The sequence below is a fragment of the Physcomitrium patens genome, chromosome 24, assembly GCF_059467195.1.
Source record: "Physcomitrium patens ecotype Gransden chromosome 24, ASM5946719v1, whole genome shotgun sequence".
Taxonomy (NCBI): Eukaryota; Viridiplantae; Streptophyta; class Bryopsida; order Funariales; family Funariaceae; genus Physcomitrium; species Physcomitrium patens.
The window spans coordinates 4,622,795-4,908,147 of record NC_143433.1 but is presented as its reverse complement, the minus strand read 5'-3'; the positions used below and the strand labels follow the sequence as shown (position 1 = coordinate 4,908,147).

Here is a 285,353-nt window from a genome sequence, read left to right as displayed (position 1 = left end):
AAAAGTGTGTATTCATCACTATTCAAGTTGACTTTTTGAGATACATTATTTCCAATAAAGGCCTTATGATAGATCCAAAGAAGGTCCAAACTATCATAGATTGAAAGATTCCAAAAATAATAAAAAATATGCAATACTTTTTAGACTTTGCTAATTTTTTCTAAATCTTTATCAATTTTTTTTTTCAAGTTGTAGCCCCACTTATACATTTGATTTATAAAGAAAAATTCAAATGGAATAAAGAAGCCAAAGCATCGTTTATTGCTTTGAAGGATGACTTTACTTCTACACCAACTTTGTATTGCATTAACTTTTTTAAAGCATTCTTTATGGAAACAAATGCATCAAACTTTGTTTTGAGTATAGTATTGTTATAAATGGGAACAAATGATAAATTCCATCTATTAGCTTTCTATTTGAAGAAATTTTCAGAAACGAAGATTAACTATGAGATCTATAAAAAAGAAATTTTTGTAATTGTGGATTCATTTCAAGAATGGCGTCATTATTTAGAAGATGCTTCAAGTCCAGTTATAGTATATATAAATTACAAGAATCTTGAGTATTTCATGTCGATACTTGTTTTGAATTGTCACCAAGCCCATTGAAACATGTCATTATTAAGATTTGATTTCAAGATCATATATCAACTTGAAAAATAAGAAGGTTTATGAGATATTCTTTCTACATGCTCTTATCATGCACCAAAAGAACGAGACATATCTTTTGATCAATAAAAAATAATCTTCTTGAAGCTAGAGTATTTTCATCTTCAAGCAATAAAATCAACATTGATTGTTGATTTGACCTTTATTAAACAAATTCAATCAAGTATGTCCTGTAATCCTTTTATTCATGATATCAAGAATCTTTCTTCTAAGTCTCATGTTTTTTCAAAGTTTGAGTTTAAGAAAAATCTTTTTTATTTCAAAGGATGCTTATATATTCCAGAAAGAGAAGCACATTTACGTATTCTTCAAGCACGTCATGACTTTTCAGCAGCAGAATATTTTAGATACAATAAGACTTTAGAGCTTATATCTAGAGATTTTTGGTGGTTACAAATATGAAAGGTGGTAAAAGACTTTATCTAGTCATGTGACATTTGTTCAAGATCAAAAATTCCTCGCCATCAATTGTATGGACTTTTCCAATCATTGCCTATATCTAAATAACTATGGTCTTCTATTTCTATGGATTTTATTATAGATCTTCTAAGTTCAAGTTCATATGATTCTATATTTGTAATTATAGATTGCTTCACCAAAATGACACATTTTATATCATGTATAAAATCTGTTTTAGGTGAAGAAACAATTAAAATTTTCATTGACAATATCTATGGCTATGATGGATTGCCAAAGGATATTATATCGAATAGGAAGACTCAATTTGTATCAAGATTTTGAAGAACCCTATTCAAGATTTTAAAGATGGATATAAAGCTTTCTTCAACTTTTGTCAAGGACATGAACTAAAAGATGATGCATAAATCAATGAAATTTATGTCAAAGAAAGAATAACAAAATAGAAATAAAGAAGTATGTATATTAAAAAGAAACTAGAATGGCTTATTGCCAAAAGACAAAAAAACTTGAGACTCTTGAAATTAGAATAGAAGTAGGAAAGGAGTTGACAAGAGTGAAGAAGGCTTCACTCTTGTCTCTATATATACTATCTAATTAGGAGCTACGTGATGATGTTCTATAAGATGTCCAATATATGTTGACTTTGTAGGATGCATGCCTTGACTTACAAGACAAATTTTTCTACATGTGCACCACATAATTACCTTGGTCTTCAAGCTAAGAACATAAGTTGCATAAGGCTAACTTATTGACTACTTTTTTAATCCAAAAAGTCAATTATAGACACCTATAAATTCAAAGCAGCATCTATAAAGCTTCTAAGAAACTTTTATAGAAGATAATATAGAATTAACTTATTTTTATCTACTTCTACTTATTTCTACTTATTCATATAGATAATTACTAGCTTACATGTGTATGTCCGTGACATTACTCTTTTTTCTAGGGATGAGTTCTACGAGGAGTGGTCATCATATGTTGAAGGAATCTATGATGTGATGAATTTTATTTTCTACATACTCAAATCTTTGTTCTTTTTGAAGATGATTGATAGGGCCTCTCAATTATGAATAGTATCCCATATCAGGACGGGAAGACCGCTCTATTATTTGATTGTTATTGGGGCCTTTATAACTTCCTTCAAATAAAATATTTGAAATATCATCAAGAGTTGTTCCTATCTCTAATAAAATTATCAAACATTGAGAGTCTCTTCTAAGGTCGTGATACCAAACGCATTATATCTCGCCATCTATTCAAGGAAAAATATGTCGTTCTTGAGGATCTTCATCTCGATTGCATTATCTTGAAGGTTGTGACAATTGCAATGTCTCATCTAGCATATCAACAAATAAAGGCTCTTCAATTGAATCCACTAGTTGTTGGTTCTCCATCTTCTTAATATCACAACTACAAAGAAACTACAAATAAAAATTGAAAGTAGAATGTTATCTTACCTAGATCTTATTTCTTTTATAAAGAAGGTTTTTATCTTGATTTTGATGGATGTCATTGATGAAAAGCCTCTACCACCTTTGCTGCACTTGCAAGATTCTTTGATGGCTCCTATGTGCATTTATTAATATCATATCTACCCCAATGGATAAGATATTTCAATTTATTTTGATGTTGCCTTGAATCTAGGATTTCTTCTACTTCAAACTTTTCATTATTGTCTACTTTTATAGGAGGAGGTGGAGCTTGTCTTCTTCTTGATATGTCCACTCTCTTTTATGGTTTAAGAAGAAACATGTGAAATACTAGATGAATTTTCATTGACTCCAATAGATATAAATGATATGCAACTAGATTGATTTGTATAAAAATAGGAAATGATCCAAGCCTATAATAGTTCAACTTGTCACAAGGACAAGTAGTCTTAATATTGTAACAAAGTAATTATACCTTGTCACCTATGTGGATTGGTGGTTGTTCCTTTCGATAGACATCTGCATTGATCTTTTGTTATTCTTTAGCTTCTTTTAACTGTGCCTTCATTGTTGTATGTAGCTTTGACAAATGATTTACCAAATATTTTGTTGTAGGATTATCAACTTTTGAAAAGTCAAAAGTATCAAGTTCTGGATAATAACCATAATTGGCAAAGAAAGGTGTTTGGTTTGTAGAAGAATGTATCATGTTATTATAAGTAAACTCTGCCAATGATAAAAGAATTGTCTAATCATCTTATTGGTAGTTGATGGTATATCTTAAATACTATTCCAAGACTTAATTAATACACTCTGTTTGTCCATCAATTTGACGATGGAATGTCGAAGATAATTTTATATCTACTTTTAAAATCTTAAAAAGAATTTGCCAAAATCTTGATATAAATTGAGCTCTCCTATCAGATATAATGTCCTTGAGTAATCCATGATAGCGATAGATATTGTCAAGAAAGAATTTAGCTATTTTTTTACCTGTGATAGATTTTTTACATAGTACAAAATATGCCATATTAGTAAAATGATCTACTATCACAAATATAGAGTCATAAGAACTTGAGATTGGAAGATCTATGATAAAATCCATAGAAACAGAAGACCATGGTTGTTCTAGAATAGGTAATGGTTGAAGAAGTCCATAAGGTTGATGACAAGGAGTTTTTCATCTTGAACAAATGTCATATGATTGAACAAAGTCTTTCACATCCTTCCACATTTGTGGCCACCAAAAATCTCTGGATATAAGTTCCAAAAACTTGTTATATCCAAAATATCCTACTGCTGGAAAGTTGTGACATGCTTGAAGAACATATAATCGTGCTTCTCTCTTTGGAACATATAATCGACCTTCAAAATAAAGTAGGTTGTTCTTAAATTCAAACTTAGAAGTATCTTGGGACTTAGAAGAAAGATTCTTAATATTGTGAATAAGAGGATCAGAAGACATACTTGATTAGATTTGTTTCACAAGGATCGAATCAACAATCAATGTTGATTTTATTACTTGAAGATGAAAATGCTTTGGCTTCAAGAAAATTGTTCTTTGCTGATGAAAAGATGCATCTCTTTCTTTTGATGTAAGATAATAATGTTTAGAAAGGACATATGATAAACCTTATTATTTTTCAAGTTAATATGTGATCTTGAAATCAAATCTTGATAAAGACATGCTCCAATAGGCTTGGTGACAATTTAAAACACGTGCTAATATAAAGTACTCAAGATTCTTGTGGTCCGTATATATGGTGACTAGATTAGAAGTACATTTTAGATGATGAAACCATTCTTGAAATGAATCTATGATTGCAAGAAGTTCTTTGTCATGGATTTTATAGTTAATCTGGATTTCTAAAAATTTTTTGGAATGAAAAGCTACTAGGTGAAGTTTATCATTTGTTCACATTTGTAATAATATGACAGCTAAAGCAAAGTCCTGATGCATGTGTTTCTATAAAAAATACCTTAAAATAATTAACAGAATACAAGATTGGTGTAGAAATAAAGGTTGACTTCAATGTTTTAAAAGATGCTTCAACTTCTTTGTTCCACTCAATTTTGTCTTTGCAAATTAAATGTGTAAGTGGAGCTACAGCTTAAGAGAAGTCTTTGATGAAGATTCGATAATAGTTGACAAAGTCCAAAAAGCATTAGACATCTCTTACCATTTTTGAAATCTTCTAATTCATAATCATTTGAACTTTTTTAAGATTCATCATAAGTCCATCATTTGAAATGATGTATCCTAAGAAGTTGGCTTGAGTAGTATAGAATATACACTTTTTATTATCTTGGCATAGAGTCTCGCATCTCTTAATTTTTGTAATACTTGATAAACATGAAGTTTATGTTTATTTGTGTTCTTAGAATAGATCAAGATGTTGTCTAGATAATAGACAACAAAATTATATAAAAATTATCAAAAAACATCATTTATTACATATTAAAAAGTTTCCGATGCATTTGTAAGTCCAAAAGGCATGATATTGTATTCAAAATATCCATATCTAGTTCAAAACGTAGTCTTCTATTCTTCTCCTTCTTTAATACATACTACATTGTACGCTCTCCATAGATCTATTTTTGTATAGATTTTAGCTTGATTCAATTGATCAAAAAGTCTAGATATCAAAAGTAGAGGGTACCTATTCTTGATGGTAAACTTATTGAGTTCTTGATAATCAATACACATCCGCAATGATCTATCTTTTTTCTTCACAAATAAGATTGGAGCTATTGCTAGTGATTTGGAATGGTGTATGAAATTCTTGGCCAGATTCTCTTCAATATATTTCTTGAATTTAGCCAATTCATTTTGTGATAAACTATAGATTGGTCCAAATGGCGGTTGTGCTCCTTCTTGAAGGTCAATTGAGCAATCATAGGAATGATGTTTTGGAAGAATATTTATATTTTTATTCTCAAATACATCTTAAAATTCTTAATATTGGTTGGAAATGCCACTTGAAGTCTTTGCATCATTAGAAATAGGTGTGGCGTAAATGACATAAGGTGATCCTTCTTTTGCAGCATGCAAGAAAGCTCTTGCACCTATAAACATAGGTTTAATTGCATTAGACTTATGACTTTCTATTGGATTAATTTCACTCTTAATTATGCTTTTAGAAAAATCAAGGATACGAGAAATCTAATCTATACAAGGATTGTATTTTTCCAACCATGATAAACTTAAAATGATTGGATTACAGGAAGATCTAATTATATTAAAGATTATGCAACTAATATGACCATTTATTGCTACATCTATAAGAAGTGTTTCATAAATAACATGTCTAAAAGATAATGAACGACTATCTATGACTTCTACATGAAAAGATTTGGTTTTTTGTACTAATGATATTTTATGGCTTTTAATAAATTCTATCTCTAAGAAATAAGCTGAGGCTCTTGAATCTATCAAAGTGGAAGCTTTATAATTATTAGGTCTTGAATGCACATCTATTATAAAACAAGAAGAAGATTCTAAGGAGAAGATAGGACCTTCATTAAAAATTGTACAAGATTCTAGTCGCATAGTTTCTATTGTACCTCGATAAATTTATTTTCTGATACATTATCCTCTTTGGCAAATTTTCTCTTCATTTTGTGATTTTGACACTTCTTTGGACAATGTTGAGTAGTGTGTTTAGATTCTCTATAATATAAGTACAATCCTTCTTGATGGCAATGAGTCTTTTCTTGCTCAATAAGAAATTTAAAATATACTACATCAATTTACATATCTTCTACTTTTGAATATATGTGTTGAAGAGATGTTGGTGTTGCCATCAAATTGTAGTAATGTTGAGGCCAATTTGTGTGACTCTCAAATCAAAATTTAAAAAGTCAATTTTTATATTTTACAACAAAGTTAATTACTTCATTCAATGTTTGAGGATCAGGTAAGTTGAGCATTAATTTTTTTACTTCATATTCTAATCTATAGAAAAATTAATTAATAAGTACAACATAATTTCATTTGATATCAGTTGCAAGTTGTCAAAATTATGAAGCATATAACATTATAAATCAATTGCCTTGTTCCAAAATATGGATCTTGTTGATTGTAAGATGAATTGCATCATGTTCTCCATACATGGACCAAAATTTTGCCAAAAATGCCACTAGATTATTTAATATTGGATCTCATCGTTCATGATAAGATGAAAACTATGATAGTATTGAACCTAAAAGAAGTGTACCAATGAATAAAACTTGTGATCATGGAGTTGAATAGCTTTGAGGTTGAAGTTCAATCACAAGTTATACTTGATTGATAAATCCTCAAAATTTCGATCTTATACCATCAAACTTCTCGGACAAAATAATTCTTAGTTCTCTAACACTTATAGGATGTTCCGCCATAGGTAGAGGGACATGATTTGGTGCAGATATTGAAACAGCTTTAATCATCTCTATATCATCACTTTCTGCCATTTTTGTTGATCATTGTGGTGGTAAGCTAAGTTGATGCATCGTAAGCATGAACTTCTTCAATTGTTCTTGCATTTGTGCTATTCTTCATTTCAATAAGCTTTGCCAGAATAACACTAAAAAAAATATATCTAACACTACTCAAGACAAGTAGAAGAAAGGACTTGAGGACAAAGAAAATACTAAGAATAATATCAATTTAGAAGAGGATAATCCATAACTTCTAATATGTTTATGTCTTATCATGAGAAAGGGATAATCCACTCTTAATTAAGACAAAGCTCTGATATTGTAAGTATGCTCTTGTCAATCTGTCAAGGACATGAACTAAAAGATGATGCATAAATCAATGAAATCTATATCAAAGAAAGAATAACAAAATAGAAATAAAGAAGTACGTATTTTAAAAAGAAACTAGAATGGCTTATTGCCAAAAGATAAAAAAACTTGAGACTCTTGAAACTAGAATAGAAGCAAGAAAAAAATTGACAAGAGTGAAGAGGGCTTCACTCTTGTCTCTATATATACTATCTAATTAAGGGCTACATGGCGATGTTCTATAGGACGTCCAATATATGTTGACTTTGTAGGACACATGCCTTGACTTACAAGGCAAATTTTTTTACATATGCACCACATAATTACCTTGGTCTTTAAGCTAACAACATGTGTGGCACATGGCCAACTTATTGACCACTTTTTTAATCCAAAAAGTCAATTATAGATACCTATAAAGTCAAAGCAACATCTATGAAGCTTCTAAGAAGCTATTATAGAAGATATTATAGAATTAACTTACTTTTACCTATTTCTATTTACTTCTACTTATTTATACACATAATTACTAGCTTACATGTATATGTCCGTGACAACTTTTCATCCTCAAAGTAATAAGCAAATAGAACAGATGAATCATGTTCTAGAATAGTATTTGAGGTGCATAATCAACTATCATCAAGCTAATTGGACAACTCTTTTGCCATTGGCGGAGTTTACATATAATAATTTGGTATATTCTTCTAGTCAATAAACATCTTTATTTGCCAATTATGGTTATCATCTACAACTTGATACTTTTGACTTTTCAAATGTTGATAATCTTGTGGCAAAAGATTTAACAAATTGTTTGTCAGAGCTACATGCAACAATGAAGACACAATTAAAAGAAGCTCAAGAATGACAAAAGACTAATGCAGATGCCTATTGCAAGAAGCAACGACAATTAAATATAAGTCATAAGGTATGGTTACTTTATTGCAATATCAAGACTACTTGTCTTTGTAATAAGTTGGATTATCATAGCTTGGGATCTTTTCTTATTTGTGAATAAATCAATCTTATTGCTTATTGATTACATCTACCAAAGTCTATGAAGATCCATTGTGTATTTTACATATCATTTTTTGAGCCATATAAGACAATGAATATCTCAAGAAGAAGACAAATGCCATGTCTTTTTATAGAAGTGGATAATAATCAAGAATTTGAAGTAGAAGAAGTCTTAGATTCAAGGCTGCATGGAAATAAGTTGGAATATCTTGTTCATCAATATGGATATGATATCAGTGAATGCACATGAGAGCCATCAAAGAATCTTGCAAATACAACAAAGAAAGTTGAAGACTTTCTTCAATGACATCCATCAAAACTAAGATGAAGAATAACAAATCTTTGCTAAAAAAGAAACAAGACTAAAAGAAGATAATACTCTATTTTTTTATCCTTTTTTGTAGCTTATGTGTAATTAAAGAGATGGAGAACCAATAATCAAGAGATTCAACTCAAGAGCTTTCATTTGCAGACTTATCAGTTGAGACATTGTAATTGTCACAACCTTTAAGACAACAAAATCGAGATGAAGATCTTCAAGAATGACATGTCCTTCGTTGAATAAATGGCAAGATACAACGTGTTTGGTATGACAACCTTAGAAGAAACTCTCAATGTTTGGTGATTTTATTACAGGTAGGAACAACTCCTAACGGTGTTTCAAATATTTTATTTGAAAGAAGTTACAAATAATAGAGTGGTCTTCTTATCCTAGTATGGAATAATATTAATGGGTGAGAGGGCCTATCAACCATCTTTCAAGAGAACAAAGCTCGAAGTATGTGGCAAATACAATGTGTCGCATCTTGGACTTCTTCAACATATGAAGACCGCTTCTCATAGAACTCGTCTCTAGAAAGGGAGGCAATGTCATGGACATATATAGGTATTCTAGTAAATACCTATATGATTAGATAGGAATAGGTAAAAGTAGATAAAAATAGATTAATCTTATAAGACCTTTTAGAAAAACTTCCTAGAAGCTTCATAGATGCTGCTTGAATTTACATATGTTTGTAGTTGATTGGTAGATTAGAAACTTGGTCAACAAATTAACCATGTGTTGGTAGCTTATGGAACAAGCTAATTATGTAGCATACATATAGAAAACTTGCCTTGCAAGTTAAGATATTTTTCTTGCAAAGTCAACACGTTTTGAAGGTCCTATAAGACATTGCCATATAAGTCCTAATTAAGAGTATATATGGAGGCAAGAGTGAAGCCTTCTTCACTCATGTCAATGCTTGTCTAGTCCATAGTCTTGTTTCAAGACTTTTTAGTCTTCTTGTTTTTGACAATAGCCATTTTAGTTTAATATTACATCAGTTTTTGAATGACTTTGTAGTTCTCTTCAGTGACACAAGAGTGTATTGAAGATTTTCTTTCTTCGAGATTCATGTCCTTGATAATTTTTTTTTATCTTAAAGTTAAATTAAAATAAAATAAAATAATATATAAGGTGTCTAATAATATCTTAGAAATATTAAATAATCTAAATAAATTTACCACACTATGTTCAACATCAAATAAACTTTAAATAATTCTAAAAAAAATCCTAAATAAATTTCAATTAATTCCAAAATAATTACAAATAAGTCTAAAGAAATAAAAAAGAAATTCTAATTAATCACCAAAAATCATACAAAGATATTTAATAAATCTTAAAAAAATAATAAGGATACTAGAAAAATTATCTAAGAAACCTTAATAAATCCTAGTCAAATCCTAAATAATGATTGTAATTGTTTTTAAACCTCAATAAGTTTTAAAATAATTCTTTGTTTTAATTCAAATATCTTTAATATCTCAAATTATTAATAAAAAATAAATATAGATTTAAATATATATATATATATATATATATATATATATAATATACAAATTGAGAGAAATGGCTTAAAATTTGCTCAAATGTTGATTGTTTCCTTCTCCAACCTCAATATAAATCTTCTAGCTTAAAAGTCTCTCTCTTTAATTGCTTGTTATGTGCAATATAATTTAAAGATATTTTAGTCATTTTTTTAATAATAAAAATCAAGTTAGAATTTTAAATAATTGGAAACTTATACCACTAACAAGATTCCACATAATTGAAGGATTGGAATTTAATTTTCAAACTTAAAATATACATAGTGTAAACTTAGATTTTAAAAAATGTTGTATCAAAATTCTTCAAGTTATTTTTTTAGATCTTATTTTTAAATATAGTTATGCATATAATTTATTTATTAATTTATTTAATATAATTTAGTCCTTATAACTTATTTAAATTTCTTTTTTTTATTTAATAATCCTAAAAAACATGTCTTATTTCTTAAAAAAAAAAATATTCATTATATTTTGGTTTAAAATTTCTAATTCTTTGCCTATATTTTTTTTAATATATTTTAATTTTTTTAGCCTTTCCATGCAATAATAAAATAGTATAATATCTTAAATAACAAAAAGGTAGAACTTAGAATATGTTTAGTAGGATAAATATATCCTTATTACTAATGTATTTTATATGTTACTAACATTTTACATTCATCATTTAAACTCAAATCCACATTCACATTATTATAAAATAGTAGAACATATTATTGAATACATACATTTAATACAACTATTAATCTTTTTGACAAAACATCTACAAACCATTACAAAAATTAGAATAGATGATTGTTTTGTAACATAACTAAAGTTGTGCCCAAGATCTACAACAATGGAAACGCATTGTATTACTACAACAAGCTTCAAATCAAGTATTAGTTAACTTTATAGAAACCTTCTTTAATCAAGTTTTTATCAATTTGGATATTTTGAAGTAGAATTTTTTACTTAACTAGATCAAGTTTAAGTAGTACAATCACCAACAAAGAATTTGAGCTTGTATTTGCAATACCAAAGAAAGCATATCAACATGTATTTGGTTAAAAAGCAGCCACATATCATAAAAGAAGTAATAAGAACAATACCAATAAAAATAAACAATTAAACTAAGTAGAATGACTCCTAAAAAAGACTAAAAAAAGACCAAATAAGTCATAATATAGAATAGTAAAGCAAACAAACAAACAAACAAAAACACATAAAATCAATCAGAATGTTCCAAAGCAAACACGAAGGCCAACTAGTTTTTTAAAAAAGAAAAAAGAAAAAAGAAAAAAAGACGAAAAGCATCAAAAGGCGAATGCTGGAAAAGTAAAAGGATACACTAACTCAAACTCCGCGGCAGTGAGTGACCGAGGCCTTCAAAAACACTTAGACATCGTTTGAAGAATTCTGAGCGCCAGTGATTCACGGCATTTGTCGATGATTTGATTCTGTAGCCTCTGTAATAACAATTGCTGGGGATAGGGACAGTGTTAGCAGTGCGCAGGGACCCTTCTCGGTGTTGGGATTCATAGAATTTGGTTCAATTTGTAAAGGATTTCGGTGACAGAGTTGTATTGAAAATGGGGCACTTGTACGCTCTGGACTTTGATGGGGTGCTGTGCGACAGCTGCGGCAAGAGCTCCATCTCTGCGGTTAAGGTTTGAACACTCAAATCCCGGCCTTTTGACACCAATCGCATTGCTAATGTCAATGTTATGGGGTATATCACTGTGGGATGGGTCTTGTAGGCGTGTTGAGCAATGTGTAGAGGCGTTTTGAGAACCTACCTGAAGCTGTATGGATTTTGGATTGTGGGCTTATTAAGAATTTGGACAGAATCGGGAAAGTTCGGGTGGTGGTTTTGGGATGAGTACCTGTAGCAGTGTGCGTAAGTTTCTGTTGCAGTGGTATTGTTAATTCAGATACCGTAGACGAAGCAATAGCCCTGCTATGTTTGTGGATCAAGCAATGCTCATTCAATGTGCTGGTGTTTGTTTTGTATAGTAGCTTCTCAGACCCCTCACCTGGTGGCAATGTCTATCCAATTACAGGTATCTTTCGTTGATGCGAGTGAAACTCGTGCAGTGATTTTGATGCAGAGTACACTCTGATTACGCCACTATGAATCTAAAGTAGACCTTTCCTGTCTACATTGTGTGAAATGTTGGTGCTCCAAAATACCGCTCCATGCATAAAACATTGAATGATCATTTCTGATTATATATGATTCAAACTACCTGCTATTTAGGGCATATCAGTGATTAAATCCTGAATTTTCTGATTTCCACCACCCGAACTGCTCTGTGCAGGCTGCCCAAATTCGGTATCCAGAGCTTTTCGCTGGCATGGATGCAGCTACAGAGACTTGGATCCTCTATACCATGCGCGTTGTAATGACTCACCCTTTGAAATGGACTTGAAATTATCGTGCTTTACAATTTAGTTGCTCTTGCAAAGTACTTATACAACCCCGGTTTTATAATTTTTGGTGATTCCTTCAAGTACATTTTACAAAGACAAGTACTTGACTTATTCATTGCCGTTACTACAACCTTACAGGTTCTGGGTTCTGATTCGACTTGGAGTCCAAATGGTCTTTATTCATGATAGCGTGCTCGTCCTGAGCAGGTGCGGCCTGTTGTGGAGTCTGGATATGAGAATGTTCTACTTGTGCGGCTGCTGTTGGAGATCACAGCTCCTCATCTGCGCAAGACCTTGGTATGCTATATTTAGAGGTCTCATATGCTGGAATTTGGTTGCCTTACTTTACTTCTTTCGTACATGCTTTACATAATGAGTCCTAGCCTGGCCCAAGTTTGGGATATTACATGGACGAGTTGATGAGTTTCAGCAATACTCTAATGTGGTGATCTGAATATACAGGTGGCGGGGAATTGTCTGTCGACGACATTTTAGCAGATTGGGAGCATGGCATCAAGCCAGTGCTGATGAAAGAATGGAGTGAGAACAAAGAGGATCTGGTAGATCTTTTTGGAAAAGTACGTGATGACTGGCTGGAGCACGATCTTCGCGGTTGGATTGGTGCTAATAGGTGTGTATTCATCATCATTTCATACTTAGTGCAGGTATTCCTTGTAGGTTAGTGTTCGAAGTGAGTATTCTCCTCTTAAATTATAAAGAATCAATATCATGTGTTTCATACTTCCACAGTTTTATTGCCGAATGCTTCATAATGGTTATACAGGCAATTGAGAACTTAAAAAATCATGTATGTCTGGGAATCTACATACAGGTTTTACCCGGGGACAGCAGACGCTTTAAAGTTTTCATCCTCTACCTTATTTATTGTGACAACAAAACAAGTAAGTTCTTCTGTCAGTTTGATAAGAATTCAATAAGAGCTAAGAGTTGAACTCTAAATATATCCTTGTTTCAAATAAAAAGGTGTTCATGTTCTCTTCTGCTCGGCTCACAAATTCCTTATTATAATATTATAGGCTCGATTTGCATCAGCACTACTGAGGGAAATAGGTGGTATTGACTTCCCAATGGACCGCATATATGGCCTTGGCAGTGGGTAAGCTTTCCTCCAACGTTCAGGCATCATTATGTTGGTACTCTTCAATCATAATTTACTTCTTGATAAGACAAACCCCACAGGGAAGAGTTTTTACTCTTCATGGTATTTTATTTCTGTGGTTTAGAAGTCTAACATGGACACTACCTATTCAGACCTAAAGTCGAGGTGCTAAAGAAGCTACAAGAGCGACCTGAACATGAAGGCTTGACTCTTCAGTAAGTTCATTCTCATGTTTCCAGCTTTTAATCCATCTCTTTGATGTCACGGTGAGCTTTAACATTTTCAGATCAAGTGTGTTAATGCGTGTATCTACTATGTAAACAGTTTTGTGGAAGCCAGGCTTGCCACGCTCCGCAATGTCATCAAGACCCCAGCTTTTGACAATTGGCATCTGTACCTAGGTACATTTATGACCGTTAGAAACTTTATTGAGCTTTGGTTGTGAGTTCTTGGCTCATGCGTGATTTTCTGTGTTTTTGATAGTGGTCCTTCTACCACGATTCCTATTATCTTACGAGATATGTGACCCAGTTGGAACCATGCTAAATGTAACTTTTCACTGGCATCACGAATTCCTGACTTTCAATGACCTGACCTGCAGGTACCTGGGGTTACAACACTCAAAGTGAAAGAGACTAAGCGGAGAGCATTTCACGTATCCACGTCGTGGATCTCCCCGACTTCTATGCAAAATTGAAGTAGAAGATTCTTACTCCTGGTATCCACTATTCAACTGTTGACACCAGCTTCGTCGATTTCAGGTGCTTTGACCAAATCATTGATTTAGATTTGCCTTCATTTAGATTAAAGTTATCTAGACATTGTACGATGTATATTAGGATATTTTTAGAGAAAATGAACCTGTAGTACTTCCTTCTGCTCCACGTTTCTCCCTTAGTTTGAAGTCTAAGGGCTCAGCCGTTTAAGGCTGTGAATGTCTTTCATGTATCGAAAATTGAAGGAATTGAATGTGCTGCATGTATTCAGCACACGAAAAACCCACTTCTTAGATAGCATCTGGCTGAATGTATACTTCTGCCACGTGTCTTGGATGTGAGGAACAACAAACTCTTTTATGAATGTGTAGTCTTGCCAACTATCCATGAAAACATGATTAGGAGATGCTTTGTTGGAGTTAGACAGAGTCATTAATGAATATTGTTTTCAGAATTATCATCTTGACATATGAAGTGATCTTGGTAAGGGACAGTTTTTCTATTTTATTAGAGGACAACAAAGTAGGGTAATTTGAGGGGATTATAGTAAGCAGAGATCTGAAAAATTGAGAGGTCCCATGGGATTTTTTTGAGCATAGTTTTGATTATGCTTTAGCACCTCAGCTGTAGGTCCTAGAGCAAAATCCAAGGGCTTCTTGATTGATGGGAGTGCTTTTAATCCAATCCATTTGATGGTAGATTTCTCAAAAGATGCATCAGTACACTCTCAAATATTTTGGAAGTTTTAATGGTAAACATTGGCAACAATTTGGCCCTAATTGCACTTGCTATGTCATGTAAACATCATATAATTTAGAATAGTAGTAACATTTGTCATATTTTGGTCAAAAAAATATTTAATAGCTAATCAAATGATGGATCAATTATATGCATAAGATTGATTTATTAGTATAGAATCTAATACAATATTTTTTATGCTATTTATAAATATCTATCTCAAATAGATATAGTCAAATATAGTTGATTCTTTTCTAAAATTCTTCCAAAAAATCAAAATAATAAAATATATTCAACTATACAAAGCAACCAAAATCTACAAGTGCACCAAATATGATTAGCATTGTTTTAGCTTGACATAAAAAAATAAGGTGTTAAAGAAGATTAAGAATGATAATATGATGGTTGATAAGATCTAAGTCTAGTTTTGTACACAACTACCAAATTTTCATATTGATGCTTAACAAGGGCCATCTATTTCTCAATGCTTACTTGCACTTATTTTATTTTTGTTGTTATTTAGTAGCTTTCATATAAAAATCATTCACAAACATCTAACATTACATATATATTTTATTGTATGAATTGATTGGCTATTTAATAGATTTATGATGGATCTTCACTTTTATTGAAAGATTCTTAATAAATACAAATAAGAATCTTAAATTTTTTATTTATTATAAAATATATATATATATATATATATATATATATTATAAAAAGTGATATTATAAAAATTCTTTTTTAGGTCTTTCAATCAAGATTTATAACTAAAAATAACTCTTAAGACTTATTATTTATTTTAACAATAAATTTTAATTCAAAAATTATTTTTTACATTAGAATAGTGTTACATCTTAATTCTATTAGAATATCTAAATCTTATAAGGCAAAATAAGGCAATGAAAATTTTTTGCTACTTCTTGGATATAAGGAATTTTATGAATTTATACCTTGTAAGATAATATATGATTTATATAAATTAATTCCATAATTACTATAATAAGAATAAAAGTACTAGAGCAAGAACTTAAAGATCAATAGAGATTTCTACTTGAGATCTTAAATCTATGGAAAGATATCCGATAGAATAATTAATTTTGTAGTAATATAAATACTAATCTTAGCATATTTTGTACCTAAATAATTAGTATAGCCAAATGTTTGTAGACTCAACATAACAACCAATTTTTCAACACCCCTCTTATTTAATATTCTATTGTTAATCTTGTTACAAAGTTAATGTGATGATTGAAGATGGCAATTTGTAAATTGGATATAACAATAAGAATTTTAGGATAGTTAATCACAAAGTTACACAAGTTTATAATTTTGCCAAAGAAAGTATGCTAATAATATAACAATGGTTTTCAAAACATTATCTAGAAACTTTCTTTGTGAATATATATATATATATATATATATATATATATATCACAATTCAATGATAATATGCTTTAAAGAAACTTTTTCTTCAAGAATCTATTCTTGTACAAAGTAATATTTTGCTATAATGTCCTAAATCCTTGCATAAAATATGAGATTTTGAATAAGACAAATTGAACCTATATTATTATACTTGAAATAAAAATTATGTATTATGGAAATGTGAACTTCAAAAAAATGAGACTAAATCAATTTATTTGATGAATATACTTGTATCTTGGTGTGATCTCTCAATTATACTCTAAAATTTAAATTTTTGTTATTTTTCTATTTTATGATAATTAAACATGTTAGATTAGGATTTATATAAGTAGAATTTAGTTTTATAGAATTTTTAGGATTACAACCCTTGATGGTATAAATTATAGCCTAATTCCTTGAATTAGATTAATCAGGACTAAAGTTATAAGAGTTAGAAAATTAGAATAGCAACTTAGTTAGTTTAATAATTTAGAGGTTTTTAGTCATTACTATAAGGGTTGAATAAAAGCCTATGAGTTCATCTATAATCATTCACATGATTTAGGAGTTGGAATTATAATTCTCTAAAAGATTTAGAGAAGTTAGCAATGATAATTTTGGATTTTCTTCCAAATTCGACAAATTCAAGCGGCATGGTGGTTCTTCTACTTAATGGGAGTCTTTTTAATGCAATGGTGGCACCGGATATACCTTGTGGAGTGAAGAAAACAAGATTAGCAACCTCTCCTTCAAAATACAATAGAAGCAATGAAATTTTCATTTTGAAGAATTTCACAAAAATTACGAAGATCCTTGTAAGTAAAAATTTCCATGAAAATTATAATTGAGCGTGGATTGAGGCATGTGAGTAGTTGATCTTAGCTTAAAAAGGTGTTTTGAACACAATAGTGAAGTTAGATTTACAAAAAAAATGCTTTCTTGACCACTTACAAGAGCCATCAGCCTTGATAACGAGATTGGCTATTGGATGAATGAAGGCCGTAGATCTAGATTAGGGATCTTAAAAATCAAGGGTGGAGATGTAGCCACCCTTCTACGAGCCTCCACTCAATTGTATAAGAGAGGCTTGATTTTCCAAGCCTTCTCTCTCTCCTCTTTTGAGTGAAGGGCGGAGCCATGCCAAAATTTGGCTGAAACCATAATCTTAATTTTATTTAGATTTTAATTCTCATTGTGAACCTTGTGATTGTGTATGTATGGATTTTGTATTGTGAAGGATGGTCATTAAGTTTTAAAATATGTTTCATTGAGATAGATATCTCCTCGGCCTTTCAAATACCCCAAGGATTTCAAGGGCCTCGGATTTTCTTCAATAAATCACTCAATTTCTATTTTTTCAATTTGAGATTCTTAATATTTGTAGATTTTGTTGTTAGATTTTCAACAAGATAAAACTTGCTTGATTCGGAGCAAGAAGGAAGTTTTGGTGAATTTTTGAGTTTGAGGGAGTCGACTGCCTTTGCAGTTTGAATCAATCAAGTTTGGAAAGGCATTTCTCAGTGCGTGGTGGTTGGATTTATTTTAAATTTTGGAAGCATCAAGATTTATAAGCTAAGCTCTAAAAGGCACAAGTTTTGGTGAATTTTAAGACAATCTGAATTTTTAGTGAATTTCTAAGTGAAGAGGGTTGGTCACCGCGGCAGTTTGGATCACTCAACTTCAAAGGAAGAATTCTCACGACTGGATCATTAGATTGCAACGAGGATTGTTGGATCAAAAGCGTCTTCAAGTCAGCCTTGCAACAAGCTAAGAATCATTCAAATTGAAGCTGATTACAAATTTTGGAAAATTTTGGAGTAGAAGAGGGTCGCTGCTTTCAATCCTTATGTGTTGTCAAGGTACCTTCACTTTCACCTCTCTCACTTTATTTTTACTATTGTCTTGACAGTGACTCGTAAGCTCCACATTTCACATTTTGGCTAAAAAATTTTAAGTTTAAGTTTTAACCTTTAATATTCTCACTTTAACTTTTAATTTTAATTTTTAAGTTTAACTTTTAAATTGAACTTTCAATTTTAACTTTTTACTTAACCATTAATCTTAACTTTTAACTTAATTTTTTTACTTAACCTTTTAATTTTAACTTTTAACTTAAATTTTTAATTTTAACTTTTAACTTAATCTTTTAATCTTAATTTTTAACTTTAACTTTTTTTTAACTTAATTTTTAACTTAGCTTTTAATTTAAACTTAAGTTTTTATTCTTATGGTCAATTAATAGTAATAAATAAGTTAATTATTTTTATTATGTTTGCAAAGTAAATTTTATTTAACATGTTAATTTAATGTTGGTAACCATTGCTAGGAAGGCCTAAAACTAATTGAATTTTTAATATGAAGATTTAAATTAGTCTAACAATTACACAATTAGGAGCTCTCTAATTCCACCTCTTGGACTTGTTGTGTGGCATAGGTTTCATCAAGTAGTGAAATTTGGCCTCACACTTAGATGGAAATAAATTATGTAAACTAATAAGAAACCTTTATAGATAAATTGATTCTTTAGTAGCTTCTAAGAGTGCCTCGTATTTTGACTCTATAATATTATAAAAAATAATTGATTGTTGTTTGTTAGACTAAAAAATTAATCTAGAGACAAACTTGAATATATATCTAGTAATAGAGTATTAAATATCAAGGCAATAAAGGTAATATGCATTCATAAATCCTTAAGTACAAGATTTGAAGACTATTTAAAATAAATTCTAAAATCAATTGTCTTCTTTATATATTTTAAATTATTCTTAACAACTTTTAGGTGTTGTTGTAGCTTGGCCCTAAATCTAGTAAAAATTCTTATTGCATATAATAGATTAGGTCTTATATTAGTGAAGAATAAAAATTTACTAATTATTCTACAGTATTGAGTGGTGTCAATTGGTATGGTCCTTAAGTCAGACTAAGTGATGAATTCTTCTAGTAAAAAAGAGTGCTCAAGTAAGAAATTTGCCATATCAAATTATCTAATATTTCTTGAAAGTATGAATATTGATTAAAAAAAAAAAAAAAAAAAAAAAAAAAATCCCATTAGGCACATGTTCAAACTAAACTTTCTAGTATTTTTTGATTTTTTATAGATCTATCTCATACTTATCTTAAAACTATAGTTTCATTTTAGCAATACATTCATTATTATTTCTAATAATAAGAAGATTATTGACATAGAAAAGAAAGTTTTCAATAGAAGCACATTTAATAGAGTAGTAGAAATTAGGATTTGATTTATTATGTATTTAATCAAACCTCCAAAGATATGTATCAATTTCTTAATATCATATGTAAGGTGATTGCTTTAGTCTATAAATAGATCTAATAATTTATACATAATATATTTTAATTATGTTTCTTCAAATTTAATTGGTTGTTATATGTACATTAAATCTTTAAGCATTCCATTAAGGAATATAGTGATTATATCTATATAACTAATGCTCCAATCTTCTAATATAATAAGTGTAAAACTTGTCCTCAATATAAACTACCTTATTATAAGTAAAAATGTATCATTATAATTAATACCTTCATATTATTCAAGTTTCTAGGCTATTAGACAAGCCATTAGTCTATTTTTTGTTGGGCTATCTTTAACCATTATAGATTTGGCCTTAAATATCCATTTTTATGAAATGATACATTTACTTAGTAAAGGCTCAAGGAAGGCTTAAATCTCATCTTTTTATAATAGAATCAAATTCTTCTTACATAGCCATTTTCTATGATGGATCATTAAGTTTTTTTTTAAGCTTTATATCATTAATCATATGATTAAAGATTTCTATAATATATATGTGTGCATTGTCAAAAATGTAGAAATTGTAGTTTTAAAATTAAGTGTAAAGAATATTGGTTGTACTTTGGATAGAATATTGTATTGAATGAACTTTGACTATTCATTAAGTAAGAGAAATGGATACAATAGTAGATGCAATTTTGGCTTGTTTTAGTCTATTATCATTTTTTTTGGTTCAATTAAAGTTGAATTAAACTTTAAATTGATTTATCTTTATAAATATTTGAATTTTTTTTTATTTGATTCTTGTACCTATTCAAATATTTTTGTAAGAGGTAACAAATTATCAAAGAACTTAGTAGAAGATAAAAAGAAAGAAAAATCATCAGAGTGGTCTTTAAAAAAAATCACATTTGAACTAATGAAGATTTTGCATTGGGCTTGATTGTAGTAGCAATATTGTTTGTATCAAAATTCTTAAGATACATGAACATATGCAATACTTCTAAGAAATTATAAATATAAAAGATTACAATGATGTCTACATATCATCTCAAATGATATCTTATTAATGAAAGCGTTGATCACGCATCTATTAAGTATATAAAAGGAAATCTTTCATAGTTTCAATTCAAAGAAATGATGGAACTTTTCTATTAAAGAAGTTTCTAATGATGTTGCTTCTAATTTTTTTTTTTTTTTTTTTTTTTTTTTTTACAATGTTATTTTGGTCTAGAATTTGTAGAGCTATGCATTGATGTCAAATTCTATGCAAAGAACAAAAGTGAAGTAATTCATTTATAAGATATTTTTTTATTTTATTTATACAAAGATATGAGATATCCTACCTAAAATTTTTTTGACAATAAGTTTAAAAGATTTTGAAGTATTGAAATATATTATTCTTTATTTTAAGAAAATAGACTCATATAAATCTAGTTTAGCTAGCTATGAAAATAACAATATATTTATCTTTTATCATAGATTATAAAAGACTACATAGTTCATTATAGAAAAGTTCTAATTTCTGCAAGATAGAAGATTTAGCTCATTTTGGAATTTTTTCTTTATAACTCTTGTGTAGAATGTAAGACACTCAATTTCTCTTAATAAGAGATAGCACACATACTCAAGTAATCATTTCTTGTATAGTCAAATAATATATTGTTTGGTTATTGAGATGATTGAGTCTTCTATATTATAAGTCATGTATATCAATAGAAATATATTAAATTTTATTGATTTTAACAACCTCACTGATAACAAGGTGTATCAATTTGGTATAAGTTGTTACAATAATTATTCTTAAATAATCAAGTATTTACTTTGGAATCCATTAAAGTGTTACAAAAATTATATAAGTTGTGTTAGTCACAAATAGTATAAAAGATAGTACAAGTAGGATTTTTAGTATTATAAATGATGTATAATTATAATATAAAGGTGATAAAGTATCCAAAATTTTCCAATTTTTGTATAGACATGAGATTATTGTACAGACCAAATATATATAAAATATTGGGAGGAGCTTTATTATTAAAAATAGTAATTTTTTTACTAAAGATAAAGAATATATCTTTGTTTGAAGTGGTGACATTTTTATTATAGAAGATACTTGATTTAAAGTTGTTTAGTAAATCTTGTTCTCTTATAACATAACTAAATATAGTAAAATCTATGAACCTACTAAGGACATGAATCAAAAGAAGATACATAAATCTGTAAAATTTGTGTCAAAAGAAAAGTGACAAAATAGAAAATAAAGAAATATATATATATATATATATATATATATATATATATTAAAAAAAAACTAAAATAGCTATTGCCAAAAGAAAAAGAAACTAGAGACTCTTAAATCTAGATTAGAAGCAAGAAAGAAATTGATAAGAGTGAAGAAGACTTCACTCTTATCTTTATATATATTATCTATCTAGGATCTATATGGCGATGTTTTATAGGACTTCGAAAAACATGTTGACTTTGTATGTTATGTATCTTGACTTGCAAGACAAGTTTTTAATATGAGTATCACATAATTAGCTTGTTTTACAAGCTACCATCATATGTGGCATATGATTAGCTTGTTGACCAAGTTTTTAATCTACCAATTAATTACAAACATATATAAAGTCAAAATAAGATCTAAAAAGTTTTTAGAAAACTTTTCTAGAAGGTATTATGAAATTAATCTATTTTTATCTACTTTTATATATTCATATTATTTAGATAAAAATTATAATAGATATATATATATCCATCACATTATCTCTCCTTCTAGAGACGAGTTCTATGAGGAGTAGTGATTATATATTGAAAAAGTCTAAGATACAGCAAATTATATTTGCCACGTACTTTGATCTTTGTTCTTTTTGAAGGTAGTTGATAGGTCCTCTCAAGCATCAATAATATCCTATTTTAGAGAAAAAAGACCACCATGTAATTTGATCATTGTGGAAACCTTTGTAACTTCTTTCAAATAAAATATTTGAAATACCATCAGGAGTCATGCCTACTTCTAATAAAATCATCAAAGATCAAGAGTCTTTTTTCAAGTTGTGATATCAAATGCATTGTATCTTGTCATCTATTCTAGGAAGAATATATCATTCTTCAAGGTCTTTATTCCTACTATATTATCTTCAAGGCTGTAATAATCACAATCTAGTTCAATAAGTCAATAAATGATGGTTCTTGAGTTACATCTACTGACTATTCGTTCTATATCTCTTTAATGCTACAATTATATAGAAACTACAAATAAGGATAGAAGATAGAATGCAATCTTTTTTGAATTATGTTCTTTTTATAGTAAAGATTTATTATCCTTCATCTTCATTTTGATGGATATTGTTGATGAAAAGCTTTGACTTTTTTGGATGTTTTTGTGAGATTTTTTGTTGGCTTTTATGTCTATTTATTAATATCATATTTACACAAATGGATAAGATATTCCAACTTATTTTGGCACTGCCTTTAGTCTAAAACTTTTTCCACTTCAAACTTTAGATTATTGTTTATTTCTAAAGAAGAAGGTCGAACTTGTCTTTTTCTTGGTATATTCATAGTCTTGTATGGTTTAAGAAGAAACATGTAGAATACAAGATAAATCTTCATTGACTTTGGTAGATGTAATTGATAAGAAATTGAATTGATTTATCTACAAATAAGAAAAGGTTCAAGCTTACGGTATCATGTTATAACACGACTATATAGTGAAAGATGATACTATAGATCTTATTATAGAAGAGCCAAGTTAAAAGATAAAATAGAAAAAGATGGATAAAAGATAGCAAGGATAAGATAGCCAAGTTAAAAGATAAAAGATTTCGATTTGTTATGACTTTGTAAGAGCTTTACAAAGTCAAGTTTGTTTTCAAATGACTTGGATTTTGTGAAATAAAATAGAGTTGATATTTCTAGTGATTTCAAGAGTTTTGTAATAGATCTATAGGTAAAATTTTGTAGATTAATATTCACAGTTGTGCTTAATATTTGTTATCAATCTTAGCTCGATCTAACAGTTGAATTGAGGATTATTGAGGTTTAAATGAGTCAAGGTCTCAAAATGTAGAATTTTAGGTCTAGTGAGGATTTTTAAGATTTCTTATAATCTACTAGTTGGATTGGATTGAAATTTATGTGTGAGGATATTAGACTTATTTTTCTATATGTATGAGGATTTTGAAATCAATCAAACGATGAAAAAGAGAGATATTGGCTCTGAGAGATTAGCATCAAGGTTAGAAAAGGAGGCTGGCCAATATCCAAGCATGTTTTTGAGGCTATCATCTATTTGATAATTTTGATCCTTTTCAAAAAAAAATTACTTATTTTCAACTTAATTGTTAAAAAGCGTGCAAATTTTGAGTTAAGATCGACGGTTCATTCAATAGTAAATGAGGTTTAAATTTATTATAGGAATTACTAGGATTTGATTTAGGATTTAGGGTTTGGTTTAGGATTTGGTTAGGATTTGATTTAGGATTAGGGTTTCATTTAGAATTTAGAGTTTGGTTAGGATTTGATTTAGGATTTGATTAGGGTTTGATTTAGGATTAGAATTTGGTTAGGATTTGATTTAGGATTAGGATTTAATTTAGGATTTAGAGTTTGGTTAAGATTTAGTTAAGGATTTAGGATTTGATTTAGGATTTGATTTAGAATTTGGTTAGGATTTGATTTAAGATTAGGATTTTATTTAGGATTTAAGGTTTGTTTAGGATTTGATTTAGAATTAAGATTTGGTTAGGATTTGATTTAAGATTTAGGATTTAGTTAGGATTTGATTTAGGATTAGGTTTGGTTAAGATTTGGTTTAGAGTTTAGGATTTGATTAGGATTTGATTTAGGATTAGGATTTGATTTAGGATTTAGAATTTGGTTAGGATTTGATTTAGGATTAGGATTTGGTTAAGGATTTAGGATTTGGTTTAGGATTTAAGGTTTGGTTAGGATTTGGTCAAGATTTGATTTAGAATTTAGGATTTTATTTGAATTTATTTAGGATTTAAAATTTAGTTAGTTTTTGGCCTAAAATTTGAATAAAGTCCAATAGGATTTTAACTAGGATTAAATTAAGATTGAATTGAGATGTATTTGAAATATATTTGTGATTATTTTAATATTTCTATAAGATTTCTTATTATTTCTTTGTAATTTCTTTGAGGTTTCTTTGAATTTGATTAAAGCTTGCTTAGTATTGTTATGGTCTAATTAGAGTTTAGTTAGTATTCTATTAAAGTTAAGATTTTGTTGTTACAATTTCTATTCTACCTTCCACATCTACATGCTTGGAGCATTTTGAAGCAAGACTTCACATGTTACGATATATTTGGTGAACCCAATGTAAAAAGCTTGAGGTGGAAGGTATTTGATTATCTTTGATTATTTGAATTATAGAAAAAAAAAAAAAAAAAAAAAAAAAAGAAAAAAAAGAAAAAAAGAGGAGAGGTCAAAGAAGAGCTTTGAATGGTGCATGAATTGGAACTTTTGAATTCTTGGAGCTTTTGAATTCTTAGAGCTTTGGAGACTATCTTAAAATACAATGGTAATATTTGGATTATCATAGAATACTATAAGGCTTTATAGATATATTGGAGCATTTTGAAGTATCATAAGGTATTTATTGGAGTATTTCAAGGAACATTTTTGATCATCGTAGAACAAAATAGAAGATGTATCATCAATGTCTTTGGATAGGTCGAATATTTTGGATGAATCAAATAGTAGTGAGTTTTTTAAAGATTTTTGTATATTCATAGAGGAACAATAAAGAATGCAAGTAATTGAAAAAGATATCATAAGTGCATTGCAAGGAATCATCAAAAAATTTGGGAGGTTAGAAGGATGGAACATCACTAAGTTTTTACAAGTTTATACATATGAGATGGAGACGTGCCGAATCCTTGACGCAAAGATAATCTCAAGCTTATATTTGGATATTGAACCTAGATTTCATAAAAAAGTGAAGAGATTTCTTGGAGTGGGTGTAGAAACATGGTCAAAATTTCAAAAACTTTTAAAAGAAGAATTTATTGATAGAGATGATGATATGATTACCAAGCGAAATTTTTTGGATTGAATAGAGTTGTAACCAAGTAAGCATATGGATCTTTATGAATTCTTGGAAGAATTTGATAGGAGATTTTATCAACTCTCATCCTCAAAGAGACGATCATTATATATTTAAAAGGTAGAGCTGTTTTTAAATGGTCTTGATGATGCCTTGAGAGACGAACTTTTCATACTTCTTATAGATGAGTCTATAGAGAGTGATTGTACCAATAATTGGGAGAAGTTGAAAGAAGTAGTGGTTTTTTTAGCAAAGCAACAAGAAACTAAAACTAAAGGAGTTACAATATGGCTTAAAAAATCTTCTACTTTGGCTTCTTTGTCATCTTTATCAATACAAGGGACTAATCTTAAAAAAGAAAAATTGAAGAGAAAGTAGGAGACTTTAATAGAGGAGCCAATTCTTTACAGATGAAAGAAATTGAATCTTATACCAAGGATGGTGAAGGAAAGAACAAAGATTATTTTCAAACTATTACTATGGAAGGCCAAAGTATCCAAAAATTTGAAGGTAATATGAAGATCAAAGATTTGAAAACTAATGAAAATGCGGTTGGAAGCTATGGCTATTTTACATTGAATAAGTTTGTACAAGTTGGTAATGGCAATTTGGATGGAAAATCTCTTAGTGATAAAAAGATATTTTTTACATTTGAAGGAGGTGAAGATATTTTGTCTAATACTTTAGAATATATTGAAGAGTTTAAGGTTGAACCTTCAAAAGAGATGGATTATAGATCTACTCAAAATTATGATCATAGAAGTTATATAAATTTATAATATTATAATGTACAAAGTGGTGGAATTATGCATGGAGATGATGATGAAAGTCAAATTACATACGGCTATGAGACCACATATGGATTGAATAAAAGAAGTTGTGAATTTTTACATAATATTATGAGATTATACAATGCTTTGAAATATAGAGGTATAAAAATGGTGGTACTCTTATAAAATATAGGTGCCTTTGATTTAAGTTTTATTGGATTTTAAAAAAAATAAAAAAATAAAAAAAATAGAGAAGTATCATTGTAAAGTAAGACTATGGAGGTATAAAAAAGAGGTACTCTTACAAAATATAGGTGCTTTTGATTCAAGTTTTATTGGCATTCAAAAAAAAAAAGAAAAAAAAAAAAAAAATTATGTGAGTTAGGAACATTAGAAGATGATGAAAGATTTTTGGTATTTATCAAGAAAATGGATTGAAATATTTTTGAAGAAAATTACATATATTGGATTAAAAGATGATGACAATAGATATAAGTGAAGATATTCAAACAAAAGCAAACATAAATAAATATAAAAGACTTTGTCAAAGACATAAATCTTTTAAGACAACAATATGATTTTGATTTGAATAGCAAAAATGAAGAAGAAGAATTGAATGAAGACATTGAAAATATTGTATGAATCAAACAAAGTTGGATTACTTGATGCATACTGAAGGATGTACAAGTTCAGAGGGGGTGGTTGTCATGTTGTAACATGACTATATGGTATCAAGGACAAGAACATAATAAAGACAAATAAAGAAGTGAGACTTCTTAGAAAGATGAAAAAATAGAAGTAACTTGATATATATATATTAAAAAAAAAATTGGAATGGCTATTGCCAAAAGACAAGAAAACTAGAGACCCTTGAAATTAGATTGGAAGTAAGAAAGGAGTTGACAAGAGTGAAGAAGGCTTCACTCATGTCTCTATATATACTATTTAACTAGGGACTATGTGGCGACATTCTATAGGACCTCCAATATATGTTGACTTTGTAGGACACATGCCTAGACTTACAAAGCAAGTTTTTCTATGTATGGGCCACAGAGTTAGCTTGGTCTTCAAGCTAACAACATGTGTGGCACATGGCCAACTTATTGACCACGTTTCTAATCCAAAAAGTCAATTAAAGATACCTATAAAGTCAAAGCAATGTCTATAAAACTTCTAGGAAGCTTCCCTACCAAATATTATAGAATTAACTTACTTTTATCTACTTTTACTTACTTCTACTTATTTATACATGTAATTATTGGCTTACATGTGTATGTCCATGATATATGGTGAAAGATGATACTATAGATCTTATTATAGAAGAGCCAAGTTAAAAGATAAAATAGAAAAAGATGGATAAAAGATAGGAAGGTGATAAAACTTTTAGTAGTAGTACTGCCTTTTTATAAAAGTGACTTCTATTTACTTTATAGTGCCATAAATAAGGCAAAATAAGATAGATTGGAAAAATAAATGAAATAAGTATCTTTAGGAAGAAGTTAAAAGTAAATTTTAGCAAAAATTATCTAAAAAAATTAGATATTGATATCCAAGGAGGGCCAGTTAGTAACCTAGGTCGAAATCAGACCTTGAGGCACAAAATCGAGCACCTATGGTAACTTGGGGATTTTTTTGCAGATCGAAGAAAAGAATTTGATAGCAAACTAGATAGGATTTCTATGAGCATTGGTTTTGGGCGATTTGGATTTGTTATGACTTTGTAAGAGCTTTACAAAGTCAAGTTTGTTTTCAGATGACTTGGATTTTGTGAAATAAAATAGAGTTGATATTTCTAGTGATTTCAAGAGTTTTGTAATAGATCTATAGGTAAAATTTTGTGGATTAATATTCACAGTTGTGCTTAATATTTGTTATCAATCTTAGCTCGATCTAACAATTGAATTGAGGATTATTGAGGTTTAAATGGATCAAGGTCTCAGAAAGTAGAATTTTAGGTCTAGTGAGGATTTTTAAGATTTCTTGCAATTTACTAGTTGGATTGGAGTGAAATTTATGTGTGAGGATATTAGACTTATTTTCCTATATATATGAGAATTTTGAGATCAATCGAATGGTGAAAAAGAGAGATATTGGCTCTAGGAGATTAGCATCAAGGTCAGAGAAGGAGGCTAGCCAATATCCAAGCACAATTTTGAGGATATTATCTATTTGGTATTTTCGATCTTTTTAAAAAAAAATTGTACTTTTTATCAATTTAATTGTTAAAAAGCAAGAAAATTTTGAGTTAAGATCAACGGTTCATTCATTAGTAAATAAGGTTTAAATTTGTTGTAGGAATTACTAGGAGTTGATTTAAGGTTTAGGGTTTGATTTAGGATTAGGATTTGATTTAGGATTTAGAATTTGATTAGGATTTGATTTAGGATTTAGAGTATGGTTAGGATTTGATTTAGAATTAGGATTTAATTAAGATTTGATTAAAGATTTAGGGTTTGATTTAAGATTTGGTTAGGGTTTGATTTAGGATTAGAGTTTGGTTTAGGATTTAGGATTTGATTAGGATTTGGTTTAAGATTTAGGGTTTAGTTAGGATTTGGTTAGGATTTGATTTAGGATTTAGGATTTGGTTAGGATTTGATTTAGGATTAGGGTTTGATTTAGGATTTAAGATTTGGTTAAGATTTGATTTAGGATTAGGATTTGATTAAGGATTTAGGATTTGGTTTAGAATTTAAGGTTTGGTTAGGATTTGGTCAAGATTTGATTTAAGATTTAGGATTTTATTTGAATTTATTTAGGATTTAAGATTTAGTTAGTTTTTGGCCTAAAATTTGAATAAAGTCCAATAGGATTTTAACTAGGATTAAATTAAGATTGAATTGAGATGTATTTAAAATATATTTGTGATCATTTTAATATTTCTATAAGATTTTTTATTATTTCTTTGTAATTCTTTTGAGGTTTCTTTGAATTTGATTAAAGCTTGCTTAGCATTGTTATGGTCTAATTAGAGTTTAGTTAGTATTCTATTAAAGTTAAGATTTTATTGTTACAATTTCCATTCTACGTTTTATAGCCACGTGCCCGGAGCATTCTCAAGCAAGACTTCATGTATTATGACAACGGTGTCATGTTGTAACACGACTATATGGTGAAAATATAAATGAAAAAGATATTATTAATATTTAGTCATCTTGGATGTTAGAAACAGTGGCCAATTCCAGTGCCAATATTCAGGGTCAGTTAATGTCACCCTATCGACGTCATCAAACCAAGTACCCTCCGTACCAACGAGACAACCAGAATCATTTTCCAACCCTACATGGAACAAGCCTAGTAGGTATATACTGGTAGAGACACCCAATATGCATGATGGAGGTATAGGAAGACCACTTCGTCATTTCTGTTGCAGACAAGTTGGTCATTATGCCAGTGAATGTTTCAATCCCAAAGCTAGTGATGATTATGCATCAGTGTATAGGAATTACAAGCAGTTGGGGCATACTTATCAGTAATATAATGCTCTATCTAATTTTAATAAACAAGATTAGCAGATCGAAAGCAAAGAAAAAATTGAAGAGATAAACCAAGGATCTCAAGATTCTCCGGTAAATGGGTGGAATGTGTCCAAGCCATTTTTACCAAGAGTTAGAAAAAGGAAAAAGGACCAATTCAACAATTTGGTGAGCTTGATGCGAATGGCCAATTTGATCCAATTACGGGACATCCAATCCATGTCCTATTACGAGCCTCTTATCCGGTATGAGACCTGACTCAGTTAGGCAACCCAATGAGGTCCCGATTACAGAGGCTTCAGTTCCATCTCAAGCTGTTCCATTCTCTATGCCGTTCTGGGAGAAACGTCCTTTTCGAGATAAGATCCTTTTAGAGACACGAATTTCGAGGAAGCATCGTCGGCTGTTATAATTTGGAGTCTAGGGCAGAAAAAAATGGGACTATACAGAGTTAAACTGAAGGGAATAAAAGGGAGATTTTTAGGAGGAATTTTGAAGGGAGGGGGGTCAGAGAGCGAGCTTCAAGTTCCTTCAAAAAGGTATAAGACTAGGTTTTCATAGGATTTGGGGAGGACTTTTGCAATCGTTGCTGAAAGTCAGTGTTTGTATTCGTGATTTGGATTTTTTTTTGCAATAAAGTTAAGGCTGATACTCTTGACTGTTTTGTGAAATTGGAGAACTTTTGCGGTTGAAATTTAGAGGTATCTAGAAAATTGAGTATGTTGAATACATACAAAAATTTGTGTTAATTTGATGGAATAGGTAGAAGATATTTGACCATTAGTGTAAAGAGGTATTGGAAGTTAGCAAATTGGGGTTGTTTAGAGTTTCTGTAATATCTGGAGATCTATCGGCTGGAATAAGGTGACTTTTGGCATGGTAAGTCGAGGACTTCTAGGCGGCGATCAAATTATATTAGTATGGATTTGCGGTGTTTTCTTGCAATCTATAAGTTAGATTGGATTGAAACTTCTTGAGCATTTAGAAGGCTTCCAAAGACACTAGTGGTAGAAGTTTACAACAATCAAACAGTCAGATTGAGAATTACAGCTTGCTGAAGCTTGTTGTCTAGGATTAGGGTCTAAAAAAAATAAAAATAAAAATAAAAATAAAAAATAAAATAAAAAATAAAAAATAAAATAAAAAATAAAAAATAAAAAATAAAAAATAAAAATAAAATAAAATAAAATAAAACTAACAAATAATAAAAGTCTTTGTGCTTATAATATCTTGAAGTTATTAAAAATAGTGTTTCTAAGTACTTTGTATTGGAATTAAGCTTTTACATTGAAATCCGAAATAGTTTGTATTTAGATGGTTGAAACCCACTAGCCTTCTTGGATACTTGCAAAACATTGTTTTATCTTCCACAGCCACACGTCCGGTGCATTCTCAAGCAAGATAGCACATAATACGACAGCGGTAGTCTAACATATCATAAGAATAAGTAGTCTTGATATTATGATGAAGTAATCATATCTTGTCACCTACATTCAATTTTAGTTGTTTCTTTCAATAGGCATTTGCATTGATCTTTTATCATTCTTGAGTTTCTTTTAATTATGCCTTTATTTTTGCATGTATCTCTAACAAACAATTTGCCAAATCTTCTGCCATAAGATTATCAACTTTTAAAAAGTCAAAAATATCAAGTCATGGATGATAACCATAATTGACAAAGAAAGGTATTTATAACAAAGAAAAATATATCGTATTATTATATCAAACTCTGCCAATGGCAAGATAGTTCTCCAATTATTTTATTGATAATTGATGGTACATCTTAAATATTACTTCAAAACTTGATTTATGCACTTTATCTGTCCATCAATTTGAAAATGAAAGGTTGAAGAAAGCTTTATGTCTACCTTTAAAATCTAAAAAGAATTTTTCTAAATATTGATACAAAATTAAGTCTTCCTATCTAATATAATATCTTTTAAAAATCTATGATATCAATAGATATTATCAAAGAAAAGCTTAGCAATTTCTTCACTTATGATAGATTTTATGCATAGTATAAAATATACTATTTTGATATAATAATCTTTTATTATAAATATAAAATTATATGAATCTAAGATAAAAAAATCTATAATAAAATTCATAGAAATAAAAGACCATGGTTGTTCTGGAATAGGAAATGGCTAAAGAAGTCCATAAAGTTGATGACAAGGAGTTTTTGATCTTGAACAAATGTCATATGATTGAACAAAGTCTTTTATAGCCTTCTATATTTGTATCCACCAAAAATCTTTAGATATTATCTTTAAAATCTTATTGTATCAAAATATCTTCATGCTAGAAAGTTGTAACATATTTGAAGAATACGTAAATGTGCTTCTCTTTTTGGAGCATATAGATATTTTTTGAAATAAAATAGAATGTTCTTGAACTCAAACTTAAAAGTATCACGAGACTTAGAAGTATTTTTGATATCATGGACAAGAAGATCTAAGGACATACATGATTGAATTTTCTTGAGAAAAGTTGAATCAACAGTTGATGTTGATTTCATTGCTTGAAGATGAAATTATTTTGGCTTCAATAAAATTATCCTTTATTGATAAAAAGCTGCATTACTTTCTTTTGGTGCAAATTAAGAATTTCTAGAAAGGGCATCAAATAAATCTTGTTATTTTCTTGGCCAATAAGTGATATTGAATTCAAATCTTGATAAAAACATGCTCCAACAATCATGGCAATAATTTAAAAAATGAGTTGACATGAAATATTCAAGGTTCTTTTTATCTATATATATGGTGACTAGATTAAAAGTACCTTCTAGATAATGACACTATCCTTGAAAAGAATCTATGATTGCAAGAAGTTCTTTGTTGTGGATCTTATAATTAATCTCAGCTACTGAGAATTTTTTGGAATAGAATGCTACTAAGTAGAGCTTTTTATCTTATCCTATTTGTAATAAAAGATCACTTACAATAAAATTTAATGCATCTATTTCTATAAAAAAATATCTTAAAAAAGTCGACATGATACAAGATTGGTATAGAAATAAATGTCGACTTCAAGGCTTGAAAAGATGTTTCACCTTCTTTGCTCCAATCAAATTTGTCTTTGCATATAAGATGTATAAGAGGAATTACAACTTGAGAAAAATTCTTGATAAAGATCCGATAGTATTTGAAAAAATTCAAAAAGCATTGCACATTTCTTATTATTCTTGAAATCTTTCAATTTATAATAGTTAGAACCTTCTTTGAATCCATCATAAGTCCTTCATTGGAAATGATATATCCTAAGAAGTCAACTTGAGTAGTGTAAAATATATAATTTTTTAATTTGGCGTACATTCTTACATCTCAAAGTTTTTGTAACTTATGACAAATATGAACTTCATGCTCTTTTATATTTTTAGAATAGATCAAAATATTATCTAAGTAATAGATAATAAAATCATCCAAAAAACTCACAAAAAATATCATTCATAAGATGTTGAAAAAGAACTCATATATTTGTGAGTCTAAAAGTCATGACATTATATTCAAAATGCTCATATCTTATTCAAAATGCAGTCTTCTATTCATCTCTTTTTTTAATGTGGACCAAATTGTACGTTCCTCATAGATCTATTTTTGTATAGATCTTAGCTTTATTTAGTTGATCAAGAAGTTCTGATATCAAGAATAAAAGGTATCTATTCTTGATGGTAATCTTGTTGAGTCCTTGATAATCTTCATACATTTATAGTGATCCATCTTTTTTCTTCACAAATAAGATAGGAATTTATGTAGGAGATTTTGAATGGCAAACAAAATTCTTGGCTTAGTTCTCGTCAATGTACTTCTTGAATTCACCAACTCATTTTAAGTTAAATTATAGATTAGATCAAATAGTGGTTGACTTCTTTCTTTAAGATCAATTGAGTAATCACATAGACAATATTCTAACAAAATATTTACATTCTTCTTCTCAAAAATATCTTTAAAATATTAATGTTGACTTGGAATATTACTTGAAGTCTTTTCATCATTAAAAATGGATGTAGTATAAAAAACAAAACGAGGTCTTTCTTTTGCAACATGCAAGAAAGATTTGTACGTACAAGTATGGATTTGGCTATACTAGATTCATGGCTTTTTATAAAAAAATTAATAATTCTTTGAGTAAAATCAAGTTTATGAAAAATCCAATTTATTAGAGAATTATATTTTTTTAGCCATGATAAATATAAAATGACCAAATTACATGAAGACCTAATTATATTAAAAATTACACAACTATTATAACTACTTACAACTACATCTATAAGAAATATTTCATGAATAATATCTCTAAAAGATAACAGATAGTCATCTATGACTTCTATATATACGGTATTGGGGTAGAGCGAATTTGCCTTAAAAAAGTGTTGATCTTTTAGCTGTCATTAAATACTCGACTAAGCCTCTAGATATAAAAAATACCAAGTCTATATATAAAATTATACCTATAAGAGAAATTACATCAATATATAAGCCTTAAGCACCAAAGATCACCAAAAATATAATAAAAATATTATAAAAATATGTATATCCTTAAGATAACTTTTTTTCAAACTTCAATAACTTATATCTCATGATTAGACCATTCAAACAAATCCAAATTTTATATAAAGTACTAATATACTTTTAATAACTACTACAACAAATTTTAACTATAAATTCATTACAAGTCTTGAGATATTGTCAAAATTCTAATAGTAGCTTCAAATCCTTACTTACATAAATCTTTGTATAAATTTCTATATCTCTCACAAATTAAATAGTAAAATACCATAAAATTTTGATATATATCTTTTTAACCTAATAACATACACTTTTAGAAATATTTAGCTAAAAATTCATCCAAAAACTTAAGATATGACCCCAACCATTACTATCAATAAAATGACTCACTTAATACCTTTGAATTATATGTATTGTCTTCAATGCTCTATAACTTCTTTATACAAACTTCAAAGACAAAAATTCTTTTATAAAAGATGTAGATCTTGAAATCATCCTTGCAACTGCTCCTCTTGATTTCCAAAATCTATCATAAAATTCCTCGTATCTTCAAAATAGCCTCAATATATCTTAAAAGATACTTTAATTTCAAAATGCTATAACTTCATCATCCTAACTCCAATTCTTCTAAAATATATGCAAAAATTATAGTTCAAATCCTAAACCTTCTAATCCTTCCTTTTTATTCTCAAATGCCTCTTGTAAAGTTGCCAAAATCCTTATTATGGTTCTAAACAACCTATTGAATGTCCATTAGGCATGGCCTTCGACCAATAGGGATAAAGATCTTTACCTTTTGCCTTCATCTAACCATGCCTTGATTTCATCCTTCTCCATAAGCCTCTTAGTAGTTTAGATTTTTATCCTTAGGCTTCTACCTCTTTTTAAAGCTCCATACTAAACATCTAAATCTTATATAATTTAAATATAATAATAAAAATAAATAAAATTTAAAATAAAGTTTCTTTTATCCATTCTCTTTAAATTAATTTATTAACTATTTTAATATACATCAAGACTTATGAATATAAAATATGTTTTAACTAATTTTTACATACTACAAGCATTTATAGTATGATATCTGCTTCCTCTAAACTTGCACATCCTTTGGCATGTGCCAATCTAACTATGCTTCTCTTCTTCATCATCTCCATCTGTTTGTGTATTGTCTACTTGGTCCAAATTTTATGCTTCAAAATTTGAAAGATTACTTGAAATAAATTTATTGTTTCTTCTTTTGAATGCTTTGATTTGCTTTCTAGCCTTAGGTATCATCAACATTATACCATTTAATTCATAGAGCAAAGAAGTACCATTGTCATGCTTTACTACTATTATATATGGTCTAAATCATCTTCAAACAAACTTTCTAAGAGTGCTATGTTGATGTTCCAAACTATTATCAATTATTAACATCTAATCTCCAACTTCAATTGATTTAGACCTCAAATGATGGATTTTGTTAAACCTCTCTTTGTTACTCAATCTGGCAACCTTTAATTCTTTTAATGCTATCTCTTGATCTTCAAGTAATCTTTTAAGTTGTTGAATCCAGAGCTCCAATAATCTTTCTCTAATGATACCATCTTTTCAATCCAACAATATCCAAGTAGGCACAAAATCTTCCAAAGGCATAATTGATTTTTAGTCCAACATTAATTCAATAGGTGTATAACCAGTAACAGTGCTATGAGTGGTTCTATCTATCCATAAAATAAATGGTAGAAGTTTTGGTTATTGCTTTAGGTTACCTCTATAATTCTTGATAAGAGAATTAATAATGGGAAGATGCCCTCTCTTACTCTTGCGATTAGCTTGAGGATTATAAGCAATTATCAATTTGAACTTCACATCATATCTTTGAAAAAAAATCTTTTGCCTCTATTACATTCAATTCTCTTTAATTAACTCTCATCCTTCCAATGCTACCATATCTACTGAAGATATCTTCCAAGATGAATCTACACACTCCTTGTATGATTTTGGTCCTCAAAGCTCTCCTTTCAACATAGTTTGAGAGCTCTTTTTTTACCAAACCAAGATACTTCATGCTCCATAATCTTAATGGCATAGCCATCATGTCAATCACCTATTGAAAATGCATAGCAAGTAGATAGATAGGATGTAATTCATCTCTAAATCTAACTTTGGATTATAATTGGTATTCATTGCAAGAAGCTATAAATTCTTCCACATCTTTGTAGAGGCCCTTCTACCAATATTGTTCTTTGATCTTATGATAAGTGGTTCAAACTTCTCTATAACCCATCCAAAGTATATCATGAAACTCTTTGAAAACTTGATTCTTGATTTTTGCATCATCTACTATTTTCAATGGTATTCCATCTATCATCTTTGGCCTCTTCCATAAGAAATTATCTCTCAAAATATAATCATAAGATTGTTGTCTCATGTCTTTGAAGGCCTTGTCTCATTAACCTTCTTATTTCTTCATGGTACTCAAATAGATACCAATGTCTCTTAACTTATTTCCATAAAGATCTTCTTTAAAAGCCACATCTTTATCACTTGTCCTTATGCCATTAATAGCTAATACATAGTCATAGTCTTCATCTTCATCATTTTCACCAATCTCTTATGTTTCTATTTGTGATTGTCATTTTATTTATTCTATAATTTCTTTCAGAATAAACCTGTATAGAAAAATTCGAATACAAGGAAAGACTAAGTGCATGAGTTTTGTTGTTAGGATCACACAATTAACCATATTCCGAACCACTAAAACACTAAAAAATACTACAATGCTTTCTCCCAATAATAATAATCTTTCATCAACTGATAACAACAATGTGCAACCCTGCACTCTCAAAAGACCGCTCAAAACACATAATTTCCATCCAACACCAAAAATAACAGACTTCACTCTAACCAATCTGAATTCATAAAATTTTTGTAATCACCAATTTTTTTTGTCCAAAACACACACAGCTCTCAATAAACAACAATCATAATCTTCTAATAACTCCTCATATAATTCAATCACTCAGTACTCTAATTACATAATCAATAAATTATAAATCAATCTCTGATTTATTCTATAGACTCACTTCTCAATATTCAGAAACTATCCATTACTCTTCAATAACAAAAAAAACAAAGAAATAAAGAGGTAGTACCAAACTTACCCCAGTTCATGAACTATCACAGTCTGGCATCCAACAAACTTCTACAACTCCTATATAACTGCTCTTGATTCCCAGATTTTAACCATAATTCTGTAATTAACCACTTTTAATAACTAAATCAATCATCCGTCCTCCTGAACTGATTATTCTATGGACTATTAGTCTATTTTACCAATATCTTATAGAAACGAACGAATATCTATTCTACACTATTTCTTCTTCATAAATATATTTGGCTCTAAATAGCATATTTACCACAAAGTCCTTCTTGCCAAAAATATGTACCAATACAAGATTGAGTGATCCAATGCAGATTATCCACCTTAGCATGGCAATATCAAGAGTAGAATAATTGATAATTATATCCAATAATGATAAGTAATCAATTTTTAGCACCACATTGGTCACAATTTCTATTTGTTTTCATAGCTATAAGTGCTCCCAAAAGCTCCTTCTTCACTTATGGATATGCTCTTTGTTTATTTGTAAGAATTCTTACTTCAAATCTGATAGCAAACCTCTTACTTTCTACATCATCTTGATTAATAGTCCATCCAATGTAATAGAACTTATATCAACAATAACAACAACTAGTCTGCTATAATCATAGTCAACTTGCCTCAAGACTAGTGGCGACTTCAAAATCTCTTTTAGACTATCTATGGAAAGCCTTTATTTTTCTCCCGATCTGAATTTAGTTCTTTTCTTCAAAAGAGTGTATAATGGCTCAGCTATATAAACAAAGTGAGGAACTTAAATCTGATAAAAGACACAAGCTCATAAAAACCTCTTTATTTTAATGATGCTACTACATGCTTTCATCCTAACAATAGCATCTACTTTTTCAAGATTAGATTTTTTGCCATACCTTCTATATAAGTGTCCAACCAATACAATTTTATCAAATCCAAACTTAGACTTATCAATGGATAAGATTAAATCTACTTCTCTAAGCTTCTTCAAAATCTTCTCTACATCTTTAATGTAATCTTTTATAAACCTTTTATATCTATCAATATCCAACATCAAGTCTTCAGCCTCTTCTTTGCAATCTTTGATAGGTATATCATCTACAAAAAGAATAGTCTTCTTAGGCACAAAATCCCTCAAGATTTAGTTCATGGCATTTTGTATATAAGCTATTGAGTTAGTGGTACCTTGAGGCAAGGTACACATTCTCATAAGTCCCAATAGTCTTTATAGTTGTCAAAACTTTACTTTTTGATGTAAGTTGAAACTGATCATAACCAAAATAAAGATCTCTAATAGAATAGATGGCATGTCTTGCAAAAGCTTCAACAACTTCATCCACAATTGGTCTCAATTCTTTATTTCTAATTGTCACCTTTTTGGCTGACTATATGTCTTAAATGAATCTCAAAACTCTAGACTTCTTTAATACTATGAATCAACGATTAGAGTATGGAACCATAGATAGTTCAAGTATTTATATTTTCATCTTTTTCTTCAATAGACTCACTAACTTAGATAGCAAGGCTTTTGAAACAAGAATTAGTTTCAACTTCCAAGGCACAAGTAGAATAGTAAAAATAACCATTGGCATAACAACCTTTGGACTAATATATCCAATCTCATCTGATAAAGAAACAAAAGCCTTATTGTACTTAGAAATCATTTCTCAGAACCTTTTTTTTTCAGATTCTTTCAAGAACTCACTCTTTCCAATATTTAGCTTAGCCAATGTCTCCTCCATGAAATTAAATCCAATCCTTCTTGTCTCTTCTAGTTGAGACTCTTTTTCAGCCTTCTTGATATGATCTTCAGAGTCTAGTGGCAGCTATGTTGCCACTAGCTTCACCTTCTTTACTACAATCTTATACTTGGTATCCACCATTGTCTCAATCTCCAAGCCATAACTCTCAATTAAATTTGTATCCATAACTATCTTCAATATCTCTTCATACAGTCTTCTTCAATAAATCTCCACCATAATATCGATAGATGCAATGTCTTATCTTTACAAAGTTTTTAAAACTTGTAAAATATCATTTAAAAATATTGTTATGGACATACACATATTAATCAATAATTACTTATATAATTTAGATAATAGTAGATAAAAATAGATCAATTCCATAATATCTTCTATAGTAGCTTTCTAGAAGCTTCATAGATGTTGCTTTGACTTTATAGGTGTTTTTAATTAACTTTTTAGATTAGAAATGTAGTCAAAAAATTAGCCATATTCCACACATGTTGATAGCTTGAAGAATAAGCTAACTATATCGTCTACATGTAGAAAACTTGCCTTATAAGCTAAAGCATGTGTCTTGTAAAGTCAACACATATTAAAAGTCCTATAGAACATCTCCACATAGCTCTTAGTTAGATAGTATATATAGAAGCAAGAATAAAGCTCTCTTTACTCTTGTCAACTCTTTACTTGCTTCTACTCTAGTTTCAAGAATCTCAAGTTTTCTTATCTTTTGGAAATAAGCCATTCCAATTTCTTTTTAATATATGTACTTCTTTATTTCTATTTTGTCACTTTTTCTTTGACATGGATTTCATTGGTTTATGCATCATCTTCCAATTCATGTCCTTGACATATCTTTCTTCTTCAATAATTCTAGAAATAGATTTATCACTCAAAATGACATCAATTCTTTTTAATTTTTCTTCTATCTTCTTAATTGATCTTCTATACTTAGAATCAAAATCTTTAACCCTTTGAAAACTGACACATCCATCTTCTTTCAAACTCCAAACCTTACAACTACTTCTTTGTACATTAAGACATGCTATAGTAGATGATTTTTTGGTACCCATGGCTCCCTATGCTTGACATGTGCAATCTAGAAATCCAAAAAATCATCATGCTTATGATCCATGGAAGTTTTTTTAAATTGATTTCTATGCTTCTCATCATCTGGCCTTATTATGAGAAATTAGATTCGCCTCTTGCCATCATGGCTACAAATCCTTTCATAGTATGAGCCATCATCCAACACCTTGGTTTTCATCCTTATTGTAGTGATATATGGCTATTGCAAAATGATTTGATAACTTCTTTGATTTTGTACAAAGAAATTTAGCTTAACTTCTACATCACGAATTTTAATGCCTACTACTAGACATGCCCCATAAAAGCTACTTCTTTCATCATTGACAGCTCTCAACATCCATCTATGGTTGGTGTTAATTGGCTACTTAATTTTCTCATAAATCTTTTTAGATAAGATATTGATCTCAAAGCCATGATCCACCAATGTTAGAATTGGCTCTTTAAGGCCTCTAAACTTTACACGTGTCTCCATAGTAGCTCTTGTCCAAAATGGATGAATAAAATCTATCAAAGCTTAATCATTATTCCTCTGTAGAATGTTAACCTCATACTAAGACACCTTGGCCTCCATGGTGACTCTTTTTTCTTAGTTCTTGTTAGTGTTGACTTCCACTTTTATGTTAGCTATTCCATCACATGAAAAAATTATAGCACTTCATCTTCCATCTCATCATACAAATCTTCTTCAATAATTTCAACTTTTTTTTTCACTATCTTATCATAAATAACTCCATACCTTTTGCTTTGGTCACTACTGCCCATATTATCACATTTCAAGGTAAAAACTTGTCCCATCTCCTCTTCTTTTTTTTTAGTCATCAGAATATCCAATGCTCTTGCCATCACTATTTCAGCTATCATTTGCCTCTTTTTCTTGATAACATCAATGATGATTTCATGAAAATCTTTCTTAGCAATATCAAGAGTTTTTTTCAAGGTAAATTCAATCTTGGCATCCAAAATCCTCTCTTCTGAGATGCCTTTTGTATTAATTAAGGATTCAATATAAGATTAAAATTTATAGGATGGTGTCTTAGCCTTTCTCTTAGTGTTGTCTTCTTTCTCCTTGTCCTTGCTACTACCCATTTTCTCTTTCTACTGTTTTTTTGGAAGTAGAATATTAGCTCCTGGATGTAAAGCAAAAGGCCTTGTTTCTTTCTTCTGCTTTATGTTGCTTACTAATCTTTCTTCTAGAGCAATATTTCTATCACTTAGAATTTTTTTCTTATTGATTGGCTTTGCTATCTCCTCATCTTTACTAGTTCTACCTTTTTTAATCTCCATTGATGCATCATAGAATTCCTTTTCTCTGTACTCACTTACCAAAGAAACCCTGATGGTGGTTGCATCAACTAGATCATCCCATCTAGTTAGTTTTTTAATAACTTGAGCTTGCTTCACCATTACTTCTTTAGATATATGTGTAGAAGTTTTCACCTTGATACATTCAGCGTTAATAGTATAAGTCTTTGCTTCTTTACCAAGTAAAGAATTATTCTTCTCCAATCTATCTTCTATCAATTCTTCATGCCTCTTCTCTCAAACTTAGTCTTTAGAAGCTCATTTTTTGTAGCATCTTTAATTCTAACTTCCTTGAAGGTAATAATACCATTCTTCATGGTATCTGTATATAATCTATAATCACCATTTTTGTGGTTTGGATCATCACACCAAATGTACCTCACTACAAATCCCTTTGATCCTTCAATTGGTCATGAAGTCCTTGACCTTGTCTCATTCTTCAAAATAATCATTTCTATCTTTAATTCTCTCATGTTCCTCATCAATTCATAAAGAATTCCTTCATCTATATTCTTATTCCTCACGAGCTTGATGGAATAGAAGTGGACAAAGTTGTTGTTAGAACTTTCATACCTTTCACTGATATGGCTTTCATCCTTGTCCCAAACCTTCTAAACTTCAATCTACAGCTTGTAAAAATAACTTTGATTTCTTCATCTCTAGAAGGTGCTTCTGAAATAATAAGGGTTGCTCAAATTTCTTTTTAAACTCTCTCAACAATTTATTTGGTCTCATATATTTACCTGGTTGTTGCTCCACGTAATCAAAGAAACTTCTTTTAATTATCCTTTCATTTTCCTCATCAAAGTATTCATCTTTCAATCTCTCTTCAAATCTAGTCCATATATTTACATCAATACTCTTATATAGTTGTTTCACTTTTTCTCTGATCCCTAAGACAACCGCTAAATTAAAGGTCTCAATCATCATATCTTTTGAAATTTAATAGATTTCCATTTCACATGTATAAAAATTCAAAAATTTAATGATATGCTTTCCATAAAATCTCCCTACTTTGCCAATAACATCCCTTAATGCTTTGGTAGCTCCTTGCAAAGTTGTATTAGCAACTTATTAATCCATGAACATTTACATGGCTCTTAAAAATTCATTAGCAAGATTTTGACCACTTCGATTATTTGAGCCTTCTTACTTTGTATTCCCCATCTTGATTTGTTGAGAAATTTAGTGCCTTAAGGCTCTCTCAATAGAAGCACCAATATGTCAGGATAAAGAGAATTTACCTTAAGAAAGCACTGGGCTTTTAGTTATCAATAAATGCTCAATCAACCCTCTAGATATAAAAAATACCAAGTCTATATATAAAATTACACCTATAGGAGAAATTACTTCAATATATAAGCCTTAAGCACCAAAGATCACCAAAAATATAATAAAAATATTATAAAAATATGTATATCCTTAAGATAACTTTTTTTCAAACTTCAATAACTTATATCTCATGATTAGACCATCCAAAAAAATCCAAATTTTATATAAAGTACTAATATACTTTTAATAACTACTACAACAAATTTTAACTATAAATTCATTACAAGTCTTGAGATATTGTCAAAATTCTAATAGTAGCTTCAAATCCTTACTTACATAAATCTTTGTATAAATTTCTATATCTCTCACAAATTAAATAGTAAAATACCATAAAATTTTGATATATATCTTTTTAACCTAATAACATACACTTTTAGAAATATTTAGCTAAAAATTCATCCAAAAACTTAAGATATGACCCCAACCATTACTATCAACAAAATGACTCACTTAATACCTTTGAATTACATGTATTGTCTTCAATGCTCTATAACTTCTTTATACAAACTTCAAAGACAAAAATTCTTTTATAAAAGATGTAGATCTTGAAATCATCCTTGCAACTGCTCCTCTTGATTTTCAAAATCTATTATAAAATTCTTCGTATCTTCAAAATAGCCTCAATATATCTTAAAAGATACTTTAATTTCAAACGGCTATAACTTCATCATCCTAACTCCAATTCTTCTAAAATATATGCAAAAATTATAGTTCAAATCCTAAACCTTCTAATCCTTATTTTTATTCTCAAATGCCTCTTGTAAAGTTGCCAAAATCCTTATTATGGTTCTAAACAACCTACTGAATGTCCATTAGGCAAGGCCTTCAACCAATAGGGATAAAGAACTTTACCTTTTGCCTTCATCTAATCATGCCTTGATTTCATCCTTCTCCATAAGCCTCTTAGTAGTTTAAATTTTCATTCTTAAGCTTCTACCTTCTCTTAAAGCTCTATACTCGAATAAGAAAACTTTAGATTCTCTAACATGAAAAGGATGTTCTACTATAGGAGAAGGGATGTCATTTGATGTAGATGTTGAAGCAGATCCAATCATATTTGTATCTTCACTTCCTACGATTTTTATTTCTTTTAGTGGCAATAAACTAAGTTGATGCATTATAAGTATCAACTTTCTCAATTGCTCTTCCATTTATGCCATTTCACTCTTCATTTCAAGAAGCTTTGCCATCATAACACTTAGAAGAAAAAAAAATATCTAATATTGTTCAACACAAGTAGAAGAGAGGACTTGAGAACAAAAAAAATACTAAAAATATTAGTTTAATAGAAGGTAATCCAAAACTTCTATTATACTTATGTCTTATCAAGAAAAAGAAATAATCTACTCTTAATTAAAAGAAGTCAAAGCTCTAATATTCTAAGTGCATTCTTGTCAAAGTTTCAAGGACATGAACTAAAAGATGTACAAACTTTTGAAATCCATGTCAAAAGAAAAGTAAAAAAATAAAAAATAAAGAAGTATATATATTAAAAGAAAATTAGAATGGCTATTATCAAAAGATAAAGAAATTAGAGACTCTTGAATCTACACTAGAAGTAAGAAATAAATTAACAAGAGTGAAGAAGGCTTCAGTCTTGCTTCTATATATACTATCTACCTAAAATCTATATGACAATGTTTTATAGGACCTCCAAAAATATATTGAATTTGTATGACATGTATCTTGATTTACAAGATAAGTTTTTTATATGAATGCCACTTAATTAGCTTGTTTTATAAGCTATCAACACATGTGGCATGTGATTAGCTTATTGACCAATTTTCTAACCTATCAATCAACTACAAACACATGTAAAGTCAAAAAAAACATTTAAAAAGCTTCTAGGAAGCTTTTCTAAAAGATGTTATGAAATTAATCTACTTCTATCTATTTCTATCTATTCATATTACTTAGATAATAATTACAATAGATATACATCCGTGACATAACCATAGTAGAATGCAATACTTAGTGAAATTAGTTTTAAAATGCTTTGTTAATATACAATAATCTTCTTTGTATTAACTTCTATAGAATTGTGAAAGGTCATATATTTCAATGAAATGTACTCAGACTTGAGAGTGATTTATAAGACAATATGTAATAGTGGTATGAGCTTGGAAGATAATAATTTATTTTTTAAGACATTTCAATTTATACTAAACTTCATAGCATCTAAGCTTGTTGCCACAATAGCATATACTTATTTGACTACAATCATAATCTATGTTACAATAGCTATTATAGCTACTATAAGTTCTTTGCTTAAATCTTCAATGACCATGACATTGATAGCCATATATTTCAGGGTTGTAGAATTTGAATGTGTACATGGCTTTTTTAGTCATTTGACCTTGATGACCATAATCTTGATAGTTTTCATACATCTAATCAATGTGATATATATAGGTAGAGGAATCTTAGATAAACTAGTATTAAATTATTAGATAAAGATTCTCCAATTTTTAAACAATCTCTACAAAATTATATGCATAACTTTCATAGAATTTGTTTTAGCATTAATATAAGTTTAACAATCAAATCATTAATTTTTTTGATGTAGTCATCAATAAAAGTTTTTTAGCCATTCTAATATTTTGGAATTTTCAAAATTATTTGTTAATTTCACTAAGCTTGATGGAATAAGGAATAATATTATGTAAAGAATCTATTTAAAAATCTTATTCATGTGTGATGGAATCTAAGATGAGCTAACTCTTGAAACAACATCAATTGCCTTGGTTGCTATAAAATTAAAAAAAAATAATAATTGAGATTTAATTTAGAAATTTTTATTGTACATTAATCAAGTTTATATTTAATTTTTGACTATATATTTTTAAATAATATCAATGATAACTTTATAAATGTAAAGATAGATATAATAATAAAAATACTAATTTTATAATAATTATATTAGCATATACATCTTTTGTAAATTATATGAAAGTTTAAGTGAGATTTTTATGATTTTATGACTGTAAAGAAGATCCCAAAGATCAATTAAATTGCATGGAAAAATATATATATATATATATATATATATATATCATGATTGTAACTTAACAAATCAAATTAAAAAAGATTGTAGTGGAGTAATAGACATTGGATAAAAGAGGGGAAAGGCAAAAGCAATGCCAATTTAGACCATACAATGGCAAAGAAGAGAAAAGGGTTATAAAAGTAAGCTTGTTTGAGCTATGACAGTAGCTATAGCAAAAGCTTAAAGATTGTTTTGACCAAGTTAATAACAAAAGTTTTACTACTATATTGGAGTACCTAGCAAAGTATAGTAAGTTTATGTGCAAGAAGGGCTACTACTACAAATTCATTGCTTTCAAGGATTTTAAGCAAAAAGATAAGAAATTTGATTATTTGAGTTTAGCATCTTCATCAACAAATGCAAATACCAGTAGAAGCAATTATTCTTATACTAAGAGTGGATTTGCATCTACAAATTGTGTAAGCATAGATAATAGTGGCAACATTGTCTCTGATACTTTTGTTTTATCTTTTAACTCTAACATTAATTGATGAAGAACAATAAATCTTAAATATGATACTGATAATAAATATTAGAAAGAATAATTAAGAAATAAAATTTTATTTATAACTCACTATTGACCAAATGCCACTTTATAATTGTACAATAAAGAAGAATGTTATTACAAAAAAATTTCAAGAACACACATAAGGACATACATAAGTATTTATTAGATAACATAAGTATTGATGAGTCAAAATATCCTTCATTTATTACTCAATCTTTATTTGGTATATGTGTCTAGGGCATTTACTTCTTTATCTATATCATGACAACATAAGAAAAATGATCCTCATACAAGTTTTTTTTATAGTATGACATTCAAGTCCCACTTAGATTGTAGCATATATAAGGAGCTCTTTTTCATACCCTTCACTTACTTCCAAAGACCAACCAATGCATTTGATGATTGGCAACATAATAATGACAACAATGTATTATCACAAAATAAAAGAAGATATAACAAAAGATACTTGTTTGTCAATACAAAAAAAAAAAAAAATTGTTGATTTTGGCTTCAATGTTGGTATTGACAGTAGTTATAAGCTTAATCAACAACAATTAGTTTAGTACTAGAGAATGAACAAAGAATTTTGTGATTTCAGTCTAAGACATGTAGAATTCATCAGATGAAAAATGATAAATAATATAATAAATTTTTGAATCCAATCTCCAGACAATAAACTAAATTTTATTTATAAAGAAATAAGACAAGTAATATACATGGCTTTGCTGCCATGATGATTAATTTAAGTTAGGTCTAGACTAGCTATAATATGAAGAAAAGCACCAAAGCCAAAACTTAAAAGACAGTCGAGATCCTTAGTTGAGATCCTAAATGTATAAAAAGATATCCAATAGATTGACTAATCTTGCAATAATGCTAAGTACTAATCTTAGTATACTCTGTACCTAGATAACTAGCATGGCCAAATATTTGTAGATTGAAAATAACAATTAATTTTCCAACAAAAATATTATAGAATTTTTTATCATACTATAATCATTTGTCAAAGTAAAGAGAGAATTAAGTTTATTCTATAAGACTTGTTTTTGGCAAGCTCTTACTCTTCCCTCTTTATCTCTTATTTTCTCTTTGTCCAAAAATCTTATAACATTATAAATATCCAAGATATTTTAAAAACACTTCTAGGTTTTTTCTTTTAGTGCATATTGTTTTGGAAGTAAAGTTTTTATCAAAAATTGGATTATTTTGGGATTTTTTTTAAATATGTGGATTTATTTAAATATATATGTTTCAAGAGATATTCCAAAGAATTCAAGAAAAATGCTTATGCTATAAGGATTAGAATTTTAGAAATTTATAAATAAATAAATTGATAAATGTTGAACACAAGTAGAAGACTCTCTATTTTTTTATTAACAATCCAAAATATAGATTAAATTTAAATATAAGCATGTGATGTTTTTGTTTACAAAGTTGAGTTAAAACTCTGTTGTAATCTTAAATGTACACAGCTTGTATATAATTAGTGCATTGCATTTTGCAGATAATCCAAGTCAAAACAAAATTTTAAAATCAAAAAATCAAAAATGGTACGAGGCATTAACAAGTACAACAGCTCCTGGTTTGTATTGGCTATCAGAATTCTAATGCACAGCTGGCATTCCTGAAGACAACGGACTGCCTCCATGGGAGCAATTGAAAAGTTCGAGGAATAATCATTTGATCAGCACTAGATCCTCTTGTCCCTGGCTTGAAGGATCTAGTCAGCAAACTAAGGGAAAGTGTTAATGGCCCTGTCACCAGCCCCATTACAACGCTGTAAGCTCAGCAGATACATACCTTTGTTGCCAGCATGCAACAATAATAAGAGGAGTTATGGTCTCTGCCTGCGATGCTCTTCCAGGAAAAGTTTCATATTACTGATCAAACCATCCACCATTGGAAGGGCCATCTAGGTCCACAATGATGGACCTAGTAGATTGGATGGCCTGGCTTATCATGAAATTACAAGATGCATGTTGTAAGATTTTCAAGTTGAGCGAAGACAAATGACCAAGACAAACCCATATTAACTGAGATGTGATAAAAACTCACCAAGAGTGACAGTGATCATCATTTGTGATCCTGGACGGGAATATGCATTCCAGGCTTGAAATCTGGTGGAGATAAGATCTGAAGAGCAGATAGTATGAAATTCATTAGTCCGAGTGTCGCTCAGTAAGAAGACTGCAAAACAATCAAACAACTCTATAATTGTCAGACTTCCTTCACATCAGCGGGATTCACAACCAGGCCTCGTAGCTCTGTTGAGAAACCTACTGCTGTGGAATCATGGTCTGTAAGGAGCCTTTTTCTGTCGCCTCTTCCTGCACGTTTCCAATACGTTCACAACTCTGGAACTAGGCCGCCTGCCAACCAACATAGATCAGGAACCAGTGAATCATTACTACGTTACATGTTGCTAACTTCTAAGTCAGAACGAGAACGAATTGTACGCGACAATACACAATCTATGTTCGTACTGATGTAGGATGAATAAGCTCCGTCAGAAGCTAAGACCTGAAAGGATTGTCCATATGATGCAAAACTTCATCAGGTATCTCTGTAAAACTACGTGCAAACATTGGGCTTCAGAATCTATGCAAGTCGAATTCGGAATGTAGGATTCATTTTGTTCGATTACATTACGTTACAAAGCAAGAAAATTCTCTTCACTAAGCTTGTATAATCTATCCTTCAGATTCTGGAGCACTCTTTTCCCCTTACAGCGCCTATTGAAGACAAAAAGATTTGTCCAGATTACGAGATTGAAATCACACTGGGCAGATTTTAAAATAGTAACAATAGTAAAAGTAAAAAGTCCAACATCTGCTGATTCTCTTTGTACAACAGCTCAATAATTGTAAAATACATTCGTGACTATAAAGCATCGACATCGTCTGCAAAGGGTAACGATTAAATCTAAACGTTCGCCACTACCCTACTTCCTCCAACTGAAGAGCAGCGGATTCTTTCAAAGTACTTTCATCCCCCAACTGAAGCACACTACTTTCCTTCATGCCACCCTTATCCTCCAAATAAAGCTCAGTTGATCCTTTCACCACATCTTCACCCTTCAAGTGAAGCACAGTAGATCCGTTCAACAAATGATCATCAGATATTGTCTTCTCTGGAGTAAGAATTGGTGCGGGTGGCATGGGCGACGTATTCAACCGCGTATCAAGCTCAAGATGGTTAGACGTCGAAATGTTGGTGCTTGCCGCTTCAAGATCGTCTGCCAAACGGAGGGCTTGTCTTTGCAGCAGCAGAACCAAAAACTTCTGAGCAGAGGTGCTTACTCCGGGAAGAAGGTCACGGAAAAATGGGAACCCATCTTGCACAACTTCAAATACGTCTGATCATTCAAACAGAAAATGAATGAAAGTGTGAGAACGTCAATCATCAAGACGACGCTTAAAGAACACCAAAACCTCATGTTCACGTTTCTAGCTTACTCATTAGTTGTTGCATTGCCCCAATCAAGAATAGCCCTCAGATCCATTTTTGACCTCTAACCCCAATCTATCAGCAGATTTCTATGCAATTACCGGGTAGACCTATGTAAATTACCTGATACTGAGTTTTGTTGTTGGAATTGAGGTTCCAATAATGCCCAGATTCTCCTCACTGTCTCCAGAGACTTCACATCTTCCTCTGTAAGTTTTGCAGTGGGGCTTGATCCTAACAACAAGCCCGGAAGCGGAAGTGGCCAAGAACCGGGTGCGAGAAGAGCTGCAGGAAGAGGAAACCGGATGGACATCGCAACAGATCTCCATAACTCTGCTAATGCCTGTCGAGACAAGGCATCCACTGCTCGCACAAGCTGCAAGACAGAAACAAACAATCGTTTCAAAGATATTATATGTGATATGCAGACCCCAAGAACGAAAAACCCAACAAACAATCATAAAAGCATAAAAGAAATTCATACCTCGGTAAGCAGAATATCCTGAACGAAGCTGCCTTCTGGTGAAAACAGCAGTAGCAAGGCATCCTTTGTCGCTGGGTCTATGGGTTCCAATTTTCGAGGACTTTCTCCACCAGAGGTAGGAACCATAAGCTCTCGAAAACTTTGAAAGCCAGAAATTATCTCCTCAACTCTTGTAGCATCAAGTTGTGATTTACCACCGTAGAGGAAGTACTGCAAAGCAGCACGAGTGCGAGGACTGGAAACAAAGCCCAAAAACCTTCATTAACATCGGTAAACTTGATATCCTTTCTCTTCCAGAAAATAGGTAAGAATGGTCTAAGCTGAAGGTAGATGTGATATGATTGGAATTTACCTATCATCGGTAAGCAATCGTTTGGATATGTAAGGGTAGCATTCATCGACAATAGTGTAATCGGGATCAGCATCCAATCCGATTCCTTCGAGTACGGAGAAAGCACGAAGAATAAGCGCGAAGTACGGTGGAATTACAAACACGTAGTCTTTAGACATGTTTGCAAGGTCGTCCGTAATCTAGTCAATACAAAAGTATCAGTTCAAGAGAGCATGTAATAATAAGCAAATCACTGATCCGGTAGCTTCCTGAGAAGGCTAACGAGAAGAAGTTCTTATTATGGAAAATCAGGGATCAAGCTAAAACCTGTTGAATGTTCACTTTCCGAGCTCCCCCTCCTCTAGTGAGTTGTCCCAATACGCGACTGAGTTGAGGCACTACTGCTTTAGTCTTCTCAGGGTCAACAAACTCCGGAGGAACAAAGCCCAGCCTCACCAAATCCTCGGCAACACGGGCATAATCTGAATTCACTATATGAGAAATATACTCAATCAGAGTGTAACGCTGATCTTCTGTCACCTGCTAGTTACCACATATTGAAATCAATGACAAAGCATACGTGGCCAATTGCGGACGAATTTTTTCTACAAAAAACCTATCATAAACCGCGATGGACCAAAGGTACTGCATAACGCTGTAAATATCCTTCGTTATCTACGTACAACCAGAACTGAATTAGAACAAGGAAAAAGTAAGGGAGAGAATGGAGGCACCTCCGTCATAAGTCCAAAATCCAATACACAAAGACGGCCGTCAGGGGTGCGGAGCAAGTTCCCCGGATGAGGATCTGCATGAAGAAAACCAGACTCCAAAAGCTGCATTAAGTAACAGTTTAAAGCTGTGCTGATGAGTGGTAACAAATCTGCTGCTCTTGTTTCGGACAACTTCTCTCCCTCAACCCATACGCTGGTTAGAACCTGTACACAGGCTTCAGATGTCAAGCATAAACAAACTCCACCATCTTACCACGACATACAACGGAACAACTCTATAGTAAACAGAACCAAGCTCAAAGCTATGAACGAGCAGTTACAGAAACTCTTACCTTGCGAGAAGTGTAATCAAGATATACACCTGGTACAGTAACATTCGGTAATAATTTCATGTCTTCAGAGAACCGAATGGCATTTCTGGCCTGCACTCCAAAACTAAAATTGTCATCATCAATTCTATCACCACACAACCTTCAAGCCCTCAGAAGCGTTACAGAATCGAAAGTAGATGATTTAGGTCTTAAATTTCTGTATTATATATGATAATTCACGAAATACTGCTTCTAGTTGACAACCAGACAATCAAGTTAAAATAAAATAAAATTGTTGATATTGATGAGCATTCACTATTAACAGTTGCATCAAGACTTCTAAATGCTTCTCGTGAACGAAAAACATTACTGAAATAAGCTAATAACGAATAGTCAGCACAGTGATGAGCTGTAGAAAATAAATTCTGCTCTACAGCTTTATGACTTGCTGAAGAGAAATTTAAAGTTCTATTAGTAGGGTCATTTCGATAGTATATTCTGCATCTATTGACTGGAAGGTGAACCAAGTTCAGGGAAATCAGTGTTGTGTTACCTCTTGCACATAATCCAGCTCGTCAAAGAAGCGGATAGCCCACGTGTCAATAAGAGCCACCAAATCTGAGTTGACTGAAGGAATAGCTTGAAGCGCTCGTGCTCCTTGTCTCAACAGAAACAAATCTCTTGAGATGCCTTCAAGGACTCCTGGTCTTTGCACCTTAACGGCAACAATGTTTCCCGTTTCTCGAAGCCGTCCCTTGTAGACTTGTCCTAAAGATGCCGCTGCAATAGGCTCCACTGATAGTTCTGAGAAGATGTCCTCCACTGGCTTACCCAAACCTTCTAAAATCAGACGCTTAGCTTCTTCGTTTGAAAACGGTGGGACACGATCTTGAAGCTTTTGTAGTTCTTCTAAGTACACAACTGGTAATATGTCTGGCCTGATACTCAAAGCTTGTCCTATCTGCGCTGCAGGTAACAGTAATTGAATAAAAGATGTATAGACGGCAAGCATGATCCTAGGAAGTTGTGGTGCTACAAACCAATGAGCATAGTTAATAATGCTACCAGTAGTACAATACAATGACATGGCCTAGAGCGATCTCAATTAGATGTAAATTTGGACCTATTTTAGTTATTCAAAGATGGCAGGCCTGTCATCAACAAGGTGCGAAAGATACTGGAAACAAGTACGTGTAATTTCCAGTCGTCTAAATTCCAGATTATGACATCTGCTGCTGTGACTCACATCGTTGTTTTAATTCAAAAATGTGATATCCGGTTGCATCGAAGAGCGAGCCCACAGCAGTAAAAATACGTAAGACTTTATTACGTCAGCCCAGAGTATTTCAGAACGCACCTTGATAGCTGTAGGACCAAGTCTTGCAATGAGCGCAACCATCTGAGTAGCTCTCAGCCGTTCCAGTTCTTGATCCCGTCCGACATACTTATCAAAGAGGATGTTCACAACTAGTGAGGAACAAGAAAATAGGATTCGAACTGACCGCAGAATGATATCTACCGGTCGCTTTTGGAAATAAGCACCAATTTTTTCTGCGTCATATCTCAATGGCAGATCCTGGCCTTCAACAAAGCCTTTCGAACTACTTCTCGTACTGAGCTCTGCCAATTTGAAGGACGACAAAACCGCACCAGATGTGACTAAAGTAGCCAGGAGGGCACTCGTAGCCAGTGAGGATGAATCCATAACCCCGGTTAACAACGATGATGAGCTCGAGTATTCAAGAACAGAATTTCCAAGTTGAGTAAGCACCTGCTCTATAGGAGCGGAGACAGAGGACATATCAAGATGAGTACGATGAGTACCGTCACTCGGTAACTGAGTAATCTTCGTTCCCAACTCGGAAGCCAATATTTTCGCATTGTGTAGCACGTTAACTAATGATGCTTCAACATGCTGAAGACTGGAAATCTTGCCACTGTCATTAGATATCGAAGAGCTTAGCATGGCAGAGTTAAACCCTGAAGAATTTTCTTCGAGAAGAGCAGATAGCGATTGGCTTGCAATATCAACGCTTTCCTGCAAGGATTTTAACCCCGAACTCAAATTCAACGTTCTGGCAATTTCGTTGGTCTGAGCTTGAAAGCTCTTCAAATCGGCTGGAAGAGCGGACAACGCAGCGGTCGACAAGTCTACGGACTTCTGTGCAACCAACGACGCCGATTGACTCACTTTTCCAAAAGCATCCTGTAGCGATTCCAAGTTCTTCAAGTTCGCGGTTGTAGAGGTCTGACTTTGTATATTCGTTATCAATGAGGTGGAAATTTCAGTTGCTTTTCCAACTAATGTGGCTACGGATTGGTTGAGCGATTTTATGTTTTTTAGAATGTCCTCTGGACCGTTGTATGAACCAACATACGTTCCAAGGTCTTTCAGCGACTGGCCCAACTGTTCTGCCGCTTGTGTGGCTGAGTTCGCATCGTTAAGGTTACTTGCAGCAACAGGACTACCTAACTTGGCATTATTACTGACCCCGTAAGGAATACGTGGCAAGTTAATCTTGCCAGATAAGAATCCGCTACTTGATAACTTGATCTTCTTCAGCTTTATCCTTCTCGACGACCTACCCTGCCCCCCAAGTCTTCCTAGAACGTGATGTTCACATCGTACTGCTGAGCCCCTTGCAAGATGCGTACTCATCGCACTCTTATTAAAAGTGAATACGTTCGAATTAAATAACAGTCTTGATATTCGACCCGAGGCAACCGTAGTTGGAGGAGCTGACATTGAAAACCGGAATTGACATCCTAGCGCATTCGACATTGCAGCACATATACTGCTAAGCTTCTGAAACATTGACAGCAAATAATATTGTCAGGAATTGGAAATTGATAATCTTAGTACATGTTGTGTCATGCGTCACCATTCTTAGACTAGAAACCTCAGAATAGAGCTCATGTGTGATGCGACTTAATGGTCAACATACAAGGTACAAAGCTGCTAGTTTAGACATCAGCTTCCAAACTAACGCTCGTTTATAACCGTTAAGCTCGATCATACAAATCTAATCATTTCCTTGTCTCTTTTTGAAATTGAAGCTCTACAATAGTCTTGCAGGTCATATCATTCTGTAATTTAAATTAAAGTAGTAAAAGTAGGACTATGCAAACAAAAAAGATTAAATTCTCAGCAAAAAATGTACTCATATTTTAAAATCTCGTGGTTAGCCTCTTTATCAAGTAAATTACGCCTCATATGGCATCCAACATCCCTCGTACAACGGTACTGCCAACAGAATCCTACAGCAAACCTCATCAACAACACATTACTAACACGAACATCAAAAGCTACCGCATGTGATTATATTCAACAAGTCGGGCGGGGAATCAGATCAACCATAACAATAACAACAACAAAAAAAATAAAAATAAAAATAAAAATCCAAAATCCAGTTCCAAATAACAATTCCCCCGTATCCTCACGAATCAAAATTGTCCGAGCCACTGCAACGCTTTACGCTTCACCATCCGTTCTTCAGGCTCACTCCACGCCGCTATTCACACACAACCTCCAAGCACTCTCCCCACGCCACGCCACGCCACGCCACGCCACCTCTCCCTCCTGATCACCAGTTCCCTACCAAACAATGCCGAGCCTCCTCGCAAGCACAAAACGCTGCTCTAATGACGAATTCAAACGCCGTGGTGGCACGCGCGACTCAACGGGCTTCCAGGCATGAGAAAACTCACACAAGCCGAGGCGAAGCCGGGAGCGCACGATAAAGCGCAAGCGAGCGAGAGACTGAAACAAGCAAGCAAGCAAGCAATTGGAGGCCGGGGAGGCAGCAATGGCGTTGACGTGGCAGAGCAGGAGACAGCGGAGGTGAGTGTGGACACGAGCGGAGCAGAGGGGAGGCGGAAGGCAAAGAGTGGTGGGAGACGAATCGCGACATTGAGATGGAAGGGGCGATGGCAGGGGACGGAGCTGCAACGTTCGGCAAACAAGAGGCCACGGCACTCTCAGGCCAAAGAAAAGCCCAAATCCCTTCCCCTCGAGCACCGCTGTGCCATCATCGCCTCTCCCTCTCTCCCTTTCCCTTCCCCCAGCCAGGCGGGCTCTTTGGTTGGTCCTTTCCTTTCCCTCGCCCGCCCTTCTCCCGGGAACCTCCCGGCCTTACCCATGTGTTTCAAGTTTGTTTGACCACAGCGTCGCTGTCCTCGCCTCGTGCCCGCTTCTCGCGGTTTTGCATGCACCCCCTATAGCTGCCGTTTAGGGCTAGGATTGATGGCATGATTTTAGGTGCCGATGGAAGCTCGGCTCTTGCTCTTTGTGATAGATGTTAATGCAAATTGAACTCTGGTGTTTGGTGTGTGCGAATAGTATCTGGATGTAGAGATATCCAAAGTTGAAACACATTTTCTTTATTCTTCTGTTTGGTATTGTAAAATCTAGATTTTTATTTTGCTGGAAACATTGTTACTGTGTTTACAATGTACATAATTTGAAAAATCACTATAAAAATACATATGAAATAATAATAAAAAAAAAAAAATCTTCTGTGTATTTATGTGTGTATATATATATGTATATATATATACTTATCTTTTATGTATATACTTAAAAAAAGTAAAATAAATAGTGATTAAAAGTATTAGTTTATCTATAATTATTTGAAATATATATATATATATATATATATATATATTAAATATCACAACATAAGACACCTTAACCTCTAAATTAAAACATGATTTTTTATACTATGTAAATGCTACATCAAAATTAATTAATTAAAAAATAAAGAAATGAAATTTAATCTAAGTCATAGTATTTGAAAAACATTGTCTACTATAATTGTATCATTTATGTAAAGTTAATATGGATCTTCATGAAAATAAAAAAAAAATAATTATTACAAAAAGTATACAATAATATATATATATATACATATATTTTTGGATATTACAAATCTCACCACTATTTTTACTATAGTTATTTCAACCTTCCATTCACCACATACCACCCACACCTTTTGTTAATGCTAAATAAAAAAGTATAATTTTTTAAATTATATATTTATATATTTAAATACAATATTTTTTTAAAGAATAAAATTTAATTCTAAATATTTTATTTAATAAATATCATATTTTATTAAAATTTTAATTATTTTAATAAAATAAAAATTATTTTTAACATTATATTGTATGTTAATATAGACATTTAAAATATCAATATGAATTTTTATTAGAATAAAAATAAAATAAAAAATATTAAGTAGGTGGTAAGTCATTGTGTTTTAAAAAGCTTTCTAACACAATATTATTAATTTGATCTACCTTTTTTTACTTCTACATAATTTTATTTATTTCTACTTATTTAAATAAATATAATAATAAATATAGATGTCCTTGATATTATCCTCTTTTTTGTCAAAGATAAAAAGTCAAATAATATAAATAAAGAAACCAATATGTACATAAAAAAGAGATAATAAAAAATAAAAAATAAATATTTATATTTAAAGAAAAACTAGAATAGCTATTGCCAAAGGCAAGAAGACTAAAGACTCTTGAAATTAGATTGAAAGCAAGAAAGATGTTCATAAGAGTGAATGTCTTACTATAGCCTCTATATATATTATCAAAGTAAAGAGCTATATGGCAACTTCTTATATATTGCATATTATATGTCCAACTTGCAAGATATATATCTGCCTTGTAGAATAAGTTTCCAACATGTATGAAATGTGGCTATAATATATATATATATATATATATATATATATATAGAACTCTTAAGTGTCAAGTTTAGAAGCTTACTTCAAGTATAAGATAGTAATGAGGCTTTTCAGCTTGTTTCAATATTGAATACCACTAAGAGACTTTGGATCTAGGAGATAGATATATTTTCTAATATAGAAGACAATCTTCACCATATGGTGAAAGACTTGTTCTCAAAAAGAGTTGATGGTGTTTCTTTATTCAATTGGAAGCTTAGATTTCAAATATGGATGAAAAAAAACATCAAAAGACTCTTATTTTCAATAAGTGATATGGCTTTAATCTATTACCTATTAACGACATGAATCTCAAAGAAAGAAATCCTTAATATACTCTTGTGTCATTTAAAAGAACTAGAAAGTCACTCAAAGATGATATGATATTAAACTAGAATAACTATTGCCAAAGACAAGAAGACTAAAAAGTCATGAAACAAGACTTAAGACTAGAAAGACATTGATAAGAGTGAAGAAGACTTTACTCTTGCCTCTATGTAAACTCTTAATTAGAAACTACATGGTGATGACTTATAAGACCTCTAAAACATATTGACTTTGCAAGACACATATTTTAACTTACTAGACAAGTTTTCTATATGTATGCTACAAAATTAACTTGTTCAGTAAGCTATCAACAAGTGGTTAACTTGTTGACTAAGTTTCTAACCTATCAATCAATTACAAATATATGTAAAGTCAAAGGAGTATCTATGAAGCTTTTAAGAAGCTTTTTTAGAAGATATTATGAAATTAATTTATCTTTATCTATTTTTATCTACTTTTATGTAATTATATAGGTATTTACTAGAATACGTATGCATGTCCATGACATTACCTTCCCTTCTAGGAATGAATTCCACAAGGAGTAGTCATCATGTGTTGATAAAATTTTAAGATGTAGTGAATTATATTTGCTACATACTTTAATCTTTGTTCTTTTTAAAGATAGTTGATAGGTCTTCTTAGCCATTGATAATATTTCATACTAAGGCAAAAAAACCACTTTGTTATTTGATCATTGTTAATGCATTCGTAAGTTCTTTCAAATAAAGTATTTGAAATACCATCAAGAGTTGTTTCTACCTCAAATAAAATCACCAAATATTGAGAGTCTTTTCCAAAGTTGTGATATCAAACACATTGTTGTATTATATGTTGTCTTGTTTGGAAATGCACCAGGCATCTAGCTATGAAAGGTGAGATTATGTTTTATAAGTACCCAAGAATTTTAATATTTTTCACCCTTATAAGAAAAATTCAATTCGAATTTTAATTCAAAAGTACTTAAATCTAATATAAAGTACTCAAAAACACTCTTCTTAATAATCTCAACTATACATAAACTCCAATTATCTTATTACTTTTATAATTAGATAATTTCGAATTTTCTTTGCAAACCTTAACCCTAATCAACAAGTTTTAGCAAGCTATAGCTCCTAATCTAACCATCCACTTAGAGCAAAATTTTCCAAACAAATGCCACTATAAGTCTTCTATGAGCTTAAAAAAATTTATTCTAATCCAACTTAAAGATTAAAGAAAAATACCCAATAACCGCACTACTGTTACTTGGCTGCCAAATTAAAAGTTGATATAGATATTCTATTAGTGATTTCTCCTTCTCCAATTATTAACTTCAACTCAAAATTGGTACTTAGCTTAATCTTTAAGTCTTCTAATACCATGCCAAATTTTACCTTGATCCAACTTATAGATCTTGAGATATCATAGAAATCCTACTCAATCCCAAACTCCCAACTTCAGATACCTTCTTCTACCAAAACCTAGATATCTTTCAATTACACCATTAAATTTTTATAAATTTTCACATACACTAAGCATACCTAATTAATCAAGCATTTCCAAATTTTGAATGATAGATGTGATACTAATTTTACGAACTAATCAAAAGTGCTAACTCAAATTGTATTGTATAAATTCCAAGTTGCCAATACAAACCTTGATTTTGAATAACAATTTCTAGGTCCAAACAAATCCTACAAAAACAAGCCTTAAGTCTTGAAAACAAGCTCTAAGCTAGTTCTTGAATCCTAATCTTCGATCTTCAAATGAAATCCTATTTTTTCCTAGATAGTTGTTTTAATTGCCAAAGGTCTAATTTGGACCCTGTTTCACAAACAGTCGACCCTCAAGTATCAATCTACCCTATTCTAGGAATTTTTCAGCCCAATCCTACCTTCAACTTAATCTTAATATCAATAATACTAATTATTTACTTCTTATAATCTGATTTTATTAATTTATGGTCTTTCTAAGGTAGTAAAAGAGTCTCTACATTCTAGAAGGTAAAATGACTAACCAACTGTCAATCTAATAACTATTAAGACAAGAAAATAAACTAAAAGGCTTTTATAAAAGCTATGTTTAAATAACTTGAATTATTATTGAATCAAGATATTTAAATATTTAATTAAAATTTTAATTTTAATTATATTTTAATATATAGTTGTATTACATGACAACAACGTTGTATCTCGCTATCTATTTTAAAAAAGACATATTATTCTTGACGATCTTCATCTCAATTATGTCATCTTGAAGGTTCTAACAATTGAAATGTCTTATTCAATAAGTTAGCAAGTAAAAGCTCTCGAATTGAATCTATTGATTGTTGGTTCTCCATCTTCTTAGTGTTACAAATACATAAAAGCTACAAACAAGAATAGAAAGTAGAATGATATCTTCTTTGGATCTTATTCCTTTTATAGCAAAGATTTGCTATTCATCATCTTGGTTTTGATAAATGTTATCAATAAAAAGCCTCTATTCTCTTTGATTCACTTGAAAGATTCTCTACTAGCTCCTATGTGTGTTTATTAATATCATATATGTACCAATGAATAAGATATTCCAATCTATTTCAATGCTGTCGTAATACGTGAAGTCTTGCTTGAGAATGCTTTGAGTACTTGGCTATGGAAGGTAGAATAGAAATTGCAACAACAAAATCCTAACTCTAATAGAATACTAACTAAACTCTAATTAAACCATAATAATACTGAACAAGCTTTAATCAAATTCAAAGTAACCTCAAAAAAATTTCAAAGACACAATAAGAAATCTTAAAGAAATATCAGAATGATCACAAATATATCTCAAATACATCTCAATTCATTATTAATTTAATCCTATTTAAAATCCTATTGCACTTCATTGAAACTTTTGGCCAAAACTAATTAAATCCTAAATCCTAAACCAAATCCTAATCAAATCCTAAATCAAATCCTAACCAAATCCTAAACCAAATCCTAAACCCTAAATCAAACCCTAACCAAATCTTAACCCTAAATGAAATCCTAACCAAACTCTAAACCTTAAATCAAACTCTAAATCCTAAATTAAATCCTAACCAAATCCTAAATCAAATCCTAACCAAACTCTAAAACCTAAACCAAATCCTAAGCCCTAAATCAAATCCTAACCAAATCTTAATCCTAAATCAAATCCTAACCAAACTCTAAACCCTAAACCAATGCCTAACCAAACCCTAGTAATTTCTATAATAGATTTAAACCTCAATAACTAATGAATAATCTGTTGATCTTAACTCAAATATTGCACACTTTTTAAAAACTAAGTTAAAAATAAGCACAAAATTTTTTAAAAGGATCGGAATTATCAAATAGACGATAACCTCAAAAGTATGCTCGGATAATAGCCAGCCTCCTTCTCCAATCTTGATGCTAATCTCCGAGAGCCAATATCTCTCCTTTTCATCATTTGATTGATCTCAAAATTCTCATATACATAGAAAAAGAAGTCTAATATCCTCTCACATAAATTTCATTCCAATCCAACAAGTAGATTGCAAGAAATCTTAAAAATCCTTACTAGGCCTAAAATTCTACTTTCTGAGACCTTGACTCATTTAATCCTCAATAATCCTCAATAATCCTCAATTCAACCATTAGATCGAGCTTAAATTCACAATACATATTGAACACAACTATAACCATAAATTCACAAAATTTCATTTATAGATCTATTACAAAACTCTTGAAATCACTCAAAATGTAAACCCTATTTTATTTCACAAAATCCAAGTCATCCAAAACAAACCTTGACTTTGTAAAGTTCTTACAAATTCAATAGAGATCCAAATCATCCAAAACTAATGTTCATAAAAACCTTATTCAATCTTCTATCAAATCCTATACTCTGATCTGCCAAAGAGTCCTGAAGTCATCGTCAAGACTCGATTTTGTGCCTTAGAATCTGATTTCGACCCTGGTTCATAATCGGCCCTTTTCGGGTATCAATATCTAGTTTTTCAAGTAATTTTTATTAGAATTTACTCTTAACTTCCTCCTAAAGATGTCTATATCATTTATTTTTCCAATCTACCTTATTTTATCTTATTTTTGGCCCTACAAAGTAAGTAGAAGCTATTTTTTCTTAAAAAGTAGCATTACTATTAAAAGTTTTATTACCTTCTTATCTTTTATCCATATTTTTCTACTTTTTCTTTTAACTTGGCTCTTCTATAATAAGATCCATATTATCATCTTTCACCATATAGTCATACTATAACATGACAACGCCACCTTGAATCTAAGACTTCTTCCACTTCAAACTCTTGATTATTATCTACTTCTTTAGGAAGAGGTGGCATTTCTCTTTTTTTTTAGATATTCACTATCTTATATGGCTTAAAAAGAGACATGTGAAATAGGAAGTAAATCTTCATAAATTCGAGTAAATATAATTAATAAGCAACATAACTTGTCACAAAAATAAATAGTCTTGATATTGAGATGAAGTAACCATATTTTATTACCTACATTGAATTGTGGTTGTTTCTTGCAATAAGCATCTGTATTAATCTTTTTATCATTCTTAATCTGTCTTTAATTGCACCTTCATTGTTACATGTAGCTCTAACAAATGATTTGCTAAATATTTTGCTATAGGATTATCAACTTTTGAAAAGACAAAAGTATCAAGTCATGGATGATAACCATAATTAGTAAAAAAAGGTGTTTTTTGAATAGAAGAATATATCAAATTATTGTACGCAAACTTTGCTAATAGTAAAAAAATTATCCAATCATCTTGATGATAGTTGATGGTACACCTTAAATACTACTCCAAAACTTAATTCATCCATTCCATTTGTCAATCAATTTAAGGATAAAAAGTCAAAAAAAGTTTTATATCTATTTTTAAAAACTTAAAAAGGATTCTTTAAAATCTTGACATAAATTGAGTCTTTTTATTTGATATAATATCTTTAGGTAATCCATGATAGTAATAGATGTTATTAAGAAAAAATTTAGTCATTTCTTTATTTGTGATAGATTTTATACATGATACAAAATATACCATCTTAGTAGAATAATCCACTACCACAAATATAAAATCATACAAATTTGAGATTGGAAGATTTGTGATAAAATCCATAGAAATAAAAGACTATGATTGTTTTAGAATAGATAATAGCTGAAGAAGTTTATAAGATCAATGGTGTGGAATTTTGAATTTTGAACAAATATCTCATGATTGTACAAAGTCTTTCACTACCTCCCACATTTGAAGCCACCAAAAATCTCTAGATATTAGCTCTAAAGTCTTGTTGTATCCAAAATATCTAGCTATTGAAAAGTCATGACAAATTTGAAGAACATGTAATTAAGTTCCATCTTCTAAAATGTATAATTGTCTTTTGAAATAGAATAAGTTGTTTTTGAACTTGAATTTAGAAGTATCATAATATTTAAAAGAATTGTTCTTCATATCATAGACAAGAAGATTAGATGACATATTTGATTGAATTTGCTTGACAAAGATTGAATCAATGATCAATGTTGATTTTATTGCTCAAAGGTGAAAATACTCTAGTTTCAAGAGAATTGTTCTTTATTGATGAAACGATGCATCTTCTTCTTTTGGCCCAAGATAAAAATGTCCAAAAAGGGCATTCAACAAACCTTGTTATTTTCCATGTTGATAAATAAACTTGAAATCAAATCTTAATAAAAACATGTTCTAACAAGCTTGGCAACAATTTAAAACACATACTGACATGAAGTATTTGATGTTCTTGTGATTTGTATAGATAGTAACTAGACTTGAGGTGCTTTCTAAAAAATGATGCCTTTTTTTAAATGAATCCATAATTAAAAAGAGTTCTTTGTTGTGGATCTCATAATTAATCTCGGCTGTTGAAATGTTTTTGGAATAGAAAGCTACTAGATGGAGTTTTTAATCAATTCTTATTTGTGACAATATTGCACCTAAGATAAAGTCTGATGCATCCATTTCTTTAAAAAATATCTTGAAGAAGTCAACAAAATATAAGATTGGTGCAAAAATAATTTTTTTTTTTAAAACATCAAACAATGCTTTGGCTTCTTTACTCTATTCAAGTTTGTTTTTACAAGTCAAACAAGTAAGTAGAGCTACAACTTGAAAAAAAAATATTGATAAAGTTTTTATAATAAATGGCAAAGTCCAAAAATTATTACATATTTTTAACTATTATTGGAATCTTCAAATTTATGATTGTTTGGACCTTCTTCATATCCATCATTAGTCTTTTTTTGGAAATAAAGTATTATAAAAATTCAACTTAAGTAGTATAGAGTATACACTTTTTTAACTTGGTATATAATCTTGCATCTCTAAATTTTTGTAACACATAATGAACATGAACTTTATGATCTTTTATGTTCTTAGAACAGATTAAAATATTGTCCAAATAACAAATGATAAAATCATCAAAAAAAACTCACAAAAGACATCATTCATTAGATGTCAAAAAGTAGCTTATACATTTGCAAGTCCAAAAAATATGACATTATATTCAAAATGTCCATACTTGGTTTGAAACACATTTTTTATTATTTATCTCTTTCTTTAATGCATACCACATTATATGTTCCTCATAGATCTATTTTTGTATAGATCTTTGCTTGATTGAGTTGATGAAAAAGACTTGAAATCAAAGGTAGAAGTTAATTATTTTTAATGGTGATTTTATTGAGTCCCTGATAGTCTACCCATTTTTGTAGAGATCTGTCTTTTTTCTTCACAAATAAAATAGGAGGCTTAGTTGGAAATTTAGAATGGCATATGAAACTCTTAACTAATTTTTTATTAATATATTCATTAAGTACAGCCAACTTGTTTGGTGATAGGCTATAGATTGGTCGAAATGGTGGTTGGGCTCTTTTGTGAAGATCAATGGAACAATCATACAGATGATGTTTTAAAAGAATATCTATATTTATCTATTTAAAAACATCTTAAAAATCTTGATACTAAATAGGAATATTACTTGATATCTTTTCACCATTAGAATTAGCCATGGCATATAGCAAAAGATGATCCTTCTTTTGTGGCATACATAAAAGCTCTCGTACCTACCAATAAGCGCTTAGATGTATTAAATTTATGTATTTCTACTTGACTAATGGAATTTTGGATTAAACAATTAGAAAAATTAAGGTTACAAAAAATCCAATCTATCTTAAAATTATATTTTTTTTACTAAAATAAACCTAAAATAATTAGATTGGATGAAGATCTTATAACATTAAATATTACTATGCTATTATGATCTTTAATTGCTATATTTAAAAGAATAATTTTACACATAATATCTTCAAAAGATAACAAACAATCATCTATGACTTTTCTATGTATGGATTTAATTTTCTTAATTAAAGATATTTCTTGTTTTTTGATAAAATCTTCATCTATAAATCAGGCTAAGGCTCTTGAATCTAAGAAAGCAAAGACTTTGTAATTTTTTTGTCCTAAATAAACTTCTATTGTAAAACAAGATGAAGAATCTAAAAAAAAAAAAATAAGACCTTGAGTAGGAGTTACATAAGATTCCAACTGCATAGTTCCTATTGTAATTGGAAAAAGTTCTTTTTCAATACATCTTCTTAAGCAACGATGCTTCTCATTTTGTAATTGCATTGTTTCTTTTCATAATATAAAGTAGTGTGTTTAGATTTTCTAAAATATAAGCATAAGCCTTTTAGATATGGTCGAGTTTTTTTCTATTCTATAACAAATTTAAAATGTATCATATCAATTTACATTGGTTCTAGCTTTGATGAATTTTTGTTAAAAATTTGAGAGTTGTCATCATTATTTGACTTATTCTTCTCAAATTAAGTCTTTATTCTTGACATCTTTCAAATAATTGATTGTCATATGTAATGGCTTGAAGAATAAATTATTCAAAGATTTTACCTTTGACATTGTCAATAATAAATCTTTGACATTATCTTTCAATTCATATCAAAATTAATTGATAAGAGCTTTGTGATTCCAATCCACATTGTAAGAAAGGTTTTAGAATTTAATAGCATATATAGTGGCTGGCTATTGTCATATAATAATACTATATGGTAAAAAATAAAAACATGAATGTTATCTTAAAAGAGCCTAGTATAAAGATGTAATAAAAAAACAATGATAAATGGTAAAAATGTAATAAAAGATTTAGTCTTAATGTTGCCTTTTAAAAAAGATGCTTCTATTTGCTTTGTATAGACATAAATACCTCAAATTCAAATAAATGAGGTAATTAATTAATATAAACAAGTTTAAAAGAGAATTATCAATAGGTCCAAATAAAAATTATCCCAAATTTTCCAATATTGATACCTAGAGATGATTGGTTATCAACATGGATCAAAATCAGACCTTGAGAAATAAAACCATGTACCTACAACTTGAGGGTCCTTTGATAGATCAAAGAGTGGAATTTGAAAGTAAACTTGCAAAAAAAAAAAAATTGAGTATTGTTTTTATATCAATCAAGTTAATATTTAGTGATGCTCTCGGTTGGATTATATTTTGAAAAATAAAATTATATTTACAAAAATCCTCAAAATTGAGTTTTGTGGTGTTTGTATAAATAAATTTTGAGAGTGTGTTGGTATTCTACTTGTTAGTGTGTGTGAAAATTTTGAATTCAATCAAATGATTAGATTGAAGAATATAAAGGTTTTTGCAAATTAAGATCTTAAAATTTGGAATTTTAGGGTTAGCAAGTATTTTTAAGATCTTTAGCAATTTTTTGATTGGATTGAAGTGAAATTTCTTTTTATAGAAGTTAGACTTGATTTCCTATAAATTAAGTATATTTTAGAGGAAATTCAAAAATTCAAAAAGGAAATATTGCCACTAGAAGTTCAATATTTAGATTAAAGTAGGAGGTTGGCCAATACTCAAGTAGAATTTAGGTTTGATCTTTTGTTTGGTAAGTTTGATCTTCTTCAAATTTTGTGTATTTCTTGCCAACTTAATTTTTCAAAGGTGTGTAAAATCTTAAGCAAGATCAACTATATAATCAATAAATATTGAGGTTCTAAACTACTCCAAGGTTAAGTTAATTTCATTAGAATTTGATTTAGGATTTAGGAATAGATTAGGATTTAGGATTTATTTAGGATCTACTTAGGATTTGACTTAGGATTTAAGTAAGAACTACTAGAATTTTAACTAAGATTAAATTATGATTTTGTTAAAAAAAAATTTAAGATACATTTTGGATTTTATTTTAATACTTCTTTTGAATTTCTTTAGGATTATTTTATACTTCTTTTATAATTTATTTGAGGTTTTTTTAGATTTGATTAAAGCTTGATTAGCATTTTTAAGGTTTAATTGGAGTTATTTATGATTCTATTAGAATTAAAATCTTATTGTTGCAATACTCTTTCTATTGTCTATAGTAATGTGCTTGATACATTTTCAAGCAAGACTTTACGTAATATGATACCATAATCCTTGTCGTAAAGATAAGAGCTTAGTATTTGCTATTCTTTTTTAATCACTTTCTTCAAATGTGGCCATAAATACTTCTAAAAATAATTACAAATCATAAAGAAGTCACAAACTTTTTTCTATTAAAGGTGAAATCCAAAAAATAATACTTTGTAATAGAAGTACACCTATGAATCCAACTTGAGTAAATCCATTAGAATATTGGAAGGAATGCAATCTTACATAGAAAATAACTTGTTGAAAAAATCCTCAAAATTTTGATCTTGTTCCATTAAAATTTTCAAGCATACTAATCTTTGTCTTTGTCATATTTATAAAAGCAAAACTCTTTAAATTTGGTTGTGAGGTCAATCTACTTGCTTCCTTCAACTGCACAACTTTTTGATACTAACTTTGAACTTCTTCTATAGGTGTAAGAATAGTACCTCCATAATTCACATTAGAAATTTGTGAGATTTCTACTCTTAGAATTTTCACAAGTTCATAAAAATCTGCAATAGTTGTAAATCTATTCTCACTTCTACTGAGAGTAGCATCCATAATTTTTTCTTCTATAGATAATTCAAACAAACTCAAAAAGTTAAATTAGAAGAAGATTATTTGCAACCTCTAATATCAAATGAGATTTTTTATAAAGAGGGATAATTCACTTTTTTTAAAGAAAAAAAGATTTTTGTTTAAAGGTGGATAGTCCACAACCTTCAAAACACAACAATATTAGTAGAGTAATATATTTACTTCTAAAATAAGATAGATATAATAAATTAGTATTCTTGTCAAATTATCAAATACATGAATATTAAGAAAGAAATCTTTAATACACTCTTATATCACTCAAAAGAACTAAAAAGTCACTCAAAGATGATATGATATTAAACTAGAATGGCTATTGCCAAAGTTAAGAAGACTGAAAAATCTTGAAATATGACTTAAGTCTAAAAAGGCATTGATAAGAGTGAAGAAGGCTTCACTCTTGCCTCCATATATACTCTTAACTAAGAACTACATGGTGATATCCTATAAGACCTCCAAAACATGTTGACTTTGAAAGACATATATCTTAACTTGCAAGGCAAGTTTTCTATATGTATGCCACATATTTAGCTTATTTTGTAAGCTATCAATGGGTGGTTAACTTGTTGAACAAGTTTCTAATCTACAAATAAACTACAAATACATGTAAAGTCAAAGCAACATCTATAAAGCTTCTAAGAAGCTACTTTAGAGGATATTATGAAATCAATCTATTTTTATCTACTTTTACTAACTTCTATCTAATCATATAGATATTTATTAGATTATATATATATATATATATATATATATATATATCTGATACATTACCATAATATTTGAAGCATAAGATACTCCAAATCCATGGAAAATAGAATAAAAAATATTCATTTGAATTGTAGAAAGTAGAGAATTATTGAAAGGTACCAATAGAGCTTATTTTAGCTTTCAAGGTAAATGCTATCTCAAATCTAATGCATGTGGTGATAATAACTATGTATATAATGAAAGAGCTACTATCATTTGAGCCTTTCTAAATATTTATTAAAAACTTAGAGCATGAATATAAAGGTTTTAGGCATAATCAAATGTAATTTATTTAAGACTTTCAATATGAAAAAGAAGATACTCCATATACCATATATACTTGTTAAGCTCAATATGCAATAGAATTTAGAGGTGTCTTTGATAAGAGTAAGCTTGTCAAAATCTTTTTATCTAAGATTGACAAGAGACTCTTGGATTTAGCTATATTAAGAATTATTCTCAAATATGACAATAAGATAATATTGGCATAAACATTTACTAAAGTTAAAAAATATAATAAGGAACTTTGTCAGCATGATTTTATTAACATGATAGCTTAAATGATAGATGTGTCTAATCCTAAGAAGATCACAAATGCAACAAGTAGCTTGGTAATAATTCAATCTAAAAAGACTATACATTGTTGAAGATATAATAAATTTACTCACACCAAAAATGATCCCAACTATTCTAAGAAGAAGAAAGCTTTACATATAAAGAAGTCTAAATTAAAAGGAAGAATGGCTAAAGTAGGAGATAAATCTAAAAAAAATTAATTGAAGTGTACTCATTGTGGTAAACTTAACCACAATGAAGATAATTGCTTCACATTATATTTATACAAGCAATCTGCTTCTAATAAGAAAAAAGCTTTAGAAGCTAAAACTATCAAGCTAGAAAAGAGATTCAATACTGTAGCTTCATTAGATCAAATCTATGGATCTCATATAAATTCTAAAAGTCGAACAAGTTTTTCTTCTTTGAAAAATTCAATGTTTAGTGTATGAGGATAAATGGTAGTTGTAGCTATCATATGTGCCCAAATAATAGCTAAAAATATAGCACCTATAACAAATGAAATACCAAAAACTTTGTCTTATCATTCAAGCAATTATGAAAATCCTAATATTCACGTGTGATTTTTTTTATCATTTTGCCTTACATATATTAATTTTGCAGTAAGATCTTCTATTTCAACTTCAACACCAAATGGAAATATTAATCATAAAGACATGGCATATACTTTGGCTTATAAAGTATTTAACATGCCTATATTTTTTAATATTGATTTGTTGGTTTCAAAATTTAAACCAACATGAATCTTTTAACTTGTTGATAAAATATTAAAAGGCAAAGTACCTGTGTCATCTTTATAGGTGACTTAAGTAGTTACAAAGCCTTTAATAGATGAAAATTTGGCTAAGTTGCAAGAAAAGCTCACATGTGAAACTATTATCATATTTGATGAAGGTCACTTGAAGGAAACAAACATAAATCCTTCAAGTGAGATGCCATTGGCTATATAGGTAGCATTTTTATTTGATATTGCAACTAAACCTTTTTTAGAACATCAAAACTTAAACTTAGAAATTATATAGTTAATTAATAATAATAACATGCTTGTTATTAGCCAATTGGTGGCAAAACCACATATGCCATATTTTTACATGTTATAATGGATTTTGGAGCTCAATTAGTTATGATTCATAAGAAATTTGCTTAAAAATTATATTTTATTTCTATAGACTTGAAGCCTTGTTCTTTCACCATTATTACTTCAATAAGAAGCATGGAGCAAGCTATTGATTATATCAAGTAACCATTACAATTAATATTTTGCATTAGATTTGGACCACTTTGTTTATACTTATTTCCAAAGTATGCAATGACTAGTGCCACCAACTATGATATTTTAGTTCATCAATAGGTACTTTATTTATTTGATTTTGGTTTGGACAATTGAACGAAAGAAGCATGGATTAGACTAGAATGGTCTACTAGTGATAGAAAAAAAGTTTTCATTTTAGTTATTTTAGCAATAATCGCTATGATTATGTCAATAAAAACCTTATTAGATTGTAATGCATTGGTATTTGATTTATTTTATAAAATAATTCTATTAAAAAAATATTAGTATTTATGTTTAATTCTATAGAATCAAATAATCTACCAAGTTTGGAAATTCATGCAAGACATTGGAAGAATCTATCTCCTTTATTGAAAATATTGGCAAATTGTTTTTGCCATTATAAAGAGATTGTATCTTCATTGGATATATTGAAGATATTAAACTCTTACTTATTACCTATCTTTATTCAATCTATTCATTGGCATCCACCAAATAAGGATATTATTCTTGTAGAATATTTTGTAAGCATCAATACAAGTTTGGTAATAATATTGGAGGTTGGGCTTATTGTTAGATAGTTCATTGATATAGATATTGGAATTACACCTAATTGAGCAGTCCAACATTATTTTCAAAGGTTGGTGGTTTTTTATTCTATACAATTACAACCTTTTACCATTTTTAGTTATTTTAGCTAATTTCTTTCAGGTATCACTTCTATTAATAATAAAGATTTAAAGAAATTAGGTAATATTGATTTATTGATTGTTGCATGTCCTTCTCAAGGTTATTTATATGCTCAACCTTATCAAGGATTAGATGGTTCTTCATCTAATTTATTTATGGATTTGATGTAGCTTATGATATGCTAGTTTATGCATCAAATTATACTACCTCACTACATTTTTAAAAATGTACCTCCATTAAGTAATACTTACATATAAGTATTGGAGTCTGGTCAATATATTAACCAACTCTTTGGTCTTTCAACCTTTGTGGATGTTGTAGCTTTGAACTCCTATATCTATCAACTTCATTTGATTTGGACCAACCTGACTTTATTTCATGTGCTTACAAAATTACTTTCTAGAGTTAAATGACCTGTTGAATGTCATATTGATGATATCTTGGATGATAACCAAATTTCTTTGGTTATCATTCAGGTTGATGAACCTTCACTTGACTTAGTTAATAAGGTGGGGCACCTCATGGCACATTTCCTACCTTTGTAACATTTACAACATTATTTATATTTTAAGTACGTTATTGTCTGATAATACAATTATATGATAAAAAAAATAAAAATTTGAATAATATTATTGAAGAGCCTAATAAAAAAGATATAATAAAAAAAAATAAGGATAAATAATAGGAAGTTAATAAAAAAATTAGTCTTAATATTGTTTTTTATAAAAGAGACTTCTATTTACTTTGTAGAAAAATAAATACCTTAATTAAAAATAAATGAAATAAGTAAATAATATAAGAATCTTTAAGAAAAAATTAATATTAGGTTTTAGCAAAAATTATCTGAAATTATCAAAAATTGATATCTAAAGAGGATTAGTTGTGAACTTGGATTGAAATCAGACCTCAAGGTACAAAACTACACACCTATGGTGATTCTAAGGCTTTTTTATCAATTAAAGAGTAGAATTTGAAATTAGACTTAAGAAGAGATTTTTTTAATGTCATTTGGATGAATATTGAGGTTTTGAAGGCTTTTCACAGTTAAAGATTTACTTGGTAGATTTAGAATTTGAGAAATAAATAATAAAATAATAAAAAAATAAAAAAAGATCAATATTTTATGACTTTTGTAGCTTATTTATAAATAAAGATTTGTTAATTTTTCATTGAACTTGTCATGAATTTGTGTAAGAAATTTTATATCAATCAAGTAATTAGATTAAAATTTATTAGAGTTTTTGTGGATTATAATCTTTGATAATTGAAATTAAGGATCAATGAGGATTTTTAAAATTTAGGAAAATCTGCTAGTTTGATTGAAACAAAATTTGGTGAAAAAAAATTAAACTTAAATACTTATACACAATCCAATTTTCTTGAGATTATTTAAGATTTTATTAAGATTTGGTTAAGATTTAAGAATTGATTAAGATTGATCTAAGCTTTGATTAAGCTTTATTTAGGATTTTATTGCGATTGACCTAGGATTTAGGATTTCAATACAATTTTATTAAGATTTTAATTAAGATTTAATTAGAATTTGACCTAAAATTTTATTAAGATTAATTAGAATTTTAATTAAGTTTCAATTAAGATTTACTTAGGATTTGATCTAGAAATTTAACTAAATTCTAGGATTAAATTTTAATTTGCTTAGAATTTATTCAGGATTTATTTTTTAAAAACAAATTTCATATTTTTTTAGGATTCTTTATTATTTTTTAAAATTTTTTATTTCTAATATTTCTTTAAAGTTATTATTATTTTTTAAGGTTTTATTTTTATATTTATTTAAGATTTTTTATTAATTTTTTTAAAGATTAATTTATGACTTCTTTGTATTTCTTTTCTAACTTCTTTTAAATTTACTTTGAATTGGTTAAAGTTTGATTAGGATTATTAAGGATTACTTAAAGTTTATTTAAGATTCTATTAGACTTGATAGGATTATTATTGCAATTCTACTTACTTTCCATAGCTAGGTGCTTAGTTCATTCTCAAGTAAGAATACATGTAATACAACAATGCGGACTTAGGATGTTAATTCTCAAACCTATAAAGAATCTAATAGCAATGAAAAGAAGCATGCTATGGACTATTTAACTAGCACCACACTTGTTTATGATATCACTAAAGCACAATGTTATTTTTTTCATAGGCCAAGCTATAAATCTCAAAACTTTAGTATGGATTTTTAGCATATGTCTTGTTGTTCAATAAATCTTTATAACCATTTTAGTACTTTGAGGTTACAAAACAATAGAAAAGGAGTAGTAGATTCTAAACTTACTAAGATTGAAGAAATTGAGCCACTTTTTATTTAAAGAGGCATCCAATTGATGACCTATAAGTTCAATATGTCTTTCTTGCTTTGGCCAAAGACTTAAAAAAAAACAAATGCTCATGAGATTCTTTCATAAGATTTATTTTTAGAAGACATTCTATATTTTGCCAATATTTTTACTTTATACAAATATTGTAGTAATGAATCCCTTCATTTGGCTATAGGTAAGGATGTTGAAAGCATAGAATATATTTTTTTAATAGATTAATAATTAAAGGTTGTAATGACTTACAATGGTGTTCCATTAGTAAGAAAAGAAACCACAAATTTTGATAATTGGCCATTGGAATTAGGACCACATCTTATTAATACCAAAGCATAAAAGATACAAGCTTTTATTTACTTATATTGTAATTGTTTTACATTTAGCCTTCAAGATCTTAAAGATTATAGAAGCAAATATATTCACATTCAATTGGAAGATGATCAACCAATCTTTTGACAACCTTACAAGTTTAGTGCCTTAAAAAAAGCATATATCTAGGTTCATTGTTAAGAATTATAAGCTATATTGATAATGTCATTATTTTTAGTAACAATCTATAAGATCATAAGAGACATTTATAAATAGTATTTCAGTGATTATGGCAATGGAGATTATGCTTGCATCATACAAAGTATAAATTCTTCCATGAATGATTACTATATTTGAATTATTTGATTATTCTATAAGGTCTTAGCATATAATAAGCTAAAATAGATGCCTTGTAAAAAAACTTGGTACCTAGTGATATTTCACAACTTTAGACTTTTTTAGGATTAACAAACTACTACTAAATATTTGCTTAAAATTTTATCTTAATTCCCAAGGCTTTATCTATTCTTACAAGCAAAGATCAGCTATGGACTTGGTGTTGGGAGCAATAACATACATTTGACACATTGAAGCAAAAATTGGATTCAGATTTAGTGCTTTAACATCTAGATGCTATTAGATCTTTTCAATTATACACAAATTGGAGTGTAATAGGACTAGGAGCAATTTTACTATAGAAGTATGATGTAGGATGCGAGTATGTCATTGCATTTGCTTCTAAAAGCAATAACAATGTGGATTCCAATTACTCATCTTTTAAAAAAAAAACTTTTGACAATAGTTTGGATTATTGCTCACTTCCAATCTTATTTGTATGGTAAATAATTTATATTAATAATTAATCATTAAACTTTGAAGTTTTTATAAAATCAAAGAATCTTACTAACAAGCTTTAACAATATGACTTTGAGATTATGTATTAGATAAGTATTACTAATTTGGATGCCAATAAACTTTCTTGTAATGTAAGTCCTTCAAAAGAAGACTTAATTAGACCTTGGTATCATAGAAATTGCAATAGAAAATTAGTCCTTGGATGGCATGCACGCATATACTTGACTTTAATGTCAAATTCTACAACTGTGGTTTTTGATCATAATTCAAATAAAAAATTGGACAAGAATTAAGTAATTAAAAAGATGTGAGAGGATCTTACAATCTTACATAAGCTTCAATAAAGAATATTTCCTTTAGCTATTTATAAAATGAAAAGAGATCACATTAGTCACCAAATAATAAGATTTTATTGGAAAAATATTTTGTTATTTTATATGTGGCTTGATGGAGCTAAGTACATAGTTCTAAGACCAAATCAAAGATCTCTTTGATATAATAAGTACATAAGGAGCTTGGATATTTTGAGATACACATGACACATTCTATGTTGTGCAACCAATATTGGTAGAATTGTATATATCAACAAGTGGCAATATATATTTCTTAATGTCTAATTAGATTAGATCAAGCATTAATACTTTATTACCTCAGTTGAAGCCTTTATCTATCATGGATTTGGATTATTATTGGTTTTTGATTTTGTCAAATTACTTATTGTTACCTCATAGGGAGCTAAATATGTATTAATATATAATCAAGAAAAACCATAGTTGCCAACTATGGTTTTTTTTATCATATATTAGTACATTTTGTAGTACATATTGAAATCTTAATAAATCAAGGAAGATAGTTCCTTAAGGCATTTGAAGCTTTATATACTAAAGCTTTAATAGATTATTGTACCACCTCTAAAAATCATCCTAAGCAGATGGCTTAGCTAAACGAGTTGTTCAAACTATCAAGTGTGATTTATGGAAGTATGGATTACTTCATGGCAACCATCATGATTGGAATTTGATATTACCATAGATTACAAAGGATATTACTTTAGTAGATAAGTATCTTTTGCATCTTATAGTCCTTACTAGTTGTTGTATAAATGGGAGCAAATCCTACCTAACTTAGTATGTGAGAAGTTAGCTCTTAGATTATTCTGATGTTTAGGCTCAATGTCTATACAATCAAGTGAAGTTCTTTAAGAAAGCTATTCCTATGGCTATAGAAAACTTATCTATTGTTTAACATTGCAACACTTTACAATATACTTGTATTTGTAGTAGAATTTATCAATCTCACTTGCAGAGATTTTTTAAGAGAGATTATGTATTTTTACAATATGATGTATCTACAATACTTAATATTAAGATAGGACTCATAATTCTATATATAAAAGATGTATTGCCTAGTAGTATTTTATTATTGGAAGGCAAGGATGGACAAGAGTAGTGGGAGCATTGAAAGAATTATGTTCCTTGTCATCTTTCTATTGATGATTTTGTAAATCTTGAATTCGTAGTTGTATCAATTTGTCTTTCTTATTTTGTATGTCATAAAAAGAAAGGTGCTACTACCATGCTTTTGTGTAATTAATACCAACATTGTTTCCATATGGCATATTTAATACCACCTCTTTCAACTCTCCTTTTAGGAGATTGGATTTATTCTCGTTGTAAGAAATCTTCCAGCCATGCTTCATCTATAGATAAGAATTGAAAATTTCTTCTACTATGTTTGTCTCACACTTTGATAGACTAACTGCTATAATACTAGTTTGAATGAATACAGTTTGGCAACATCATTGTGGCATTCATCTTTAATAATGTGTATTTTGTGGTCCTAGTTAACTAGAGGAGCTCCTAATCAACTAAGAATGGCACTTGAAAGTGTGTTGGTTTTGTATTTGTATTTGGTTTAGATTACATACTTTGTGACTAGTTTGTAGTACTCAATGTGTTGTATATAATGATCTTTGTTTATACAACAAATATTTCAAAATATAAATTTTTGCTCTCAAAATTAGAAACTATTTTTAAAACCACTTTTGAAATTTAATATCTTCAAATTATAAAGCAACTAGGTAATTTTATTTTTCTATGTAAATATACATATATTTTTTGTATTATTTAATAAAATATAAAATTTTAAATTTTACGAAATTGTACCACTCAATTTAATCTTTTTTCTATTCCTTTAATACGTAAATAAGATGCAAAAAGTTGGAACTGGATTCTGAAGTTGTCAAATTTACTGCTATGACTTTGATATATCCCTCACATAAATACATTTTACTCTACTAGTAAAATACGTCCTTTGAGTGTTGAATATTAAACAAACATTGTTTTTTTTTATCATGTTGCTTAATCAAATTATATATCCAGCAATAAAAATCATAACACCTACACACAAAGATGAGGTTTCTCACATTTTTCCTTTTCCTTCAAAGATTTTGAAACACAGAGAAGAATCTTCCTACTCAACTAAAATCCAAGAACAAAAAACCAAAAGATGGCCCAAAAAATATTTCATTATTATAACACTTTATTACACATGAAAGCTTATCCACTAACAGTACCGAAGTATGCAACAAAATAAGCAAGAATGTGATTGGCTTGAAGAAATCAAGCAATAGCAGGATAAGCATTCCGAGCTTCAACATCTGTGGAAGCAGATGAACCCGTCGTTGTTGCAATCCCAGCCATAGTACTTCTCACACAAATTTGCCTTGCAAGGTCAAAAGAATCCTGAAGTAGATGATGATATACTTTCTGTAGCAAGATCCACACACCATCATAGTGAAGGATGTTGTAAGATTCTTCAGCCGGGTTTGCGTGAACCCAGTGCAAAAGGTCCAAAGCATTGAGCAGCTGAGATCTACAGTCTCGATCTGCATCTATACTGGCAATTGGCAACACAATGTTCAAAACATGGCCACTGTATCGGAACAATTTCCACCAGAAACCCAGGTGCTCTCTACTGAGAGAACTCTCTGCAAGTATAGAGGAAATCGGTGCACACGAATCGGTGCAATTGAATTGGAACAAATAAATGGAGGACCGTCTTTAATGCTTGTTGCAGTCTGTGCATCCAAATGCTAATTTACAAAAACTAGATGCGTAGAGATACTAACTAAGAACGGCTACTAAGGGATTACAGGAGGGAGGTTCAGCTAGTTTACAGTCTTGTCGATGAAAGAGCCTGGGGCGTGTCTTCTTCGAAGCACGAAGAGGCTGTCGATCAAAAGCTTGACAGAGGTTGAAACAGGATTTTACTTGTACACTCAATCGTCACGCATGAATTGTAAAATATACTTTCTCGAAGATGTTCACGGCGTGTGTGAGAGGAACTGGGTCGGCGTAACAAGATGGGTGTCATGCATCATTGGAGGTCCTAGGACCTTAGTTTCTCCATGGAATGATCAGAGGATCGAGAATCGTTAAAAGAGAACAGTGTGTAACACCGATTTACCCCTTGGTTCTCATGATCGTGATGGTGCCAGCGCCTTCGGTGTGTATCTTGGTACATGCAACAACAAATTTTCCTGAGAGACCAGCACCTGGTGGAGTACAAGGTCGTCTCTCCTCACTAGGCGAGAGTCGGTCTGTTGATGCTGCTGGGGAGCTCAGCAATATCCTATTGATGTCGTTTAATGTAACGTCCCCGTGAGCAGCAGAGGGTTTCAGCATAGTAAACGGCAACGCCACAGGTTTAGGTGACTTCGTCTTAAATCTGCTAGGGCCTGAACACGACTTCCGACCTGAATCCACAGCAACAAAAAAGACCACTGTCAACACCGATGATGGTCCACATCGAACTGTATGCACTTTGTTGGTCACCCAGATATGTTTGAATTGGAGATGTTCTAGTGAATCGGGAGGTTTACCTGGAGTGGGAGGCTTTGAGAAAGGCGAAAATGTGCATTGCGAAACTACAGCTTCTTGTTTGGGTTGGACGACTTGCTGTAAAGTCTGCTGATAATGCATTTGTGGCTGAGTGTGTTGTTGCGAGAAGTTAGGCTGAGGCGTGGGCGGCAGTGGCCGTTTCCAAGTTTGTGGAGCACAAAGCTCTCCAAGAGGATTTGATATATAAGTGTTCACCGGGAGCGCAGTTGCTTTACTGAAAACCAACAAAGTCATCAGGAGTCAATGTCGCTGATCACTTGGCAAATAACTCACGACGGAGTAACTTAGCATCACACAGTATTGCAAAATAAACCCAAAACTCATCACGAGATATATCAAATGGTAAAAACTTACGTTTGCAATGGAGAGCCGTATGACTGGTTCTTCTCGAACGAATTTAACAAAGACCAATTGTCAAGAGGTTGTTGCGGCTGATTTGGAACCATGCAAGAGCTGATACCGTCTGCATATGCACAGCAAGCTTCCGTAAATACCACTTTTCGATATCTGACTAGCCTGTGGTCAGACAAAACTAGCTACAAAGAAAGATCCGAAGATCAGTTACTCCATATTTGTCTACTCGGTGGAAGCGCAAACAAAAGAAGTTTAGGACTCACCGGATCCAGAAAACCACGACGACGGTGGCAAGCCAGGTGATTCGTAGTGTTGCAGCAAGTAGTCATCGCCACTCTTTACTGAAGAAAGAGGTGAGCTCTGTTGACCAATGCACCAAGATTCTCATGTTAGACTTTTATCTGGTTGCATGGATTATGACCACGAAAAATCTGCGTCAAAGGAGGTGATGTGTAGGGAAAGATTAGCGACTCACCTCGTAGGAGGATGGAGAATATGAGTAAGAGGAGGAGTAGGAAGAGTAGGTAGTTGTGGGCGAGCCGGTGACACTCTCGTAAGGAGGAGGCGAGTCTTGCCCAAAACCACATGTGTTCACCCCGTTGAACTGCAGCATACGCCGTCTCTTGCAGCGATCTCCTTGTTGATCACTATAAGAAGATGACACAGTGCTGTCACTACCTGAAACATCAGCAACGATGAAGAAGCTCGAGTTACCACTTGCAGCTGACCAGTCAAATAGCTTAAGGGAAATGGCATGTATTGACTGAATCAAAGACAATGCCACAATGCATTGGAAGATTAAATGAATTCACTACATACCTTGGCTCATGTCATGAGTGTATAAATTAAACGTAGGAGTCGAAGGCTGAAAGCTTCTGTCCACAGCTGGAGTCGTCATGGTAAATAAGGTATTATAGTCGCCTTTGGCGTGCAACAGCTGATCCCAAAAGGACGTGGAGATGGCTGCAAAACATAATAGCAGGACACTCCATCAGCAAATTCTTTTACGCCATCGGCATTCTCAACTTCCTGTCTAGCATAGAAAGAATAAAAAAAACGCAGAGAAAATGAAGTGTCCTGTACCTAAAGGAGACCCCAACTCACTCAAATAAGAGTGGTCGTCGTAATGGGACCACGGCTCCATCTTGGTCTTCAAAGCCATTGTCTCAGTTCTAGGAGCGAACATCACGGCCACGTCGCTTAACATCTCTGATCTACTGGGCGCTCTCACACTGGTGCTTATTAGAAATTCCGGTCGTGTTAGCATCAGTCTTTGTTGTCGCAGCAATAGGTCCAGTCAATCCGTTTCATTTAAAGAAAGCGGCATTGGCACATGAATTTGATAACGATATCTGCACAAGTATGACGCAAGAAAGAATGTTTAGCAGCTTATTAGAGGAATAGGAGTTATTTCTCGCAAGAAAAACCAGCCAAACCCGTGTGTTCGTTCCTCTTGATCAGGAAGCAACACCTTCACTTTTCAGAACACCACAAAGCCCTTAAACCACTTACAATTTTCAGTCTCTCTCCTCAATCCTTTCCAAAGACAACGGAAACATTTCAGCACTTGCGTCCTGTACCATCTCCGACAAAAAAAAAAAGGGGGGGGGGGGGGTAAAGAAATGTGTAAAGTTGGGAATCAATGCATTGAAGCTCTGCGCGCCTTTCAACGCTGACATCTCCCTTCTCCACTCTATGGGCACATCGTCCCTATGATTGTGACCCCATAATCCCCAATTTATTTAAACACCGCTAACTCTCTTACCAACTCCGCGCCCAGTTTGAGGGGTTAAAACGGAACGAGCCAATGTATCGCAGAGTTTACTGTTTCTCACGAGAAAGATGCATCTAAGAATTGTTTTGCTGGCTGACTATACGAGCAAGTCTTCACTACAAACTGTAAAGAATTGGAGTCGGTAACTATTGAGCAAGTCTTGTTTCTTGAAATACCTACAATGACTGCTGTCAACTCTGGGGATTTAGAGAGTACGCGAAATCTCCCTGACCAAAGGCTGGCCATCCACGAAGCGCAGATTGCAAGCGTCAACTCATAGTTGCTACATTGTCCGACACTGTCTCTGAAGACCGAGAATCACTCACCCCCGCCCTCACAACGTCTCAGGCACCTCCCAGACACCCCACATTGCGCAACGAACGTCGCACCGACAAAGAGACAACCCCCAACCTCTCCGATCCTCCCTAATGCCGCGAACCGCACTCTCACAAGACGAGAATTCCACTCACTTCACTGTACCGCCCCTCCCCCAAAAAAACACCCATACTACCCACATTGCCACACTAGATGTTGAACTCCACCCGGGGAACCGAATTCCGACTCTAATTCATCCCTTACGCGATCACCATCACCAAACCACATTACCGGCAATCTCCCACACGCCCCCACATACACCTCCAGCAACCACGATGCCGCTACCAAAACAGCAAAAAAAACAAAAACATACACATAAACCGCCAATGTACCCCGGATCCTCACCTCAAAAAACTCAAGCGAGCTTCATTGCACGACTACAATCCGGTAAACCGTGCCCAGTGAGCACACACACCGAAACGAGAGGAACCCAGCGGCGGTATCACTTAACGGTCGAATTACGCAAGCGCGTGAGTTTGCGAGCACGTAAGGCACTCGTGCGCCAACGCGCTAAGTGTGTGAACTCACTCACTCACTCTTTCAATCTCTCTCTCATCAACCGATCAGGCATGCCGCTACCTGCTTGAAGCTTGAGGCTTGGGGGCATGGATTGAGCAATTACTGATCGAGTTCCGTTATTTAATGTTCCCCGTGCTGGAGCTATTTGTGGCGCATCGCAGATCCTCCCTCGCTCGCTCTCCCCACTCTCTTTTCTTTCTTTTTTTCCTTAATTTCTTTCCTGTTTTTGAGTCCTGCTCATTTGCAGGGCTTGGCCTTTGACCCTGGAGCTCGCGATGGCACTTGCCAAGTCAACCCCCCACCTCGCCTCGCTTCCCGGCTTCCCGGCTTCCGTCCTTTGCCAACAGTGCCATGAGTTTCACTTCCCCGATTCTACTACTGCCAGATTCTGCTTCTCAATACACAATCTCATCACGACGGCGACGAAGACCCCCCCCCCAGGCGACAACGACGACGGCAAACAGACGACGAAGGGCGTTACTTTTATCTTTCTCTGTTCGCGTTTACTTTTATGGAGTTCCTTTTTTATATACTTTGCCTGACAGGAATGTGGTGTTGGATTGAGGTCATATCATCACTTTGTATGTACGAATATATAAATTCTTTTGATAGGTAGATGGGGAGGGGGGGGGGTGTAAATACTACTGTGTCAAACAAACAAGACTGTAAGTTAAATGGTGCACAGAAGGGAGTGAACTCAATGCAGTGAATGGTTTTTTGACTGTTACTAGAGTGATGAGGGATGAGGTCCCTTTACTGTCATTTATTTCAACCCTATGGGTGGTGGTGGTGGTGGTGGTGGTTTTCATCCATTTTGTGTACTAGTAGACAGTAAAATATGGATTATGTGTTTTTAAAGTGGTTTCAGATACTTGAATGGTAATGAACACCACCATTTATTTTTATTTACTTTACCCTGCCATGCTACCCAGTTACTGTCTTAAGTTTGGCACTGGATTGGCTCCACAAAGCTTTGACTGCATTGATTTTGGGGTTTAGAAGAATGATTTGTTTTTATATTAAACTTTGCAGTGTTTTGGTGGGTTCCCTGCAAACTGCCCAGCCATGTGCTCCTCGCCCATAGAGATATATAACCCCAAATTGTTACCAGACGGGTTTCCAAAACTCAGTGCTTATTGTTGATCATTTTTTGTTTGGTTTGTTATCTTTCTCCTTCTAGGGTTTTGCACAAACAGATGTGGGATGGGCATTGGTTTTTTGTTTGTTTTGCTCTAGCACAATGGTAAGCTCCTGCTATTGTTCCCTGCCCAGTATTCTGCCCATGGTGTTTAGTCACTGCCACCAAAACTTAGAAGCCTAGATGGGGGGGGGGGGCTCTAGCACAAAAACTGTAGGTTAGGTAATCTATTACAACTTCCCCAATATAAAATACAATCATAAAAGTCCAACTGAAGTTGTGGTCATACTTTCAACACCCAGAGTAGACCATGGAAATGCCTCTAGCACACCCCTCAAATTTGGCAACCCCACACACAAAACACACATATGCCAACCATGGTTTCAAATCTTCTCTGCACCATTTTCAATTACCAGAGAGGCAAAATGAGAAATGGGAGTTTAAAATGGACCTGGATACACATGCTTCATTTGTTGGGCAGAGGTGGGAATCTGTGTGGAATTGTCTGCAGACCCCCATGAAAATTGAACAAGTGAATAGAAAAACAAATTTGGAGGTTTCATAATCTGCTTTGTAGGACAAAGAAAGTTATGAACAAGCAACCAGCAGAAAGCAAATTCCAAGTGCTTCCATTGAGGAGTGGCAGGCAAATCGCAGCCGCAATCTCTGTGCCTTCAGACATGAGTTAAATTTGAAGCTCTGTGCTCTAATTCTTAAACCCAGTGGGGCAAAAAAGAAAACAAAACAGATCATGAGATTCATCTGCCAGACTTTTTTTCAAATATGAAAAAACATGCTCTCTTTACTCAGCAATAAACTTTTTAACTTTTGATTTATGACTGTTTTCCCTTGTTTTCCATGTTTTTCCCTTCATCACCCCCCCCCCTATGAATGTGTCATTGCAGAGATTGTTGCTTGATGCCAAACACTCTAGGTTGCATAGAAAGGGTTAATATAAGACTGGGGTGACATAATGGAGCTTGTCATTTGAACTGGGAGTAGGTTGTGAAGAAAATATTAGCTGGGTTCAGTACTTGTGTTGGCAGAGGGGTTCAGAGGTGAGTTAAAATTTAGGCCTCAGACTTTGATATTGCATATGATTATGTTTTGTATACATATATCTATGAATTGTCCTAAAAGAATAAAGGTACAATAGAAAAGGCTGGAACATACAATGATTATATAGGTTACTCTCAAGTTCATATTTAAAGTGTGGGAACACATCACACAATGCTTTATTTAATTTTTGATTTTTGTGGGATTATGTTCTGGGGTGTATGAATGTCCCAGGAGAGATTTTGAAAGAAACAATAATCAGCCATCATTTCTCATAAGGTGAAATTAAAGTAGGGGGTGGGGATGGAGTAAGAAACGTTGGGACCCAATTCACCAGGTGGGAATCATACAGGCATAGTAATTGTAAAAAAATAAAAATAAAAAATAAAAATAAACCAGATCATGTTGGTCCTAAGCGGGGCAAATTGAAGACCTGGTCGTTTCTCAGACTCGGCATTTTGGAAAATTCATGCTCACAATCTCTGTGCATAGGTTGCACCTCTCCTCATTAATCCAGCCCACCCTCTAATTAACCCTTCTTATATTAAGCAAGCTCGCTGTAGAATCCTCTTTGTAAGCGATAATGCTCGCCTCAAGTTTAGGGGGAAAACCCATATTGGCAAAATTTGAAACAAATAAAAAATAAAGCAAAAGGAGAAGGAGCTGCCCGCCTTCCAACCCAGTGGACCGAGTCCTGCCCGGAGAACAGGAACATGCAACCCAACTGTAGTTGACACGTCAGCAAATTAAATATTTTATTTTAAGGATCTCGAGTTCTACCTTTTTTGTGAAATCAAAGTGACGCCAGGTTTCATCCACGATGGATGACATTGTCATATGAGGGAGATGTCATAATTTCATCCATCCACAACCCCACTTGTTGAGCATCATCCTCCTTACTTTGTGACAAAGAGACTTGCCCTAATTTGGTAAAGAACAAAGCAAACTGTGTGGTTTTTAGCTTCTATGGGTTTCAGTCAAAGGGCCTCTTGAGTAGGGTGCCCAAGTATTTTTTTTCCAGTATCTTCCACTGGGTCACTCCACAGATTCTTCTTTCCAATTGCAGCACATACTCTGCATGCACAAAAAGCATCCACGAATTATCCAAGTGCTTTAAAAATAAGCCCCATATGGCCCTTCAGAAAAACCCCAAAAGACCCAATCTCTTGGTAATGATCCCATTCGGCTAAAATAACAATAAGTTCAAACTATATAAAAATAATAAAAAAGTATCAAAATAAAGAAAAACAAAACAAAATTTATATTGTGATGGCATATCTGCAAGATTGTGTTTTGCCTTCTTCTTAACTTTGGCTTTCTAGCTCTTTTGGCTTTGTGTGGTAACGTGGATGAAAAATGCACCTATCAACGGCTCTGTGCGTTGTCAAATCATCCCCCTAGCGATGGTTCCAGTCTGTGGTGAACGCTGCAAAGCCCTATTTACTGTCCAGGACGGTTAACACAAATACCAAACAAAGAACGCAACATAGCGTGAAACGTTTCAGAAGTTCTTAACATTGACTGTGTACGATTTGCTCCTTTGAGTGTTTTTAAGGTTACTAATTTCATTGATATTTTTATAAGATAAATGGGTAGGTTCTAATAGGCAACGACCTGAAAGGAAATTAGCTTCGTAGGTTCAACAAGGACGTCTAAAACTAACGGATTCACACAACAATGTAAGACCCGACAAGACCTAACTCTCAGTATTATAAGAAACATTACGTTAACTGCCAATGATTTGAATCAATTAGTTGCGAAGTGCCAGACAGAGAGCTTTGCTGGGTCGGTGTCGGGCATGTCGTCGATCGAAGAATCCACAAACATCGAATAAGCCTTTGAAGATTTTTTTACTACTAGTGCCTATTACTCCCCACTCTGAAACCTAGTGCGTCGTGAATAGAATATACCCACTTACTTAGGGTGTCAGTTACTCGCTTTGTTTTTTATATTTAATAGAAGGGAAAGCTGGTTATAGTCCCCGTCGAGGGATTTGTGTTGGTTAAATATGGCGTGTTTCCCATTCGGAAGAAGACACACAACCGCTTGTTGCCCCCATGGGATGTGCGCAGATCTCAACGCACCGCCGTGGTGTGCCCAGTTTGGCAAATTCCCCACCAAAGACCCACCCATGCGGCCTCCCACTAATATTCCTCAAACTCCAATTTCGTGGAAGTTTTGAATTAGGCGGTTCAAAGTTTCAAATTTCCGTTGCCTGCTTCGGGGAGGCTTTCCACATTGTTTTGTCCTCGTGGGGGTGGCTGCGCAATAGTGAAAGACGCAGAGAATCAAGAGAAAAATTCTCACCTCCAACCATCTCAAAATTCTTGTGCAGTTACCCCTCACCAACCACCGCCAGCCTGCCACTCCGCCCCCCGTCTCTTCACCGTCAAAGTCACCGAATCTGGGGCAATTAAAAACGACTCGTCTCGCAATCTCGTCACTGCGTCAGTTTCCTCCTCCTGCGCATCGCCTGGAATTGAACGACCATTCGAGAGAGAGACTGTAGCCTTAGCTTCACCTGTGTTGACAATTCACACAATCATTGCACATTCCACAGCCACAGCTCAATGCCTGCAGCCGGCTTTAATATTCCGCCTTCTTCCAGATCGTTTTTAGATACGGAGCCTGAGATGCATAACGTAATGCGAGTGCCGCGTTGAATACCTTCTTCAATGTACCCACAACAACAAAATAAAAAAACACACAAAATTCTAATACAAATAGTCTTATGCTCTACTTCTTCTTCTTCTTCTTCTTCCCGTTATTATCAAACCCTAAAGTTGGGATCCCCCCCCCCATCTGCCCGAAATATACGGTCATGTCCTCGGGCAGCGCACCATGTTTCATATTGTTATTTTGGTTTTTATTTTAATTTTTTTGGGACCTTGGGAATTTCTCGAAGTGCTGTGATGCTTTCCATTGGAAATAGCATGGTCAGAAAATAACATATGCCTCTCTCCTTCATTCCCAATTTTCCAGGTTTGAGCCCCCTTTTTATATACTTCATTGCCAAAGGGATATCCCCTTGGGCAGGAATAACAGAATTTTGTTCTGCCCCCTTTTGGTGCCCTTGCTTACAAAAGCTATAACAGCCCTTCAATCTGTGCTTTACTTGGGTGGGATATGGTCAAATGGGCCCCTTGCCTTTGATACATCCCCAAGGCTTTTTTCTCACTTTGATACGGATTTGTCCGTATAATAAAAGATGGGGTTTACTTTTTCATTCTCGTTTTCTTCTTTGTTTGGTGCATTTGCTCAAGGGATGTTGAATGGGATTGTTGGTTGGTTGTGAAAGCTTGAGTGAGATGACAAAATAAATGTGATAGAGGTTGGAAGAATGTGAAGGAAGTGATGTAGGTTATTTTTATGTGATGTGAGTGTAAAATGGAATGTTTTTGTTTATGTATGTGTATGTAGATGATGGTGATGTGGAGAAGGTGGTGGAACAATGTGTAAAAAATATAAAAAATAATTAGTTTTTAGGAATATATCTTTCTTTTCTATTCTTTTCCTAAATTATTTTTATTTTTATTTTTATTTTTTCATTCAATGAGTCCAAATGAAAAAAAAGAAAATCATTTGATCCCAAAATTTGTTTCCTACTTTATTGTGCATGATTTTTGATGCTCATCACCAATTTTCATGGTGATGTTGAGCTCTTTTTCTTGAATCTTTAGTTTAGAATTCCAATGAATTCATGTAAACACATGAGTCATACATCAACATTGTCTACTAAGAGCCTTTGGAACTATGATAAAAATAATTGAACTCCAATTTGGAGACTCAAATTTTGAAAAGATATGATAAAAAAAATTAAGAAATTTCAATTTTAACTAACTTTGACATTCCTCCTCATGACTTAAATTAGGGCTAAATACAGAAAATATACTCAAACTTGTGGAAGCAAATATTGTTTCTAGGGAAGTGAACATCTTAGTCATCATCCTATTTATTCAAAATACAAAATTGCTATTGTTTGAATTCAAAGGTGGGCACTTCAAAGCATACAAGATAATACAGTATATCCTGAAAGTGTCATGAGAACATATCTAAATTCATCCTAAATATTTTTGAATCTACAACAATTTCAAAACAAATATTAAAATTTTGAATGACATTGGGCACTCAAATAAAAGGAATAATCTTTAAAGGATTATTTCAAATTGTATACAACCACATAAGAAGTGTGTTGAAATTTTAGATTTTTACCACGGTATGCATATGTAGTGGTAAAATTATACTAACATGAGGCAAATAAGTGTATTTCCTTCCTTTGATATTTAATAATAAAATTATGTAGAATTATTACTTTAAACAGATAACTATGGAAAAATATGAGTTAATATTATTTCTGCAGGAACCTGTGTCTAAAGGAAAGAATAGTTTCATAAAGTTAGAAGTGAAATAGAACCACCTAGAAGTATATTTAAAAGTTATTTGTAAAGCCATGTATTGCACATTGAAGTATGTAGAAGCTTTATATGTATATGTATATATATATATATATATATATATAATGATATTGCACTTGTTGTAGTACTTCTCAGAATTATCAACACTTCATTATTATTTTCACAATTGCAGAGTTGATTCTACCTCTGACCATGTAAAGGTTGAAACATTTTGTAGTGTGCAGTAAGTTCTATTTTTCTACCAGACAGTTGTGTCTTTAGAAGAGAAACCTATAAAACAATTGGTGCGATGTTTAACTTCAAGCCAATCACCATAATAGTGAAACCAAAACATTGTCATCTGTATCAAGTTTCAATAATCATGACCCAAATTCAAAGTATGTAATTTAGGATTGAAAGTTGGGAACTATCTATTAAATGGAACTGAACATTAGTAGAGAAGAATGTTGAACCATTTATAAACCGTGAAGAGACAAGTCAAAAACTTTAACCCATGCCAAAATAAAACAATTGAACCAAATTAACCTTGCAAATTAGTCAACCAAGAATATTGCATCCAAGAAATAAACAAATATATATATATATATATATATATATATATATAAAGTGGTTTTTGCATTAGCATGGTATGTTGTTTATAAAATATTCCGCAACATTAATTGTATGGTAATAAAGTAACTCACATTTATCAAATGGTGAATACATGTCATGGTGCCAAAATTTAGAGGGCAATGACCTTTTCAATTCTGTTCACTTTCTGTTGGCATCATAGAGGGAGGAAAGGAAACCAACCTGAGCACTATTTGCACTGATCCTAAATCAAAATAAAATAAAAAAATATAAGTCCCACGACACTATTCAAGCCATTAAGCCCCCATAATCTGAAGCTAATTATACCCTAATTCAGACCAAGTAAACCCAGAGAACAAGGGGGAAGCGGAGGGAGAAGTTTTCCACTTTTGCTTTTTTACTACTTTACGTTTTTGAAAAAGGCAGACGATTCCGGGCACGCTATACATTCCCACCCCGCAGTCCCATGAAGCTTCAGTGAGCCATGCGTTAATTTCCACGTGGCACGAGTTCCAAGAGGTCAAATGTCGGAAACTGTTGAGAAGTTGTGCCACGAAGCCATCACGATCGCCATGTCAGCAACGTGGGCTCCAAGGTTATAGGGGGCAAAGGAAGGGGGGGATGATGGTGATGATGCTCCTCCCCATGCCCGGTTCCGGAGCTTGAATGAGGCCAGTGTGAAGCGGGCCCTATCACGCTCAGCAACCCCGTTACTGGTCCAGGGAATATCTGGCTTGCGTGGCACCGCTCACATGGGTCGGACTCCTGATCGCGTGACGACGTGGCAGGTGACGTGGCGTGCGTCACGGCCCGCGTGGACTTGGCTATGGGAACATTGTTTTGTGCTCTTGTGTGTGGGAGGGGGGGGGGGGTCTTTGCATGTTTGTTGCTATTGTCCCCCCTGCTAATGCCTTCATCCCTTTGCATCATTCCCCCTCTTGGTTTGAACTGAAATTGGCCATGCTTAGTGCACAATTATGAATGTTGTATGGGTGGGAGTCAATTGGTTTATGGAGGTCAGGCTTTGAGATTTTTTATTTTTTATTTTTTATATTCTGCCATAGGGTTTCATTGTGTGTGCATGTGGCTAATTCTGCTTTGTGTGATGCATTTGACTTTGGCTTTTAAAGTGAGAGGTGAATTGGCTTGCATAGTGAGGGTTGCCTTGGGTTTGGCCACAGATCCCTGCACAGTTGGCTATGGTTTTTGCAAGTGCTGCTCTTTTTAGCTATTTGTGTTTATTTATATTTCTTCAGTTATTGTCTTTATTTCTTTAAGTGGGAGAGAGCAAGAGAGAGGGGAGTTGACCTTCTTGCTTCAATAATGGATGGATAAATTTATTGCTTCATACATTCATTCATATATTTGAGTATTTGTCAGCTGAAATGGGATAATATTAACAAGATAGATGAGATCCAGAACCAAAAGGAAAAATGTGATGTGCAGTGTAGGTGTCAACTATGAATTCAATGGATGGAAGGATTTACAAGAGTGTGTATGTGTATATATGGTAACTCCTTGTAAGGCTAATTCCAAGTGCATATAGAGATCAATACAACCCACAAGTTTGTTTGTGGGTTCAATTTACCCAGATATTATCTTAAACTCCTTTGTGGGTGAAAGTGAATCAATTGCCAAGTTTGGCATGGGATGGTGTTACTTTAGCTCTAGCCATGCAAACCATGGTTTATTGGCATGCCATCCAAAACATTTGCAGTTTTAACTTTATGATCAGTGCTAGTGCTGTCTAGAAACAAATAAACAAATAAGGAGGAGCAAAACATGAAATATTAGTATATATTACTACCACCTTAAGGATAAAAAAGAAACTCTCATCATCACTAAGAAATAGTAAAGAAAATGCAGTAGGTGCTTAGGAGCTTATTTTAGATGTTTGGAGAACCACAAATTCGTTGCCTGGAGTATCACGAGTAGACTCCATGGGATGAATATGGGATGAATACCTTGGAACTGGCTGGCTATGGAGTTGTGTACAGAGCAGCCGCTGTGGGAGCTAAGCTTACTAACTGCCTCGTTCTGGTGAGAGGTGGTCCGAAGAGGGAGGGGGGGGGACTTAAACAGATGGGTTCAGGGACTTCTTTTTCCTTTACCTGCCTCTACTCTTCTTATCTCTGCATCGTCCACTCGATGGCTGCTGGCTATGATGTGATGCGGCTCAACGTGCAGTAGTACCCCCTTCAGACTCTTCTTCGTCTTCACCTTTCGTCTTCTTCTTCTTCCTCCCTTTATCACCCATCAAGTGCCGAATCCAGGCCATGGCTGCTGTAGAAATCCCCACTGCCACTGCATTCGAGTGCTGGGGAGGCATTTTTCTTTAATATGTATATGTATATCTATATTGGTGCAGCTCATGGTGTTGATTGGACTCAATCTTCCTGAAAACTGGCAGAATGCAGCCTCCGGTTTCCAGGCGCTTCTCTTCCGAAGGTTGAAAAAAGAACAAAACAAAACAAAACAAACCAAAAAACAAAGAAAATGAAGCACAAGCTCTAGAGGTGGGGCTAGGATGCGCTGTTGTGGGGAAGAAAGAAATAGGGGTGCCTTTAGATTGGTCGGAGCTTGCCTGGTTTCGAAGCTGCAGTGTAATTCGCCTTCGGTGGGATGAGAGCAGAATCTGGCTTGCAAAGCATGTGGTTTGTTGTTAGAATGCGAAGCTAGCAGGGGTGGACTTAAGATTGCGATCCTATGTGCAGCTAGTATTAGTACGCGGGTTGTTCGAAAAGATGCATAATCTAAAATTAAAATAATGGTTATACAGTATTCGGGGACTTGATAAGGCTCATATATATGTAATTAAAATAATGGTTATACAGTATTCGGGGACTTGATAAGGCTCATATATTTGTGACAAACTTCAACAATTACATGGAGGATTAGGCTAATATACTGCAAAGTTCGCGCTGGAAAAAAGACCATACGAAATATTGTTAATGGTAAGAATTGACGTGCCAGAGATATAAAAAATTTGGACCATCTCTCGATTTGTGCGTGTCATCCTTGCGCAGGGGCCATGCTAATCTTCTCTGTATCGTTCCAATTTTATCAGATGTCTCCGAAGAGACGACGTTGGATAGGTTGCAAGGAGTATCTGTACATGATCAAATGAAGGCCAACAAACTGTATGGGTTCCTTTCTCTACAATGTTGGCCTTGATGCGTATCTCGTGCTGTGGCTAGACGGACGCCATTACTGCTGAATGACTCGTGTAACATCTCCTTCCATCACCACCGTTCCTGCCGGTCGCCTAGTAGAACCATAATCTGGAACCGTGTAGGCAGCCAGTGAGGCACTGAAATTTGTTGTGGTCTGATCCACTTAGATGTACAGTGAAAGGACACATGTACCTTCCTTGAAAAGTGCCCAATCTCACAAGTGTATCTAAAAAAATCAGTAATTCATGACTATTAGCCTAAATTTTAGACCCAACATCTGGTCCAGATGAAGGTTTAGTACTAAAGCAGGGAAGATGTGAATTTACAGACAGAACAATGGAGAAACGCTTTCAGATAAACAATTACATACAACAGCGAATTCAATTGTCAAGACACAGCGTAAGTCTGGACAAGCTGATTAGAATTTAGAAATGATCGGTATGAGAGACCAGTTTGTCTAATAGGGTAACAACGGCTGACGCTTCAGTTCCTACTCTTGGATACTGATAATCGAGCATTACATGATAGCAAGACTTCAAGCTAACGAAAACATTAAAAGAGAGACATTTAGAGATTTCAACGGAAATAATGTAGATAAATTGAGGAGAGAAGTGACTGAAGCAGATGTATTGAATGGGGTCCACATGAAGCCTGACATCACATCTACCAATACTTTACATAATCGTCAGGGTGTGACAACCCTTCAAAATCAATCTTTGCCACTCTACCTAAAGGATCCAGCGTAGGCAGCCGAGAGGTGAAATCTACTGTCAGCACTCAAGTGACTTCAGAAGTCGGAATAAAGTAGCAGCTTCTCGTATCTGTGAAAAATTGATGCAAAAAGCCTGGACTTCTATAAACAAGTCTTGCACTGCAATAACCACAATAAAAATTGAGGTCAGTAAGACCGCAATAATAAGCAATCTCAACAACTAGTACCCTCAAATAACATACGAAACAAGCGGCGAAGTCTATGAAATACAAAACTTGATCAATGGCAATGACTTGCTACGATGGTCGGGTGCAATCTCGGCCCTCTCACAGTCACCAGTACGACTTCATAAATTTCAAATAAAATTTTACATGAAAACCTTCATAGATGTCAGCACAATACAGCAACCAGAACAAACATACCGTTAATTATCTTGTTTCGAATCAAGCTTTGCAGGAAGACACAAACCAGTCGGACCAGACGGTTTTGCAAGTACTTGTCCTGAATAACACATTGGTGTTAGGCTGTGCCAAGAACGAAAACACAAACACACACACATATATATACACATAGATAGATAGATAAATAGATAGAGAGAGCGAGAGTGAGAGAGAGAGAGAATTAGACTGTAATGCTACACTTAAAAAACTTGAGTGAGAAAGGACGCACCTTGATATTTTCACAGGATGATATACAATTAGAGATGTACATATGAACGAACTCTGTAGGAAGATCGACAGTTGAAGTGAGGCGGTTCACAACTTCCATGGAATGAAGACTTATATCCATATTTACCAGCATCTTTAAATAACTGCAAGCAACTCACTCCCCTCAGTAAGAAAACAACGGAATGACAAAAAAAAAGATTTTCCATTTCAATCCACGTCACGTTCTGCAGGACAAAAATCACCGGGACATTCAACTTCGTCTTCTTCAAAAATGCAAGAAATTCCAGTAGGTACATGGACACTCCTACCGAGCATTGTATTGTATTCACATCTAGTGAAGAAGGTTCAAGATTTCAAGTATAAAATCACATAATTTACTTACTCTGTGATCTGGTTTGAGTTCATCAGCTTGAGCAAAACTTCAACCGCAATGAATGGACTATTGTTCACAAGTTCCTGCAAAGAACACAACCAACTGTCAAGAAAGGCAAAGCTTGACAACACAAGCTGATTGAACTTCATCATGCAGAAATTAACCACGTCACCAATCAGTGACTAATGTGGCGCACTGTATAATGTTTTCCAGGATCTAGAGAATTTGTAATAAAGACGCAACACAAAGGCATGGTCACTGGTTGTCATGTTTCTGTATTTTGATAGATATCAGGATCTATTGCAAGCTTGAAAACGAGCTTTTTGACGAAGCATTCATTCCTAGGAGAAAGTTAGGGACATACAGGCAACCGTCGTGGAGTCAATCCACAGTGATATACGAGTTTAGGATCAGCTTCCAGCTCCATTACAAATTTCTGTTACAGAAACGGTAACTTCTGTAAGTAATCTCAACTACGTGCCTTCCCCAACTTTTCATTGATGTTCTACTCAGCCAGAACTGGACGCTACAGGAGGAATCAGAAGTAAGAAAAAGACTTCTAAATTGTCGACGTGAAAAGAACATCAACAGTGGATATGGCAATTGGGGTCATAAAACACAAATTCTTAAAAACAGCCTTTCAACAAACCTGCATATAAGTGCCAGGTCAACAGAGAGGCAACTTAGTCCTTTCGATTCACAAAAGTTACACAGAAAAAGATGTGACATAATTGCGAACTACTTACAGGTTTTACAAATAACAAAAACAAAATACGGTCAAGGGAGAAAAGGGACCTTTTGCTGCGCAGCATCTAGCGCGCCTTTCAAAGCACGATTTATCTGCTCTCGGATAGCAGCACCACGGCTGGTGTCCGCACACATCCCATTATCCCAAAAAAGCTCATGTTGAGTGTCTGGAATCAGCCAAACCATCTGCAAGCAAACGTTGTGAACAGGCGATAAGATCGTAAGCATTACGTCTGGCTCAAGATGTTGAAATGTTCCGAACCATGTCCACCCGATGTAGTAAAAGATAATCCGTTGAACCATTTGAACTAAGAAGATTTATGATTTCATTTCAATTAAACGGATCCTTTTCAGAAGACGAACTGTCGATTCAAAATCAGACACGTACTTGACAACGATTTGATCCACTTGGATATGACAACAATCTAATCAACAATACTAGAAGGAACGGTTTATGTAGTAATGTAAGCCTTGTATTCTCTAAAAGATCTGTGAGTAAATGACAGATTCTGCTGTGAGAGTAGCTTGAAGTTTAAGTGCATACCTCTCCTTGCTGAACCGGAAGCCTTGGTGGAGCAGGGCGCACCCACGGAGGCTCCAGTCCGTTCAATGAGGAAGCCTGTATCAGCGCAGCAGCCGCAGCTTCTCTATTCCCGGCCCCAAGCTGTGACAGACCTCCTGGCACACCATGTCTGTAATCAGAGGCACACATGTGCAAGTCAAGCCACTTGTATCCTATGAAGATGCTGGAGAGGAAACCTAAAAGTCAGTCTACAGTAACGTGAAAAATAGGTAACACTTCAAACTTGCAAAATGCTGTCTTGAACGCCAAGCTTGTGCGATCGATATTTTTACAAAATTTCATGAAACACAATAAGGACCATGAAATTTAAACGCCAATAGGACCCACAGATCCAATGAACAAAATCTAAATGAAAAGGTCCTTTATACTAGTTGAAATAACAAACTGTCAGACAAGGTTGAAGATTCACGTTCTTCTTCATATCCTGCGAATTTTGGTTTACTTACTCAGGTGATTTCACATTATAGCCCAGTGGTACATCTGGATCGAGAATTACATTGCTGATGGATGCCTTTGTGAAACAGCTCATCCGGGGCTCAGGTGGAAGCTTATCAGCATATCTTGTTTTCAATGTCTCAGCACTTAGAAGTTTCTGGTGAAAATCCACGACATACAGTTGCAAACTATCATTGCACCGCAAACCATAGACAATCCAATGGAAAAATACAACTGTATGTAGAAATAGGGCTGCTATAGACCACGACAGCTCAAATGCTTTCAGTTTAATCAGTTTAAGCTAAGCACAAACTACTTCAAATGTAAGAAGAAACATAAGACTTCTTAGATAAAATTTTCAGAAGAAGGATCATACATGAACTGCAGGGTCGAAAGTTGAAATAAATTCATTGGCTGATTTCATTGAAAGCTGCAACAGAACCACAATGAAGCCCATAGAATTTGATTATGACTAGACCTACATCAACCTTCACTTAAAATGAATCAAGAAGTGCCCTATCGGCTAAGCACTAATTTCAAAGTAATTATATGAGCATCGAAGCAGAGTGGAAAAATGATACAAAACATAAGAAAAGTAAAACTTATAGCCTGCGTTCACCCTAAGACTGCCAGCAACAAAACTTTATAAAATCATGACCTACACCAAGCTAAGCCAAGTAGGACATGCAGCTTGGCGCACCACGAACTATCAAAATAAGAGACGGCGAAATGCTTCATCCTAAGTTAAGTATCACAACTTCAAAGTTAACCTCGTGCAAATCGACTTGAAGAGGAGAGGAAGTAAGAAGCAACGACAAGAACCTAAAAAATTTCGTTAACAGTTTTGATTCACTTTAACTAATGTCTGAAACAATTCTAGACCTGAAGGAGATCCAAAGCATTGAATTGGACGAGTTCTTACTTCTTTGTTGTTGCTATTGAGGGACTGCAGAAGAATTTGTAAGAATGCACATTCCACTTTATCTGCGGCCTCATTGGAGGCTGCCTGCACCAAGGGTACGAAGCAGTCGTGAAAACAAGATACAATAATTTGAAACTAAACAACCTCTATTGGTTTCTTCCGACTATTTCCGAAAGTATTTGTGGGCTGATAAAGATTGACAATTAGCAAACTGAGGCATGTCGAGCACTTACATCAATAAGGAATGACAAGAAGGGGTTGGTACTTGACTGCTCGCAGCGGTACAACTCAAACAGAATGTAAAAGGCTGCCAGGCGATATGTCTGCTTTAAAAGTCGTCGATCCTGCAAATGAGTTCCAAATCATAGTTACGCTCGTCAGAAAATAACTTTGAAAACATGGGTACATTTTCGATCTTTACATTGTCTACATGTCTTCTTAAACCCTACATCACATCTTTGCCAACTTCAACTTCCAGTACTGGCAGAATCGCGCTAGGATCAGTACACTTAATGTTGTAAAGTCATCGTGTTGATGCTGCATCAATGAATTCAAAGACTATGTCACCGAGATTCCCACCACAGGCGACGTGACATTTTACTGCACTGATTCTTCAGGGTTCATGACTTGAAGGTAACCTTGTATAAGCCAGCATTTCATTTTTTTTATCCAAACATTACAGACCGAAAGAAATAAAATAGTACCGATCGTGATTACCCTCCTAAAAGCACCAGAAGCAAAATTTTAACGCACTAAACCAAGTCACTTAAGGCGTAGAACTAAATGATAGAGTGCAAGCAAGTAACGATTCACATTACAAAAATCAACCTATAAACGAGAAATTCAAGTGAAACAACCCGCAGGGTGTGCATAGAAGGACTCCAACGAACCTCAAGGAGCATAATTAAGCAACAGCACGCCTTGAAGTGCTGATGGCGCTTGAAGGTGATCCTAAACGCCGAGACATGGCTCTCGAGCGATCGCTCGTCCCCTAGAACGGCCAGAAGAGCGGCCGTCTCCCCGGAACTCAGCATCCTTACTTCCCTCAAAACCTCAACCTACCTGCACCGTTTAGGTCACGAAAAATCAAGCTGAAAAAAGAAAAAAACAGAGAGACAAATTTCGAGAAGGACTTCTTCTGACTCTACACTTGCATCTGTAGCTGCATAGCACAGCTCCCTATCGAGAACACTGCCACTCCTCTCACAACCGGACCCACTTCTATTACTTCGCGATACAAAAACTCGCCTCAGCGATGATCGAGAAGCCCTCGAATTGTGCGAGACGACCTCTTTAGGCTAACGACTGATCATCGTCGAGGAACTGAAGATCGTTCAAAATTATTGACGAATTCCCGATATCGTCGACGAGTAGATCTTCTCGTCGAAAAAGGAAGGACAATCGTCGAATATGGAGACTTCTCGGTTATGAACGAAAGAAAACCAGTTGACTAAAGAAACTTCTCGTTTAAGGACGAAGGACGATATTCGTCGTCATCGTCGTCGTCGTCTCTTTTGTGCGACAGGATGCGCATGCTCGGCCGAACGGTGGTTTGTTGTTGAACGGAGGCTGGCGATGGCCGATTCCTTGTGAGGAATCGCGAACTTCTGTACATGAGCGCCTTTTGTGAAGCGAGCGTTTATCTCATCGTTGCGTTGCTCATTTGAGTAGCTTCAGAGGGAAGGCGCCTTGAGGCGGCCATGGCGTCTCCGAGGCTGCGTGCATCATTGTGTCAGTTGTTTGTTGTGGTCGCTTGTCTCTCATCGACTTGCCTCGCTCTTTACGAAGATCAAGTCGGTGTGCGAGACTGGTACGACGTTGTAATGGCTTGTTTGGAATTTTTAATGATTTGGAGAAGATTAATCGTGAGTTTTTTTTTTCCGGTCGAGGAATTTGCAAGGGCTATGATGGATTTTTCATTGGTTTTTTCTTCACCTTCGAGTAAGAGTGCGCGATCGGTTCACGATGTTGATTTTGGAGTGTTCGTGGTGGAATGATCCGTGTCTTTGAGTGGAGCTGAACGTAGTGGTTTCGCTGGGGTTATGAGCGTGGCTTTCGTTCATAACCCCAGCGATTTATATATTAAAATTAGGGTTGCGGCAAATGATTTGAAACTTGGGAATGGAGAGCTCACGGTGATGCTTGTGTGCAGGCACCAGCAGTATATTGGGCGCGTGAAGCATGCGGTGTTCCAGACTCAAGGGACGGGGCGGAAACGCGTGGTGGTGGCAACGGAGCAGAATGCCATAGCGTCCCTCAATCTCCGCACCGGTGACATCTGTACGTTTTATTGTTGCCCTATTCCTTTCCGTGTGCTGCAGATGGTGTTGTATGTGATGAACATTATAGAATAATGAAGAATTCGTGTTTGTGACTCTGCAGATTGGAGGCATGTGCTTGGTGAAACGGACAACATTGATGCACTTGAGATTTCCATGGGAAAATGTAAGCACATGAATTCTCTGAATAGGATATTGTTTTACTATAGTTGTTTGTGGGATGTTCTTTGTGTTACGTTAATTTGCAGTCGTCTTTCCATGAACCCAAATTTATCTAGCAGCAAGGGCTAAAATTGGATCATACATACTGAACACACCTCTTAACGAAATACACATTGTGGTTTAGATAACTCCATACAGCAGATCAAATATTGAAGTTTAGAATCAGGCTTCCGGCTTATGATTCTCAACTGGAAGGGTACTATGGTGTATTCGAAACAGAATTGGGCATGAAAAAGTTGGGTCTCCTGTTGTCCAACATGCTTCTCACTCTTTGCTTAAATCATATTCACCATTGTTTTCTTCTTGGTTAACTTATTGCTTTTCGAATTCTATTGCTATCAGATGTGTTAACATTGTCAAAAGGGAACACTGTGAGAGCCTGGCACTTGCCTGATGGTGCTCTAATTTGGGAAACCAGAATACAAGCCTTTCAAGGATTTAATTTGGGCTTGATTAAGCTCCCGGTATGCACCTTGCAACCCTTCTTGTTCTCTTGCGAGTTCGTCTCATGAGTGCACTTAATCCTAGAAATCTCACCCGGTATGTGTTCTGTCATGCAGTTCTTCCAATTAGGTTTCGTTCACTCTATTTTTAGCAGTCGAGGTTTAGGGTTTAGGATTACGGCTTATAAATAGTTATTTGAATAGCCACAACGAGTAGATCTTGCTCATATTGCGGCATACAACTCCTCATTTTTATTTATTTTGTGCCATCACACAATCGCAGGTTGATATTGATGGTGACAAAGTCAACGACTTATTTGTCTATAGTGGCAGCATTTTAACTGCGATTTCAGGAGCTGATGGCGCCACACTTTGGCGAGTGGATGCTGCTGGCAGGTACAAGTAACCAACAAGTTGTAATTGACCATCCTTCATGGTGTTGATGATCAATTTTTGAAATTAGAAGTTGATCTCTTGAGTTGATTTTGAGTATTGTGTTTTCTTTCTGAACTGTGGAAGGCTTGTCTTTATAGAGGTTTCGAAGCACTTCAGGACTTCTTGCCTTTGTGAAGATGCTTTTTCAAACTAAATATTAAGAATTCACATAATGTTCTTGGCGGTTTTACAAGCCTCATTTGCTTTATTTTGCAGCAAGAACATATTTATTGAAAAAGTGGTTTTAGCACCAGAGGAGGGGAAAGCTTATGGGCTTGGTTTCTTTGGTATTATGGGGGTAGCGCTAGTCGAGATAGACTTAAAGACAGGCGATTTGAGCGATCTTAAGTCAGCTGAACTCTCTTCAATGCTTTCCACTGAGCATCTTCATGTCACCAGCGATTATGCTGTAGCCCTTCAGTCAGATGCCGAGAGTTTGGTTGTTGCACTCATTAATTCCCACAAGGAGTTGATTGTGGTGGAGACTCCAGTGAGCAGCATCCTCACCAACCCTGGTACTAGTTTGAAGCTACTTAGTACAAATTTGGAGGGTGTCATTTCCCTGTCCTCCGACGATCAAACTGTTATCCTCAAGGTGGACCCAACCACTGGAAAACTTTCTCTAGTGGAACGTTTGACAGGTGCTGTCGCTGTAAGTGATAGCTTGAGTGTTTTGGATGACAAATATGCGACTGCCATTGTTGAGTTTTCGGAAGAAGGGAGTGCACAGAATGTGTTTAACCTACGAGTGAAGGGCAATGATTTCTCTGATGAAGTCCAGAAGGAGACAGTTAAATTACCTAGTCACAGGGGTTTCATTCAAAAGGCATTCTTGAATGCGTATGTGCGAACTGATCGTTCACATGGGTTTCGAGCATTGGTTGTTGGAGAAGACGATTCTTTATCTCTTCTTCAACAAGGAGAGGTCGTTTGGACAAGGGAGGATGGTTTGGCGTCTATTGTGGATGCCAGTCCTGCTGAACTTCCACTCGAGAAAGATGGTGTCTCGGTAGCTGAGGTGGAACACGATTTGGCGGAATGGCTAAAGGTAGCTTTCTTGAAAGAATACTGAATGCCTGTTGTTTAAACCTTTTTTTTTTGTCATTGATCACTGTGCTACATGACAGAGTATTTGAGTTCGTTTTGCACACGTTTAAGGTGGGTTTAGTTTCGAGTAAATAATTGGGTGTAGTGTATTCTCCTAATTTTCTTCACAAAGTATTGTGAAAGAATTTTTTGGATCAATTTTTGGATCAATATTGGGATCTCTCCAGCAGCTCTCTCGTTGAGCTTTGTGAATTATGACAAGGTGAATAGTGAAGCATATGAGAACCTGATTTATGGTATTCAATTGTCTGAACCTTCTGATCGAGTTTCATTTGATAATCACATAACGAATGAAAGTTGCTTACATAATGTGGCAGGGTCATATAATGAAGATGAAGGCTACCCTATTTCTTGCAACCCCAGACGAGTTGGCTGCTGTTCAGAGAGCCAGATTAAACCAGGCTGACAAGACCAAGCACACACGGGATCACAACGGCTTCCGTAAGCTTCTTGTGGTTCTTACCAAGGCAGGAAAAATTTCTGCTCTACACACCGGGGATGGTCACGTGGTCTGGTCCCTTTTAGTCCCCTCCCTACGCGCTAGCTATGGCAACCCACGCTTCTCGCCACTCAAAATTTTCCAGTGGCAGGTCCCCCATCAGCATGCTCTGGATGAAAATCCTGTTGTGCTCATTTTAGCTCAAGCAGGTAACTTTGATTCATTCAGATTCTTAGTTATCAGTGCTTCCATTTCTAGCTTCACTTGTATTCTTGTCTTTATTTTTATTTTCATTTTTTCCATAGATGCTTGCTCCCTTGTTATCAGGTTCTTTATTCTAGTAAGCGGTCTTGAGTCTTCGCCGAGTAAGTTTGCATGATTTTACGATTTGTCTGTATCAACGCATATCTGATTTCTTGTACCTACTTACATAGCTTCTTCTGTCGTTCTCCGTGAACTGAAGATTGGTTGCGTTCGTTTTGTAGATCCTGGATATGATGTCAAAGGTGCTCTCTCATGGATAGATGTTCATAAGGGTACGGAATTGCAGTCTGTCAAACTCAGCTACTCTGTCACTCAAGTGGTCACAACACCTGTAACTGATTCCTCAGAACAGAGACTTCACCTTCTGATTGACAACCGAAAAAGGGCACATCTCTTTCCTGCAACAGAGGAAAGCTTAGCATTGTTCTTGAAATATAAGGAAAATGCCTACTTTTATGAGGTAGACAAGGCGGATCAGAAAATGCATGGGTATGGGTTACTTGACTTGGTTGACCCAAGTACTGGAAACATCAAGGAAGGCTACGTTTTTGAGAGCCGGAAACTTTGGTCAATCGTGTTCCCAGCAGAGACTGAATCCATCACTACTGTTGTGACAAGAAAATCGGACGAGGTAAGTATCCAAAAGCTGCTACTGATACTGACTGTCTAGGGTTTAAAGTAGCACGCATTAGCCAATGAATGCAAGCCGTTATGTGGAGCTGGAGGTTGAAGGTAACAAATTTTGTCGTAGTTTTAACAGCCAGCTACAACACAGTGTACCTCTCTTTCTCTCTCTCTCCTCTCTTTCTCTCCTTTGGGCCTGTACTCTCTAGTTCACTGAACTGAATTTCAAGGTGGCTGAAGATTGATGCTGGCATAATCTTTGTCTCCCTGCCGGACAAAGGAGAGCTGCTACTGATACTGATACTGGCTGTCTAACCTTAGTTTGAAACGTATAAAGTTCACTCATCTTCATTTACTGATCCATTGGTATGTGTGAGAAATCGAAGCAACGTTGGCTTTTTTTTCCTTTCTTTTCTTTTCTTTCTTTCTTTCTTTATTTAATTTTCCCTTTTTCAGTGTTTTTGTTACTAATGTTAATATCTTACTATCTAACCATGCAGGTCACTCACACTCAAACTAAGGTTTTGTCGAATCGAGATATATTATTTAAGTATCTCAATAAGAACCTGGTTTTTGTAGCGACTGTTGCTCCAAAAGACAAAAGCCAGGTTGGCGCTGTTAGTCCTGAGGAGAAAACATTGGTTGTGTATCTTGTCGACACTGTTACTGGAAGAATCTTACACCGTGTCTCTCACCCCAATATGCAAGGCCCTGTGCATGCCGTAAGTTACTAATCGCCTTGTTTGTACTTGTTGCTGATAAGGATTATCTCAAAGAACGAGATAGGAAAATATATTTTTGGAAATAATACCCTATGCCTGATGTCGAAATCCAGGTGTTAGAATCTTGTGGAGTCTATTAAATGTTTTAAATCACTGAAAATGCTGTTTTCAGGTTTTGAGTGAGAATTGGGTAGTCTACCACTACTTCAATCTTCGACAACATCGATATGAAATGTCTGTTCTAGAGATTTATGACCAGTCTCGATTGGTATGGATGTCATCCTTAATCCTTTTCTGAATTTACGTTTTAGATAAATGTGATATCTTTCTATTAGATTAGTGAAGAAAGTACGAGTTTATCCAATGTGCTCACCAGGGGATTTGATAATTGTTTGCAATGATAAAATTGGATGACCTCTAAGCAAGTCAAGAACTGAGCAACTTTCTATGCTGGGCGTGCGTGTACAGTCGCTATGTTAGATCTGTAAATGTTACATCGCTATTGATACATATAAACGTCAGCAAATTTTCCAACTCCAACTTGGCTTTGCACATCATGGCTAACTAACATTTACTCCTTTCTAATGTATTGTGCAGCCTGACAAGGGTGTGATTCAGCTGATGCTGGGTCAGCACAATAGCAGTGTTCCCATCTCGTCATACTCACCTGTAAACTTGGAAGTGAAGCAGCAGAGTTACTTTTTCACCTTTACGGTAAAGACCATGACTGTTACATCCACTGCGAAGGGGATCACCGCCAAGCAGCTGTTGCTGGGCACTGTTAACGATCAGGTCTGTGAGGCTTTGATATGTTTTTCTTTGAGTTTTAACTGTGCTGCTTAGTGAAAAGTTTCTTTGGTTTAAATCGCATCGTCACGAATCTCAACTTCTAACCCCGTGGGACATTAATGTGTGATATTTTGTGGTGGTATTTGGATCGTTAATAAACAAAGAAAGCTACTGTTCACTTTCTGTGCCCAGGTACTCGCTCTGGACAAGAGGCTTTTCGATCCTCGGAGGACTCTAACTCCAACACCTGCTGAGCAAGAGGAGGGCATCCTTCCTCTTACTGATTCTATACCCATTTCCCCTCAGGTATATGTGCTTTTACCACTTCATTTGTGAGTATGGAGGAATCACCTCTTGGTTGTTAAGCTTTGTAACGATCAGGTCTGTGACTCAACATAGTAGTGTTGGTATTACACAAATTATTCCATACCTGGCACTAAATGTACATCCATTGAGATTCCGATTTGTAAGGCCAGATTCTCTTTTTCTGGTTGCTAATATCTTCAAATCGTGTTTTCGCAGAGCTATCTGACCCATTCCTATCAAGTGGAAGGTTTGCGGGGTCTGCTAACTATTCCTGCAAGATTGGAATCCACCTCCCTTGTCTTTGCCTACGGCCTCGACTTATTCTACACACACACCGCACCCTCCAAAATCTATGATTCGTTGACAGAAGACTTCAGCTATGCACTACTTCTTGTTACCATTGTTGTGTTATTTTTGTCCATCATAGTAACATATGTGCTATCAGAGCGGAGGGAATTAGCTGAGAAATGGAAGTAAAGCAGCAGCACCGTCAATCCTTAAGATGCTAGATTTGGTCCTATGGATGGTGCGTGAGTTTTAAATTTTCAGATGGTTTTTAGGCTTCAGCACGCTATCGTTAATCGATCCATTTACTTACTCGGATTGTTTGCTTGGAAGCTGAGGTTCGCGGCATGTGACAATATCGAGTGAGGGAGAAGTAGTGGTGCTCGGCACTGATCGGCAGGATTTATCAGCACACCCTGACCAGCCTATGTCAATTCCAATATAGACGCTATCAATACACTCCTCATTTGTTCTTTTGAATTTCACCAAGTTGGGGTCACGTAAATGCATCCAAGCCAATCTGCTATTTCTGCACTTCTTGTCCCAAGCAGCTGATTATTTGTAATTCAATCTTTTTGTGTGCAAAGGCTTTGCGGTTTAAAGTATGTCTCAAGTCTTCATATATGCTTGTGATTTACTTCCAGTAAATCCATGTGATTTACTGATTTTTAACTTCTTTTAGCTTGTGTGTCTCCCAAATAATTTTCAAGTTAAAAATGGAATTGTGGTCTATCCTATGCAAGCATACATTACCCCACTTGTTAGTTTTGATCTGTGACTTTACATAGTAGTGTTGGTATTACACAAATTATTCCATTTCCATTAATAATTGGAATAATAGTGCACAGAATACTGAACGGAGTTGATCTAGCCATAGGGCTCTGAGTAGAGACAGCGGCGCCCTAGAACAATTTGCAATAATAGTTGGATTTGTGGGAGCATTTGAGCAATGCTTTACAAACCTAAAATTAAGAATGGATCAATCTGAAAAATTGGGATAGATTGTAGGAAAGGGATACTTCATTGTTATTAGTATTCAGAAAATAGCGCAAAAGTCTTAACTAATAAAATTTTGCAAAACTTCAGTACGGTTATGAATAATGCACAAAGAATCACAAGATTTTGATCTCTTTGACTCTAGTTATACTGTAAACTCAGCTAAAATCCTCACTTGGATTATCTTAATTAAAAATAATAAATAAATAAACTTCTACATGAATTAAAAGTTAAAAGTTATAGGTTCCTCACTAGCCAAACAACTTAATGTGCTCTTGAAAGAAGATGATTCTAATACACTTAAATATAATTTTAGAAATAACAACATTAAATATTAGTAGCTTTTTTATACAAAATGTAAAACAAAAACCAAAATATTGGTGATCTACAAAACCTAACATGTAAAATTGTGATGGTAAACTATGTCATTTTAACATCAATAGTTTGTTTTATGATGGTTTGGAGTAGAAGCATCAAATATATGTGCAAGATTTAAAAAGTAGCATGTGATTTCTCATAGGAAAATAAAGAAATAAATACCAAATTTTCAATACATTAGAAAATTAATAGTCAATGCATCCAAATTAGTGGATATAGCATCTTCAACTTGGAAACAATACTTAAAGCATTGTCTACCTTGTAGATGTAAAAAGTCATTATTCTCAAAAAAAAATCAATCCTCAACCTCATCTACCATAGATTTTCACTCACACAAATATTGAAAGGAATAAATTAGTAAACATTCTATCTACATTAAATCATCAAGTCTACCTCATTGTATTATACAAATCCCGAGACATAGATGAGATACAAATACAATGCTTCAAATACACTAACAAAGAACTTGAAATATATACCTTTTAATAGCTTCTATTCAATTTTAAAATTTTTTCTTTGGAATGAAGCTCGAGACAACCTCATGGGCACCACCATCTCTAGTGAGGTAATATTCATTTATACAAGGTTGGAATCCATCATTTTAAAGACTTACAAACAAGAAAATCCAAAAATAAATTTGATTAGATTATAGGCTCAACCACATTCAATCATTAAAACACAAATGTCTATAGATAGGAATTTACAATTAATAAAAATAATCCAACAATAGATAGCCTATCTCTAACAAGGTCCAATATATTTTATATATAACAAATAGATTAGCTTCTACCATCTCATCAATCCAAATTAGCAAAATTATTTATTTTAGATTCTAAATAACAAGGTAGGATATAAAGATGGTAAATTATCTTATATTATTGTATTATAATCTAATGCATTCACTTTGCTTGTTAAGCTAATATTTTGAAGGAAGACACATTCTTTAAGTTCCTTGCTGATACAAATTACTTGATTGAAGAAAGTCCAAAAATAATCTTATATAATTCACTCTCAAAAACTTCTTATTAGCAAAAGATTTTTCTCTTTGGAAGTATAATGTGAAAAAATAAATAAATAAATAAATAACATACACACTACATAATAGCATACTTTTAACCTTGATCTAAATAGTTATAGGACGAGATGTCTTAATCCTAATATTTAAAATCAAATAGAGAACATTATATGACAAGACTAGATCTATAAAAAATAAAAATAAAAAATCAATCTATATTTGGCTCATTTGGCACAAAATGATTGCATTGAATACTTAGAGGAAAAAAATAGGAAATAGAATCAATGCCTTATATCTCTCTCGTATTCTAGAAATTAAATTAACAATATTATAAAGATTTTGAGAGTGCAAAGCAACTCAAAAATATAGGCAAGAGGAGCTACAAATATCTATCTTTTACTTAAAGATTGATCAAGCTTAAAACCAAAACTAGTCTTTAACTTATAACAAGTTTTGTTTGCGAAAAGTCACACACAATTTCAAAGTATAAAGATATCATGGGCTATCATCATGAAGACTTGTTATTGAATAATATAGAAATAAAGTTTTAGAAAGATTTTCAAAAAAAAAGAGAATATTGTATCAAAGTAAAAAAATTAATATGGTATAAAATCGTTAATTATAAATGATCAATTTTGATGCCAATCCATTTTATAATTCATATTAGTGTGCAATAATTGCATTTGTTTCTTGATTTTACAATGACAATTCTTTAAGAAAATTAATAATTTGTCACATTGTCATTTATACTCCAATTATCAAGTTTATTAAGTTGTATATGTTTTAATAGCACAAGATACAATTCATGCATATCAATCAAATATTTATATTACTACTCCAAAAACTTGAGATAAGAACAAATGTTTTTTAAAAAATTGGTGTGATAAGGTTGTGTTTTTTATCACTATTAGTCCTCTCAATTAGAATAAATGTGGTAAAGATGCCAATACAATCTATAGGAATTTGAAATAGGAAAGTCTTACAACAATCAATCTACAAAAAAAAAATATTAACTTTTTGATCAAGTAGATTGTCTATAATAGCATTAACACATGCCAAATTTCATGAACAATGATTATTTGGTGCAACTTGTTAGCCAAATGTAATACAAGAATAGTTAATGTTCATATTTCTTTTTTTCTTTTTTTCTTTTCTAATCTAATCTTTTGATAAGTTATTAATGTCCACATAATCATTAAGTCATTAGTAATAAAAAATGTATATATGAATTTTTTTAATCAAGTTGTTATCTTATGCCACATTTGTATCTCTTAATGCTTTGTGCATTCAAAAAAGCAATGGTTCTTAGATATAATTTATGGTGTAAAATATAGAGTCAATCATAATGGAATATTGGAGATACTACTATCAAGATAATATTGATATTGACCTTATCAAACTTATTCTACAAAATTTATTTATCAAATTGTTGGCAACAATAACACATTAACAATGGATATGTGGCACTACCTAAAAGTATTATAACCTTTAAAATATTCTTAAAAACATTACACACGTTTTCAATATTTTTGAATTATATTAATCAAATAAATACACATGCATGGTGTTCGACTATTGCATGCAGTATTGGCCAATAAGCAATATTTGTTTTGTGCATGTAAAATAACAATTGATAAAAACCAACAGTGCTTTTCAAATTAATTACAATTAAATATAGAAATTATTTTAATGCTACGTTGGCATATATGCATCACAGACAATGACTATATTACTTGCCAACGTTATTTAACTAAATTCAAGTAAATGGGAATAAGAAAGAATCATGCTAGGTCAGTGATATCTTCGTCAAGAAACATTAAAATATCTCTTTTAATGACTAATTCGGGACTCTAGCTTATCAATTTGCATTGAATTCAGTACTTGCAAGACGGTTTGTATGATAACAATTGAAGACACGTAGCAAGTTCTCCCAACTACGCATCGTCTACTAAGGGATATTTTGGTGATTCAGATCGGTTCTAGAACACTTGGTGACAAGGTAACCAATTTTGGCTCATAAACTGAACTCGAGCAATTTCCTGATAAAATGATTCATTAGATTAAGATTGGAACTGCACAGACCTGAGTAAAATCTACCAAGATTTGCTATCAAAATGAATGCCACTGGCACACTCAAAGGTCTTCATTAGCTGAGTTTCAGAGATTCAGACCGGTACTACTACTCTGGATTCTCCTTGATAATGCTCCCCATACGCAAAAGATAACCTTAATGATGACACATCAGGCGAAGAGAATTGGGTTGAAGCTACAGTTGTACGGAATCCTCTTACTTGTGGTACAAAAAGACAATCCCAAATACAAAGAAAGCAATCATCTGCACACACCACCAACAAGGGAAGAGATCATAACCCAAATCTTGTGCTAGACTGAACTTCATTCTTAAATCCGTGATGAGATTTCTATCAACCAGGCTTGGTAACGAGGTTAAGTAGCTGAGCTGTTAGATGGATAGTGAAGTTTCAACAGTTGTTCAACATTAACACTTACTACACTTTGATATCGATGATGGCAACTTCTGCAAGTGACATAATTGCAACCAAAGATTCAAACAGCCCTTTACGAGTAAACAAAATCTAAAATGAAATTCTTTAGGCAACATACCGTCGAGAAGGAAGCTCCATAGTAAGGAAAAGCAGCTGGAATGAATCGCTCATACTCATCATGCCGAAACGGTCTTACTGGAATCTGTGAGAAAAAGCAAATGGTCATGAACACCAATTTTGAACCTATGCTCTTCCATTGACTTAAATTTTCCTCTAGATGTCAAAGAATGAGGACTACTACTGTTCAAAGCTATGAACTTAACCACACTCTTAGTTTGTCACTAGACTTAACAAAACACGCCACTTAAACTGGAAACACACTTCTCTATTCTCATAAAATTTGAACATCTGATAATTGTCCGTGGAAAGTAGAAGGGTTTGCGCACCTGTTTTGCCAAGTTGAGGGTTGTGTAACCCAGCCGATTGTACTCAACCTTGAACTGGAAAACGCCATACACGTCTGGAACTTGGAATTCTGTGAAATACAACCCCTGCGGCATTGAATAATTCAAAACGAGCATAAGAGTTGGTTTTAAATTACAACTCCCATCAGTTCCATACAGACGGATACCAATATTAAAGGCAACAGAAAACTCAAAAAAGGAAACGACTGATCCACCGAGTGCTCGATCTTGACACCTAAAATTTTCAAACATGAAGGAAAGAAACTCGCCTAGAAAAGAAATCAGTACCTTGCCGTCGTGAGAAAGAGTTTTTAGAACATATGGACTCATCATGTAAAATTGCAGTTGCACGTCATCAGCTTGATATGGCTGCCAGTCCTTGCCATTCCATTCCTGGATCCCAAGGGAGTACCTCTGCGGTCACGGACAATGGAAAACATGAGGTCGGGCCATAATACATGAAGGTCGAAGGAGAAGGGGACATATAAAACAAAAGACGGAAGTTGAGCCTCTGAAACCAGCTATAAAGCATAAATAAATCATGAACATACAGCATTATCAGCAATCCGATACATAGCAGGCTCATTGGTCTCTCCAATCTTGTGGTGATGCACATTCGAAGTCTGTCCCAAAATCCCAAACCATCACACAAGCTTATCAGCAGTGCTCGTTCAGATAATAATAGTAAATGATCACAAATACAGTCAACTTATCGCTGCTATACGAAAACTGAAAGCCACTGATAGTGTAAATTGTAAGTAGATCAGAAACAGTGACGATCCTTCATCTGCCACCAAAGGCTCAAGATGTAAAGCCAGTCCTTCTTGTGAAGTAAGACTTCTAATGTACATACCTTAAGATGGCCTCTCTCATGTAATGTCCACTTCGTAAGTTCTACTGCAAACTGCTGGTTACCAGACTTCTCAAACCTATTCAATCAAGCATACGTCACATATCATTCAATTTACTAAAAGGATCTATACCCAAAAATTAAAAGACTTAAGATATTTTCCACTTACGACAGATGAGACAGATTATTAGATTGTTTACCGAGTCATACACAACACGCTCACAAACGAAACAGATGTATGACTAACGACTTCAAGATGTCAGAATAAACTTCAGTACCCGGATAAAGATACTAACGAATGAGAATTATTTTGCCACCACGAACTATACAGGAATTGGTTAAGAGTAGTTCAACAATGTAACACACCAGAAGATTCAGAAATAAAATTCGATTATTTAATTAAGTAAATATATTAGATCAACATTGCTTACTTATCGTCGCTTCCGGACTGTTGTACAGAGGATTCAAAAAACCTGCATCAAAACCCAATTTTCAATTACAAACATAATTAAAAACGAAGAAACGTGCCGGATAACCACTGTGAATTAAAGGCAGGAACTAAACCACGTATTGTGATCAAAACTGAATTCTGGGTAGAAGTATGTGACAAGGAATAATGAAACAAGGAGCACAAGACTCACTGATTGCTGAAGAGCTCCAAAGAGCCAGAGATCATAATGCGGGCATTGTTCCTAGCCTGCATATGTGAAGTGGCATGTTATGAAATAAGTACCTATCCTATGGTAAAAAGGATTCAACCTATTTCAACTTATCCTTAACACAGAAGTTCGTCATCATAACCGAACAAGAACCACACACAATAAAAAGATAAACAGAAACAAAACTGTTCACACAACACAGAATTACAAGCATAGGAAGAAAATCAAAAGCACAGTTCAGAGCCTACTGAAAGTTAGCTGAAGTATAAAAGTGGTTCTAATAGATTACACGCAGAAACGATTGGGATCGAAGAAATGACTGTGGCAATAAATTAACAGCTCATATGTTGAGTCTTTACCTGAACTACAGAGACTAGGGCCATAGAAGCGCCACTGACGTTAGGTAAGTCTGTAATCTCAGCACCAACTCTCCCAGAATAAGCAGATGGAGACGCAGAAAGAACTTTTATACCCTGAAAAATTCAGAACTAGACGTTTAAGCGCTATACTGTAGATCGGACATATGCTTGTAACTATTATAAAATAAAATGTATATGACAATTGTGACCACTGAACAATACGGCCGAAATAAACCGTGTCACTTGACATTGTAAGAGGAAATATGAGGTATTTCATCTAGCATTTATTCACCGTATCAGTACTTGACCTGCGCCATAGATGCATTTTTTAAAATTCATTTAAAAACTCCGGAACTTCGAAACTAAACACTACCTCAACAACGTTAACCAGATGGTACTGACCAGTACATCAGTATATGGAATATACCCAATAATCACAACATATCCACACGGAATAGATTCATAAAGTCTCCATTGATTAGAACTACTGTGCTATGTAAAAAAGATTATGAAAAGGCCAGGCTGATCAGAAAAATTGTACATAAGCGGGAAAAGAAATACCAGCTCGCTTGTTGGGTTTACAATGTGTCCAAGACCGCGGTATAAAATGGGTTCCTGAAAAACAAATTTTAATCAGGCATGTGATGACGATGGATGTGCATAGTGAAGCAACTTCTAAGATACATCGATTAAGTAATTTTCATGGGTATAAATCTAGTAAATAGGCCCATCTGGGTAGGTTTGCCTGCAAAATGTGTCCACAAACTTTGATGAAATGAATTTAAAGGATACGTTACTCAAAACTGAAACGTCCTCTATCAGAGTCCGAAATTATAGGTGTAAACTTTAGCACGCACATACACTAAGCCACAGACAAATTCGTGGATGAAAATTAAAATCTACACACATCATATGCTATGATAATGCACCTTGATCCCCTGTGATCCCAGAATCACTGTAGAGTCTATCAGATTGTCAGCTGCAATAAGGGAGTGATCATCCCCAAGCGGGGTGATTGCGTACTTGACATGATCGATCACAACGGCCTTTTCGAACTGCACAATTCAACAAGCGCTTGTTACTCACAAGTCTTGGAAACTACCAATACCAATATTTCTCCACCTTCAAATAAAGTGACGGAATGTACTGTAATACCTCATCAAAATCAACACCACAGTCGGAAGCGATTTCCCTAATCGTATCTGAGGTTGTTTCATCAGCTGCTAGGATTAAGTCGTGACCGGAGTCCACAAAGTCAGAAATTGCGGCGGCGTCGAGATTTCCACCCAAACCTGAACAATAGACGACAAATACAGATTTAATGATGTACACTAAAATTTTATTTTCAAAAGAAAAAAGAAAAAGAAAATTCTATGGTAAAAACATAAAACGTAAAAAATAACAATTCAAAACTACTAGTGTGGATATGTAAAATTGGAACGGTACACTGAGTGATATGATCACTGGAAATAGAGTTAGCAATTGGACTAACTGGAGGCAAGATTCGACACTCTGAAATTGAGGATGACTCTAGACTAAGACGCGATGTCGATAAAAACTATTTTTAAATGCACGTACTTTCGACTTTGGGAGCAAACAAAATGAGAGCATCGTAATGGTACGATCCATATGACTGAAGAGTCAACTTTGGGTCAGTCGCCAACTTGACGTCAAGCTCATAACCTCTGTCTGCACAAGATAACCAAAATTGATTAGCAAAGCATATTTCCTCGTACGAGCAAGCTCACACCGACTATACGCTGCATCGGGCAGTTGCCCCTTGCTACTTGATTCAAAGCTAATGAAATACAATGTACCTTAGGAAAAACATTACCCGCTTGAACATGTCTACGACTATCACAAGATTCGCGCATTGACATGTTTGGATACAAATACTCCGTCACCAGCAAGTATCCATCCACTTCACGCAATGCTTCATCCAACTTAAATATATTTGACTGACACCCAGATTTCATGGGAGCAGCGATGGTAGCCAAAAATCAATTCAGCAAACTTTCCATGTCAACGCTCTTGCTACATTGTAAAATTCATAGGAACTTCCTAGTAATTCCGACTCGAAGGAAATTTGAGAACTGAATTCTACCGACAAATACCATAAACCAATCACCACTGATCACAAACACGGTACAAGTGATGCAACTCGTACCAGAAAAGAAAAGAGAAAAACGAAGCAAAACCAAAAATCTACAAACAAATCTTAAAACCAGACCACTAAACTATTGCAACCCAAAATCAGCAAACACTCAATGACCATTGCCTCGAAACCAGAATGCTATTCGTCACTCACCAAACCCCTGAGCAAGACTACGAATCCAGTAAAAGCATCCTAAAGACAAAATAATCCACCTCAAAACCAGTCAAAACTAGGTTACCAAGTATGCGCATCGACTCGGTGAGCTACACTTCAAAGGAACGAAGATCGAGACAATCGGGGCACGTAAACCGATCGCGATGCGTGAGAAGAGGTGACTTACCAGTGAGCGACTGCAAGTAGGTGGAGTGCGAAGACTTGATCGCAAGGTCGTCGACGAGGACGAGCACGCGACGGTCGGAGGGACTGTCTGGGTTGAAGCTGGTGCAGAGCATCGGCAGCGCGAAGAAGAAGAAAACGAGAAGCGTCTGCGTCCAGCTCGACGACGACGACGCCATTGTTGCTGGCTCAGTACTGCTACTACTGCGGTAATGGCCCCCGAGGTGAAGCCGATGCTGCTGCCTGCCTGCGATCCCCAGAGCCTTGCAACAAAACCCTACCTCTCCTCGTTATCGTGGCTATGGACTGCAAACACTAGGAGAAGGAAGACGACGACGTATCCCATATGTATTTTGTATTCGTGTGTACGAGTCTTCGTATTTAGTGACTTGGTTTTACTAATGTTGTCGATGTTCACCGTCAGAACATAATGGTTTGCGGTGGTATTTGATTGGATGGGGATTTTGTAGCTGTTCCAACGTTGATAGATTCCAGGTCAGTTGTAATTTTTCTGTTGGGTGATTTTATTTTTTGCATTTAGGAAACTGAGGGTGTCTTCCCATTTAATTGGCTTTGAATGTGTTCCAGTTTATGTTTTTTCACATGCTTGTTTCATTGAGTACATTATAAATGATATGTTTGTGAGATTGATATAACAACAATGTGTGGTGTATTTATTGTTATTGTTGTTGTTCATTTTTTGTAAATTAAAATTAACTGAGTTTTCCTGGTCAATACTTATTAAAGGATTTTAAATAAATTTGAAAAAATATATATATATATTGTTGAAATTGTTACATTTTTCACAAAACTTGGGAATATATGATATGTATATATATATATATATATATATATATGTTCACATTAAATAATGTATATATGAGTAAATTGACAAAATATAGAGACAATGAAAAAAAATGATATTTCGAATACACAAATTTGATATTAATATGTTCACCAAACTACTCTAGAACAGCACATTGCTTGGTAACCATCCAGAGAATGACAAAAACACGCAATGCATTACTTACACTGTATTATTACGGATTAAAACAACTTTTTAGTTGTTCCATAAGTTTATCAATAGATTGTTTAATTCCAATTACAGTAATAACAATGATGTATGATGTTTTTAAAAATGTGTCCAAATAAACATAATTTCTGAAAACAGTGTATTATAGGTCAGTTGGTTTGTGGAGTAAAAAACACAGTCTCTGTAAGAGGTGACTTGTAACAAAACACATAATGCTTCATATCTTATTTTATTTTCCATTTTTGAAAGCACTTACCACTTCATGTTTTAAATATTGAGTTTACAATAGAAAAAAATTCATCGGACCAATATAAACACTACCTTGAAAGCCTCGTATACCATCGTTATACAATTTCATATAACTTCACGTGTTTGAAACGTCTATTACCAATTTCAAAAAATATAACTTTTTATAACCCCAACTTGTGACAGTTGTTTAAAACAACACACGTATATAATTTTACTTGTGTTAGAAGTCACCACAACACACACAAACACACACTCACACGCTCAATTATATTTTCTTATTTAAATAGCATTCGTTGCAATAAAAAAATAAAATTATACAAACTTTAAACCAAAGTGATGATCTTACGCAACAATTCAACCAAAAGGCGTTCCGGTGTCCATAATACACCACATTTCAAAACCCATTCACACAGACATTAAATCGAAGGTACGAATGAGGACGAATGAATGAAAGCGATATGGAAATTTCATCCAAGAGGCACTCCCCAAAACCATCCATTGCAACGAAAATTAGGGTTTGCTGCGTCGCCGAGCAATGGCGTCCTCGACTCCGGCGCTGGTTCTTCCTCCGGTCATTCTAGAACCCCCTCCACAGCACCAGTCCTCTGCCTACTTAATCTTCTTCTCGCACGTAAAATTACGAGTCCAGTAGATTTCTCAAGCATTTCTGTCCTCAAGAAACGCAGAGTCCCTGCTTCCTAAGGGCAGTATGTGCCCTTGTAGCGGGAGTTTGTGGACTGAGAAGTGTTAGAGTTAGCCGCATGAGTGAGTTCAGTTGTGGAGTGTCGATGAGATTGACTCTTCGATGAGGTTCTACTCGGGGAATGGGATGCCCTTCCGTGGTGCAGCACTCTAGGAAGGGTAGTTCGTTATCTCTGTTTAGTTGCTCTTGGTTTTCCGTGTCCTAGCCGGTGATGTTTCCGAAACTTATAACCAAAAACTTTGATCCTGATCACTTTGATGACCTATTATTCTCGACTGAGGCTATGTTGGTGCTCTTCGTTGTCGGCTCTCGGATTATGTCGGATAGACCTGAGCGACGGAAAACTGTGCAGGCCTTTTCGTGTGGCTTCACGGTGAATACTAAGTCTTCCGGTTTCTCGTGATCTATTGGTTTTCCTGTGTCTTAGAATGTTTGGAGGTGAGGCCGTCGTCATTCAAGGATAATGTCCACATACTGCCTTTAGGAAGCAGGGATTCTATGTTTCCACCTACTAAAGATGGATAATTGTTTCAAACTTAATCATGACGGGGTTAACATTCTTGGCGGGATGTCAACTTGACAGCAGGGAGCGGCCTCCAGCATCCTTGTGATGCTCTTTTGGTCGTAGAGTCCTTTGTCAACGTCAGAGAATTACACTATGCGTAGCATGGGCTCCTCTACAGGAGCCCTGTTATGTGCATAAAAGGAGGCATATTCCATTGCCCTGACGAGCGGCGTCGTCGCCATTACGTTTTGGGACAGACCATGCCACGTACATGTTACCTTCCGTAAATTAATTTGACAAAACTCTTCCCCTAATCAGTGGTTGTCGACGAAGTGATTACACATACCAATTGTTCTATCTCTGACAATAGTGTGGAGACATCTATGAGGCTGTTTATGATCCTCGACAATTGATTGTATATGAACCCCAGCTGATTTGGAGAGTTTAATTTACAAGCGAATTGAACAATGACCTTTTAACATTTTCAACAACGAAATGCGGAAGCTGTAAACTATCTACTCTAATACCCTTTGTAAACAGTTTGACTAGTCTACCCCTGTCAGTGGTTGTTGAGGAAGTGATTATGCATACCGATTGTTCTATCTCTGACATCAACTTGGAGACACCTATGAGGCTGTTTATGATCCTTGACAACTGACTGGATACGAATCTCAGCTGATGTGAAGTGACAAATTGAACAAGCTAAGTGAACAATAGCTTTGAAATCGTCTGGATGATAATGAAACACGGTAGCTCAACCCTTTATGATAATGAAACACGGAACCATAAATCCATTATGAACAATTTTTTCCGGGAACACCACTTGGACCCGATGACATTTCTTTCCCACTCTTATATAATGAGTCTGACTGTTAACCAATGCTCCGAGTACAATCCAGTCAAAAACTAACATGTCCAACTGGTTTCTCGGTATAGCTTAGGCTAGAGGGATCCCATATGGACCGAGAGCATATGTTCAGTCACCCTTATCGCAAAATCTGTATCATACAGCGTCTGATATGATACAGCGTCTGATATGATACAGATTGAAATCAGAACCTTTGAAGTGGGAAGACCAATTTTTATTTTTTTTATCACTCTTTATTCACACAATATGGTGTTACCCGATCCATTGACAAAGTAGGTGAGTGACAACAGACAACTAAGCCTCTAATTACCTAGAAGGGCAAGATAATTGGAAAGACATCTTAGGTTTTATTGTTTTCAAAGTATGAATTGTAATTGTTTAAATCGCACGTGTCGTTGATACATGTGCGTTTCTAAAAGGAAAGCACGGTGAACTTCGTATACCGAAAAAGAATAAACTTCTGTTCTTGCCTGTATTTGATGCTCTCGCAAAACAACGCACATAGTTTCTAATTCGTTACACTAAAACATGTATCTTTTTTTTTTTTTTTTTTTTTTTTTCAATATATGCCACAATCAGACCGATTTTCAAAATAAAAATTACAGCAGCCACTTGTGTGTGTGTATGTTTGTTTGTTTGTTTTTTTGTTTTTTAATCCTAGATCATTCTTTCCTGTGAGAGATCAACGTGGTTACTAATAATGTTGAAGTTGCGGTGAAAATTTGTCTCTCATTTTAGGAGCATTTCTTTATTTAATTTGGAACTTCGAAACGCAAGTCTCACTCCTCACACTCACACACACACACTTTTAAATTTATTATTCTTAACTTCAAAAGATGTTGGTAAGAAAAGGTCATTTCTAATCCAAGTTGCAGCTGTGTGCGTGTGGATGTGCGTTCACGAACCTGATTTTGCCTGGCAACTCCTAAGTTTCCAGTAGTGTGGACGCAGCCATGGCGTCTGTGGGACTCTCCTGTAGCCGTCTCATCACCGGGCTCAATCTTCCCAAGGCCAGAGAGTCGCAATTATCATCTAACCTTTCATCGCCGGAATTTCCCAGCTTCAAGGCAGTGAAAGAGTTTCGTCCACTGAAGGTGTTGGAGCCGTTTGGGAACAACTTGTTATGTAGGTTAAGAGGGAGTAAAAGGATTGGAACCATCTGTGCTTCTATTCAAGATCATGCCTCTCAATTTGGTATTTCCCTTTCCTTCTCATCTGAACAAGAAGCTATGCTAGTTGCGGATGCAATTCCGTTCGTCGTGTTGTTGGGTTAGGGGGTTGTGTGAGTTACCACAATGTGAAGAGATGTAGGAGATTGTATGGAAAGGTTTGTGGGTTGTTGTGTGGGGATTGACGTCGACTGCAACCCTGCAGCGGAGCAATCGTTTCGTTGGTCAGCCTGCAAGTGCTGCAGTCGACGGAGCTTTGTCACCTCCTCAGCAGGCGCACTTATTGCAACTGCACAGGGTGATAAGTTATTGCAAGCCGCTGAAAGCTCCATCCAGAATGACGATGTATTAGTTTTTTTTTTTTTTTTTTTTTTTTTTTCTATTGCAAAATGTGTTGCTGAGCTTGTAGCAACATCACTCTTTTAACTCCCCTGTTGTGTGAACTCTGTTCTATGATCTTGTATCTTCCAAGTTGTGCTTTAAGGTCCTCATGTTGCACAGGCGATACGGGAAGCAATACATCCTGCTCGGCCAGGATGGTACGAAGAATTTTATGCAACGGTAATGAACACCACCATGCGCGAGTATGAAGCTGAGGTCAGTGTAAAGACTCTCCCAGGCGGAAAACTTCCGAAACAGTATGTGTCATTTTGTTTGATTAATGTGGGAATTGTAATGAACATTTCTTTGCAACCCTCCATCTTCTTCTTTCCTGGAAACAGGCGTCCTTCATAGTCAATTATGTGCCGACTAAGTTGTTCAACATCGCATAAGAATTCAACGTTTGGTTATTTAAATATCAGAATATGCGCAATCTGGTGGAACGAAACTAGCCAGTATATGCAAACGTTTTTCGATAAACTTAAAAAGACTAAACCTGTTTATCTCTTCATTTTCAAGTTAATTTTTCAACATATGTCTGCAGTTGTGTAGCTGAATACAATGAGCCTAATGAGATTCTGGCAGGGGTAAAGGTAGCAGGCTACAAGAGAAAGCTATTCTCTCGTCTCGACGGCAACGTGAAAACAGTACTGGAATTAGGTGTCGGCACTGGGCCGAATTTGGCGTACTATGGTGGGAGAACCTCGATAACTAACGTTATAGGGGTGGATCCGAATGAAAAAATGGCTCGTTATGCCAAAGAAGCCGCGGTTGCAGCCGGCTTTTCACCAGAGCAATTCAAATTCGTGCACGCTGTAACTTTTACCACCTTGAATCTCCATTTAAAATTCAGCATCCTTGCGCAAGGCAGAGATTCTATTATTCAATGCTTTCCTTCCTGTATGAAGCGGTTATTTATTTGTTTAGGTAATTTTTTTGTGTGACGCCTCCTCTGTTCACTTATGGGGTTTAATTTTACACAGGTTGGTGAGGGACTACCTTTACCAAGCGGAAGTGTCGACGCTGTAATTGGTACTCTTGTGTTGTGCTCAGTTTTTGATGTATCCTCAACCCTGAAAGGTGATATGTACTTTCTACCGCCCGAGGAAGTTTTCTCTTGACTTCTCTTGTCGAACTTGTTGTGGAGACGTTCATTGTTGGCTACCTCTGAGGTGAATAAAGTGTTCAGCATTATGTTGTTAGGAAAACTCTTAATTGGGTACACTTCGTGGGTATCAGAAATTGAGTCTAATGCTGAAACCTGTGGAACTGTTGCTGCTCGCACAGAGGTCCAAAGAGTGTTGAGACCAGGAGGCATGTTTTTGTTTGTGGAACATGTTGCTGCGCCTGGTAAGCTTCTGAATACACATGCATAATACATGCAGCTTTGTCCATTCTTTTCATTAATGAATTCCTGCATCTTCCATTCCTGATATTGAAGTTGCACAAGAAAGTGATCGCAATTTTGAAATAGACTGTTTGATAAGGAGAACATCAGTTGGTTGTTAATGAACATCCTTGGAAATCTATGACTGTTTGGTCAAGGAAGCTGTTCTATGTTTCATGAGACTTGCCAAGGTTATCGTTGCACTATTCTGGTACTATTTGTTTCTTTTGGCTTGCTCAACAAGATTAATCGTAGATAAGAACTCCAGAAACTGCTGAAGATGAGATTTTTTGTGATTATAACATAAAAAAAGTCGACAGGATAACTTCTATTCGTATCGTACTTATTCTTTTGTCATCTAAATATGAGCTGGAATACTGGAAATGCAGAAGGTGACAGTCTGAGGTTCTGGCAAAAGCTCCTCGACCCTCTACAGCAGTTGGTGGCGGATGGTTGCCATCTCCAACGCGACACACTCAGTTTAATTGAAGCTGCACAATTTGCTAGCGTAAATGCAGAGAGAGTTAATGTCAATGGAATATCTCTCATTGCACCACATGTAGTAGGTTCTGCTTGCGTTTCATGACAATACTAAAGAATTTTGTGAGGATCATGTGGATTTATAATTGGATAGAATGTCGCTTTATATTTAAATCCATCCATGCCATGCATACTTTGCTGAAAAGAGGTCAAATCCATTTTGAAAGTTCAGACCCTTTTGAGCATGGTGAAGACTGTAATTTGGATAAAAATGTAGAAACTCTTATTTAATCTGGAATACAAAACCATATAAAAGAGTTCACAGCACATGTAAGATAATGCAGATAATATGTATATATTTGTAGCTCTGATAACGGTTCAGCAGAAAGTGACATGATTTATCGTATCTTGTTCCATGTTTGTATTTGGGGAAGTTCTTATTGAATAGAGTATATAAGTGGCACATGTCTAAACAGGTGCCTTATGGAACTACATTTGTTTCATTTACAAATAGCTGGCTTGTGTATCTCCATACACTATGTTTGTTCACCACATAATATGCTGAAAATCAACTTATCATTTGGCTTGGAGATTGTATGACATAGCACGTGTTAAGCATTGGCAAGGATTGGTTAATGTCTGATTGGTCTTCTCAAAAGAATGAATGAGATAATTGTAGAATAAGTAGTTATTTTCAGAATGTAGATACCTAGTTTATAGTATAAACAGGGATAGATAACTGCTGAAAACGTAGTTCAGTAGATAGAATGGATGAATAGTCAAGAAAAGTAGTTATCATCTGTAGTATAAGAGCTGGTATCTTGGAGTAGTATAAGGAGGATGGGAGAGGGGAAGAAAATGCCAGACTGTGAGAGTTGTGAGCTGGGGTAAGCTTGGTGCTACCTCTTTTCTTTTGTTTGTTATTTTCTTTGAATAAGAGGATTGAAAGTTTCTAAATATTGTGAAGTGAATTATGGAATGGAAATGTGATTGGTATTATTTGAGAAGAAGAAAGATTGAATGCTGAAATCTGATTGTAGTTCAGCAGAGAGAATGAGTCTGTGTTTGTGTGAAACATTGTAATGTGAATGGCAGTTCTGTGTAAATAATTCCAGAGATTGGAACGAGGGTAATTGTGTGCTGAAAGCTGTGAAGGCACAGTATTACAATTGGAGATTATGAAGGTGAATATATTGGTGGAAATAGCAGTTATTAGTATGACTGAATAGCTGTAAGGAAGAGACCGACAAAGTGAAGGAGGAGATTATAGTTTCTTTGTGTGTTCAGATATTGGAAATAGAGACGATACATTTAGGAGGTAATTGATTGTGTGACCCTAACGTGAACGCTTAAGCAACTAGTCATTCCCCGTGTTTGAATCCCCTTATACGGGTTTATGCTGGGAGGTTTCTTCCGAAATAAGTAAAACAAGCAATCACAATAATTGATTAATCTTTCATAATAAATGAGTTAACAAATTCATTGTTTATTGATTTAAGTGGTATTCACGATTCTATTATCATCAAAGTCTCTTTGATCAACTTATTTACGAACAAAAATCTATCTTAGAAGTAGTATCACCAAAGTAAGATAAACTTACAAGATTGATTTAGTTTTGTAATTAGTAAATAAAGATCATCAACTTTATTAATTAGACTATTATTATATTTTTAATATGTCATATTATATATTTTAATTTTATTTTTAAAATCACAAATTATTATTATTATTACTTTATCATTGCTTTAATAATTTTAATGCATTAAATATTCAAACATAGTTTATTTACAATATTTTTTAAATAATGACCTTTAATTAGTAAAATAAAATATAGATTTCTCTCTTTTAAGAATAAGCACAATTTTTTTTTGTTTCTTGTCACTCTTTATAAATGATTAGTAATTTATCTATTACTATATATTAAATTTATTAAAAAAATATAATAATATTATTAATTATAATATTATATATTAATCAAAATATAATAATTTATCTATTGATTAATACATTAAGTCAAGCAATTGATTTTGTCGTCGAATGTCTTTAAAATTCAATGGCAACACCATCTTTTTAATTAAATTTTTTAAAAGTAGAAGACATACAAATTAATGAATTACGTTTGAAATCTTTCATTGAATAAGAAAAGACTCAACATCACTAAGAAATATTGTGCTTATTATAGAATAAGTATTTATTTTCAGAATGTAGATATCTAGTGTATAGTGTAAACATGGATAAATAACTGTTGAAAAGGTGGTTCAACAGGTAGAATGGATGAATAGTCAAGAAAAGTAGTTATCATTCATAGTATAGGAGTTGGTATCTCGGGGTAGTACAAGGAGGATGGGAGAGAGGGAGAAAATGCCAGACTGTGATAGTACTGAGTTGGGGATAAGCTTGGTGCTATGTCTTCTTCTTAGTTTTCTTGTTTCTTTTGTATTAGTGTTGATTCTAGTGAAGAGAATCGATTTAATGAATCAATGTTTGATTTACGAAGTTGTTTATGGATCATAGTTTATCAATTGTTGTGAAAGTTTGATGATGTATGGAAGTTTCCAGTCATTGTTTATCGCAAGGTTGTGAGTTCAGTGGACAGGAATTGTAATTGAAGGAATTGTCTCTATAAGATTCTGTGGATTGGAAGTTGTTCATTCCAGGGTTTGGGTTATGCTTGTGTCTTCGTGAATTACACAAGGTATTGAAATTGATGTCGTGGTTGTTATCATATTGATATGAGAGAGTGGACAATAAGAAGAAAAGTTAAGTGTTCTTTGGTATGGTAAGCATTCAACAATAGAGGTTAATTGTGTGATCCTAACAAGTGAAACTCATGTGCTTGGTCTTTTCTTGTGTTCGAATTCTCCTATACGGATTTATTCTGGGAGGTTTCTTCCAGAATAAGTAAAACGACAATCACAATTTGGCGCCGCTGCTGGGGATTGACAACATTATTGAGTGTTAGGAATTAACTGCCGAAGTAGTAAAAGAGATTAGGAAGCAAACTCAGTAGAAATAATGAAAGAGTATGGTTATTTAAAATGAAAATTTAATAGCAAAGAGAATAAAGCAATCAAAGGAAAGAACAGAGAGATTGCAAGTAAGAAATTTGTTGCGTAACAAGCGAGATTGCAAATTGACAAAGTTGGATTAAGCCGTGGTTGCATGCTTGTCGGCATATTTGATCGTACCCAGAGGACAATCGACTTCTAATATTTCAGAAGTACATACCGTTAGAGAAATTGTCAAGAGCATTTGCGGAGAGTGTTGCTAATAGTCCAGCATATCTCTTGAAGTCGTTAACAGAAAGCGAAGAAGGCACAAAAGAATTAGGTACTCCATTGGGTATTTTTCCAATTGGAGATACGTCCGATTCTAACAAGACTGGTTTTGAAGATCAGCATAAATCACTTGCTAATAAAGACCAATTTAGAGTATATCAAAACCCATTGTTTTCACCTCATATTCAACCAGTAAAATTATTTGGAGATAATAATAGTCAATCGGGAAGGCATGGAAGTTTGAAAAAGACTTTTGCGGAAGACAGTTTTTATTTTAATAAGAAATTGAGCGGAACACCGACATTTTTAATGGTGTCCAAAGGACCAGCAGTTCCAATTGCAGTCCAAATGGGTGCGGCGGGAGATCGCATAACTAGCGTGGCTCCATTACCTACTTTTAGAGGTTTACCAAAAGCCGATCCAGATCAACATTTATCACAATTCTTGACTGCATGTGTAGCCAATAATGGTTGAACTGAAGATATTTGGTTAAGATGGCTGCCAATAACATTAAAAGACACAACATTTGAATGGTATAATCGCCAGCTCGTCGATCAATTTCCTAATTGGGAGGCATTAAAAAATACATTTTTAACCCATTTTTGACCAATTGGATTTGAAGAACGACTTAAGGAAAAGATTGATGAATAGCAGAATGGTATCAAGAAAAGCGGTACAATCATATTATGGCCGAGTAGCAGATATTCTTAGTAAATGGCCAAATAACCAAATGCCTGATTCGTTTATTTTGTCCATATTAATTAATGGACTTTATCTAGCAGAATTAAAGTTATTCGTGAAGGAGGCCCAACCGACCATTGTTGCTTCTTCACTAGCATGAGCAAAGGTGTGGGAAGAATGTCACTATGACCAATTCTTAACCATTGGAGCTATAATGATTCCATCTCAAGCAGGTTACCGAATACCAACCTGGAGTGAAACTAGGAGCAGTTACCAAAGAATGCTGGATTATGGTACAAACCTTACTGTTAATCCGCAAGGAGCACTGGATGTTGTTCCATTGCAAAACATACCACCAATAACTACAGTCCCGTATTCCCCATACTTCCCATATCAAAAAGTAGTACCTGTGAAAGAATTATTAAGTGAAATTGGATCAAAAGATCCAAATGAGTCATTGTTGTTAACGTTGACAAAGAAAATGGACGAACTGGCTGTCAACTTAGCAAAAGACAAAGAAAAGAGGCATAAACCAACCAATATGCATCCCAATGTCTGGTGCAGTAATTATAAGAGGCAAGGTCATTTAGTAACAAAATGTCCTTCACCACTCCAAATGACTGTACAATATACCTTTTGCGGAGGCAAGCATATTACCACCAATTATTGGAATTTATGGAAGCAACAACAACTCAATAACCACATAATGACCCAACTAACTTCGTGGGATGTTAATCAAATTTAGACAAGAAATAGGTTTGGTTGGAATAGTAATCGTTCCAATAAGTCGAATTGAAATTTTTCCAAATTTCAAAATTTGGTATACAATTAGGAATACGGAACCAATGCTCAAAGAATGGTACAAAACCAGCAAGGATATTTCCAATATCAACTCTTTCAGCAATCAAATTTGGATTCTGTAATACCAACTGGACAACCGGGAACATTTCTCCATCTGACCTGGAACAGCCTAAGCCGGTTCATCCCAGTAGATACCCCCAATAATCCTGACGGTGTTGAAAGGAGACCACTTGGATGTTATCGTTGTAGACAGATCAGATACTATACTAGTGAATGTCCCAATCCAAGAGCAAGCAATGACTATGCTTCCATGCATGGAAATTGTAAGTAATCAGGACATACTTATCAGCAGTGCAATGTCCTATTTAATTTCAATAATTGAAATTAACAAGTTCAATTGTAGAGTAAATTAGACGAGAATAATCGAGGTCTACAAGATTCATCAGTAAACCGAGTAGAATGTGTGCATATCGTATTTACAAGGGCACAACAAAAAGAAAAAGATCCATTTCCATAATTGGAGGAACCAATTTCTAAGAGACAATTAGACTCTAATCCAATAACTGTACCTGGATTGTCATAAGCATTGGGACCTAAATCGTCAAAACAGCCCAATGATGGTTCTGGCATGAGACTATTCATCCAACATGAACCAATTCTATTACTCTCAAGGGACAAGGAGCGACCTTAATCATTGAAAGACCCTCTCAGGGTGAAACAATACGAAATAGCTTGTTCAGCTATTCCAGTGTGAGACTCTGTGAAGCAAGATAAGCTATTGACAAGGATTAAAGTGAAGCCCATGAAAAAGAAAAGGGCTTTGGGATTCACTACAAATATGGAATCGTATGATATATTGAAGGATTTGGATGAAATCAAACCATCAATCTCAATGAAGCAACTATTAGTGGTTGCTCCAGAATATCGTTCTGCGTTGAATTCTTTGTTAATACGACAAAGAGCTCGGTCTAAGGAAGTACGGGAAGTCAGTTTGAACCTCGATCCATGAGCACCAACTATTGATGTATCTATTGATGGAGTTCTTATTTTTGGAATTCAAGTAGATGGGGGCTCAAGTGTAAATTTAATGACGGTGGAAAGAATGGAAAATCTAAATTTAGCTCAGTTGTTATCCATGTTATTTGTATTAAGAATGGCTGACCACAGTCGAGTCAAGCCTATGGGTATTCTTTGTAGTATTGACACTGCTATAGCAAGGATTGTGTATAAAATTGATTATATCATTTTTAGGTTACAAAGTTCCACATTATCATATCCAATTTTATTGGGATGGCCATGGTTATACCAAAATAAAGCTAAAAATGAGTGGAACCATGGAACGCTAACTATCAAAAAGAGAAGAGAAACGATTGTTTTGCAAATGTACCTAGTCCAATATGATGGAGAATCTCAAATTACAGGCTCGAAAGTGACATTTGATGAGGAGGATCAATCTGAGGATAACCATGATGAAATTACTAATGCAATATAAGTCAACAATGACCCAATTCGCATACATAAGGAAGAAGTATCCTACAAATATCGAGGACTCGAAGAATATTTTGTTCATCTGGAGGATGTAGCAAACTCCGATCATGCTATTGCCAAATCGATGAACAATCTCACAATCAATAGAGTCAACACATTAGAACCAGAATTGGGTAGTTTTCATATGTCAGATAATATAAGATATTTAGATCAGGAGAAAACAATTAAATCAGAGGTTGTAGAAGACCCTGTGTGTCAATCCATTAACCTGGGCACCAACGAAATGCCACAGCTAATTAAAATATATGCCGATATTATAGGTACAAAATTGGATGCTTGAAAACAATTTTTTGTCCTTCACAAATCTACCTTTGCATGGTCGTATGCAGATTTGAAAAGGATTCCAGTCGAGGTGTATGAGCACCAGATCATTTTGGAAGAAGGTGTTATGTCAATTCGTTAAAGACAACACTGGCTTAACCCAAAATATTTCCTTTTAGTGAAAGAGGAATTGGATAAACTTCTCGACATGGATTTTATTTATCATGTTCTGTATAGTGCATGGGTGTTGCCAATTGTGATGGTACCGAAGAAGAATGGAAAAATCAAGATATGTCAGGATTTTTGAAAGTTAAATGCGGCTACTAAGAAGGACTATTTTTTGTTACCGTTTACAGACAGTATTTTGGACGTAGTGGCCAGACATGAATGTTACTCATTTTTGGACGGATTTTTGAGATATAATCAAATTAAAATTGTCGAAGATGACCAGTTGAAGACTACGTTTACCACAGATTGGAGTACATTCACCTATAAAGTAATGCCATTTGGATTATGTAATGCTTAGGCTACTTTTCAACGGGGTAATGAGACAAGCATTTCAAGATTACCTACGTTTATCAATAGAGATATTTCTGGACGATTTTTGCACCTTTAGTACAATGGCTGAACATCTAGCATGCTTGGATAGCTATTTGAATCAATGCGATAAGTATGGGATATCTCTAAATTTGGAGAAAGTGTCAATTTGGCATACCATCGAGGAAGCTATTGGGACACATTGTCTCTATTGAAGGTATCGCTATGGACCCTGATAAAGTTACTCGTATATTAGATTTACCAAAGCCAGATATGGTGTCAAACATGCGCGGTTTCATCGGTCATGATTAAAGAAGCATCTAATTTTAAAAAGTACATCGTATACCATGATTGGAGATGCCTTGTACAAACAAGGGTGGGATAGAATTTTACGCCGTTGCATCTTTCAAAGTGAAGTTCATACAATTTTGGAAGGATGTCATTTGGACAGTTGAGGAGGATATTTTGCGGGTGATAGCACCGCACGTAAGGCTTTAATGGTTGGATATTGGTGGCCAACAATGTTTTCGGATGCACACCAATATGTTCGTCATTGTGATCCTTGCCAACGAATTGATCACCTTACTGGAACTTCTGCAATGCCATTGGTATTAATTTTGGCACAAGCACCATTCGAAAAATGGGATATTGACTTTGTAGGATCTATTGCACCTACCTCTCGAAATGGACATAAACATTATATTCTAATAGCCGTCGATTATGTCACCAAATGGGCGGAAGCAATGGCAACAAAAACTGATAATGCCAATATCGTAGCAACATTTTTATATGAGAACATTATCACTCGTTTTGGTTGTCCAAAAGAATTGATTAGTGATTACGAAATACATTTTATTAATGCAACAATTGAAGCATTAATAGCGAAGTATGACATCAAGCACCACAAAACTACACCTTATCATCCACGACCCAATAGGCAGACAAAAAAGACCAATGGTATCCTATGTAAGATCTTAACAAAGATTATTTTAGGAGCAGGAATCAATTGGGACACTAAATTATTTACAGCTTTAAAGGCGTACTATACTGCAAATAAAGTAACTACCAATTCTACTCCATTTCAATTGGTATACAGTCAGGAGGCAATTCTACCAATTGAATTGGAGGTCCAAAGTTTACGAATTGCGTTGGATGAATGTATGAGAGATAGAGAATTTCTTCAATATAGGTTAGTCTAATTAGAGAAATTGGATGAAGCTAGGGCTACGGCTCTCTTGATCATGGAAGCTACACAACACCACAGAAAGAATTATTACGACAGTAAGTTACGACCAAAATATTTTATGCCCAATGATCTGGTGCTATTTTATGATAGCCGCTTTAACAACTTTCATGGTAAATTTCAAGTACGATGGCATGGGCCATATCGGGTGGTGGAAGGTTTCTTTAATGGTTCTATTCAATTGGAAGATTTTTTGGGAATCCACTTCACAATATGCGTTAATGGGAACCAGTTACGTCTGTATTATACGTAAACCCAGGATGGATTTACTCAATGGAGGGAGGGAGTCTCCGTAATAATGATTACCCGACAGGATTGGAAAGGTTATAATAGTTAGGAAAAAATTGATGGTTAGTCAGAAAATTAGACATTCTTGATTAGACGTGAGATTAAAGTACACTGAATTAGACATTCTTGATTTGGACCCCGAGTAAGCACTTAAGAGCGGGGCACTCATAGAAGGTTTCATTGTTGCAAATTTCAGTCATTGTGCTTTGAACTGTAAGCTTTACAACAGTAATCAATAATAGTGTTAGCGCAAGGAAGTATTGAGAGTTTGATTTTTACAATATTGATGAAAAGAACGAAGAGAGTATCGGAACGATCGAAAAGTTGCCGCAATGTGAGGTCTTAGTGCGATTTGGGATCGCCGTCTCTTGTAGTTATCACCAACATGGAATCGATGAAGTTAGATATCTGTTGGTCATTAAAAAGGCAAAAAAAATTTAGAAATGTAGAGTTATTTATCTTTTTGTGAGGATCGGATAAACTACCACCAATTGATGTAGAACAAGTGGCAGAATATATAAAAAATTATGATCTAGAGGATGATTTGAGTGTGATAAGAAGAGTCCTGATTGGGATAGATGAGAATATCTTACACAAGGTCTTGCATTTACCAACTGGAGAGCTTGAGGTGGGAGAAGACGCATCAAATGACTTCAGGTTAATAAGCTACTTCAAAGGAGGAATGTCGTCTCTCAAGCAAAATCAAAGATGGAAGGTACATGAGGCACTTACGCTTGAACTTATGAAATGGATGTGGTTCGTTCAGAAGCGGTTAGCATTGAATCGGCATACCACCTACATGACGAAGCGATTATTATTTTTCGTGATAGGAACACTGGAAGGCATGGTATTCAATTGGGCAGCTTATGTGGCCACAAAGATACATGCAGAAATGGGAGCTAAGCAGAAGACGGGGAAGTTTTCTTCACTATTATGTTCCAATTATGTAAACTCAGTGATTGAGTATACATTGAAACATGAATCTCTATCAGTAGTTCCAAGTTTATAAACGGGAACAGTTAGTCCAAGAATAATGGTGTATGAAGTAGAAGAATCCAACAGAGCGGTAGAACGGGAAGCAAGGCCAATATCTACATTAGAGCGAGTTCCAATTCGGTCGACAATAGAGATGACAACATCAATACCAGTTCCAAAGAAAAGCAACCAATTAGGATTTCAACGGGGTGTAACGAAAGGGTGGAATCTTAAGGAAGTTATATTGGATCAAATTTTCCAACTGCAACTTACGATGAGTAAGCTCGAAAATGAGGGTAGCTTAAAAAGGTAAGTAGAAGCGAGCAAGAAAATAATATTGGAGCAAAATTACAAAATCAAGGAACAAGAACAAGTCATCAAGGTAGAATCAGAATCTAAGATGCGAGTGAAGCGTGAATTGAATGAGAGAGTGGAAAACTGCTATAAGGAGAAATAGAGGATTCAGCATATCCTGGAAAATCAAAGGTAAGAATTACTACAAACTTACAAATTATATAGATTGGAACAGAAGAAGATGAACGCTCAGTTGAAGATCGAACGAGAGAAGAAGGAGGCATTGGAGCTTGAAAAGAAACAATTGGGTGATCAATATCGAAACAAAACGGATGAACTACAAGCAGAAATTATTATTTTGAAGGAAATAGTAATAAAATTGGAGAGTGATTTGATCAGTATTGGTGAGTCATAGACATCTGCTTCAACGAGAGTAAGAATTGGAAAATTGGAGGAGAAATTATAACAGTAGCAACAACAATTGGAAGCTAAAGATGCCAAAATACTCCAATTGGAAGCTTAGGTTCAAGAATTGAGAGTATATAATGAAGATTTAACAACTCAATTAAGGGCAGAGATTCAGAACGAGTAGGAAGAAGAAGATATAGTGTTGGAACAAGACCAAATGGAGCCAGCGCCAGAAATTGAAGAGATTGAATAATTCAGTTAAAAAAAAAAAAAATGATTGGTTTTTGTTTATCAATACTATGTTTGCGGGGACACTGCACAGTTAGAAGTGGAGTTATGTAGAATAAGTAGTTATTTTTAGAATGTAGATATCTAGTGTATAGTGTAAACATGGATAGATAACTGCTGAAAATGTGGTTCAACAGGTAGAATAGATGAATAGTCAAGAAAAGTAGTTATCATCCATAGTATAGGAATTGGTATCTCGGGGTAGTATAAGGAGGATGGAAGAGAGGAAGAAAATGCCAGAATGTGATAGTACTGAGCTAGGGATAAGCTAAGTACTATCTCTTCTTCTTAGTTTTCTTGTTTCTTTTGTGTTAGTGTTGATTCTAGTGAAGAGAATCGATTTAATGAATCAATGTTTGATTTACAAAGTTGTTTATGGATCATTGTTTATCAATTGTTGTGAAAGATTGATGATGTATGGAAGTTTCCAATCACTGTTTATCGTAAGATTGTGAGTTCAGTGGAGAGGAATTATAATCGAAAGAATTGTCTCGATCAGATTCTGTAGATTGGAAGTTGTTCATTCCAGGGTTTGGGTTATGCTTGTGTATTCGTGAATTATACAAGGTACTGAAATTGATATCGTGGTTGTTATCGTATTGATATGAGAGAGTGGACAGTAAGAGGAAAAGTTAAGTGTTCTTTGGTATGGTAAGCAATTAGCAGTAGCGGTTAATTGTGTGACCCTAACAAGTAAAACTCATGTGCTTGGTCTTTTCCTATATTCGAATTCTTCTATATGGGTTTATTTTGGGAGGTTTCTTTTGGAATAAGTAAAACAACAATCACACTTATATTGTAGAGAACCTAAGCACACTACTCAACATTATCCAAGGAATCAACAGAACTGTAAAATAAAGAATATTATTGTCAAAGAAGACAACGTGTCAAAAAATAAATTTTTCCATCTATAGTAGAGATGGCGTGGTTAAAATCTTGTCCAATATCTACTAAAGGTGCCATTTTCTTTTTAAAAGCATATCTTTATTTTTATAAAAGATATTTGTTTAAGACCTAAAAATCACAAAACTTTTGTCTTATTAGATTCTAGAGTCTCAAATTATTTTTTAGATAAAAACTTTGTTAACAAATATAGAATATTTTTAGTAAAAATAATAAAACTATACTTATACATATAAAAATCATAAATTATTGTCATTTATCTTATATAGATGTTATTTATGAAAGTATTTATGTAGATATAGTAACAAATGGTTATCATTGGTTTATTATATTTAATATTATTAAATTTCCTTTTAATCCAATAATTTTAGATTTATTAAATCTATAAAGTATAATTTTGGATTAGATTGAATGTCTTGTAATCTTGATTTTTTCCACATCATAACTAAGACATTTGTTAAACAACTAAAAAGTCGTAAATCTATTATATGTTAGAAATTGATCTACCTAATAAAATAGAAAAGACACAAATGATGAAGTTGATAAAACAAATCAAAGAAAGAGGCTTGCTTTCTACAAGACTTGGATTTTACACTAAATATCATTATGATAAGAAAAAAATCTGATATATTTAAAATTTGATTTGATTTGATATATATATATATATATATTTTAAAAGGATCTATTTTCAAAAATTCTTGTAAGAAGCATTGTTCCTTGACCACACTTGTTGATTTACTAATATAGTTGCTTTAGTGGGATTTTTCCCTCTTTAATTCTCTTGCTTTTGTTGCAAGTATTAATTAGGCTCCATTCAATAACAATCTCCTATTTTGAGACTAATTTGAAAAATAATAACTCTCTTGTAATTATGTCTATTTCTTATAATAAAAAATAAATGGTCTTAATATTTTGTATTTATTTATAAATAATTATAGAGGCTATTTAAAACTTTGTATAATTTTAATTCCTTGATGGTGGAAACCTAAGTAAACATCTTTGCTGGATTCTTTGATCATGAGATCTTCTTTAAAAATAACATTCTATCATCTATAAGCTCATGTATGAAATGATACTAATGCTTAGACTATGTAGCAGATATAGCACATAGATTTTTTAACTTCATTTTTCTTTGGTGATTGCTCCTTCGTAAGTTTGAAATGATTTCTCAAAAAGAATGCTTTTAGTCTTTGCATCATCAAGATTAAACCTACTCAATACTTTTTCTATGTATCTCTTTTGTAATATGTCTAAAATTTCTTCTATTTTATCATTGGTGATTCTCATTCCAATTATTTGCTTTGAATTTTTCAAATCCTTCATTTCAAATTCCTTTGAAATTATTGCTTCAATTTATTGATCTCATTAATTCTAAAATCAATAACAAGCATGTCATTGATGTATAAAAATAAAATAATATAAGAGTCATTAAAATCTCTAAAAGTAGCAATAATGATTTATATCACATCTTATGAAGCCATCATTACACATGAAGCCATTAAAGCTTTTTTTTGACTTTTTTAGAATTTATTTTAAGCTGTACATATTATTTTTAAATTTTTACATTAATTTTTTTTTATTAAGAACTTAGAAGTCTTTTGGGTGTAATATGTAGATATCTTCATTAATATTATTATGTAAAAAAATAAACTATTGAAAACTTGCATCTATAATAATTAGATATAAAGAAATAATATTCAACACTAAACTTGTTAATTGACAATAGGCAAGAAGATTTTAATATAATCAATTCCACTCTTTTATTGGAATCTTTTATCAATTAATCCTACTTTGTACCTTGAGCTGCCATCACTCATTTCTTTATTTGATATACCCATTTATTTTACAATGCCTTTTTTTTTATCTAATAAGTGAATAAGTACATATGTTTTGTTTTATCTTTGAAAAATTATTACATGTTGCATGGCCAGTTTTTGATAGAATCTTTTATTTTTATTGCTTCAACAAAATATTTTGGTTCATTAGCATCAACGAAGAATAAATAATATAATAAAAGAGAATATTGATTTATACTTTAGGAGTCATTCTCAATTTCTTTACTTCCACCCAAGAAGTAATCAATTTTAATTCTATTCTTTGTTGTATTATTGTATTATCACAATTCTTAAATCCAAATAACCACATCACTTTTTAATATTTTTTTCAATACAAATTTATTTATTTTATTTGATTTCATCATCAAACCTTGCTATAAGTTTGTCCTTATATAATAATTCTATACCAAAAGTTATATCCTATGTCAATTTTTTTTTTTTTTTTGATCATCTTAAAAATAAATTTAAAAATAATCAAAACCACAACTAATAAAATAATATTTTTTAACCTAAATACCAATCTTAGCTTTCTTATGAGTGTCTATTTGTACATATGAAATACAACCAAAAATTCTTAAATAAAGAAGATTTGCTTTCTTTTGTATCTATAATTTTTTTAATATTTAGAAGTCCAATAGAATTAAAGGTCCTTAATTTATGAAGTAAGTTGGTGTATTGATTGCATCAACCACAAAAATATTTTAACAATCTTAAATGAATCCTTATGCTCTCTACGTACTTATTTAAATTTTATTTATTATTTTAGCAATATTATTTTATTTTGAAGTTTTTAATTTTATTTTTATTATTTGAATTTTATTTTTATCACAAAATACCTTTAATTCTACATTATTGTACTCACTTCTATTATCAAATCTCAAGCATTTGTTCTTTAAATTATTTTACTATTTAATTTTAATTTTGAACTACAGCAAGTTTTTATGCATTTCTATACATCAACTTCAAATTTATTTTTTTTATAATTTTTTTTTCCAATTTTTGAAATCTTCATCTTATTTTTGCTCGCCATAGAAAAAATCTTAACCTATATCAACATCAACATTCTTCAAATCAAGTAGTCATCTTTTTGATACTAATAATTTTATTCCTTTCTTATACATGTATTCAAGTCTGTAATATCATAGCTTAAAATCATCTTTATATTTGTCCACTGCTATTATATTCATATATCAATAACAAAAACTAAAATATATATATATATAGATATATATATATAAATAAGTGAAAAATAAATAAAAAAAAAAGATGAAAAATTAAAAATAAAAAAATAAAAAAATCTAATAAGAAATTGGAATGGCTATTGCCAAAGATTAAAAAACTAAAGACTTTTAAAACTAAACTAGAAGCAAGAAATGAATTGACATGAATAAAAAAAGATATCACTATTGCCTCTATATATATTATCTATCTAAGAGCTATATGACAATATTCTATAAAATTTTTGGCACATGTTCAATTTACAAAGCACATGTCTTAACTTACAAAGCAAGTTTTCTATGTGTGCACCATATCTTTATCTTGTACCTCAAAAACTACCAATACATGCAACATGTGACTAACTTATTGGCCAAATTTTTAACCTATTAATTACCTATAAACATGCTTTAAGATAAAATTATATCTATGAAGTTTCAAAAAAGCTTCTTTAAAAGATGTTATAAAATTAATCTATTTTTACTTACTTTTAACTATTCATATAATTTAAATAATTATTATAGTAAATATTTGTATCCATAATACCTTATATCATTATTCTTGATATAAAAGACATGTCTTTATTTTGTAAGCAATCAAACAAGAAAATCTTATTGTAACTTGAAGGTTAAATAAATATAATATTTTAAACATCACATTGCATAAAATACATATGATCATTGATTACAAAAAACCATAAATTAAATAATTGAACATGGATTGGAAATTAAATAGTGATGTATCAAATAAATAAATTAGATGTAGTTAAATGACATGAATTGCTTTTCGATTGAATTGATAATAAATAATAGAAAAAGAATATCTTTGTCAATTATTGATATTGCGTAATGCTTTCAAAAGGTATAAATTGATGAACAACTAAAAATAATTATACACTTGTCAAAGTTTAATATTACAAAGTAGTGAATAAAGAAAATATGATCTAGAACCACAAATACCTTTATAATTAAAAACATAAACATTATAAAAACAATTCCATCAAAATTAGTATAAAATACTTTTTTATATTATTAAATAATTTAAAATTTGGATTAATCTCTACTTGTTCATCTATTAACCTTATAATTATTCTAAATAATTACATAATATTTATACATTTATCTTTTGTTGTTCACATAAGAATCATCCTAAAAAGAAATATGTACTATATACTTAAATTTAGAATAAATTTCGTATATAATTTATTATTAAGTGAAAAATTTTATTTTTAGGTGTCCATGATGAATTCTATCAAAAGAAATGATTAAATACTATTAAATAGTTCTATTCAAATTAAAAGCATATGAAATTTATTGATTGAAGCTTAAATTAGCTATCTTCTACAGATGTTATTCCAAACTTAAGACTATTCTTTAAATAATGATTTGGGATTTTAGAAAAAATAATAAGAAAATTTTAAAAATATAACTATCTTAACTATTGTAACAAATAATATTCTAATAAAATATAATATATAACATAAAATATGAAATCTTAGAAATCTTTGAATTGTGAAGTGCAATTTGTGCTCAAAGCTCACCAAAGGGCACTCATACTTCAATGTCATTATAACACTTATCAATCCTTTCTTGATTGATTTGATTTCAAAAATAGGTTGTGTTAAACTTACCATTTAAATAAAGGTCTCTTATGAATTGGGGCAATTGGGCTGGCTGAAAGAAAATTGAAATATATCCAATTGGCATGGTAACACACTTTGGCATTATGAAATCCACATTTTTAACCTTTCAAATTTTTGGGGTGCATAGTAGTGTCCCATAAGTTGGATTCTTAAGAAAGTCTTTGTCTTTCTCCAAAAATAAAAGAATGAAGAAATGTCTTGTAGCAAATCTTTAACCAAGAAAGTCTGCCTGTCAAATTTCAATGTATTACTAAGCAAAAGAGAAGATAGTAATCAAGATTTTTATTAAGAACGAAGCAATTCAAATAAAACATGATTGTCTCAACTACATTACTTTACTATCTTAGAACAGACAAACCAAGACCTTCAAAGCTTAAGGAAAATCTATTGATACACTTGTTTTAGTATTTATCATTAATTTTATAGACTTGCAATCAACAAATCTAGAAATTTTCAATCAAGCAACCCAACTTAGACTTTAGAAGTATTTACAATTTAAAAAAATATTCATAACTAAAAAAAATTTTATTCAAGATTTTGAAAATATAAATAAGAGATTGTATTTATTATCAAACATATTGAGCATCTCAACTCAAATGGCTTAGGTCTTTGATTTTTCTTGCTTTTTTTTAGATTGAACTAAAAAAAATTTTACAAAATCTAAGCAATTGTTGTTTAATATATAGCAATTACACAAGAATAACAATGTTGGCATTTTGTACTCATTGGTGAGAAGGGAGGAAAAGAGCCATGGATAAACTAATATTTTGCATGTTAAGAATGCCAAGAAAGTTGCATAAGGAGGACAAATCGTACCTCTAAATATGTTTGGAGGGCAAGGGTGCATTAGACATAAGTTTTACATGTGACAGCTGGAAATTCTCAACTCAGTTTGTTTTCTTCATGCGACTCGCCTACAATGAACACCGTCTGTCACGCCAAATATTAGGTGACTTTGGTCTAACAAAATTGTTGAATGCTTCCCCCTCCTCTTGATAGTGAAGACATTGATGTAATTTCAGTCTGAGCTTTAGTCAGATAATGGGAGGAATACAACAGATCAGAATAAAATTTCAGAAGAAGGCGCCATGCCTCCCACATAGCCCCGTCCAATCTGACTACTGGAAATTGAATGCACGCATATCATTTCTTTCGTACCTCGCTTTTAATAGAGTTCTCAGCTCTTCTTTGCATCCTCGACAATTTTTTCACGAAGCTCCATATACCACTTATTGTATTTCTCATAATCTTCCTGTTTTTTCAAAGCCAGAGAATATGCGGTGCTGTGGGATGTCTTTGTCACGACGGATAAACAATGTGCAGAAGGTTGGTCGGATATAATACCGATTATACCAGAGTTGTCAACCTGTATCTTTAAATCAAACCACAAATCAGACAAATATAATTATGTTAGCTTTTCCAATGATTTTCCGCTTCATTGAAGTGCAAAAAAACTATGCAATGTTCAGCAAGGTTCAATGTCTGTTTAGCTACACATAGATCTTATAATAACGTTAAAAAGTAGAAAAAACATGTTTTCCTTCAAAGAAACGGAAGGAAATTAAATTAATTATAATAATTTTTAATTTTTTATAAGAACAAAAAAGAACAAATTGGAAACCTAAAACTTTCAAACCAACCTACAGACAAGCCACCGAACTTCTACCTTAAAAGCAGTGTGCGCCGCAAATCCATATAAACGCGGCTCGTGTACATCTTCTGACGGTGACACTATCCACGGCCTGCAAGAAGCGGAAGAAACATGCTCGTTGGAGATTTAGTCATCCAGGGAACTCACTAGCAAACATTCCGAAACTTGAATTGGATAGGAATCACGCAACTAGATGACTACGATTGATACTGACCTTCCATTCGAAGAGATGACGAATCGGACGCTGTAATCAGTGAGCCACTTCAAGGCCTTCTCGGCGCTACTGTGATCTTGATATAGAATATAACCACTTGTCCACACTCCAAATCTTAATCTAGGCATTATATGTACCGCACATACTCCGGGCGTGTTCTCCTGTAGTAACTGCATTACGTCGTAAGCAGAAACATCTTCTTCCATATTCTCAATAAGAAGCAAGCGAGAAGCATTTATGGCATCTTGTTTGTAAGGCGCAACATCTGCCACGAGTTTCGGAACACTCCTGCTGGTTGCCGCTAACGGAGCAAGTTTGTTCCCGCCGGCAGAGTAGCTATCCACAACAGGGTTCCCATTTGCGCCCTTGACGTTCTGTTCTCTGCAGGATTTTTCAGAGATGTCCTCAGACTTCTCATCATCGGTTATGACTAAAGAACACCTGCGGCGTTTCTTCTTGCTCGCACCAATGTCCTGGGCACTCGTCGTCTCATCTTGACCACCGATCTGTGCACTATTCACTTGTGGAGAGGTAGCCCTATGTTCCTCCACTTGGGTTTGCTTTTGACAAGCAGCTTCTTTCGTAGAGTGTGGCTGGACAGCAGTTGGTGTTGGAGCATTCTTTGAAGTACTATTTCGCATCGTAGCGTGTTTCATGCGAACAGAAAAGACTCTGTCCGCTAAGGTTTGCTTTCCAGTATTCGATGACTTCACTGGGGTTGCATCAGAACTGGTGTTATCAACAGCGTGCATTCTTGTCAATAGTCGCTTCTTGAAAGGAGGAACAAAGTGCTCCTCGTCCACGTTTTCCTCCATTGCATCTTCTACTGAACCGTGTTTATCTACATTACAAACTCCTGCAACTAGCTGCTTCTTTGCCACAGAGCTGCCATTTACAGTTTTGGCGGAGCTGTTTTCTACAGTTTTGGGGGCGCTTTCCTCTACAGTTTTGGCGGAGCTCTTCTCTACAGTTTTGACAGAGCTATTCTCTAAAGTTTTGACAGAACTTCTCTCTGCAGATTTGGCGGAGCTCTTGTCTGCGGTTTGGGGGGAGCCCTTTTCTGCAGTTTTGACAGAGCTATTCTCTATAGTTTTGGGGGAGCTCTTCTCTACAGTTTTGTACGAGCTCTTCTCTGCAGTTTTGTACGAGCTCTTTTCAACAATTTTATCTTCTGGTAAAGGATTCTTCCTTGGCCTACCCCTCTTCCGTTTGGGCTGCTCGACTGGCTCCGGCACTATGTTGCTTCGTTCCGCTGCTGCATCGTCCTTTGAGTTTAAGCGAGAGGGTTGCTCGACAAGTGTCAGCTCGGCTTGTTTAATGAATTTCTCTCCCAGTGTCATCAACTTCTTCTTGTGACTCCCGACAACGGCAACGTCTTTGGGGGTTGCTGACTTCGTTGAGTTGGATTTAACCTGCCCTTTCGAGGATTGTGGTGTCTCCGCTCTTATGGTCTTTCTCACGCCCTTGTCATGATGGATATCTTCTGGGCTTATTACAATTACTCTACGAGACGCTTTCAGCTGCTTTACTTTCTTTCCCACACTTCCACCGGGTAACTTCGGTTCTACAACATCGCCACCATTACCTAACCTGCTTGCTTCATTTTGTTCGTTGTTTTGACCACCTTTTGGGGAACTAGTTTGCCTAATACCAGGATTCAAATCGTTCAATGTATCACTATCACTAGATAGGTCAAGGTTTGTCTGTTCCCCTACCGTTTTCATATTTTCCCTTGTCTCTTCACCAGGCATGGACGCTGTTCTAGACTCTGATTGATGGGGAGAAGTTCGCTTAGAGAGTTTCTTTAAGGGAATCGGCTCCGGACTCGGTAATGAAGTCCTAGGTCGACTTACTGTATGTTTTGTTACCAGTCTCCGCCGCTTTTCTCTATTGCCAGCGAAGTCCTCAATCAAATTTTTTATCATTGGGTCGTCTTCAGGAATTTCTTCTGATAAGAAGCATATCTCAGCACATCCAACACTGGTTCGCTCGTTCTTCTTCGGTCCAGCAAGCCAGAGAACTTCGAATTCGCAACAACACTCTTCACCATCCGCCTTATGGATGTGATCTCGAGGAACAATCTGAAATTATGCATTGGCAACCTTCGTCAAAATAATGCACAAATATTTCTAAGAAGCGGTTAAGAACGGAAAAATCAATCAGCTTTATTTTCTGTTATTTAACCAAACAAGAAACAAAAAAAAATAAACAAAAAAATATATAAATAAATAAAGTGCTGTTCGTGAATTTGATGAATTCTTCATACTTACCGAAACAACCTCGGCATCGTAATATCTGCGGTTTTCGCCATCGTCGAGGCATCCACATATCCTCTGATTTGTACGCACCTTCTTGCATTCAGAATCTTGCAATTGAGTTGACCTCACTCTAACCCGTGACCGTAATTTGGCAGGGTCCGTCAACACTGACATCTCTAAACTTTCCTCATCCTCGTCAAAATCTTTGAAGTGTACAATGATCTGGCCTTTCACTCTAGACAACGTTCCATCGTACCAAGCTTCATCAACAGAACATTTCATCTCCAGATTGCTGTCCATCTCGTCATCCATTATTCTATAAGTAGTCGCTAACCAATTCTAAGGAAAAAAATTGTAGAGCTAGTTTATCGAACCCTAAGGGTCTAACTTTGTGCCTATCGTGCAATAATAATAACCAGCTTTTCTAGCCAATGAGCGATGCAGACATTACTGGCATCTAAAAATTAGGATCATAAAAATAAAAGTAAAAATAAAATAAAATAAAGAGCAAAATCCGACAATCATCATCAAACTCGAAATATCTTGAAAAAATCACTCGGAGCACAGTTATCACCACAGAAACACGTCCATAGCAACAGAGTAGTCGATACACTTAGGTCGACTCTCTTGCTGAAGACAAAGCACCACTTCTGAAATAAATGACTGTGCTGCTCTCATTTCAACAACTATCACCGCTCTCGGTTCACTAGTCTCGGAACCCGGCTCTCGGTCCAACTAGCTAACATATTTCACTCCGTCAATACCAGATCGACAAGCCGTTCAAAAATCCATTCGATCCGCAACCTTCCTAGAAAACGCTTCAAATTCGAAACAAACGCAGAGAAACGAGCTGAACTAACGCAGCCGTGTTTCCTCAAAAACTAAACCCGCAGGACCGTCACCTAAAGCTGTGGCGAAACGAAACAACAGCCGCAAAAGAGACGTGCTGACGATTGTCGGTACAAGCCACAGCTCAAAGAAGAATAAGACTGAGGGACGAAGACGAAGCCTTCGCAACAACAGTGGCCCTGGAAAAGCCCAGGGCTGTTGCGACCGATGAGATCCTATCGGGCAGTTGGACAGGCTCATGGATGAATGATCGGTCTCTTCGATGAACGTTGTAGATGTCATCCTTGAATGCTAATGGTCCGTGTCTGAAAAAATATAGGGATCCTGTTCGGCCATCCAATAACGAACGAAAGTTATGCTTCGTCCGTCCGTTTGAGGACTTCGTCCTATATCGTTGGACAGATTCCTCTCGTTTTCGTCATTCGTTCCACATGCTCCGCTTGGTCTGTTCCTTAGGGACCATTTTGGTAATTAGTGTGTACAGTATGGGGTTAATATTAAGACTTTTTCGTTTACTCTTTTGTTATTAGACTTTTCTATACTTGGCAATTGTGGTGGCGTCATCGTTAACGAATCAACACATTTGTGCTTGTGTGTGTGGAGTTGTTTTACTATAATGAAGTATTGCTATTAAAGACATTATGCTTACACTATGTTTCTATTCTTTTGCTCTTTTTTACTTTTTTTGTGAAGATTCAAGATTTTTAAATTTTTTGTTCATGCGTGAAATATCCAAGGTTTTCCTCCAGATGGGTTTCACGACAATTGATGTTTATCTGGGTTGTTATTATTGTGTTTTTTAGATGTGTGCTATATTTTGTATTTTGAATATTATATGAGTGAATGGTTTTTTGGAACTTGATTGAATGGTTCTTTGTGATTTTGTCCAATGACCATAATCATTTGCTAATATACATCTTGGACCATTTGATCATTATCCAAACATCTGAAAAATGATGCTGGAACATGTCTTTTGTACTTCTGTTGATTACAAATTTGCAAGTAACTTCATTGAAAGTTGCTTTCTCTCTTCTTGGATTCGGGACCTCATTGTAGTGTTCACTATGTTCGCGTTTATTAATTAGGCCACAGTGTAACTTAACGAGTTATTCCAATTATTACATTATTGCACGTTGTTATTTAAAATTTTGAGATAAATTTCTCAAACACATTACAAAGAGCTGACCTTCAAATTTATTCACATCGAATTAAGCTAATAACATTTCGAGTAAAAAATGAAAACTTCAATTTTATTTTATTTTATTTGGGTATAATAAAATTCATTTAAAACTCGAAGTAACACGACGAAAGATAATATTACTGTATTTTCAGTTGAAAAATATTAAAAATTGAACCATTTATTTGATATAAATAATAAAATAACAAAGGGAACACGTTCCCCACGAGTATTAGGCCAACGTGCCCGAACCTGCGGGTTCTCGGAAACAGACAGAGCGAGAGAGAGAGGGCTAAAGAGAGAAAACTCGTTGGCTCGATTCTTCGAAACCGCCATAGCCAGGAAACATTGCAAGCAACGGAGCTTTGAAGGATGAGAAAACTCAACTCCAGAGGAAGAAGAGGATGAAAACCAAGCAGAAGAAGCAGAGGACGACGGCGACATGGCCGAGTTGCGGAGGAGCTGTGGTTGCAGCAGGTCGGCGGCCTTGTCGTTGTTGTGAAGTTTTTTTTGTTCTGTAGAGGTGGTGCTGGCGATGTTGGAGGCTGCAAATTCCAGGCTTTGAAAGAGCGGGATTGTGGTGAATGTCCAGTCGCAACGCTACGAGCGCGGTTTTTGTGAAGCGGATGCTTGGAATACGGGCGAAGAGCTGGTGCGTGAGGTGTTTTGTCGCTGCTTGAGCTCAGTTTGGAGCAGATCCGGGGATCGTTCGCACTGCCTAGGATTTGATATCATGTCTGCCATCCGTGGTCGGGGTCTCCCTACCGTCGAGGAGCACGAGGAGGAGATTGAGTATGGCTATATTCGTTAGGTAGCCTCGTCCTGATCCATGGATTGCCTTGTTTCGAATGCGGATTGTGTGAGGAGGGCGTTGCGTGAGTGTAGAACATGGTTGCATGCCGCCTGGTTTAGAGTTTAAGGTGCGCTGAGTTTGATCGACGGAGGCTTTTGTTTATTTTCTTTCTCGGTTGCAATGGCGGAGTGGAAGGAGGTTTTGGAGCTAGTGCGAGGCGTTAGAGCAGTGACTTTTTCTGTCTGCTGTGGTGTGATTAACATTTTTCGATGAAGAATCTTAGTGTACGGTAGTAGAGCGTAGTGAGGAGGATTATGGTGGTCCAGAGAAGCACGTCAATGCGAGGCAGCTGGGAGCTTTTCAACGGTGTGATTCACTTCGATCGATTGTTCGTTATTCTTCTAATTTGAACTACTTGTCTACGTTGTGTCATGGGTGCGATAGTTTTAGTATGAGTGTTTCTTGGTGATAATCCTGCTGATCAACTGCTGAGGTCATAAAAAACGAACGTCAAGTGCAAAAAATCTGGAATGATATTGTTTTTAATCTCCTCGTGAAGTAGGCATATGATGTTCGAGTTGACGTGAATAGTGATTGAGTTATATACTGTGCACCTTGTCTTTGGAAAGAGCTGAGATCATTTCCTCATGCCAGTTTGCACGCAATGCAAATCAGATGCTTTCTCATTTACGACTTAAAAATCAGCTCTGTTTCGCCTTGTACTGTAGATGATCAATTGCAAGGATGTTCGCGTACACAGGTACATCCTTGTGAGTTGGATCCAAATTAGCTGGATGCTTGTGTATATACAGAGATCTTTTTTGTTAGGATATCTGTTTGCTATTTCAAAATCCTCAAGGTCGTCCACCTTTTGCTTCTTCCTGCGTCGTCTGAGTCTCGTAAACTGAGAACTGAGAAGAGTAGGCGCATCTTGGTCAAGCTATATACTGTAGTCTTGTTATTTCGTTTACATACGTTCTAATTTTAACGGGTGGACTTCACACGATTTGTATTTCTGTTCCAGTGTCTATGTGAATCTCGTTTGGGCTATCCTGGGATGAGTTTTTATAAGCTGGACACATAGCTTTGGTTTGGATTTCTTTCATTCAGAGACAAGTTTTCCATTCCATTGCAAGTCAGTTAATAACTAGCAATCTCTACAATAGAATTGTTAGATGTTCTTCGGGGTATCTTGGGTATGGGCCAACGCACACCTTGAATTCGTGTTCAGGTGTTCGGGCAGTGGTGGTCGTTGATGGATTGGGAGGAGCTGCCATGTACGAGTTGGTTCGTGTCGGACACAAAAAGTTGGAGAAAGCATTTGTCTGAAGAGTGGCTCGGCTTCCATTCAAAGTGTAGAGTTTTGTGATCAAAATTGATACAGTTCATGAGATGAGATTTTTGGAATTAGTGTCCTCTCAAGTTATCAGGCTTTGTTGGCTTATACTTTGTTGCTGTGGTTTTCATGCTCACTAAGTCATGTTTGGGAGGACTGACGAATACTGTGCAGTTTACGATAAGACAGTAGGATTGATGTTTGGTGATCCGGTTACTAGATACAAGGTATTTGGTCAAGGTTTCTTTTTTTCTTTTTCTTTTTTTGTTGAATAATTTTTAGAATGTTTAGAAATGTATTTAATTTGGAATTCTTGCATGCAACTAACTAAATCCAAGCACAACACAATGATTGAAGAATTGAAATAGAATTAAAAAATAAATAAGATGCATTCAAATAATTTTGGTAAAGAATAAATTAAGATAAAAAAATATGGTGTATAGATGTATTTTGTTTAAATAGTTATACATTATGTAGATAGTATATTAATAGTATCATGAATATAAATTAGAATTAGAAAAACCTTAAAATATTTTTGCATAATTCAAAGAAAATAAATATTTATTTCAAAAATAATAAAGTATTAAAATTAGAATAATTATTTATAAAAGCAAAAAGAGTATAAATTTTTGAAATTGGATAAAAAACAAAAAAATGTTGACAAGAATGAAGAAAGTTTCACTTTTATTTTCATATATATTATTTAATTAAAAGTTGTGTTGTGATGTTCTATTAAATTTTTTTTATGTGTCTTAATGACAAGATATATTTTTCTATTTACAAGATAAGTTTTTTACATGTGTGTCATTTAGTTAGTTTGTTCCACAAATTATCAACATGTATAATACATGATTAGTTTATTGACCAAGTTTTTAACCTATAAACATGTTTATAATCAAAATCTTGTTTACAATTTTTTTTTAAAGTTATTTTAAAAGATATTATGAAATTTATTTTATTTTATTTTATTTTATTTTATCATATAAATAATTATCAAAATAAATATGTATGTTTACATCAAATACTTACATTTGATTAAATATTGAAATATTCAACTATTCTATAAAAATAATAAAAAATCATGAAAATAAGTATATGTATTATTAGTATGATTTATTTTACAAGATATTATATGTCAATTTAATAATTTTTAAAATATTTTTTTATGATATTTTATTTTTTGAAAAATATTATGTGTAAGAATATAATGTTTAAATTTTTTATGTCATTACACACGTTATTTGTATTTTAGTATTATTTTTGTAAGTCTAAATATAAGAAGTAGATTCAATTTTAGTTAATTGCTTATATGATGGTTAAAATAATTTTTTTATCAATCAGTTTGGTTCTATAATTATATTATTTTAGAATCATATGATAGTTGGAGTTTATTTATTTTATTATTATTATTTATAAATCTAATTATTTGATATGTTCTTTAATATAAAAATTCTAATGTAATTAAATATCTTTGACAAGAAATTAAGAAAATATCAAATTAATTTACTTTTGTTGATTGTAAGAAATACAAATATATGTGGAATTATATTCCACTTTATAATAAATTCAGAATTACTTTATAACTAAATCAATTTGACATAATTATAAATATAAGTATCTTAGGATTTTTAACTTATGAATATACTATCTTTTATTATTGTTATATTTATCTTAATGAATGTTGGTATTAATAGATGTTTGTAAAGAAATATAGATCTAGTTACACGAATGATTGTAGATATCAATTAAATAATGTATCTTCTTTTATTGAAGTAGATTATGATATTTTAAAATAATAGTATTAATAGTTGATACATGTATGTATATTTATACAAAAATATTATATATATAAATATTTATATATAAATATAAAAATATATATAATATAATTATAGAAAAATTTTATGCTTAAATAATATAGATCAAACTTTGATATGTACCTCTTTTAAATACAAAGTATTAGCTTAATTTATTAAACATATCAATGATTCTTAAAAATTGTAATTTATCTCTTATTTTAAAGTTTTGTATAGTGGATGTAAAATTTATTAATTAATATGTTTTAAAAAACGTTTCTATAGAAATCTAACAAATAAAATAATCAATAGAAGTGAAAACATAATTATAATTTTATTTGTTTACATCCTTTGTTTATTATTATATTATATATCCTCCATATGCAAGCTAAGTTTTTTTTATTTTATTTAATAGTTTGATGTAATAAACAATTATATATATATATATATATATATGTAGAGGAATGTTAAAATGACACAGGTTTTAATAAATCGATCCATAGCCAAGACCATCGTTACACCCTTGCCTCCATCCCCGTTCCTAGTCCCTAGTCCCTCGGCCCCAGCGCCCGTCTCCCGATTCTACAAGTTACAGTATGAGAAATCAAATCTGTATCCATGCTGTAGCTTGTGCACAAGCATGCCGATCTGCAAGTCCACAAAGGTGGCGGCGTTGTGAGTGGGGTCGCTCTCTCTCGAACTCCTTGTAATCTGCAAATTTTTCTTTACCCTCGTTTCTTGATTACATCACTTGGTGTCTTGCTAGCATTAGTTTTGATAACAATCAAAAATTTTGGGTCCTGGTAAATTGTGGGAGCACTAACAGTTGTGTCTATGGTGTTGTTGATGGCGTGCCGGCTGTTCGTGTGTTAGATTTCCTCTTAGATATGCAGTTTTGGTTGTTTGGCTTGACTGAGAGGGATATGCGATGGAGCGCACCGGCAAAGTGTATTTAAGAACGTGACATTCTTTCCCATAGCTACCATCTGCTTTTGGTGGAAGTTAGTTGTACCATCCCCACTTCTTTGCACATGACCTCTGTCACTGTAAAAAATCAGGCGCTCGTCAACAGGTAAGAGAACTCGCGGTGCTCTTGAACATTCTTAGGGATGTTTAGCGACTCCTCTTTGGAGACAAGGTGGAGCGAGGCCCCTATTCCTTCTGCAGCCACCCTGCAGCTTATCTCAAGGCGATGACCTCAGATGGTCTAACCTATCCCTTGCTTTGTAGAGCCATTTTGGTTGCATCCGGTTTTGCGTCTATATTCTACTTTCTCAAGTCCCCATAGTACAAAAACAACCTATTATTGATCGTGCGAGATCTCAAACATTCCGAGGAGGCCATATAATTTCGTCATGTGAGAAGATTTTAAACATCAAAGACCAACGTATTCTTACCAACTTTTACCTCTGAATCGTACATCTCCCTTGGCAGATTCGGTTTCCATTTCTTCGCTGTGAGAAAAATGTCCATGCAAGGAGATCAGAACCTACTCAGCCTAGCGGCTGCTTCAGCGCTACCCTGAGTTATTGTATGTCTTAAAAATACATCATTTTCAAAACGAGGGCAGGAACAATTTACCATGTTGAAGGCCTGGTCTTCTTTTCTCACTGAGATGTTCGATTTCATAATTTGGAACAGCTAGAGCTTCCAGTGCTATGAAACTGCCTATGGTTATTAGTTTAGCAAATTTTTGCAAAGTGTGCGGTGAGAGCAATATTGTGGCTATTAAATAAATCGTGCTTGAAATACCGCAGGCCATATTTTGTTCGAGCTAGTGTTTCTTGGGAGTGAACTTCCCCGCTGGACCATGAAAATTGAAGCTTAGCAGAACCTTTCTCATCTTGTACGCAAATGACGGATTTGTGTATCACCCATTCAAGCTTTCCAATTGCGTGCTATATGTTCACAAGAATCACGGTGGTTCCTGATGGCCACGACCCCCTGTGCATTGTTTTTTTGATTTGATAATTACGTTCGCAAAAGTGACATGGCTTCGACGTCAAGTAGAGTATCGAAGTCACTCTAGTACGTATCTCATGAAAGTCACTGACAAGGCGTGATCTGCTATACCGTTGTCTAACTCTTATTTTTTGGATTTCTTGTGTGAGCATTCTCTGTGCTGCCAAAGCGATACATCGCTGCTTGCCTGCCGTTCAGAAATTTTGTCTGTTTCAGCGTGTGGTTTTTATGAAAACTACCACCGCTTGTATCTCCACATGCTGCAAACTCACTTATTGGTTATAATCACATCAGCATTACTTCAATCCTCGTGCGCTGTTACTAGTGCTGTGTAAGAATCAGAGAAGTTATTAACCACGTCACAAAAGAATTTCATTGCTGCCATCGAAGACACGATAAAATTAGTGAATTTAGCAACACTTCCGCAAAGTCACCATCTGCTTCCGCCACTCCCGAACTGGAACTACAGGGATCACACACACTTCAAATACTTCATATATTCTTGCCTAACTAGCACACTTTTTAGCATAAGATATTGTAGGGCTCAAATTAATGGATGGAGGACAGGGGGGGTGTAATGAATTATTCTGACATTATTCTACTTTAGATTTATACAAATTTTTATTTTTTAATAATATATAAATATTGATATATTTTTTTATTGAAATGTTTTTTTTTATAAACTAATCATGCAAATGGATTTTTGGATATATTAAGAAAAATAACATAAAAAATTTAGACTTGATTTTAGCTTGTGTTACAAGTATAAAAAATTGTGAAATTCACATCATCTTCATAAATCCTATAAGACAAACATTAGTTAATAAAAATTTCTTAATAAACAGGTTGACTATCAAATTTTAGATAATTAGTTTTAAAAAATATTGCAATATGTTGTAACTTCAGTTTTTATATGATTTTTTTTATTCAAACTAATGTAATATCAAACAATTAAGCACAATAAAAGATTTACAATTTTTAACTTATATTTTTTTCTTATTACTATTTTTAAAAAACCACTACATAAAAATTCTAAAATAATGTAAGGCTTGTAAAAATTTGAGTTATTGTTCATTAAGTTGAGTGATTATGTTAACCAATAAAAATAAATAAATCAGGTAGAGTGTTAATAATTAGTACAATGCAATCATATAGACAGGATTATTTAATGCTCTCTAAGGAGCCGTTTAATACACATCTCTTTCAAAAGCATTGTTGTCTAAACTACTTTAGTTTAAATATTTGGCTTTCTAATTAAATATAAAACTTTTTTATTAAAATTTAATAATAAGTTATTTAAAATTCATCTCATTGTTATAATATTCATGCAACATATATATATATATATATATATATATATTTAATTTTCTTTATATATTTTGTCTAATTTTTATAATAATTTTTTAAAATTATAATTTATATATATATATAATTAATTATAATAAATAGATTACAAAGATTCTTGTTATATGTTTTGTATTGTGACCATCAATTTAATTTATACTATTAAATGTTAACAACTTTCTTTAATATATATGATGTGCAAAATAAATAGCATCTACTTACATGTTATATACCTCTCATTATTATAACTTGTTACTTTGAAAAATAATATATTATAGTTAAATATCAAATTATAATATAATTTGAATGGATGTTTAGATGCTTAGGTTCATAAATAAATATATACATACATATATATATATATATATATATATATATATATGCCCACAAAATTACCTCTTTATCAAATTCTTCAAATGAAAACCCCTAATTCAAATTTATTTTGCTTATAAAACTTAGTTGTTATAGCAAAGAATAGACAAAGGATGATAATAATTAAGATATTGGTTTGAAAAATTGTAAAACAAATAAATAACTTAATAATTGCATGAAAATATGTGTAGACTTTTAGATAAATAAAAAACACATTAATACTTCCAACATATAAGATATGCTTATTAATTATATTTTTTTTATAATTTATAAATTTATAATAAAATAATATCTTTATATTATAGTATTATTTAAATAAATCAAATCACTTATGCAACATATAAAAAATATATATCTATACTAACTTTTATATAATCTACATTTAATAAATAATATTTGATTAATTTTATTTCAAAACTTTAATTTTTATTTTTATTAATTATATTTTTAAAAAATATATTTTCATACTACAAGCCCATCAATTATCAATAAATTACATCATTTTTCTCTCTCTTTTTATTTTTTAAATATATATATTTTAAATAATATGTTATTATATATATATATATATATATATTAAACTTATAATAGCAAGTCCTTCTAATATAGGATATTGGGAATTTGTCTTAAATTATGTAATATGAAATATAATTTATTTTACTTATCCTGTATTAGACTTAACATATGTTACAAATGAATATGAATATAAATAGAGCTACACAAGAGGAGCAAGCTTTCATTCAAAATTCAATAACGAATTTTTGCCATCTTAAAATTGATATCTTATGTCTATGAGTCTAAAAAATGTATTCTTATTTTATTTTTTTAAATATAAAACATAATTTTTAATGGTTTCATAACAAATATTTTATATTAAATTTTTTTGTTCTTTATCAGAAGGGCCTCTACATGGATTGCAAAGTTATGTCTTGTATAGTCATTTAAAATTACTTGATATATATATATATATATATATTCTTCTTCTCCTCTTTATTACAATAGCTCAATATTACATTTATTGTGATATTTTAAAGGTGTAATAGTACACTGCTGGAAGATCTCTAGAATAGTGATATTACTCTTGGTTCTAATTTAATAGATTATATTTTTAACTCACAATGTGATAACTTTTATAACTATCTTAATTAAGTGACAACATTTCTATGCATTTGATCTCCAAAATTAAAGAATTTTAAACACTTCTAATACTTTGTTTTTTTGTGATAAGATGTAAGTGAATTGAATCTTGTATTTGTTTTCTTTGCTACTTTTACTTCAAGGATTTATCAACATAAAATAAAATAAAATAAAATAAACCTTGTTCAATGAACTTAATACCATTCTTGAGTTGTTGCATGGTTCTATAAAAACATTTCAATTAGTGATAAAATGAACAATTTTTTTTTTTTGAATCTCAATAGAAGATTCATAAATGTAACTATTTTGCATCTAAACATCTATATCTTTTGATATATATATATATATATATATATATATAGAGAGAGAGAGAGAGAGAGAGAGAGAGAGAGAGATTATATTATAGGAAAATGTTAAATAGACCCAATTTTTTACTAAATTTATCCACCCATCCAAACCATCTTAAACAAAAATCAAATGACATTTCTACTATTGGATTTGCAACCAATAAATTCATCATGGTTTATCGAGGGTGAGTCTGTTTATTAAAAGCATGGATCTATTTCATATTTTCCATATTATAATTATAATATGTATATATGTATATATATATATATATATATAAATGTACATATATAGTTACACAATGGAATGAAGAAATTATAGAAACTTGGTTGTCAGGTGTGCTTGTGAGAGGGAAATACTTCTTCGAAGTCCTCGATGGCTGTGTGACGGGACTCGGGTTTAGGGCCAACCGGAAAGAACGAAAGCAACTCATTGGGCAATTCAATTGCACGACCACCACCGGACCCAACCAGTCACCCCGCAAGTCGATATAACGACGAGTAGGGGGGTGACCGGATGGTCCCGGTGGGTATCTCCCTCTTGCGTCGCTTCCAGATGAGAGCTTATTATTCCGAACGCGCTTTGTTTTTTTTTTTTATTCCTCATTATTAATTTTGTTGTTGTTTTAATTTAGCTTTTTAATTGTTTGTTGATGTTTTTTTCCCCTTCCTCGTCTGTCTGGTGGATTATTGCGAGAACTCTGTCGAACCCGATGCCGTGTCGTGTCGAATTTTCGTAGCGGATTTTGTTGCGGAATTGCGTTAACGGGAGGATAGTTTGGCTGAATCGGGGGTTTTGTGATTGAGCGCGAGGTTGATGAGATTTTCGAGAAGGTCTTAAGCAATTTTTATCGGTGGTAGAGGTTCCGTTGATTCTTTTGGAACTGAAGAAGGTTTTCATTCTCTATGTTTTTTGTTTGGGAAGCGAAGGGAGTTGCTGCGTGAAATCGTCGAGGATCCCGTCCCTGAGAAAGTTAAGGGTTCATTCGTGTAAAGAAAATTTAGTCATCGTTTGTAATTGTGGTCAAGGACGGCGAAGACTCTCCTTCAATTTGTTACAATAGCTGGGCCCAGTGGATTGTCGACGTGCTTCGTGTTTCCATCGAGGTTGTCGCATATGGAGAGCTGTTGAAGACTGAAGCAGTGGAGACAAATAATTTCAAGCTGATTGTCTGGATGCATCTCTGATGTCTTCTTTATCCATAAGGTCTTGATCAGACGTGTTTCGGTATCAAAATCGAAGTTATCAGTTGAAGAGGTGATAGGATATGGCTGGAGCTGCTTGTTGATGACGCTTTATCGTGTTCGAAGAGGATCTTCGTAGTTAATTTTGGTTTTGAGTTGAAATCCCAAGGCCAGGATTCAGATCGGTATTTCTGTTGAGCATTGATACAAGGATTGAACTACGGGCAATGCGGGAAAGAAGCTCTGAAGATAAGGCAAGAGAGGAAATTTGAGGATATTTTAAGTCCTGTCTCATTCTCAATCTACTTGCATCATAGGTGGAGGTTCAGGAGGTGTAGGTTGTTTGTTCATCTTACGAATCTTTCTACGGGATGCGTTGGATTTGTCTTGAACAGCAATTTCTGACTTAGAGTATCAATTTGGTTGCAAAGTGTAGAACCATTTTCAGAAGGTCCGAGAAAGCTGTAGAATTAGAATTAGGGTTAATATCACGCAGTGTACTGTATGGTCCGATGATGTCTACGGGAACTGGTAGCAGCATGAACCCGAAGCCAGTCCCGGCATGGCTCAATAGTGCATCCTGGTCATCGAGTACCAGACCGACTATGAAGCCTTCGTATTCCTTTGGGGAAACATCAGGCTCTGGTACTCTGCTGGAGCCAATTGGCAAGCCCGCAGGTCATTATGACGATCCATTAAGCAGTATAACTACGACGCAGAAAGAGGCTGCCGCTCCACAAGTTGAGAATGATGCTTCTGGTCCGGCTACGCAGCCCACACAGGTGCAGATATTTGCTTGTGTCTGATGATATCAAGTTTTCCTTCGATATCTCGGTTGAGCGTGTTTGACGCGAGTTCTCTTTTGTTAACTAGCTCTGAAATGGCTAGATTTTCAAAGCTTTTGCTGAGAAATGGGGTGTACTATTGTTCAAATGTTGGTGGCTTATCATAAGGGAGCCTTAGTTGAGTTCGTTTCTTGCTTCCTCTGCCTGATCGCAGACCATCAATACGATGCAGAATGCTGACTACTCGGAGCAGTCTTCAGACGCAGACGAAAACAAAGTGATAAAAAGCCCTTCGTCGTTTGACTACCGGGTAACTCTTTTCAATACTGAGGTATGTCCTGATATGTCAATCACAAACGTATTTTGGTTGATGAATTACTGCACCTCTCTTGATGCTGTTTATGATGTGTAATATTCCTTCTTGGTTAATGAGTTCATCAACATTAAGATTGACATCTTACTGCTTAAGCTGCTGCTTTGTGTAACGCTTTCAGTTATCACGGAGAAGAATACACCTAGCAGAATTGCAACGTTTATCATCCCAAGGAATACCCGATACAGGAGGCATTCGAGCAACTACTTGGAAGGTACATATTGCGTCCTTGATTGCTTCCTTGCAATCAGACCTTAAGTTTCCATGTGAGGAATCCTTTTACTAAACTGCAATTTCGATGTCATGTTGTGAATATTGTGGGCATAGGTTTTACTTGGTTTTCTGCCAAGAAATAGAGATGATTGGGCTACGGAACTGGAGAAGAAGCGGGCTACATATGCTGTTTTTCGGGAGGAGATGATAATCAATCCTGTAAGCTTCCTCTTTTGTAATTACCTATCGCAGGGTTAGAAATTGGAGTTTCTATCTGTACATATTACATTTGTTAGAAGTTGGAGGCCTCTTCAAAGAAGTTTCTTGTCTCAATTTTCTTGAGGTCACAGATAATGAGAACCTCGGGAAATCGGTTCAGTAATCTATATAAGCTGCTGAATTTACTGACGATTTTTTGTTTCTTTACTTTGTGCTGTGCCAAACTGCTGTTATCATAATTCAATGTGACCCTTCGTAAGGGCTTGATGAATTCTGTAGTCAATGGTACATGAAGGAGGCCTAGACGTGAAAGTGCTTGAACTCTGAGGGTTCATGTGCTACTTAGAACCGCTATATAGGTAACGACGGTACATTTGACATTTGTATAATTTTTTCTTCTTATGGTTGCAGTCGGAGGTTACAAGAAGGAAGGAGGAGATGGAAGCCATGAAGGCAGCAGAGCTGGAAGCATTGGAGGGGCCTCTGCAGCGACATGAAATTTCTCATGATGATCACCCTTTGAGTCTCGGCAGCAAGAGTGTCTGGCACCAATTTTTTCAGGTCTTCCCTTTGAGTTCTTTCATTTGATTTTAGCTCGTAGCAACTCTCTTATTCGACTGCTACGATTGGACCGTCTGAATTTCAAAATAACTTGCTTTGATTCTTTTTTGAAATGACTACAGGACACTGAGCTTGCAGAGCAAATTAACCGTGATGTGAAGCGGACGCATCCGGATATGCCATTTTTTTGCGGAGACAATGACTCTGCTCGAGAAAACCAAGTATTCACATTCTACTAAAGCCTTATTGTCATTTTTCTCTACCAGTCTAACTTCGGATGATTTCCCACAGCTGGGATACCTACTCAGAGTGGTTTGTTGCTGATTGCACTGTTAGGCGTCCTCTTATTCTGGGCCGGTAGACATGTTTTGAAATGTTTACAGCCATCTATTTGTTGAGTCACTTATTGTGAGGTGGTGATATTTGCGACGATATTCGATTGTTGCTTTTGCTAGGTTGTGGGCTTGGGGTAGTTGGACAAAGGTGCGAAGTTTATGCAACTTAGGTAACCAAAACTTACTAGTCCGTCTGTTGCTTGCATTTTTCTCATGTGGAACAGGAAGCACTCAAGAGAATCCTATTTATATTTGCTAAATTGAACCCAGGGATCCGCTATGTTCAAGGAATGAACGAAGTCTTAGCTCCGCTCTACTATGTTTTCAAGACTGATATTGATGAGTCCAATGTGGTGAGACAATTATAAATATACGTGTGGAAATGTACTGAAAATGTATTGAATAACGCATTTTTTCAATTCTTGCTCCGCCACCTCAGTGTCATGTGCATGCGATAAATATTGCAGCTTATTGTTGGGTCCTTGTGGCATGCAACTGGTTTGGTCTCTCGTTCGGAGAAAGCCTGAAAGACGCCTAATAGCAACTTGTGTGGTGGTCAGAAACATGCAGAGGAAGATTCCTTTTTCTGCTTTGTGGAGCTGCTGAGTGATTTCCGAGATCACTTCTGTCAGCAACTTGATAATAGTGCTGTGGGGATTCGGTCTACTATATTACAGATGACCCAACTGCTGCGTAAGCATGATGAGGAGTTATGGAGGCACTTGGAGATCACTTCGAAGGTATTCTTATGCAGAATATAATGCAGAATGTAACATGAACGTAGGCATGGACACGGCAGCGTGTAGCAACATGCGCAGCCCCAAGTAGTTGTGATGATCTTTTATGCGTTCTGCTTCTCTGCTATCATAGTTGATCTGATTGGTGTTAATAGTAGCTCCTATCTGATGCCACACTAGTAAGTCCCGAAGTCATGCTGACTTGCTCTTGGGAGTTTTTCCTGCATGTTTGTGTAAAGTATAAGGTTGGAAATTGAATTGCTTGTGTGTATCGACAGGTCAATCCTCAATTTTATGCTTTCAGGTGGATAACTCTATTGCTAACTCAAGAGTTCAACTTCGCTGACTCTATTCGTCTTTGGGATTCTCTTCTTAGCAACCCGGATGGTCCACTGGTATGCTTGCAGACTTCTTGGACTAGAGCTACTGCACTTGTGTTATCTTTATTGCACTAGTAGCTCAGCTGATGTTGTATGATACCGGCTTTACAGCTTTATGGCTTGATGCTGTTGTGTGGCCAAATTTTAAACGGTATTAGAAAATTATGTTCTAACTTATTTGGGCTGTTTCCCACAGGAAATTTTGTTGAGGGTTTGCTGCTCTATGCTTCTATGCTTGAGAAGCCGGCTTTTAGCTGGGGACTTCACAACAAACCTGAAGCTTCTTCAGCATTATCCATCTGTTGATATCAACCGTCTTCTGAAAGTGGCTGATGATCTGAAGGAGTTGAAATAATCTGTATGAGGTGCAATTGGAGATAATGAACTTCAATCGTTGTGCGATGCTTTATTTAAAGCCCCCTTGAGCAATGAAGAGTTAGTTTGGTGGGGCTTCCTTACTGTTCGGGCATTTGTAGATGGTCATGCAGCAGCCTTAAGACAGTTGGATGCGGTGATGGGTCCTGCTGAGACAGGTTGGTTGTTTTTGGTTCCTTTTTCCATCTATCTGCATCAGTGAATTCGACTGGGCATAGAGTTTCCCATGTGGGCCTTCTTCAAAGTGTCAAGATCCGAGACGGACAGTGAGCACACAGCTTGCCCACTTGATCGTTTTACTCATTGATCTGGGGGTGAATTGCTCCCCATTCTCACACAGATGTGTCTGCATAGTGATCCTTGGTACATCTACATGTGGAGGAGGCCCACATTATACATGTACAGTTTTCGGTCGATACTTGCAATCATGTTCCGTTTACTGAGCCCTTCTGTTTCCAGTGTTTATTATTATCGGTTTTCAGTAGCGATTAGTAGGCTTCCGGTCAAATGTATTTCTGTCAAGGTCTCCAAAGTGTTATTTAGTTCACTGCTATTCAATGCTTGTGAAGCTACCTCGCCATCTTGTGAATTCAGAGTTCCCATGTCCCCATCGCGTCTAAGTGCTTTAGAAAACCAAAGTGTTTGAAGCCAATCGGGTCATGTCAGAATTATGAATACTAACAGCTGCTCTGGGTATCAGGCCTTTTCATGCTTGAAGAAGAAAACAGTAGTATCGCAACTTGGTGTGAGATAAACTACGCAGGTCTGGCTTCTCTGATAAGGTCTACAAATGTCTTGGGTGCAGCTTAATTGCGCTCCTGCATCAATTCGCCTCTTCATCTGTTGCCCTCGTAAAGTGTCATTTGATCTATCAACTATTTTACTATTACAAAGATAACTCCTTGTAGCACAACATTGAAATAATCATTGTTATTTATAGTCCTCAATGATGCATAAATTTGAAAAAACATTATTAAAAAAGAAAAAAAGAAAAAAAGAAAAACCCCCCAAGTTCATGTAATATAGTGATGTTTGGTACATGATTCTATAAAGATATGTAAAAGTAAAAACACTCTAGGAGCCAGTTGCAGTAAAACAATACTTTGTTTTGTTTTCTTTTTTTGTTTATTGTTGTAATGTTTACTATTTAGTAAAATTTTTGTTTTATTTTTTGTTGATTTGTTGTTTGTTTTGTTGTTTTATTTTTTTGTATTGTGGCTAAGTGGGTTTATCTAAAAATTCAAGATATTGTAAAATTGCAAATCATTAAAAATGTACTTTCTTTTCTCTTTTTCTTTCTCAAAACCCTTTCGAAGCTGTATGATTTTCATATTTACGTATAATTCTCTATGGGAGTTTAAACAACAGTGACATCTAATATGACACCATAGTCTTATGTGTCACATGTTGACATGGCACTATCCATTGCAAGTTTTTTAACTTATTAAATATTCAATGGAGCTAAATAGGAGCAATTCTTTAATGTATGTATGTATGTATGTGTGTATGTATGTATGTATTTCTGTATTTTTAATTCTACTTCATTTTTATTTTTTTACATTATTAGTAATTAAAATATATAATCCTTCATAAAAAAATTATCTTTAATTTAGAGATTATTGAAGTGTAATTTTTGTGAACTTTCATGGCTTTAGAGATGAAACAACATCTTTTTCAGATGGAAGGTAGAATTTATATCATAATTAAGACTTTATGATTGATCTATTTTTAGAATATAATACAGCAATATTTGACCTCAAAACTTATTCAACATTCAAACACTTTACTAACACAATGCTAAAATAAAAGATATATCAATCCAAACCAACATTTGATAACATATAAATAACATAGAATGACTGAATTGTATACCATATTTATAGTACATATCCACGTATAACCTTTTAATATTTATTTAAAATACATACAATGACTTTTGATTATTTTCCAGAAATGGTTTTACAAAATAATAATCTTTAGACAAAAAAAAATTATTCATTGATACATTTTGATCAAAAAGTCATTTTCTAAGTTATCACACAGAATTGAAGTGAAATTGTTGGCAAAAAAGTATTAAAATTGCACTTACTGCAAGAGTGGTAAAGCTCTTAAAACTCTAGGGTTTTAATACATCTTGCAAATTTTAAACTTGATCTTTACTAGTACTATCACTCATGTAACACAACATTGAAACCAATCTGAAATATATACTTTCATAATATATCTTTACAGAATTTATCATAAGACAAGTTTAGAAAATGGAAGTGTTTCTGTTTTAACTTTTAAAATTACATTTCAAAATTTCGATATGTTAAAATCTGATTGAAAACTAAAAACTTACAAGATGCAAACTAGAACTTCAATTTTTGGAAAAGAAAAGTTCTAAGAGTTGTGATCTTACAAAAAAATTATCTGTATTTGAATTATTTACACATATATAAAATTAGGTTATGTAGAACAGAAATCAATGCATATCATTTTATCATTCAAATGTTTTCTTAAGTACAACAAGTTGTATCTTATATATGTATATATATATATATATATATATATATTTCTGAATCAATAAATTATCTATTTATTTTAATTGATGTAAAAAATCATGATTGTATTTTCAGAATATAAATATCATTCACGTATTCTGAGAATTTATTTGAATTTCTATGAGTTAAATTCATCAAAAAAATTAATTTAACATAAAACATGATATCTATTTTACATAATTAGATTCTTATATGAAATCTATATTTGATGTATGACGTAGGTTTAAATTCAATTTCCAACCATCAAAAGCTTAAAGTGGAAAACATGGTCCATGTTGCACCACCCGGGGGATGGACCCATGACCCAATCCATCCGGATAGATGGGCTGATCAAATGCTCAAGGCATGGAAAGTAAGAATAACACAATTTTTTTTTAAAATCTCAACAATTAATTTTTAGATGCAATTGAACATCTCAAGATTTAAACAATTCAACATCAAATAATTATTATAAAACATGATCTTTGCAATAAATTGTATTGAATTCTAATCAATTCCGACTTGAAACTCACATTTTGATTGAAAACCCAATTAAAATGAACAAATTGATGAAATTTGAATGAAGAGTTTTGAAATGTGCAAATTCATTATGAAAAACTATTTATTTCTATACAAATAGGTGGCTACATATCACAAAGAAGTTGGTGTGGCAAAAAGAGACTTGTCTCTTGTAGAAATCGGTGAGTGTGTAAAATATGGACCTTGTTCATATGGGTGCCTTTAGTTTCGAAGTTTATTGGTGTTAAGTTTGTACTTTCAAAGAAGTCTATTGTGATTTGATTGCACACCATAGTCATAAACAATCTCTTCAATTGATTAAAATTTTGAGGATTAAATAATAATTTATGTGTTGTGCATATTTTATTTTATTTTTATATAGACCAGGCAAAACCAGGTGAATTAGTGAATACTCCTAGATCACTACAGGCATGTATACTCTTGGGAGTTGATCCAAGTGAAATTCAATATCGGTAAAAAAATTTGATTATATTTTCGAAAAATAAAAAGCACAATTAATATTTTCAATGAAATCTTTAGTGTATGAAAATCACCACAGTTTTTTTTATTGAAATTATTTTCATACTTATTTTTGATGTCAATAAATATGCAAATATGTGTATCTATTTGTTTGTATGTATGTATGTATATATATATATATATATATATATAAGAAATAAAGTTTTCATGTTTAATGTGTGCATTTTAAACCTTAGGCCTTTTGAGTACTTTACTGAAAGAGGTTTATCGAGAGAATTTCAAGGAATCAAATACGAGTTCTATGAAAAAGCAAGAAAAGGTGTTAAGCAAATATTTAAGACCTCAAGAACTTTGATTGTTATGCAAGCCTCTATTCATTAAAGAAAAAATTGGCAATAATGCTTCAATCAATGATGTGGATGTTTACTTTTTAAAAAAATAAATAAATTTAAATTTAAACTAACTGGTTTTGAATGAAAGCATACATATAAATATATATATATATAGAATGAGAATTCAGAAATCTAACATAATAGGTATATGCAGAAAAAATATTGCAGCTGTTGAAAGAGAGAGAACGAATTATAAGTGAATGTGATACGGGAAAAATATTTATCAAAGATGGGAAAATTGTGGAAAAGGGCCCCAAAGGAGAATTTCCAAAGCCTAGTGAATCTGCTACAAAGGTTTATTACACATTCATGTATACATATATATATATATATATATACATAAAGTTAGTATCAAGTGTAAAATTATTAAATTTTTCACAATAGAAGAATAAATCCTAGTTTTACAATTAATGATAATACGGAAATTAATGTACACCATGTTAAGAATTGAAAAAAAGCTATTATTGTTAGAAGTATTGATTCACCAATTTTCAATAGATTCATGAAGTTGAAGTAAAGTGTTTTGTTATGATTATTATTATTATTACTTGATATTTTTGTATTTGATTTCATTCATAGGCTTTAAAAGCTGCAGAAGTAGCTCAAAGACGGGTTGAGAAAGAAAGACAAAAGAAGATGGAACTTGATGCTATTGCTAAAGTATGACAAACAAAACCCATATCATCTATTCTTTGATTTAAAACTTATGTATGATAAAAGAAAAAGAATTACAGGACTTGATTTGGCTGAATTTCATATTATGCACACACAATCAAATATAAATATGTAAATATAATTGATACCATAAAATTTCATTGAATGTAGAGATTTTCATGATTCTCAAAATATAAAAAAAAACCCAAAAAATATTTCCAGAGAATGCAAGAAGATGCTGCACGTGTGGCTGCATTATTATCAAAAAAAGAATATGAGCAGGTATTCTTCATTTCAAATTTGGAGATTTATTTCTTTTATTCTCTTATTTTTCCTAATATCGAATTGCATGAAGAAAAAAAATAGTTGTTCATTTCCTTCAATTTAAAAAAGAGAGAGAAAAAAAAAAATATATATATATATATATATATAGACACATGAAATAATTCATGTTTTGTTTGTTTGTTTGGTTGGTTGGTTGTTTTAATAAAACACCATGGCAGAGAGCAGAGAAGAGAAGGAAGGAGAAAGAATTTGCTGCTCAGCAAGCAGCCATTGCAGCTAAAAAGCTCGCTGAAGTGAGTCTTATTTCACTATAATCTCTTTCATATTTTGGCTTACTTCAATAAAAGAAATAATAATAAGAAGAAGAAGAAAGGATAGAAGAAGGTGATTCTTCATTTTTTTTTGTGTAACTTTTGTTATTATGTATATATATATATATATATATTGAGAATGAATGGGTGGTGCAAAACCATGTTTATTTTGTGTATGATGTTATTTAATGTAAACCATGTTTTTGTGTGTGTTTTTTTTAGTAATAAAGGGGGTGAATTATACAACATTGGGTGTTTTGTAGTAGGAGCTTGCAACAGAGAAAGCAGCTATTGCGTTGGCCAAGGAAAATTATGCTCACGAATTGAAGCTTCAGCAAGAAAGAGCCATTGCCGCTGTATGTATATAGATATATATATATATATATATATATATACATGTTTTATAGTTGTATGCGTGTGATATGTATTTTAACCAGTTTTGAAGGCAAAAGAAGTTTAAAATCGTAATCAATATCAATTTTACAATGCATGTTTAGTAAAAATAATCTCAAAAAAAAAAAAAAAAAAGAGTGACTCACCAGATAATACGAAAAAATTGGCCTGTTTGTGTTTAAAGTGCCTTACAAGTTCAAATTTACATGTTATCATATGTAAACATTGACTTCTTTTTCTTTCGTCTTAAAAGTATTGCAAATTTATGTAGGAAAATGCCAGAAAAATGGCTATGGCAGCTGCAAAGGAGAGAGCAGAGAAACAGCTTGCCTTCCAAAAAGAATTGGAGAAAATGCGAGAGAAAATGCTTCAAGTATGTTACAAAACCATCATATATATATATATATATATATATATATATAAGTGTGTATAATTTTTTAAAAGCTAGAAAATAAACTATATAAGACTTTTATATACAAATGGATGAAAAAGATGGGGGTTTCATTTTGTGGTAGAAAAGGATTAAGTAGGATGAATGAATAGTTAAATAATAGGATGAATGAAAATAATTTGGTGGGCATGATGCTTGATGAGACTTGGTTAGGAAGCAATACAAAAACGAAAGAAGTTGGAAGCCAAAGATCGCAAACTACTTCAAATCCGAGCCCTCAAGGAAGAAAAAATCAAGAAGATGAATGCCATTGCTCATGCGGAGGCCAAGAAACGCCAAACGGCAGCATTGCAAGCATATTACAACATGCTTCAAAAGAAGAGAGATGATTTCAATGCCAAAAATGAGGTTCATTGTTTTTTTTATCATGGCATCCACCACTCTTATTGAATAAAAATTTGTGAATCCTAAAAGAATTTCAAAGACTCATTATTGTTACTATTATTTAGTTATTGCAATCAAATAACACTAAAATTGTATCTTATAATACACATAAACAAGTCATTTTTAAAAAATTGATATCAACAATTAAACTAGTATACATGCACACAAAGAGGATATGTGTATGAATATGTATGTGGATATGTAGGAAGAGAGAGATGATGTGTTTTGTTTGTTTGGAAGTATATTTTTTTTGCAGGCAGTAGCTATTCAACAAGCAGAAAAACAAGCAGAGCTTAATAAAATATTGCAAGAAAAGCTCATGATGCAAGAAAAGGCAAATAAAGACCGACAAAGGACAATGGAACTAGCATATGAACAAAGAAAGAAACGAATTGAGGTCTCGCCTTCTTCTTCTATCTTTTTGTGTGCACCCCTTTTTATCCCTCACTTTGCAATCCAAAACCTTCTTTGAATTTCAATAGAGATTGAAATGATGTATGTATATGTGTTTATACTCATTGTTTGTATACATATATGTATGTGTTTTAATATATATATATATATATATATTTCATGAAATAATATTGGTTTTGAATTGTTTTTTGATGTTTAGAAAATTGTTGCAAAGGCAAATCACAAAGCTAAGTTGTTGAGAGAGTTTTTAATGCGCTCACGGCATGATCGTGTAAAGAAGAATGTTGTCAATCATCTTGAATACTCTAAAGCGCAGATTCTAGTCAATCAAACTGCACGAAGACAAGTAATAGTTCTTTTCCATCTCACAATGAACTATCTTGATGTTGTATATTTGTTCAATTTTTTAACTTTTAGATTCATTCTTTTTTCTTGAAAAGGATAAATAAATAAATAAATAGTGTAAGATATGTTGGTTTTGTTTATCAAATATATTGGTTAAAGATTGTGGAATAAATATACTTGTTCAAATAATTATTTTTGATTTGTTAATTTTTTAAAAGAATGCAAGAAGGATTTTTGACATTAAAATGCTTATGAATAAAATTTGTTGATTAGGCTCTACAAAGAAAACACCTATTAACTTATATTGAAGAACAAACTAAGAAAATACAAGATTTAATGGCAACAAGAATGAAAATTCAAAAGCAAAGGCAATTGTCCGAAGCCAAAATGATGTGGGCTCAAGGAAAAGGATGAGTCAAAGGAAAAATATCATTGATTCTTTAATGTCTTATGTATAGTATTCAACAAATGTGTTTCATGTGAATTACCATGTTTATGTTGTATAATATTTATTTTTTATTTTTTATTTTTTTATTTTAAATGAACAAATAAATAAATTCTTATGCTTTCAGGTAGCAATCAAATATTTTAAATGAAAGAATATTGTAGCTTATTTAATGCAAAAACTATCGCATTGAGTTTTTAATAAAACATACTTTGATTATTTGTCTTATGTATCTTACAGTCGTAGATTGTGATTGTATATGTTGATTTCAACATTCATATAATAGATATGTTTTCTTGCATATGTTTTTTTATTCATGCACAATTTTTTCTTAAAAGTTTAACAATTGTGATTTTTTTCTTGTTTTCTTCTCATAAATAGACCAAAGCAATTGATAAAAATATTTTTATTATCATTTTTTCTTGTTAACTTGAAGTAAGATAAACACTGAAAGTAATATCTTAAAAAAACTTGATCAAATTTAAGTTTAGAAAGCACAAATAATATTTGATTTACAAAAAATTATTTTCTCCTTTATAAACAAGAAGCAAGAGCTAAGTTACCAAATGTTTTTAGCATGTTCAAATTAGTGCAAAAAATTTGACTCCACACACACACTTCAAATACTTCATGTATTCTTGCCTAGTCAAAACACTAAATTCAGATATCAGCCTTGCAGCAAAACTCAAACTCAAACTCTGAAAACAAATCTTTCAAAAAAATATTATAACCTTGTGATTGCATGTCACTTTAATGGACTTGCGTACAATATCCCAAATGAAAAAAAATTAAAATTAAAAAGACATCACACTTCACAACAAAAATGAGCACATCCAGCCGAGATAAATGTGTTTACTCTAAAACCTTGCTACCTATACATTAGGCTTTCTTGTATTACGCGCCTCCTAAACCTGGATACGGTCCCAAAAATTTGAACAATTAAACGCATGAAAATAGTAATCGATTCCCTGTTCGAGGTACCCATACCTCACCCAAGCAAATACATTGCGCGCCTCCAAATCAATATTAGATGGTGAAAAAGATGACGAAAATGCTCGGCATTTTGCTTCACTGATGCAGATTCAGGCATAGTGGCAGTAGACATGCCACATTAAGTCTCGCACGTTTAGGATGTCAATGTACATATCAGCTCCTAATAGTAATGGGAGCTCACTCCAACCAATCTGGTGCATGCGTAAGGCAGTTTCAAAGCCTTGAACCAGAGGTACAATACAACCCAAGTGAACACAAAAAAGAAAAAAAAGGGACATCAACAGTTTCCTCCAGCCGGGGCCTTTTTCCAGCTTGAGCTGGGTCACGGCAATTCACTTGGCGCTGCTAATGGAAATGGTTACGAGTAGTGATCTCCACTTACAAGAAAACCAGCATACTCTGCCTCCATGAACCAGGAAAAATCAGAAGTCCCGGATCGAATTTTCAATCAAGGAAGCCAGTCTGCCTGAGCACTGCATTACGCACTCGACTCAAGTCCCTTCCTTTCAGAGTACGCCCAGCACCTTCACACACAGAAAAGGTCGTCATCTGGCTTTGAGCATATTCTCGTTGGATGTGCAAGTGAGGGGGCAGCCTCTCTTCCTGCTCATCCTCCTTGTCACTATCCACATCTTCATCGGCCCACTTGTGCTTTTTCTCAGCTCCCAAAATTTTCGACCAGTCAGGGACATTTACTGGAGCTGACTGATGCATCATTTGCCTTGGACTATCCTCACGGATTTGAGCAATAGCAGGAATCATTCTTAAAGGGGTTGCAATCCCTCTGGCCTCACGGCTGGAGCTTTGACCGGCATAGTTAGCAAAACCTCCAACAAGCTTGTGTGGGGAACGACCGTACGCCCTGCTGCCATGGTCTGCGAAAGCTGCAGACAAACCTGGTTCCTGATCAAGCCCTACCCACCTCATTCCAGTATTCAGGAACCGATAAGTGTCAGAGCTGTCTGGTCTGCTATTACTGGAATTCCCATCCAGCGTAGGATTGTTACTGCGTGATCCATCAGCTCCGAAATCCCAAACGTCTTCTTCATGCAATTCGCTCACATCATCTGGGTCGTGTGTGGAGGTATTATACGCTGACGAGTACCCCAGGAATTTATCCGCTCTACTGACACCACCTCCTCTCTCGAAGCTGGATCTCGACATTACGAGTGCCAAGTAGGGGCCACCTACTTATTCACAAAAGGGTTGCCAGTGAGGAATTTGCGAGTCTGTTTTAAAAACTTCAAAAATATATCATAATCCCAGCCAGAGACCCTTGTCGGTTCTTGTAACCGTATGGGAACTCTCGGAAGTTCCTATGAGCTCAACAACCAAGATTTACTAGCTCAATGGGTGTGACATCATATTTCTGAGACTCAGAACCATAAATTGCTATACAACGAACGAATCTCTCGTATCTACAAACGACATTCTTCTCGTTCAAAAATTTAGATACAAGAACTGTCTTACCGTATAATCCAGGTCAGGGAACTACAAAGCCTAATGAACAAATTAAAGTAGTTTCAAATCAGGATGCTGACGATTTTGCCCAACACTTAGAAGGCAACAAAGAAGTGGTTCACTCGGACACCCACTTGCAGGACAGAAGTCTAATTCACAACCCTAACAAGAACACCAAGGGACGATCACAACTCTCCCTGATATATATTCCACACAAGGATTACCTTTTAAAAGAGACTTCGCGGCACTTCAACCTAGGAAAAATTCGAGCTTCACAGAAAACAGATGGTGACGCACGCGTTGTCTAGTCGACATCTACCATCTCGTACAAATAACGGCAAGACGAGCCCTGATTGAGCATAATAGGTAGCTAACCGCCAAAATAAACCACACGGATAAGCACACAGAAGTCTTACAATTCTGTTCCCGAGAATCTCACGCTCCAAGACGAACGTGCGGGCCAGCAACCTGGAGCGGAAGCAGGAGTCCTGTACGTTGCTACTACTAAACCTCAGAGAACGTAACATGGGTACTACAACAAATGCAAAAAAACACACACACACACACACACGAACACACTCACACCAAAAACCATCACAACCCAAGCTCTAATCCCCACTCTGTTCCACTACACCAAGCCGCCAACAAGCTACACCTCCATCTACGTCACTGACAAAACCTCATAAGACCAACCGACATGTCATGAGCCTCACCTTTGCCAAAGAGCTGCTGCGAAACTATCTTCGCGGCAACGACTAAATTCTCGCACGAAACTTGCTCATCACACAACCACCTAATCTTAAGAAACCAACGAAACTATTGTAAAAAGAAAACCCACTAAAACGAGAGCGTTTCTCCCCCCATACTTCTCGGACGCGACACCCGATCTCACACGCTACACGGTTAGATTGCCGGCAAGTGCAAGCACACACACACACACACCCTCCGTGAGAACAAAGCCCCCCTCCCCCACGAACACACATTCACCACTCTGCAAACCCACTTTCCATTTGTAAAACACTCACTCACTCACACACACACACATTACACCCCACGAGAGACGAAACTGCTTCTCTATGGGCTCTACAAACTCCGCATCATCGTCATCATCATCATTATCAGACCGTTCTACGCCTGAGCTACGACGACGACAACATTCTGAACAGATCCCACTGAGGCTCCACGCCCAAGTAGCGCGATCGTCGGTCGGAGCTCAACACCACAACGCCGCTGCACTCATTCACTCAGTCACTCCCCACCTTTCTGCCGCTACTTGCCATCGCTGCGACCTCTACCGCTACCGCGCGTCTAAACCCAGTCAACATCGCGGCTACTACAGGATACGCGCGTCGGGTCGCGTCTGGTGGCGTCATGCGGCGGGAGATCGAGGCATCTGGTCTTAAGGATGAGGACAAGCCTCGTGACGGGTTACTAACAATAGTAGTCTTTGTTTGATCATAGGGTGCGTACGACTGAGCCGGGAAGCGGCGACCGGAGGCCGTTGCAGGTGGAAACGGACGTACGGCTCAGGTATGGGAATGGGTGGGCCGGGTGGGCCCGCGGCGGCTTAGTTCAAGGCTCCCCGCGATTTTGGTTATGACGCAAGCGAGCGTTAGCGGCGCAATTCTACAGCTCCCCCCCTAGTGTAGGACAATGTGGATTAGATCCCTCTCGCTCTCTCCCCCGCCCTCTTAATTAAGAGAATCTGTGGAAGAGCTACAATTGCGGGCAACATGTGCACCCTAGATTTTTTATTATATCCCTCCATTTCCCCCTTTGTCTTCTTCTTCCTCTAGTTGCCTTCCCCTGTCCTCTATTTCATTCATCCTATGTCTTCACATCCGTCCATATCCATCTTCTCGTCCCCATCGTCGCCGTTGCTCTGCCACCGCTCTGTTGAACGGTCCGATGGGTCGGTACACATCGCCGTGAATTGCCCGAGGGTCTGATACCGTGGTACTTATTACCGTTTTATCCCCATCCTTCCATTAATTAAGTTCAGTCTGTTTTTGCAACTTGCATCTCAACTTCCTTTAATGGAATTTTTTGAATGGAATTCTTTTTGACAAATATGACTTTAAAAAACGGAAGTCAAATGTTGGGTTTCGCAATTTCGCAGAATTTTCTCTCTTTTCAACCAATACTTGTAGATTTCACATTGTGAGTTATTTATTATCATTATTATTATTATTACTGTAGATGGATGTACATAATTGTTTTAGATTTATGTGATTGGTGTAGAATAACTTGCTATGTTCTTAAGTAAATTAAATGGCATTATAAAGACCATATTAATACAGGTTTAAAAAGTAAACCATTAAATAAAAAGTGTGAAGATTGAGTGAGTCTAATAGTATATCATGTATCATGTAATTGTAGGTATAAAAGAAGGAACATGATGGTGATAGTGGTGATAAATATTAATAGTGAGAAAGTAGAATAATTCAGAACATACAAGGAAGATTGAGATTGATATCTTTGAAGAGGTTGATTTTCATTCTGTGTTACATTTCAATTTTAAAACAAAATATTACATGTGTATGTGTGTATATGTATGTGTATATATATATATATATGAGCAATTTTTTTATATTGATATATATTTATATACATATGCAAATATATTTATCAGAGCCTAACTTTTTTTCCATTCTTTAAGAAACTAAGACATTTCATCTATTTTTACAGAGCTCATATATCCAACAAACAAATGACAAATTACTTAATAAAGAAGAGTTGCACCTCTTTTAGAAGAAAAAAATCGTTTAATATCAAAGTAATGATATAAAAAATTAAAAATTAAACAACCACTTAATATTGATAAATAATTTAATATTCAAGGATTACAAAAAAATCAAAGCACAACAGTTTTGGAGCAAAACAATACTGGACTACAAAAAGGTAACTTGTGTACAAGAGAAATCCTCCAATTGCTCAAAAATAAAACAAATATAAACATTTTATCCAAAATAATTGACAATTATTAAACAATTAAAATCTATTGAGATGAGATCCAATAATTTTACTTTGACTAACATATAAAGCATTGTCCTACAATACGCCTTTTACAAGATACAACTTTGTTCAAGCTAATATCATAGACTACCTTCTAAAACAATAAAAGCATTTCTAAATGTCTTGTTATTTCTACAATAATTAAGTGTTGCAAATTTATTTATATATTGTTTTATTTTGATCTTTGAGGCATGATGGAATGGCACCACTAGAATCTTATGAGATATGTTGGAACCTAATTGAACATGAATTTTCTTAAAATGCTACAAAGAAAACATTGAAATTGGCAAATTCTTTAAGAAGAAAGAAGGTCTCAGATGACTCGATCATGTCAGTGTATTTCAAAAGCTGTAATTCACTGCTTTTTAGATTTTATGTCCAGTAATGTTAATAAAATGTTGCTTACAAGATCCAGACAAAAGAAATTTAAATATGGACACAAATCATATTGATGAAATTAATAAGCTTCAATAAATTGGAAGAATTTTCCTCTTACTTTATTCAATAACTATTCTTCTTATCAAATAAATCATTGTAAGGGTTAAAATAACAAACCCATGAGTATGTTGTATGATCTACATTCAAAATTTATAATGTGAAAGATGGGACCCCACTTGCTTATGACCATAGAGAAGTTGAATTTGCTCTTTTGACAATACCCATCTTTAACAAGCAATGAAAAATAACTTATAAATATATATATATATATTTTATTATTATTTTAAACAAAAGTGAAGATATGCAACAAAAATCACCTTGGTTCGAATCTTTTGTTTTATTTTAATTATTGGAGAATTGGTTTATTGAAATATTTATTAATGTTGTAATAAAAGGTCATATTGAGTGCTCAATGATATAAAACAATAATATGCCTCAATGTGTCTCTCAATGTGCAGACAAATTCACACTTTTATTACACAGAGTGCATTCTTCCATGTATCATGCAAATTTAGTGTTACCAAACTTTGGTAATGCTTTTGGATTATAAATTAGTTAACACAGATTGAGTTGTTATCAAGAGGAATCAATAAGGTTAATAAAACCTCCGTAAATTTCCCAACTCCTATAATAGATGGGTAGTAAAATATTGAATTTTTTTGGGTTGATATTTTCAACAATAAAAAATAAAAAGATGTAGATTGGTGTTGTTGAACTAAAATATACTAAATCAAATTATTGGTAAAAAGTTTTAAAAACACATATCTGGAAAAAAGAACCAATGTAATATTATTTTAGTATTGTTTTGATTTTGCATCACTCTGATTTTATTTTATTTTATAAATATAAAGTTATGATTAAGATTATTTTTACTTAACTACTTTTTAAAAATCATTTGAGGATTAAATACAATGCAAGATAATACTTTCGTGCTTTTGCCAACTTAAATAACATCAATGAGTTAAGATTCCAATACCTGGTTGAAACAACATTGGCCTTGGATTCATAAAAATTGTATATATCTGTATATGTATATACTTTATTCTTTTCTAAATGTTTGATTTAGAAACTTCAGTGACACAAAGTACCCACAAGTTAATTGGAGTCATTTTCACCTTACAAAGTGAAAAATTCCAATCTGTAATGTGTGTCATACATTCTCTTTGAACCACATTTTTCATGAAAATGTGGTTCGAGAGATTGGGAAGCTGGCCTTCGAATTGTGATGACATGGGTAGTTTCTTGTCTTTTCTTGTCTTTTTTTTAAGTTCCACACATCTTAGATTCAAAAATTATGTTTTGTGCAAGAAAGTTATCTCTTTCTCTAAAAAACGTCTATGCATAAAATTGAAGCAAAAGTGAATTACTAAAAGCATAAGCTCATCAATTTCTGGAAAAGGCCCGGCAACAGCGTCGTCGTCGACGAAGTCCGTTCAAGGGGGGGTGGGGGACGTGGTTTGTCGAAACTGCACAATGACGGGGTTGCGTTGGAGATGGAGACGGAGTGTGTGACGTGTTGGAGGAAGTGGGGTTCCATGTGGCGCTGTGTAAGTGTTGGTGACACCTCTCTCGTTGGTTGCGATGGAACAACGAGCAAAGACGACGACGACGAAGAAGAAGGAGAAGAAGCAGAAAATGAAGACGAAGAAGATGATGAAGATGGAGTAGCAGCGGTGTTTTTGTGTAGGATTTGAAGGCAGTTTTGCATTAAAACCCAAGTTTCTGTTATTTCTGTTATAGAGCAGGGATTTGTGAGGCTTTGTGGGGTGGGGAGTGAGTGGAGGCGAAGAGCAGGGAGGAGGAATGGCGAAGCGAAGATTTGAACTGGGTTTGTGGGTGGGTTTGATATTGCTGGTGGATTTTGTTTGTGGGACTGTGGCGCTGGCGAAGTTCGATGTGAGGCAACATATCTCCAGTACCACCAGGTGAGGGCGTGAGTAGGTTTCGAATCTTGCTGTGATGGAAGCGATGAGTTGGTGTTGTATGTTTCGTTTCGTTTCCATTGAGTGTCGTCTGAGCATTGATCCGATGAAGCCTGCTTGGATTTGAGTCCTTCTGCTGTGCATTTGTTGGACTTTAGGGCTTGGAAACGAGCTCGTTTCAGCGTGTATTAGCATTGCTTGCTCAGGTGCGTGTGTGTAGCTTAGGTGGTCGGTGGGTTTAAGATGGAGAAGTTTTCTATGTCAGCGACGGATCACTTACAAAAGTCGTGCTAATTGTATTGATTGCGTGCATGCGTTTGCAGTTATGAAGCTGGGAGAAGGATCGAGTATGGGAATGAGATTGTGAGCTCACCGGAGGGTTGTGTCCCCGTTCATATCAATCTCGTGGTTAGTTTTAGATCCCAATCCTAAATGTGTATGGTGAATTTCGTTACCTTACTGTTGTGTTTCTTCTTCAATTGTGGACCTGGGCTCTACGTTCGTTTCGATTCAGCTATAGTTTGATAACAGCTGGTCGTAGACTTATCTGTGCTTGGTTTGGCAAAGATATTATTGCATGAATCAGTGAACTAGAGACTCTATGTTTGCTTAAGAGTTTAAGGTTTTAGCTCCAGTGACTTGTAAATCCTCCCCTGTTTCTGCAATCGTGGAAACCCCTTTCTCAAGTAGGGTTTGAATGGTGATTGTTGTCAGGCAAGACATGGAGTACGCAGACCTACCGAGAAGAGGATCAAGGAGTTGGAAGGTTTTGCAGACAGGCTTCGTGTTTTATCTGCGGAGGCAGCTAAAAATCAAAATGAAACTACGTCCCTACCGCCTGCGTGGATCAAAGAATGGAAGTCCCCATGGTCGGACAAGCAGATTGGAGGGGAATTGTTGCCGAAAGGTGAGGAGGAGCTCTATGACTTGGCGTTGCGTTACAAGTCCAAGTATCCGGAGATATTCTCGGAGCAGTACCACCCCGATGTATATCCAATAATTGCTACTCAGGTAAAACATGAGATCTATATTTTGGGATACCGCGTATTCCCATACCGCTTGATATCTGTCTGGCTGTCACCAAAATCATGAATTGAGGTGAGTTTGATATGTTTGCTTTTCAGGTCGGCAGATCCTCAGCAAGTTCCGTGGCTTTTGGAATGGGAATGTTTGCTGGTCAGGGGACGCTAGGTGCAGGGAAGCAGCGTGCTTTCTCTGTTATTACTGAAAGCAAGGGGCACGACGTTCATCTTCGCTTCCACGACACATGTATGGCTTACAAGGTACATTTCTGTGTATGCTATAATATCCCCACACTGTACTGTCCAATTTGTCGATGTGATGGAATTGGATTATGGAACTGGTTGAGAGAATATCTCTTTACAATGTCCAATGTGGCTGCGACATAGACTTTGTTGAGACGGAGATATATGTAACTCACGTTCTACTTGCTCCAAGAATATGATCAGCTGATTGTATTGTAGAAATAACTAATTTGAGTTCAATAGGTTCCTGACGTGTCGTCCGTGTTTTTTTGCTGCATGTAGGAATCAAAGAAATTGCGGAAGCCCAAAGTAGCTGGTTGGCAAGCGGGAGTATACGATCTTGTTGCTAAATCAGTGCAGGGTCGGTATAGTTTGGCGGTCAACAACAGTGACGTGGCCACTCTTTGGTTATTATGTAAAAATGTATATTCTTGTCACCCCTTTCTTTGGATGTCCTTGTATTAAAGTTTTGAATGGTGGTTTCGTAAGGAATGTTCTGCAAGTCAGTAATCTGTCTCTTTACACGTCTAAATGTTGGAATGATTGGTTTGCTGCTGTTATTTTGTTTTTTAACAGGAAGCTTCTCTTTTGGATATCGTTGATCAGGCTTGTGGAATGTTCACAACTGAAGAGGTATGTTCCACTCGATCACTAAACTGTATTACAGTTAATTACTTCCATCAGTTGTTCAGATCTTTAAAGCCTCAATCGACACTGTTGTATTATCCTTATTGTGCTGATGTGTTTTTATCGTATGTTGTGCTTTTTTGCAGATAGAGTGGCTTGAGTGGGCCGACGACCTAGGGACTCATCACTTGAAAGGTTATGGAGATACGTTGAACTACCGTATGGGCGTTCCTTTGTTAAATGACGTGGTGAAAACAATGGATCGTGTTATAGCAGATGCTCGTAAGTTCCAGAACAAATTCTCTCAAACATTCTTCTGTTGATTGAATCAACTTTTTCACAAGAAAACCTTTAGATCATCTGCTTAGGTTGTTCACGTTTTTAGCATGTTGGCCATTGCTGTGTGCAATGTTGCATGATATTCAGTCTCCATTGCCGCACATTTAGCCTCACAATTTGTTGTAGGAAATTAATACTGATGTCATTTGGTCACATATGCAGAATCCAAGAAGACAACGGAGAAAGCCAGGTTGCGTTTTGCGCATGCAGAGACAGTTATACCGTTTAGTTGTCTTCTTGGCTTGTTTCTAGAAGGCACTGGTAAGTTGCTTTGATTTTCCGCCCACTCTCTAGTCTTTTGTTGTGGTCATTACTTAAATTCGTATTGGTTGTGGTTATCGTCGCTGTTAATATTTCTAAACGTCAAGGTTCAAATAGAACAACCCAACAATAAATCTATCAAGTGTATTGCAGATATAAAGTCGATTCAAAGTGAAGAACCGTTGAAAGCTCCTCCTAGACCTCCACATCAGCGCACATGGCGTGGTGCTCTTGTGACGCCCTTTGCAGCAAACACAGCTTTGGTTCTTCACAAGTGTTCTACGGATAATGGGGCTGGAATGAAATACTTTGTGCAGGCTTTGCATAATGAAAGGCCCGTGATCATGCCTGTAAGTAGTTACTCATTGAGTATCACCTTTTTTGTTAACTGGAAACTATTATGCTTGGAAGTTTTTCTCAACTAGGCATTTCAATGCAAATGCATTGAAAATTAGTAACGATCTGGTTTACTTGAGAAGAATAACATGGTTAAATTACATGGTTGCAGGCATGCAATGGTACACATTTCTGCCCAATTGAAACCTTTAAGGTAATCTTATATCTGTGGCGTTGTAGTTATGATCATTTTTCTAGTCGATTAAAAATCCCTCTTTTGCATATTCATAACAATCGATTTCTCATTTCTGTAAGGTTTGTTGTAGTTAAGATGATTGAATACTCGCAAAAAGCTAGTGACATGATAAGTACACATATTCATCTTCTGATTGCAGTGTAAGCTTTTCGTTCCTACATGTTCAATGTACATCGTCTAGCTCGTGGCACATTGCACTGACCATGGGTTCAAAATTCTTGCTAAAAATCAGGAACATGTGGTTGCGCCACATACGAAGCGGAGCTATGAATCACTGTGCAAGATGGAGGTGGTCCACGAGCCAGTTCATGACACATTTTTGTCGAAGTTCTTCTACATTCCGTCGCACTTGTTTCGGTGGCTTTTCCGTTCAGCTCCTGCTCAAGGGGATTGTCATACAGATCTGTAAGCAGAAATTTTGTCCGAGTTCAGTGCACTTCTACACCAGGACAAACTTTGATTATGGATTAGAATTTGGTAGCAGACACAAGGTTGTATTATCATCGTGGTGACGTAGATATGCATTCTATGATTCTATTGGTACAATGTGTAAATTTTGATCAATCAATTTGCAGTTTGGTATTTGGTGGGGGTGTGGTTGTGCTAGCTGTTGGTGCTAGTTTTCATTGAAAAAATTGCATCTCCTGCAGTACTTGTTTATGAAATCAAACACAGGTCTCTGGGCATGTCCATAAAGAGCAATTCTGTTTTATTCAGTTGGAAATATTTTAAAATCATTATTTGTCCATTATTTTACTAAAACCGTGTTGTTACATACAATTTCTTCAAAGTCAAGGTTATAACACGAAAACCCCTACAATTAGATTGCAAGAAAGGAAGGGGAAGTGGACCATTTCCTGACTGAAATCTGGTTGCGTCTTGTGTTGCTGCCCACTTCAATCTTGTTCCACTATCCATTTTAGATTTGCATCTTTGGATCTATAGAAGTATAGTCAAACTCAACTAGGAAGTGAATGCAAATTTTTGGCTATAATAGTTAGAATTATTTTTTTAATAAATGTTTTTATTTTCTAAATAGAAGACATGTTAAAGACATTATGTTGCATAATATAGTTGGTTATCAATAATTTAAATGTTTTAAAATTGAGCCCTAGTGGCAATGTTGGTCTTAGTTGAATTCACATATTGATTTATCAAACCAAACTATATTGTTTGAAGATATTGCATCTTTTGTGAAGTTATTTTTGTCATCTATAGGCTATTCTATTAACTTTGGGTTGTATATTACTAAATTAAGACATCTTTGAATTATACGTTTGGATGAACATTAATTTCAACTATTTGTGCTTTCTAATAAGAGGTTGGTTTTCATTGTATGTAAAATAGATAATAATTATAATACATCATAAATTTACATGAATAACAAAACCATAATATAAATTAATAAATATATTTAAATGAAATATATATATATATATATATATATATATATATATATATACAATGGATATTATACTTTTATAACAACACATAGGTATAAACATCTAATATATGATTTATTAATATATATAAGAACATTATATATTAAAATTTTAACAAAATTTAGATTCAATATTAAGCACCTAAATTTAATGAAATATAAATCAAAACTAATTAATTTAGAGAATTATTAATGCTACATCTCTAATTGATATCACTACACCCCATGTGATCTCTACACAACTTAAATTGACTAACAAGTGCACTTCTACTTGTAGGGCATATTTGGCAATCTAATATTTAACTCCAATATTTAACAAGTTATTTGTATTTTTGTCAACCAAATAATAATAATAAAAGTCTAATAAAATGATATACATATTTTTGGAAAATATATTTTTAAAAATAGTTTGTAACCTATTTTTTCATAAAATATTTTCTATCTCTCTCAACCACCACCCTTTCCTTAAACAAAGAAAGGGAAAAATACACAAAAGAAAGAGACATATTATTAGCTAGTTGTCTACAAGAAGGTCATGTGAGATGTAGCAATATCAATTGAGAGAGTAGCATTAAAAATTCTCTTAATTTATTATTATATATAGGAATGTATAATTTCAATTTGAATGGAAAAAATTAAAATTCTATATACAAAGTGGCAATAACCTTCAAATATGACTTGTGATTTTAATTTAAAAAAAAAAGTAATGGTTTTAGAAAATATCATTGCTAATACCAATAACAAAAGTTTATCTTCTGACAAGCTTATTAAAACAAATAATGTTAACAGAGTTTTTTTTTTTTTTTTTTTTTTTTTTTTTAATGGTACTCATTCTCTTAAAGAAAAAAACAATGTTTATTCAAGAAAAAAAAAAAAAATCTCAAAAAATTAAGTGTTATCTTCTTCAACAGGAATGCCTTCAAAGCAGTTAAAGTTCATACTTTAAGTTTCTAAAATTTCTCAATAATTAAAATTATATATATATATATATATATATATACACAAACGAACACTTTCAGGTGTATGAAAATTTTAATGATCTCCACAGTGCCAAAAGAAATTGGAACACATTGTGAGCCAAAATGAAGAGCAAAGCCGAGGCAAATATTAATTAAAATATGGTGCCCGTAGGGCAGCGGGCAGCAGTAAAGGTTCGGCCTTCTGCCCGAGCCAATTATGGATGACACTTCATCCATCTAATATCTATCCACAACTATTCATTCATCTAAACGGCAGTTCAGCCGGACTGGACTCGGGGCTACCGACACCGAGAGAGTAGAACTGGCGGGGTGACGAAGCTAGGGTGCCGTGGAGATGCCTTCAACAGTGGACTCCGCCCAAATTGTGTGTCGAATCAACTGCAATCATGAGCTGCATATGAGACCAAACCGAAAGCAGCGGTAAAACTGGTGCGGATTAGCTGAGATCAGTCGAAAACGCTTTGAAATCATCCTCTTTGAAGAGAGTTCGATATTTTGGAGGTGAGGAATGTTGGGTGGGTGGATCAGCACCTTGTTTGCTTGTTGGGTTTATTTTTGTTTGTTGGTTGGTATCTCTTTTGGTTAATTTTTGTCTTGTTGCCGAGGTGGGTTTTTGAACAAGGTGAAGGAGTCGCAGACGGAATGGTATGGCCAATGGGGGCGACAATGCGGCGAAAGGGTGAGAGTTCATGGCCTTCATCTCACAACAGAGCGTTTCATCGTCACCGGCGCCGGTTCGTCTCTTTCCCACTGAGCCCCAATGTCTCTTCGCCCCTCTCTCCCCCTGATCCTCCCTTCGTGCCATGCTTTGACGACTCCAACCCCGTTCTTCATTCGCCTTACCTCCCGATCGGCCGACTTGCTTATGTTCATCTGCTGCGACTTGCTGTAACAGACTTCCGTTGCCGCAGTCAGACGTCGATTTGCTGCTCCTATGCAGTTTTACGAGAGGAGAATAAGTGATCGACTTATCACGAAGGATGTTTGGAAGTTTGTTCAAGCTTTAGCTGATCATTCGTTGTTCGTCTCGAGAGGATGAACAGGAGAGTTGGGTGAAACATGCGAGTTCTAGCGAACTTTGTGTGAGTTTGTGTGCTGGTGCTGCCAGGTTGAGGTGTGAAGGTTCGTAAGCATTGTTAACCTGGGTAGGTTCTGGGGACCCCAAGACTCGTGGTTCTACTTCACTAAACGGCGGAAGCCTGGTTTTTAGAAAAGGGTCAAAACGACGAACCAAAGGCAGCAGGGATGCAGTTGCTGCGGCTCCTTGGGGTCAAGCACAATGGCCGGAAAGGGCGTCTTCAAAGAAATACTTGATGGAGATGTCTTCAAATACTACGTGGATGGGGAGTGGAGAAGATCCTGCTCCGGACAATTCATCAATGTACAAAATCCCTCCACAAGAAAACCAATGTTTAGAGTGCAAGGTATGAATACTTCAATTCGAATGTTCTGCTAATGTCCTCTAGCTCGTGAGCAAAATAGTAGGTTGCCGCGTTTTATTTGATCTTTTAAGAGGTGGAGACCAGCAAATGGTATGAAATCAGGACTCAACATATGTCCATACTCGTTCTAAGATGTAGGAAAGAGCATAATGCGGAGTCAGTAGGATGCAATCCGGACTTCCTCTTCACCATGCACAGCTATTGAACCGTTCTTAAGTAAAACCAAATTGAGTCATGAGGAGAAGTTTTTAACAATTTTTTTTGGAATCATTTGAATTTCTGATAAAGAGGAGTTCAATTGCTGCTCGTACTGAGAGTAGCACTGCCTGTGACCCTCATAACATTCTTGCCACAAGCTGAGTTCCAAAGTCAGTTGACAATAGTGAAGAAAATACATGTCAGTTGCGTTGGTTAATGAAATAAAAACAGAAAAGAAACGAAAAGAAGCGAAAAAATTTAATTGTTCAATGAAGAGTGTGTAATCTAAATCAGGAGATCTACATCTAGTAATATTATAACACTAGCAAGTGCATAACCGGCCATGAGGGTGACTGTCTCTTTAGCTTCTACATTACTGTTACTTGATTGAATAAGCGACATTCCTGTCACAGCCTGCACGCAAGACGAAGTCAACAGATGCATAGATAGTGCTAAGGCTGCACAGAAAATTTGGGCAAGGACACCTCTCTGGAAAAGAGCCGAAGCTCTTCATAGGTGTGCCGCCATCATGAAGGAACAAAAAGCACCAATTGCAGACTGTCTCGTAAAGGAGGTCGCGAAGGCTCTTAAGGACGCTGTTGTGGAGGTAGGAGAAGTTTCCACATCTCACACTGAAACTGCGTTGCGGTTCTGAAGAAAATCTTCTTTTTCAAGATAATTTGTCGTTGAATAGTTGGTGTTCTGGGTGATTTATACATGGGAGATAGTCTTGAACCCTCGGGATTCAAATTCTTAATGGCTTGTGGCTCAATTTTTTCTTCTGAAACTCTTTCGTGGCCCCTTAACGCTAATATTTCACAAGACTGAAGTCGTATGATGTGTTTTTTGTGCATCATGCAGGTTGTCCGATCTGGTGATCTTTTGTCCTACACCGCAGAGGAGGGAATCAGGATTCTCTCTGAGGGAAAATTCTTGGTATCCGATCCGTTTCCAGGAAATGAAAGGAACAAATACTGCCTTTCTTCCAAGGTGATGTAATCTCCATCATATTGTCATTTCATAATCATATGAACTCCGCGTCACCTTTTGGGTATGTTAACCATTTTCTATCCTAGCTTTTAATTGAGGAAGTGACTCTTGCAGCTTCCAAATTTATGGTAGGTTGTAAGAAGACGACAACCACATCCATCCAACCGATTGCAGAACTCGGTTTTCTTTTATCATGTTCTTAGACTGGCATCGTATTAGAACTTCTTTCTTTGTCGTTTGGTGGTCTGTAGTTGAAGAATTACTTCTGCCCTTTCCATGCCCAGATTCCTCTAGGTGTTATCCTCGCAATTCCACCTTTCAATTATCCTGTCAACCTGGCCGTATCGAAAATGGGTCCAGCCCTCATTGCTGGGAATGCAGTTGTCCTGAAACCACCTACTCAGGTAATCTTCACCTACGCATGTCTTAACAGTTTAAACTGAAACACAACGAACACTGCACCGGAATTAGCATCCTCCTACAAGTACGTGTTAAAATTTCCTGCCATCAGAGGAGGATCAAAATTCAACTTTCCTACTCACATTAGTGTGTACACATTGGTGCTCTTGATAAATTATCATAACTGGCAGTTAAGAGCTCGTGAGATTAAGAATAACCATTAGAATTAGCTGAATTTACGTCAAAATTCTTGTGCAGGGAGCTGTGTCATGCTTGCATATGGTACATACCTTCCATTTGGCAGGTTTTCCAAAAGGTTTGATATCTGCGGTGACCGGTAAGGGAGCAGATATTGGGGATTTCCTCACGATGCACCCTGGGATCAATTGTATCAGGCCAGTCTCTAGGCCTCTGTGTGTTCAGAGAATTTTCTCATATTTTGATTTTCGACGCAATATAATGGCCTTCGTAACTAACTCAATTCGGTTGTGACACGGACAGTTTCACAGGAGGTTGCGAGACAGGGATTGCAATTTCAAAGAAAGCCGGTATGATACCACTACAAATGGAGCTGGGAGGTAAAGACTCCTGCATTATTTTAGAAGACGCTGACTTGGAACTGGCAGCTACAAATATCATCAAAGGAGGTTTTTCTTACAGGTTTGTCATTTACGCACTTTCATCGTGATTGTCATGGAGGATTACACGTATTCATTTATGAAGTATTTCCATTTTTGCAGCGTTAGAATGCATTTAAACCAATGTCTTCTTCTGATAGTTCCAATAAATTTAACCAGCCTTCCTTTGGAATTAACTGAAGAAGCACTTATTCTTGGGGTCAGAAAGATCCACTTCGATATCTGATACGCACAATGCGAATTTAGTGCGGTTGTTGCTTGTATGACTGCAGTGGACAGCGGTGCACAGCTGTAAAAGTAGTATTGGCAATGGAATGCATTGCAGATCAGCTTGTCTGCAAGGTCAACGCTAAACTCGCCAAGCTAACAATAGGCATGCCCGAAGACGACTGTGACATTACTCCTGTGATCAGCGAAACGTCGGCCAATTTCATTGAGGGGCTTGTGCATGATGCAAGGCACAAGGGTGCGAGATTGCATCAGGTAAGCTGGATATCCTAATTTTCAATGACGCAATACGAGACTAAAATGAGACTTGTATAACACGGAGGTGCTACAATCAAATTTTTCACAAAATTTGAGGATTTTCAATCGCAAATCTCTGCTGCGTTGTTTGAATATTGAATGCCATTCAGCTTCATCCTTGTACATTTTGGTGCAAGAAAGATCAATCATTACTGTTCGATAGTGTGGTAGAATCGAAACACAATTTATTTGCTGGTGTGTGTACATCATGAGACAATTGTGTATTAGTCTGATTTCATAGTGCTCACTGTCTTCTCAACTTTGGCATGTAGGAATGGAGGAGGGAAGGAAACCTGATTTGGCCTATACTTATTGATCACGTCCGACCTGACATGAGAATAGCTTGGGAGGAGCCCTTTGGGCCGATTCTGCCCGTCATTCGCATCAAAACTGTGGAAGAGGGCATCCATCACTGCAATGCAAACAACTTCGCCCTGCAGGTTAGCATGATTCTGAGAACTCATTTTGCTTTATTTGATAAATAGTTTATTCACATCACGCCTGGGATTGAGCATGATAATTACCTTTTCAAAGCCTGGATTGAGTAATTCTTGTCCATGGTTCTGTTGACAGGGTTGTATTTTCACGAGGAGTTTTGATAAAGCTATCATGATAAGTGATGCTATGGAGTCTGGAACGATCCAAATCAACAGTGCTCCTGGTCGTGGACCCGATCACTTTCCTTTCCAGGTTAAAAATTTTCAGTTTACCATTTTCACTTCTAATAAAGTATCAAAGTCCCTCAGATGAAACTATAGGAACTTCATACGGAGTTGATAAATTTTACATGTTTACAAGTATGCGACTATTGATATGTGCTTGGAAAGATTTACTCACTTCATATGCCACTCACGAATATGCCGTATCTGTGAATAGGGCTTGCGAGATAGCGGTGTTGGCTCTCAGGGCATTACTAACAGCATTAACATGATGTGTAAGATTAAGAGCACAGTTATGAATTTCCCAGCCGCGACTTACACAATGGGTTAGATATTGTGCCCGGCTTGCTGAGAGATGCACACAAGTCACTTCAAAGTAATTGCAGACACAAGAGTGTCTGAATACGTTTTTCTGGTCGTCATGAAGCAGAGAAGTGACGACAGATCGTCGTTGTGGGATGCAAATACAGTTGGTATTGATACTTTGGTGCTCCCCTCACTTTTCCCCCGTGTTATCAGAAACCATATCTCTACAAGAATTTTTCGTGAAGAGATGAAAAATTGTAGGTACACTTGCACTGGGTGGCACAAAGTGCCAGTCTCCCCTCTCCACACACTAGATGCCGACTAAAACATCAAAACACTCAAAAATTTCTCTCACGGTTGGATCTTACCTGTAACCTGCCCACGAGGATCCATTTGAGTTATTCAATATTCTCACTGTTCCTCGTTGGCTGGCAATTATCTCAACACTAACTTCAACAGTTGTGTGAGAATTCGGAAGCATGATATGTAAGTGACAGTGGGTAACGCTCTAACAATGCAGCATCGTAACTATCAGATTTTTCTCAGAAGGAGAACGAGTGATACAGCAGCGTGCTGATCTACGTTCCGCACATGTCGTGCCGTGTTGCGTGATCCGAAAGTTACGAGCGTGCACTGTCGCAGCTATCAACTCCACATCACACGACTCAGGTAGATCATGAGTTTAGCAGCAATTAAGATAATATCTGTTACACCAATTCTTCCGTACAAGGACCAATTACCCTAGAAAAGTTCCTCTCTTCATCTTTTTCAATCCTCCCACCTTTCGATTCTGTTTGTACCCATTTGCTCTATCCCACGATCTCATTTTAGAATGGTAAATTTTCTTCAAGCAACTTCTGAAGTTAAGATGTTTCTTACCTGGTGAAGTCTGGAAGATACTCTGGAAAAGTCTGGGGGTAAAAGTTACACTTGCGACAGAATTTGATTGACACCTGCTGAGCCGAGTGTACTGAGTGTACGTGTGGTTGTTGCAGTACGAAATTTGATACTTGGTTTGTAGGCCCTATTCCACTCGTCACCGTAGAACAGTGTTGATAGCTTAAAGGAGTGATTGTGCACATGAATTGTTCCTTGCCATCGTCTACTGATGTCCAACTGCGTGATCGATTGATTCGGATGCTGCATGAGACTGACACATCTGAATCCACTACGAAATTCTTCTTGAAGGATCAGCTGATTTCAGGACTAAATAGACAAGTCAAAACAGGTTTGTGAGGTATTTCGGATTAAATAATGAAGACAAATTGGAACTCTTTGATACATGTTGGCCCACAGTCTCTACCGCAGAGAAAAATGTCTTCTCTATCCAATCAATAGGAAAGATGAAGGACACGCTCTTCGGGAGGAACTGCTCAATCTACGCTCACCCCAGAAAAGCTACTGATGATAACTTTAACTGCGGCAAGATAAGTAACAGAATTATTATGGATTGTGATCGGCGAGCCTCGAATAATTTTACATTACCGCTGCTAACAGACCAGATGATTCAAGTAAACGAGCAGGTATTCAGCTCTCTTTACAGGGTCACTGAACATTGCACACATTACGGCGCAGTTTTTTACAAACCCACGACCTTCTCTGCCAATCCGGTGAGCCTTGCCCACTTGTCCAACGCCTCTGCTGAGGCGATGAAGGCAGTTCGTGACGAGCTCGAATCGCCCGACTCCACTGATGTGCAGAACAACGTAGTTGAGGGTTAATCGTGGTCACATGTAGAAGTGGAAAAAATCCCCGTATCACACGATACGTCACAAGAAAAGCCCCTGCCACTTAAAACAAAGCGAAGAGATTCACAGTACACACGACGGTGGAGTTGAATTGATTACCTGCAGCTTGTAGAGAAGTCAGAGAAGAGCGGAAGGTATCGGCCACTGCTACCTCATCCGAACTGGAACTCACCTGCGGAAGGCCAGTAGGCACTCAAGATCCGGGTGATTCCCGCAAGGACAAGTAATAGGAAGAAGGAAAGCTTTGCAACAAAGAGATAGCAGAGAAAACGAAATTACCTTTTTCAAAGCTGCTTGGATATCACGGATCCAATCGCTGTTCTGTTGAGCCAAGACTGCCGTTGCCTTACTGAAATCGCCCCCGTCGATAGCCTGCCCAGCTTCACTCAGCTTGTACACGGCAGTCTGTACAAATCCTGATGGATACGAACCCTTGCAGTTAATGTCTCATTCCCGGAGATTGTCACGATTGATACAATCGATCAATATCAACCACATGATCATCGATTACTTACAAACCTTGATACTAATGGTCTGCTGTTAAACACACTTCAGTGCGACCACAAGGACAATCCATTCGATGTTATTCATTCGTACAGTACAGAAATGAAACTGTCGCTACAAGTGATCCATATGTTAAATCTAGTTTCTCACATTCACCACTGGCAGCACATTTCCAACCCACCCGACGAAATTATACTACTAAGGAGTAAGGGAAGTGATGTGGGCTTGCAGGCAGTCAAGTAAATACCACAGGAAAACCATAAGTGGAAACATGAATTCAAGGACGAGTGTTCCGCTCTGTCGCTACTTACTAGGTGGTTTTCACTGAGGCTAAATGCTACACTACCGCGAGGTAGGACCTTTCAAACACACCGTCGCTTCGCTTCACAGTTATCAGTGAGTAGCTGGGAGTAATGTTCCCGGTTTGGTGCATATCATCTAGTTAACCTACGCTGCTTAGCTTCGGTGAAAACAGCGCATAACAGAGTTCTGATTTCGCCCGCTACAGAATGTTCGGCAAATTATGCCAAATGGGTCCTCTCCTGTGACATGATTCAAACAAGAAGTGGGAGTAAGGGGAAGGTCATTACCGCTCTCCTTGACGAAATCGTTGATCGCAGTCGACCGCTTCTGAATACGCTTCCTCTTATCCTCCTTCACTTTCTCAAGCAGAGAATCGTCATCATCAGCCTCAAGCAATGCACGCGCCATGGGAGCGACGGGCAGCACAAGACCACCCGCAACCAGAGCGAACGCAGCCTGCCTTCGGGACACAACCCCAGCCTTCGCGGCCTCACTGCTCCCCTGCCCGCATCGCGCAACGCCGCTGCGGCGGCGCCCGGAGCCTTCGCAAGCTGACCCGTGCACTCGCAGTGCGTCGCCCTCGAGGAACGTAGAGCAGGACGACGCTAGAGTCGCGACGGTCCTCATGGCAAGCAATCTGTTACGACAGTTTCCGAATCCTGTCGTTCACGGCAGGGTATACGGTGCAAATAGAGAGGGGCTCCAAGTCTAACACATCGACGTAACCGTAAAGCTGGTTTAAGCAATTAGAAAGTGTGTGATGAACCAGCCGCGGCGCTACGAGCTCCAAGGATTGATCGCCACCCATTTGGTTGGGAGCCCCGTGGTAGCATTGTGAGCCATTCGCTCTCGATTCTTATCCATACATGGTCGCTGCTGCTGCTGCTGCTGCAACTTCAGTCTATGAGCTCTGGCAGGACTTCGCCTGTCCGCGAAGGCCCCAACGCTTCCTCGCTGCCGAGCCGCTGGGGCAGCCGCTCCGACGGCACCCTGCGGCAGTTTGGTCGGGAAAAGCACTTTGGAAGCGTTCCTTTTTTTACTTTAAAGTTTGGATATGTATTTCGAGGCTTCCATTCTTTCAACGTACTTCACATGTTTCTTGTGTGCTCTATGTTTCCTGGCACTTCACATGTTTCTTTTGAGCATGATAGATATGGGTTTTTAAATTATTGTAAATAAATGTGAGTTTTTATTTAACCCAGTTGATCCAGAATTGTGAATCGAATTGTTCTTGATTTATTGATTCAATACTAGAATAAAAAAGTTATAAATAAAATGGCTTTTTGTGTGTATTTAAAGTTTAAGTTGAATGTGAATCTAGTTGTGAGTAAATGCATCTAATGCAATCAACCACATCTTTAAGTTGAGTACTCAACTTAGAGTTATGTTAGAATTAATTTAACCTTATATTAATCAAAAATCAACATTTGCATGTTTAATATCTCCACCAACTTGAAGAAAGATACTCTTAATACACAAAAGACCCTCTTTATTGGTCGTCACTGCCCCACAATCTATAGAGATGCTTTAATCAATTATCTACAAGTGAACCAAAATGCTAGAAAACAATGACTTCTTTTGTCATCTAAAATTGGTAAATTCTTGGTTGTCATATTTCATGAAGGATTTGAAGGATGTATATAATGATATGTTTGTTTTCTTCTTTAGTGTTGCTATAAATATTTTTTAATTTTTATTCTATTCATCATGACTTTAATAAATATGCATGGATTGTATTAATTATTGTATGCAATGTAGTAGTATTCTTATGTAGTTATTGTCTTGATAACTTGTAGCAAAGTTGCAATGTCTTAATAGTGAATTTTAATAGAATAATGAATGTATATTCAACCTTCCAAACTTTGCTACACCTCTCAGTTTATATTTTTTTGATGTTTTCAAATATATGTTAGAAGTTGATTTCTAAGCCAAAAATATTATAGAGAATGATGGCTGTAAAAGAGTCCAAATTCAAAAGTCGAAAACTTATGGATATCAAGTCATGTGTGCACAAAATATAGCCTAAGGTTAGCAAAGCATCATAAGAGTTTAATATTATAATTATGAAATAATTATAATCAATTGCATTAGGTTCTTTAGAAATTTTTATTAGTTCCTTTAATAAGGTAGAGTTTATTATTAATAAGGTAGGTGTTATTCTTAGAATCATTATATAATCTATTTGCATACTTTCATTTTGGTCCCTTTGTATTCTTTGTATATTTCTAAAAAAAATACAAATTAGTCTACATGAATTTATATTCATTAAACATGGACTTTTTGACAATAAGTATAATTATTGATTTTTTTATAAAATTAAATGCATATTTTATAATATAACAAGCCTTTATTTTTTTGACCAATGATCTTATAAAAAAAACTTCATTGTTAACAAAATAAAAAATAAAAAATATAATATTAAAAATAAAAGTTAACGTACAATGCAGTGCAGTAATATAATCACAACTCTCTCCAATAATGTACATAATTTTTTGGTGATGCCAATTTTTGCTTGTGTTACAATGTAGATATGAAGTAATCTAGGCTATTATAAGGACTATGTAAGATTGTACTTGCATATTCAAATTATGAATGAAGGAGCTTTTTTAGATATTAAGGTGATTAAAGCATGTCAATTCAATTTTTAATTTCCATTATAAGATGTAAAATTTAGTTGTTGTTATTTTACTTTTTAATTAAAAACTTATTATACCAATGTGATAGAATTGCATATAGAATTTGTGCAAGGATGACAACTTATAGGCATGATTTACTTTTTATTTGGATTGTGCCATCTCATAGAATATAATTGCATTACTCAAATGTTGTACCATTCCTATTATCAAATTGTATACTATAGCAAAAGGTACTAAATTTCATGGTTTTTGTTCTAGACCTCTTCTAAAGGGAAAATTTTGAATTTATAATGTACACATCTTATTTGTGATGACTTTGTGTTAACTATCAAGATGCAAAGGAATATACATTCATTGATGATTTTTGTTGGGCCACAAATTTTTTGTGGTTGTAGATGTGTCAAGCTCTCATGATAGGAGCTTATGATAGAAGCTTTTGCAGCCTAGAGACTTCACATGCAACATATATAAGGCTCAATTCTCACAATTGTGAATGCAACTAGAGTTGACAAATTCAATTAATATTGATTTATGTCATTATTGGATTTCCATTATTTAAGTTTTTTTAATTTATATTTTAAAGTTCATTAAATAAATGATTGAGATTTCCTTATGTATAACAAATTTTTGTTGAGCTTATGAAGTTCTTTGCAATGTTGAATTTATACAATCCAATCTACTTAAATTTTTCTACTTCAATATAAAGTTTTGGTAATTAAAAAACACATTTGAATTTTTACCAATATTCTCGAGCAATAAGCTATTATTATTTAGCATTTTTATTTTACAAGTACTATATAATCTTGAGCAACATGGTATTATTGAAACTATGAAAATATTTTTAATTACAACAACAACTTTTATTAAAAAACCTAATTATAAGAAAATTATTCTAAATTTTCATATTAATTTTTTTATATACAACTTGATATGTATAAATATATATATATATATATATATATATTTATATATAAAGTAATAAATAAATTTTAATAAATAAAATAATAAATATTTATTAATTTATTTATTTAATTTGATTTTCAAAATATAATATTTTAAAAAAATTGAATTTTTTATTATAGCTTTCACAATAATCAAAATTAATTGAAGAGTAATTGATCAAGAATATTATAGAGAATATGAAAAAGTACAAAGAAAATCTAAAATAGTTTTTTAATAAAGCACTTAATAATATTGAAGAAATTGAAAAAAGATTCAAAGAGAGGATAAAAACATGGAAATTAGTGAATCAATGGAGCAACTTTCTTATAAATGTCATAGTAAAAGAAAAAAAAATTAGGAAGTTTTTATAATATTGGAGATATGGATGTTCAATGTTTATATTGTTAGGCATTCTATTTAATAGATGAACAAACCATACCATCAACAAAATTAAATCTAGGATTTGGTAAATATTGTCTTTATAGAAAGATTAAACTTTTGCTTCTTGAAAATCTCCCAATACTAATTAGACAACTACTTGATAAAAAAGATGAATAAAACAAGAAGTTTTAAAATACTATTTAACAATATAATAATGTATATGCATTTATATTTTATGATATAAAAGTTGATAATACTATCTTATAAGGATATGGTTTGTATTGCTTGTACATACTTAAAGACACTTGGCATCAAATAAATACTCTTTTACCAAAACAAGATATAGAAATAAGTTATATAAAACTTTATATTTATGATCTTCATATTGCACATGAAGCAATGATCTTGATATGGCATGTAATGCCAATTTGTCAATTCAAATAATATAAGAGCTTCAAGAATATTTGAAAAAATATCATATTTTTTTCCAATTTATTGATAAGCTCATAAAATATTGTCCAAAGCAAGACAAAGAAGAGAGAGCAAGGATGATATATACGTACATCTTTATTTTAATAAAGATGCCAAAACAAGATGTTATAATCTTTCAACTTCTAATGAGGTTGCAATAGTTATGATAGAAAATAAAACAAAGATAGAAGGAATAAAAAAATATAATTATTCAATGGAGATGATGTACATTACATCAAAAATTCATAAAAGACATCATGTATACTTGCCAATTAATCATGTTATTTTTTTTTCTACGTAGATAACTTAGATGGCATGACAAAACAAGACATAGAGATATGAATGTACCAAGGACATGAACTAAATAAAGATGCATAAACTTGAAAAATCTATGTCAAAAGAAAAGTGAAAAAATAGAAATAAAGTAGTACCTATATTAAATGGAAACTAGAATAGCTATTGCTAAATGACAAGGAAACTAAAGACTCTTAAATCTAGACTAAAAGCAAGAAAGGAGTTGACGAGAGTGAAGATGGCTTCACTCTTGCTTTTATATATACTATCTAACTAGGAGCTACGTAGCAATGTTCTATAGGACCTCTAATATATGTTCACTTTGCAAGACACATGCCTTAACTTATAAGGCAAGTTTTCTATGTGTAGACCACATAATTAGCTTGTTCTTCAAGCTACCAGAATATGTAGTACATGGCCAACTTGTTGACTACATTTTTAATCTAAAAAGTCAATTAAAGACACCTATAAAGTCAAAGCAATATCTATGAAGCTTCTGGAAAGCTTTTGTAGAAGATATTTTGAAATTGATCTACTTTTACCTATTATTATATAAATCATATAAGTAATTATTGATTTATATGAGTATGTCCATGACATTATCCTTTCTTCTAGGGACGAGTTCCACGAAAAGTGGTCTTCATTTATTGAGAAAATACAAGATGTGGCAAATTGTATTTGCTACATACTTCAAACTTTGTTCTCTTCGAAGATAGTTGATAGGCCCTCTCAGCCTTCGATAGTGTCCCATACCTTAGTAGAAAGACCACCGTGTTGTTTGGTCATTGTTGAGGCCTCCGTAACTTCCTTCAAATAAAACATTTGGAATATCCTCAAGAGTTGTTCTCACTTCTAATAAAATCAGCAAACATCAGGAGTCTCTTCCAAGGTTGTGATATCAAACATATTATATCTTGTCGTCTATTTGAAGAAGGACATGTTGTTCTTGAAGAACTTAATTTCAATTTTGTCATCTTGAAGGTAACAACAATCACAATGTCTCATCTGATAAGTCCACAAATGAAAGTTCTTGAGTTGAATCTGCTGGTTGTTGATTCTCCATCTCCTCAACTTCATAAATATATAAAAGCTACAAAAAAAAATAGAAAGTAGAGTGCAATCTTTCTTGGACCTTGTTTCTTTTATAGCAAAGACTTACTATTTTTCATCTTAATTTAGATGGATGTCGTCAATGAAAAGCATCTATTGCCTTTGCCGCATTTACAAGATTCTTTATTGGCTTCCATGTGCATTCACTAATATCATATTCGCCCCAATGGACAAGATATTTTAATTTATTTTGGTGCCGCCTTGAATCTACAACTTCTTCTACTTTAAACTCTTCATAATTATCTACTTCTATAGGAAGAGGTGAAGCTTGTCTTCTTCTTGCTATTTTCATAATCTTATTTGGTTCAAGAAGAGACACATGGAAGATAAGATAGATCTTCATTGCCTCCAATAGATGTAATTAATAAGCAATTGTATTAATTTATCCACAAATAGGAAAAGGTCCAGATTTGTGGTAATCCAACTTATGACAAAGACAAGTAGTCTTGATATTATAATGAAGCAACTATATCTTGTCACCTACATTGAATTATGGTTGTTCTTTCGATAGCCATCTGCATTGATTTTTTGTTGTTCTTGAGCTTCCTTCAACTGCACCTTCATAATTCTATATAGCTTTGACAAATGATTTGCCAAACCTTAATCCACAAGATTACCAACTTTTGAAAGTCAAAAGTATCAAGTCATGGATGGTAACCATAATTAATAAAGAAAGGTATTTGTTGTGTAAAATAATGTATTTTATTGTTATAAGCAAACTTTGCCAATGCCAAGAGGGTTTTTAAATTATCTTGTTGATAATTGATGGTATGTCTTAAGTATTGCTCCAAAACTTGGTTTATGTGCTCTGTTTGTTTATTAGTTTTAGAATGAAAGGCCAAAGAAAGCTTTATGTCAATCTTTAAAATTTTAAAAAGAATTCTCCAAAATCTTGATAGAAATTGAGTCCCCTTATCCAATATAATATCTTTTGGCAATCCATAATATTGATAGATATTGTTAAGAAAAAACTTGGCAGTTTTTTCACTTATGATGGATTTTGTGCATGGTACAAAATGTATCTTTTTGGTAAAACAATCTACTATCACAAATATAGAATCACACAATCCAAAGATTGAAAGATCCGTAATAAAATCTACAGAAATAGAAGACCATGGTTGTTTTAGAATAGGTAATGGTTGAAGAAGTTTATAAGGTTGATGCCAAAGAGTTTTTGACCTTGAACAAATGTCATACAATTGAACAAAGTTTTTTATAGCCTTTCACATTTATCACCATCAAAAATCTCTAGATATTAGCTCCAGAGTCTTGTTGTATCTTAAATGTCCTATTGCTCAAAAGTCGTGATGTGCTTGAAGAACACATAAACGTGCTTCTCCTCTTAGCACATATAGGTATTCTTTGAAATAAAATAGGTTGTTCTTGAACTAAAACTTAGAAGTATCACAAGACTTAGATAAAATATTCTTGATATCATAAAGAAGAGGATCAAAGGACAAACTTGATTGAATTTTTTTGAAAAAGTTGAATCAATAGTCAATGTTGATTTCAATACTTGAAGATGAAATTATTCTAACTTCAATAAAATTATCTTTTGTTGATAAAAAACTATATTTCTTTTTTTAGATATAAGATAAGAATGTCTTGAGAGGACATTGGACAAACCTTGTTGTTTTCTTGACCAATAAGTGATATTAAATTCAAATCTTGACAAAGACATGTTCCAACAAACTTGGCGACAATTCAAAATACAAGTTGATATAAAATACTTGAGGTTCTTGTGATTCATATACTTAATGATTGGACTAGAAGTGCCTTCTAGATAATGATGTCATTCTTAGAAAGAATCTACAATTGCAAGAAGCTCTTTGTTGTAGATCTGATAATTAATGTCGACTGCTAAAAATTTTCTAGAATGAAAAGCTATTGGATGAAGTTTATCATCTATTCTCATTTTTGATAATACGGCATCTAAAGTAAAGTCCAATGCATTTGTTTCCATGAAGAATTCCTTAGAGAAGTCAACGCGATATAAGTTTGGTGTAGAAACAAAGGTTGTCTTTACAAGTTAAACATGTAAGTAGAGTTGCAATTTAAGAAAAGTCTTTGATGAAGATCCGATAGTAATTAAAAAATTCCAAAAAACATTAAACATTTCGGATTGTTTTTGGGATCTTTCAATCCATAATCATTTGAACTTTTTTAGGATCCATCTTAAATCTATTATTTGAAATGATATAACATAAGAAGTCAACTTGAGTAGTATGGAATACACACTTTTTTTATTTTAGCATAGACTCCCAAATCTCTTAATTTTTGTAAGATACAACAAACATGAAGTTCATATTTTTATGTATTCTTAGAATAGATCAAGATGCCATTTAGATAAAAAATAACAAAATTGTCCAAAAACTTTCAAAAAATATCATTTATAAGATGTTTAAAAGCTTTTGGTGCATTTGTAAGTCCAAAAGGCATGACATTATATTCAAATTATTCGTACCTGGTTTGAAATGTAGTATTCCATTCATCTCCTTCTTTGATGCATACCAGATTGTATGCTCCTCGTAGATCTATTTTTGTATAGATCTTAGCTTGATTCAATTAATGAAGAAGTCCTGATATTAAAGGTAGTGGGTATCTATTTTTGATGGTGATCTTGTTGAGTCTTTGATAATCAACACACATCTACAATGATCCATCTTTTTTCTTCACAAATAGAATTGGAGTTCCTGCTAGAGATTTGGAATGGCATATGAAGTTTTTAGTTAGATTCTCTTCAATATACTCCTTGAATTTGGCCAACTCATTTTGTGATAAATTATAGATTGGTCCAAATGGCAGTTATACTTCTTCTTGAAGGTTAATTGAACTGTCATAGGGAGGATATTTTGGAAGAATATCTAAATTCTTTTTCTCAAATACATCTTGAAAATCTTAATATTGGCTTGGAATACTACTTGAAGACTTTGCACCATTAGAAATGGATGTGGCATAAATGACACAAGGTGATCTTTTTTTTGTAGCATACAGGAAAGCTCTTACACCTACAAACATAGGTTTAATTATACTAAACTTTTGATTTTTTACTTGATTAACTATACTCTTAGTTATACTTTTAGAAAAGTCAAGAGTACAAGAAATTCAATCTACTGAAGGATTATATTTTTTTAACTACAATAAACCTAAAATGATTGGATTAGAGAAAGATTTAATGATATTAAATACTACAAAGCTATCATAATCATTATTTATTACTTCTATGGGAAGGATTTTGTGAGTAACATCTCCAAAAGACAACAAGCAACCATCTATGACTTCTAAGTGAATAGGTTTAGTTTTCCTTACTAAAGATATCTTAAGTCTATTAGCTAATTCTTCATCTAAATAACATGTTGAGGCTCTTGAATCTAATAAGGCAAAGGCTATGTAATGTATAAGTTCTAATATAAAATAATATTTAATATAAAACAATGAGATGGTTTTTAGGAGAAAATAGGACATTTATTAGGTATTGTATAAGGTTCTAGCCGCACGGTCCCTATTGTAGCTGAATAAATTCGTTTTTTGATTAATTGTTTTCTTTAAAATTTATATTCCTCATTTTATAATTACATCACTTCTTTGAATAATGTTGAGCAATGTGCTTAGGTTCTCTAAATAAAAGCACAATCCTTCTTAATGGTAACGAGTCTTTTTTGGCTTAATAAGAGATTTGAAACATACTGCATCAATTTGCATATCTTCTACTTTTGAATGTATGTATTGAGGAGGCATTAGTATTGTCATTGAATTATAGTAACTGTGAGGCCTACTTGTTTGATTCTCAGATTGAAATTCAAAAAGTCGATTATCATACTTTACATCAAAGTCAATTGCTTGACTCAATATTTGAAGATCAGATAAATTGAACATCAATTTCTTTACCTCATATTGTAATCCATAGAAAAATTGGCTTATCAATGTAGCATCATCGTACTTGATATCAATTAAAAGTTTTCAAAATTATAAAACATATAATATTATAGATTGATTGCCTTGTTGTAAAATATGGATCTTATTAGTTGCAACACGAGTTGCATTATGTTTTCTATACATGGATCAAAACTCTACTAAAAAGGCCTTCCAATTATTTAATATTGGATCTTGTTATTCAAGAAAAGATGAAAACCATGATAATACTGAACTTCAAGGAAGTGTACTAATAAATCTAACTTGTGATCTTAGAATTAGATAGCTTTGAAATTAAAGTTCAATCACAAGTTACACTTGATTGATAAATCCACAAAACTTGGATCTTCTGCCATCAAACTTTTCAAGCAAGGCAACTCTTGATTCTTTAATATTGGAAAGATGTTCTATCATAAGAGAAGGAACATGATTGGGTGTAGATATTGAAGTAGCTCCAATCATATCTATGTCTTTACTTCTTGCAATTCTTATTGCTCCTTGTAGTAGTAAAGTGTCAAGGACATACACTAGGAAGTTGTAGAAGTCTCTAGAAGGTTCTAGAAAAGCTTTGTAGTTTGTAGAAGCTACTTGAGAAGTTTTCAAGCTCATGGAAGCTGCTTGAGAAGCTTCCTAGCTTGTAGTATATATAGGAGCCGAGATTGAGAGGATCCTCAGTCTCGACAATACACCTCTTCAAGCTCTAGCTCACCTCTCTAGTGTTGTTCTTATATTCATCTGATTAATCTAGTTCTTGTTGATTCTTCTTGAGCTTCTTGTTTGGATTTTCAATCAATATTCTAAATTCGTGATAGTTTGTTGAGACTACATTCATCTTTCATATTAGAGCTAGTTCCTTCTTCTTAAAGTGTAGATTATCTCTCTGCTTGAAGGTGCTGGCATTTTAGAGGTTGCGGATTATCCTCCTCTAAAACTGATATTTCTTCTATAATAATATTGGAATCTTATCTTTCTTAGAGAGAGTGGATTACCCCTCTTCTTAAAGGTTTTAAGGCATTTCAGAGGTTACAGAGTACCCTCCTCTAAACCAATACTGCCTTCTTGTAAAGTCATTTCTTTCCTTCTCTTAGGATGGTTGGAGGTCATGATATTAATATGACTGAAAGTTTGGAGTCCAAGTTGGATGCCATTATGAATGTTTTTGCTATGTTATCACAAAGAACTATAGAGATTGAAGGAATTATTGCAAGACTTTATAATGATAGAACATCCAAGATGGTATAATCGAGGATTCACCAACCTCAAGCTTCAACACCAAGAGAAGCAGTTTTGCCTCTAGATCAACAAGGACTGTTGATCTTACTACGAAAGGAGCCTTGAATTAGGTTACAACAAAGATCTGGTCGCTACGACAAGAGGTACGCTCTACATCAGTCTACGCATCTGATTTCAGGCAATTAGCATGCGACATCAACTGGGACGAGGAAGCATTGATGAGTCAATTTTATTGGAGCTTAAGAGACGACGTGAAGGATTTGTTATTACCTCTTCTCGATCCACGAATGCTCAATGAAGCCATTAGCCAAGTTGTGAAGTGCGATAATCGCCTGTTCCAACGTCGCTAAGATCAATGCTCAAGATAACATATAGCTCGCCATGCTCCAATTATGTCAGCAAGCATCCTGAATTCACATTCAGAGGTGGAGGACATATAAATTGACGTGATATGTGTCAAATCCCTAACTCTAGAAGAAAAAAAGTGGCATATGGAGGAAGAACTATCCTTATATTACGATGAAGAAGGCCACAAAGCTAGAAACTGCCCCAAGAAGTAAAATGGACACATTGTCAAGACTTGAGGCGAATTTGTTCATAAAAATGAAGATGCCTAGCTATAATAGGGACCGTGCAATTGGACAATTTAATACCACAACAACAATCAAGTTCTTCTCTTTCCACTCAACCTACCCATTGCTTTATCATTCCTCTATCTTTTGGCCTTCAGAAACTAAAAACCTTAGTGTTATTAGATTCAAAAGTATTTGCTTATTTTTTAGACGAAGAATTTACTAAACATCACGAGATTCTTCTTGAACAAAAACCTAAACCCATTCATGTAGAAGTAATAGATAGACGACCTTTATTGTCTAGTAGTGTCACTCATGAATTAGAACTTATAGAGGTGACGTTTAAAGACCATAGTAGTTATATTATTTTCAATATTATTAAAACTCCATCAAACCTTATTATTCTTGGTCTTTCTTGGTTAGAAATGCATAATCCATCCATAGATTAGACGTTACGAAGGATGATATTTCCTATAGAATATTCTGAAAGTAAGCCTGTTAAAAGATCTCGAATCAAAAAACCCTTATTTATTACAGCAAGAGCGTTTGTAATATTGTCCAAGGAAGGCACAATATTTGTCATTTATGTGACTCCAACTAGCGGAGAGAAGATTTTGATAGTAAATATATCAAAGCAATATAAAGATTTTGAAGACGTATTTCAAAAGAAAAATGTCGATATGCTACCGGAGCATCGACCATATGATTGTGCCATGGACTTGTAAGAAGGAGCACAACCACCTTTTGGCCTAATCTATAATTTATTGCAGACGGAGTTTGCGGAAGTACATTGATAAGAATCTAGCCAAGAACTTCATTTTTCATTCGAAGTTGCCAGTTGGGACACCAATCTTATTTGTGAAGAAGAAAAATGGCTCACTATAGATGTGCATGGATTATCGAGGTCTCAAGAAGGTGACAAAGAAGAATTGTTATCCATTACCCTTAATATCAGGTCTTCTATAGCAACTTGGGTATGCAAAGATCTTTACAAAGATTGATCTAAGGAGAGCTTATAATCTCGTGCGAATCAAGGAAGGAGACGATTGGAAGACAACTTTCAGTATAAGATATGGCCATTTTGAATAGAATGTTATGCCTCTCGGTCTTACCAATGCTCCGGCAGTCTTTCAACACATGATGAATGACATCTTTCGAGAGCACCTTGATAATTTTGTTGTCATCTATCTAGATGATATTTTGATATTTTCCAAGAATGTAGAAAAGCATGAGAAATACGTTCGTGTAGTCCTTGAAAACTCCACAAGTGAGGACTTTATGTTTAATTGGAGAAGTGCTTGTTTAACCAAACTGAGATGGAATTTTTGGGATTCATTGCAAGTATGGAAGGCTTGAAGATGGATCCTAAGAAGATGGAAGCAATCGTATCATGGGAAGTTCTAAAGACAATTAGAGATGTACAATGCTTTCTTGGCTTTGTTAACTTCTATTGGATCTTCATCAAGAATTATTCTCAAGTTGCTGCTCCGCTTACTCTATTGACATGTAAAGACAAGCTCGAATAGAGACCTTTAGTGGAAAAATTATTTCAAGATCTTAAGATGACATTTACTAAGGCTCTAATCTTAATACATCCAGACTTTATAAAGGCCAACTATTTGGAGACTGATGCTTCAGATTTTCCAATGGAAGTTGTACTTTCGTAGATAGGTGTAAACGAGAAGCTTCATCCGATTGCGTTCTATTCTCAGAAGTTTTTTACTCCCAAGATCAACTATGAGATTTTATAGCCCTCGATATCACACAATGTATCAATAATGATAAGTTGAAGGTGGAAGGAGATCTTTTATACTTTGACGAGCAGTTGTATATTCCATAGGGACCAGCATGACTCCAAGTTCTCCAATCATGACATGGCTTTCCAACTGCATGACATTTTGGATTCAATAAGACCTTGGAACTTATTTCTTAAGATTTCTAATGGCCCCAAATGTGGAAGGATGTTAAGGATTTCGTCCTCTCTTCTGACATTTGTTCAAGATCCAAGAACCCTCGCCATCATCTTTATGGTCTTCCTCAGCCATTGCCTATTCCACATCGGCCATGGTCTTCAGTTTCTATGGACTTTATTATGAACTTGTCGCCATCAAATTCATTTGACAATATCTTTGTTGTGGTAGATCGACTTACAAAGATGGCACATTTTGTCCCTTGAAAGAAAACATCGTCAAGTAAAGACATAGCAAGGCTCTTCTTTGATAATGTATATCAGTATCATAGTTTACCAAATGATATCATGTCGGATCGAGGAATCCAATTCGTATCAAAGTTCTGGAGATCTCTCTTTGAGATATTGAAGGTAGATATCAAGCTTTCTACGACTTTTCATCCTCAAACTGATGACCAAACAGAACGAGTGAATCAAATTTTGGAGTAATATTTATGATGTAGCATCAACTATCAGTAAGATGATTGGATTGTATATCTATCATTAGCTAAGTTTGCATATAACAACACCCTACATACATCAACTCAACAAACACCATTCTTTTTCAACTATGGGTATCATCCAAAGCTTGATTTGTTGAGTCCGTCAATGAATAACAACCCGACAGCTGAAGGATTTATGAAACAACTATCGCAGCTTCTAACTACGTTGAAGCTTTAATTGTAAACCGCCCAAGAAGCTTACAAGGTGTCCGCAAATAAATTTCGAAATCAGATACCTACTTTCAAAATTGGAGATAAAGTATGGCTTCTTCGACGGAATATCAAAACCAAGCATCCTTGTGACAAGTTGGACTACTGGAGATTGGAACCATTTGTTATCTAAAAGTAAATCAATCCAGTGGCATACTATCTAGGATTATTGGCTGCTATGATGGTACACCTAGTCTTTCATGTTTCTTTGTTGGAGCCTTATCGAGGGTCATCTTTTCTTGAAAGAGTGTAATGTCTGCCATGTAGTATTGAAATTGAGAACCATGAGGAATAACAAGTAGAAAAGATACTAGATTTGCGATGTAAGTGGGAGAAATTGGAGTACCTATTGCATTAGAGCAGCTATGATATCAATGAGCCCACATAGGAACCAACAGAAAAACTTATCAATGCGTTGCAAAAGGTACAAGAGTTTCATTGATGCTATCCTCAGAAACCTAAGTCCTTTCGATGAAAGTTTTTTAGTGAAGTCCCATCTCCTTGAATCCTCTTAATCCTCGGCCTTACAAAGAAGGGGAAGAAGGAACTTCTAAAAGACATAGTTAGAGACTATACATCTGTAACCTAAGCCCATTCTTCCATGTTTAGTGCTTGTTTTTTTGGTGTGATATGGATAGTCAAGAGATAGATATCATACCAGTCATATCCTCTCTACCGAGTATCTTACAAAGACAATTCTGCGATGAAGAACCGCATGTACCACAAAGACGATGGAGGATACCTAGTAACAAGTCGCTAGTAATTGTGTTTGAGGTAGAAACTGCCTATGATAATCTTCCCAAAGGAATGTTTGCAAGGCATTTTCAGAATGAAGACACAGAAGTTCATGCCTGGTCGAAAATCGAAGGCGTAAGACACTATCGTTGATTACAAGGACCAATGAACTACTTGTCGTATGAACAATAATTAGATCGTATTGCAAATACTATGCCACAAATTTTCAACTTCTTACATTGGTATTGACTTACAATAGGAGTGCTTCTCGGAGACCTTGAAGCTTAAGGGGGGGTGGGAGAGGTGATGTCAAGAACATACATTAAGAAGTTGTAGAAGTTTCTAGAAGGTTCTAGAGAAGCTTTGTAGTTTATAGAAGCTACTTGAGAAGTTTTCAAGCTCGTGGAAGCTGCTTGAGAAGCTTCTTGATTTGTAGTATATATATGAGCCAAGACTGAGAGGATCTTCAGTCTCGACAACACACCTCTTGGAGCTCTAGCTCACCTCTCTAGTGTTATTCTTGTATTCATCTGATTAATCTAGTTCTTGTCGATTCTTCTTGAGCTTCTTATTTAGATTTCTAGTCAGTATTCTAAATTCGTGACATAAAGTGAGTTGATTCATTGTAAGCATTAACTCCCTCAATTATTCTTGCATTTGTACCATTGCATGTTTCATTTCAAGAAGCTCTGCCATGATAATACTTGAAAAATAAATGCCTATTATTACTCAAGATAAGTAGAAGAGGAGACTTGAGGACAAAGATGATATTAAGAACAATATTAGTTTAGAAGAGGGTAATCCAAAACTTCTAATATGCTTATGTCTTATCAAAAAAAATAGATAATCCACTTTTATTCAAGAGAAGATAAATCTCTAATATTATAAGAATACCCTTGTCAATTTATCAAGGACATGAACTAAAAGAAGATACATAAACTTGAAAAATCTATGTCAAAAGAAAAGTAAAAAAATAGAAATAAAGTAGTATGTATATTAAATGGAAACTAGAATAGCTATTGCTAAATGATAAGGAAACTAAAGACTCTTAAATCTAGACTAGAAGCAAGAAAGGAGTTGAGAAGAATGAAGATGGCTTCATTCTTGTTTTTATATATACTATCTAATTAAGAGCTACGTAACAATGTTCTATAAGACCTCTAATATATATTGACTTTGCAGGATATAGGCCTTAGCTTATAAGGCAAGTTTTCTATGTATGGACCACATAATTAGCTTATTCTTCAAGCTACCAAAATGTGTGGCACATGGCCAACTTGTTGACTACGTTTTTAATCTAAAAAGTCAATTAAAGACACCTATAAAATCAAAGCAGCATCTATAAAGCTCCTAAAAAGCTTTTATAGAGGATATTATGGAATTTACCTACTATTATCTACTATTATCTAAATCATATAAGTAATTATTGGTTTACATGTATATGCCTGTGACAAAACGCCAATGAAGATGGCAGTAAAAATATGTTGATTGTACATATTATTCAAATAGAATTTTATTCATATTAATTATTTTTATTATATAATAAGTATTGAATTGTCTTACATGGCAAAAAGTTACTATAAGAATTATTGTAGATGCTTGAAAAGGAAAAAAATAAAATTAGTTGAAATACTTCAATATGAATTAAGATATATTACATGCAAATGTATATCAAAGACTAGCAAATATTTTTGGAAATGTGTAAAAACCAAAAAGTTGATATGCAAAATCTAAAATAGAAGATAATTCTTTTGTCATTTCATATTGAAAGTTCAAAAAATTTATTTGAGATTTTTTAAGATTCTATAGCCATTGATATTTTTAATATCCAGATATATTTGGTACAATGATTATAAATTTGTTGTCGCAAGAAATCTCAAGTACATTATTTTTAGGAAAAAAACCAAAGAATTATCTTGAGTTAATAGGAAGAATATTTAAACTTACGCATTGTATATTAATTGAAGATATTTATAAAGATTACATTTTAGAACATGCACTTACAAGAGTGCATACTATTGAGTTTTTGATAAGATGTCTTTTGTATATGTATTTTTTTTTTTGAACAAAATAGTAGAGTAGAAGATTTGATCAATATTGATAAGATTGTTTATAAGGAATTTTCTATTAAAGAAAAAGATCTATTGTTATATAAGACAATTAGCACTTGTATGGTTTATGGTTTATGTGGACCTTGAAATATGCAAGCTCTATGCATGAAAGGTGGAATATGTCAAGAAAAATATCCAAAAGAATATTGAAAAGTAAAATCAATTGATGTTAATGGCTACTTTTAATATTATAGAAAGAATGATGGAAGAACTTTCAACATTGGTAATTATATTGTAGACAATCAAGATGTTATTCCATATAATTTTATTCTTAGTAATAAATATAATTTTTATATCAATATTGAGGTTTATACTTTAATTCATGTAATAAAATTTATTCATAAATATATCTATAAAAGTAATAATAAAAATTAGAAAAAAAGAAGATGAGATCAAGGAATATATTGATATATAGTATATTAGAGTTTTAGAGGCAATATGGCATTTATTTAGAATAAAAATGTATGAAGAAGTTTCAAATGTGGTTTGATTGATATAGAATATTCTTGGAATATACCAAGTAATTTTTTATCCAAGTAATGATACAAAAAAATTCCTAGCTTATAGAAAGTGGCAAAAAATAATTTAGACAATATTTTTTGAAATGTATGAATTTATAGAGATTATTTAGTAATATAAGTATCAAGAATTTTTACAACATTTAAAGTAGAAGAAGACTTCAAAGTAGTAGATAGTAATAGTACATGGATTTGTAATTGAATGATTATATTTTATTAATTTTACTATCAAAAATAGATTCTATGTTTGGCTTCTTCTAACAGTGGTATATGGACCATGTTCATTTAAAGATTTGTATATTGTAATTGGAGTATTGCAACCAAATTTTAAGAGTACATGCTTATAAATGAGATTTTTAGAGAATGAAAAAAAAAATAGAATCAATGCTTGGAAGTAGCTTCTACAATGAAAATGGAGAAGCAATTAAGAACATTGTTTACTATTATTCTTCTTCAATATTTACCTATACATCAAAAAGAACTATAGAATAAGTTTAAAGAAAGTTTTTATGATGATATAGGTTATCAATTGATTCAAAATTATAAAATTATGGGATATTAGATTATATAGTATATTTCTTTAATGAAATTCTTTAAAAATCAAGCAAAACACTAGAAAATTTTCTATTGATGATGTAGAAAGAAATTGGAACAAAAATACTACAATTCAAATGTTTATGGAATATAGGGCATAGAATCATCACAAGCTAAATCAAATAGTAGAAAAATGTATTCAAAAGTTGAATAGTGAACAAATCACTATATATTTGTATATCTTTGCTTCAAAGAAAAAAAATCTTAAAAAATTATATTTTATAGGAAGACTAGCAGGAAGTAAAATAAAAAAAATTGTATATAATACAATAACAATGAAGTTCCAAAATGATAGATAAATTATTTTGTAAGTTGATTCTTTTAGGGTTGCAACACAAATTTTAAGTGGTAGACGGGTTGTACACTCTATATTTAAAATTTTGCTCCATCTTCATAAAGATTTATTTTATAATATTACAAAGAACACATCATATATAAATGTATAAAAATAAATTATTCTTATCATTTGGAATAAGATACCAATACAACATTATTATTATGTTGACGTAATTGATAAACTCTTAAAAACATAAATAGCACTAATTAGTTATTTGGCCAAATTTTTGTAGTCTTTGAGAGAGATTTTGGCAAATTCTTCTTGTTGTCATTGAAGGCTCAAGAGAAGTGATTGTTGATGCTTCTTTGCAATAATCAAAGATTTGGTCTAATATTTAAGTCTACAAGTTGATCAAAATATGTATCTAGAAGGTGTATTTGATGAGAATCAATTATTTGCTTAAGAGCTCTTAAAGATATACATTATACAAGATTGTTTTTTTTAAGAGTTTATTTTTATTTTTATTTTTATTTAATATATTTCTATAATATATCTAAGAATGGTTTCCATTTACAGATTAGAAATGGATCAAAAATTTTAGATCCATTGAAAAGTACAATGATTCTTCTATACTGAGTAAAAGTAGATTTAATATTAAAAGATTTGATTCAAGTTGTCTATTCAAGATCTAATGAAAATAAGACACTTGGAGATGAATATTTCATTGACATGTCTATTTTATCTACACAAAGTTATGATGTTGATGCTTTAAACAAGCATGTAATGAAAAAAAATTCTAAAATTTTATATATTTATTTTAGTATAAATATAGTAATTATAGAAGACAATGCCAATAATGGTAATTATTATCCAACTAAGTATCTCAGTAGCTTAAGTCTATGTAAATTGCTCCAATCAATGTGTCCAATGCCTCTTCAAAAAAGCTTACCATTGTAGCAAATGGAACGAAATATGTGATGTGGAAAAACCAACATACTGTGTTACAACCAGCATAAAAACGTGGCCAATGACACGGGTTTCAACTAGTATATATATTCACATATATACATAAAATAAAATACACACAGGTATTTCCAACTTCCGTCAACAAGACAAAGAGCGCCCCCCGGTCGTGGGCTCCAAACTTCGGGGATGTGACGGGCGGGACCCCAAAGCCGTCCTCGGGAAGGGGGGAGGGCAAGCAGGGGCTGATGGCCGTGGCTGCATTTGAACCTGGGAGCCCTCCCCAACGCAGGGAGGCGGGCCTCCCTGGGCTCCCCCCCCCCCCCCCCCCCATTTTCCATTTGCTCCCTCCCCTACACAAGCTGCGTTTTGAATTTCTGTCAAGGGGCTTGTAATCGAAGTTTCCACTTACACCCTCACACACAAACAAACGAGGTCTTCCTCGTCCTGGTGCAGCAATAATGTAGCCTCTTCTTGTGTGTGATTGAGTCGAGTTTGTGGCTCAATCAGGAGAGGAAGCCATTGCCACACGAGATCGCAACACTTGTACAGCTTTTTAGGGTTCGCTGCTGATCCCTGCATCCCAGACGGAGACGGAGGAGGAGGAGAAGAACTGCAGATTCTCGCTTGGTTCACTGAAGTTGGGGTTGAAGGTTTTTCGTCCTTTGGATGAAGGTCAAGGTGTTGGAGAAGTGGTGCTTTGACGTGCGACTTGTCTGAGATAGTCTGTGGTTCTGGAACGGCGTTGGTAAGGGGTTATGGGATTTTAGAATGATAGGTTCGTCCCCATGACTTGAGCGTGGATAAGAGGTTTTATTGAGCTCGATGCAAGGACGGGGCTTTTGACGTGTAATGAGAGCTCTTGCACGTGTGGGATTAGGAGTGTGGTGATGTTTTTCTCACTTTTGTGGTGATGGGTATGTAGTGAGCATTTTTTTTCGGAATTGAAGAGCAGCTCATTCGACTGGTTAGGCTTAGGATTCTCGGGATAGACATGTGTTAGTGGGTTGCAGGAATTCGACGTTCTACGAAAATTTCATCGATGGCGGGGATGTTCCAAACGCCGATGTTCAACCAGCAGCCAGCACAGCAGATGCAAGCACAACAAGGCGGTGGCACACAGATTCATTTGTTGACCAATGACAAGATGCCTGTGTCATACCAAACCAAATGGGCTGATATTAGTCCTGAGTCGCAACAACTCCTGCTCACGATTGAGTAAGTGCAGTCGCAGGTTTTCTGTCTTTAACGGTTGCCTTAATACCTCTGCTGTGAAACCTATCGTCTAATCTTGCCCGCGCTCGGTTTGCACATATTTATCTTTGCTGCTGTATCTTCATAGTCAGAAATGAAACCTTGGATGTGTCCAGAGTATAATTGTACTAATGCCGTTGCCGTGGTGGATGTGTATGTTTTAAAGCGAATTGATTCTGTTATTGGCTGATAATGCGTTTTGAATTGTTAACTTTGTCCCTTTTCTAAGTTGAAGTGAAAATGACACTTCTCATAATTATGTCGTTTTACGAAATCAAAATTAGGTTAACAAGTGCATTAGAAACTCAAGAGTATTTAATTGGGTTCTCTACTAGGTAGGTTATGAACTTTGTATCTTCTCCTGAGCAACTTTGATCGTGTGCCCACATGACCCTGATTGATGATCACGTCAAGGTCTGACAATTCGTTTTCTTTTGCAGAGAAAGAGTGCGAGAGTACAGGGAAGAGAGCCGACGGCTGGAGCAAAGAGAGCAAAATACGGATTCGAGTGTCCTCCACAAGAGCTTCGAGTATGATGCTGCTCGAATTTTACAGGTAATCCTGTCTATTTACATATGTAAGGAGGATGAAGATCATAGAAAAGTCAATTAACTATGACGAGTGGAAGTGAAAAATACCAATTCAATTATCTAAACCAGTTTTTTTCAATGGTTTGTTGATGATATTGAATGCAGCTCTTCTGACTTGATCCTTTTAGTGCAGGAATTATCTGCAGTAGGAGGAGCCATAGAGAGGGAAACAGCCGGAGTTCGAGAAAATCAAGCTGATGCTAGTTTACAACTGTTACGACATGCTGAAATGGCAGTCCGATCGTTTCTAAGTTTGCGACCACGTTTCATCGCTGCTCAGGCTCAGCTTTATGACTTCTACAGTGGTATGCCAGCAAGACCAAGTCCTTTTTTACAGCAAACGGTTATCAGGTATACTAATGCTTCTGCTACTGAGCGACACACTATCGTTACTGCAAATATAGTTTGATTGGATAACGTTGGAACGACAGCGCACTCTAAATCAGTTCTTTGTTGAAGCTAGTACTTCACTGCATTTTAATCACCCCCATCTGAGCATAGAGTTTTCTATTAAAGTTAAAATCAGTAAAAACAATTTCCGAATGATTGAATATATCCGTTTTATTGCGCTGTTGGCTTTGCCTTTTTCTAGAGTTCGGTTTAGTCGGCAGTTTTTTTTCGCGAACACGAACGCTCAGCATGCCCTCGTCTGATACATCTGAATTCCCTTTTCCAGGTTTGAAAACCAAATGGCTGAATACAGGCAGCGCATCGAAGAGATGGAGCGGTTATTACTTGTGAACACTGAGAAGGAAAACAGTTATGGCTCTCAGCTGTCGTTGTTGCAGTCTCTCCCTTCTGTCATGACCAACGTCCACGACTTCTTCATCCATGTTGCTGCTGAGGTATGTATGTTAAGGGACTGCTGTCACCTTACTGTTGCATCGTATGTTTTTCTCGAGGATTGTATCATCTAAGCTGAAATTCAACAGAGAGTCTTGGTTGATTCCAGGTCGAGGAATTGCACCAACACACTGGTGCAATGCGAACTGCTTTCCTCCAAGAGAGGCACCGACGTGGTGATGATAGTGATCCATTCGTAGAAGCTGAGCGTCGGGCAATTGCTCAGCGAGATGCAGCTGCCAAACGTATTGTACATCCAACCCTCCATCTGCCTGCTCCCCAGACAGTCACTCCAACTGCTCCAGTAGGCACTACGTCGACACCCGGAATGTTTGGAGGAACGCAACCAGGTATATTTCAAATCCAATCTTCGACTCCTGTGGCATCTCAGTCACTTTTTGGATCAACTCCTACTCCCAGTACAAACCTTTTTGGATCAACCACTCCTTCTACGAACTTGTTTGGTTCAACTACTCCCAACCTATTTAGTTCTACTCTTACTACGACTGGGGGATCATCGTCTTCGTTGTTTGGGAGCACATTGGGCTCAACTACTCCTCAAGGTGAGTTTGAATGCTTAACTTCATTACTGTACTAACAGCTTGTGTTCTATGAGCGAGTTGGTGTGCTGACATCTCAGCGTTTTTTTTTTTTTTTTTGGCTCTCTAAAATTTTACTAATATATGATATCTGTAACTTGCAGGGTCTACAGCTGCCGCGTCCGGAGGGTTGTTTGGTACTCAGACACCAGCTCCCTCCACTAATTTATTTGGCTCTCAAGCCCCTGCCAGTTCAGGTTTGCTTCTTAAGATTATGACCTCAGCGTCGTTTTTCAAGAGCCTTCATGCTGTGTTTCACAAGCTATTGTTGAGTTTCCTTGGCAACAGTAGAATAGATACTACTTATTTTTTCAACTTGGTATGAAATTGTGTATATCTCATCAAGTGCGTAGTGGGTTATTCAGTTTCTCTTCTCCACTAATGCTTTAAACTATATTTCTTCAGGAGGTATATTTGGATCGACACCAACCCCTGCAGCAGGGGGTTTGTTTGGCCAACAGACGCCTGCTGCTTCAGGGGGTCTGTTCGGCCAGCAAACTCCGGCACCATCTGGTGGTTTATTTGGTACACAAACTCCTGCAGCTTCCGGTGGCTTGTTTGGCCAGTCGACTCCAGCGGCGTCTGGTGGCTTATTTGGCACACAAACTCCAGCTGCAACTGGAGGCGTGTTCGGTGCTGCTTCTTCCACACCTTCACCTTTCAGCACTCCTGCACCCTCTGCCTTCGGTAAAACCTCAAATGCCTCGTTGGCTGGGCAGAGAACCATTTGCGTTTTTTTCTAAATTTTATCTTATTTCACTCAACATTACGACTTCTTGATAGCAACAGTATGCTTATTCCATTCTGGGCACAAAGCAGCTACTGAAGGTTGGTTGTTTTCGTGTGTTCCTGGTCTGGTATTCACAGGTTCATTACTCACGACACCCTCGGCAGGAACAGTAAGTTTTTTTGCACGACATTCTAGAATCCTCTTCATGAAATTCATGTTCTTCATTTGCGAGATTCTACTATGAAATCATGACCATTGACAATACCTTCGCTGGGTGTTTTTCAGACTACGACAGCCCCAAAACCTAAGCCACGTGGCACACGTCGAAAGTAAACAATTCTTGTGTCTTACTTTGCAACAAATTTTTCTGCAGTAGTGGTGTCTGCAGTAAGTTATATCTGCACTGGAATATCACGTGATGTGTAGAATGGTTTAGGCATTTTATCCATATGCAAGCGCATCATCATTCTGAACAGTTCAACTTGGAGGAAAGGCTCCACTAGATTGTTTACATCTGAAATCTACTTTAACCTTTGTTGGAGTCCTGGAGAAGACCAAATAGAAGATGTGTCTGAAGGTTCTATAATTGTATCTTTCTTTTTATAACTGACAGTCCACAGGTTGTATTCTGCAACGAAAGTTATTTTGGATTTATTCGCAAAGAGAAAAGTTTTCAACCTGGGTTATACCCGATTTGTAGTTCACGAGCATATTCTTTTGGTTGAATCTTGTATACGAAGTCTTGTGGGTTAAATGGTGTTTATATACTATCAGTTTACACATTAACGAGGGGGTGATATGATGTATGTGATAAGTGCATTTCTTCAGATGCCTGTTTCTACACCTTTTTTGCAGGATAGCTTGCTTTGACTTAGATTGAACACTAAGTCTTTGTTACGTACCAACCATTTACACAAAACGCGGGATACATGTAGTGATTATGAATTAAACGTCTTACCTACTGCACACATATTCTCTCTACGATTTTGAGTAAATTTCACCGAGTTATTTCTATGAGAACTTTGAGCCAAGTATTGAATTGGAATTTGCAGATCAACCCACATCCATATTTTATTATCACGACAACAACTCACTGCTACAATGTCAAAGATGAAAGTGCCGAACTCATTGCTACAATATCCAAGGGTGCATTCGCTGAACTGCTCACTAATATTATGCTCAGCACTGCTTTGCTCATCCTGTGAGTGTAGGCGGATTCTAAGACCTAGATGGTACCCACCAATTACCCAGTATGTACTCCTTCGGCAATAGCGGAGCGGGTTTCCACTGCAGATTTCTCACTCGACATCTAGCTACGAAATGTCAAATAAATTGAAGATCGCTTCTTGTGCACTGTGCATTAACTAATACAGAGACATGTTGTGCCGACAGAAAACCATGCAATAATTGCTTGCACAGTACTCATTGCCCAATAAAGCGACTTCCACCCGATTGTCTCTCTATAAGTGGCTTATACGCTGGTCTCCAAAACTTACTGTCAAAAATTTGTACAGCTGCTCCGGCTTATACATCCTCAGTCAGCTCAGTCGTCGTGCTTCCGCAAGTACGGATCTATAGATTATTGAACCGTGACGCACTTAACTTCCACATCCGGTGTGCCGCACTCAGTTTCAGTGTAAGATGGTAAAGAATCCACTACGGATCTGTCGTCCACGTCCAGGACTTGAATAGGTTGGTTGGCATCTACTCCGTCCGACCGCACAGCAACTTCTACTTCATTGGCATTAACATCACCAGTAGTAGTGGATCCAACTGCTGCTTCAATGGATGGAGTAGAATCCAGTCTTTCCACTTGATCGATTGCCAAGAGATTTTCAGCTGAGGTGACCAGGGAGTGAATCGGTAGCACGGATGGATCTCTCAGGTACGATGGAATGAACTCTTCTGCGTCTGGATTCATCTTCTTCGGTCGCGTTGGTGTAGGAGATGGAACCTTACGTAGAGGGGAATGAGCCTCATCTAAGGGAGCATTTGGAAGAAAATGCGGCATGAAGTGGGGAATCATGCCATGCATGATACCCATGTGTGGCAACGGATCGGCGTAGTACAAAGGGAGGGGTGCCAAGGTTGGATGGGGCACCTTGCAAATGGGAGTAACTGCCACGGTAGCCTGGACGTGAACGGGTGGAACGGCAGTCTGAGGGCAAAGACCACCAACTGGTGGACTTCTGCCATCCTTAAATGGGGTCACAGCGACAGCTCTGGCCTGTAACAAAGGCTTGCTCGTTATGACATCATTCGGGTTGAAAGGTGGAGCTGCGGCTGATAGTCTCTTCGCTGCAGCAGCAGGTGAATCATCATCACTTCCAGGGGATGCCACATCGTTTCTATCTAAAATGTCCGTAGTTTCTTCAGAACAACTTTCAGTAGGGTTTGTGGCGGGAACAGTCTTTTGTGCTTCAATGGCTTCGACTGTTTTGTACTCAAGCTGTTCATCTCCATCTGGAGTTTCTGACACCGATTTGACACTAAGTTCACTTGAGTCCTGAGGAGAAGTATCAAATGATTGAGCAGGAGGTGAAGGCTCGACGGCTTCAATAATACGTTCCTCCGGCTCAACCTCCGCCTCTGCAGATGATGGAATAGAGGGAGCAGATGAAGTAATCATCTCTGGAACATCGTCCTTATTATCGACGTCTTCCTCAGCGGTAGACTCCACCAAAGAAGCCTCTGCTGAGGAAGCATCCACAGAAGTAGCCTCTATCGATTTCGTTTCAGATGAACCAGGTTGTGCAACATCAGTCTGAGGTGAAGCATCCGAAACAGCTGAAGCCTCCAACGCTGAGCGTAGTTGCAACATAGATCCTGGAGAAGTGAGAGCAACCTCTTTGTAGGAAAAGGAACCTTTTCCAGGAACTACCTTAGAAAACTTGATCGAAGACTGGCGAACAGGAAGTTGAGACACTACGGCCTCATGGTTTTCACCCTCGGTTTCCTTTTTCTCGGTGTTAGGTTCAAGTACTACAGGCGCAGTGTCTACCACAGGAGCTATCTTAGTTGAAGGAACAACTTGAGAGGGGGCTGCAGGTGTCCTCCTCACAGGTCCACTCATCTCTTTCGAAGAAGGTTTCTCAGAGTTTCCTGTAACACCTGTATGTACCTGCAAATTTTCATTGCTGTAGTTGTTCGCCTTAGGTCCGCTGCTTCTCCCAGCACGGCTATAATCCCCTCCACCAGCATTGCCTGCACCTCGAGATCTATGATAACTAGATAAGCCTTTGTGGGATGAATCTTGACCTGAATACCCGTGAACGGGTCTCCTCTTGTTGGCTACGGACCTAGCCCTGGGAACGGCTTCCTGCCAGCCTTCTTCATCATCTAGAGTTATTAACCTGTCAACTCGAAGAGCTTCAGCATCGTTGGCTGGTGAAGGAGAAGGCACGATCTGCCCACGATCCAAATCAACTTCCAGTGAAACAGACTTCTTCGCATCCGCTGTAGGTTCAATATCTACTGCAGTCACTGGGACATCACTCTCAATGGAGCCCTCGTCGGAAGTCACAATTTGAGATGCTGAATCAAGACCTGTCGGTGCACCTGGCTCTTTTCCCTGCAGCTGATAGCATTTCGGTGGTCAGGGGGAAAAAATCGAAACATGAAACCAGTCCTCCAGAAATCCTTCCTTCCAGTCAAGCGATAGACTCGTGGGAGGATCAAAGAACAACACGGCGAGACCACGTAGACTACAATCTAAAAAACGCTTGAATAGAAACACACAGAAAACCTATCTCCTGCATCGATCACGTTGTGAAGGCCATCTAGTGTCCTTTGAAATAACACGAGAAGTATCCAGTTGAACGATGAAGTGAGTCAACCATCTTAAGTTTTGACGAATTCTTGAGATGGGAAAGAGTTCCAAATAATAGTGGTGTATTGTACCTTAGCTTTCCGCGCCTTCCGCTTGAGGGCATCTTTGTCTTTCTGCTCAGCTTCGTTGATGTATTCCAAAAGATCCGAGACACTACAGGAACGAGACCTTGCTAGCATTAGGTTTGAGCAAGCATACTGCTTGGTAATGAGCATTACCTATATTTTGTACTTCAACACAGCAAAGAATCTCTATGAAATACAACTTTGTAGGAATTCCCATCGTTTCACAAATCTAGTGAGACAGGTAGACCGGCAATAAATGCCCCAACAACACGCATATCATTGACCTTTTTCCTTCTAATTCTCGTAAATTGCAAGACTATTCAAAGTGACGTGAATGCGGAAATCACCTTAGGTGACCTTTGCTAGCAATTGACGCATCAGGCTTTGGCATTCCCATTCGGGCAGCTTCCTGCTGTTCTAGCGCTTTAGAATCGAAGTACTCTAGCCAGGCGGCTGCATCCTGTGTGATCAGCACAAACGACAAGTTCAAAAAAACGGACTAATGGATGACACAAAATCTTACTGACAGAACTCACCGTGATATTTCATTATTCTCATAAACAGTAGTGATAAAAAATAATTCAAACTTCTATTTTCATGTGTTAAATGACGAAAAACACATACACTATGTATCACACTAAAGGAAAGCGGATGAACCTGTGTTCGAAGGTCATCAGATCCAAGTTTAGTTTGCAAAATCTGTAAGGTAGTTTGCTCATGCTGAACACTGAGGGAGTAAGCCTCCATAAGTGAAAGCGCAATTGCAATTGCGTGGTAACTTGCAGCAGTCTGCAACAGAAGTACTCAATTAGTAAATTTGCAGTGATAGGGTAAGTGTTAAAGATGAAACGACTTGTACTCGAAAAAAATTCAACAACTAGTGTTACAACGAACCTGAATGTGGTCAGCTCCCAGAAGCCGCTGATTGCACTTCAGAGCCTCATGTAAATAACGAAGAGCCACATGGATATTTCCTAGACCCTCTTCCATCATGGCTACATTGATATATGTCGCAGCAGTATTTGGGTGAGAAGGACCGCATATTAAATGTAGCAAGTAGAGAGCTCTATTAACATATCTGCATTCCAACAAAATAAAAATTGAGCGGCAGTCCTTCCCGTATAATTCCAGTTCAAAAATCGGAACAACTAATCATTAACGATCTCAAAGACACTCTGATCTTAGACCATTCTCCAAAAAGAAACCTGTGCTTGGGTATTAGAACTTACTTAAGTGCCAACTCGGTGTGTTGAAGACGATAGTAAAATACTGCCAGATCACCATAACTTTTCATGGTATCTGGGTGGTCAAGTCCAAGTTCTCGCTCATTAATGTCCAACGCCTTCTGTTGATAAATTGTTGCCTGATTAAAGTCACCTGTATGATATAGCACTACTGCCAATAGACTATATGCACCAGCAGTCATTCGGTGATAAGGTCCACAAACAGCCACCAACTTCGCTAAGGCCTTTGTTCCATAAGCCACAGCATCATCCAGTTTCCCCTTATCAAGCGCTGCCTTAGATGATTCCAGCAGTGTCCTACCGTCTGCAGAAGAGCAGGCAACCTGCTTATAGACTGGAACCATGCTGATAATGTCGGCCTTCTTAAAAGGCGTTGCGCAATCGAAAGCGTAGTCACGAGGCGCAACTTCAATTCCCACCTTGTGACACAAGCCTCGAAGAACAGCATACTTTCGAATATCCGCATTCGCTTGACTTTGGTCAAGTTTCCAACCAAAGCGCTTGCTCACGAATATCTTCACCCATTGAGAAACAGCAGAGGTTCTATCCTCTGACGCAGACCCAAGCATGAAGTTTAGGGCTTCGGCAATATTTGCTGACAAATCAGATGTAGATTTCGTCGCGGCCACAAGGGCCTGCAACACATGCTTGTATGCACGAACCACCATTTCATGCACACAAAGAGCTTGGACATGTGGCAATTTAACAGCCAGTTCCGCCTGCAAAAATTGATGACAACTTCAAATTTATACAGCGATTTTCACAAGTTGAGTTATGGTTTAAGTCTACTGGCAACATTGGAAAAATGAGAAGGTATAAAAATAGAAATAAATCTAGAAGTGACCTCATGGGGAAAAGAAAAATGCAAACTCATTAGTTATAAGCACTCACCACTCTCCCCAAGGAGCGCATCTGTAGACCTCGAGTGTGCATGAAATCCGTGAGGGTGCGCCCGTCCACCGGAGACAACTCAAGGGATCCAAAATCGGCCACCAACTTTGGAAGCGCGACGTCTTCATAATAGTGACGGGCTCCGTCCATTAACTCTTCTAGTGACTGTAAGCGGAAAACCAAGGAGTGAGAAACTGACGATTATTAAAGGGACGATGAGAGGTGACGCCAGAAATTGAATGTATGGTCATTTCATCGTAAACGCAATTGTTTACGAACATACCTTGCAGGCAAGCAATGCAGCCGACTCGTTAAGACGAGCTCGAGCACAAGGAGGTATGTGTTTCAACAACTCTGCTGGTACAGAAAGCTCGGGCACTGCATTTCCGGCTTTCTGTGCAGAGTCCTCTGCACTCTGAGATTGCTCTGGTGGTGCACTTGCAGACTTAACAGTGGTCTTGCTATCGCCTCCCTTACTCTCTTTAGCAGTCGACTGCTTCCTCTCCTTCAAAATTGCTGCCTCTGACTGCAGGTGTTGCACCCAGCAAGCACCAAGCTCCCATCGCATGGATGATGGATTTCGGTCTTCTTCGCTCTCCAGAGTGGTCATGCTCTTCTGAAGTATTGAGGTAACAAGGTCCCGTGCGTTTTGGATCTGCTCAGCGTCTGCAGCCGTACGCGCACTGCCTTTCACTTTGCAGTGCAAAAGAGTGCGAAGGCTTCACAACACAAATTTCATGTGATCAGTAACATTCCAAACCACATTCAGCAACGTTAAACCAGTAATTTGGATCTCATAAGAACATTCAACTAATGATGCACTGATATTCAGCTGCGGACTGGATAGTTCTTTAGTCACCTGTTAACATTTAATGCGTTCGCCCCACCATCAGGCAGATCGTCAACATCTACGTCAGTGGATGCATTCTCTTCACCTTCCTGAACAGGCCCTGCAGCTTCAGCCAGTACAATATATCCCCGGTGGCGAACGAACACAAGCACCAAGGATGCAGTGTCCTGTAAACCAACAGAAATAAGGGATGCATTAGAGGTGAACTCACTACCATTGGAAGCCATAGAAAACTATGATACTTCCACGCGCTAGAAGACTATTCTTCTTCAAAGACGTGAAAATTTAAACTTGGCACAAAGCATTACATGGATAGTGGTGCTTTCGTTTGCAGTAACTCCCTTCAACAGATTTCTCTTAGCTAAATCCGCCTCTCCCAATTCCGGAAATTGATTAGATCCAATCTTCAACTCTGTCTTCTTAATTGTATCCGAAACATCTCTTCGTAGTGAAAATTTAATGTACCCTCTCTCTTCAGAGAATACTTCATCTTGCAGGCCACCGTCGTAGTGTTGCTCAATAATGTTGGTCGCCTGCATTAAATATTTTAATATTAGTCTCGATGTGTAGTAATGCAATTGTCACGCAGATGGATTGGGTGAAGGTCTGAATAGAGAACTATACCTCAGTCACCGCACGATCAACAAAATTACTATGCAAGAGAAACGCCTTCCGGTCTCTAATCTCACGTTCCTCCGGTGTAGAGCAAGGCATCGTGGCAAGAGTAGTAAAGTCTTGTGCCCAATTACGTACACAACTTAATTCATTCTTCCCTCTACCTCCTCCATTACCACCCCAGGCACTATCTTCAGTGGGGAGCAGAGGAAACTCCGAAGGGGCATCGGCTGCCACTGGAGGAACTACCCATGTGTTGGATCGGAAGCCATAAGGAAGATTGCCAAACTGAAAAATCGAGATAGGCAAGTCAGAAACTATTCTCTTCAATTTCATTCAACTGAGCAAGTGTTTACACGTGGGTCCCTCAAATAACAAATTGGACAGATATCGGGTCATACCCTATTACGTTCCAGAAGTGCTCTCATAAGGTCATCATAAGCCTGCAAAATAGGTTGAGAAAATCGGTTAGGAACATGTAAGATTCGGAACTTCAATATAACAAAGTCCAGGGATTCAAATCAGCGCAGCGACTCGTTCAATAAAAAGTCGGTGAAACAATCATGTTCACCTTCGAAAACGCTTTGCTGAGACTCCGGAGAAGCACAACCAGTGAATGGTCATGATAGAGCTGCTTAGTGCAGCTAGAGAAACCTTTCTCATTAACTGCTACAGTTACAAGCTTCCCATTGCAAAGTCTCACGTCGAGGACGAGGAAATTGGTTCCAAGGTTGTTTTCCGATGAACTTCTTGACGATCGCCGAATAACTGCATGCGGCAAACAATGATCAGACCCACGAAACTAACTGTGCTTTACTCCATGTAAACTTCTACAGGGCTCGAATTCAGCAATACATCACCTGTGTTCATTAAGAAAACCAAAATCTATAGTCCAACCATCACCCGCTCGGAATGAAATCAAAGTCAATAATCTTTCAAAAACATAAGTCTAGACGCGTATAGCGGGAGAAGCCACTCATAAAAATTAGGAAAACTCATAAAACTGTCTACATTTCGAGAGGAAGCACATTGGAGTCCTCGACGGCTGTAATGCGTCAAACTGTGCTCATTAAAAATCCAGAATGTACATCCCAAAAGTCACTCGCTCTGCGAAATCACAGAGGAACGAACAGTCGATCAACCATGTAGGAGCCTACTCACATTGAATTGGGGGCGTGATGTGAGAAAAGGAGAAGAATTCATAAAATTGGCCAAGCTTCGAAGGAGGGCACATTCCAGCCATGTCACCCCTTTCCGTGGCCTCCTTGGCTGCTGCCATAGCCGCCATGGCCTCGGGCTTTCCTTTCAAAATGAGCTTTTCCCGATTCAACCTGGCAGAAGCGGCATTCTCATCAATCTCAACCAGAACACCGTTGGCAGCCTTGCCAGCCTCCGAGACGCCCTCAGAAGCAGCGGATTCGTCTGCTTCCGCACTCGAGGTGCTATTGTCCTGCTCCTCTGCCCCATCCTTAGATTGGGTCTGATTATTCTTCAATTTCGATTGTTGCGAAGGCCCAAAAAAGTGCGTACATGCAACAATATCTAAAAGCCTCCTAACATGAGCCACAGCCGAGTCAAATGTATAGTCCTCTGCACAGCAATGTGACGAACAAGCGGAAATTCAATACCCATGGAACGCAATGTACGTGTACGTAATATTTCTTAACCTTTAGTTCTAACGGAAATCCTCTCCAGTGACAACCCATCCACTGCCAACATATTCAAGCCGAGTAATTTGAAAACTAAAACCTCGGAGGAAATTAGGAGAAAGACTGGACACTTTTATTTTGGACTTCCGAAGATAAGACAATGTGACACGTCGGCTTGAAAGCACCACATTCCGCACTAACCTTCGACAATGGTGAGAACACATGGCTTTAGTGCGGTGACCTCAAATGAGTCTCGCAATTTATCTCCTCGGACCTGCAGATACAAGGAAGACACATTTCGAGAAGAGGATTGTGTTAGGTGAGAGATCTACGTCCTAGCTGTAGAAACATAATCCAGATAAAAATATACGGTGTCAATTGCGAATTCTCAGATATATTCCCTTCTTGCTTGCAGCTATATCAGTACCCATGTTTTCACTCCTTGACATACCCGCTACTCTAATCACGGCCTTGCAGCGTAATTGCAAGGTGAGACCGCCAAGACAAAATTCACGTATCAGAATTTTTTAATCAATATGATTGAACTGTCCTAATGAGCCGTGACCCAGCTAAGACAGAGAATGCAGGTAGTACACAGGTTGAGGTACTTGCCTCATGCGTGAAAGAATAATTAGTAAGGTGGCAGGTTTCTACGTTCACTGCGAGCAACCGTCGTACATCAAGAAGGCGATCTGTCGAGATTGCCTGCGCAGGAAAATGATGTATGGTTCGTCATTGTCTCTACATCATTATCTTAAACCATTGCAAAATCCTGAACTCTCCGTAAATAATGAACACACGCGGACGTTGGGTCAAAGTGGGAGTTGTGTGAGCGTGAGAACGATGTGGAGTACTCACCTTCAATGTGACTTGATTTTCATCAGGAAGCACTATCTGAAAGTCCAATACAGCTGGAAGAACTGCAAAGGCACAAGTGTAACATATCGGTCAATCACAAATCTCATAAAAGTAAATGGCCTCTAATGCCATCGTGAGCGCGGATATCCGGCCTTTGTACTACATATTCCAATTTCAATACAGAATGCTTTTCCGCTATCCGTGCCTTACCCATTCGGCACCGGGGAGAGATACACACACAACCGCGGGTCCCAAAATGATAATGCGTGCACACAGGTTCCCACAAGCTTTCCCAGGACATGAGGACAACAAGTTACGGAGCAAGGAACAGAATCAATTCTCACTTTTTTCCTCCCTCTTCTTCTTCTCTCCCTTAACCTTCCCGACTTTAGCTTTTCCGGTCCTTGGAGCCATTCTATTCGCGCAAGGGGGAGGGGGGCTTAGTCGAGATTCCCAAGTGCTACCGCGGCAACAGTCCCTCAATGCGCACTTGGGAAAAACCTCGCCAAAACCTCGAAACTCACACCAATTCTCCGGAAACGAGGTGCATGAGGACAGTCACAAAGCTGCGACCAGTCCACAGCGAAACCAAAAAAAAACACGACACAGCTGCCACACGCCCAACTCAAATTAATCCTCCCGCAATGACCCAACCACGGCAGCGACAATCAACTCCGGTCCAGCACCACTTCCGGAATTCCAAAGCTCGTCTCGCGACCAAAGCATTCCCAACCACCGAATTCCCCCACCAGAACTCTCTCCCCAAGTATCCACACCCCTCGCTGCTGATGTCTGTTTCGAACTTATCTCGCTTGCTCTCCCCGCCCCCCAGCTACGAGAGCAGTTGAAACAAATTTTCTTTAAAGACCCACACCAGCAGCTGGAACTAGAAAACACCCTCAATCCAGCAAGCGCAAAAGGTTATCATGTAGACCCCCTAGCGCTTCCGCTCAGTCCAGCAGAGGTGGGGGGTGCTAGCGGATTGGGGTGAGCGGATGTAATGAGATGAGACTGAACGAGAAATCGTCTTCCCGCAAATCCAATCCGTCCTCGCCACTGTTCTCAATCCACGCCGGAGACCAGCCTTCATCGTTTCGCAATCGTTGCCGGTGTATCCACCCCTCGGGCTCATGTTACACCCGCGAAGATTTGCATGAATGCCACTCAAGGCGGGAGCGGCGATTCAGAACAAATGCCCGTCCCCGCGCGCACCCCATACCACCCCACCCCACCATTCCGAGAGAGCTTTATCCGTTCCTTTGTGGTGAGAACCCGAGCCCCGAGTAGAGTCCTTGGCCGCGAGCCGGATAAGGAGCCGCTCGATCAGCGATGGGCGTTTCCACCTCTCATCTGATTGCAGATAACCCAATTATTCTTCACCACATTGGACTGCTCTACCAGGAGCTTCCCCGTACTCAAAGCGCCGAATCCTGATTGCTCAGATGGCGTCACGGCATTCATCTGCATCTCGCTACACTCTCCTCCCCTCCGCTTCACCGCCTGCATCCCCTTGTCTCCCATGCACGAATTGAGAGCGTCTTCACCACTTTTTTCCCCGTGTCCACTTCCTTTAACTCCCAACCGTTTGTTGCTGTTCCTGCCCACTGCTATTGTCATTGCTGATTTTGTTACTGTTTGTTATTGTTGTGGTTGATGTTGTTTTTCTTCTTCTTCCAGCTTCGCAGTATCGCAATCGCGCTGCGTCTCATTCGTGGCTGGTCTAATTATATTTCCCTCTCTCCGGTCGCGATAGGGTGGCAAATATCTGGACGCTGGATGCCGCCGCTGCCACGCCGCCTCCTTCCCCGGTATTAGGGCCCTGGATGATAACCCCTCATCACCGCTCCCGTTCTGTCGGTCTGCCACAGCCCGGCCCGGCCTCCGTCGCTCGCGCTAATCTCGCAAATCTTGCTTTTTCATCCGCATCCATTTCGGTCCCTGAATAGAGCTTCTTGAATAGCTGATTATTCGATGAAGTTTTGGAGTGCGAAAGCATTCTTCCAAAAGTGGTTCGAAGAGGATATTATACTTGGTGCGCGTCTTCTTATTTGTTACAAATATTGAATGAGACAAATTTTTGGAGTACAAAACGGTGCGAGAAGTAATTTGTTCTATGTTTTCTATGTTGTAAGATTGCAGTTCACAACGTGAAATTGGTATTTTTTGGAAGTTATATTCAAAATTTCACATGTTAAACAGAAGCAACGAAGCTATGTAACACATAACAGATGTGTGTTTTGTAATTTACATGCACATAATTTAAGAAAATTAAATTGTAACAAGTTTATACTTCAGATATTCTACATTAGATAGTTCTCTTATTAGAATTAAAATAAATTTGTTTATATGTATGTATGTATGTATGTATGTATGTATGTATATGTATGTATGTATGTATTTTTTAACTAAAATAATTTAATTTAATAAAATAGTACTTTTTAATAACATGATGTTTATAATTTCAAATACATATATTCTTTTTAGCTAGAATACTAAATTTTTTGTATGCTTATTTTAGTGATCAATTGAAAAAAAAAAACAAAAAAACAAAAAAACAAAAAAAACAAACAAACTTATTATAAGAGATACATGTTGAAATTGAATGAATTTAAGAGTAACTATTGTTGTAAAGGATGTTGGTAAGTTAGTAAGAATTATAAATATTCATTAATTTAATAAATCATTAATCGAATTCGTGCACAATCTCCAAAGTAACTTTTTAATACAATATGCAATTACTTTATTTATTTGTAAGGAAAGAAAGTTATAATAGTTAAATCTTAATACATTTTTTAAAATTGTAATTTTTACATACAGCAATTGGCCATGTTGCAACAGATCATATGGTTATGTATTTTGTTTTTGTGTGATTTCTTCAATTTTAATTTAGAATATTGAAGTCAAACTCAGAGCACAAAATCAAAATTAAACACAATATTTTGACATTGATTAGATTTTTGAATTGCAATAGAATAATTATCTACTAATTTTTTCTTGTATGTTATAGTTTCTTGGCATAGCTTGATATATTTTTTTTTTAAGTTGTCCATTTGTATTATGTAGCCTCTTCTTTTAGTTCTTAGATTGTATGATTTATTTGAAAAAGAAAAAGAAAAAACAAAACAAAACAAGATTATCCAACATCAAGAATCAATACTATAATTAGACTAAAATGATTGTTGATCCCTTTTAATGTGTTGTATCAATTGCTAATTTATTCATTTATTATGTCATGTGTTTACTAATCTTAAATTGCAAACCAACATGTAACTTTTTAACAAATAAAATAAAATATTGATACTTTGTATTGGTAACTTATTTTAAGTTATGTATTTGATTTTAAAATATTTTGGATCCTAGATTATAATTATCTATTAAAAACACACACACACACACACACATATATATATATATATATATATATATATATATATATTAAATATGAGGCTAATTAAATGTTATATCAATTTATATTTTTAATAGAGAAACATTATAATTCTTAAATTTGATAACAAAATTAGAGATGAAATAATAATAATAAAAAAAAAGCACACAGTTTGTGACTGCTTTTTTCTTAAAATATTCACTGTCTCTTTCTCAACCACCAGCCTTTCTCACAGTAAAAAATAAAATAAAATAAAATAAAATGTGGAAAAAAAAGAGGAATGTTATTAGTTAGTTGTGTATGAGGAGGTCACTTTGTGTGTAGCAATATCAATTGGGGATGCAGAGTTAACAATTCTCAATATGCTAGTTTGTAAACAGGGCAATAATCAGGCATTGTCTCTTTACTTCTTCAATCCTCGAAGCTTTTAGAATTTCTCAGAGTAAGCTTTTAGGGTTTTGGAGAGTTAGCTTTTAGGGTTTAGCTCTCGCACACGAGGGCGCTGTTGTCGCTGCCCGTCGGGTGAGCTCGAGCTCGTTGTCGACGAGCGTGCTTGCTTGCTTGCTCTCCTGCAACCAGCTATCGCCATGGCGCAATACGACCTCACAGCCGCTGTGGCGCCATTCTTGGACCGGCACCTCGTGTTCCCTTTGCTGGAATTTCTTCAGGAAAATCAGTTATACAGCGATGACCAAATCCTGAAGGCCAAAATCGAGCTGCTGGCGAAGACCAACATGGTCGACTACGCTATGGATATCCACAAGAGCCTCTACCACACCGAAGACGTCCCACAAGGTCTGAAATGGCGGTGATGTAATTTTCCAAATTGGTCTTGCATTTCAATTCCTAGCAAAATTAGCTTACTTGGTTGCATCTGAGCCACTGTTCTTTCATGGAGGTGAGTACGTGTCTGATTGCTTTCACCAGACTAAATTTTAGGGAATTCCGATAATTAGAATATGTTTTGCGTAAAGCCCATTTCTGACAATCTATTTTTGAAGTTTTCCAGATATGGTGGACAGGAGAGCAGAGGTTGTTGGTCGGCTGAAGGTGCTGGAAGAATCAGCGGCGCCTCTAATCAGCTTCTTACAGAACCCAGCTCTTGTTCAAGAGCTGCGATCTGATCAGCAGTACAATTTGCAGATGTTACAGGAACGGTACCAGGTTAGCTCCACATCTGTAAGCTCTGGGGGTCCTCGGGTAGTCAGTATGCAGTTACTAGGCCGTTGCATCTGATGACTCACCGGCACCTATTCTATAGTAAGGTTCAAGTTGGGTTTGTGCGTCATGGGACGTTAAATAGCTTGGAATGGTCTTCTGTCAAATTTCGCTGACACCGCAGAGTTGTTTAACAAGAACAGCTTTGGGAATCCTAGTTCTGTTCTCTAGTAATATCTTTTGTATCCATTTTGTTAGTGCTATTGTTCTGTCGCTGATCCTATGCAAATCGACCACCTTATGACATCGCATTTCCATGCCTTGCCATCTGCTCCGATATGTGACTTTGGAGGTCTGACTACATCGTATGAATTTCTTCTCTTTGTAGATCGGTTCTGATCAAATTGAGGCTCTTTACCAGTATGCGAAGTTCCAGTTTGAGTGTGGAAACTATTCAGGTGCCTCTGACTACCTCTATCAGTATCGCACACTTTGCACCAACAGCGAACGCAGCATTAGTGCCCTCTGGGGTAAGCTTGCTTGTGAGATATTGATGCAAAATTGGGACGTGGCAACGGAGGAGGTGAATCGGTTGAAGGAGACCATTGACTCCAAGGTAGGGTCTTGGCATTACAATTGTTGCATCCGTGAATTCGAAATATTTATTTCTGATTTTCTTAACTTTCAACTCTTGATACCACTACTGTCTTCTTTACACTTCAAATTAGTGACAGATTCTACAAGAATTTGTAATCATGGCTCAATTATAAGAGGTCTGTTTTGTGTTGGAGATCCATACATGTACAGGTCATTGAAACGTTCGATCTTATATGTCTAGACTTTGTACGATACAGAGTTTTGCTTCCCCGCTCAGTCAGTTGCAACAACGGACTTGGTTAATGCACTGGAGTCTTTTTATCTTCTTCAATCATGACAACGGAAAGAATGGTATCATTGATCTTTTCTTTTCTGAAAGGTATGTCGTGCTGTTTTGTTGGGTTTTGCCTTTTGGACTTTGTTATTTCTGCTATCGTACCAAACACAGTTTGAACATTCAGTATACGGATGATTGCGTTCACTGAGGGTTATGCCATTTCATGAATTTGATCAGTAATTGGGTTAGTCATATTTACTCGCGGAAGATCTATCTTGATTCGACTTCTTTTGTACAACTAAGTTTCAATTTCTCTCGCAGATACTTGAACGCTATCCAGACAAATGCGCATCATTTGTTGCGCTACTTGGTTACAGCTGTAATAGTTAACAAAAGGAGGAGGAACGTTATCAAGGAGTTGATCAAGGTTATCCAACAGGAGCGCTATACTTACAGCGACCCCGTAACGGAATTTCTGGAATGCTTGTACGTAAATTATGACTTTGAAGGAGCACAGCAGAAGCTTCGTGAATGTGAAGAGGTACTACTGCGACAGTGTATCATGTAAATCTACTACATCGTGAATCTACTGTATTTTTCGATGAGGTGATTGGATTGGGTTATTCTTGTTAAGTCTTATTGTTATTCCAGGAGATTGTGGCTGCACAGAAGAAGTAATATTCTGCACTTTCGTGACCTTTATTTTGGAACAATGTATTTACAAGAGATTGTTCTTTGTGCAGGTTATTGTGAGCGACTTTTTCTTGGGCAAACAATTATCGGAGAATGGCTTTGTAACCATTCCATTGCGGGACGAATTCATGGAAAATGCCCGCCTTTTCATTTTTGAGACATACTGTCGCATCCACCAGTGCATTGACATAGGAATGCTCTCTCAAAAATTGAATATGAACTATGATGATGCCGCAAGATGGATTGCGAATCTTATTCGCAATGCTCGGTTGGATGCCAAGATCGATTCGAAGATGGGCACTGTTGTTATGGGCACTCAATCTCCGAATATGTACGTGATTTTTTTACCCATTTGAGAGCATTGCGTTCATTCTTCGATCCGTGATTTTTTGGTAGAATGTTTTCGGTAGGGCTCTGCAGGGATGTTATCTTTCAAACTAAGTTAGCTTTTTGAGACGTGTTCAGCTGTTTTAACGAGATTTTTGCAAGCATTGCTTTGAATCTGTAGAAGTTTGGGGGATTATGTGCGCCCTACTTGTGATCTTACGAATTCTTCTTTCATGTATTAGATACGAACAAATCATTGAGAAGACGAAGGTTCTTGGCCAGCGAAGTTATGCTCTCACCAGTAATTTGATCCTGACATCTGCGGCTGTTACGGCTTCGGCTGCTCAGTAACTAAGTCAGCTTAACGGTAAACTATGTCACAGTTTTCAGCATTGAGTACCATATTTGTGTGCGAGCTACCTCAACATGTCAAAACTTGATTATTCTTGCGAATTTAATATTATTTACTCGCACTGAAAGGGTGGAACTAACTATTATATGTTTAGTTGCTGTGTGATTTATGGAAGAGATTGGAAACTTTTTTAAATATCTGACCTTGTTTGTTAATAATCACATTTTGTTTGCAGACTTAAGGCGAGCCAGAGAGGAGTGCTGCTCGGATTTTCGTAGGCTTAATTCTACCGGTGAATCTACAAATAGTCATGGTACTGTGCAAAAATTGCATTCATAAGGTTTGAAATACAATGAACGATACTACATGATGTACAGATGTATTTTAAGATGATATTCTCAAATGTGGACATTTATCTAACATCAACACAGTTAGAAATGCGGATATTCTATGTATCTATCAATTTGAAAAAAATCATAAACGATACGCGCAGTTGAGAAATATCACTCTCAAGATATTGCTTCATCTAAATTGCTAACTATCTTAACCTTAAGAAGAAATTAGGTTTCATTAGCTACTCAAACTCGAACAAACTTTTTCGATCAATATTTTTGTTATTGTAAAGTTTCAGCAAATTGTTTACTCTTCGACCATTCATGCCGGTAACCTCTGCTCCTTGCAAGGTCCATATCAAATATTAAATCATAAAAATGATCCAGCAGTTCATGTAATAAACTGAACTGAATGGCACAGAGTCAAATCAATGCCCAAAAGTACAAAAAACTAGGTGCCTAAACAGAGATCAGAAGGGCTCGAATCCAAAACTGAAAATGGGACTAATTGGGATAGATTGAAAATCCCTCAAACCTCAACTGTTCTAAACGATGCAGTTGGGCAGGCTCAAGGCCTTCATCACCAACATGCAAGATGAATATAAATATTCAAAAAAGGATTCAGTAGGATAACGCTGCGGCAGGGCCATCAGGAACCATGGGGATCAGTAATTAAATGGATTGATAAGGGTCTAGTGTAATTGAATGAAAGGAATGTCAGTTACAACGGAGGGTAGAAGTAAGAGCTCACTGCAAAAAACAAAAACAAAAAGCCTCCAACGGTTGCAACAGTACGTTGTGATATTTTCAATGCCAGAAGTCGTCCTCCCACCACAGCAACAGAAGTACAAATCGAGTGCCCCACAATTGCACCGAGCGTCACTCCATAAGGGTTTTTGTGTGCTCCCAGCTGCAGCACAGGAAATCGCTCATATACAAGGACTTTCTGGTTATTGAGCAGCATGCCATAGCATGACCCAACAATTACTAAAAGTAGAGGAGCGACAATAAAATAAATACAGAACGAGACAAGTCTTGATGAAAAGAACAAAGATGCCAGAAGAGAGAACACGTACGGCAATGGTTGCAATTTGACTCCTATCTCCCCACTCTGCCAAAAAGGTCAAAATGAATGACTGCATGCGTCCACAGAGCCAGTATTAGCAATTTCTGGGTGCTGCATATTGTTAGTGGATTACGATAGAAAATAACTCGAGTCTGTCATTATACAAATGCATATTGCAGACATAAACTTAAGCTCATTAATGCCCACGTTATGGAAGCTATGCGTGAGGTAATTCAATAAGCTTCTTTATTCACACATTAAAAACCATCTGTAGTGAAGACAGACCTCAAGATAAACAGGGGTACAAAATCGAGAGAAAATGCGACGAACTACATTCTTCTTCTTTGGACCTCCTTCTAGCTTTTCCTCAACCTGCACCGATATTCACTTACAACGGCTATATAAGAATCAGTAAACCAACTTGTCACTAACTAGGGTGAAAACAGGTTTCTAGTTGTGCTATGCCATGCCTCAAATCATCACATTACCTCCCATTATCTCACACTAATTATCAGTGAAAAAATTACTTCGAACTCACACATATACAAGAAGGGTAAATCAAGCATGAAAAAGATGTAGGACATTTCTCACCTCCTCAAGCTCCTTCTGAGGAGTGCTATCAGCTGTATATGCAATGAATAGAAGCCGGAACCCAAAAAAGGTGTAAAGTCCTATCACCAATGAAGTTTAACAAGTTACATAAATATCACTAACAGCAGTACTAAACTAGTGCACAGTCCTTTGCAACGAGACGTCAGGTGCTGCTGCATCCACCAAATTCACAACCACCAACACGATGCAAATACGACTGAAAAGCGTAAAGCAAAGAACCTGTTGCAAAATGGTTGACTAGATTTTTGTTGATCAGATTAGGCACAATCACACCGAGTCCAGTTGATAAAACCTGTCTTATGTCACCATTAACGATGTGCGTGAATACTTGGGCGTCTAGAAACAAATGAGTGGAAATGACTCTTCCTCAATCCATAGTCATATGGTTGTGCAATGTAGATGATTCATCGGGTCTTTCAAAGATGAGACATTGGTAGGCCTTTACTTGAGTCCAACTTGAACACAAAACCTGATAAAACTTAACATTCTTCCAAACGCTGAGATCATGATGTCCATGACCTTCTGAGCTACAAGTTGTTGAGTACTTACAGTCATGATGATTAGAGCTGACAACGCTCCAGAGAGTACAACAGCCCGGGGATGTCTCATCGCCATCAGCGCAGCAATAATAAAGGTCTCATCGCCGATCTGGGAAAAAGGTGGCAGGCGTTACATGCAGATCAATTGCACCGTACCCAGAAAGCCATGATCGTTACAATCGAAATGGAGCCAGCCATTTCAAATTTTTCACAGAAAAGGACTGGCAGTTTATGATAGCATTGATATTTACAGTTACCTCACTGACTAAGATCATGGAAAGACTAGTGAATGTTGCATCCGTAAATCCATTGCCACTAACTGCTGCGGCAACCTCATCACCTCCAGCTTCTCTTACAACAGCTTCCCTCTTGGAAAAGACATCATTTTTGTCCATTAATAACTGCACACACCAAAATATGAATTGGGGAGCGATCCCCATTACTTTCTCAAAACCAGATCCATTAACAAAGCACGCCTAATTAAATTGTTGTTTTAAAGCAAGGTAAGCTGCCACTGACCTATGTTCAAAAGATTTATAGGTATGCAAATAATGAAGTTTAATCGCATGAAGTAAATGACAGACACATGGTAAAACAAGCACCAGAATATATGCTTCAATAAGGCAAGAGCTTATTATTAATCTTTCTCTTTACTAGAACTGAACCTCGTACACATACCCAAACTTCCTAACTTTTTCCTTAATTTTCTTAATTTTATAGATGAGGCGCATATTTGCCATGCAAAGCTCTAGTAATTAGCCTCTCCCAAGTTCAGTAAGACGAAGATCAATACCCAGCACAAGCCTTATTCCCGGCTGCACACATCACGGCATCTCACAACTTACAAAAGGTAGGAAGCGGCAGAATGCTCGTAAGCTAAGGATCGACTAAACATCCAGTGCGAGTGGAAAAATCCAACTCTAAAGGCATCACAACCAGGGACGATCACCACATTCATGAGTATATCAATATTGAAGAACTCGTTCCAGAGGATGAAGACAAAAATGTTGACTAACCTACGGCACGCTCAAACCTGAACAAAACCCATGAGAATAGAGAATGCCATAAAGTGGTGCAAGTTAACAAGACAAATCACTATCTCTTCAGAGAATTGACAGCAAAAGACATACTTTATTGCGACCCCAAGTGGTGTCGACACTCTCAGAAACAGCGAGGGCTCCTTCCACACCATTTTCCAGCTGCAAACACCATCAGCACTGCTGATCAACCTATTATTCCCCAGATCTCCACCCACTCTAAGCCAACACCATGTAAAAAACCCCAGCATTCTCTGTAAACCCATAATGACGAACTAATGCAACTTAGTACCTGAAAAAATCCCAAAACTGGAAACAGCACATATCTTCCACGTTCAACAAAGATCTCACAGCCCCTTAATATTGCTAAAACCAAAAACCCCGAAAAACCCCGAAATGTAAAAAACAGAAGTCGAGGTCAATGGCTACCTTCTGTGCATGTAAACAAGGCAGTAAGAGCAGACAGACCACCAGGCGCATGGCGTACAAGGACGCCATGGCCAGATCTGAGTGTTAAAGACTCGGCTCCTGCGGCAAACAACAAAAAAGAAAAGAAAAAAAAAAGAAAAAAAGAAAAAACCGCTCTCGAGCAACGTCTCCTTTTCTACGCTCTACTTCAGCGTTTCTCCTCGTAGCCAGACTCGGAAACTCGAATCGAGGAACTACGAGAGGGCCGCAGCAGCACTTCCAAATGAATGCGTCGCGAACAGCGGAGATGGGGCGCGAGTGCGCAATTGGGGTGCAAAATGCGGAACAGGATTGGAGTCAGCGACGTGAGGCCCCTCTTCCTTTTCCTCCTCCCTCCCCGCCTTATTGTCCAGCTCGGCTTCCAACTCAGCTCTCCTGACCCCTTTGCAATCCTAGCTGGACCCTCTCAGTCCTAGCTGGATTTCCCACCCCTCTGGTCCTAATTGAATTCTCCCACCCCTTTGCGATCCAAGTTGCATTCCCCCACTCCTTTGCGGTTTTAGTTGGAGCTTTAGGTCGCTTTGCTATCATGATTGGAACATCAGCTTCTCCAATTTAATGCTATTTGAAAGATTTTAAATAATGGATATTTGATAATAAAAGATACTTTGATTTATTTTTATTTTTATTTTTATTATTGTAGTTGTAAAATAGAAATTCATTTGATTACTTATTTGTGTAATTGTAAGATATAATTTTTAGAAGAAAAGAAACAACCATAAAAAAGAAGGTAGTGTTGTGTGGCATGATTTTAAAATTTGGAAATATTATGAATATTTAGATATAGAGAATTTATCTTGAATTTATTGGCCAAGTTCTAATAAATGATTTGTCCTTAATATGAAGGATAAATAGATATAAAAATAATAATAAAAAAAATTGTATAAACAAGAAGCTTTTATATTTAAGTAGATTCATATACAAATCTTTCTATGGCATCTGTAAATCTCTTAATAGCCTTTGCTATGCCAATCCACAAATAACCAAATGCCAACAAGTGAGATTCTCAATAACTTTATAGAAAATCCATAATTTCTTTTGAAAGACTTATCTATGTATTCTATGTATCAAAAAATTATTATAGCTCTATATATCCATCTTTTATACCTCCACAAATTCTTGCTTCCTAAAAACCCATAGATATGCATAAAATGATCAAATTCTAAAAAAAAATCCTTATTTACTTGCAAAAGTTTTTTTTTTTTTTTTTTTTTTTTTTTTTTTTTTTTCAAACTTTAGGATCTCATATCTTTTAATTCAAATTTTTAATTTTTCTCATATTTTTGCACAATGTAGCATATACTTTCAAGCTTTACCTCAAAAAAAACAATTGATAGTAGATTCACTTCTAATCATTTGGCATCTTGAAAATCCTAGCAAATGCTCTAAATCCTAATTTATAAACACTTGAGTATTATTTTCTTCATATCTCAAAAATTCAAAATCCAAATGCCACCAAAAATTTTATGTAGTTCTTTAACATATTACATATTCTTAAAAAAATAAAAAAATGAATCAAAACCTTATTAAAATACTAGATATAGCTCAAAATACAAATACTAATTAATCAAGTAACTTACTACCCTCAATTCCAAATGCTGATTTCAACACTCAATATCTTATTTATCCTAACTTAGATTTTATCAAGCCCCATATATAAAATATAGTTAAAAATATAAAAATTTCCTTCATTGCTTTCTATATACATGTGTTATGTCCCAAATAATGGCTATAGATACAAAATCAACACCTTGACTCTGAGTGCATATTTTTCTTTTACAAAAACTCAAAATTATTCTATTTTTGTACCAAATTCATACTCAAAACCATAAACTTACCAAATTAAGCCATTGATATTTGAAGGATTCAAAAAGAATAATCTTAATTCTTAATAAGGCTTAGACAACCTTCTTAAAGACCATTGGATATGACTTTTGGCTAATAAAAATAGAAATTTTTATTATCCATCTCAATTCATTCATGTAGATGGCTAAATTATGCTTTTTGATACTAAGACCTCTTTTTAATCTTTTTTTTAATATGATTTATGTAGTATGTATTCTAAACACCAAATAAAAGAAACATTATTAGAGAGAAGAAGCATTAATAAGACTATTTCATTGAAAGTTACTCAAAATAAACAATATGTTATTATTTACTTATAATCTTCAATTATTCAATGAAGCCATCAATTAAGTTGTGAAGTGCATTTATTGATTTTTTCAACAATACAATAAGATAAACACATATTGTCAATATTACGCCTTTATTTTGTATTTTCTACATCTCCTTATTATAACAAAATTTTAATAGCAAAAGATATGTATATTGATGCAATTTTCTTCAAATTCCTATTTGATGAAGAAAAGAAGAGTATAAGAGAACACAACATATGTTTGTACTATAGAAAACTTGTTTGTAAGATTGATAATTTCTACAAAAAGAGTTAGCATACTTATCAAATGAGGAGTGTGGTCACATCATACAATACTTTGAAAAAAAACAATGATGTCTAGCCACAAAAAAGAGCATGTGATATTATATTGTAACATGACTATTTGGTAGTAGAAAGAAGAAAATATCATACTATAGAAGAACTTATTTTAAATTATGGTAGCAAATTACCTTAGAAATATAGATAATAATTAAGAATATAGTAAAATTAATAAGTATTAATGTTTTTTTTTTTTTTTTTTTTTTGTAAAAATAAATTTTATTTATTTTTTAAGAACATAAATAAAGTAAAATAAGATATATTAGCAAAAATAGTATTATAAGAAATTTTAGATAGAAATAAAGAGTAGCAATAAAAAAATTACTTAGATAAATCTTAGATTGATATCTATAGAAGGCCGGTTATAAACTAGGGTCAAAACCGGACTTGAGGGATGAAACCACATTCCTACAACAAAAAAATTTTATTTTATTTTTTTATTTTATTTTTTGAAAAAAGTATAGATTTCATAAGAAAACTTGATAAGATTTTATAAATATTGATTTTGAGGGATTTGAATGCATATTTACTTTGTAAGAACTTCAAAAAGTTTGGATTGTTTTTAATGACTTGGTTTTGTATTGAATAAAAAGTAAGTTACATTTTCCTCAATTGTGTGAGTTTTATAGTAGATCCATAGATGATTTTTTACAGCTTTTTGAATGTAGTTGTAATAAATATGGAATATGAATTTAAGTTCAATTAGATAGTAAAATAAAAAGTAATTAGGGTCCAAGTGAGTTAGGATCTTAGAAATTAGGTTTTGAAAGTCAATGAGGATTGTTTAGATATTAAGAAAGATGTCAATTGGATTAAAATATTTTTTCAATGTTTTGTTGGTTGACAGTTTTTTACATTCATACCAATTTTGAAAACAATTCAATGGTTTAAGAGAGAGATATTCAAGATATTGAAGGTTTACATTGAGATTGGAGAAAAAAAACGGCCTACATCTAATCAAAGCTTGACTCATTTCTTTTAATTTGTATATTAGATTTTCTTGAAAATTTGTGTATTTTTCTATGTTTAATACTTTGAAATGTGTAAGAAAGTTGAATTAACAAAAATAATAAGTGTAAAATTTATTGAGGTTTAAAATCTATCGTGGTATTTACCTAGGATTTGACTAGGATTTTTAGGATTTCTTTTGTCCTTCTTTAGAATTTTTTTATTATTTTTTTAAGATACCTTAATTTTTTATTTTTTACTATTATTTATTTGGGATATTTTTTCTTCAAGATTTATATTCTATTTCTTTAGGATTATTTGTGATTTCCTTAGAATTTAATTATAATTCTTGATTATGATTGTTTAAGGTTTACTTTAAGTTGAATATAATGTAATAAGTTTTTTTAGATTATTTAAATTTTTTAAGAAGTTTTTAAAAACCTTATGCATTTTTTTTGGTTTTAATCAAACTTTAAAGTAAGATAAAATTCTTCTACACTTAGATGCCTAATGCATTCTTAAGCTAATTTTTACTTAACATGATAGTGGCTCAATTCTTCTACTCCACAAATCAAATAAGATCTTGTATTATCATCTAATCCTTCTTGTTGTTTTATCATGTTGATATGTTTGTATGCTCAAAAACTCAAAATTATTTCTTTGTAGATTTATAAAACTTTGCTTTCTTTAATGACTTAGAATATTTTTAAATCCATAAAATTTTATAATCAAGAAATTCAATGTTGTCTATATAGAGGTCATAGATGGTCGACCTTTATACTCTAAAATCATATTCATGACACTAGTCTATTAGACGTAATATCAGAAAACCATAGTAGTTGAGTTATATTTAATATCATTTGGTTTTAATCTAATTCTAATATTTTAGACTTTCTTTATTGAAAAGATATAATCTTTGTAAAAATTGAATATTTTGTAAAATAAATTCTTTTAAAATATTACAACCTATTACCACTAAAAATTTTAAAAAATTCCATATATCTTATAGATCTAAAAGAATATAGATTTATTTTACTAAAGCCAAAGTTTTTATGAGAGAAATCAAGAAAGATACTTCTTTTGTTGTTTATGCAATTCTAATATCTGAAGTGGCAAGTAGTCCAACAACCCTTTTTTAAAAAATATAAAGAATTTAAAGATGTATTTGAAATGATAAATAAAAATATCTTATTAAAATATTTTCTATTTAATTGTGCTATAGATTTTTAAGATGACACACAATCATCTTTTGGTTCAATTTATAACTTATCACAAAACTAGTTTATAACATTGAAAGAGTATAAAAATAAGAATTTAGCAAATAATTTTATTTTCCATTTCAAATCTCCTACTAGTGTATCTATAATCTTTGTAAAGAAAAAGCATGGATCTTTGCAAAAGTGCATTAACTACCACAATATCAACAAAGTAATAATAATAAAAATTATTCTTTATCATTGATATTTGGACTTTTTGACCAATTGGATGAAATTTAGATCTACATCAAAGTAGATCTCTATAAAGTTTATAATCTAGTATGCATCAAAAAAGATATATAAACTTTAAATACAATGCCATGCCTTTAGACCTTACAAATGCACTAGCTATTTTCTAAAGTTTCATAACGAATGTATTTTGTGAATTCTTTGATGACTTTGTTATGTGCTATTTGGACAACATTTGATTTGGACTTATTTCAACTTACACAATCATTTGAAAAAGATTGAATATATTTAATTGAAATAATTAGATGCTTTATGATTAAAAATAGAAAGTACTAAAAAAATTAAAAAATAGAAAATAAAGTAATCATATATACATTTATTTCTATAAAACTATAGAACTTATGTTATTAAGGGATACAAAAATAATATATTTTAATATATGTAGTCTAATAAAGATAATGTTGTTAAATGGAATATAATACTTATTGACCTATATCAACTATTATTTAAAGTTGTAAATATATCCACTAAAAGCAAAAATAATGTGCCATAGATGATTTCAGAAATTTTAAATTTGGAATTTGACAATTGTATATATATATATATATATATATATATATATAAAGTATTTTATTCCAGAAATGGTAGAAAATATATATTAGTAAAGTTTTAAAAAATAATTCAAAAATATAACATATTATATAAAATTTGTGCCTTATGTATATTACAACAAAATAAAGTTGTTAAAGAAGACAACTATATTATTATAAAAGCAGTCATTAGCATGATGCATGTCCAAATATTTGAATTAGAATTTTTTTTGTAGCAATATATATATATATATATATATATATATATATATAAGAGACATTCTATAAGTGCCATGGCTAAAATAACTTCCAAAGAAATGTGGAGTTTGAAGATGTGTCTAATCTTATATTTAAAGATAATTTATTATATTACTTATGCCAAAAATTTGGATGCAAGGACATAATGTGATCTTCTCCACTTTTTAGTCATTAATTTATATATATATATATATATATATATATATAATTATAATAATATTAATCAAATTTCTAGTTATTTAAGAACTAGATTTATCATTATTATATATATGAAATTCAAGATGATCTTGATCATAATTTATTTCTTTGAAATCTAGAAGTTTCTACTAAAACAAAAAATTTTAATTCTTTAATTTATTTTAGAAAACATAATAACCAAAAAAAGCTTCTATAAATAATAAAATCAGATCACTCAAAACTCTAACTTGTTCAAATTTTGATTAGTCCTTTTTGTTCTAAAAAATATAAAAAATTTTACATCACACTATTTTTTGGACTAATCCACCTATCTACTTAGATTTTCAAAAGTCTAAATTCTAAAAATAAAATATAGATCTACAAAAAAAAAAGAAAAAAAAAAAAAAAACTATGATTGTAATCAAATCATTAAAATTTCAAGCATCAAATGTGAAGGTAAGTTCATGAAAAAGTAGAAGAAAAATTCGTCAAAATATTTTGATATATTCTTGTAATATCCAACCAGAAATTCTAAAGCTTCTACTAGTACACAGATCTTTTAATCAACAATTTGATATTTAATGTCTCTAAATATAAATCCTAAATTCTAAATAAATTCTTATTTAAAATATAACTTAATATTTTTAAGGTTAGACAAGTCTAAAAGAAAAAAAAACTTTTTTGTTTCAAAATAGTAGTCTAGAAGAAGTTATTTTTTTAATCAAATTCTAAATTTTAAACTTTAAATTTCTAAATAAGATCCAAAGTATAAATTCCTAAATCCTAAATTTTAAATGTAAATTCCAAAATTCTTGTCTAAATATTTATAGATTTTTTTTAGTTTTTTTTTAATTCTTTTGATGAATCTCATAAATAGAATTAATTAATAAATCAAATTATTTTATTATAACATATATTTTTCTATGATCAAATTTTATTTTATTTTTTTAAGATATATAATTATTATAGGATTTAAGATTTAATAGTACGGATTATGTATGTACACATATAATAATATGTATTGATATAGTGTAAATAAATAATAATATATTGATAATTTATATATACCAATATCAATTTTAGTAGAAAATTATCTATAATTTAAGACAAATAAAACATATATAGATAAAAAAATGGCAAGATATTTTTCAACAAGAAAATTAAAACTAAATATAAATTCCTTTAAATATTTATATTATATTAAATTATTATGAAAATAATAATAATTTATTATTTTTTATTAATTTATATAGATAAATATATTAAATTTATTAAATATATCATATTATAGTTGATGAAAAAATAGAAAATTATTTTATTTATCTATTACTTTAGATTTCCTTAAACTATATTTTGTTTCTTTTTTCTTGCAAGTTTTATTTCTTATCTTTATAGAAACTTCTCTGTATTTTTTCATTACATTCTATCACCTTACTTTAATTTTTAAATCTTATGTCAGAATTTTTATGTTTTTTGTACATAAAAGACTTTGTATATCTTTCTACAATGTACTATTATTTTTTGCACATAAAAATATCAAATTTCATGCTTATATATTAATTTTAGTAAATTAAAAAATCATATGTTTTATTTTAAATTCTATGATATATTTGGATTGATGGTTGTGATTTTGGTGTGTTGCGTAATAGCTTATGGTGATAAAATCACATTGCAATAAATACTTCTTCAACATTCCTTTACACTTTTGTTCTCTTTTAATTAATCTTCTAACTGAACTTTAACTAGATATGCCATATTTGAGGTGAAAAAAATTAATAAATTTAAATATATCCTAATTTTTATATATATATATATATATATATATATATATATATATTTATATAGATAATTACTCCATTCATTAAAAAGCATATACATGGACTAATAAATTAAATGAATGAAAAAAAATAACATGAGTTTAAAAGCCCCATTCAAAATGCTAGCTAGGCTTTTGGCCACATTGATTCATATGCACGTCTGCAGCCTCCCTCCATATCATTACACTCGTCAACCTACACCACTGTCAAAGTTTCCTACCACTAAGCAAGGCTTTGGAGTGGTAGTGCCCTTTTTGTGAGCCATTGCGAGCTTCAAGTAATAACAACAATGACTTTTCACCGTGCTGCTACCATTTCACCATTCCATTGATTCAAATCTTTGATGAAATTTGTTACAATAAGACAAACATTTTGTTATGAAAATCTATCTCCATAGAACTTTATATTAAAGTACTTTTTGGCCTCACTACCATGACCTTTGAAAGTATCTTCATTTGACTAAGGTTACTGCTTGTTTAAAAAAATAATTAAATTAAATTAACAGTTTATAGAATGAAATGGTTACATTCACATAAATAGATGCAACCACCACAAGTGTACTTGCTTCAATAGCATAAAGCCTCATATATCAAATATATTTTGAATATATATATACATATTATATATTTTATTTATTTGTATAGAATTTACATTATATTTACTAATTATATATACCTATGTTTTAATATGATATTAAATTTTTTTTTAAAATTTTTTTTTGTAGAAATTCCAAAAAAGAAGTAAACAAGTTTATCAAAAACAAAAATTTGATGCATTGGAGATATTTTTTATAGAAACTAGGGTACTGAGAATCCTTTTTCTTACACAACATGGCTACAAATAGCAATACAATTAAGGATTGGACAAAGTTTGATGGCACTTGGTTAATATTTTGAAAAAATAAGATATAAATGAAATTTGAAATTGAAGACATGTGAAAAATTGTGTATAGTAAAGACAAAGAACCAACACCACTTCAAGATATAAATACTATAATAGAGTCCACTCCAACAAATCAAGCAATAATACTTATATGAAAAGAAAAAAAAAACCAAAAAAAACAAAAAAAAAAAAAAAAAATGCTCTTGCTTCCATTTGGATAATATTATCTTTCATATTTGAGCATATTAATCTAAAAATGAAGCATGATTAGCCCTCAAAACTATATATTCAATAAATAGTATAGATATTCTAGCCTACTTATAAGAAAAGTTTGTAATATAAAAATGCAAGTAGGCAAATCCGTCATACAACTTTTGCATAATTTCTACACTTTTCTAATTATATGGTTCCATAAGAGTAATAATTCTAGTCGAAATAGAAATTCTCACCTTAATGAGAACTATGCTATTTCAATATGGAACTATCATACAAATATTAAAGACAACTAGAACTACCACCCTTCCAACATTAATTTTAATTCTTTTCAAAGAAAAAACAGCCATAAAAGGCTCATTCTTAGAAACTCAAGCTTTTTTTGTAGGTTGCAAAATAAAAGGCAAGTGGTAATTTTGTCTTATTATAAAAAATACCACAAAAAACTTCAAATTTATTAAAATCAAGACTAAACCAACAACTCTATATCCTTATTGTAAGAAAATGGGACATTGGAGCTAATATTATTTTCAAAACAAAAACAAAGTTATTACAAATATTATTGTAATACAACACATATTTAAAAAATCAAATTCATACTAAAAAATAAAAGATGTTGAAGGATTCTCTCCTTTTTTCTATGCAAATTTCTATTATATTCAAGTTTATTGCTTGAAAAGAGCTCCAAAACCTAAAAAAAATCAAAAGCAATCACTATGTTGATGATAGAGGAACTACTTACCATTTATTTTATATAAGACATTATTTTCTTGACTTTCAATTTTTTTTTTTTATGACAATAAAGTGCATCTTGAAAAAAAAATTATCAATATATAATAAAGGCACAATTAAAATATGATTAATAAATGGATATGTCTTCTAACTTAAAAATACCTTTTATATATCAAATCTTTACAAAAACCTATTTTTTATAAGAAAACATGATAATTATGGAAGAAGATTACTCATTAAAAATCAAAAGTGTAACTTATTTGATTTAGATAACATAGTATTGGTCATTTGTCATCTTACAAAAAATATCATTTACTCGGAACCATAGTCTTTCATGATTCTTCAACTTTGGCTCATCTCATTCACATGATTAATATTTAATCCCTAGGCCCTTGTTTGGTAGTTATTAGTTTCTTTAAGTCTTCGCAAGCTCTAATGCTTCTCAGCTCATTTCCATTATCAATCAATCTATCTACTATTTCAATAAATTTATTGCTCGCTGACATGCCTTACTACCATTACTTTCATCTGTTAGCAATTTTAAGTCTAATACTATCAAATCTTCCAATTTGCTTCTTGACACCCTTGTTATTGTCTTATATCTTATTTCCAAAAAATTAGTCACTGTAAGTTTCGTCATCTCTAATACAAAGAACTGACCTTGGATTGTCCATCTTTTGATGCTTCTTATGTATTCTTTGATACATTTTGGCCAAAAAGAGAACTATTATTTTTTTACCTCTCAATAGCACTAGTCTTTCTTCTGGCTATGACTTTTTGACAGAAGTTCCTTCTAACAATCTAGCTCCTATCTCAACTTATCTTTTTATTATTAAATAGTATGAATATCATCTACCTCTATAACTTTTGATTTATGCACATACCACAATTCTTTATAAAACTTTCTCTTCTCAATAAATCAATAGAAAACAAACATCCATGTTTTATTGCAGCCTTAGGCATATAAGCACACCTCAACTAAAACAACTCACTCAACATAATTTTCCTATTGGCCTATTATTCAAAAATTTATTACGTCAAATGTGCTCTATTTGCCTGCATGGAAAACAAATTATTACTAAATTCTCTAAAGTTGCTACTTTTTGCACTATGCAACTTCTTGAACTTGCACATTCAGATTTAAGTAGTTGAATGGCCACCTCAATCTTTTCCAACTTCAAATATTATATAACTTTTATTGATGATTATTCTTGATATATAATTCTTCATCTTCTTTGACAAAAAATAAATACTTTAAATTCTTTAAAATCTTTTATATATAGACTAAGATCCAAATTAGATTTAAAATATGTTTTCTTTGAATCAATTAAGAAAACGTCCCTCATTTGAATTTGATAATTATCTATCCATTCATAGTATAGAATATCAATTAACAATAACTTATAGCTCAAAGAAAAATAGTATTGTTGAATGTAAAAATAAAATATTCTTAAATGTTATATGTTGTATGATTCATGATGCCAACTTAGCAAATCACTATTAGAGTGAAGTTGTTACATATGCAACTTGTCTTTAAAATAAAACTCTAACTAAAGATATTCTATGTGATCCAACTCCTTTCAAAAGATGGTATAAATGTAAAATTAATCTCACTCATCTTTGTATCTTTAGAAGCACATGTTTTATAAGAATTCTTGATCTTCTTCAAATCAAGTTTACAAAAAAAACTTATAAATGTATTTTATTAGAATATAGCTCTTTTAGGAAGGCTTATAAACTCCAAAATAAACTCACTAATGTATTATTAGTCTTACAAAATGTTGCTTTCCAAGAAGATCTTTTTCCTCCCCATAAAGCGGTCCAGACTTCTTTTCTTTTGAATGATTCCAATTCAACTCTCTTGTCTTTATTTTTTTATTTCAATGGCCTCTTCAATAGTAGAGCCTCTATCTCAATGCTTCCTATGTCTTCCACTTTTGGTCTAGTAGACTCCCTTGGATCTACTTTTGCTACCTTCAATGCTCTAGCTCCAATTCTTCTAACAAGTGTTTTTGTTGTCTTTGAAGATGCACCTTTGCTATTGCATATTTTTCATATACTTGATGACTTTACTTTGCTAGTACATAATGTTCTTCCAATTCCAATGTCTTCGCAAATTAATCCCATCAATTTGCTAAATTTTGTAGCTCTTAATATTGTGAGTCTCTACAATTTGTCTTGAGTTGTCATGAATTTAGAATATTGACTAGAAATCTAAACAAGAAGTTGAAGAAGAATTGGCAAGAATTAGATTAATCAGATGAGTACGAGAACAACACTAGAGAGGTGAGCTAGAGCTCCAAGAGATGTGTTGTCGAGACTGAGGATCCCCTCAATCTCGGCTCCTATATATACTACAAGCTAAGAAACTTCTCAAATAGCTTCCACAAACTAGGAAGCTTCTCAAGCACCTTCTACGAGTTAAAAAGCTTCTCAAGTAGCTTCCACAAACTAGAAAGCTTCTCAAGCAGCTTCCACAAAGTACAAAGCTTCTCTAAAATCTTCTAGAATCTTCTACAATTTTCTAGTATATGTCCTTGACATCATCCCTCTTTTTAGCTTCGAGGTCTCTGAGAAGCACTCCTATTGCAAGTCAGTACTAATATAAGAAGTTAAAAATTTGTCGCATAGTGTCTACAATATACTCTAATTGTTGTTCGCACAACAAGTAGTTCATTGGTCCTTGTAACCAATGATAGTATCCTACGCCTTCAATTTCCAACCAGGTATGAACTTTCGTATCTTTATTGTGAAAATGGCTTGCAAACACTCCTTCGGGAAGATCACCGTAGGCAGGTTCTACCTCAAACACAATTACTAGCGACCTGTTACTAGGTAACCTCTGTCCTCTTTGTGATATAGGTAATTCTTCATCTCGGAATCGTCTTCGTGAGATACTTAGTTAAGAAGACATAATTGGTATGGTATCTATCTCTTGGCTATCCATATCAGACCAAAAAATACAAGCACTAAATATGGAAGAATTGGCTCAGATTACAGATTTATAGTCTCTAACTATGTCTTTTAGAGGTTCCTTCCCCCCCCCCTTTCTTTATAAGGTTGAAGATTAAGAGACTTCAAGGACAAGGAACTTCACTAAAAAACTTTAATAAAAAAGGCTTAGGTTTTTGAGGATATTGTCGATGAAACTCTTATATCTTTTGTCACGCATTGATAAGATTTTTTGCTAGTTCCCATGTGCGCTCATTGATATCATAGTCGCTCCAATGCACTAGGTACTTCAATTTCCTCCACTTACGCCATGAATCTAGTACCTTTTCTACCTTGTATTCCTCATGGTTCTCAATTTCAATACTAGGTGGTGGACATTGTACTCTTCCAAGAAAAGACGACTCTCGATAAGGCTCCAACAAAGAAACATGAAAGATTGGGTGTACCTTCATAGCAACCGGTAATCCTAGACGATATGCTACTAGATTAATTTGCTTCTGGATGACAAATGGTCCCAATCTCTGGTAGTCCAACTTATCACATAGCCACTTGATTTTAATGTTTCGTCGAAGCAGCCATACTTTATCTCCAATTTTGAAAGTAGGTGCCTGATTCCGAAATTTATCTGCGAACACCTTGTAAGCTTCTTGGGTGGTTTGCAATTGAAGTTTCAACGTAGTTTAAAGCTCCGATAGTTGTTTCACAAATCCTTCAGCTGTCGAGTTTTTATTAGTTGACGGACTCAACAAAGCAAGCTTTGGATGATACCCATAGTTGGAAAAGAATGGTGTTTATTGAATTGACGCATGAAGGGTGTTGTTATATATAAATTCGGCTAACAATAGATATGTAGTCCAATCATCTTGCTAATAGTTGATGCTGCATCGTAAATACTGCTCTAAAGTTTGATTCACCTATTCCGTTTGGCTGTCAATTTGAGGATCGAAAGTTGAAGAAAGCTTGATATCCACCTTTAATATCTCAAAGAGGGATCTCCAAAACTTTGATACGAATTGGATTCCTTGATCCAACACGATATCATCTGATAAACTATGATATCGATATACACTATTAAGGAAGAGCCTTGCTATGTCTTTGCTTGATGATGTTTTCTTGCAAGGGACAAAGTGTGCCATCTTTCTAAGCCGATCTACCATAACAAAGATGTTGCCAAATGAATTTGATGGCAACAAGTCTGTAATGAAGTCCATAGAAACTGAAGACCATGGTCGATGTGGAATATGCAATGGCTGAAGAAGAGAGCAAGGACGATATCGAGGGTTCTTCGATCTTGAACAAATGTCACAGGAGAGGAAAAAATCCTTGATGTCCTTCCACATTGGGCGCCACCAAAAATCTCAAGAAATAAGTTTCAAGGTCTTATTGAATCCAAAATATTTCGCAACTGGAAAGTCTTGTTAAGATTGGAGAACTCAGAGTCAAGCTGGTCTCTTTAGAATATACAACCGCTCTTCAAAGTATAAAAGATTTCCTTCTACCTTAAACTTGTCATTATTAACATATTGCATGATATCGAGGGGTTATAGAATCTCCAATAGTCACAGTACATATTTGGTTGAGAAAGTCAGCATCAATTGGTACTATAGCAGAGCAAAGCTTGAATTGTTCCGACTTCAATAATGTTGTACATTGTTGATCAAATGTTGCTTCTCCAGCCTTTGGCACTGGATATGATCTCCTTGACAATGCATTAGATAGTCTTTGTTGCTTCCTAGGTCAATAAGTAATAACAAATTCAAATCTGGATAGTAACATATTCTATCTAACTTAACAATGATTTAGAACCCGAGCCGACATGAAGTACTCCAGATTCTTGTGATCCGTGTAAACGGTCATCGGATGCGCAACTCCTTTGAGAAAGTGACGCCACTCTTGGAAAGAATCCACCATCGCAAGAAGTTCTTTATCATAGATCTCATAGTTAATCTTGACAGAAGAAAACTTTCGAGAGTAGAACGCAACCGAATGAAGCTTCTTGTTTGCGCCTATCTGCAAAAGTACAACTCTCATAGCAAAATCTAAAGCATCAGTCTCCAAATAGAAGGCCTTTGCAAAGTCCGGATATACCAAGATTGGAGCCATAGTAAATGCTGTCTTAAGATCTTGAAATACTTTTTCTACTAGAGGTCTCCATTCGAGCTTGTCTTTACATATCAACCGAGTGAGTGGAGTAGCAACTTGAGAATAATTCTTGATGAAGATCCAATAGAAGTTAGCAAAGCTAAGAAAGCATTGTACATCTCTAATTGTCTTTGGAACTTTCCATGATATAATTGTTTCCACCTTCTTAGGGTCCATCTTCAAACCTTCCGTAGTTGCAATGAATCCCAAAAATTCCATCTTAGTTTGGTTAAACAAGCACTTCTCCAATTTGGCGTAAAGTCCTCATTCATGGAGTTTTTCAAGGACCAGACGAACATGTTTCTCATACTCTTCTATGTTTTTGGAAAATATCAGAATATCATCTAGATAGATGAGAACAAAATCGTCAAGGTGCTCCCGCAAGATGTCATTCATCATGTGTTGAAAGACCGTCGGAGCATTGATAAGATCAAAAGGCATGACATTATATTCAAAATAGCCATATGTTGTACAGAAAGCTGTCTTCCATTCATCTCTTTTCTTGATTTACACGAGGTTGTAAGCTCCCCTGAGATCAATCTTTGTAAAGATCCTTGTATACCCAAGTTGCTTTAGAAGACCTAATATCAAAGATAATGGATAACGATTCTTCTTTGTCACCTTGTTGAGACTTCGATAATCCACGCACATCCACAGCGAGCCATCTTTCTTCTTCACAAATAAGATTGGTGCCCCAACTGGCGACTTCGAATGACGAATGAAGTTCTTAGCTAGATTCTCGTCAATGTACTTTTGTAACTCTGCTAACTCCATCTACGACAAATTGTAGATTGGACCAAAAGGTGGTTGTGCTCCTTCCTGCAAGTCTATGGCACAATCGTATGATCGATGCTCCGATAGTATGTCGGCATTCTTCTTTTGAAACACCTCTTCAAAATCCTTATATTGCTCTGGTATACTTGCTGTCAAAATCTTCTCTCCGCTAGTTGAAGTTGTATAAATGACAAACGGTGTGCCTTCCTTTGACAATGTTAGAAATGCTCTTGCTCCAATAAATAAGGGTTTTTTGATTCGAGATCTTCTAACAGACTTACTCTCGAAATGTTCTATAGAAAATGTCATCTTTCGTAACCTCCAATCTATAGATGGGTTATGCATTTTTAACCAAGAAAGACCAAGAATAACAAGGTTTGATGAGATTCTAATAATATTGAAAATAACATAACTACTATGGTCTTTAAACATCACCTCTATAGGTTCTGATTCATGGATGAGACTACCAGACAATAAAGGTCGTCCATCTATTACTTCTACGTGAACGGGTTTAGATTTTCATACTAGAAGAATCTCGTGAGACTTAGGATATTCTTCGTCTAAAAACTAAGCAGATTCTCTTGAATGTAATAACGCTAAGGTTTTTAGTTTCTGAGGGCCAAAAGATAGAAGAATGGTAAAGCAATGGACAGGTTGAGCAGAAAGAGAGGAACTTGATTGTTGTTGTGGTATTGAATTGTCCAACCGCACAATCCCTATTGTGGCTAGGCATCTTTGTTTTCTTGAACAAACATGCCTCTAGTCCTGACAATGCGTAGATTTTACTTCTTGAGGCAATTTCCAGCTCTGTGGCCTTCTTCACCGCAATACAAGCATAGCCCTTCCTCTATACATCGCTTTTTTTATTCTAGAGTTAGGGATTTGACATGTATCACGTCAATTTGCATGTCTTCCACCTTTGAATATGAATTCAAGCTGCTTGTTGACATAGTTGGAGCGTGGTGAGCCGTATGTTGTCTTAAGCATTAATCTTGGCGACGTTGGAATAGATGATTATCGTACTTCACAGCTTGGCTAATGGCTTCGTTAAGCGTTCGTGGATCGGAAAGAGATAATAAAAAATCCTTCATGTCGTTCCTCAAGCCCCAATAAAATTGTCTCATCAATGCTTCCTTGTTCCAATTGATGTCATACGCTAATTATCTGAAATCTAATGCGTAGATTAACGCAGAGCGTGCTCCTTGTCGTAGTGACCAGATTTTTGTTGTAGCCCATCATGCCTTGTCATGTTTGCTAAATGCTTCTACAAACGCCTCCAAAAAAGTTTCAAAGTTGTTCAAAATTGACGATCCTTTTTCAAACAAAGGAGTAAACCATGATAGAGCTTGCTCCGTGAGTAAAGTTCCAACTAGTCCAACACGTGACTCCTCCGTTGGATAGCGTTAGGGCTGCAAAGCTATTATCAATCTAATTTGATTGACAAAACCTCAAAACTTAGAACGCGTATCATCAAACTTATCTAAAAGACTAATTCGGGGCTCCTTTCGTTGTAAGACCAATGGTCTTTGTTGAACTAGAGGCAAAGTTGTTTTTCTTAGTGTTGAAGCTTAAGGCTGATGAATTCTCGATTGTGACATCTTGGATGCTCCATCATCATGAGGTCTTGCAATAATTCCTTCAATCTCTACAATTCTCTCTGATAACGTAGCAAGAGCATTCATAATGGCGTCCAACTTGGACTCTGAACTTTCAATCATACTAATATTTTGACCTCCGGCCATTTTAAGAGAAGAAAAGAAATGACTCTATAAGAAGGCAGTATTGGTTTAGAGGAGGGTACTCCGCAACCTCTAAAATGCCTTAAAACCTTCAAGAAGAGGGATAATCCACTCTCTCCAAGAAAGATAAGACTGCAATATTATAATAGAAGAAATATCAGTTTAGAGGAGGGTAATCTACAACATCTAAAATACCAGTACTTTCAAGCAGAGGGATAATCCACACTTTAACAAGAAAGAACTAGCTCTGATATGAAAGATGAGTGTAGTCTCGACAAACTGTCACGAATTTAGAATACTAACTGGAAATTTAAACAAGAAGTTGAAGAAGAATTGGGAAGAACTAGATTAATCTCTTGAGTACAAGAACAAAACTAGAGAGGTGAGCTAGAGCTCCAAGAGATGTATTGTCGAGACTGAGGATCCCCTCAATCTCGGCTCCTATATATACTACAAGCTAGATAGCTTCTCAAGTAGCTTCCACAAACTATGAAGCTTCTCAAACAGCTTCTATGAGTTAGGAAGCTTCTCAAGCAGCTTCTACAATCTATGAAGCTTCTCAAGCAACTTCGACGAACTAAGAAGCTTCTCTAGAACCTTCTAGAATCTTCTACAACTTCCTAGTATATGTCCTTCACACAAGCACAACTTTCTTTGACATCTCTTGTTTTTGCATCTTTTTGGCTAGCTAATCAGTCTTCCAACATTTACTCTCCCTATTTTGGCTATAGTTCTCACCATTTCCAAGATACACAATTGGGCCTAGAATTCATGCCTCACATAGCTTGCCTCTTACTTATTATTGATTGGCATGCTTGGAAGAGAATCCTTCATGGAGGATAATATCTCTAACATGTGCACTTATTTGGACGTTCGACGAAATTGCACGTGAGAATAGGTCTTCTCCCTTTCTCGAATCCAAGACTCCTGCAAAGAGCAGATTGGCGAAGACCCTCTCCCCCCAACTGCAATGCCTTCCGAGAGCACATTTTTGTGTAGATTCAGTTCATTTGCTTCAAAATTGTGAAGCCAGACAATAATGGAAGATCCAACCCCATGTTGAAAATGACGCCTATGGTTACCAACCCGATACTATGCCGATATTGCTATCCTCTAGCTTCAATTTCAGCCGTGTATGTAATAATAAAATCACTAAAATTAGAAGTCAAATTATGGAGTCTATAATAACAGTAGGAGTGAAGTTTGTGTGATCGATCAACTCGAGTCTCACAAGTTGATCATGTATAAATTCAATACACATGAAATAAATCGTTGCTCTTGTTTTTCCTTTAAAAATCCTACACCCCAACTACCAGGTCTTCGCCTTTCCCTAGAACTCCGTCCTAATCCACCACCCGCACAGCCTCAATAGCTTCATACATTAGTCTTAATACTGCAGTTATTTGACTCACGTTTTAAGGAGATGGCGGCCGCAAGTGTTGAGGTTGAGGAGGAAGCGAAGGAGGCCGAGATCGTGGCGGAGGCCGCAGAGCCAGAGGCCCCAGTTGCGGAGGCTGCAGTACCCGAGGCACCTGAGATAGCCGTGGCTGAGAACGTGGAGGACGAGGTTGCCCCCGAGGTGGTCGCTAAGGGGGCGGTCCATGCGGTCCATGCAATGCTGTTGGCCTGGAGCTTTCCCCTCGCTGTTTTTGAAGTGTGGCATTGAGGATGGTGGCGGCACGTTTTTGTAGAATCGAAGAATAATGTTGTGTTTTTTATGCATCTCTTGCAGGATCTGCAGTTGGGCACTGATACTGGGCTGGATCATGTCACTGGGCTAGGCAATTTTTCTCTTGTTGCTTCCCGATAATGCACCTATTCTGAGCCACTTCAGCTGAAATTCACCTTCTGCTCTCCTCTGTTTGCGTTATCGGTTTGTGCTTATTTTTGGGTGTGGTTGTTATGTCGCCTCGCTAAGGGATGTAAATAGGTGCGAATTACCTGAAGAAATGTTTACTTGATTTCCTGCAATGTGAGGTCTAATTCTGAGAGAGCGATGGATGTCAAAAAATTGTAAACACTATCAGAGAAGTGGAGTTTGTTGCACTTTCTTTTTTGCTTGTGATCGGGAGATATTTGCAGATGTTGAGTAATGAACTAATGTGCTGACTAAATCGTTTATTCTATATATATAATGTGCCGACAAATTTGTGCTCTCGCTCGTATCACATGTCTCCGAGTTTTTTTCCTTTTTTTCTTTTCTCTCCCCTCTGTTATTTATCTTTTCTTGCTTTATTTCTACATCGATTTCTCCTCTGCTGGCTATTAGTCTACATTTGTGGCACATACTTTGACTCGGACGAGTTGCAGGCACCGGGTGGGGTGGATTGGAACCATATCGGTTCATTTTTTCAGGAATCGGAAATGACCCAAGTTCTTGTATGTTTGTGCATAAACTATTCTGGTGGAGAATCCAGAAGTCCATTAAATAGACTCAAGATCTAAACATGCCCTTGGCAATACAATCATGGAATCTGAATTGGGTTCTGAGCGGTTGTAATGAAAATGCCCGCAGAATTTGGCAAATTCTGCGCAGATCCCCAGGCTGCGAAGTGATCAAGAATGTTATGAGGACAAGGAAACAGCAGATAGAATAATCACAGGAATATCTCTTCTAATACAGACATACATACATATATATACCATATTTTGTATAAAAAAGAAATGAAGATTTATTGTAAAAAGTGTTGTATGCAGTCCAGAAGTAATGAAAACCAAAAAGTAGTGATAATAAAACTAAATTAAATCAAAATAAAAAGGTAAAATGTGAAGATACAAAAAATAATATTATAATGTGATAAGAAATAAAGAATGCAAGAGTGAAGGACAGTTCTGATTTATCATATTGTTGAATTTATCTTATATAATAATAGAAGCTTAAACTGTTTTATTATGTTCTTGATAATAACTGCCATACCCAGTTCGGTTAAGTAGTAGGATTAAGGATTGTAATATATATATATATCTATATATATATATTAATTTATTGTAATTTGATATTAAATGAGTTTTATTTATGTTTATGCAAAAATTGTTTATATTTATATGCATGATTAGAATAAATAAATTTATAGAATTGTATTTGAATGGTAATTCCTTTCAAGTTCTAGTTTTATGTATTTGAAATAATTTTTCAAAAATAAAGTTAAAACTAGAAAATACATAGAAACTTGTCAGTTATCTCTATTCTATGTCAATTTTATTTTTAATTTTCTAAAAACTTCACATGGCTTCTTGCAAAGTTAAGCAATAACAATTGTATAAACAAATCACTTATCAAACACAAATGTGTTAAACATTTTTTACATGTCTAACATGCAATAATAAATTATTATATATAGCTTCTTTACATTACAAACATCATAAGACCTTTTATTCAACAAAAAAAAAAAAAAAAAAAAAAAAAAAAATCCAATACAAACATGGTGATTAATAAACCACATTCTATACAAAAAAAAAAAAAAAAAAAAAAAAATCTAAGCATCAAGCTTAAGATTTGACTTGTGCAATGGATCATTAAACAAACTGCACAACAAAAACTCAGTACAGAAATGTGACTAATCAGCTAAATTTTTATCTTTTAACATGCAAAAAATAACATATAGTATCTAAATTTGATAACAATAATGTCATATCAAACTTTATACATATTTTTTTAATTTAAATCTTGCTCAAATACTGATAGTAGCAAACCACGCTTACAACTACAATGCAACATTCAATGTTAGAAGGATGCTTGGAAATAACTACATAATTGATATATCAAATACCATGTCTGCATAGATACAATACTACCTTTGCACTTCCGTTCTCATATGCCAAGCCTTCCAAACCGCTTATAATTGAACGCCCTGACTTTAAAGTGAAAGACAGAAAATTCAAATAATTTAAGTAAAAACTAACACACACACACACCTACGTTTTCATTCATCCAAAGCACACTAGTGAACCAACAAAATCGATGAATGAAAAATAAAATGCAAACACCAGAAGCCTCGCACAGAATGCCAGCAGGGCAGTTGCCACATAGAATCGCGAGATCCAAGCGACAACCCGACTTTCGCAGCGTGTTCGAGCATTTCTTCAATTAGATTTTCCGTGAAATTTGGTCCAGTGATTGCATCTCTTCCGCTTCGAAATCCCAGTGTAACAGATATTTCTTCGGAGAGTCATACAACCTGGGTCACGGCTGGGGCTGTCTGCGCAGACATCACACTTGGATTGTCTGCGTAGGCATGCTAATTACAGATATTGTGTCCGGCGTCCGCATTCTTCTGTGCAGACATTCCATAATGTATTTATGGACTCTGCATTCAAAGATAGACCCAAATTAACGAGTGCATGCTCAGGCTCTTCTCGTGCAACAGCATTCGTGACCTGATTGATCATCAAGTAAGTTCCTGTGCAGTTTCGTCTCCATCTTCCCGTGTGTTAAGTTTTTGAGTAGTTTTGTATCTTTCCTCTGTTGCTCTTTCATCCCTGCTTGTGTGGTTTTCGCTCTACCTTTCTTTTGTAGTTTTCTCGCCTGTGCTTGTGTAGTTTTGTCTTTGAATTTCTTGTGTGGAATTTTCTTAGCTGTCCTTGTCTGGTTCACTTCAGCTTTTTTGTGTTATTCTTTTAACGGTGCTTGTGTGTATTTTCTTTACCTTTGCTGTGTGTGGTTGTGGTGAGTCTTAGTGCAGTGCCTTGCAAGGCAGAATTAATTCGTCACTACTCTTTTTACTGGGGCTTGACACCGAGTTGTGTCGTTGTGTAGATTCAATTCATTCGCTTCAGAATCCTGAATCCAGGTAACAATGGGAGATCCAACCAAAACTAGCAAGGCTTTTGGAGGTACAAGCCTCCGCCATACTCTTGGCCTCGTCCTCAGCCCCAGCAGTTCCAGACTACTCGGTTGCCTTGAATTCAAGCGGCTACAAACAGAAGAGGAGGGACGACTCCTAGCATTTGTGTATATTTGACTTTGTCTGTTCCTCCTTCATGAAGAGACGCAAGAATGGTGATAGGATTGGTATTGGCGGACACGTTGCATTAAACGATCTGGAAATAATTTTTTTGTAGAGAGAGGCCTCTGCTACGACGATCGAGCGAATGACGTTCATATGATTTTAGTCAATCCCTTCAATGTCACTATGTCGTGGCATACTGCTTCCGACACCTAGTTTCCATCAACTGGGAGAGCTTCGTAGTACCAATTTGGATAGTTAGGTACTGCTTATTCATTGTTTTTTTTTAAGATAATGAACTGAAATTGAATCGTGCATTCATTTACATCACATTTTTTTGCGTTTCTCCGCTTGCCATGTCTTGGTGTTTTTCCTTTGCTACGGGGTTAAGAATGTCACTATCACGAGGACAAGGAAAAAGCAAACAAAATATCACGGGAATCTCACCCAATCTCTAAACCCAAGTGTACTACACAAAAGCTTGAAGGTTCAAACGAGATGTGCAAAACGATGCAATACTAGTCACTCGACAGTCTTCACCTCTTGTAGCGTTTTCTGGTCGAGTATATGTTCATCTGATCCCCAACACAACTAACCTGCGGATTAGCACCTTAATATCAGTCCAGACGACATGAAAACTGAATGATTTAACGTTAATGAATTCACACCGCAGATGACAAGCGTGTCTCTTCACCCCCTCCTGTTAGCTGTCCCATGAAAAACTTGAGCAGCACTTTTGCCACGCGGGCTCAATGGCGGAGGTATCCCCTACTACGTCCATTGGGAGGTCCCGCGAAGCATATCGTCGAAGGTTGGTGCAGATGGGTGACTCTGCCTTCCTTCAGACATGGCGATCTCCAAGCAACAGTAATGGTTTCTCAGCGCGTTGCCAGCATTTCACTGTTCCAACTCCTCGGGCCTTCGATGAAACTTGACGCGATAAAAGATTTTTTTTTCCTTTCGCAAACCCAACCCAGCTGCGAAGAGCAAATTCGCAAAGACGCTCTCCGCCTCACTGCCATGCCTTCCGAGAGTGCCATCACCCCACCGAGGTCACGGATCTGGCTGTCTGCGTGGACATGATGCGCGGATATGATTCTGGGGTTGTGACGGTGTCTGCGCATACACGCTCATGGAAGATAATATCTATAGCGTGTGCCGTTACTCCGACGCCCAGCTGTGCTTCGGTCTGCATTCCTCCTTGCAGACATTCCATGATGTATATGAAAACACACTCGTCAATTCCGAGCTTGTGTCAACATTCCGTTGTATGTATTGTATATTCAGTCTCTTGTGTGCAACAGCGTCACTTAGCCGATTGATTATTAAGTGAGTTTTCTCTCCACCGTTGTTATGTGGTCGTGTTTCGGGGTTTTTGTTGGTTGTTTGGTTGGATGTGGTGATGTTTAGTGCAGCGCCTTCCATGGCAAGTCAAGTTCGTCGCTATTCCAATCACTGGGATTTGACACCGAGCTGTATTTTTGTGTAGTTTCAGTCCATTCGCTTCAGAATTGTGAAGCCAGGCAATGATGGAAGATCCAACCCCAACTACCAGGCCTTCACCTTTCCCCAGACCTGTGACATGGCCTCAGCCCCGTCCTCAGTCACCAACCGAGCAGCCTCAATAGTTTCAGACTGCGCAATCTCAGTGGCTTCAGGCAGCTGCAAACAGAAGAGGAGGGACGACTCCTAGCATTTGTATATATATATATATACACATACATATGACTTCGTTCACATGCAAAATGCAAACATGCTGATAGTATTCGCCGGCAGACACGTAACATCACACATTCCTGTACCATTTTTTTTCCTCGACAGAGGCCTTTGCAACGACGGTTGACGAAATGACGTTCGTTGCGTGTTCACAACATTTCCTAGTCGCCACTATTTTTATCACAATCTCGTAGAACATGGTTTTCAAGACCTTGCTCCAGATCAACTGGATGCGCTCAGCGATTCCAGTGTAACCGTCGCGTACTCATTATTCATTATTCTTTGTAAACAACTTTCTGTACACACCGCGCTTTTCGCTTGCATCGCATGTTTCAGTATCTTTCCTTTTTTTTCGTTTCTGTCTCCTGTTGTATGCTATTTTCTTACTTATCTCCTCTATTGGCTTTTAGTCTACATTTGTGGCACATGCTTTAGCTCGGACGAGTTGCAGACACCGGGTGGGGTGGATTGGGGTGATATCGGTCCATGCTTAGGGGGATCTGAAATGGCCGAAGTTCTTGTGTGCATACACAAACTGCTCTGGTGAAGAATGCATAGGTCGATTAAATAGAATGAAAATGTAAACATGCCTTCTGAAACCCAATCATGGGATATGAATTTGTGGTGAGAGGTTGTGATAAAAATACCCTCAGTAATTGGCAAATTCTGTGCACATCCCCAGATTGCTAAGTGGTAAAGAATGTTATTGTCACGAGAACAACGAAACAGCAGAGAGAACCATCACAAGAGCATCTCCTACTAACAAAACCTAGAATTACTGCGGAAAAGCTGCAAGGTTCAAACAGAGTATGCAAACCGCAGGCTCCAGGAATTGACGACATGATAACTGAATGAGTAGACGTCAAATACCCTGTCTCGTCACCGCCTTGTTTTGACAATCCCAATAAAAACTTGAGCAGCACTTTTGCCACATGGGCTCAACGGCTTAGGTGTCCCGTCCCACGTCCATCGGGAAGTCCGACGAAGCGTATCGTCGAAGCGTGCTGCAGAGGAGTGAGGCTTCCTGCTCTGGTGACTCTGCCTTCTTCCAGACATGGCGAGCTCCAGGCAACTACAAAGGATTCTCAGCGCGTTGCGAGCATCTCACCCTTCCACCCACTCAAATCTTCGATAAACTTGGTCGCGAAGGCAGATCTTTTCCTTGCCGAGACCCAATTGACGAAGACCCTCCAGACCTAACTGCCATGCCTTCCGAGATCCTCATCATCTAGTGGGGATCACCACTGCGGCTGTCTGAGCATACAGGATGCTGAGGTTGTGACGGTGTCGATGCAGACAAGCTCATGGAAGCTAATATCTTTAACGTGCGCTGTCATCTCTAACACCTAGCTGTCCATTAATATATGTTCTCCTCTGACCTCACTCCATGATGTGCATATGTAGACACTCGTTGTGGCAGATTTTATGCAGATCTATTTTATGTACATGGATATTCAGGTTCTTGTGTGCATCAACGTCATTGAGTCTATTGATCAACAAGTTTCCTCTGCACCGTTCATGTGTGCTTCTGCTTGGGGCTTTTGGTTGTTGCGTGGTTGGTTCTGGAGAGGTTTGTGGCAGTGCCTTCAAATGCAAGGCCTATTACTCACTATTCTTTTAGCTCAGGTTACAAGCACACTTCAAATTGTTATAAATACACCCATTATGTTTATATACACACCCAAGGTCTTTGATTGATTGTTTTAGACTCCCGTGTTCTTATCCATGCATGATTTTGGACCTCCTCTTGCCACAACAAAAAAATTCTAGTGGCAAAATTAGAAAGTCATAGAAGAAGTCTAGGATCCATGCCAAGCCAAGGAAGAGGGGGTCTAGAGCACTCAAATCAAAGGTCTTGGATGTGTGTATAGACATAATGGGTGTGTAAATAACAATTTGGGGTGTACTTGTAGCTTGAGCGAGTTTTTTAGCATGCAATAGAAGAGAATAGATTTTTACTTCCATGGAATATTGATAAAATGTCAAATAGAAGTTGAATCATTAGTTGTTTTTACTAAACATCATCTTTGATTTAAATATGATATATTTTTGTTTTGTCTTTATGGTTCATTTATATCTTTTTATTTCTTGGTTTATCATTAATTTTAGTTTTTTTTAAGATTTTGTTTGAAAAACTATTCTTTTATTTATTATTAGATTTTATTGTTTTTTTTTTGCTTTATAGATTGTTAGAAAGATTGTGATAATAAAAATAAAATAAAATAATACCATATTATTTTGATAATACCATGTAATTTTATAGTAGACATTATATCTACAAAAGTACATCAATTGGTTGAGGTATCTCATCTTAAGTTGTAATAAATTTAAAGTCGTTTTGTAACAAATAAATCCCAAGTTGCATCTAAAAATATAACTGATTTTGTAATTAAGAAGTATATAGAGTTTATTTTGAAAAGAAATTTATAAATAAGGAAGATTGCAGTAAAATGTTTGAATGTGATACAATTAGAAGAAAGATTTATGGATTTTAAAACCTTACTTTATGTTTTTTTTTTTTTACAAAGAATTAATACAAATTTTTTAATAAAAAACTTAAAATAAATTTAACATTCTAATGAATGCATAAGAAAATAATCATTGTGCAATAATAAATAAATAAATAAACAAACAATACTTACAAAAAAATCTTTTACAAAATATTGTTTTCATAGTTTAGAATAAAATATTAATGTAATATTTCTATTGTAATTTTTTTGTAAACAAATGATTATATATATATATATATATATATATATATATACATATAATATTTTGTAGAATTACTATGGTTTTATAAAAAAGTGTTTCTATAAATATTTAATATATTTACAAAATGAGAAAGAAATATTATTAAATCGTTTCTTTAACATTAAATACTCATGGAAATATATGAATGAATATTTAATTAATCAATTAATTTTATTATAATTAATATTAATGATATTAATGATATTAATATGAAAGCTCTTCAAATTTGTTTTTAGAAAATTGTAAGTATGTTTTAGTGGAATTGATAATAAGATTTTATATATACTAAAATATCTCAATGTCTTAAAGTCTAATGGAATATCTTATTATAGTTGGAACTCAAAGTTAAATATCATATTATATTGTTAATAAATATTGCTCCACAGTAAGGCCTTTTATAATAGTTCTTGTTTAATTCCTACAAGACTTAGTAACTATGTTTGTGAAACAAGATTACTAACTAGAAACAACACAATCAAATTTAAATTTTCTCTATTACTATTTTTATTTTTATTGTCAAAATATATTTCTTTAGATTCCATTAGGTACAATTTTTTAAGGGATTTTCATACTCAATAACCATTGATAAACCTCATGACCAATCATTAAAAAAAAAATATAGTCTACATCTTTAAATTTTAATATTTATGCATAGCCAATCATTTGTATTTAAATCTTGATGTATCTAACTAAAGTACTTTAGAATTATTTGTCCAAATGACACCAAAAATAAAAATATCACTATTGATATAATATATTATAAAATTATAATAAATTCATAAATTCATAAATATAACTTGACACAAATAAGTAAAATTATTTTTTTTTAACATAAAATTTAACATTTAAAAATAACTATACCTATATTTGCATACATTTGTTTTTATTTTATTTTTGAACTCTTTGTAAAAAAATCATTATCTTTGGACTTATACATTATATATATATATATATATATATGTATATATATAGCTTTGAATTTATATATTATATTAGTTTTTTTAATGTAGTAAATTGTATAAGATCTTATTAAAATTCAAGATGGAGTTGGAAAAAAAAGAAAACCCTGAAATCTAAAATCTATTAATTTTAAAATTATTCTTTCTAATAGAGTGTCTGAATGTATACATATGTGAAAATATAAATATAAATATATATATGTATTCACGAATATTAGGCATGGCTAAAAGTGAGAGCCATGTAGTACACATACTAGTTGAATGGAAGCGTATCCCGCACCCGACGTGAGGCGAAGCCCAGCTTAGTCTCAATCCGTTTTTTAGGGTTTTGCTTTCGCACAAACTCTCTACAACACTGCGTTCGCTGCTGCAAGCAAGCCCTCCTGCGTGTTCGTCTCAGATCTTGCCCTGCTTCTTCTTAGGGTTTTTCTCTTCTTAGGTCGTGTATGTGATCTCTCGCAAGTATGGCGACGGCGGTGGGAGTGCGGCAGGAGGAGCGCTGGGGCGCTGGTGCTGAAGAAGATGGCGAGTATTCCCGCGAGGGGTACCGTGGCAAAGACCGCCGCGACGCGGACGATAGGTCTAGGAGGGCGGAGCATTATCGGGACAGACAGGAGCGGTCCAAGCGGGAGGAGTACTCTCGAGGTAGGGATCGGCGAGATGGCGAGGAGAGGTACTGGAGGAGTGGCGACGAGCGGTCTAGAAGAGAAGGGGAAGATAGACCGCGTTCTAGGAGGGACGATGAGGAGCGGCCGAGGAGAAACGGAGAGGAGTCGTATCGGGTAGATGAGGAGCGGAGGAGAGAGAGGGGAGATCGAGAGGAGAGAAGGCGGCGAGATGAGGAGGAGGAGTCGCTGGAGGAGGCGCCCAAGGTGGTGCCGGAGAAAGTTGCCGTTCCAGAGAAAGCATCTGGGCGCAGTGGTGGAGTGTATATTCCGCCCTTCAAATTGGCGCAGATGATGAAAGATGTCGACGACAAGAGCTCCGTGCAGTACCAGAGAATGACGTGGGATGCGTTGCGAAAGAGTATCAATGGTCTAGTTAACAAGGTTTGTTTCTTTGGTCGACTTTAGGGTTTGGTTGTATTAAGCTTGAAAGTTTCGCGTTTGAAAAATTGAGCGGTTGTTAAGCTGCGTGTGTGGTGTAGGGAATCGCCGAAGGTTGAAACATGTTTTAATTTCGTTAATCAGAGTGTCTGTTTATCATTTCTACTATTTCAACTGAAAACGGACGAAGAAGAGGAGTGAAATTGAATGGAGGCGGTGGAATCCTAAACTGGAATGCAAATAAGTATATAACGCTGATAGTTGCTTTCTATCGTAAACTTCTGCCCAGAAGTTTTATGTTCTGAGAAATGAAGCTGATTTCTGACTTCTTGGAGATTAATATGGTTCTTTTTGTCGATTTCTCCTGTATTTGCCCAGGTCAATGCATCAAACATAAAAAACATCATTCCGGAGCTTTTCGGTGAGAATCTGATAAGAGGAAGAGGGTTATTTGCAAGGTCATGCATGAAGTCCCAGATGGCTTCTCCCACTTTCACCCACATTTTTGCAGCTCTGGTCGCGGTGGTCAATACGAAGTTTCCGGAGCTAGGCGAGTTATTGCTAAAGAGGATCATCTTGCAACTAAAACGAGCTTTCAAGAGGAATGATAAACCAGTATTGCTAGCTGCCGCGAAATTCATTGCTCATCTTGTCAATCAGCAAGTCGCACATGAAATTCTAGCGCTTGAACTCCTTACCATACTTTTGGAAAAGCCCACAGATGACAGCGTTGAGGTGGCCGTCGGTTTCGTCAAGGAATGTGGATCCCTTCTTCAAGATGTTTCTCCTCAAGGGCTGCACGGTATCTTCGAGCGGTTTCGAGGAATCCTACACGAAGGAGAAATTGATAAGCGTGTTCAATTTATGATTGAAGGCCTTTTTGCAATTCGCAAGGCTCAATTCCAGGGTTTTCCGGCAGTGTTACCAGAGCTAGACCTTGTCGATCAAGAGGACCAGATTACACATGAGTTATCGCTTGATGATGAGTTAGACCAAGAGACGGGACTTGATATTTTCAAAGTTGATCCAGACTTTGTAGAAAACGAAAAGAAGTACGAAGCAGTGAAGAAGGAAATTTTGGGTGACGATTCAGCCGGTGAAGTTGAAGATGGGGATAAAGAGTCTGGTGATGAGGATGATGAGGATGAATCCGATGAGGAAGACGAAGAAGACAGGGAGGCATGCATGATTATCCAGGATGAAACGGAGACAAATCTTGTGAACTTGCGGCGTACTATTTATCTTACTATTATGTCTAGTGTGGACTTTGAGGAGGCTGGGCACAAGCTTCTTAAAATTAAGTTGGAACCTGGACAAGAGATGGAGCTGTGCGTTATGCTTTTGGAGTGTTGCAGTCAAGAAAGGACATATCTGCGATATTACGGTCTCCTTGGGCAACGGTTCTGCATGATCAATCGCGTTTATCAAGAGAAGTTTGATATCTGTTTTGTGAATCAGTACTCAATGATTCATCGCCTGGAAACAAACAAGCTTCGCAATGTTGCGAAGTTCTTTGCTCATTTGTTGGGCACGGATGCGCTTCCTTGGCAAGCCCTGGCCTATATCCGACTCACAGAGGAGGATACAACTTCTTCATCTCGTATTTTTATCAAGATTCTTTTCCAAGAGCTTTCAGAACACTTGGGACTGCGGAAACTGAACGAACGTCTGAGCGATCCCTCGATGCAAGAATCTTTTGATGGAATCTTTCCAAAAGATAATCCAAAGAACACGCGTTTCGCCATCAACTTCTTCACTTCCATTGGTTTGGGTGGTCTTACAGACAACCTGCGTGAGTACCTAAAGAACATGCCACGCATGATCATGAATCAACACGTACCCGTTCCAAGCGAGAGTGATGACTCAGATGCAGACTCGGACACTTCAGGGGGCGGCAGTTCCTCAGCCAGCAGTGTTTCAGATTCGAGTAGCGACAGTGAAAGTGACAGTGAGAGTGACAGCGCTAGTGACAGCAGTCCAGAGAAGCCACGGAAAAAGAGAAGAACGTGAGGTTTGTCTGTAAATCTTGCACTGTATTTGTGTTGTAGATATCTTCATCGATTTGCTGCTTTCGTTAGGTTTCTGGTTTCAATAGGATGAGATGAAAATCAGTTACGAGTTCAATTATACTTCAAAAACTTGGTTTTTTACGGGGAAGAATTCTTTCAGTTTTTTCCCAGACAGTTGGTGAGCATGGAATTTATGCATCAGTGAAGAACCCTGCAATTTTGCTTATTGAAAAATCGTGGTGGGATACCTAAAACCTGTCACAAAGTGATGCTTGCACGGGTATCAACTTGACTAATTATTGATAGTTTTGCTTGAATGTAACTCAATGTCTTCTGTGTCTCAACCGAAGGTTGTAAGAGCAACGCCAGCTGTCCACTTAAATCACATTATCCAGTTGATTATTTTGCCTGTTAACTTCGCCTTGAAAGCTGAATATAATTTCAATTTCTACGCACTTCTAGCACCTATGAACGCCTTCTCTATACATTTGATTCATAAGAAATATAATTATTCTCTTCAGCAAATATTTTTAGTAAACAAAAGCGAAAAAACTAAACATACATGTGATTATTAAATAATGATATTGGATTTTATTTCTGATTTTTGAAGATTTATGCAATATTGTCTGTTTGAAAATATAATCTGATGAATCCACTAATTTCAGACAAAATATTGTAATACTTTTGAAAAGTAATGAATGGTAAGAAATCTGTTGATAGGATGCAACACGATGTTATAAATACGTAAATTCTATAATCAAATGTACTGTTTCTAATTTTATATCTATTGCTTTTAACACATCATAAAATTTTGCTTGTGCTTTATTCAAAACAAATTATTTGGAAGATTTTTACAGTATCAGTCCTTTATTGGACACAAAACAATCAACCAACGTATAGATATAGATCTAAAAACTTTTAGATGAAACTAATAGATAAGATAATAAATTGTGAAGTTAATTGGTGATGAGAGCTCCAATTTGGGCATAAAACACAGTAGATGTACAACATGACAAGGATTAATACAAAGCCAATGTACATTGAAACCATCCGATATCACTTCCATATAAGTCAGCAAGATTTCCCATTAAACTCAAATTGCTAAGATACGCACATATGGAATAATTAGCCAAGTATTGAGCAATGAAGAATGTGAAACGCAGATAGCGGTCGAGAGATATAGCGCACACAAATTCCTTGAAAGCAAATTTGAAACCAGAAATATTTGGAAAAAAATGTTTTTACTGGAATCTTGATGTGCAGTTTAGCGAACTTGGACAAATGTATCTCGAGCTTCACCAACTTTCAACACTGAGAAGCCATGAAAGGATGCTTAAGACGGAGTGTCAGAGACAAAGACCGCACCTGGTTTAGATCCAGATGGTCAAGCATCGTCAATAATCCACATTCCTCCTGACAGCAAGAACACCACCCATTACAAATTCATGCGTATTGAACGGAACCAGCTCTACACAACTTGCTCATATGAGAGGGACAGGTGGTAAATCATCAGAACCAATCACCGCTCACAGTTGTGGTGGAATCCCAGCCTTCGTTACGTGCCATCACGCATGTCTACCCACGAACCAACATGCAAACATCAACCAATCTACTGTGAATATTCAAACAAAATCTCTTCGAACTGGATTATCTCGGTTGTACCTTTCAAAATCTACAAAAAATTATCCTTAAATAGAAACGACATGACATAAAAGCTGGAATCCATCATCCGCCTCAAGAAACGACATGACATAAAATACATCACGTCAAGGAGTTAATTACAGCCTGTGGAATCAAAACTCAGATTGCTTCCAAGCTTATCTGTAAACACTTCATGAGACGTATAGAGGTAGAACGTAAACAGTTTCTTAGTGTTCTTCACATAATAGAGGGCACCGTCACAAAGTTTCAAGAACTAAACTGATATGTATTGTTGACATAAAAGATGATAAAATCAAGTGTGGATGTCCTAATTCATGTTGAGTAGACTTGGATTAAATAGAAACAGATGGGCACCTATCCGCTATGTGCCGTCCTCACCGTCTGATGCACGCATGTCCACCAGCCAACCACACACTCGTGAGATTCAAGCTATCTACACTCTTCCCATTTTCAACTCATTCTCATCCAAACCTGATTAAACCTCTCATGAAAGATGAGATACAAGAGGCTCTTGGGTAGTTCCATCAGTAACACTTTCTACTTTGCACATACATACACACAATCGATTTTCTAGTGAATAAATAAGTTGTCTTCATCGCGTACGACTGAGAGTGAGAAATCCAGAAAGATAGAAAGAAAAGACCTGAAAAGTTGACCAGATGATAATGACTCAAGTATACAAATAAAAATCTCGTCAATCCTTTACTAATGAATATAGACTTGTCATTGAAAATCAGAAAGGACTCTGAAGACGTCATTCGAGGTTCTTGACTTACGATCTCTGAAAGACTACTTCGGTTATTCGATTAATACGAAAAGTTGGTTATACAAAAGGTAGTGTAATCTTAACTAATTGAAACAAAAACTGCCAAGTACTCAAATAGTGAAAGGGCCTCCACAATTAATGCATGGTATCTAAATTGGGCGCCTCACTACACAGCCACGAGCAGAATGAGGCTACCCGAATATATGGCAAGTTCTTGACTTACCGTATGCGTATCTACAAGATATATAGAGGAATTACCCATTTAATTTTAAAAGAAGAACGTTTAATGAGATTCATTAAATCTGGCGAAAAAAACTCAATGCAAGGAGGGTATCAGGAACACATTAAAGTCTGCTTCCAAAAAGGACATAACTTAGGCGCAAGTTCTCATATGTTCTTAAAGTTTGTGTTGCATTCTAAAGAGTAAGGCTGGACCCGGAACCCCTCCAAATAAACTACGGGAAGTCAAAAAGCTTACTATCAGAGAGTGCATGGATAGTTTTACAACACAATAAGGCTTGTAACAGACTCTTAAGTAATTCCTTGCCGTAAACAATGGCATCAACGTTGGTGAGAATACCATCAGGAAATATCCATGTGCGTACCCTGGAGGAGGGCGCCAGCTGAGATGCGGAGTTGAGAAACCATTCGCGCTGAGGCTGTTGCATTGTGCAAGGGCAGCAGAGATTGTATACATGCCACTTCTCCCGGTAGCCTATCAGCCAACGACGCCAAGAAATACGACCACAGTAAGTGTTAGAAGAGAACAGTCATAGTCAACGAAAACTTGCATGATTTCGAGTCGCCTTCTATAATTCATCACACCTGGCAGTATCTAGTGCTATCAGGAACCAGACTTCTCACAGAAGAAAACTACGCCTGCAAGTGCAACCAAGCTACAATGTCGATATAAACAAGACAAGAAGTGTTAAGAGCAAATTAAAAATTAGGTCTAGATGGACCGAAACATCAAATCGCATTTCACTTCCTTAGCGCAATGAAAACGATATATCCCACACACGATGGGTCTTCGCAAATAGAGTCCCAAAAGCAAGAGACCCAAGCTGCACAGCAAATATAATAAAAACCTACACAGCCATATGAGCATACCTAGTAAAGAAAGCCCCGGGTCTGCGAGACTCCATGAAAAAGGACTTGGGCGACGTGGAGCTCGGGGCTGCAGCAGATCGAGGCGCGGCAGCTCCTCCTTTGGCTGATGCACCGATTTCAGCACCAGCACTGGCGGTCTTGTTGCCACAAGAACGCACCACCGCTCTTGCGCTAGACAAGAAGGACCTGGCCATGTGCCGACTCGCACAAGCCATAGCTTCTCACCTTCAATTCCTCCAACGCTCCGATTACGACTTACAATGTGAAATGGGCACTCAGGTTTCACAATCAACTGTCGAACATAAACCCTTCCTCAGAGACCCTGAAATGGTTGATCAGCGAAGGGCTTGAACTAGGGCTTTAGGACCCCTGCTGCAGAACACCCTGAAAATTGGGTGGTAAGTGTCATTAGTGGTAATTGTCGCGGTGAATAACAATTAATTAGGGAGATCAAGTATCACACGTGTACTTTCCAACTGGGTCCTACACTGGAGAAGTTGATGTGGGCCTTCGGTGCTGATCTGATAAACCCTGTTTAGGGTTTGCTATTCGACTTCCGTTTTTCGAAGACCCTTCATTCGAGTCCCGTCAGCTCAACTCTCAATCAGTGGGGTCGTCTCTACGGTGCTGTTTTTCAGGTTGTCCTACCTCGATCTCTTCATTTTTAGCTTCAATTGATGGTTTTATTTACGATTTCGTTTCGATTTTTGGAGTTTGTTTGAGGTGGGTAATGAGTAACTTTGCAGCAAGTGAGGAGACTCTTTCGTTAGGTGATCTTCGCGTTTGGTACTTTACAGTTTTATTTATTGTGTGTTAGGATGATATATTATGGTTACTGTTGGTCTGTGTTAGTAGTTCGTATTAAAATGTTGAGTTTCAAGGCGATCGAAATTGGTGAATTTGTTACAAGGCATATTGCTCTAGGGTTTCTTTGCTGCCCTTTGTGCGATTTGATTGTGAATCGTTTTTTTTTAAAGTTTTGGTTACGAATTTGTTTCCTGGCTCAAACTCCATAACATTTCTAGTCCAATATTGAACCTCCGGCTGTGGTCGGCCACTTAAATTTTTGGTAATCTCTGATTGTTGTGAAGGATTGTGAAAGGCATCCCAATCTTGAAGAGAATATCTCAATATGCAGGCTGTGCGGGCTGCTGTGCTGAAGCGCATGCGAGTGGGAGTGAGTGCACCATGGATGCAAGCTCCCATCTTCACTAATGGCCCCCGTCTATTTTCCACCGAGGCTCATGGAACATACTTGGACAAGCACGTCGTCACCGACCGCGTCTTGAGCGTTGTCAAGAAAATGAACAAAGTTGACAGCGCCAAGGTAATGCCCTAATTACATCGTACATTTCCTCCTCAGAGCTGGAACTGGTAATCGGTGGTACTTGCCACTAAATCGTAATAGTCACGAAAAGCCCACCGTTCCAATCGGTTTACGGGAGATGCGTCTGAATTGATTTACAGGATGTTCTAAAGGGTTTTGTAAGCTTCGACGACATGGATGTTTTCTAAGTTTCGTGTTTCGTTTCTACTCTTTGTGAACAAACGGCTACAAACATGTTGACGTTACATATTCTAACAGATTTCAAAAATAAATTAAATCCAACCTATTACATCCATTAGGTTTAAGGATTTTCTTGCGCCGGAGATGCATGGTGAGATTGATCTTGAAGTAACTGTTGAAGGAACTCGTGAATAGTGCGTAGTACGCATGGTATGTGATTACTGCAGCCATATAAAATCTTTTATTTTCCATGCAAACACAAGATCTATTGTTGGATCACTGATACAACGATGTGTAAAAATTGTCTCTGATGTTAACTACATCCAAGTGCAATTTCTTGTATATCTGCTACAGAAAACTAAAGAGTTTCTCGTATACATGCAACAGGTGACTCCAAATGCGCACTTCCAAAACGACATGGGACTCGACAGTTTGGACACGGTGGAGGTCGTCATGGGCTTCGAGGAAGAGTTTGCCATTGAGATTCCTGACGCTGACGCCGACAAGATTTTTTCCTGTGCTGACGCCATTGAGTACATTGCCTCTCAACCCCGAGCGAAGTAGATTGATAGCTCTAGTTTCGTCCATGTAGCTCCTGTATGGCAGTGCAATTCCTGGGTATCCTCCCATCGAGTGGGCCAATTTTATTATCTCCCATTTAAAAAAAAATTACATGCTCAATTTTTTCTCTCAATAGTCATAAAACCCTCTACTTCTGACTGGTTACAAATGCAGACTCTGCCATTTTTACGACTGGGGCCATGATCACTGAGTATAGAATAATGAGTGCTGCAATTCGCCCTGAACTTCGATTATTTTGACTTGCTGGATTGAATCCTGACTCCTTGTGCGCGCGCACACACCCGTCATGAGTTCCCCAACTTTGCAGAACCTCTCGTGCTGTCAATATTTATTTCTTTTCATCAAAAACAACTTGTCTGGATCTCACTGAGTACCTGCTTGAGAGCATCCTCACAAACTCCCCCTTTCCTCTGCAGACACCTTTGTGGGACTTCCTCGACCTTTGAAAGGATTGCTCTTGCAGAGGGAGGACAAAGTCCCTGTCAACCTAATTAGGGAATCTATGAACTAGTTTTGTACCCTTTTTACGTTGCAGCTTGATGGCAAGAGGATCGGTGGTTTCCACCTGCAACAAATATAACGGGATCTGGTGTTAAGAATCGTGAGACACTTCACAAGACCAGGTCCAATACATGCTGCAGCCCAAACTTTTTGGTTGTGCGTGGGAATTTAACGTGAGCTCCTAATCCAGTGTGGACGTGATCTGCAGTTACGCCCTACCTACAAAATCTGTTTTTTCATAACCCCGTTGGCACCACGAGATATGAAGCTGTCTGGGTGCGGTCATTGAATGCTCTGCGCAAATCGGATCCTGCCTCAGAGCTGCCCGACCTTCGCAAGGTCAGCCTTCACCAGCACAACAAATCAGGATCCTTTTTGCCGTACCCTCTCCCTTCGGGCTCTTGAATGCCTACGACAAATAGGCCCCATCTTCTGCCAGGTCTGCGAATACGACAGACCACAACAATGCTGCTGCCCACGATTCTGAGCTCCACAACCACCTACAAGAATCTAAAGCCCCTCGTCCTCCTCCTTGTGCCCCACACCTAAAGAAACTCTGCGGAAAGGTGGCACTCAGAAAACTTCAGAAGGACAAGAAAGAAAAAACAGAAATGGAAAACCGCTGGAATGAAGGACATCCAAGCCCCTTATCGTAGCCAACTGTACAACTTTCTGCATGAAAAACTGGACATTCCAAACAGTGGAAAGAAGACAGACGAGAAAGAGATCGAGCGAGCGAAAGAGAAGCCAACAGGCTCATCTGGATGACTCCGAATCTGTCAGAAGGAGGTCCACGCTGTTGTCTGTTGGTGCTTCTTCACTTAGGCTTTTGGTGGCATCGCCTTTCCACTGAAAGCATGACTTCTGTAGCGAGTAAATCTAAGAAACCGGATGCATGGGTCCTTAAAACAACGAAAAATTTACAGTTTGAAGATTCAACCTTAACCGAACACATTCTGCGAGGATTCCCAAAATGACAGAATTCGATCCGATTTGAGTTTCAGAAACACGATTCAAGGTGGGTATTCATGGCTGCTTTACTTCACTAACTTCAGAGTTTCCCCCCTCCACCAATGGCGAGGAAGTTTTGCAGACTTTTTGACAGGTGGAAGTCCGATTGGAAGTGGAAGAGCCTCACATGTTACTCACCCGAGACAACCCAAAAGCTTGTCTGGCAGAAAGTGGGACTCTCGAGAAAAGACAAAGACAAACAATCACCACCTCCCACCTCCCACCTCTCACCTCCACCACCACCGATTTTGCTTCCCCCATTGATGTCAGTTTGGCTTTTTATACATACAGTCCACACCTTTGGACTCCCTCCTCCGGAAACCCTAATTCCACCCCTCCTGTGTGAATAAACATAGAACTCCACGACACAAACAACCCTAACTCACGGAGCTTCATTCTCACACGCTAAACATGGTTTTTCACACAATCATGCATCTGGTTTTCTGTTTTCTTCTGCTTCTTCTTCTTCTTCTTCTTCTTCCTTCCACTTCCTCTACTTCTGTCTTTCTCTACTTTGTGTATGTTTATCTCTTGTTCTTTTTCTCTTTTCCTTTCCACCTACTTCATTATTGAAATCTAAGTCAGAAGCAACAGAGCCGAAAAGAGCCAGATGTGGCAGGAGTGGACAGAGGCGGTAATGGGATCATTCGCGGAAGTGGGTGCAGAATGGACGCCTCTGCACGGGCACAGGGGCCGACAAACTACCAGACAGTGCCTCCTCAGACCCGGCCCGCTACCGCTGTTCCCTCCCACCCCCTTCCGCACTGCCCGGCCCGGCTCACCCCAGGGCTGAAACCAGGTTCCGATATCCACGGGCCAAAACGGGCACTGCTTGGAAGGAGAAAAAATAAAGCAAAAGCAAAAGCAAAAGGAGGTAGTGTCCTTTTGATTATTGTCATTTCTACATTAAAGTATTCCAAGTTGAAGCTAGAATCAGGTATTATGATTTATAGTGTTTTCTAATTTAGGAGAGGAAAGGAACTGATAGTGTGGTATCTTTTATTCGTCTTTATTTTCTATGATTTAGTATTCTAAGTTATTCATGTGTGAATTGTGATGAAATAACGGTGGTTGCTATTGAGGCTTTTTCAGTGCTCTTGTTAAAAGATTAATAAAATAAAAAGAATTTAAAAAATTAGGTGTGTCTGTGCAATGAATAAAGGGGGAACAATGTATGGAATCTCACATGGCAACTATGTGATAAGAGAGAAATGATATTGCTCCCCTGCGTAATTTTGAATGTTACATTGAGATAGCGATTCACGAGGCTGTTCCCCGACAAAAAGTATCTTGCATAAATTTCCATAAATAAAATATATAATAAATAAATAAACGAGTACTTGAAATAAAATCTTTGACAATCTTGAAATTGTGACCCATCCTTCTCCACATACATGGCCCATGTCCCCCCCCCCCCTGGCATCGTTAGTTTGTCCTCAGCTTCACAAACATTAAAATCAAAAACAAAAGGTGTAAAGTATCCCTTTTATTCTCCCCTGCCTCTTTCGTTCCCAACCTTAGAGAAGACGTAATCATCCAAAATTCATTAACGATGGGAACATCCATCTACGGTTATCATCCGTAGTCAATTACTGTAGAAAGGGGGCTCTTAAAATTAGGGGCCCATTCGAAACCTGCTGCTGAGCTGTCACTGGCATCCTCACTGGAAGCTTCACCACTCTGGAATCAAATCACGGGCCAGGCAAGGCTGGGTAGCGGGTCAAAGGGGGGGTGGGGGGGGGTGAGAGGCAAAAGGATGACCAAAAGGACAAAGGAAGTGGCAGGCAGAGTGAGGAGCACGGGGGTGGGTGGTTGATGACGCCTCATCACGGGTGTGACCCCACCCAGCCCTGTCCGGTCCAGCTCAGCCCGGATCAGCCGACGTGTCAAATGGAACCATCCCTGGTGATCTACTCATCATACACCACGTGGCTGCAGCGTCAGCTCCCTCTGACCCCTCCCATAAGGTCCCATCCAATTCGGTTTCCGTAAGGGGGCACTTTGTTTTATCCAGGATGTATTCCCACAGCTCTTTACTATACTGGATAGTATTATTATAATTATTTTTCAATTCAAACTCTTGTCCAATAAAGGGCGAGAATCAATCCTTTTTTTTTTCCTGCTCCAGCCCATGCATGCAGGAATCCCAGTAAATAAATCTGCTAAAAGCCCTAGACAAAGTCGGAAAGATCATTGACGACATCAGTTTGTTGTTGTTTTTCATATCCTTAATTTATCATTGATTAAAATAAACTTTCATGTATAGGTTTAGCTTGATTAATTTTTTATTTCTCCGGTTATATTCATAGGGGAATGATAAAACGACTCAAATTTTTGCTAAACCACCCACATGTTTAAACCATCATTGTGTCCTTTCAACCCAGTCCGATCCTAGCCGATCCCCACCCTCGTCCTTGGCAATGGTTGGGAACAGGGAACAACTGGGAACAGGGATGGGGGCTGAGGGATGCAATGATGATTTAGAGTGGATCGCTTTAGCATTCTCCTATTGATATGTTCATAATTCGTGTGTGTATATATATAGACGCACATTCATAATGGTGCGCAACAACAAACACAAAAGCCGGTGGTAGAATCCAAATGGTGCTCGACTTTCCGGAATCCTGCTGGGAATATTTCCCTTGTCGGGAATACCTTTCCCCAGCGAGGAAGTTGCCTTGCGCCTGCGGATTGGCCCAAGCTCTTGAATGCACATGATCGCGAGTGGGTGGGATGACGTGGCAGGGCGCTTCTTCTCCGTCGTTTCCTTCCTCTGTCGTACTTACTATCATTCATCCCATATATGCACATCCATTCTCTTATTCATTCATTCATCCGTTGTGTGGGGGGGGTGTCCCATGCATGGCACAGAACACAGCATGGGGTCAGTCACTCAGTCTGTCTGTCTGTCTTCATGGACACATCCAAAAATTAATATTTCATATTTAATATTTATTGCACATGAGTGTGAGATAGAGAGCAAGCAAGTTGGCAAAACCCAATTTGTGTGGCACTTGGCCAATACAATACATCACATCACATCACATCAACAATTTTGTAAGAATAATTTCATGATAGTGACTCTAGTGGTGCAATAAAAAGTGGCAACGTGAGATGTATGGTGTGACACATTTCACAACTTAGAAGAAGAGTAATGAAATTTATTAGTGTTGTTGTTGTTGTGTAATTTGTGAATTGTTACTTTTTGCAAATCTGTGCAGTCTGGAGGGGTTGTTGAAATAAATGAACTAATGGAAGGAGTAACTAGATTTTTATTTTTTGTATTTTTTTAATAAAGGACGAGAATGAGAATGCATGTATTGGAAACTTCAACAGAAGTGTTTATGATGTGGTATGACCCATTTTCTAATGTTGAATGTTATTTTTTACTTTTGGAATGTTTGGTGTAATTCAATTTGTCATCACCACTTTAGACTAATTCGTCTCATGAGATTTTTGTTGTTACTAATTTTATGTCTTATAAAAGATTTAACATGTTTTAACACTTACTAATAAAAAAATGATCTACAAATTTAGAAAGTCTTGTCATGTATTTGGATAGCATTCTGAACTAGAAGAAATGTTTTCTTTGCCCAGTCTCTAATCATTAATGTAAGTAGATGCAAAACTTAGCATGCTCATCAATATAAGGGACTTAAAATAATTATTTATCATGTCAATATTCCTTGAAGCTTGTCCAAGCTAAGTCAACAACCAACCTCATTTTCTCCTCTATTTGTGCAGGTCCACTATCGAATGATATGGTCTTTTAAACAACAATACCCACAATTTACTTCCTTTCTTCCCCCTCCTCTGTCATCAACTTTTTCATACATTAAAATAGTTACCAATTTTTAAAACAGTAAAATCTTCAGTATTCTGGCTTTTCAAAAATCTATGAAATTGTTTGGCATACATACTCCTGTTAGTATTTTAAAAAAAGAGAAAGGTTCAATTTGTTACCGAGAATTCGTTCAATCAGTTATCGTTCTTCGTCAATAAAAAAGCAGTAACAATATTGATGCTATTTCATTTTTCTTTTGTTTAATTGGGCTCAATGATAACCAGACCTACGAATCTAAATGAAGACTTTGGAAAGGGACATTCGAAGCATTGAAAGTGTATAAACTGGTATGGATGACAAAAATGAACTTGTTTACGTTGCAAGGTAGCTTTGGATGTTGATTGACACATATTTTACAAGGCCCTTTGATATGTCATTTAAGTAATCAGATTCATTAATCACATGATTGAATGATGTCGGACTCATAAACTTGTGCATACATTCATGGTTTATAGGTAATAAACTATCTACAGTAGATGGAAAAAAGAAAAAAAGAAAGAAAAAAAGAAAAAAAGAGAAAAGAAGATAAATAAGAATATTTAACCTGGATGGTCATTAGGAAATATTGTACAACCGACATACAAAATGGTTCTACAGTAACCATATTCCTATTCCAGACAACATTTTGGACGCACCCAAGTAAGAGTCTACGTCCATGTGAACGCGTCTCATGATTCAGAGACCAGGTTATTCTGAACAATTACAATAATTTGCTTCTATACCAACGTGTAATAGACCGAATTAGTTGCCAAGTACTGCACAAGTTGGAGCACATGGAACGTGTCCTCATAGTATTAGACCGTTTCCCAATAACCACTAATGCATCACTCGAGGTGTGTGCATGCCAATGATAAGTCCCTCTTAGGTTTTACGGGAGAATCCCCTCAATTTCAACTTATAAGGTTTTCAATTCGTTGATCAGTAAATATAGGGGATCCTCTACCAACTAGATGAAACTACTGGGTTCATTACAGTAGCAAATGGTACCCAAAAGGTTGAATCGCTGAAGACCTTGTACAAACTAAACATGGCCACGAAGAAAAGTTCAATCGAGTCGGGTAATGGTCGAATTCTTGCAGAAAAGCTTGAAAGAACTCTTCATAGCTGGATATAGAGTTTACTCGATGATAATAAGGAATAGCTGGAAGAGTGAAAAAAAATTGGTCCCAGCTTGACATGTGCATGGGAGTGCCAAGTCTCGAAAACGAAACGTCGACTAGGTTTATCATGGCCATGTGCTCACCCTGCTCTCTGCCTACAAGCACATATCTCGCCCTGTCCGGCAAGCTGCACCCCACCGCTATCATGGTCCCTCGCAGTACAATCATGGTCCTCGCGTCATGTGGTTGGGCAAGTGCTGCGCTGGATGCCCATCCTACCACCACCCACCACCAACCCCTCGCCCCGTCTGCTTCTTACGCCACAAAAACTACAGACTTAGACGCTTCCTCAGGTTGGTTGCTAAGAGACTCGAGCTGCCACAGTTTTTTGCGTCAACCAGACAACAAACTATAGTGCAGCAAAGACTTAATTACAAAACCGAAAATGCTAAACTACAGCACTAACGAAGCCACGTCGACTGCTAGCTTAAGAAGCAATGCAACGCACTGCCCAGGCTGAAAAAAATGACAATAAAATGAGAAACAACAAAATACAGTACGTGCCGCACTGTAAGAGATATCTGTGCAGCCAGATTCTAAACGTAAAATGTCGTTCTCCACCTGTTACTTACTACCACCTTCTTGTACCGACCATGAGTCAAAACTCGTGATGTAAGGAAAAAAGGCCAGCTTCCCAGCAGCATAATTATGTAAGGCTCCACCCTGACAACGGTCACCGGCAAGTCTCCTTCGCCCTTCTTCTTTGGCGAGTGCCGGTTCATGAAAAATGATGCATCCAATATAACGTTTCACGCTCTATGGGGTGCTGATAGCTCGACTGCAACGAGCGACGAGGCGATTACACACGTGTCATATCCTTCAAGCTCTCATACGACACGCATCCGCTTCTCATCAACCCACAGCACCTTGGGCTTTCATGGAATCTGGATTCTTGGGGGCTGCACTTCCCACATTACAACAATTAACCTCTGAAGCCATCCTGGATTCTTCAGAACTTCAATCATTTTACAAGAAACCGCAGAACAACCCACTCTCCATATTCAGCACCATGAGGCATGCCCCATAGGTCATGAGCTGCACTCCCCCCTATTCTCGATATACCGTAGGATTGAACATAGGTCAATGTATGGTCGACGACCAACTGCAACAGAATGGCGCATGTATCAACCTCAACACATCCAGCTTATTCCAAGTGATCATCAGGATTGCAACACCCACCTAAGTTGACCTGCTCAGAACCTTTCATGATTCGGAGTCTCTTCACAGCATCGATGAACCAGCTGCAAAGACATGACAAATGTCAGCCACTTTGACTCCACAGCACTTCATGTGGAAAAGATCAGCAATCATATTAGAATGCATGCCGCCGAAATTGAAGCATGCGCACGTGTTATTGAAAACAACCACGTTGAGACTTACTCCCAAGGCACATCGCCAACGAGCATGGAATCTCCCTCGTGATCCTCGTAAATCAGCACATACTCGGACCCTTCCAAAAAGTTGAGCTTCCTGCTAGATGCCAGCGAGTGACTGTCCCCACAGCTCGAGCTCCGACCACCACAACCGTGAACTACATTCCAACATCCACAGTGCGAGGTAAGCCAAAAATGTACTCCTCAGAACACATCACCGTAACTCACCAAGCGTCCCACGAACAGAAGACACTTATCCCGCCATGAAAGTAAAATCATACCAACATAGACTCAAGGATGTGTAGTGCATACCATTGATATAATGCTGGAACATGTCCTCCAGCGTATAATACAGCTTTTCGTAACTGTTGTTCGTCTTCAAATCCACTTTGCGACCGAATGGAACACCGTCCATATAGATCTTCACGAGATTTCCGCTTGAGGATGACGAAGCGCCCCTCCTTGGCATAGGCACAGATCGACAGGCTGTTGCGGGAGCCGAAGGAGGAGGGGCAGGGGTATTGTTCTTGTTGAAATTCTTCACGGGTGGCCAACCCACTGTCTGATTCTGCCTGCTTGTACAAACATTACCATCACTCAGAAATTCATACATGCAATAAAAACTACAATAAGCAGATCAAGGACTAGCAATCTAAAATAATATGAAGCCCCTGGCAGTGAACTCACGCAAGAGGTTGCTCGTTGGAGGCAGGTGCAATCGCCTTGTTGCGATTAATGACATCGCTGCTACATTTGATGGACGAATCACCAGCATCTTGGAGAGTTATCTTGCTCATGAGGGACTTGCGAAAGATAGTACTGAGAGGACCTTGCATTTTCTCTAGATTGATGTTGCGCCATGCCGATCCATTCTGACCGCCAGATCCAGGAGCCATCCGCGACATCCCCATGCTTTGGTGCAAATTCACCTTCGATTCCGGCTGCTCAGTTCCGCCCACGCCCTCGCCACGATTCATGTCGCAATTGCCTTCTCGAACCGCCCCACCCGCACCGGATGATGCATTGAAATTCGTCCCAACCGCTTCCGAGAAGCCTCTCTTGACCCCATTGTTCTTCGCCCCAGGAAAAACGCTCTGCGCACCAGGATACGAAGCACGCACATTATGCTGCATGGACTGCATAGCCTTTGCATCTTGAGCCGCCTTCTTGGCCCGGAACTCCTCAATGATTTTTCGTTGGTTCTTAGTAGACACGGCTTCTGCAACCGGCTTCTTCACATCCACCGTTGAATTTTGCTGCAGGTGATATGCTGGCCTCTTCGCAGGGTTCTCTGGACCCGCAGCTTCTTCCTCAGCAAGAACCACATCCGACTGACCGGTCGGCTTCAGCCCAGCAGGAGGTCCAAGTTGCAACGCAGTGGCACTCTCGTTAAGGTTCAGCTCTTCTCTGCTGCAACCCTTTTCCGGCTGCTTGTCACCGGAACTATTCGAGGAGGACACCTCCGAGAGACCAAAATAGTCGTGCTCTTTTAAGGTGGTCCCACTCTCGCTGCTCTCCTCATGTTGTGAAGATTCGGCGTGTGCATCCTTGCAAACGGTCTCAAAGTTCATGTTTGGTTTGTCGCTTGAGTACTTTAGCTGCGCTCCAGTCAGGACACTAGAACCTTCACCACTAAACTTCATTGTCTATGCTGTACGCTGCACACATGTTCCACCAAAACACGTGGCCATCTGGCTTCCAGCTTGTCCTGCAAAAGGTAACATAGAACCGATAGCAACATTAAAAACGGTCTGTAACCGCGATACTAACCAACAACTGAAAATAGCACGCTCCTACTTAAGTAAATAACATTCAAACCTCGCTAACACTATCACAAAATTTATAACAAAGTAAATTAAAAAATTAAACACTCTGAACTCCGTTAAGGCCCGTAAGGAAAGCGAACTAAGGCTCCAAGCAACCTGCTCAAGGAAGTAATAAACGAGCGGTAGTAATCCTCAAAACGCACTCGATCAGATTAATGCTCATCTTTCGAAGAGATGAGAATCAATAAGGTCGACCTCCAAACCATTCTGAACGGGCACTCATTATTAACAAAACAATAACTCCGACGACCTGGGTCCACTGAAGCTAGCTTCCTATCATTACAGAAACAAAGGCTTCCAAGGACACCAACACTTCTAGCATTCCCATACCGGCACTTTTTCATCAGGTAACCCGAACACATGGATACTTCTCTACAAGATTTCTTATCACATAAGTTTCTGCTACGCGAACTCGGACGCTAAGGTAAAGTGACATACTCCAAACGCTCGACCTCCCCGTGGCATGCCCAACCTCCCACCCATTTGCAGAAAAGTGTCTCAAACTTTCGAACCAATTTCCACTCCTTCAGTTCTAGCCGGCTGAGTACTGATGGACTCTGTTAGTCGTAACCATCCTCCTAACACACGTAGCACGAGTACATCGGTCCACTCACAATGGAGATTCCACGCACGTCTTCCTACCACTCGTTAACGAGTAATCAAACCCGAAGACACTCACTCTCTCCCTCGCAGAGTCACTGCACACTCGCAACCAAGCCACACACCTACGATTCTCGGCCACTTTCACGACTCGGTCAAAGCCAACGCAACGCAACGCCCCGGCCTCCAACGCCAACTCTGTCCACAGCTCCGCGTCAACCTGCCCCCTTTCGACTCAACCTTCTCCGACGCACCCGCACCCGCACCACACCTATCTGTACCTGACTGCACCACCCTCAACGTCCGGTGACTTAGCTGCTAAGAAACAAGCTTCCTCCCACTTGCAAGCCCTTCCTGACTACTACTACTACTACTACCCCTACTGCGCAGCATCCACGCCCACTGTCCAACGCTTCCACTCACCAAAGCCTCTTTCTCGAATCTCGCATTCCGCGAGACTCTACAGCAACCCTGCGGAACACCTAGAGAATAATTCCTCCACTCTCCGGAGCTCTGCGACGACGCCACAGGAGGACGCTCCCACTTGGAAACTCGGGAAACAAGGTTGGAGCTGCGGCTATGGCCGGTGCTTTGTAGTGGCAATGGCGGGGGTCCACAGACAGACAGAATGAAACCCTCTCTCTCTCTCCAGCTCTCGGTCTGCCTTCCACCTTCCTGCTGGTCCCTCTATCATCATAGGGGGTCTGCCTCGTCCCTCCCCTTGTTCATCCATATTTATTCATTCGTTTCTCCTGGATGAACATGTCCATACTCATCTCATTATTCATTCGTTTCTCCTGGATGAACATGTCCATACTCATCTCATTATTCATTCGTTCGTATGTCATCCGTTGGAGGTTGGGTCTGGCCCCACTTCCCAAACATGGACAGACCACTGACATATACGCTGTTGGTTCGACGAGCGTATTCGTACGATGGGGACGTGAATCGACGACCACGATTGACTTAGGGAGGCGGTTGTGATAAGTTCTGTATAGAGCACAATGACCACAAAGTGTGTGTGATGCGTTGGTCAAGTTGGAAAACGAGAAAAATGAGAAAAAAATTAAACTTTCAAAATAGAAATTAATAAATGATATGGAAAACAATGAACATATCAGTGAATTTATAATTTGAGTGGGGAAATAATTGATAAAATATTAAATATAAAACTTTTTTTTAATTATTGAATACGCATTTTTAGATTGATGAATGAACATACACAAATGCATGTATATATATATATATATATATGAATGTTAAATAGATCCTAGTTTATATAGGAATGTTAAATAGATCCTAGCCATCGTGAAAAAAAATGACCTCTAGATTCATTTCTCTACTAATGGTTTTTATTCAATATAATCACATTCTACATATCACCACAATGCAATTTTGTTTTGGTTGTTGGTTCTCTTTCGATGCAACAATGAGCATGTACCTTTAAAGTTCCATAGATGAGTAAATATCAACAAAAGCAACAGTATTGAAGTTGAACTTCATCATTTGCAGTCTGATTACACTATTCTTTTGTTGAACCTTAGTGGTTTAGGGACCAAAAAACGACACCACGTAGTTACTTTTTAAAACTTCACAACTTTGTAAAAGGGCATTCATGTATATGTGTGCATATAAATACAAAGAGTGTTTACAAAATAATTCAAAACTTTATACATATCCAAAATAGTAGTTTATCACGTTGTTGTTTGTAATCAAACACATAATTTGATCTTCTTTAAAACAACACCCACAAAAATATTTGACTATATATTAAAACAAGTGTATTGAAATATATAATCTAGTTAAGAAATTCAGAATCAAAAACATGATCCAAAAAGGTTTTATCGCATCACACAAGGCTCTCTTACCCTTCCATTGATAATAGCCACCAAAAAGATATAAGCAAATACAGTAATAAATATCCAATGGGGAACCTTATTTGAACTCGTATTACTATTGCTACATCATCATTTTTCAATTTCAGAAGAGATATTCACAAAATATAGATTTTTTAAAATTTAAATTTAGAATTGGAAGCAGATGGTTTCAACACAACACCTATAAAGCTTAGTATCTCTCTCTCTCTCTCTCTCTCTCTCTCTATCTATCCATCTATATATACAACATATAAGAACCCTTTCCTTTGATTTTAAAGTGATACAGAGAAGCCCAAAACTGTCAAGCAAACAATAAAAAAGCATTCTATCCAAGTGACCAGAATTTCAATCTGTTCCATTAAATGTATTCATTCAAACAACCTCCCACTATTTTATGTATATTAGAGTAGGGTATGTGTGTGGGAAATGGATGAAAAAGTGTAACTTAGACAAACATTCGTAGACGAATGGAAACCCATCCGAGGGGCGACAACAAAGGATAAGACTTGGATATGGGCTCTGGGACGAGGGAGGGAATAGCGGGCGAGGGGGAGGGGGAGGAGGCGCCCGCTCGCTGTCTGTTGGCTGGTCGGTCCTATTTCCGTGCGTCGTGTGGCGGAATGAGGCTGCAGGGGCAACACTTCGCTGCTGATGCTGCGGCGAATGATGCCGATTGTCTCCTTCTCCTCCGCCAGGCTCTGCGCAATTCTCACCCATTGGATTTCGAAAACACCATCATTCGGGCTTTTTTCTGCCATACCCAGTTCGTTTTTTTGGTCGCATCGTTGCTGACTTGGACTTCAATTCCTTCTCTCCCCGGAGTTTAGGGTTTTACTGGGTGCGCAAGGGCTTGGACTTAGCCGTAGCGGTGACGAGGACGATGATGGATGGAATCCTTTCGGAGGTTCGCTCTCGGCTGCCACGTCCCACTCGTCTCCGTGTTTTTAGAACCCTCTTTGAATTAGCTCGATGGTACCTGCGTTTTGGGTAACGATGCACCTGAGTTGAACCTGCAATTGTGTGTGTAAGAGAGAGAGAAAGGATGGGGACATGAGATATTAATAGGATTTGGGACAAGGGTCAGTGAGGGAGGAGTTTGAGAGAGAATCGTGAGCTCGGGAAGTGACGTTCCTCGGTTTAATGGGTGTAGTGAGTGGAACTGTTCGGCGAGCGGAGTTTCAGGGTTGGGGAAACTCCGAATTGTTGAGGATGCACACGAGATTCGCGTAGATCGGCATGGACGCGGGCTTTTTCCTGCGTGGATACAGCGTGGATCGGTTCTTGATTGTTCATCCGGAAGAATCTGAATAGCAGAAAGAATCTGCATTGGCGTATTGTAAATTATCTTGCAAAGGAACATTGGAAGAGTTAAGGAAAGGAATAGATGGTTCATGGTTATGGAATCTGATGCAGTTTGCAACTAAATAATAGTCGACATGATATTCTGTAAACGAGGAACCAGTCTTTGTGATCATGAGCTGTCTGTGTCTCTGAAATTTTCCTGTAGTGAGTTGGGTGTATGAATGGACATGTCGACCGACAAGAAGAACTTCGTGTGCGTGTCGCGCTTCTTCTAGCTGCAAACTGCCGAGTTTATTTTTACTCGACACCTTTCAAGGTGTTGGGTCACCTAATTTCTTATCTCCTTCCGTTCTGAGCTAATTATTCTTCTCTTGCGCTAGATGTGAGTAGTGACTGGATGTGATGCTTGCAAATGCATAGATTTGTAATGATTACGCTTCTCCATGACCCAGAAGCCATGGTTTATCGCTGAGTTCTAGCTTGTTTGAGATCTTGTAAACGGTTTGTAGATTAATTAGTCGTCGATAACGTGTCAGTCTTAATACACTACAGTCGTCTTTAATGACTGGATGAGCCCATTAGTTGCTCTTAAGCCACCTACATGGTATTGAACCAGTACCGAAGTAATTGACCAACCAACTTGAGTTAGTACTTCGACATATCCTAGTTTGTGTGCTTGTGTTGATTCATGTTTGCGTGATGTTATGGTATGTGTGCATGAATGATAATAAGCTTTTCTAGTCTAGTTTTTGTTTTCTGTGATTGCCTCATGGTTGATTCAATTTCCATAATGAAGCTTGAATTCGTCCAATAATGCCATGTGCACCAGTAAAGGTTTTATCCGCATCACAAGAGCAATAAAACTGATTGAAGGGCTGCCGAAATGGAGGACGCTGGGATTTATTTTTGGTGTTGCTGTTACCTACCGCGCCGATGCTTCTAAACCAGTTCACTAGGATGTTTGCTGATATTTGGTATGCACATGTTTGCCATATGATACTGGGGTTTCTACTCTTTCATGATCAAGGCAGCTGTTTTCGAAAGTTGACTTGAGAAACTGCCTTTTCAAGGCCGGCCGACATGTCAGAAAATAAAGAAACGTACCCAGAGACCTTTTATTATTGTATCTTGGAATGTTCTCTACGCAGTAAAGAGGGTGCACGATGATGGTCATGACTATCACATTCAGGCTTCGCGATCGTTAATCAGAGTTTGAGAGCTTTATACGTGAGTTTGCGGCCACCGCCAGCATCTAGCTAACTTTGCGTGCATTCGAGAATGTGCCTTTTTGTGAAGATTGACGAACACTCTAAATGAAGAGTTTTATTGTGAAAACAACAGTTGGTGGATTGAATGGACTTCAATTGGTGTGGTTCCGTATGCGGAAGGGTTCATGTTCGGTACTTGCATTACCTCGTTTCGTTTCTCTTTGAAGGTAAATGGTCTTTGAAATAATGCAAGGTTTTGTCTAAGATTTTTTTGTGTAAAATGTATTCTTAAGTGAATTAGCCGAGCTGCCATGCAACTTATGTCGACTAAGAGAGAAGTCAGTGTCCTTTAAGAGAAAATTTGGATCAAAGGCGGAGGCAAACATGTGCTTAATGTATCTATTTTAACTTTTTTATGGAACTTTTTCGTAACAGTAAAAATCTTTTTAGTGAAGATTATCTGAAAGATATGTAGCCTCAGAGTTAATGTGAATATAAGCGTGAGATTACATGTGATTGATTGATCTGTGAATTATAATTTCAACGATCTCACGGGATCTTAAATCACCTCACCCGGGTGTATGGGTGAGGGAGATTTCTGCACTGTAAGTTGCGGGGATTCCACAATGACTTCGCTGTGATTTTGTACCAAAGGCTTCAAGATAACACTTGACCTTAGGAAGGTTCAATCAGGTTCAGAACACCAGTCCACTTTCCAACCAAATCATGACTCGATTATCAATGCCGCTGTCTTTGCCGAGTCAGATTATTGTCAGTCAATCATAAAGATTGCTTTTATCCCCATTTCTGTTCATCAGCACGCAACAAATGTATGTGACACACAATATGTTTGTCGTTCCCAATGAGTTAAAACAAACACACAACAAAAACCTATGACTTCCCATGTGAGGCAACCATGTGTTGAGAATGGGCACCTCGTCACAGCAACAAGTGAAAATATATTTTCAACTGCTTCAAATCCTTTTTTCTTGGATTTTGGAATTGCTGCAGCAGCGTAGGTGATAAGAAACACCCAGCTCTGACCTCTGCACTTCATTACTAATCCTGTAAGGTTCAAGAGCATATTTGTAAGTGTCGAAAATGTCCAATGACAGGCAGGTGGCTCTCGTTGGAGCTATAAATTGTAACATGGTAGAAACTTCCAAATAAAAACGCCACAAACCTCCTCAACATACGTGGGCGTGGTTAAGTGGATTAAAGCCTCATTCTAGAAACAATCTCAATGTCTGTTTCCATACTCAAAACCCAAAAGATGTCAAAAGATGGCTAGAGCCCCGTATAGAGAAAGTCCGCACATATTAACATGTTAAGGAAAATGCACATTCTCTGCTGCAGCTGTAGAAAAACATTTGTGGACAACCTCTTGCGAGGAGGAACAAGGGATGATTATACACTACAGTTACACAACTGCACTCTGATTTTCCTGATTTACAAGTGCTTTCCTCACAAATTACCCCTTACAATCTCAGCAGCCTAGGGTTTTCAGTACTCTACGAGCCCAACTCCCGAGCCGAGCAAGTATATCCGACCACAAGATTCATGTGATCCATGTGAGGCTTGAATACTACTGTTGCAACTATGACCCTTCACAGACTGTTGATGAGTTTCTTCCTTGAATAGATGCCTACAAACCACAAACTCTCTAGATTACATGTTGGGTGGGATGATCGCATTAAAGGTTGGTCTCTGCAAGCTCAGTCGAGTGGCGATGAGATCGAACAATCACTTCAATGGTTCTGTAAGTGGACCCGGTGGCTTTACGATGCCACCCTTGTAGAATATGTCGCAACATACAAAGATGTAGCCCTCCTCATAGCGGATATCGACATTTTCCAGATCGATAGCCGGTAGAAAAGGTAAGGGGAAGCCATGGTCGAACTTTTTGTTCAAAATAGGAAGAATCACCCTTGAGATGACTGTTCGCAGTGTTGGCTGCACACACACATAGCATCAAGGGTTACACATTACACAACAAGCAAACTGGGGAGGTTTTACACTTCTATTCGTCTGTCTATTTTTTATGCGTCAAAGGATTTTGTTCTTCCACTTCGATAGTCTGTTCAACCATTCACACTTCCACTGAGAACTATCACTCCCAGCAAGAGGCCCTTTGCATGTGCAGGAAATAGAGCAGCACCAAGGGCCGGGTCAGGTCCCCCGAAATTTCACATGATTCCATAAAATTTCACTAATTTTTCTACTGACCTACATGGAAATAACTCCCAATTCTGAAAAATGCAAAAAATTAAATTTGCATACAACTGTATAGCAACGCACAAGGGCTTGGAACTCTTCTCTAAGTAAATCCCATACTAATGGAACTGAAATGAACATTTAAAATGAACTCAGACATGGCTCAGAACAGGTAGAAACCAGACTCACCTGAAGAAGGGCGACAGGAAAGTTGCCAATGTCACTCCATTTCAGTTCGAGGCCGAGGTCGTTTAGAGCCAATTCAGCCGCGATTTTATTATCCACAACATTCACCATTGCATCCATGGATACGGTCTGTCCAAGCACAAACAACGCCACAGTCAGAAAATTAGATGGCCTGTTGTCCACTACAATGATTTTACATCTACCGGTAAGGTAACACACGAACGCGGTTTAACTCGTGAGAAGAGAGCTTACCAAAGAGATGCAGACCACAGGCAGAGGCTCTTCGTCAGTCTTCACTAACAAGGTCAGTTCAACTGCAGCATTCCCCGTTACACCATCACTCTGAAGCTTGACAGTTGGTGGTGCGGAACAGGAAAAATCCAATGCCATGTCCATGTTTGGATACTTCTTGTACAATTGGGGTATGATCCATCTCCAGAAGTGGGTGTTTAACCATGCCTCTTTTAGCGCCTCGTCTCCTACCCACTCCAAAAACCCAGCCTGCAAACAAGACTGTTCCAATAAGTTACAGCCATCCAATGGACATACCATGGCACTGTTTCCATCTGCCGTCAATCCTAAAATTCATAGAACTCGTTTGGTGAAGGCAGCTTAGAGTCATATTCTCTGATATAACTTCATGAACTCTAGACAGTTTTCAGGTATTCAATTATGAAGATTCAAAAGCTGTTCTACCAATACAAGAATCAATATAACCTAGCAAGTATAAAATAATTAGGTGAAAAGGAAATTCTGACAACTTTCGAGTCATCAGAAAACGTTGGAATCAAAGTAAGCAGAACTCCAGCAGCACATGTTCCTGCTCTGAGAAAAGTACTCAGAGGTCAACCTGTAACGTGAGCATTCTACCCAGTAGATTTTGTATTCAACAGGTTTGAAGGGCATGAACCTCATAGTATACAGCGATTGCTGAGTTAATGACGTCCTCACGTAGGGCAACTGTGACCATTTTTGTGGAGTCACTGTGCAGCAGTTCTGACTGCAACTCGTAATCCAGGCATGTGGAGTTTGAGGGTTTCACGAGGGAGACAAACTCCCCCTTCATGCACACGCTAAGGAACGTGGGGCCTATTACCGGATCCTGCATTATGGTCACATCAACAGCGGAGACATCGTCTATAGGTAAATGGCGAGGAAGTGCTTGAAGAGTGTTATCCAGCTTCTCTGCGATCGCAACAATCCTCTTTGATATTGTAGTTCCAATAGCTGCACGAATCTCCGCATCAAACACATTCACAAACCTGTTGAAAATAGTGGAAAGCTATTATCCACACACAGTCCAGCGCAAACCTTACAAGAGGCATTGCTTATATGCAATTTAAGAGCAAATGCAACAGTATCGTGTCTCCAAAGAATCGATAAGTTTCGTGACCCACAAGGAGGAATGGTGTAACAAGCACTTACGGCTGATAAAACCATGATGCACCCCCTTGTAATTTAATA

General features: G+C 35.3%; 22 protein-coding genes, 4 long non-coding RNA genes and 2 other non-coding genes across 64 annotated transcripts in view; 14 read left to right on the top strand and 14 right to left on the bottom strand.

The window, feature by feature from the left end:
* The first annotated feature begins 11,595 nt into the window (after positions 1-11,595).
* LOC112276515 (uncharacterized) lies at positions 11,596-14,549 on the top strand. The gene is made up of 9 exons (XR_016500689.1): positions 11,596-11,811; positions 12,463-12,543; positions 12,782-12,875; positions 13,037-13,205; positions 13,407-13,476; positions 13,612-13,691; positions 13,847-13,909; positions 14,019-14,095; positions 14,296-14,549. It is a non-coding gene; the product is annotated as an uncharacterized LOC112276515 (transcript).
* A 35,012-nt stretch (positions 14,550-49,561) lies between these two features.
* Positions 49,562-55,665, bottom strand: LOC112276667 (putative aarF domain-containing protein kinase At1g71810, chloroplastic). 2 transcript variants are annotated; one of them, XM_024508194.3, is made up of 10 exons: positions 55,524-55,665; positions 53,440-54,888; positions 52,636-53,043; positions 52,104-52,193; positions 51,772-51,975; positions 51,365-51,577; positions 51,059-51,237; positions 50,707-50,941; positions 50,346-50,598; positions 49,562-50,130 (listed from the first exon to the last, which is right to left on the bottom strand). In XM_024508194.3, the coding sequence occupies exons 2-10, from the start codon at positions 54,862-54,864 to the stop codon at positions 49,712-49,714; spliced, it is 3,426 nt and encodes a 1,141-aa protein (XP_024363962.1). In that variant the 5' UTR covers positions 54,865-54,888; positions 55,524-55,665; the 3' UTR covers positions 49,562-49,711. The 2 variants fall into 2 exon arrangements, with proteins under 2 accessions (XP_024363962.1, XP_090103025.1); XM_090246899.1 differs by lacking the exon at positions 55,524-55,665 and having other exon boundaries at positions 53,440-55,369.
* A 22,275-nt stretch (positions 55,666-77,940) lies between these two features.
* On the bottom strand, positions 77,941-82,232 carry LOC112276506 (uncharacterized). 2 transcript variants are annotated; one of them, XM_024507894.3, is made up of 8 exons: positions 81,695-82,232; positions 80,284-80,552; positions 80,020-80,163; positions 79,676-79,878; positions 79,464-79,560; positions 79,201-79,309; positions 78,828-79,060; positions 77,941-78,701 (listed from the first exon to the last, which is right to left on the bottom strand). In XM_024507894.3, the coding sequence occupies exons 2-8, from the start codon at positions 80,465-80,467 to the stop codon at positions 78,409-78,411; spliced, it is 1,263 nt and encodes a 420-aa protein (XP_024363662.1). In that variant the 5' UTR covers positions 80,468-80,552; positions 81,695-82,232; the 3' UTR covers positions 77,941-78,408. The 2 variants fall into 2 exon arrangements, with proteins under 2 accessions (XP_024363662.1, XP_073387045.1); XM_073530944.2 differs by having other exon boundaries at positions 81,929-82,232.
* Positions 82,233-92,027: 9,795 nt separating this feature from the next.
* Positions 92,028-92,130, bottom strand: LOC112277072 (U6 spliceosomal RNA). The gene has a single exon (XR_002968252.1). It is a non-coding gene; the product is annotated as a U6 spliceosomal RNA (small nuclear RNA).
* A 689-nt stretch (positions 92,131-92,819) lies between these two features.
* Positions 92,820-97,931, bottom strand: LOC112276386 (uncharacterized). Its single transcript, XM_024507662.3, has 12 exons — positions 97,551-97,931; positions 96,894-97,004; positions 96,661-96,744; positions 96,115-96,168; positions 95,750-95,895; positions 95,265-95,412; positions 94,769-94,906; positions 94,338-94,409; positions 93,983-94,056; positions 93,602-93,743; positions 93,355-93,433; positions 92,820-93,091 (listed from the first exon to the last, which is right to left on the bottom strand). Exons 1-12 carry the CDS (start codon positions 97,692-97,694, stop codon positions 92,991-92,993), a joined length of 1,293 nt encoding a protein of 430 aa, XP_024363430.1. The 5' UTR covers positions 97,695-97,931; the 3' UTR covers positions 92,820-92,990.
* Positions 97,932-98,182: 251 nt separating this feature from the next.
* Positions 98,183-105,060, top strand: LOC112276735 (uncharacterized). Its single transcript, XM_024508362.3, has 13 exons — positions 98,183-98,470; positions 98,813-98,940; positions 99,043-99,105; positions 99,504-99,625; positions 99,888-100,000; positions 100,256-101,087; positions 101,464-101,794; positions 102,071-102,480; positions 102,974-103,195; positions 103,368-103,463; positions 103,793-103,987; positions 104,177-104,290; positions 104,507-105,060. The coding sequence occupies exons 1-13, from the start codon at positions 98,361-98,363 to the stop codon at positions 104,765-104,767; spliced, it is 2,997 nt and encodes a 998-aa protein (XP_024364130.1). The 5' UTR covers positions 98,183-98,360; the 3' UTR covers positions 104,768-105,060.
* A 3,939-nt stretch (positions 105,061-108,999) lies between these two features.
* Positions 109,000-114,550, bottom strand: LOC112276933 (dolichyl-diphosphooligosaccharide--protein glycosyltransferase 48 kDa subunit). Its single transcript, XM_024508753.3, has 14 exons — positions 114,296-114,550; positions 113,379-113,489; positions 112,956-113,092; positions 112,730-112,855; positions 112,362-112,415; positions 111,801-111,914; positions 111,424-111,479; positions 111,214-111,255; positions 110,786-110,861; positions 110,484-110,555; positions 110,221-110,346; positions 109,915-110,019; positions 109,587-109,670; positions 109,000-109,299 (listed from the first exon to the last, which is right to left on the bottom strand). The coding sequence occupies exons 1-14, from the start codon at positions 114,468-114,470 to the stop codon at positions 109,252-109,254; spliced, it is 1,326 nt and encodes a 441-aa protein (XP_024364521.1). The 5' UTR covers positions 114,471-114,550; the 3' UTR covers positions 109,000-109,251.
* Positions 114,551-118,505: 3,955 nt separating this feature from the next.
* On the top strand, positions 118,506-121,393 carry LOC112277013 (uncharacterized). 2 transcript variants are annotated; one of them, XM_024508939.3, is made up of 7 exons: positions 118,506-118,843; positions 119,024-119,163; positions 119,320-119,415; positions 119,793-120,014; positions 120,183-120,279; positions 120,487-120,549; positions 120,976-121,393. In XM_024508939.3, the coding sequence occupies exons 1-7, from the start codon at positions 118,603-118,605 to the stop codon at positions 121,170-121,172; spliced, it is 1,056 nt and encodes a 351-aa protein (XP_024364707.1). In that variant the 5' UTR covers positions 118,506-118,602; the 3' UTR covers positions 121,173-121,393. The 2 variants fall into 2 exon arrangements, with proteins under 2 accessions (XP_024364707.1, XP_024364708.1); XM_024508940.3 differs by having other exon boundaries at positions 118,693-118,843; positions 119,024-119,116.
* Positions 121,394-137,267: 15,874 nt separating this feature from the next.
* LOC112276860 (uncharacterized) lies at positions 137,268-142,407 on the bottom strand. 7 transcript variants are annotated; one of them, XM_024508630.3, is made up of 6 exons: positions 141,399-142,407; positions 139,129-141,209; positions 138,930-139,005; positions 138,422-138,635; positions 138,080-138,193; positions 137,268-137,492 (listed from the first exon to the last, which is right to left on the bottom strand). In XM_024508630.3, exons 1-4 carry the CDS (start codon positions 141,696-141,698, stop codon positions 138,441-138,443), a joined length of 2,652 nt encoding a protein of 883 aa, XP_024364398.1. In that variant the 5' UTR covers positions 141,699-142,407; the 3' UTR covers positions 137,268-137,492; positions 138,080-138,193; positions 138,422-138,440. The 7 variants fall into 7 exon arrangements, with proteins under 7 accessions (XP_024364398.1, XP_024364405.1, XP_073387218.1 ...); XM_024508637.3 differs by having other exon boundaries at positions 137,268-137,488; positions 141,399-142,378; XM_073531117.2 differs by having other exon boundaries at positions 138,422-138,629; positions 141,399-141,836.
* Positions 142,408-142,774: 367 nt separating this feature from the next.
* LOC149986367 (uncharacterized) lies at positions 142,775-145,854 on the top strand. Of its 2 annotated transcripts, none has more exons than XR_016500667.1 (2): positions 142,775-144,223; positions 145,437-145,854. It is a non-coding gene; the product is annotated as an uncharacterized LOC149986367 (long non-coding RNA). The 2 variants fall into 2 exon arrangements; XR_016500666.1 differs by having other exon boundaries at positions 142,775-144,965.
* Positions 145,855-153,085: 7,231 nt separating this feature from the next.
* LOC112276916 (uncharacterized) lies at positions 153,086-158,105 on the top strand. 2 transcript variants are annotated; one of them, XM_024508733.3, is made up of 10 exons: positions 153,086-154,463; positions 154,699-154,797; positions 154,961-155,053; positions 155,167-155,271; positions 155,683-155,832; positions 155,955-156,053; positions 156,392-156,520; positions 156,728-156,907; positions 157,183-157,299; positions 157,481-158,105. In XM_024508733.3, exons 1-10 carry the CDS (start codon positions 154,194-154,196, stop codon positions 157,637-157,639), a joined length of 1,401 nt encoding a protein of 466 aa, XP_024364501.1. In that variant the 5' UTR covers positions 153,086-154,193; the 3' UTR covers positions 157,640-158,105. The 2 variants fall into 2 exon arrangements, with proteins under 2 accessions (XP_024364501.1, XP_024364500.1); XM_024508732.3 differs by having other exon boundaries at positions 153,087-154,463; positions 154,681-154,797.
* A 1,262-nt stretch (positions 158,106-159,367) lies between these two features.
* On the top strand, positions 159,368-165,473 carry LOC112276733 (uncharacterized). Of its 5 annotated transcripts, none has more exons than XM_024508357.3 (15): positions 159,368-159,758; positions 160,424-160,554; positions 160,822-160,882; positions 161,083-161,173; positions 161,417-161,499; positions 161,727-161,866; positions 162,152-162,232; positions 162,449-162,508; positions 162,730-162,804; positions 163,089-163,178; positions 163,487-163,588; positions 163,820-164,014; positions 164,307-164,447; positions 164,664-164,810; positions 165,083-165,473. In XM_024508357.3, the coding sequence occupies exons 2-15, from the start codon at positions 160,468-160,470 to the stop codon at positions 165,221-165,223; spliced, it is 1,494 nt and encodes a 497-aa protein (XP_024364125.1). In that variant the 5' UTR covers positions 159,368-159,758; positions 160,424-160,467; the 3' UTR covers positions 165,224-165,473. The 5 variants fall into 5 exon arrangements, with proteins under 5 accessions (XP_024364125.1, XP_073387110.1, XP_073387107.1 ...); XM_073531009.2 differs by lacking the exon at positions 159,368-159,758 and adding an exon at positions 159,775-159,835; XM_073531006.2 differs by lacking the exon at positions 159,368-159,758 and adding an exon at positions 159,842-160,047.
* Positions 165,474-165,953: 480 nt separating this feature from the next.
* Positions 165,954-168,953, bottom strand: LOC112276734 (protein S40-5). Of its 3 annotated transcripts, XM_024508359.3 has the most exons (3): positions 168,422-168,953; positions 168,125-168,196; positions 165,954-167,434 (listed from the first exon to the last, which is right to left on the bottom strand). In XM_024508359.3, the coding sequence occupies exon 3, from the start codon at positions 167,409-167,411 to the stop codon at positions 166,692-166,694; it is 720 nt and encodes a 239-aa protein (XP_024364127.1). In that variant the 5' UTR covers positions 167,412-167,434; positions 168,125-168,196; positions 168,422-168,953; the 3' UTR covers positions 165,954-166,691. The 3 variants fall into 3 exon arrangements, with proteins under 3 accessions (XP_024364127.1, XP_024364126.1, XP_024364129.1); XM_024508358.3 differs by having other exon boundaries at positions 167,933-168,953; XM_024508361.3 differs by lacking the exon at positions 168,125-168,196.
* A 498-nt stretch (positions 168,954-169,451) lies between these two features.
* LOC149986366 (uncharacterized) lies at positions 169,452-171,589 on the top strand. The gene is made up of 3 exons (XR_016500544.1): positions 169,452-169,868; positions 170,088-170,194; positions 170,397-171,589. It is a non-coding gene; the product is annotated as an uncharacterized LOC149986366 (long non-coding RNA).
* A 1,036-nt stretch (positions 171,590-172,625) lies between these two features.
* On the top strand, positions 172,626-176,749 carry LOC112276329 (uncharacterized). Its single transcript, XM_024507553.3, has 11 exons — positions 172,626-173,086; positions 173,407-173,491; positions 173,798-174,094; positions 174,208-174,366; positions 174,631-174,771; positions 174,925-174,981; positions 175,122-175,257; positions 175,477-175,575; positions 175,729-175,925; positions 176,084-176,125; positions 176,400-176,749. The coding sequence occupies exons 1-11, from the start codon at positions 172,965-172,967 to the stop codon at positions 176,574-176,576; spliced, it is 1,512 nt and encodes a 503-aa protein (XP_024363321.1). The 5' UTR covers positions 172,626-172,964; the 3' UTR covers positions 176,577-176,749.
* Positions 176,750-178,907: 2,158 nt separating this feature from the next.
* LOC112276689 (NADP-dependent glyceraldehyde-3-phosphate dehydrogenase) lies at positions 178,908-184,180 on the top strand. 2 transcript variants are annotated; one of them, XM_090247182.1, is made up of 11 exons: positions 178,908-179,322; positions 179,484-180,012; positions 180,642-180,835; positions 181,090-181,218; positions 181,503-181,622; positions 181,876-182,012; positions 182,119-182,277; positions 182,528-182,738; positions 183,053-183,220; positions 183,354-183,470; positions 183,657-184,180. In XM_090247182.1, the coding sequence occupies exons 2-11, from the start codon at positions 179,868-179,870 to the stop codon at positions 183,768-183,770; spliced, it is 1,494 nt and encodes a 497-aa protein (XP_090103308.1). In that variant the 5' UTR covers positions 178,908-179,322; positions 179,484-179,867; the 3' UTR covers positions 183,771-184,180. The 2 variants fall into 2 exon arrangements, with proteins under 2 accessions (XP_090103308.1, XP_024364013.1); XM_024508245.3 differs by lacking the exon at positions 178,908-179,322 and having other exon boundaries at positions 179,367-180,012.
* A 778-nt stretch (positions 184,181-184,958) lies between these two features.
* Positions 184,959-187,003, bottom strand: LOC112276691 (thylakoid lumenal 16.5 kDa protein, chloroplastic). Its single transcript, XM_024508246.3, has 4 exons — positions 186,588-187,003; positions 185,773-185,909; positions 185,593-185,665; positions 184,959-185,434 (listed from the first exon to the last, which is right to left on the bottom strand). The coding sequence occupies exons 1-4, from the start codon at positions 186,925-186,927 to the stop codon at positions 185,325-185,327; spliced, it is 660 nt and encodes a 219-aa protein (XP_024364014.1). The 5' UTR covers positions 186,928-187,003; the 3' UTR covers positions 184,959-185,324.
* Positions 187,004-206,035: 19,032 nt separating this feature from the next.
* On the top strand, positions 206,036-210,412 carry LOC112276728 (nuclear pore complex protein NUP58). 2 transcript variants are annotated; one of them, XM_024508351.3, is made up of 9 exons: positions 206,036-206,928; positions 207,405-207,519; positions 207,688-207,905; positions 208,231-208,399; positions 208,507-208,960; positions 209,101-209,193; positions 209,402-209,683; positions 209,864-209,895; positions 210,012-210,412. In XM_024508351.3, exons 1-9 carry the CDS (start codon positions 206,753-206,755, stop codon positions 210,057-210,059), a joined length of 1,587 nt encoding a protein of 528 aa, XP_024364119.1. In that variant the 5' UTR covers positions 206,036-206,752; the 3' UTR covers positions 210,060-210,412. The 2 variants fall into 2 exon arrangements, with proteins under 2 accessions (XP_024364119.1, XP_024364120.1); XM_024508352.3 differs by having other exon boundaries at positions 206,069-206,928; positions 208,507-208,747.
* A 348-nt stretch (positions 210,413-210,760) lies between these two features.
* Positions 210,761-220,653, bottom strand: LOC112276727 (protein REDUCED CHLOROPLAST COVERAGE 2). Of its 4 annotated transcripts, none has more exons than XM_024508350.3 (18): positions 220,072-220,653; positions 219,728-219,789; positions 219,482-219,574; positions 219,071-219,143; positions 218,382-218,810; positions 217,792-217,988; positions 217,622-217,663; positions 217,230-217,508; positions 216,914-217,138; positions 216,615-216,772; positions 216,039-216,474; positions 215,756-215,920; positions 214,850-215,583; positions 214,515-214,698; positions 214,278-214,409; positions 213,968-214,080; positions 213,627-213,708; positions 210,761-213,303 (listed from the first exon to the last, which is right to left on the bottom strand). In XM_024508350.3, exons 1-18 carry the CDS (start codon positions 220,139-220,141, stop codon positions 211,306-211,308), a joined length of 5,472 nt encoding a protein of 1,823 aa, XP_024364118.1. In that variant the 5' UTR covers positions 220,142-220,653; the 3' UTR covers positions 210,761-211,305. The 4 variants fall into 4 exon arrangements, with proteins under 4 accessions (XP_024364118.1, XP_090103331.1, XP_024364117.1 ...); XM_090247205.1 differs by having other exon boundaries at positions 210,761-213,297; XM_024508349.2 differs by having other exon boundaries at positions 210,761-213,297; positions 219,938-220,611.
* Positions 220,654-223,430: 2,777 nt separating this feature from the next.
* On the top strand, positions 223,431-227,017 carry LOC112276854 (eukaryotic translation initiation factor 3 subunit E). Its single transcript, XM_024508621.3, has 8 exons — positions 223,431-223,907; positions 224,122-224,276; positions 224,659-224,886; positions 225,125-225,246; positions 225,466-225,685; positions 225,888-226,168; positions 226,407-226,531; positions 226,752-227,017. The coding sequence occupies exons 1-7, from the start codon at positions 223,700-223,702 to the stop codon at positions 226,513-226,515; spliced, it is 1,323 nt and encodes a 440-aa protein (XP_024364389.1). The 5' UTR covers positions 223,431-223,699; the 3' UTR covers positions 226,516-226,531; positions 226,752-227,017.
* A 172-nt stretch (positions 227,018-227,189) lies between these two features.
* On the bottom strand, positions 227,190-230,866 carry LOC112276856 (GDT1-like protein 3). Its single transcript, XM_024508622.2, has 9 exons — positions 230,532-230,866; positions 230,196-230,264; positions 229,323-229,466; positions 229,076-229,174; positions 228,746-228,818; positions 228,506-228,585; positions 228,200-228,286; positions 227,925-227,984; positions 227,190-227,758 (listed from the first exon to the last, which is right to left on the bottom strand). Exons 1-9 carry the CDS (start codon positions 230,598-230,600, stop codon positions 227,570-227,572), a joined length of 870 nt encoding a protein of 289 aa, XP_024364390.1. The 5' UTR covers positions 230,601-230,866; the 3' UTR covers positions 227,190-227,569.
* Positions 230,867-251,767: 20,901 nt separating this feature from the next.
* Positions 251,768-253,009, top strand: LOC112276479 (uncharacterized). The gene is made up of 2 exons (XR_012216642.2): positions 251,768-252,125; positions 252,490-253,009. It is a non-coding gene; the product is annotated as an uncharacterized LOC112276479 (long non-coding RNA).
* A 5,363-nt stretch (positions 253,010-258,372) lies between these two features.
* LOC112276354 (uncharacterized) lies at positions 258,373-261,456 on the top strand. The gene is made up of 2 exons (XM_024507594.3): positions 258,373-259,154; positions 259,530-261,456. The coding sequence occupies exons 1-2, from the start codon at positions 258,570-258,572 to the stop codon at positions 261,159-261,161; spliced, it is 2,217 nt and encodes a 738-aa protein (XP_024363362.1). The 5' UTR covers positions 258,373-258,569; the 3' UTR covers positions 261,162-261,456.
* A 926-nt stretch (positions 261,457-262,382) lies between these two features.
* Positions 262,383-265,019, bottom strand: LOC112276357 (uncharacterized). Of its 9 annotated transcripts, XR_016500737.1 has the most exons (5): positions 264,699-265,019; positions 264,194-264,303; positions 263,177-263,203; positions 262,691-262,735; positions 262,383-262,573 (listed from the first exon to the last, which is right to left on the bottom strand). XR_016500737.1 is itself a non-coding variant. In XM_090247218.1 (4 exons), the coding sequence occupies exons 1-2, from the start codon at positions 264,911-264,913 to the stop codon at positions 264,171-264,173; spliced, it is 348 nt and encodes a 115-aa protein (XP_090103344.1). In that variant the 5' UTR covers positions 264,914-265,019; the 3' UTR covers positions 262,383-262,573; positions 263,177-263,203; positions 264,169-264,170. The 9 variants fall into 9 exon arrangements, 8 of the variants coding, with proteins under 8 accessions (XP_090103344.1, XP_090103343.1, XP_090103346.1 ...); XM_090247218.1 differs by lacking the exon at positions 262,691-262,735 and having other exon boundaries at positions 264,169-264,303; XM_090247217.1 differs by lacking the exon at positions 263,177-263,203 and having other exon boundaries at positions 264,169-264,303.
* Positions 265,020-265,261: 242 nt separating this feature from the next.
* Positions 265,262-266,899, top strand: LOC112276355 (acyl carrier protein 2, mitochondrial). 2 transcript variants are annotated; one of them, XM_024507595.3, is made up of 3 exons: positions 265,262-265,336; positions 265,790-266,025; positions 266,593-266,899. In XM_024507595.3, the coding sequence occupies exons 2-3, from the start codon at positions 265,831-265,833 to the stop codon at positions 266,767-266,769; spliced, it is 372 nt and encodes a 123-aa protein (XP_024363363.1). In that variant the 5' UTR covers positions 265,262-265,336; positions 265,790-265,830; the 3' UTR covers positions 266,770-266,899. The 2 variants fall into 2 exon arrangements, with proteins under 2 accessions (XP_024363363.1, XP_024363364.1); XM_024507596.3 differs by having other exon boundaries at positions 265,262-265,421.
* On the bottom strand, positions 266,806-268,963 carry LOC149986365 (uncharacterized). Of its 3 annotated transcripts, none has more exons than XR_016500740.1 (2): positions 268,041-268,963; positions 266,806-267,844 (listed from the first exon to the last, which is right to left on the bottom strand). It is a non-coding gene; the product is annotated as an uncharacterized LOC149986365 (long non-coding RNA). The 3 variants fall into 3 exon arrangements; XR_016500738.1 differs by having other exon boundaries at positions 268,438-268,963; XR_016500739.1 differs by having other exon boundaries at positions 268,531-268,962.
* A 3,706-nt stretch (positions 268,964-272,669) lies between these two features.
* On the bottom strand, positions 272,670-277,657 carry LOC112276597 (PpIAA2). Of its 4 annotated transcripts, none has more exons than XM_024508028.3 (6): positions 276,941-277,657; positions 275,364-276,384; positions 274,989-275,248; positions 274,684-274,834; positions 274,483-274,544; positions 272,670-274,202 (listed from the first exon to the last, which is right to left on the bottom strand). In XM_024508028.3, the coding sequence occupies exons 2-6, from the start codon at positions 276,317-276,319 to the stop codon at positions 274,156-274,158; spliced, it is 1,476 nt and encodes a 491-aa protein (XP_024363796.1). In that variant the 5' UTR covers positions 276,320-276,384; positions 276,941-277,657; the 3' UTR covers positions 272,670-274,155. The 4 variants fall into 4 exon arrangements, with proteins under 4 accessions (XP_024363796.1, XP_024363793.1, XP_024363795.1 ...); XM_024508025.3 differs by having other exon boundaries at positions 277,228-277,657; XM_024508027.3 differs by having other exon boundaries at positions 277,526-277,657.
* A 5,151-nt stretch (positions 277,658-282,808) lies between these two features.
* Positions 282,809-285,353, bottom strand: part of LOC112276596 (putative BPI/LBP family protein At1g04970) — a 4,297-nt gene continuing 1,752 nt past the window's right edge. Inside the window, exons 2-6 of the mRNA XM_024508023.3 lie at positions 285,315-285,353; positions 284,800-285,151; positions 284,142-284,390; positions 283,893-284,018; positions 282,809-283,442 (exon numbers count right to left, since the gene is read on the bottom strand). The exon at positions 285,315-285,353 is cut by the window's right edge and continues 101 nt beyond it. Of these exons, the coding sequence (XP_024363791.1) occupies positions 283,233-283,442; positions 283,893-284,018; positions 284,142-284,390; positions 284,800-285,151; positions 285,315-285,353 (976 nt within the window). The 3' untranslated portion in view covers positions 282,809-283,232. The remainder of the gene's footprint in view (positions 283,443-283,892; positions 284,019-284,141; positions 284,391-284,799; positions 285,152-285,314) is intronic.

Bases quoted from the DNA above. Each gene is read 5' to 3' on its own strand.
- LOC112276667 (XM_090246899.1), bottom strand. From the start codon at position 54,897: ATGTTTCAGAAGCTTAGCAGTATATGTGCTGCAATGTCGAATGCGCTA. The intron at 53,044-53,439 runs GTGCGTTCTGAA...CCTGCAGCGCAG, and splicing joins TTGGTCCTACAGCTATCAAG to ATAGGACAAGCTTTGAGTAT. The intron at 50,599-50,706 runs GTATGAATTTCT...TCTGTCTTGCAG, and splicing joins AGGATATTCTGCTTACCGAG to CTTGTGCGAGCAGTGGATGC.
- LOC112276506 (XM_024507894.3), bottom strand. From the start codon at position 80,467: ATGCTAACACGACCGGAATTTCTAATAAGCACCAGTGTGAGAGCGCCC. The intron at 79,561-79,675 runs GTGAGTCGCTAA...ATTGGTCAACAG, and splicing joins ATTCTCCATCCTCCTACGAG to AGCTCACCTCTTTCTTCAGT. The intron at 79,310-79,463 runs GTGAGTCCTAAA...GTGCATATGCAG, and splicing joins GTCGTGGTTTTCTGGATCCG to ACGGTATCAGCTCTTGCATG.
- LOC112276386 (XM_024507662.3), bottom strand. From the start codon at position 97,694: ATGCTGAGTTCCGGGGAGACGGCCGCTCTTCTGGCCGTTCTAGGGGAC. The intron at 94,410-94,768 runs GTCCCTTTTCTC...TTTCTGTAACAG, and splicing joins TAGATGCTGCGCAGCAAAAG to AAATTTGTAATGGAGCTGGA. The intron at 94,057-94,337 runs GTATGTCCCTAA...TGTTCTTTGCAG, and splicing joins TGACTCCACGACGGTTGCCT to GAACTTGTGAACAATAGTCC.
- LOC112276735 (XM_024508362.3), top strand. From the start codon at position 98,361: ATGGCGTCTCCGAGGCTGCGTGCATCATTGTGTCAGTTGTTTGTTGTG. The intron at 99,106-99,503 runs GTAAGCACATGA...TATTGCTATCAG, and splicing joins TGAGATTTCCATGGGAAAAT to ATGTGTTAACATTGTCAAAA. The intron at 103,196-103,367 runs GTAAGTTACTAA...TGCTGTTTTCAG, and splicing joins TGCAAGGCCCTGTGCATGCC to GTTTTGAGTGAGAATTGGGT.
- LOC112276933 (XM_024508753.3), bottom strand. From the start codon at position 114,470: ATGGCGTCGTCGTCGTCGAGCTGGACGCAGACGCTTCTCGTTTTCTTC. The intron at 113,490-114,295 runs GTAAGTCACCTC...TATCTTGTGCAG, and splicing joins CTACTTGCAGTCGCTCACTG to ACAGAGGTTATGAGCTTGAC. The intron at 110,556-110,785 runs GTATGTACATTA...ATTTTGGGACAG, and splicing joins ATGAGAGAGGCCATCTTAAG to ACTTCGAATGTGCATCACCA.
- LOC112277013 (XM_024508939.3), top strand. From the start codon at position 118,603: ATGGCGTCTGTGGGACTCTCCTGTAGCCGTCTCATCACCGGGCTCAAT. The intron at 119,416-119,792 runs GTCAGTGTAAAG...GCAGGGGTAAAG, and splicing joins TGCGCGAGTATGAAGCTGAG to GTAGCAGGCTACAAGAGAAA. The intron at 120,280-120,486 runs GTGATATGTACT...CTGCTCGCACAG, and splicing joins TGTATCCTCAACCCTGAAAG to AGGTCCAAAGAGTGTTGAGA.
- LOC112276860 (XM_024508630.3), bottom strand. From the start codon at position 141,698: ATGGATGACGAGATGGACAGCAATCTGGAGATGAAATGTTCTGTTGAT. The intron at 141,210-141,398 runs GTAAGTATGAAG...GCATAATTTCAG, and splicing joins ACGATGCCGAGGTTGTTTCG to ATTGTTCCTCGAGATCACAT. The intron at 139,006-139,128 runs GTCAGTATCAAT...CGCTTCTTGCAG, and splicing joins GTCATCTCTTCGAATGGAAG to GCCGTGGATAGTGTCACCGT.
- LOC112276916 (XM_024508732.3), top strand. From the start codon at position 154,194: ATGATGTCTACGGGAACTGGTAGCAGCATGAACCCGAAGCCAGTCCCG. The intron at 154,798-154,960 runs GTATGTCCTGAT...TAACGCTTTCAG, and splicing joins TAACTCTTTTCAATACTGAG to TTATCACGGAGAAGAATACA. The intron at 156,908-157,182 runs GTATTCTTATGC...GTGTATCGACAG, and splicing joins ACTTGGAGATCACTTCGAAG to GTCAATCCTCAATTTTATGC.
- LOC112276733 (XM_024508357.3), top strand. From the start codon at position 160,468: ATGGTCCATGTTGCACCACCCGGGGGATGGACCCATGACCCAATCCAT. The intron at 160,555-160,821 runs GTAAGAATAACA...CTATACAAATAG, and splicing joins AAATGCTCAAGGCATGGAAA to GTGGCTACATATCACAAAGA. The intron at 164,015-164,306 runs GTTCATTGTTTT...TTTTTTTTGCAG, and splicing joins ATTTCAATGCCAAAAATGAG to GCAGTAGCTATTCAACAAGC.
- LOC112276734 (XM_024508358.3), bottom strand. From the start codon at position 167,411: ATGTCGAGATCCAGCTTCGAGAGAGGAGGTGGTGTCAGTAGAGCGGAT.
- LOC112276329 (XM_024507553.3), top strand. From the start codon at position 172,965: ATGGCGAAGCGAAGATTTGAACTGGGTTTGTGGGTGGGTTTGATATTG. The intron at 173,087-173,406 runs GTGAGGGCGTGA...ATGCGTTTGCAG, and splicing joins CATATCTCCAGTACCACCAG to TTATGAAGCTGGGAGAAGGA. The intron at 176,126-176,399 runs GTAATCTTATAT...GCTAAAAATCAG, and splicing joins GCCCAATTGAAACCTTTAAG to GAACATGTGGTTGCGCCACA.
- LOC112276689 (XM_090247182.1), top strand. From the start codon at position 179,868: ATGGCCGGAAAGGGCGTCTTCAAAGAAATACTTGATGGAGATGTCTTC. The intron at 182,739-183,052 runs GTAAGCTGGATA...TTTGGCATGTAG, and splicing joins AGGGTGCGAGATTGCATCAG to GAATGGAGGAGGGAAGGAAA. The intron at 183,471-183,656 runs GTTAAAAATTTT...ATCTGTGAATAG, and splicing joins CCGATCACTTTCCTTTCCAG to GGCTTGCGAGATAGCGGTGT.
- LOC112276691 (XM_024508246.3), bottom strand. From the start codon at position 186,927: ATGAGGACCGTCGCGACTCTAGCGTCGTCCTGCTCTACGTTCCTCGAG. The intron at 185,910-186,587 runs GTAATGACCTTC...CGTATCCATCAG, and splicing joins CGATTTCGTCAAGGAGAGCG to GATTTGTACAGACTGCCGTG. The intron at 185,435-185,592 runs GTAATCAATTCA...TCTGCACATCAG, and splicing joins GACTTCTCTACAAGCTGCAG to TGGAGTCGGGCGATTCGAGC.
- LOC112276728 (XM_024508351.3), top strand. From the start codon at position 206,753: ATGGCGGGGATGTTCCAAACGCCGATGTTCAACCAGCAGCCAGCACAG. The intron at 207,906-208,230 runs GTATACTAATGC...TCCCTTTTCCAG, and splicing joins TTACAGCAAACGGTTATCAG to GTTTGAAAACCAAATGGCTG. The intron at 209,896-210,011 runs GTAAGTTTTTTT...GGTGTTTTTCAG, and splicing joins CGACACCCTCGGCAGGAACA to ACTACGACAGCCCCAAAACC.
- LOC112276727 (XM_024508348.2), bottom strand. From the start codon at position 220,028: ATGTCCTGGGAAAGCTTGTGGGAACCTGTGTGCACGCATTATCATTTT. The intron at 216,475-216,614 runs GTGACTAAAGAA...TGTGTTGTGAAG, and splicing joins AACGCATTAAATGTTAACAG to CCTTCGCACTCTTTTGCACT. The intron at 214,410-214,514 runs GTTCGTTGTAAC...CTTCTGTTGCAG, and splicing joins TGGGAGCTGACCACATTCAG to ACTGCTGCAAGTTACCACGC.
- LOC112276854 (XM_024508621.3), top strand. From the start codon at position 223,700: ATGGCGCAATACGACCTCACAGCCGCTGTGGCGCCATTCTTGGACCGG. The intron at 224,887-225,124 runs GTAGGGTCTTGG...TGTACGATACAG, and splicing joins AGGAGACCATTGACTCCAAG to AGTTTTGCTTCCCCGCTCAG. The intron at 226,169-226,406 runs GTACGTGATTTT...TTCATGTATTAG, and splicing joins GGCACTCAATCTCCGAATAT to ATACGAACAAATCATTGAGA.
- LOC112276856 (XM_024508622.2), bottom strand. From the start codon at position 230,600: ATGGCGTCCTTGTACGCCATGCGCCTGGTGGTCTGTCTGCTCTTACTG. The intron at 229,467-230,195 runs GTATGTCTTTTG...TGGTGTGTGCAG, and splicing joins CCACTTGGGGTCGCAATAAA to TTATTAATGGACAAAAATGA. The intron at 229,175-229,322 runs GTAACTGTAAAT...CCTTTTTCCCAG, and splicing joins CCATGATCTTAGTCAGTGAG to ATCGGCGATGAGACCTTTAT.
- LOC112276354 (XM_024507594.3), top strand. From the start codon at position 258,570: ATGGCGACGGCGGTGGGAGTGCGGCAGGAGGAGCGCTGGGGCGCTGGT. The intron at 259,155-259,529 runs GTTTGTTTCTTT...GTATTTGCCCAG, and splicing joins TCAATGGTCTAGTTAACAAG to GTCAATGCATCAAACATAAA.
- LOC112276357 (XM_090247214.1), bottom strand. From the start codon at position 264,913: ATGGCTTGTGCGAGTCGGCACATGGCCAGGTCCTTCTTGTCTAGCGCA. The intron at 264,304-264,698 runs GTATGCTCATAT...GTTGGCTGATAG, and splicing joins CCCGGGGCTTTCTTTACTAG to GCTACCGGGAGAAGTGGCAT. The intron at 262,574-264,193 runs GTACGCACATGG...TCTTGCTGTCAG, and splicing joins AGCTGGCGCCCTCCTCCAGG to GAGGAATGTGGATTATTGAC.
- LOC112276355 (XM_024507595.3), top strand. From the start codon at position 265,831: ATGCAGGCTGTGCGGGCTGCTGTGCTGAAGCGCATGCGAGTGGGAGTG. The intron at 266,026-266,592 runs GTAATGCCCTAA...TACATGCAACAG, and splicing joins ACAAAGTTGACAGCGCCAAG to GTGACTCCAAATGCGCACTT.
- LOC112276597 (XM_024508028.3), bottom strand. From the start codon at position 276,319: ATGAAGTTTAGTGGTGAAGGTTCTAGTGTCCTGACTGGAGCGCAGCTA. The intron at 274,835-274,988 runs GTATGCACTACA...GTTGGAATGTAG, and splicing joins GTTCCAGCATTATATCAATG to TTCACGGTTGTGGTGGTCGG. The intron at 274,545-274,683 runs GTAAGTCTCAAC...ATGTCTTTGCAG, and splicing joins GTTGGCGATGTGCCTTGGGA to CTGGTTCATCGATGCTGTGA.